The sequence below is a fragment of the Rattus norvegicus genome, chromosome 8, assembly GCF_021556685.1.
Source record: "Rattus norvegicus strain SHRSP/BbbUtx chromosome 8, alternate assembly SHRSP_T2T, whole genome shotgun sequence".
NCBI classification, from domain to species: Eukaryota; Metazoa; Chordata; class Mammalia; order Rodentia; family Muridae; genus Rattus; species Rattus norvegicus.
The window spans coordinates 95,848,245-96,136,602 of NC_141541.1; the positions used below are offsets into that span (position 1 = coordinate 95,848,245).

The window sequence follows — 288,358 nt, forward strand, 5'->3', positions numbered from 1 at the left end:
CAAAGGTAGGTGTTGAAAGCTTTTGGAGCCATCCTGTCCATCTATTTATGAAGAAGCATATTTGTCTACAGTAATATCTGTGTAGCTATCACTACAGACTGTCACATGCATGCATGAGTTCTAATGCTTATACAGACTGACTGCCATCGTCTGTGGCCTGCCCTCACATGCCTATAAAAGCATGTCCCAGAACAACTTGGCACCCAGACTATTGATGGCTACCGACCACTCTGAGCAGATGAACCAGACCCTGTGTGGTTCATCACACAGACATTATTGATAGTTTATAAAAAGTTAGAAAGTGACGTCTCAACCAGTCCAGTCTCGTGTTGTCTTTTAGATCTCCAAACAAAATGTGAGATTGATTATTTAAAATGCAAAAATGTCTTGGTTAAAATTCCTTTACACTTTTGAACTTGGCATGGGCCATGTGTTGTACATGTGTGTGTCAGCACTGCTTATAGATAGGGACATTTACAAGTGCGTGTGGTGGCCAGAAGTCGACTTTGCCTGACTTTCTCCATCACTCACCACCTCAGTTTTGTTTTTGTTGAGCCAAAGTCCTTGGATGAACCTGGAGCTCAGTGTTTTGGCTTCACTGACTGGCTAGCGACCCTGCAGATACACCTGCCTCTGCTTTTCCACCCAGCACTGAGGTTCCAAACATGCCCCCACGTCCAGATTATATGTGTGCTGGCAATCCGAACTTAGACCCCCTTGCTTGCACTACAAGTACTTCATTGGCTGAGGCATCTCTCCGAACCCCTTGAAATTCCTTTCTTTTCTTTTTTTTTTTTTTTTTTTTTTTTTTTGGTTCTTTTTTTCGGAGCTGGGGACCGAACCCAGGGCCTTGCGCTTCCTAGGTAAGCGCTCTACCACTGAGCTAAGTCCCCAGCCCCTTGAAATTCCTTTCTGATGTTCATTCCCCATCATGGAGTGGAGCCTCTAGCTTGAGTCCAGCATTGTTCATAAAGACAAATGGTGGAGACAACCCAAATATTCATCTGCGGTTATATTGATAAGCAAAAAGATAATGTACGTATAATGAAACATATTCAGCCATGAAAAGGAATAAAGTATTGGATGAGCCTTAAAACATGCTGAGTGCAGGGTAAGAAAACAGTTTTTACAACTTGCCACATTTATGATTCTTTTATATGAAACTCGAGGAAGGCATATCTATAGAAATGGAAGGGTATTATGACTTATGGGGTACAAGAGCAGAAGATGAAAGATATAAAGTTTTCTAAAGTTGACATATTAGTAAATATGTGCTCAAATTTAAGTAGACAAATTGGTATAAGAACTATATCTCAAAAAGGAATGCTTCTAGTAGACTAAACTAGAAAAGAGTGGGCAAAGCTTATGCTTTCTTAAGGAGAAAATGAAGAAAGTCTTTAAGATCTAAAAGGTCAAAGACACTGAAGGCAGTGAAAAATGTCTCCCAGAGAGAAACAGTTATCATTTAAAGACAATAAGTACTAAAAACTGTATACTGCAAGAAAAAAACTTCCTTAAATTACCCACCAAAATAATGAAGTGAAGGTTGAAGGAGCAACACCACGGTAACCTCAGCAGAATGACGAAAACTGGAAAAGCTTTATTCATCTAGGAAATAAAATGAGCCTAAAGCTCATTACTTGAGGCAAAAGAAATGGGATCACAGCCGGGCTTTTCAGTAGCTGGAGCTCTGCAGAGAGTATTCACGTAGCATGGACAAGGCATTGCTTGGGTTGACCCCCCGCACCACATAGCCACACAGGAAGACAGGAACAGAAAACAGTTTTTGAAAAAAGGAAATGTACCCATCAGAACCACAGGAAAACACTTTTTGCTGGAAAAGCTGACGTGAGGGAAACATGAATTAACCCCATGTCTTAGGATTTTACTGCTGTGAACAGACACCGTGACCAAGGCAACTCATAAAAACATTTAATCCGGGCTGACTTACAGGTTCAGAGATTCAGTCCATTATCATCAAGGCAGAAGCATGGCAGCATCCAGACAGCCATGGTGCAGGAGGAGCTGAGAGTTCTGCATCTTCATCTGAAGACTGCTGGTGGAAGACTGACTTCCAGGCAGCTAGGGTGAGGGTCTTAAAACCCACTCCCATGGTGACACATATACTCCAACAGGGCAACACCTCCACATAGTGCCACTCCCTGGGCCAAGCATTTATAAACCATCACACCCTTTTTCCAGAAGCCTCCCCTAAGGCATTTACAAAAGGACAGGATTAGATAAAGACTAAGGCATTCATACACAGGTTGTGGTGCATTAACTCTGTGGAACTGAGACTAGACAGTGGTTCTAGATGTGGAGTTAGGGATGTAGCTCAGTTGGTAAAATGGCAGCCTAGCATATACAGGGCCTGGGTTCTCTCCTCAGCAGCACAGAAACTGCATGCATGGAGACACATGCCCATTGTCTCAGCACACAGGAGCTGAGAACATAAGCTCATTATTAACTCCACAGAGAGCTCAAGGCCAATCTGGACTAGACATTCAGTCAAACAAGGAAGGAATAACACCTTCAAAAAAACTCTCTCAGCAATCCCTGTGGAAGTTGTTTTGATACTCTGATTTTGAACATGTGGAATGAAGCAAATTAGGTTTTGAAAATATCATTTAGTCTTAGCCTCTATTTCCCATAATACCTTTGTATTGCAGTAGATTAAAACTAATTCTGCTCATTAAATTATTGTTCAACTGAGAGTTTTTATTAAAATCTGAGAAGACTATAATCAAGGGCCCACATTATTGCTTCATTCAAACTGTGTGTGTGTGTGTGTGTGTGTGTGTGTGTGTGTGTGTGCGCGCACTCATACAGGTAGATGCATGATGCATGGAGCTAAGAGGATAACTCACAGGAGTCTGTATCACCTTTCAACATGTGGGGCTGGGGTTTGAACTCAGGCTTGGTGGCAAGTGCTTTACTCACTGGGATATTTCCCTAGCCTGACACTGGCTCTTGGGGGCAATCACTTCTTCACCTAAGAATTGTTAACTCTCAGAACAGTATATATGGACCAAGAGGAGATAATCAGGGCAAAGGGCATCTGTATACAGGGGTCCCTGAGAGAGGCCCTGGAGGGCAGGAGCAGAGTGTCATGGCTTCCAGTGTATATGCCTTCATCTTTAACCAGTGTCAGAGGCCTGAGAGGAAATGTTCAAAAATAAGCATTTTTGAACTAAGTGGGACAGGACTATAATTCTAGCTCTGGGAGGCCTCTGAGTACAAGGCCATCTTGGAATGCATAGTGAGTTTCAGGCCAGCCTGGGCTACACAGACCTTGCCTAAGGTGCTGCCACTGCTGCTTCTGCTGATGGCGACTGAGGATAATGGTGGTGATCTGCGCTAAACAAGACTGAACCCCCAGTGAACTAGATTGTTGGGGGGAGGGCGGCAATTGGGGAAGGATGGGGAAGGGAACACCCGTAAAGAAGGGGAGGGGGAGGGATTAGGGGGATGTTCGCCCGAAAACCGGGAAAGGGAATAACACTCGAAATGTAAATAAGAAATACTCAAGTTAATAAAAAAAAGAAAGAAAGAAAGAAAGAAAGAAAGAAAGAAAGAAAGAAAGAAAGAAAGCCAAAGCATTACAGTTGGTTTTAATGCCACCTTGCTACAAATTAGAATCTCCTGAGTTGGCCCCTCACCAGAAGACCTATCCTGATTACATCAGCTCTTGCCCAAGGCCCTCGGAGTGGGTGGCACCTTTCCACAGTCCCTCATGTTGAATTGATTTGCCCTGATGCTGCAATGAGCATCAGAATAATGTCAGAACCAGCCTGCCGAAACTCAAGTTTAGTGGCTCTCCAGGAAACTCCCAGGTTTTTAGTGCGAGACTGAGACTGCTGAGACACCCAGCCTTGTGAGTCTTGGCCTTCTCTGCTGTGACAGACGGCTGCTGTGGGACAACTCCAGTGCTGGGGACCAGCTCCAAGGACCAAGCAGCTACTGGCCTCTCAGGTATAACTCAGCTGTTACTTTTACTTAAACTGACTTAGTAAGCTCTTTATTATCCTGTGTGTGTGTGTGTGTGTGTGTGTGTGTGTGTGTGTGTGTATGTGTTCATGTGTGTTCATGTACGTATTTGTGTGCTGGTGCATGCGTGTGTGTCCCATTGGTTCTCTTCCTTTAAAGAACCTCGATTAATATATCAAGTAAGTTCTGGAAGTGGGGTCAGGAGGCATGAGTATGAATCTCCAGGTGTTACTCTGAGAAAGCATTTGACCAATTTTCAAATAAAGAACAGGCACAGTAGCAGTTCAGGTACTGCATCTGTTCCTAAGGACCAGTCTGGGCTAGCTGTTCCTCTTTCAAAACTAAGTAAACTTAAAAATATAGGACTTACCCAAAATCTTCTTCAAGACAGAGTCCTCTATTCCCCAGTTGAAGCCTGCTCTGCTAAATTAGTTCATAAATCACCTGTGTAAGTGCCGACAGGAAAAGTATCAGCTCGGGACTCCCAAGACCCAAGATCTCAGCACAAAAAAGATTTATTTGCCCCAGAGGGACAAGGAGGAAGTGGCCAAATAAGGGAGTAGATTTTAGGGGCTAGCTTTAGAAATGTAATTTAAAGGTTTTTAGAAAGGCAAGGGGAATGGGAGAGAAGGCAATGTGGGTTGATGCCTGCCAGAGCCTTGCTCACCACATTTGAGCAGGCCAGAGTCTCTTCATTAGTCAGTCTTCCCCCTCGTCCTCCTCCCCCCTCCTCCTCTTCCTCTTCCTCCTCTTCCTCTTTTTCCTCTTCCTCCTTTTCTTCCTCTTCCTCCTCTTTTTCCTCTTCCTCCTCTTCCCCTTCCTCTTCCTCCTCTTCTTCTTCCTCCTCCTCTTCTTCCTCCTCCCCCCTCTTCCTAATCCTCCTCCTTCCCTTTTTTTATTGTATATTTTTTATTTATATTTCAAATGTTATACCCTGTCCTGGTTTCTCATCTATAAACCTCCTATCCCATTCCCCCTCCCCCTGCTTCTCTGAGGGTGTTTCCCCACCCACCCCCCTTCCCACCTCCCTGCCCCGACATTCTCCTACACTGGGGGGGTTTCAGCCTTGGCAGGACCAAGAGCTTCTCCTCCCATTGGTGCCCAACAAGGCCATCCTCTGCTACATATGCAGCTGGAGCCATGTGTCTGTCCGTGTGTAGTCTTTGGATGGTAGTTTAGTCCTTGTGAGCTCTGGTTGGTTGGTATTATTGTTCTTATGGGATTGCAAACTCCTTCAGCTCCTTCAATCCTTTCTCTAACTCCTCCATTGGGGACCCCATTCTCAGTTCAGTGGTTGGCTTCAAGCATCCACCTTTGTATTTGTCATACTCTGGAAGAGCCTCTCAGGAGACAGATACATCAGGCAGCCTTATGTATAATAGACAGAAGCTGGAAAGAACCCAGATGTCCCTCAACAGAGGAATGGATACAGAAAACTTGGTGCATTTACACAATGGAGTACTACTCAGCTATTAAAAACGATGATTTCATGAAATTTGTAGGCAAATGGATGGAACTAGAAAATGTCATCCCGAGTGAGGTAACCCAATCACAGAAAAACACACAGGCTCGTTGTCTTCTAAAGGTGTGTCTTGAGGACTACATGTAGTGTCCTCAGAGGTGTTTCTCCTGCCCTTCCTCAACATCACTGGGACAGATGAGAACTGGGTACTTGCCAAGCACGGGTGAGTCACACACCCTCACCCCTGCTTCCTGATAAGATGATTGACTTCCACCCGTGTGTACCCTGTGTCCATGACACTTACCACTAGCCAATGCTCACACAATGGCAATAAGCTCTGGAGAGGACCGGACTTGTTTCTTACTCCAGTGTCCCAACTCTGACTTGGGTCACCAGTAGAAACGAAGTGTTCTTTCTCTGTTAGTTTAACCATACGACAGAGAAGCCAGCTGGAGTGTGTGGCAGGGAGAAGGTCCACTGGTTAGCAGAGGTGTGCCTTAAACAGCTACACTTCTAGAAGGCTGCCCTGAAAGTGAGTTGTCTCTTGGATGGCAGGCAGACTGCATGCTCTACCCTTTTAATCACAATCTTGTCTGAAAAACTGCAGTCACTTGTGGATTTGGTTTAACGCTTGCATTATGTTAGGTGGGTCCCCCAAATCGCTCGAGAATCTGTATGTAAGGTTACCCAGTTGGTTCTGATTGGTAAATACAGTTGCTGACGGCCAATATCTAGACAGGGAGACAGAGGAGGGACTTCAGGATCCTCCGGTAAGGGGGCTGAGGAAGAAGGAGAATCACCATGTAAGGAAAGTAATAAGATCCAGGCTTGAGAGCTGCAGAAGAGAGAGATGCCAATCATGTAAGAGCTGGGGAACAGTGGCCCCAAAGGGGGAGGGCGCCCCTGATTGGGTCTAGGGCAGCAAAGATGGAATGTAGATTTTGGTAATAACTCAGGAGTATCAGAGGGTAGGTGTTAGCAACATGGAAGTTTGGGAGTGGCCCAGCAATTGAGCTGTTTAAGGCATGTTAAATATAGGTGTGTGTGTGTGTGTGTGTGTGTGTGTGAGAGAGAGAGAGAGAGAGAGAGAGGGAGAGAGGGAGAGAGAGAGGGAGAGAGAGAGACTTTCACTGGGGAATCCAGAACATTGGGATGGTTAACAAGAAACTCTTGCTGTCACTGACAGGGAAATTAGAGTAGATTGATCAACTCACTCGTTGTTAAAGGTTTATCTTAAAGATGGCATTATAAACCCATACTTGAACTGTCCAGCAGAATACATGAGAACCTTTGCAGAAACAGTTAGTTAGAGAAAAATAGAAGCCAAAATCACAGATGTCCCCAGCCCAGAGGAGACTCAAAAACAAGGACTTCTACAAATTAAACAACAAAATAATACACAGGTATAAAAAGAGCATGCATGCATGCACAGAGGGACGACAGCATGTTTCACTCCCTTCCTTCATAGCCCAGGCTGCATTCAAACACTGCATCGTCACACCCTGTGTCCAGAGGGCTGAGATTGCAGGCGTGTACCACACTAGGAAAGTGTATCTTCTCACAAAGCAGAGCTTCCTAACAACTCCATTTTGATTATCTATGCCCTAAAGTAAATTTTCTAACATGGCTCCTGGTAGATTTGTGGCTTTAATACAATTTTCTAGCATTCAAGTAGAACAAAATATGACTTGTGAACATTCAAATCCATAGTTTTGATCATTAAGCTAGCTGCCTGTGCCTGTCCCTACTTCTGTTACAGTAGACAGTATACCTACCATAGCTCATGCTCATACCCATGAAGACATAAACAAACTCAGAAAATAGCAGGCCATAAAGTCTAGCCACCTGAACTCTTATATGAACCAAAATAGCAAACTGTGAATTTATACACCATGTATTCCTCATCCTTTTCATCACGTTGCTTTAGAGTGGTTAAGCAGGTGCTAATGACACAAACAGGGTTATGAAAGCGTAGACACTTTCATGTGGTTTAGTGAAATACAGGCAAAGTAGTAGAAGTTATCGTTCTCAGCATGAAAGCAAATTAAAACCCCGCGGTTTTGTGAGCGCTTGGCTCTGAAGGAGGAACAGACCACATCAACACTGTACTTTCTGTCCGTTATTTTGGAATAGCTGGGGACTTGGAGGCGAGCCTGAGAAAGAGCTAGCACTTTTGTCTCCATCTCGGAGTTGTGCTCTGATTCTAGATGCTGTCACTGGCCGTGCTAGTCCATGGGGACTAGACAGTGAGGGAGTGTGTTCGCTCTCCTGTCTCTATTGTGTCTTCAGAGGTGGCCTACGTGGACCCCTTGCAAGTCTGTTTCCTCCCATTTAGAACATGCTGTGAAGAGCAGCTCTTTGTGTTTCACAATGGCTGTTTAAATGAGTCTGCAGGAAAGGCCTTCTGAATTTTTCAGTGAAGCACATTCAGGTGCTTGTTATGATAAAGGCTCCCCCACGTTCTGAGCAAGTTAATATTTTATTGTACAAAGCCTTCAACAGGCAATTTGAAGACTAGCCTTGAGAAACAAATCAGAAAATCCCAGCAGAGCACCTAGGCTTGTTTGCGCTGTTACATTTCATGTTTTATTAATACGGACACTTACGTTTTAAAACCTAGAATTTATTATTCCAAGCTTCATGTGAGATGGGGGCCTCTGTACACAATTCGTCAGAAGAAGCTGCAATGGCTCACGGCCAGACCAGAGGGAACAAAGAATCCCACAGCCGGGGCTCCTAGCACTCATGGGGGTCTGGAGAAGCACACTGAAGGGACACTAGCCCACATGAACTAGCCCTCTGGCAGGCCTTCCCTTTTCCCCTTCCCTCTGCCTTGATAAAAATCCTTAGATTCCATTCCTGAAGCTAGCCACCAAGGTCTAGTCCCTCATTTGGCCACAGAGTTTCTGGGGGGCTGTAGCTCAGTGGGTAGAGTGGCCCTCTGCCCCAAGCAAACAATAATGACAGGAAAGGCATAAGGTCTTCCAGAGATGCAGTGTACCATTCCTGTGGGACCAGGGTTCAGACTAAACATTCCAGTCGTGTTCCTCTTGTCTGTAGAATATTTAATAATAACGGCTATTGTTTATGTAAGGCTTTTTGATTAGGAAAACAGTTTTCAACAGCCCTTCAGCAGGTGGGGAGATGGACAGGCCTTGGCAAGCAACTATTTAACAGCATAGACAGGCACACAAGTGCTCTACTAACCATACACCATCTCCAACCTAGTAAGGAGGGTTTTAGTGTGTGTGTGTGTGTGTGTGTGTGTGTGTGTGTGTGTGTGTGTGTGTGTGTAATATATATTGGATTGTTTTTAGCATTTGAGCCTTAATGTACATAAAATTTGCCTGCATACTATTTTCTTTCTTTTATCACCCTAATCTGATTTTGATTCCAAAGTCATATCAGCTACACGACATGTATTTTGAGGTAACTGTGTATTTCTATTTATGATATAGTTCCTCCACCAGAGATCTACTTGTTCCTCAGGAGCTAGTGGATATCATCTAAATAACTACTTTATCAAAGTTTTCCTGATGTTAAGGGCAGATTCTTTAAACCTTGATTTGTTTTCTTTAACATTTTGAAGTCCATCTGGCTTAGTGTTTTCCACCTTTGAGTTAATTTTGCTAATGTATTATTTATTTTAAAATGGTTTGCTTCTTTTAAACTTTCTAGTGAACTGAGAGTATTTTCTTATTTTTAAGGGCCAAGAATGTAACTCAGTAGTAGAGTTCTTGACTACAAGGCAAAAGACCCAGGATTCAGCCCCCAGAGTGACAGAAACACATGTGTGTACACAAACACAGACACAGACACACACACACACAAACACAAACACACAGACACACACACACACAGACACACACACAGACACAAACACACAGAGACACACACAGACACAAACACACACACACAGAGATACACACACAGACACAGACATACACAGACATAGACACACACATACATGCATGGGCAAACACACACTGACACACACGCACACACACAGACACACACAGATACACACACAGACACAGAGACACAGACACAGAGATACACACACACACACACACACACACACACCACACACACACACACGCAGAGACGGACAAATAGTGAACAGCTGTGTTGTTGCTACTGTTGTGCCTGGCTGCTGATGTTTTAGCTGTAGTATGGCCTCCACACAGCTGAGGCCATTTTGACCCACCCTCTTTCTCGTCTGTACTGTTCTCTTTCAAGTTTTAGCTATTTTAGTGGCTTTTGAGGACCGAATCTCTGGCTTTGTCAGTATGTCTCAGTTTTACTCTCTTTCCGTTGCTTTTATTCTCTATTAACTGTGGCTGCTCAATGGACTGCTGTTCTCCCGGAGAAGGGTGGGAGGGGGAGGAAGAGTGTGTAATATTTTCAAATGAAGATTAAGCCAAGGAAAACAGAGGCTGTCGTTTCCTCTGAGAAGGGCTAGACTCAAACTGTTTTGTTACTGTTTTGTTCTTTTCTATTTTTTTCTCATTTTAGTTTATTTTCTGTATGTGGGCCTTTTGCCTGTGTGTATTTCAGTGTACTGTGTCCTTATGGTATCCACAGAGGCCAGAAGAGGGTGTCAGATCCCCTGGGACTGGAGTTAGGTGGCCATGAGCTGCCAGGTGGGTGCTGGGGATCAAACCCTGTCCTCTGGAAGAGCATCCAGTGCTCTTAACCTCTGAGCTGTCTCTCCTACCCCTCAAGAAAAGGTTTTTTAATTGTCTTTTGTGCTGTGTGGAAAATCTTACAACCTATGCTCTAGGGAATGTCTTAAGGGAGATTCCTTTTTTATTGCACAGCGATTTCTATGCAACATCATGGACAAGAGGAAAAAGATTTTCTGTTTGCTTTAAATGCCCTGACTTACCGAAAAGCTTATAGATGCTATGTCATGGCATAGCAGGTGAGGGAGAAGGAAGGGACTGAGTCGCTTCTGTATACCTCACTTTCTGAAGGTCGTTTTTCATCTACCGTGCTCCCGTTTCCTAACTAACAAGCTGCTACGTGCTGTTGCCACACCTCACACAAGTGAGAGCAGGGTTTCCCTGTCTCCAGCGTCTGCGAGCACAAACAGACCAGAAGGATTTAGGAGACTGCTTTGTCTTTACCATCACCCACCAATTTGGTCCCTTTAGTGACCAAACTGAGCTGATGTTGCTATCCCTGGGGAATGGAGCTTCTCTGTTTTAATCAAGACTGTGGTTAACATACATGATATGCCAGTATGAAGATGTCCTTGTGAAAGCCATCCCCATGTCAATGTCAGTTCTGTTTTAAAGAAGCTCCTGGGCCAACCAGGCACATAAGTAGAGTGGCAGCTTGAATGCACGATAACAAATATTAAATTAGATCCACAGCGAGAGGGCCGCGGAGGTGGAGCAGAGCCTGCACGCAGCATGTCTGCCGAGCCCCCGAAGGAGCAACTGAAGCTTGGATGATGAGGCAAATGGAAAACTTTCAGAATGTGCCAGAATGGGTAAGTGAAGCTTAGCCGGAGGGGAAGGGTGCTGGTTCCGGTTCTGTGAAGGCAGTGAGGCCGGGCCCACGCACGAGCTTGAGTTCTCATTTGTAGAACACTCTGGTGCAGGAAAGGATGGGAAGGAATGCCATGGTGAGTATTTAATTGGATGTCAGTGGTGCTCTCCAGCTTAGAGATACACAGCCAGCTCTTAGCTCTTACCTCCAGGCAAAATCCCATAGCCTCCCTCAGTCAGACCTGAAGCAAGCGTTAGCACCTGCTCTCTCCCCTGCCTGGCCTCCTGCCCACCTGTGCTCACAAAGCAGTGATTTTGATTTCTCTCCACATCCAAACCGTTTCCTTGGCTGACCTCTTCTCTTCATCATTTTTTAATGGGAACCCAACTGGGATAGAGCAGGAGGTTGCAGATGGACCCGGGCTGAGTGAGTCAGAGAAGGACCGTCTTTAGGGCAGTGGTTCTCAACCTTCTTAACACTGCAACTCTTTAGTGCAGTTCCTTATGTTGTGGTAACCTCCAAACACAAAATGATTTTCATTGCTACATTATAACTGTACTTGTGTTAGTTATGAATCTTAGTGGTTGAGAACCATAACTCTAAGGCATGAAAGCCATGGTAGCTGATTAGCTAGATGCTGGGGAACTTCAAAGAAGGAAACCTACACGTTCTACTGAAAGAATGTTCTATTTCAAAAGTAGCCCCTACTCTAGGAAAAAGAAAAACCCTATGTATATGGTGAGACCAGCTCCCTCATCCTGTGTGACTCTGAGGCATTTTGGCTGCAGTGGCAGACAGGTGACATAGTCTCAAAAACCCCTGAGAGCTAAACGAAGCCTCAGCTGCAAAACAATTGTGACCTATCACCCACTAACACCTACTGTGTTAGCAGTGTGTTAGCAATTCACACTCTGAGCAGGTGAACAGATGCTTCAAGAGGCCGCAGGGAAGTTTTGGGGCTCACATGGTGTTGGCAGTCAGAACTCACAGCAGATCTTTGGATGTGAGAGTCCACACTGCTTTCTTCCCCTACCCCTTACTGACAGCCCTTTATTTTGCAGTATAGGAGTGAGAGGGAAAGTTGGCCCTCTAAGGTCTGCCCCACCTACTAAGGGGCTCTGTCAGGGACAAATGCTTTTTAAATAAGATTTATTCTCCAAGCTGTTTGATGGCTCTGAGAACGCCTGCTTTTCAGTTCCTGGGCTGTGACATTAGGAAGTCTTTGGCCTGCACTGAGGATGTCCTAACGGTGTTCTCATCTGGAAGGCAGAGAGTGCCAGTGAGAGCTGTCTGTCAGGAGCTTTTAAAGGTAGTGAGGAAAATAGACTTGGGGGTGGGGTAGAAGGAGTTCATTTTAGGTTATGAGCATTGAAAAATATTTCTAGTGGGTTTAATATTTGAGACGATCTTTGTCAGAATGGTTTGATGGTCAGAGCTACAGGGAAGCCACAGAGCCCAGAGGAGTCAGGTGAACAGTTTGGTGTGTGAATGAAGAATGTCTCTCTGTCTGTCTTTGTCTCTGCCCTTTCTCTCTCTCTCTCTCTCTCTCTCTCTCTCTCTCTCTCTCTCTCTCTCTCTCTCTCTCTCCCTTCCTCCCTCCCTCCCTCCGTCCCTCCCTCCACGCCTTTCATCCTCCCTGTCATACATGCAGTCCTCCACTGACTACATTTTGGATAAACCTAATTCAGACCCGAGCTGTTTCCAAGAGCTGTGGCTACATTTTGTAGACTTAAGCAATTATTTAATTTTGGGGCAGGAGGGGCAACAAATAGAACTAAGAGTATCTATGTTCATTTCTTTCCAATGGTGAACTTTACAGCAAGGACATCAAGAGACTAGAAGTACAGTTGGGATGTAGCTCAGTGGACACAGTGCCTCCTGGCATGCACAATGTCCTGAGCTCAAACTTGGTACACGTGCATGATCCTAGCACTTGTGATGTGGAAGCAGGAAGAGAGGAAATTAAAGGTCATCTTCAGTGACACAGCTGGCTGCATGCAGAGAATCTGTTTCAGAAAAGAAAGGATTCAACAACAGATCAGCAGTGACTGTACACAAGAATCTGGAAATGAGATTTTTCCCCCCTGAAATGGACACTAATAAGCACAGGCACAGATGAACCTCTGCCCTGAGACTTAGATGTCACGTGTCATGGAAGAATGAGATGGCATTGCAGAAGGAAGCAGGGATCTTACCTCGCCTGGGTAAGAGCAGGCTGGATCCTGTGGTGAGATGCTCACAGCAGGGTATGATGAGATGGCCATTGTCATCTGCCAAGGTCAGGTCTCTTAAAAGTTCAACCTTATTCTGTCTCCCAGAGGGCTCTCTGCATGCACACATACACACACACACACACACACACACACACACACACACACACACACACACACACAGAGGGGGACAGGTATGAACACATAACACATACATACTATCTGTCTGTCTCTCTGTCTCTGTTTCTCTCTCTCTCTCTCTCTCTCACACACACACACACAGGGAGGCAGGTATGAATATATAACACATACCCACACATACTCTCTCTCTGTCTCTCTCTCTCTGTCTCTCTCTCTCTCTCTCTGTCTCTCTCTCTCTCTCTGTCTCTCTCTCTCTCTCTCTCTCTCTCTCACACACACACACACACACACACACACACACACACACACACACACACAGTTTTTAGTTTCCACATGACCTATGAGACAAACCTCCTCACAGGCCTGGAGTCGATTTTTCCGTCTACATGACAGGGCTGAGCCAGTATAATCTTTATACTTGCTTCAGCTCTGGCCTTCTATTCATCTGTAATTGCTTTACTCAAATTGTCTCTGTGATTTGCAAGAGAATTCGATGATATTCCAGTGGACTATTATGGTTCTTTCAGAAAATTAAATTGAAATAGTCGTGCTTGGGCATTCATATCTGTCTTTGCAAGTTCTGATTAGTATGGGTAAGTTCTCCCTCCCCAAAGACTTGCAGACAAGTTTATCCCATCTGCCTGGTCCTACTCACCCTCACTATATCACACCAAGGTGCGACTTGCCTTGGTGTGGAAATGACATTCCCTGTTTGGGGAGGGGGGTTGCACACATGCTGACCCTTGGGAATATCTTCTGCTCCTGCCATAAACAAAAAAAAAAGGTTTTAAATTCTATCAACAATATATGATAAAAGTCACACAAAACACAAAAGTATAAAAACAAAAGTAGAAATGGACACAAATTTTTTCACACAGAGATGACCATGTTTAAGATGTCAGTGATAATTTCTAACATATTTCCTGTATAGATACTCATATACATTTAATTTTGTGAGGTAATATTACAAGATTTACTCCATGTAGCATTAAAACATATAAGATAATTCTTCTATAATTTATAAAATGTCTATTTTAAGTTTTTATTTAAATTCATTTTAGAGAATTTTAATGTGAAATAATTTTTTAACATTTATTGATTCTTTGTGAATTTCACATCATGTACCCCACCGAATCCCACTCATCTCCCCCTCCCTTCATATCTTCCCTCTCCTCTTGCAACCTCCATCCCCCCAAAAAGAAAAAGGAAATCTCAGTGTGGAAGCTGTAGTGTGTCACAGTATATCTTATAGTATGTCCTTGCATATACTCCTCTTTAGTTGCAAATGTTCATTGCAATGAGTCATTGGTCTCTTCTTACATTTAAGACTTATTGTCATAAAAAGGTAGATTGGAAGATTAACTTTCTATTTTTAAAGTTGTATTTGGGGGAAGGAGGTGTCTCAGTTGGCATTTACAAGGGCCCGAGTTCAATCCCAAGAATCCATTTTTAAGAAGCCATTCATGATGATATGCTCTTGTAAGCCCAGCACTGGGAAATGGAAACACAGATACCTGAGGCCTGCTAGCAGCTAGACGAGCCTGGGTAGTGTTCCAAGCTCTAAGACCTGCCTCTCTCTTAAAAACATAAGTGGACAATACCCAAGGAACAAATACCCAATGTTCTCCTCTGGTCTCTATATGCAGAGACAAATATGTGATATTCACCACAGATATACACAGAATATGAAATTGTTTGAAGGGGAGATTTTTGGTATATACAAAAAATGAGATGATGATGTCATATTTATTAATAAGAAATAAATAAATCAAATGAGCTAATATATATATATATATATTACTTTTACCACTTTCGTTTTGAAAACAGTTGAAACTTACTCTCAACAATTTCCATATTTGAGGGTGTGTAGGGGTGTGTGTGTATGTGTACACGCAGGCATGTGCATATGTTCACATAGATTCTTAGAAAGGCCAAAGGTTGTCAGTGGGTGTGGTTCTCTATTGCTCTTCACCTCAATCATTCAGCATCCCCCACTCAACCTCTTAACTTCTGATTTGGATTCAATTGGTTCCTTTCCTCAGCAGAGAAACCTATCAACAAACAAACAATAGAAGGAAAAAAATTGTAATAATTGCCCAGACCAATGTCACATAATTTCTCTTTATGTTTTCTTATAGTAATGATGGTTTCCAGTCTGGGAACCCTTTAGTCCATTTTGAGTTAATGTTTTTGATAATGTTTTGATAATGTTTGTGATGATAGTAAGGTAGCAGTTTCATTCCCAAAGTATGTTTCCCAACTCTACTTATTGAAGGAACTGTGCTTTTGTAGTAGAGTGTTTTGGGCACCCTTGTCAAAAGTCAATAGACCACACATCTGTATGTGTTGGTTCATTTCTGATTTCTGGTTTTAGTTTTGACATCATGAACTTGTGTGTGTGTGTGTGTGTGTGTGTGTGTGTGTAAGTAAAGTTTATGTGTAGTAGAGTTTGAAGCTAGAGAATACCTCCATTTGTTTTCCTTGTGATTTTTGCTTGTTTTGTTTTGTTGGGGTTTTTTTGCCATGTGGATAGGGGCAAGGTAGGGAGTTGTGAATGTCTCCATATGAATTTTAGAATTTTGTGTGTGTGTGTGTGTGTGTGTGTGTGTGTGTGTGTGTGTGTGTGTGCGCGCGCGCACTGTGTTTTGAATCCAGAGCTTCCCATTCCAGTCACTGCCTTCTCTATTTTCTATGAAATGTGACACCGGGATTTTGAAAGGGATTGTATGGACTCTGTAGATCACAATGGATCCTATGAACATTTTAACAACATTAATTCTTCCAGACCATGATCACAGAACATCTTTTATTTGTTCTTCAGTGCATTTTATAGTTTTTAATATTTAAGTCTTTCAACTCTGTGGTTAATGTATTCCTAATTATATTCTTATATTTAGAGTTCTTGTAAATAAAATTCTTCTTCAGAGAGATATCCATTCACTTCTGTGGATCACACGATGTGATGGGTAATCTTGGCTGTCAACTTGACTAGATCTGGAATCAACTAAAACCTAAGAAGTTAGGTACACCCTTGATGACTTTTTTCTTTATTGGATCGTTTGAGGTGGGAAGACCTCCTTAAATCTAAACCACGCCTTCTGAGGGCAGGCTATATAAAAAGATGGAGAAGAAGGACATCTTGGCTTTTTGCCTGTTGCCCTCATTCTCACTGGCCAGATTATCAATCCTTCTGCTGATATATCCTTTCACTGGCATTAGAGCCTACTTCTTTGGGATTCAACATATACGGAAGACAAGCTAAGACATCTAGATTTGTGAACTGAACCGCTAGTGGATTCTTGGATGTTCCACTGGGAGACAGGAATTTTGGGGCTAGCCATGCCATAGCCTGCAAGCTACACTAACAAATCCCCAGTATATAGAGTCATTCTGTATGTTTTGTTCCACTGGAGAACCATGACAAATATACATTGGTGTCTCAGCCTTGTTCCTAAGTATGGGGGCTTCAAAAAATAATCCAACATGTGGCTAGTAGCTAGGTAAACTTTGAGTTGGGAATAGAGCCTGAGATTTCCCATTCTGGTATCTTACTTACATTCATTTTCCTTGGTGTAACAAAGTAACTTCAGAAAAGAAGTTTAACAGCTGAAAAAATAACTCAACTGTTAAGACCAGAGCCGGGTTCCTAACACCCACTACAGGTGACATAACTGCCTATTACTCCAGCTTCAGGGAAGTCAACATACTCTTCTAGCTTCTGTGGGCCCCTGCAGTCCTGTGCACATATCTACACACATAATTAAAATAAGTCTTTTCAAACCCAATTTAAAGGAAAAAAGTGTTTGTTTGACTTACAGTTTAAGGAGAAGACCATAGTGGTATGGCAGGAGCATTAGGCTGCTGGTCACATTGTACTTGCAGTCAGGATGTAGAACAGTGAACTCTAATGCTTTCCATCTCCCTTTTGTACAGTCCCTGTTGAATGGTACTTGCCATGGACCACTTAGATAACAACAGGACAGCCAGCTGTAAGGAATCTTTAGTCTTTTACTCTCTCTTAGCCAAAATTCATGTAATTGTCTTTTTAAAGATAGGATAGTTCCTTTTGATAATAGGCAAGCACAGGGACGTGATCTGGCCAAGCTTTCTATAAAATTTAAAGACTAATATAATACTCTCCTTCCATCAATATTAACCCATCTGTCACCTTCTTCATCACTTGTCCCTGTATAGGGCAATGGCTCTGCAGTAGTCCTGTATCTACTCATGCTGTTTCTTCCTAAAGGAGCGGCCTGCCACCTTCCTCTAATTTAATAATGTTTTCTTCCATGTAACTACTTGATAGGAAGTGTTTGGATTTTTTATAACTATCGGGACTTTCCCCTCTAATAGCTAGCGCCTTAATTCTTTCACTATCTACGAGGTCTGGATTTTCCACAGTTAATTCTTCTGTTGTTATGTTATTGATCACAACTATTAGAGTTTCATTCTGTTTCTACTTAATTTTTGCTAGTGCTTTCAAAAGAGGCATGGTCCATAAAGACCAAATCAGGTCTCCGTGTTCCTGTTAGTGGAGAAAGAAACAAAAGAGCCAGTACGTAGCTCCCGATGGTACCTATTTGAATCAACTAGGCAGAAAGTCTATTCGAGTCAGTTAGGCAGAAAGTTGAGGAGGAAGTGGTCAAGTGTCTCCAGGAGACCAAGTTCCGAGGAACACATATCTCTGGCCTGCTGACCACGATGGTCTCCTGTCAGACAGGCTCCACTGGAGCTGGCGCAGCAGGTATTCCCCACACTTAAGTGGGTCTTCCTACCTCAACTAATGTAATCTAGGACATTCCTCACAGGGACGCTTGGAGGCTTATGTCCTAGAAGACTCTAGATCTTGTTGACAGTATTGACTGTTGGGGGGCACGCAAGAGGAACAACAAAACAGCTTTAGAACTCATGGGATGTGGCCAGGCCCACCAGTTAGCAAAATCATCACAGCCCCAAGGACCATGCATTTTGAGGACTACATGCAGTTATGGAGTTTTGCTCTGTTTCTTGTCCTCACAGTCATTGCATCCCTCCTAATCTATGGGCTGTCTGAAAGCTCTAAGGGGGTTTTCACCCCTCCCTGGGCAGTGTCATTGGCGCTGACAATAGGGATTGGTCTTTTTCAAGCATCGCTTCTGGAGCAAAGGAATGATTCAACCACAATGCTCAGAAAGAACTTAGAGATGTAGATTGTTAAAAACTTAGACTAGGATTCTTTTTTAATGGCTTTGATGTAGAAAAGCTTGGGGAGCAATTTAAAATTCAGAAAGGCACGCTTTTGATAACTGAGTAAGGGGGTTTTTGAGGTCAGGGAACAAGAGCAAGGGCAGCCCGACTAGTATAAGCTGTGTGCCTTTCTTGCTTAAGCTGGGCTGGGGGTCAAATGACAATTTATTGTGCCTATTTTTGCCCTTGGCTTCTTGATATGATTTAATAAAAAGTTGTTAAAGAGTAAATGTGCACTCTGAGACTTTAAAGCAAAAATAACTTTTTTGCATGGAAGTTTAGATTTGTGATTTCCTTAAGATTGGATTGTTTATAATATTACATTTAAGATAAATAATAAAATAAATGATCCTTCTTTACAACTGCAAATAGCAGCCTGCTAGTAAGAGAAGTGGCTGAGAAAGAAGAATACCTTGCTTTCTTACACTTTTAAATCAACAGCAAGTTATGTAAACATGAATGTTCACAGATTCTTGGGAATAATTTGTTTTTCAGTTGTGATATGTAAAATGTTTAATCATGTAAGGGTATTGAGAACATGCAAATACACACACACACACACATATATATATATGTGTGTGTGTGTGTGTGTGTGTGTGTGTGTGTGTGATTATTCACTTAAAGAAAAATGGAATGTAACCACATTGTAGTTTTTAAATTGCTTAAAAGATTTTGGTGGGATAGGATAGCTACAGGAGAAAAAATAAAGTTGTTAGGGCTTGTTGGAGCCTTGCTTCATCCACCAAATGTGTGTGTATGTATGTGTGTATATGTGTTTTTTGTGCGTATGTATGTGTGTGTATATATGAGTGTGTATGTATGTGTGATGTGTGCTATGCATATGTATATGTGTATGTATGTATGTGTGTATGTGTGTATATATATGTGTATATGTGTGTACGTACATATATATGTGTGTATGTATGTGTGTATGTATGTGTGTATATGTGTTTGTTTGTGTATGTGTGCATATGTATGTGCATGTGTGTATGTATGTGTGTATGTATATATGTATGTATGTATGCATGTATGTATATGTGCTTTCTCCTTTTTCAATGGCCCCAGAGAATTAAGTTTTACTCCTTCAGGGAAAGTCTGCTGAGTTGATGAATGGCTGTCTCCATGCCCCTCCTCAGTTTACTAGTGGAAGGTGGCTTCAACAACTGACCATCATAATTCCACACAGTTTCATTTCTCATGAATGCTGAAGTGCATGATAACTGGTGAAATAGCATTTTCTAACTTACAAGAACAGAAAAGTCCCCACCAAAATGCAAACAAGATGAAGAAGTGGTAGAAGCCATGTTCCCACTTTTAAAGTTATAAACAATGCTAAGGGCTGATGCAGTCTGCTATGTTGGGTCTTATGTACGTGAACATTTTCAAATAATCTTTAATATGTTATGGCCAATTATTATTATTATTATAATTATGGAAAACATGGTCAAACTGAATTATATAAAATTAATTTAAAAATATATAAATGTTGAACAACTAACTGACAGTACACATGAACAATAAGCAAGAATTGAATTCTTTACTTAAAAGAACAAATTTTGCTATATACTTATTAAATGATAAGTAAAAAATAAAGACACTTCTAGCATGTACCGTGTCAGGAGCCACGTCTGGTTCAGTACATCGTTCCTGATGTGACACCTGGTTGCCTGCAGCCTACTCTTGGTTCCCTCCCATGTACTCTTTCTTCTGCCCATCTTGACCTTCTGTGTCTAATCTTCCCAGACTCTGCTATATAGCCCATGGTATGGTCCATCACACCTTGAGGACTTGTCCTGGGAGCAGCATGAGAAAGAGAGGAGGCTCATGGCTACGGCCTCCTACGTGGGTGAACTTAAGGAAGGTTCTGAAGCTGTCTGTACAAACAGGTTATTAGAGAACTATGCCAGGGAGTCGTAGGAAAGTGATTAGAATGATACCTGCACATAGCAATGTCCTTATTAACGTCCATTAAATCCATAGATAAATTAGCACAGTGTGGCTGGCTGACCTTTAGAGGCCTTTCAGACCCACAGTAGGTGGGAGTCCAAGGCTGTAGCCTCTCTGTCAGGAATTGACTGTGCCAGTGAGTAGCCCTGGAACTGGATGCCCACCTGTCGGCCTCATCCCTCCCTACGGAGTCTCATCTGCCTGCATCTTGACACAGACAGCCTACCTAGAAAACAATGTCTTCCACATCTGTATAAACAAAACAGCTACCTTACAAACAACCATTTGGCAATTGGTAGGCTAAAAAAGCATTCTCCCAAGGACAGTATTTACAAAAACAAAACTGAGAAAGGAAAAAAAAAAGTTAATACTGGGAATAAACATCTCTGAATTACACTGTAAAGCATGTACTCCTGGGTAATTTTTACCCTGTCTAAAATGACCAACTAATCCTTTTTGCAGCCTCACACATACTCTCTCAGCACTGTGAAGGCTGTACGACTGGGCTGTCTGTTACCGGTCTATAATCTTTGGCTAACATCTGTGCATGAGATACAGGTGATCATTACACATTTGAGCTAGTTGAATTATCTCGGCAGACATGTCAAATCATTCCTAATTTGGTTATTTGAAAACCCTTTCCCCCTTGAAGCTACAGAACCTGGAGTACAGATGTGCTTAATTTCTTGGGGGATGCTAATGAGGACAATGTTCTTCTTCAGAGCAGGGAATAAAGGAACAATCATCTTATGTAAGCATCGGAGGCCTAGGAAATCTCCAGAATTATTATGCCCTACAGATAGGGCCCAGGCACTGTGGGGAAAAAAAATCAGTAAGTTTCCTATGTGTTTTTCATCATATTTAATGCACCACTGCCTCAAAGTCACTAGGAATGGGCAATCCTTAGCAAGACGGGGAAAGGATTTCTACTTTTGCCAATAAATGGTGCACTGAGCAGCCTGCTCATCCAAGCAACTGGCCCTGTCGCTCTTCCTGGTGTAGTAGCTACACAGAAGTACTTGGCAATGTGTATACAGAGGGGCACACCGCTGAGAGGAGTCTCTGTGGGCAGAGCAAAGAGCCAACGAATTTACCAACAGGAGCCTGGGTGGTCGGCTTCTGGCAAGCTCTGTTAGACGCTCATCTGGTGTCCGACATCTTTTACTTATTAGCAAGCATGCTTGGAGTGTTAGGACACGTCATTGGAGGGAACAATCACGGCACGGTTGGGATCCCACAAACACGAGTCATAGAAAGGTTGGCAGCACTGACAACTCTACTTTGTATGACATCATCTTGGCAGAGTATTCTTCCGAGGAGCGTGCTGTGTAATACAGAAAGGACACACATGCACTGAACACATGAAGAGGCCAGTAGCTATTAGCAGCACTCCACAGCAAAACCGCACTGAAGGCCTTTACTTAGCTTTTACTTTTGATGCAAAAAAAAAGTGAGTCTTTGACTCAGTCTAACAATGAGAAACAAGTGGCTTCAAAGCTATGGCGCTAGTTACCATGAAGAGACTCGTTTCCGAACACAAGTACATCTCGTGTGCACAATAACAAGGTACGTCTTCAATCACAGTGACTAGACAGAGCAGGGTTTCACCCAGTGGGGCTGCCCACACACCAGGCTTCTCATCTAAATGATGAATGACGCTGATTACAGACAGTGGAAAAATGTCAAGAGAATTTCCTTGGGCATTTTATATGTCAAGAGTCCTGGGTTTTATATGTCAAGCGTATTGGGTCGAAGAGACCTCTTTGGGTTACTTTGCATGTGTTGAAATCACATGCCTTTAGCTCTACAACTTTTGCATAATATGTAAAGTTTAGACACACACACACACACACACACACACACACACACACACACACACACTTGAAACCACAATAGGAGTTTAAGTGTTCTAAAAATGTATCTTACAATAATTGTTTACAAAGACTCTGACATAGGCAGAGGTATGTAAAGAACCTTGAGTTAAAACAATTTTCTAAATAAACAAAGGTGTGACAAAAATTAGAAGAAAACATAATCAACTGCCCCCCTGCTTCTACCACATGCTTTGCATTGATACCAGCTTACTCTAACTAGACCCAGCATTCCAAGAAGTACCTAATCCAGAGAGGCATCAGGTCTCAGAAGACATGGCTGACCACCTGAGCAGAGGCTGAAGCTGGGCTCCAGATCAAACTGTCTTTAACCTCTCCCTGAAGAGCCTGATGGTTGGGGAGATGAGAGGGAAGGCTGTACTTTTGTCGCTGTCTTGTATTTTAGACGCCTTCTGTAATTGGCTGCTCTCGCTTTAAGGTACACCTTGATGATCCAACCCTGTGTCCCTTGCTGAGTTTGTGGTACAAGCAGCGTGAGCCCGAGCTTTCCAGATCTGCGTCTGCCCTTTCTTAGAAGCCATGTCAGGCATCGGCTTCCATAGAGTTCCAGTGCGAAGCCCTGTAGCTCTCCAAATGCTCCTCCAATGAGAATCTGGCAAACGCTCATCTCTGCAACTGCTCCTTTTAACTCGTGAGACAGACAACAGGTAGCCCGGCCTCACCTCCCGAGCATGCTCCCTGGGAGCTAAGATAAAGGACGTGGATTCAGATGCACTGCAGGGTTGCCTCTTTCCAGTTCTCACTGGGAGCATCCCAGATGTTCACACCAGTCACTACCCGTGTGTCCCTGTGATCCAGAGCCAGACAGTGGGTGGGTCGTGTTCACACAGCCCTTGTTGGAAATAGAGATTGATTTGCCTTTCCATGGCTCCGTGGGGATCCTACTTACTAAATAACAAAAGAGGGAAGGTCATTTACGTGTTCAGTTGTAGGCAATACTGGAGATATTCAGAGTGCGCGAGTCTTCCTGCAGAAGTGGTAGGAGTCATAGTTCACTAAATTAAGGTGCTATTCGGCTGCTGTTTATTTTCTTCAGTCACCTTGGTAGACAGCAGTAAACAAGAAATCTCATTAGAATCCTCTCCTCTCCCCTCAGTCCTTCTCCCAATAGCTTGGAAGCCAAGGAGAGGTTCATCTCCTCTGTTTCACAGGAAGGGAGCTAGCCGAAGTTGAAACTGTGAATCGGTTTGACAAAAGACACCATCAGACTGACGACATCATTAGTTATCATCAGATACTATGTTCTTTTTTTAAATTTTGTAATTATATTTATGTACAGAAAAAAGTGTATATTTAGCCCAGCTTAGTGGCGAGTTCTTTAGCCTTTGCCTTTTCCAGCTTGGCAATGCGAGCCAGACTTAGGACCCAGGATGTTGCCTCCCCGGTGGCAGCGGATCTCGTCATATCTGTGGTTATAATTGGTCCTAATAGCTTCCACCAGCTTAGCCAGAGCACCCTTGTCTTCCGAGTTAACCTGTGTGAAGGCAACAGTGGTGCACGTCTTCCTGTGGACCAGGCGCTCCAGCCTGGCTTTTCCCTTGATGATGCAGTAGGGCACCCCCATCTTTCAATACAGGGCAGGCAGGAAAACCACCAGCTCAATGGGGTCTGCATCATGGGCAGTCACCACCAGAAGAGCCTTCTTGTTCTCCACCAAGGTGGTGGCTGTATTGACCCCTGCTCGGAGGACAGGTGGTCTCTTAGTTGGGACGTCCCCTTTGCCAGCAGCTTTCTTCTCAGCAAGGGCCAGGAGCCTTTTCTTCTTCCCCTGCTTTATCTCTGGCCTGTACTTCTGGGCAAGCTTAAGCAGCTGAGTAGCTTTTTGCCTGTCCAGGACCTGGGAGAACTGCTTAATGGCAGGAGATACTATGAGCTGCTTGGCCACATGACGAAGTGTGTGAGATCTTTTTTGGGCCAGATGTCCTGCCCAATGCCGAAGTTCTTAGGCCTCTTCTCAAACAAAGAATTGACCACCCTTTTGGCCTCCTGTTTCTAGATAACAGTGGAGGCCGGAGCCACCTTCTTCCCCTTGGCCTTCTTTCCTTTGGGCATCTTGCTTGGCTGGAGGAGAGAGAGATTCTATGTTCTTATTTTACACAGCCGCTGTATCTGATAGATCTCCAGCTAATTCATCTGCTTCGTAGAATGTGTCCTTCCCAGTCTTCCACCTCTCTGGACCTCCCATTATGCCCATCAGCAGCATTGGTGGCCTCCAGTAGCAAGGCTCACGTATGAAGCTTAACTCAGGAAGGTACTTAGTGCTGACTTATCAAGGAGTCTCAGGATCCGTTATCATATCCTCTTCCTTACAGGCTTGGTCTGTCATCTTCTAGGTTGTCATGATAAGTTCGTGACACTTAGATCCCTGCATCCCATCCTTAGGTGACATCCAATGCCAGCACGCAGGAGTACAAGGGCTGGTGCTGGGGTTGGAGAAGGTTGGACACAGGAAGTGAAGAGACAGTCTAGCTCTTCAGAGAGGATCATGGTAGGAAATGAGGTGAAAACAAAGACCAGCAATACCACTGAATGCTTTGTGACACACAAGCTCTGTTACTGAGTACTTTGTGACAATAGCTAGTGCTTTCTACTGTCCCATTTAATCTTCACAACAGCGCTGTGAAGTTAGAAAGCCCATTTTATAGAAATAAAAAGATGTAGCAAGATTAGAAGTGTTTTTAAACAGGTTTTGGATGACACTGTATCCTGTTATTCTGTAAGTATCATTTGCATATTTATCTGCGATATGGACACACATGACTTAGCTATCTTCAAGAAAGGACCTGTGGCCTCAGCGACAGGAGCCTTGTCAGGTTTACCACTAGAGGGCAGCCCCTGCCAGAGGGCAGCTGACTCCTCTCCCTCTGTGGCTGCAGCCAGGGCCTGACTGACCTGCTTAACATTACTGTCCACGTGTTCCAGCCCCATAGGGAATGACCTGTGTGGCCCTTATTTCTCTTCCTCCCAACCAGGGATGTTACCTGGCCGTCTGACACCACTCTCTTGGAGTATGCTTCCTAGTTGAATCAGACTATGATCATTTTGGCTCACCTGGTGGGCCTAAAACTGTGGACCAGGCTGGCCTGGAACTCACAGAGATACTCTTGACTCTGCCTCTAAAGGGCTGGAATCAAAGATGTGTACCATGATATCTGGTGACATTTCTATTTTATATTATTGCAGACCCATAAAAGTATTACTTTTACTCTAGCTTTTTGAGTGTTACATGAACAGCTCTTCTCGTTAATAAATAACCTTTAAAAATCACCTTTTTAAAATTTTTTAACTAGGCTGGTAGAATAAAGCTTTGCACGTGCAAAGTCCTGTGTTCAAATCACATTATTATAAATAAATAAAATTGAAAGTAAAACTAATGTGACCACATTATACGATGTTTTCAAAAATAATAGAAAGTTACACGTAATTCTCTACAAAAGAGTTGATTTGTGTGTGTGTGTGTATGTGTGTTGTGTGTGTATTGTGTATGTGTGTGTGTGTTGTGTGTGTTGTGTGTGTGTGTTGTGTGTGTATTGTGTATGTGTGTTGTATGTGTGTGTTGTGTGTGTGTGTTGTGGGTGTGTGTGTGTTGTGTGTGTGTGTTGTGGGTGTGTGTGTGTGTATTGTGTATGTGTGTGCTGTGTGTGTGTGTGTTGTGGGTATGTGTGTGTGTTGTGTGTGTATTGTGTATGTGTGTGTTGTGTGTGTGTGTTGTGGGTGTGTGTGTGTTGTGGGTGTATTGTGTATGTGTGTGTTGTGTGTGTGTGTGTTGTGGGTGTGTGTGTGTGTTGTGGGTGTATTGTGTATGTGTGTGTTGTGTGTGTGTTGTGTGTGTGTTGTGTGTGTGTGTTGTGTGTGTATTGTGTATGTGTGTTGTGTGTGTGTGTTGTGTGTGTGTATTGTGTATGTGTGTTGTGTGTGTGTTGTGGGTATGTGTGTGTTGTGTGTGTGTGTGTTGTGGTTGTGTGTGTATGTGTGTTGTGTTGTATTGTGTATGTGTGTTGTGTGTGTGTGTTGTGGGTGTGTGTGTGTGTTGTGTGTGTGTTGTGTATGTGTGTGTTGTGTGTGTGTGTGTTGTGGGTATGTGTGTTGTGTGTGTGTGTTGTGGGTGTGTGTGTGTTGTGTGTGTATTGTGTATGTGTGTGTTGTGTGTGTGTGTGTTGTGGGTATGTGTGTGTTGTGTGTGTGTTGTGGGTGTGTGTGTATGTGTGTTGTGTTGTATTGTGTATGTGTGTTGTGTGTGTGTGTTGTGGGTGTGTGTGTGTTGTGTGTGTGTGTTGTGTGTGTGTTGTGGGTATGTGTGTGTGTGTGTATTGTGTATGTGTGTGTGTTGTGTGTGTGTGTTGTGGGGGTGTGTGTGTGTTGTCTCCTGTTGAATATTTTTATCACAATGTTTGGGGGGTGTCCTTTTCCACATTCCTTAACAATTATTTATTTTTTATGTTCTCACTTGGGGCAGAGAGGATTAAAGATGTCCTGATAAATGATATAAATCCAATAAAACATAAGCTGGACAACAGCTGGGGCCTCCTGCTCCTCCCTGATTTATGTAGACCTGTGTCAAACATTTGAACATGTGGGAAATGAGGCTCCAGAGGTGTCTAAGATTGGGAGCAATTCTACCAGATGTAACTTACTCAGTCTTCCCATCCCAGCTCCTTTGTGTCAGGCTGGAAACAAGCGCATCACTTCCTGAGCTTGCCAAAGATGAGTACACGTAAAACCCACAAAATCCATAAAAGAAAAAAATGACCCTCTTAATTGCAATCTTTTGTGACCACCCCTCCCTCCAGTAGTGTTCTGGAGACCTGGTCCTTCAGCCTCCCAACTTCCCCTCTTCCGATGAGGACAGACAAATTCTTCCCCTCCCATCGTGCAATAGCAGTTCCACACATGCTCAGGCCTCTGGGTGAGTCCATTCTACTATGTCTATATATCTGTCTGTCTCCGTATACAATATTACACATATATATTATACATATACATGTATATAAGATATAAGTTATATATATGTATATATGTGTATTTTATACAGCTATATATGGTTTATGTATAACACATAAGTGTTATATGCATGCATATGTATAATATATATGAATATTTTCTGAACAAGAACAGGTTACATTCTATAAGGGACACTGTTTTCAGTATTTGGGAAAAGAAGAAAATATTTTTATTCAAACATTAAAATAAAAGGGTATAGAAACTAGCTGGAGGGTGGGTGCTAGGAGGGAGGCCAGCACAGAATGTGCATCATGGTGCTCTCTACTTTAAGCACTGCTATGGAGTGAGAGGAGATGAGACCTACAAGATTACAGAAGATGAGAACTGCAGTTCCCATGGTGTACTTCCCGCACTCATGCTGAAGATTTAGGAGTGACTGATTAGACGTTAGTTGGTGTGGATGTTATATATTTATAACCAAAGTCTCTTGGGCTCTCTTTAGCTCCCTTAATACCCAGGCACTGTCCACTTCTGTGTCAGACCTAACATCCTTATGATCATCATGAGGAACCTTTTGGAGTGTTTAGTGCATCACTAACTTTCACTGCCCAAAGAGCTAAGGATGTCGTAAGATGGCATCCGAATCCTATAGCAGTGACATCAGGTCTTCGCTACAGCTCCGCCAATGTACTTCCAGTTCCTAATACGTATGATGCTCCTTTTGTTCTGTAACTATAAAAACTTGATGAATCAGTTGCTGTATTAGAACATAGAATTTGGGACAAATATTTAAGTCCATATTTCTCACCATAGCCACTCATATTTGGCTCCAGAGTGCACGATTTCTTATTCCCTTTGAGGTGAGAACAACAACCAGGGTACCTTAATAATTTAGGAGCTGCTGGAACAGCAGAACAGACAAGGAAGAGAAACGGGTCCTTTGGAGAGTGCATCAAATTGAAAAGTTTCTCTGACAGAGGTCATAACAGACCCAGTGAACTGACACCTATTGGGCAGGATCTTTGCCAGCTACACATCTAACAAAAGACAACTATTCAAAATATATAAGGAACCTAAAAGAACAACTACCGAGAAACCAATCAACCAACCAACCAACCAACCAACCAACCAACCAACCAACCAATCAACCAACCAACCAACCAGTCAACCAGTCAACCAACAAACCAATCAACCAACAAACCAATCAACCAACCAACCAACCAGCCAGCCAACCAACCAACCAACCAACCAACCAACCAGTCAATCAACCAACCAATCAACCAACCCAACCAACCAACCAATCAACCAACCAGTGAACCCATGGGCTAGTGAGATAAACGGTTCTCAAAAGATGAGCTACAAATGGCCAATAAGCATAGGAAGAAACTGTCAGCATCCTTAGCTCTTAGGGAAATGGAACATAGAACAACACTGATAATCCATCTCACCCCGGGCATAGTGGCTACACATCTTGGTGAAGCTGTGTGGTAAGGGGAGCCCTCATATACTGCTGGTGGGATGTAAGTTAGCCCAGCCACTATAAAACCAGTGCACCTCAAAAACTAAACATAAGATTACCGTATGACCCAGCTCTAACATCCTGAATACTCACCCGAAGACTCTCCATTGAGATCTATCAGAAATACTTGCACATCTGTGTTCACTGTGGAACTGTTTAAAACAGCCAGGTTGTAGAATTGGCCAGTCTGCCATCCGATGCCTAGTGACAATGCGGTACAGTCAGAGTGGAGCTACACTCAGTCGTAGAGCAGGACAAAAGTCTCTTGTTTGTAGGAAAGCAGATACAAGGGGAGATCGTTCTAGAAGTAAACTGACTCAGTCGCAGAAAGGTAAATATTGCATTTTTCTCATTTGCAGGTTTTAGATTCATACAGATGAATAAAATTGTATATTCCCATACAACACATAGGCATATAAGCCAGATTGTGTCAATGAGAGAAAATAAGGGAGCTGGGGAGAAGGGAAAGATGAGAGTTTGTGGATATGGCCAAAGTACAAGATGTACTTGTATGAAAATGTTTCATGAACCCATGACTATTGATGAGAAGTGGAACTTTCTCCGGGGCTTCATGGGGAGATGATTCATACCTCGGCGCTCCGAGCCCTCCACCTCCATCCCAATGGGCTCTCTTACATCATATCTGACAGTGCAACCATGGTCCAGTCCCCCTACCCCACGTCTCCATTTAAATCACTGTGTACAAGTAAACACCAATACAAATATTTTTAAGAGTCCCCAGATTTATGAATCCAGAACTTTTAGGAAATGAGGACTTGTTGTGAAACGAAATCAGCAGCGTGGGAAGGAGAGCAAGTTCGAACAGGAAGTCAGCGTGGTCAGTTTCTAGCGGGAGGAATCCCACCGAGGTTGTTTACAACTGGAGTTGGAGAGTGTATGAACAAATCGTAAGGATGATTATCCAAGCTGACCTGACCACTGGTTACCCGTGAACATCCGTGAAGAACCGGAGAAGACAACATCACGGTCAAAATCAGTTTAAAGGGGGTTGGGGATTTAGCTCAGTGGTAGAGCGCTTGCCTAGGAAGCGCAAGGCCCTGGGTTCGGTCCCCAGCTCCGGAAAAAAAGAACCAAAAAAAAAAAAATCAGTTTAAAGAGAAGGGGCGGTGGATGCAGTCGGGTGCAGAGGAGGAGTGGGGAGATCGATTTGTAAAGAAAGAATCTGTGGATTCAAGGGTGTCCATGGTTAGGGTTTTTGTGTTATTTTGTCTGATTGAATGTAGGGGGAAGGCATCTTGCTGAGGATGAAAAATGATTTTCTGCCGCTTGCTGCTGCGAAATCTGTTACCATAACAACCGACTTCTTCAGCCAGGAGGGAGGATTTGACTGAGCGATCTACATGGGACTGTTGTGATTTCCAAGGGCAATCTTGACAGCCTTGTCAGCAGAGCTCCTGTGGTTGTGATTGTGCTTGCGTGACAGGTTACATTCTAGTTTAAGATTTCTAACGGCCTTCTCCATTACTGACTCCAAGTAACCATACCGTTTCTGACCCATTATGGACAGCAAAGATCTTCAGGGTGTTTATGGTGGCTGTGGTTGGTTTATCTTTTCCTTTGAGTTCTGTTTATGGTAAAAGTTAATGGCTCTCTTTAGGATTTAAATCAAACCTAAGAGTCTAACTGTCCTATGGACAGCTTTTATTGCACTCTGTATGGTGCTCCAAGGGTCTCCATATTCTTCCAGTGGAAAATCTCTCTGGCAATCACTGATGAGAAGCAGACATAGAGGCTAAGGTTGTAGGTAAGGTGGTTCAGAGCTCAGAGCTAAGCACCTTTCACCTCCACCCCACGCAGACATAGTTACCCCAAATGACTCATTGGATCAACAACTGAGTCATCTTTCACCTCCACTCCGACTTCCTTCCTTCTGCCCTTACTCCCTCCAAATCTCCATCTTAGAAGACAGAATTACAGGCCATGATGCAGATCCCCCTATCTGGCTCCCTACAGCACCCATCTTTTTAAAGTCCCTGTAAAGACAAGGCAGAGGTCATTATGTTGCAGGTGTTGTGCTGAATATTCCCTTCTGAGATGATAGAGGATATGTGTGTATGTGTATACATGTGTGTATTTAATGAGTTACTTCAGGCCTCTGTGTGTCTTTGGTTTAAAGCCAGGTTCTCTTGGTCTTTAATGTGGAGCACCTCTCCAGATTCCTGGCATGAAAAACCAGAGTTCAGTTTCCACACCAGTATCTAAGTGTCACGAAGGTGAGAGTCTTCCAGGGCTTTATTCTCATCTTGTGTAAGGTTGGCCTTTGCTGGGAGCAGCTCTCACTACTCTACCATCTGCCATTAAGATGATCGTTTGACTTAGTCCTTCCTCCATCCCACAGCGGCATTCAGACTTGAAATATGATCTTCCTAACTAAATTAACCATTACTGGAGAAATAGTTGCATGGAGAGAGATTTTAAAGGAGGAAATAATCCCAGTAGGATACATCTTCAGTCTTGTATATCTTCCACTGGACCAGTGGCTCTCAACACGCAGGCTGTGATCCCTGGCAAACGTCTGTCTCCAAAGAGTATTTACATTACGATTCGTAGCAGCAGTGAAGTTACAGTTATGAAGTAGCAATGAAATAATTTATACGGCTGGGGGTCATCACATCAGAAAGCGTATTAAAGGGTCACAGCATTGGGAAGGTTGAGAAAAGCTGCACCAGATCTTATGTCCTGAAAGCTATACCACCATCCAATAGGATCACAGATCAAGAACCAATCCTGCCACCTGTGGCCTCTGTAGGTGTTGAGCATCTGAGTGACAGACCCCAGTATTTATGTTTGGACGTGCCTCTGGCAGGGTCATACTTTGGTGCATTTCTGTGAAAACTAAAACAATCATTAGAGTCAGTGTGAGAGTGTTTAGGCTAAAGGAACCCTTCCACTCCTCTTACTGTTTTTAAAAGGACTTGCATTTTAAAATATTTTGATATAATAAGAATTTTCCTCCCGAATTTTTTATCTTGAGCTGTGATTAGCTTTCAAAAAGGCCTACATGTGTGATATTTACAACTCGATGAGTTTAGAGATAATTATATGTCTCCCATAAATCTGCTCGCTACTTCCAAGGGTTTCCACATATGATTTAAAATGTCCTTGTATTTTTGTGCATGTGACATGAATAATTAATTCCTGGTCATTTAGCAGAATTTTAAATATAGAAAGGAGTGCTACTAGCTGTAGGCACTTCAGTGCACAGAAAAACCTCCGGGACTAATTCATCTTGTAGGACTGAAGCTTTGTCCCCTGAAGCTGTCGTCTCCCCATTTCTCCATCCCTTCCCACGCCTGTTAACAGCCATCACTTTACTTCCATGAGTCAATTTTAAACTTGTTCTATACATCCCATCATAAAGTTCTTGTTTTCTGCATCTTATTTTATTCTGCATAAGGTTCTCCAGTTTCATTTGTACTATATTTAACAAGTACATTTTTTTTTTTTGTATTTAGCAAATGGTGGGACGGGTTTCCTTCTTTTTTAAAGACTGAAATCACATTTCATGAAATGTGTATATGTTTTCCTTACCTGTCACCTGTCACTGGACGTTCAGGTTGCTTCTGTGCTATCTTAGTCTGTTTGAGCTGCTATATCAAAATACCACACACTGGGTAATTTATAAACGATAGGAGTTCTGAAATGGGGGGCAGTAAGGTAGCTTAGCAGATCTGACATCTGGTGAGGACTGCTCTTTGCTTCCAAGATTGTGCCCAAAGGTTGTATCCTCTAGGGGAGAAGCGAGACAGACAGCTGGATGCTTTGGTGTCCAGAGCAGAAGATAAAAGGAGAGGAAGACCTCTCCCGTGTTGCTTTTATAAAATCACTGAGGGAGTCTCATTCTCACGGCTTAATGAACTCTTAAAGACTCCTTCTCTTAATACCGTCTCCTCGACTGACTTCCCACATCTGCATTTTAGAGCAGACCTGCACATTGGATAACGACACTCTTAGCTTTTGTGCACAGTGCTATATAAGCAAAGCCCCCTTTCTGAAGAAGGGCAATGAACAAATCAGGACTCTACATCTTTAAAATATTTGGCACAATCGTAAAAGAAGGAACCTATTTCATTTCCTTTGGATGTGTGCCCAGAACAGGATTCTCTCCATGTTCTCAATCAGATGCCATTAACAGGTAGAGTTTTAGTTCATTCGAGCTGACATGGGAGCTTACACACTGGTGAACCAGGGAGAAAGCAGCATGACGTCATCTAATAAGGGTGAGGGTGATCGGACCTCAGAACGTTAAGGGGAAAGCTCTGTGTGTGTGTGTGTGTGTGTGTGTGTGTGTGTGTGTGAGGGAGGGAGGGAGAGAGAGAGAGAGAGAGAGAGAGAGAGAGAGAGAGAGAGAGCTGGTCTTGGGAAGATAGAAGGAAAAAGGAAGGACCAAGTACCTAGTTAGGGTAGGGAATGTAGCAGTAGGTCAGTGCAATCCAAAGCAAGAAAGCAGACAGTAATGAAAGGAAGAGAATATTGAGTAGCAGATGGACCATCGACTAAAGTAGCCTTTTGAGACTCTATATCCTCTAGACACAGTGTGTTAGCAAATTTCTTATTCAGATCTTAAAACTCGCCTCTTCTGTGAGTGAGGAACGAGGCTTGAGTTCTTTGCTCTGTTGCCACAGTTATGAACGAATGGCAGGTGTAGCCCAGATGACGTCGCCTCCCTCACGCAGGTGCAGAATCCACTGCACTAAAAGAGGCACAGGTGTTTCTAGGTGATTCACTGTCCCAATAAATCACAATTAAAGCAAATGAAATGATAGCACAAGGGATTCAGGTGTTCGAACAAGGCTTTGGAGATAAAATAAGAACCCAAAATTGAATTTTATGGGTGCAAATGGCAAATAAAGCATGAATCAAAATACCTTTTTTTCTGACATGTGAGAACTCAGTTTCCTAAATGAAGGCTTCATACAGAGACGCCACTTACATTTAGTTTATGATTGGAGACGCATAGGTTGGTTTTGGTGAGGAGGAGGGAGGGACATTTCTAATATTCTCTTGTTCCTTTTACTTCTTAATGACATAAACCAAAGTGCGAACATAAACGAGCCATGAAGCCAGTTTGGAAGTTATGAATATGAATGTAATCAGAAAACAGCCCCCTCCCCATCACCTTCAAGGGAGCATGTCAGACAGCGGAGGGAGCCACACTGTCAAAGCTGCTTTTGCTCTCTAGGCCCACAGAAGGGCTGTGTTGACAGCAAGGCCACTGTCTTCTGAAATAGAAGGGTTCTATGCGTTCAGGACCTAGTCAGCCCGCTCCAAGGCTCCAAGTGGATTCTGTTCCTGAAGAAGTACACACAGTGGAGCAGTGGGAAAACTGCTAATCAAGGCGGAAGTCCATCATGACCAGATAACTCCTAGATTCCACAATATGGGAGACTCCCTTTGTTAGAGGGGCTCCTCCTTCTCTGACCCTGTCTGGGGAATTCTAAGCCCCCATACACTCCTTTATCTGAGAAATGTCACGTAGCCTCAATTAGTTTATAGGACCAATGCCCTTTCTCCTGAGAAAACCTGTTTAGCCAGCACTTGAGATTCCTGAAATGCTTCCCCATGCTAATGAGGCGTTCCAGGTACTGCAAGCCCCCAGCCAATGGCCTTTGCCCAGCCTGGATGTCCCTACCCTCAGTCTCCAAACTTTCTAAGCCTTCAATCACTCTAAGTTGATCTGCCTACTGATTGCTGGTCCCGGTGTGGTTCATTCATTGTGGTACTCACAGAGCTTTGGAACGCCCCTCTCCCCTCCACTCCCGCCCCCTTGCTGTCTCTGCTCCCACTGTCCTTATGGGTTACATAAGCCTATGATCCAGGAGAGCAGGGAGACTCATAGAGCAGACTTTTTTTTTTTTTTAAGGTTTATGTATTTTACGTGTATGACTATTTTGCCTGCATGCATGTGCGTATTCCCTAGAAATGGTGTTACAGATCATTGAAAACCACCATGTGGATGCTAGGCATCGAACCTGGGTCTTCTGCAAGCGTCATGAGTGCTCTTAATGGCTGAGCCATCTCTGCAGCTCCCGGGTTGAGCAGACTCTTACTTGTTCTGCTTCCTCACTGTGTTTGGAATATAGACAGAAGGAGCACCTGGAGTTTCTCACTCCCCACTGTGTGTGTATACTCCCCGTGAAGCAGATGTAGCTGGAGACCAGGCACTGCTCTAGTTAAGGGTCACCTCACACATAAAAAGACAACATCGGCATCTGCCAGAATGGAAGGAGGTACCAAACCTGAGTCGCAGTAGTACAGAGACACAGCCAGATGACAGGAGAAGGCTCAGACAGGCACAGAAATTTAGCTATATTCCAGGAGGCTCTTAAGGTGTCTTGAAGAGGTTATGGCCTGCTGGGTTTCAGGAGTGAAGGGAAGCTTTCTAGAGAAACAAGCCAAGGGATGCTCCAGGAAGTGAGCCCAGTATCTGCTCAGAGGCATGAAACAAGTTTACAGTGGGTTTGAAAATGAAGAAGTCATAGCAGGCCGAGCTCTGGGTCCACTGTGTGGAAGAAGGCAGAAACTGTGTTTGCTTAATCCACAGCAATGTAATACAGATGAGTAAGCAGAAAACAACTTGTATTTCTGTCACCTGTCACCCCGTCTTCTTCTGAGTTATATAAAGGAACTGCTCCTCTCTCCTCTCAGGGCTTATCCTCAGGCCTTTTGGTGCTGGCTTTGTTGCATTCTACTGAGGTTCTGATAACTTTGTTTACCCACAATCCCGTATTCTTTTTTTAAATAAAATCTCTTCTTCTTCACTAAGCAACACATGTATAATTCAAGCATAAAACCCAATGTATCAACTCTACCCTGCCTGCCACTGGGCCTTGTCATAATGTGCCTTTTGTGAGTTTCCTACTTGCTACTACAGAAGTTTTTGCATATGAAAGCCAATTCAGAGGGGGAGGAGATGACTCCTTGGATAAGACCTGAGTTGGGATCCCCAGCTCCACCCCATGCTAGAACCTCAACACTAGGAAAGCAGAGACAGGCAGTTCCCAGGGGCTCCCTGGTCAAACAGCCTAGCCAAAATGGCAACTTCTAGGTTGAGTCAGGGGCACTGAGGCACAAAATGGAGATGAATAGCAATAGAGAAATATATCCATTGTTGACCTTTGGCCTTTACAAGAGTATGTATGGACAAACTCATATGCCTGTGTGTACACATACACCCTACACACACACAAGGCACTTTTAAACTTGTGTTCTTTTTATTTTTTCCTCCTCCTTCTCCTCCTCTTCTACACCTCTCTCTCTCTCTCTCTCTCTCTCTCTCTCTCTCTCTCTCTCTCTCTCTCTCTCTCTCTCTGACCTGGAACATGCTATGTAGATCAGGTTGGCCTCAATCCTGCCTCTATATCCTGAGTGCTGGGATTACAGGCATGTGCCAGGACACTTGGCTTTTGTTTTGGGTATAATGTCCTTAACCAGCAAGCTCTCTCTGTAGGCCACAGTGTTCCGCTGTGTAGGACCATACAATCATTTGTTTGCTCGCCCTCCCAGCCTCCCACCTCTGCTGCTGAGCGCTTGAGAGTGTGCACAGGTGTTCGCAGTTACAATTCACACACAGGCATGTATCTTGAAGCTAAATCGTTGGAAGAGGCATTTCTGCTTCAAGTGGTAGATGCAATTGTAGCTTTGGTAGATGATGCCAGATGCAGTCTCCACTCCAATGCTTTGAGAACTCCTCTGTTTTCTCACACGCTCACCAACAGAGTGGGATAAGAGTGTATGATGTTTCCAGTCACACGATGCACGCAGTTGCACGCAGGCAAACTTTCAGTCTGCACTTCTACCTCCGTGTGTGAAGGTGAACACTTGTTCATATATTCAAGAGACCATAAATGCACAAAGGCATCCTGCTTAGTGCCTTCTTACTTGTATGTGCACCTACTTTTCTATGAAATATTTATAACCTCTGTCCAATCTCATGTGTCTTTCTGACATCTAATGAGCTTCATATAGGTTTTATATTTATGCTGCATATGTCTTTTGGCAATTAGCGTTCATTCTTACCTTGCTTTTTGCCTTTTCCTCTACTGTGGGAGTTGGAAGTTGGAAACAATTTACAAGTTTCTCTTTCCTCCAGATCCATCTTACGTTGTGTGAGTTAAACAAGTGCCTGTGAGGCGAAAACAAACAATGAACTCTCCCACTCTCCTCCAACATACGGAAGGAGATGAATGGGTTCAACTGTGAGTCTGCAATCTCTGCGGGATTCCCCAGGTTCTCCTGTCAACCACATCCCTGAGGATCAGTACCACATCCCTCAGGTACTATAACAGTCATAGCAATTTCCTGGTAGGCAACAATGATAAACTCCCCTGAAATGGGTCTGCAGTTCCTGTAAGGCAATGCTGCATTCCTGGGAGTTTTCTCCTTTTTCCTACAGGAGCTGCTGCTCAAGAAGTTATCAAAATAATCACCAAACAATTTGTAATTTTTAACAATACTTATATTTATAGTGGTATGTCACAAACTTCTGCAACTTTCCAATTGTAGAATAAGCACCCCGTGTATATGTTAATGGTTGAAACTGTAATTGTCTTCCTGTTGTGCTTTAGTTTGTAAACATCTGTTTAGGGACAGAAGTTAAGTTGTTTCCTTAATAAAATTTTTTTCTCATTTGTAAAAAAAAAAAAAAAAAAAAAAAAAAAAAAGATAAATGGTACACACCTGCAAATCCAGAACCTAGAGGCAGGGCGTTAGCCTGGGGCTGAGTAAGGCCAGTGGTCTTAAACCTCAGCCTGCCTAAGACTGACTCCCTTCATCTTTCTTTCTGGTTGTTTTTACCCTAGGAATTGGGAAGAACGGAGTAGAGCGGTTTTGTTTCCCCCTTGTGTTACATGTTTGCAAACAATTTAGAGTATTGGAATAAAAATTGCATGCCTAAAAAAAAAAAAAAAAAAAAAAAAAAAAAAGAGCCATGGCCCCTCTCGGAAGAAAGCGTAAGGCCAGGGCCGCACCTATCGAGTCGGCGGACAAGCGCGAGAAACTGGCCGTGGTCATTGAGCATTGTACGAGCTGACGTGTCTACGGCCGCCATGCTGCTGCCCTGAGCCAGGCTCTGCAACTGGAGGCCCCAGAGATATCTGTGCAAGTGAACCGGTCCAAAGCCGCGGAGGGGCAGCTTCGAAGTGACGCTGCTGCGCCCGGACAACAGTCGTGTTGAACTCTGGACTGGTATTAAGAAGGGCCCTCCACGAAAGCTCAAATTTCCTGAGCCTCAAGAGGTGGTTGAAGAATTGAAGAAGTACCTTTCATAAGAGCTTTCAGTCCCTGGAGATGTTGAAGCATTTATGATGGTGCATGGCCAAACTTAAGCTATGTACCTGAAGCCATAGTTTCTTCCTCACCAGAAGTGATGGTTCAGTTCTGAGGCAGATCTCCAGCAAGGCACTGTAAAAGTGTGTTGATTTGTTTAATAAAAGTTCAAGTATTTGCAAAAAAGAAAAAAAAAAGGGTTTCTACAGTATCACCAGATGCATGCATATACAAGCAAAGTTCCTCTCTGTAGCATCGGCATAACAAAATGGTAGAAAAGGAGCCTGTTTATAAGATAAAGTACCAAGAGATGAACACAATTATGCAAAACCTGAATGATGCTAAACCCCTGCCGAAGGGAAGGCAAGCCTCAGACAGGTAGGAAGCCATCTTCTGTACTTTTGGTTTTTATTTTATGTTTGTTTATTTATCACATGCATGTGCTCATGAATGTGCCATGGGTGCTTCTCTGGAGATCAGAGGGCAACTTCTGGGAATCAATACATGCTTTCTACCTGTGGGCTCCTGAAGACTGTATTCAGGTCATCGGACTTGGCAGCAAGTACCACCGCCCCCTGAGCCATCTATTTTCTTTAGTTTGTTTTACATTATAGACAACTCATCTGATATTTATAGGTTTACTGGGTTTCATGGTTATTTTTATAAATAGATGGACGATGCCCTCTGCATGTCACGTCTTTAGAGTCAGACCTATTGCTTCCTTCCATGAGTAATAATAAACAGGCTATTTATGTATCCTTTTCTAATTCCTTCTCCCACAACTCTCAGGGTTGTCTGGCAATGTGTTTTGTACTTTTCTTTGTACCATTTCCCCTTTCCAGTCTTTAACTGTATCCTTGCTGTGGAAACAGTGGAGTTATTGTCCTTGCACCTTTCATCCTTCCCAGCCTCCTTCTTTAAATCTCAGATAGTTAAACCAATAGCTTATTTCCGGGCACATAACATTCTCAATTTCTTCACTGCCTGGGCTTGCAATCACCACTGTTTCCTTTCTGACGTGTGTAGTGAGTCGTTTTCTTTGTTGCCTACTGAGTAATGACAGCTTTGTGCTGGATTCACTCCATGCATCTCTTTATTGTTATTGTTTATTTTAGCATGTTTTGTTTTGTTTTTGGTAGAGGGTCCATGTACAGAGTTTCGTGTACACCAAATGGGACTCAAGCTCTCTCTGCTGTGCAGGACTGCTGTGAGCCATTGGTCTTTGTGTTTTAGCCTCCTAGGTGCCTGGACTCCAAGCACGTAGCACCACAATGTCAGCTTTACCTTTTCTTCCTTCAGATTCGTGGCTGGTTCCTACTAGCCACTGCTTCATTTCCTTCAGTCACCTTGCCATCTTTTTCTTAGATTACCCTAGCTTTATGAATTTCCTTTTAAAAGTGTTACAGCCTGAGTATGAAATGTCCCGCACAGACTCACACATTGAGTAGTTGGTCCCTTCAAGTGATTGAGTGAAACCACTGAACTAGACCATGGGTCTAGGAAGGAAAGGTTTATTTTGGAAAATTCACAACTGCTGTTGCTATCTCTCAGAAGGCAGAGAGGAGAGAGAGAGAGAGAGAGAGAGAGAGAGAGAGAGAGAGAGAGAGAGAGAGAGACCTACTTCACAAGTCTCTGAGCAATGCTGATTTTAGTCTCTTGTTTATCTGCCAGCCATCCTCAGTTCACCCTGTCTAGAGTCCAACCTGAGAAGAGTCCAGACTGCCATTTTGGGGTTTGGGCACCCACTTTTGGGAGGTGGTAGAAAGTTTATAAAATGGGAGCTGACCAATTAGACAATAGGTCACTGGGAGGAGGGGGGGCACTTTAAGATTATATGTATTCTCTGGTCCCTGGCCCCTTTCTAGTCATCAGTCTGCCATGAGATAAATGACATCTGCCTCCTGCCTCTCCGCTGTGCTCTTTCTCAGCACAGAATCGGGATTAGTGGAGCCAGGGATGCTGGCCTGAGCCCTCTGAAAACATGAGCCCGAACCAGCCCTTTCCCCTTTTTAAGTTGTTTTTGCCAGGGAATTTTGTATTTTGTCAAAGGGAAGCAAAATCTGGCTAATAGAGTTGGGGAATTCTTTGGCTACTTTTTACATTTTGTGAATGGTTCATATCTTCTCTAATTCTCTATATTTAATAAGTTAAGTTCCACGTTACCTAAACCTTTACCTAGAACACTAATATAAAAACACAGACGCAGAATAACTGGCAGGCATGGGAACTAATGTAGACCTGGCAAGGCATTCTGGGTAGGAGTTTGGTTTTTGTTGAGAAGATGCTTAGAGTTCCCATGGTAAGTCTGTCTGTCCTCTCTGTGCTACTTCTTACAAGTGCAAAAGCTGGTAGGGGACCTCACAGCAATAAAGCAGACCGAATTTACACCTGTTTCTAGCTTTTTTTTTTCTTTTTTTCGGAGCTGGGGACCGAACCCAAGGCCTTGCGCTTGCTAGGCAAGCACTCTACCACTGAGCTAAATCCCCAACCCCGCTTCTGGCTTATTTTTAATGAGTTTTTCTTTTTTTCTACTTTTGTTCTCCACCCAGCTCACATTATCCCAGTCTTGAGCTTAGAGTAGGAGTATCGAACACATACAAATTCATGTTATTTCAGAAGTAAAGCATGGGATTTTTTTGTAATCATTGGGAACCGGGAACAGAGTTTTGTTCAATTCGTGGTGATTTCTGTGGTAGGATCTTTAGAATCTACCCTGGCAAAAGAGAAAATCGAAAGAATAAAGCTCCCCAGAAGTGATTCTTGCATTGCATGTCCTTCCTTCTGAGACGTGCAGAGCAGGAAACTGGTATTTCGGGGTATCTGGAATGAGATAGTGGTCTTTGATCTTTCTGAGACTTTTGGGGGTCACTTGCTATTCATCAGGTTAAGTCAAATCACCAACCAGCTAGAAGGAAATAATTGGTATGACCTGACATTATAAAACTCTGCGGCTCAGGACAATCAGGGTCATTCTGATCAATAACAGAGGCAGACATTGCCACCGCCAAGAACATTGTGATAGTCACAGTTTCCAAGTTTCTATAATTGCTGTAAAATGTTTTCCTCTGTTGCCCAGTAGAAACATCTCTGAGAGTCTCTACTTCTTCGTATATTTGTGGCTCTCTGAAAAGATATACAAGTCCTTTGAATCACAGCATCAAAACTCCTGATGGCATTTTTGGCCTCCTCTTCTGTTCTGAGAGCCCTTGTATTCCATTCTGATGGGTCATGTGGAGCCCTAGCACTTAGAAGCAGTAGTTTAAAGATCCCTGCATATGCCCATAAACTAAAATTTCTGGTAGGATGGGAAAATGCCACTGTTATCTGCCCAAGGGAACTCTGATGACCACAGAACTACAGTCTCCATGAGCTATTAATATAAGGCCTTTTAGATCATAAATGCATAGTTAAAGGCTACATAATCCATTGCAGTGTGATGATTAACCTCAAGAGTCAACTGATGAGTTCTAGAACCACCTGGGAGCCAAGCCTCTGGGTATGCTTGTGAGGGGTTATCTTGGTTACATTGTTTGATGCAGGAAGACTAGCCCACTGTGGTCAGCTAGGCTGAGACTCTGGCTTGTACACAGCTATTCATTGCTCTTCTTCCTGTCTGCAGATGCCATGAGGCTAACTGCCTTAATCTCCTGCTGCCACGATGGACTGCACTCTTGAACTGTGAACCAAAACACACTGTTTCCCTCTAAAGTAGCCTTTGTCACAGCAACAGAAAAGGTAACAAAGGCACATAGTTTTATGTTTTTCTTTTCGAAACCTTTATCCTGGATGATTATTGGAGTTGAAAAAAGTATTGGTTCAAATATTTACCCAAACTTCTGATTTCTTGCACTTTTGAATGGAAGCCGTCCTTTGTCCATTAGAATAGACGTCGAAACTAAATTTTCCTCAGCTTATGCTTATCAGCAAAACAGAACAAAACAAAAAGACAATTTCTGGTCCTATAGTGATAACATTTTTTTTTCTTTCAGGGTCTTTCTTTTTCCTGAACAACATTCTTTACTAACCCATTAAACCAGATACTGTTATGAGCAGCTGATTTTTTTTTTGTGGGTGTGTGGTAGTGGAGACAAGTTGGTCCATTTAGAAAGCAAACTGGCTAATTTCATCAACAAGAAGACTAATGCTTTAAAAACCAAACCAAAACAAAGTGTGTAAGGCTCTTGTGCCCCGGGTTGTATCTGAACAGTTTTGCTCATTTCTCCTCACAAGAGCATCTCAGAATGTTGCCCTTGGCACAATTGGCAATTCCCCAGTGATTACTTCAGAACTCTGTTCAGATCGTCCCTCCGTCCATTGCTCTGGCACATGAGCAGCAAACCTAACATCTCACCCTGCTCTGTTTAATTGAAAACCTCCCCGGGGAAGGCTTCTCCTCAAGCCTTTTCTTTTCTTTTTTTTTTTTTCAGTTACTATTTATTTTATGTATATGAGTACACTGTAGCTATCATCAGACACACCAGAAGAGGGCATCAGATCCCATTACAGATGGTTGTGAGCCACTATGTGGTGACTGGGAATTGAACTCAGAACCTCTGGAAAACCAGTCAGTGCTCTTAACCACTGAGCCATCACTCCATCCCTTAAGCATTTACTTAATCAGACCCTGTGTTCCTTAGCTTGTAGCTGTGTCAGATGGTCTTTCTATTCTATGTAGGATACCAGGATCCTCCACAGCATAGATCTTTAAGGCACCCAGCATGCCAGTTGGCACACATATCATACACAGGTGAACACATCCAGTATGAGTTGTCTTATAAAGGGCATTATGGTTTTATCTAGAGAATATGAAAACGAAGTGCAGACTTTAAGAAATACTTGGAGCTATTATAACAACCATTTTTCATGGAGCCAAGGTGTTCTTCTGAAAGAATCACAGAGCTGAACATAAAAGGAAAGATGTTCTTGCTGAGATCGGTTCTCTCCAAAGCACTACCTTGCTGCTGAGTGAAGCTAAGCACACAGAACTCAGGTCTAATTAAACAGGTATAAATGTCTCCTAGCAGCTCTACCTGTCTAGTTTGACTAATCCTGGTGAGGAAGAGACCACCTTCCTCAGCCATGTATATAGAGGTTCATGAAGTGACAGAAATAAATGATAGCCCCTTCTCCCCAAGAAGAACACTCTGCTCCAGTAAGCTTAAGTAATGCAATCTTCAAAGACTATTGGGTTGGGCACGAGTACAAGCTACTGCCTTCTTCTCACTGAAAGATAATGCTAACTTACATAGACCAGCCAGGAGTGGCATGTGCGTTCCAATGGCTCTTTTCTTCACCCTTTGCGCTCAATTAACTTCTGCCTCTGGCTCTCTGGTAAGTCCCTCTGCGACAAATTGTCTGTAGAACTACCAAATCCCTCCTGGAAATTGTCTGGAAATCACAATTCAGTTTCCTAGTGTCCAGTGTTGTGTGTCTTTATAAACTCCTAAAATGGGGAATAGTCAGAATGGATAAGGAACTCCTGTGAAAGGTACGGCTGAACCAGGGCATGTCATCCAGCCTAGAAGTACAATATGTAATAGTAGGTCATTTGTAATTGTACCTGTAATTACCTTTTTGTTGGCAGCTTTCCTGTAATAGCTTAGTGAGGTGGATGTTGAACTTATCTAGTTTACATATACATAAAGCAAGCCAGGGACATAAGGACAGTGATATTCATTATGACGAATGCTGCCACCACGTAGTATAGATGCTCAATACATATGGGATGCATCCCTCTTCTCGGATCTGCCCAAGGTACTCGGGATTGACATTAGCTTCAGGGTTTCCACTCCCCGCTTTATCATATTCTAGTTCTATTTTTCACTTACAGGAAGAGGCTCCAGTGGTCTTCATGCCAGTGTAAGCCTGGCACACAGTAGGAGTTCATGAGATGGATTAATGAACAAACCATCTCAGGAAGATTATTCAGTACTCAGTGGGTAACATGAATTCATGAACTTAAGCATAGGGAAAAGAACAAGGAAACAGATGGGAGCCTCCAGTCAGACCAAGCCGAGGAAGGGAGGACAGAGATGGGGGAACTTTGTAAGCCTGTGCAGGATAGTGGACTCCAAGCAGCGGTTGCCCACATACTCCCCACTGTCTTGTCTTGTGCACATATCTCTGCCCATTTTCTCCTGCAGAGTCCCCCTCAAAATACATGGAGGATGTAATATGTGAATATTTTGTTGTTACAGAAATAGCATTTTTAACACTGAAGGAATTGAATGCATTTATATCTTATGAGTAAGGAAGATGGCTCAGTGGTTAAAGCACATATAAATGTGAGGACCAGAATTTGGATCCCCAGAACAAATGTAATTGCCAGGTGTGTCGGATGACAGGCCTGCAGTTCCAGCACTGGGAAGGTGGAGAAAGGGGTGCCAAGGACAAGCTCAGGGCTATATCAACAAGCTCTAGATTCAACTGAAAACCCTTTCATCCATGAATAAGGTGGGTAGCTGAAGAAGACTGCCAACGTTAGTGCTGGGTCCTCACGTGCACACTTGTACGCACACGTGACTGCACACATCCAAGCACCCATTCACACACAGGTACACCGCACATACATAAACAGGAGGGAAAGGTGGTAGGGTGGCAGGGTGAATCGGTGCTCAGGGACTGCTGGAGTTGAATCAGGTTGGATGACTTTAGGCAAGTCCCAACTCTCTGTGCTCAGTTTCCTGTAAAGTGCAGATGAAGTCAACCACAGTACCTGACTAATTTCAAATGGTGATCTTTGTGAGGCCCTTGTAGCAAATACCACATAAAGGTGCATCAGCTCTAGGCAACTGTCTTCAGGGGAAGGAGAATAAAGATGCCATGATGTGTGTCAGCCACCAAGGCCTCTTGTTTTGTTGCAAACAAGCATGCTATATTTTATAACTTTGGGGGAGGCGGTATGCAGAAGTCTACTGCTTCCACCTGGGATTTACAGAAGTCTGATTTATTTGTCTGATCGAGAACCTTCTCTCAACCAGTGAGACATCCGAAAAGAAGCCTGCAGTTGATTACATGGATGGCTAATTTTATCATAGCATTGGTGGAATATTCATTGGGAATTGAAGAATCTATTCTCTAAACAGCGTGGCCCACCATTTGTTGGCCTCTGAAGCTGGGGGTTGGAGGGATGGGACTGGTTTTCCATCTATCTAATTGCTACCCATAGGCACAAATGGCTCCGTTTGGTTTATGAGTGTAACGTTTTCACCTGCTCCAGGGAGGGAAATGGCGGCTCATTCCTTCCCTCTTCTCCGTTCTACAAACGACTGTTCCTGGTGGGCCCAGCATCCGTGTGTACATTTGGATTCTGGAATTAACAGACTCCATGCTTCTTATGGGCTCATTTGAGTTGTGCAGGAGAATACACAAGAGGTCAGTAGGGGCCGACCTTCCTTTTGTCACAAGGATATATTTTGAGAACTTTGTTTTGTTTTGTTTTGTTTTTTTCTTCTTCTAAAGTAGAGGATACCTTGCTGATGTCGAACTAGGAAGGAATTAAAGTAACATGAGAGGAAATGAGCAGAAAAACAAAGTGATTGGCGTCTGAGGATAAAAATAGACTCTATTAGCCAAGTGGTCAGGTTGGTGAAAGTCAGAGCTGGAGTGAGCTCCTGACCCACACACCACCCAGAAGGCAGATTTCTGGCTGGAAGTCCTGCTTGGTTAGGGCTTCCTGGAGTCTTGCATCCTGTTATTATCAGAGACACTCCTGCTCAGATGTTCTCCAATGAAACAAGCTTTGCGTCCTTTGAAGAGTCAGGGAGAAGCATTTGCAGTGAAGTGCTTTGTGTTGAATTTGAGGGAATTCAAGTAGAATGTCACTAGACAGGTTTCATTCCTTTGTCCTCCTAATAATTATCTAGACTACCTCATCTTTGAGAACCAAGCTCTAAGTCCTCCCACACTTACGGCAGATATGGGACTTATGGGACATCAGTGGGAAACCTGTCTTTAGTTTACGGACCTCCCTGCCTGGTGTTTACACTTGAGTGCTCACCCCTGTGCTCACCAGACTCCTGCAGTCTGGTGAGCACAGCTCAAGCTTTCTGGCAATCTCCCAACAGTAATGCCATTTGTCCTTCAGCTGGAGATCGGTTACTAGCATCGTGACACAGAGATTAATGCAGGTTTTCCTGGTCTTAGTTATATCTCTGTTTCTGTGATGAAACGTCATGACCAAGGCGACTTATGAAATGAAGTGTTTAATTTGGGACTTACTGTTCCAAGGGTTAAAGTCCATAACCATCATGGTGGGGCACATGGCAGTAGGCAGGCAAACATGATGGTGGAGTAATAGCTAAAAGCTCACATCTTGAGACACAACTGCTCATGAGTCCGAGAAAGAGACACTAAAATGGTGTCTTTTGAAACCTCAAATAGAAACCCCAGTGATATACTTCCCTCCCACAAGGCCACACCTCCTAATCCTTTCCAAACCGTTCCACCAACTAAGGACCAAGTATTCAGATATCGGAGCCCATAAGGTCAATCTCATCCAAACCGCCACATCATGTTTTGCTTGATTTCTCTTCAGACAAGGCTCTGAGGTCTCCAAACAGCCAGCATGTCTTACGAGAAGACATACTCCTTCTGCTTCAAGTAGTATGTGGCTTTCTCAACCGATGAGCACTTGAAGACAGTATGCTGTCATCTTTTCATTATCTGCTCTCTTTGAACAGAAACGTGCCAGAAAGCCATCACAAAACCATGTATCACATCTCCCGTCCTTAACTTCCAAGTGCTGACAATGTCCTTAATGTTGTAAGATGACTCATTGGCATAACACAAGCTGGTGATTGTTATGAAGGCCTTGTGAGGTACGGCAAAACTAAGGAACAGAATTTAATTAAGCAGAAAAAACAAATGTATTGAAAAAAAACAACAAAAACAAATTTCTCAAATGTTTTGGAAAGAAGATGAAACGAGACCCTTGCTTTCCTAAGGTATCAGGTCTGCACAATTTACCTAACATTTCTGTAACCAATACACACGTCCTCGTCTAACTTGTCTTGAGCCTTTGGTAGCACAATAATGACCATGGCTTCCCATTTCTGTTGTGCAGAACTTTTGAGAATAGCATCCTTTAAAAACACAATATGAGAGTAGTATCTTACCAATTAACAAACCCATAAAACATCCATTATCAGACATGCATTATGCACCAGACACGATGTTTTTAAGAATGAATAGGATAAAAGAACCTCATGACTTAGTAATTAAAATGCATTAGGCATGTAGCCAGCATGGTGTGTGAGGTTTAAGTTATTTGCAACATTTTTAAAAAGTAGTGATCTTTAGGAAAAACAGGACTTGTTTCCCACTCTGTAAGTCTGAGTTTGGGCTACCGGGATAATGACCTCCCACATGCAGGGGCTGTTGGTCAAGCCCGGAGTCAGGCTGGAGCTAGAAGTTTTTCTCTTCCCTACCACACTCCTTGTGCGATCTCATGAAGTTTCCACTTCTTCATCCAGAGCATGGACAACCTGCTCATCTCACACAGTCATCATGGAATCAAATGAGGCAAACCCTGGAATGTCTGAAGAACATGCCAGATGCTAGTTGGCTCCACAAAGAAGGGGATCTGGTTTGTTTTGCTTAGTTCCCCGTCATCTAAAGGGATGCCTGGATCTTGATACACATATGATATATAGTTACTGAATGACGGCTACACAGGGTAACAGAAGGAATTGCGCTTTCACTTTAAACAACCCAAAATGATTGCAAATCGATTCTTTGCTGTTTTACAAAAGAACATCTCTTTCTCCATGTACATTATCTCCATCTCTCTGTTTCTTCTAGCATCACCGGGCTGAAAGTAATCTGCAAAAGCACGATGTCTGTCCTTGCATGGTGACTTTAATGCCCTTGACTTTGTCCTTACCTTGTGCTTGTGTATCCAGCTTGTTCCAGATCATAGCCACTGAGGAGGTGCTGTTTGGGCCACCCAGTAGAATGTTTCTCTCACTCATGTGAACCCTCCTACCTAAAGCCACCAAACAATTCTCCTGCAGATTTCTTGTGTCTAGACTGAATGGAGTGATTTCTCATTCATAAACTTAGGACACTAACTATATTTCCGGTTAATAAGATAGGAAAGCATTGTTAAATGAACAAAAACTTTTACTAGTATTGGCTTCTGCCATGCTGGCTGCAGGCTGAAAATGCTGACAGGTGTAAGATAAACAAGAGGGGACAGAAGGATAACTACTTTGTCAGTTTCTTTGCTGAGATGACTCAACTGAAACCAAATCAAAAGTCTAAAGGCAGGTTTACTGGGAGGCAGCTCCCGGGCGAGTCCACGATCTCACAGGTGGAGGGCAGTGAAGTCACGTGTCTAAAGTAAGGGGGAGGGGAATTTAGAGATTTGGGGCTCGGGTGTTGACAGGTGAGCTAGGCAACCATTAAATTTTGCCCATATAAGGTAAAAATGTTAATCCCCCCGGGCTGTCATTTGTGAGTGAATAGCCAGAAATGCCTAGACTGAGAGAGATAATGCGTTAGGTTAGCCTAAATTTTCTCCCTGTAGGCAGGGTTGGGGCAGAAGAGCAAACAGGTTTCTTAGCTTGTGCAGGGGACGTGCAGGAGTTCCAGCCAAACGCTTTGCATTTTGTCATGTCTGGCATTACACAAGACAGCTGCCATTTCAGCAGTGCTTATGGTAGAAGAATCTGGCATCTACCGAAAGCTCCTCCAAGAATGAGTTAAGTAAATCATGGAACACACTCGGTGAAATATTAGCACTACTAAAAGGGTCTGTTTGCCTGGCATTGGCCTTGCACGCCTATAATCCCTGAGGCAGGAGAGCTGACAGTTTGAGTCCAGCTTTAGCTGCATAGCATGACTCTGTCAAAAAAAAAAAATAAAGTTGTTTATAGACATTATATAATAATAAAATACAATAAAGTAATATTACATGAAAAAAAATCAATAGTCTGATTTATGGCTACCACAGCTGCACTGTCTAGGCACTGTGGACATGGCCTTGCCTCACACTTGCCTAAGCTTTGTAGAATGCTGCCCGTCATTGGTGGTGATGTAGCGTGAAGGACAGACGCCATTTTCTTCCACTGCATGTTGCTGCTATCTTTAAAGTAGTTAGCAATCTCGATGTCTCTATTTAATATTTCTGAGATTTTATACACTATTTACACACATATGTATCTATCTATATCTATCTATCTCTATATCTATAATGTATATCTATAGGGGGACAATGTGTCTTCTCACCGTGATCCATCTTCACATTTGGCTCCGCAGAACAAAGACATGGATTCTAGTGGAGCCGGAAGTGTGAAGAACCATCTTTGAGATCATCTGGGAAGAGCTGACTGCTTTTCCCACATTCTCCATGTTTCTGTGCTTGTAAACATTAGTCTCTCCTTTGCTTATAGGGGGAGACAATGATCCCAGTTCTTGGAAATAAGTATTTGTTTGCCATTATCCAGCATAGCATGAAGCAGTTCAGGATGTTATCGTCTTCTTTTCAAAGACAATTGTAAAACTGCACTGTATTAAAATATATGTGTGGGGGCTGGGGATTTGGCTCAGTGGTAGAGCGCTTGCCTAGGAAGCGCAAGGCCCTGGGTTCGGTCCCCAGCTTCGAAAAAAGAACCAAAAAAAAAAAAAATATATATATATATATATATGTGTGTGTGTGTGTGTGTGTGTGTGTGTGTGTATTTATGTGGATACTTATATGTGTGTATACACATGTGTGTGTATATACATTAAATGTGTTGTACTTGCCATTTCAAAGCTCCCAAAGCTCATGACTGAACGCCACACATGAATCGAAAAGTGTTAGCTGTTTTGTCTGCCTGGTGTCACAGTCTGTGGGTGGATGTCTGTGAGGATGTCTAGTGGAGGAACTAGAGACAAAGCAGATAGTTTGAGTCAATGCTCAAGCATCGGACAGGAAACACTGGGATTCACAGGGACTGTGAGTGAGATTCTGCTAGGTTATATCTTGTCCTGCTGTGTGAACCATAGAATAAAAAGGAACAGCTTACAAGTAAAAGCTAAGAATACAGACTTGGCAATGATTGTGCTAATTTGAAAAGACCCACAGAAAACCGAGGCTAAGCAAATTAAACCCAATTTTGGACAAAAAATATAAGAAAAATATTATACTAAGCAGTAACCCGCAAACTCGATTGGGAAAACTGGGGACTACTGCAGGAAGTGGGGGAGGGGCTGATTGACAGGAGGGCACCGAGCATGTGTGTCTCACAGTCTAGCTTGGGCTTTTCGAATGTTCACCCTCTTGCTTGGCTTCTGAAACTCCATAGACAGCAGGAGGAAACTGTCCTTGAGGATTTTACTTTATTCCCTTGGGTAACTTTTGCTAGCACCTTATGCAGAAGTGTGTTTCTGCCTTTGGTTTACCTAGATGACAGATTATCCTAGACGAAAAAGAAAACAGCCAAGTAGGAGTAGTATATGTATCATTTTATGCATTCTGAGATCTGAGAGGCATAGTCGTTTTTCCGTCTCACTACTTCCTTTCGTTGGCTCTAGCCTTGCTGTTGAACACAGTGGAATGTAGCCAGGTTTCCAGGGCCAGACACATTAAGTGTTCGTGGTGTATCCTCAGAGACTGGTCTTGGTTTACTGCTTCCTCCTGTGCTGGCTGACATAGGTCCTAATCAACAGGGAAACAAAACGTGCCACCTCGAGTCTCCAGCCAGCAATGAATGTCTGCTTCTGGCATCCTAAGAGCTGAGAGCTGTTCCCCTCAGCAGCAGGGACCGGAGCCCATTCATCCCATTTTCTCTCTACTTGCCTTCCTTATCTTCTCTACCTCTGCAGTGAGGCCTCTGGGTCTTCTCCAGGCTCATTCTGTCTCCAAACAGTTCTTGTTTACTTGGATGCCTGGGTACATCCCTGATGGGCTTCATTGCTGGTTTTCATTCTTATTTCTTCATGAAAAACTTTTTAATAGGTGGTATCATCCTAAGCAAATGGAAGGGAACAAGCTGGATGCTTTCTTTCATATCTGCCTCATCTCTGAGAAAAAGTTCCTTATCTCCAGAAGGGCACTACATAAGGATGCTTTGGATGAGTAAGTGGATGTTCAGTTCTTCCCACAGTATTTTCTTGATTTGTTTTCTTACTCTTTTATCCAGTATCTTATTTCAGCAAATATTTTCTCCCTCAACTCTGTCTTCAAGTGTCTTCTTTCTTGGAAAGAGATGCTCTCTATCTTTAAAAACGTTCTCTAACCTGAAGAGAAAAACAAAACAAAACAAAACAAGACAAAACAAAACAAAACAACAACAACAAAGAGTAAAGGCTAAGCAAGAACATCACGGCCCGATACTTCGCATCTCATTAATTTACTCTTTGTGTTGGCTCGACCCATTGCTCCTGGTACCTGATTGAGTTAATGAGCCAACAGACACAAAGAGCTCCAACTGTGGCCGTACCCGAACACTAAGACTTTAGTGTCTTTGTTGGGAGACCTGCCATTGGTCTTTCCAGTAAGACGACTTAGCTTTGATGACCAGCCCTCCTTCCACCATGACTTTCCTTAGGCCTGTGGTCCTGACCTCCTCTTTCTTTCCAGCTTCTTTGTCAGGGCTCCCTGTGATCATATGGCCAGTTTCTTACCAGCAACAGTCTGGCCCCAGTTTCCATCATGTGCCCACTCTGACAAGATTCATGGCCATGATCACTGTTGTAGATTCTTGTCCTTAGACATTGTTATTCAACTCCCCATACGTTCTACTCCTTCTTGTTCACCTCCTATTTCCTAGCTGCTCTCTCTGACATCAGCACTTCTTCCCACTTCTGTTCAGGGACCAGCTTCACTAATACCTTGCTTCAACTACTCCATCGTCCCACTGCTGTGTAGGCTTAGATTTTTCAAAGCCTGCTTTAATTAGGGTTCTTAAACACTTCAACCTCCCTTCTAGCCCACTGACCAGAGGTAGAAGAAAAAAGAAGATTAATTGGGAAAGGGGGTTGGGAACCTGTTCAGAAGTAGTTCTTTGGAGCAGTTCCAATCTTTATTGTTGGGACATCAGCACTCCAGTCCAATAGCAAACACCAAACACGAATCAGTAGCAGTGGCTAGATCTAGCAGAAACCACAAGGGTCCATCAAATTTAAACGAGTCAAGAGAAGTGGCGAGAATCAACCAGAATACCATGAGAAATTCTTTGGTGCATTTCTCTCTATGAAGCGAAGACCAGCAAAGACCAGTGAAGACCACAAAGTGTTGCAAGGCGTAGCAATGCCAGAATGTCCTCTCACTGTCTGGGGAGTTATATTTATATTCTTTCAAAACATCACACACCCTCTCAAGTGACCACTCCAGGAAAGCATCACATGCCTTCTCATGTGTCTGCTTCAGCAAAACATCCTCTTACAAGATTACTTCTAGAAAAATGTCACATGATACAAATGAGCTTCCAAAGAAACCAGGAATTTCCACTTCACTCCTGCATCTCAAGTTGTATTCAGATTTCCATTCCTACATTCCCACAATGGGTTTTAGGGGCATATGAGCAACATGATGGTAGATGTGGTATGATGACATGCCCACACAGGGCAACCCCTTGAGATTTAAAGCTATTTGACTGTCATCTTAAGTTTCTCAAATACATTATCTTTGAGTTTTAAGTTGATGTCATTTGTCTACTGGGCCTGACCATAACAAAATACCACAGTCTAGGTAACTTGAATAATAGAAATTTATCTCCTCACAGAGACTAGAAGTTCCCTCAGAGGGCCACAGACAGAGCTCTGTGGCAGATATCTCTTCTTCACTTTGGATGGTCAATCTATTCTTGTCACCTATGCTCATATCCACCCACTGTTTCTCTGTGAATTAAGTTGTTCTTCTCGTGAGAACACAGGTTATATGGATTAAGACTTAACCACGTGGCCTTACTCACCTCTTTAAAGGTCCTATTTCAGAATAGTCTCAAGTATTGGGGATCAGGATGCATGAACCTGGGATTACACGATTTAGCAGTTAGTGAAGTCAAGTGGAGCAGTGGAAGACTCACACACCGAAGGCTCATTGTCTCAGCACACTGTGGTCTTATTCCCTGCTCCCTCCTCATGAGATATTTTTGTCTATCAGCTTCCTGACTCTTGGCCTGTAGCTGCACATTCTATTCCCACTTAGGAAGTATTGGTGAGGGGCTGGAGGGCCCCACCATTCTTGTTTAGGGATGATAACACCACTTAATGGAGGCACTGGCAGGGCTGAGCCTGTGTCCTTCCAAAATCCAGGTGTCCTGCATATTCTGATATGAGCATTTGGTGCACAGATCAAGATTCAAGAAAGGAACCTGATGTCCCTAGCTTCTGTCCCTGGGCCACTAAGCCTTTTTGAAAATTTGACTAAAGCCTTGGTGCTTCTCCTCCGAGATGGCATGTGGAGATGACAACTTTTCACACATATTCAAGGATGATGTATTCTATGAAAGTATTTCCTAGACCTCTGTGATCTGGGCCCACTGGCCTTACCAGGTCATCTGCTGTTGCTGTCAACAACCACACATTCCCTGTCCTCGCCCCCATCTCCCACCCACCGCTAAGTCATCCCCAGTGATCAAAGCCAGTCTCCAAGTTCTTCCCACTCATCCAGCCTCTGTGGTTTTCATAGGCTCCTCTGCAGGCTTCTGCAGTTTCCTTCAGTGTATCAGGCTTTTGTAAGTCCTTCTTCCTGGTGAATCCTTACTGCCAGTTCCCCTTTCCAAACACTGTGGGTGAAACAGAGTTCCTGTAGGTTCTCTCTCTCCACGAGCCTCTTTTGTGACGGTCAGAATATTGGGTTTTGATTACTTCCTCGCTCCTCTTTCCCTTTTATTAGATTTTGAGGGTAAGATCTGTGAGCTAATCATTGCAATTTTCCTGGCAGCTGTTACAGAGCGGAGGCAAATAATTGCAAATATCTGTAGAAGGAACAAATGAATGAATGATTGGAGGAGAGGAAGTATGAGTTCCCGATGAAGATAATTTCTGCATTGTGAGTGTGAATCCCAGCAGCTGTGCTGCTGAGTAGAGTTTGTGACCTTGGGGGAAATGAGGCACAAGCCTCAGTTTTCTGATCTCAGAATGGGGCAAACAGAACTCAGGTCAAAGAGAAACTGTTATCAACCTTTATGAATGGGCAACATCCATTTAGGAAAGGACAACTTTATGAATGGACAAATATACATGTAACTTAGCCTTGTCACTAGCTTTCCTTGAATTGGAAAAGACAGTAGATCTGCAACTTTGCAGATCAGTCTGCTGCCTGTAATAGAAGCACACCCATTAAATACCCCCTGGATGCAGAACATGATCTCCTACAGAAGGCCTGGAGCAGGTCTCTGGGAGGGCTCAGGGTATGCACGCTGAACTCTAGAGTTGAACGGAGAGGTGCTATTTGAGAGGTTTCAGCTTTCAGGTTGGGAGTTCATTGCTAGTGCTAGGGAAATGGCCCTGGATGAAGTGCTCGTGTGAGCTTGTGGATCTGAGTTTGGATCAAGGAGCATGTGTCTGTAACTCCACTCCTTCAGTAAGAGAGGGCACAGCACAGGCCTGTAGACCGGTCTCAAAGAAGGGAGGAGGTGAGAACAGATGCCAGAGGCTGTCCTCTCCCTTCTGTACACTCACTGTGGCACACATGAGACTGCAAGCACACAGGGACATGCACACTCACATGCACACTCCTATGTGTGTACTTACCGATCCGGAGAAGAGTTCCAAGCAGAGCAGCGAGGAAGGTTGTCTAGACCTGGTGCTTGAGATGGACTTAGAGGGAAAGGAAGAAAGCTAGTGACTCTGGGAGAAAGAAGCAGATATAGACCAGTAGTGACAGACAGCTAGAGATACCTAGGAGGAGCATCCGTGCTTCCTTATCCTCTTGATGTTGCTTTCTGGAAGGCTGCAGTTTTGGCTTCTGAAACTAGTGGTTAGCACAATGTTCTTGGACTATCCATCTTGTGCACTCTGGAAAGACCCACTGCTCTCCACAGTTAAGGTGGGTACTGGCCTGTTCAGTAGCTGGCACTCAGCAGTGGCAGTTGTGTCATGACACTCCTCTGTGCAGTGTCACCAGGCTCTGACAGTAGTGGAGGTGTCACTGCTTGGGTGACGGGTCACATCCCAGAAACAGAATTCTGCAAAGGGAATGAGTCAATGTTCAGTCTTGGGAACCATGGACCACTCTCACTACGGATGTTAAAATGTATCATTTAGAATCAAGCTGCCTCCCAAGGGGGCCGGAGAACACACAGAGATGCTGCATAAACAGTGAGGCTAGTTTTTAAAAAGATCTCTGAGTCAGCTTTCCCAGATATCATTTCCAGGAATCCTTTTCTGGCAGGGCCTTCCCATGCAGTGCTCCCTGCCTCCCTCCCCCTTTCCCTGTTGGGTTTCTTTGTGTAGCTATCCTGGAACGCTTTCTGTGGACCAGATTGTCCTCGAACTCAGAGTGCTGGGATTAAAGGTATTCTGCCATTGCTGCCAGGTCTAAGTTATTTTTTCTTTTTATTCTACTTTATGACAGTGTATTTTCTTCTTTTTTCCATTTTTCTTTTTTCTTTTATTAGATTTTTTTAAATTCACATTTCAGATGTTATCCCCTTTCCCAGTTTCCCCTCCAGGAACCTGCTAACTCATCTCCCCTCCCCTGCTTCTATGAGGGTGTTCCCTCACCCAACCACCCACCCCTTCCTGCCTCCCTGCACTGACATTCCCCTACATTGGGGTGCTGAGTCTTGGCAGGACCAAGGGCCTCTCCTCCCATTGATGCCTGACAAGGCCAGTCTCTGCTACGTATGTGGATGGAGCCATAGGTCCATCCCTATGTTCTCTTGGGATGGTGGTTTAGTCCCTGGGAGCTCTGGTTGGTTGGTACTGTTGTTCTTATGGGGTTGCAAACCCTTTCAGCTCCTTCAGTTCTTTCTTTAACTTCTCCATTGGGGAGCCCATTCTCAGTTCAATGGTTGGCTGTGAGCATCCACCTCTGTATTTGTCATGCTCTGGCAAAGCCTCTCAGGAGACAGCTATATCAGGCTCCTGCCACCATGAACTTTGTCTCCATATCTCCTCCTATGAATATTTTTGTTCCCCCTTTTAAGAAGGACTGAAGCATCTGCACTTTGGTCTTCCTTCTTCTTGAGTTTCATGTGGTCTGTGGATTGTATTTGGGGATTTTGAGCTTTTGGGCTAATATCCACTTAACAGTGAGTACATACTGTGTGTGTGTGTGTGTGTGTGTGTGTGTGTGTGTGTGTGTGTGTTTTATAATTGGGTTACCTCACTCAGGATGATATTTTTTAAAGATTTATTTATTTATTTTTATGTATGAGTACACTGTTACTATCTTCAGACACATCAGAAGAGAGCATTGGATCCTATTAAGATGGTTGTGAGCCACCATGTGGTTGCTGGGAATTGAACTCAGAACCTCTGGAAGAACAGTCAGTGCTCTTAACCTCTGAGCCATCTCTCCAGCCCAGGATGATATTTTTTTAGTTCCATTCATTTGCCTATGAATTTCATGAAGTCATTGTTTTTAATAGCTGAGTAGTACTCCATTGCATAAATGTAAATTTTCTGTATCCATTCCTCTGTTGAAGGACATCCTGATTCTTTCCAGTTTCTGGCTATTATAAATAAGGCTGCTATGAGCATAGGGGAGCGTGTGTCCTTTTTATATGTTGGAGCATCTTTTGGGTATATGCTCAGGAATGGTATAGCTGGGTCCTTTGGTAGGACTGTGTTTAATTTTCTGAGGGACGGCCAGACTGATTTCCAGAGTGGTTGTACCAGCTTGCAATCCCACCAACAATGGAGGAGTGTTCCTATTTCTCCACATCCTCACCAGCATTTGCTGTCACCTGAGTTTTTTTTTTTTTTTGTTCTTTTTTTCGGAGCTGGGGATCGAACCCAGGGCCTTGCGCTTCCTAGGCAAGCGCTCTACCACTGAGCTAAATCCCCAACCCCGAGTTTTTTATCTTAGCCATTCTCACTGGTGTGTGGTGGAATCTCAGGGTTGTTTTGATTTGCATTTCCCTAATGACTAAGGATGTTGAACATTTTTTAGGTGCTTATTGGCCATTCGGCATTCCTCAGCTGTGAATTCTTTGTTTAACACTGTATCCTATTTTTTTAATAGGGTTATTTGATTCTCTGGAGTCTAACTTCTTGAGTTCTTTGTATATTTTGGATATAAGCCCTCTATCTGTTGTAGGATTGGTAAAGATCTTTTCCCAATCTGTTGGTTGGCATTTTGTCCTAATGACAGTGTCCTTTGCCTTACAGAACCTTTGCAGTTTTATGAGATCCCATTTGTTGATTCTGGATCTTAGAGCATAAGCCATTGGTGTTCTGTTCAGGAAATTTGCCCCAGAGCCCATGTGTTCGAGGTTCTTCCCCATTTTCTCTTCTATTAATTTCAGTGTATCTGGTTTTATGGCCATGGACCCTTCTCATGTCGCATGCATGTACACACACACGCACGCACACACACACACGCGCACACACACACACACACACACACACACACACACACACACACAAGAAAAGTATATGCTAAGGGACATCTTAGAGCCTGGCTCTAAGGCAGTGTTCTTTTCCCAACACAAGCCTGGTTGTTCTCTCACCTCCTTGTTACACAGTTAGGCTGGCTCTTAACACCCCCCCACCCCCACCCTATTTTCCTTTTGTATCATTGCCCACACCTTACTCATATAGCCCTAGTTGTATTTATTGGTAATGTTTAGTGTCTATCTCTTTCTTTCTTTTTATTTTTCGGGGCTGGGGACCGAACCCAGGGCCTTGCGCTTGCTGAGCTAAATCCCCAACCCCAGATATAAGCTTTCGAAAGCTGGTGTTTGGCATACAAATTGGAGGAACAAGCTGACACAGAAGAGGGTCATGACTGTTAACTTAAGCCTGCTCCCGGCCCATTGCTAACTCTTCCGGATCAATCTGGAGGGTGTTTGATGCCCCTTGGCATCTGCACCTGCACGTTCAGTGCACCTCTCTGTTCATGTGGCCCCAATTCATCTTGATCATCTCATGAGAGCTTGAACCCAAAGCTGGCCCTAAGACACCCTACAGAGTCGGAGAGGGTAAAGTATCCTCGGACATCTTTTCTTTCCACGACCCAGGGAGGTGTGGGTTGTGTGTGGAGGGTGGCTCCTCCTGTGGATCCCAGAGGTTGGGGAGGCATCTCAGGAGCTCAGCCACAGCCTCTGTGCCCAGCACCGCCTCCTCCGCCGCTAGGTCGCAAGCGCGCATCTCCACCGCACCGCGGCGCAGGGAGCTACTTGCACAGTTCAGTCCACTGGCGGTGGCGGCACAGCAGCGGTGAGGCTCGCGCACCGGAGGAGCTGGACCGTGTAAAGCCTGCGGTAACCCGGGGCAGGACGGGGTCTGGGGGTAGCCTGGGGTTCGGGTGTTTTTCAGTCTGCACCTGTGTTGGGATTGGAGTGGGTGAAGATAAGAAGGGTGGGAAAGAGTTACTGGGGTTCAGACGGTACCCAGAGCAGCTTACTGGCCTTTTGAAGGGCCCCCAAGTTCGAAGCCTGCCTTGCTGCTGAAGTCAGCCCTTCCTGCCTGAGGAGTCAGCAAATCCTGGATATAGCTTCGCGGGCTGAGCTGAGCATCCAGGGGGCATAGGGCGCCACGACCCAGCCACACCCTCTGCTGCAGGTGAGAAACTTTCCCGCCGCCACCAGGGTCTGCTGGTCTCTGCAGCGCCTCCACAGAGCCTCAGGGGCTGGGGAACCTGCACCTCCAGACCAAGGGCGTGGTCCCCCAGCCCCAGGATGCGTGCCCCCTGCAGTGAGTCTGTTTCTCAGGACTAACCTGCGTTGACAGGTTTGTTTAGATTGGGGAGCCAGCGGATGGTGGGTCACCTTACGGGTGAGACTGCAGTTACAAGTCCCTCCTGCGTTCTTCTCTGCCCCGTTCTGTATACTGAACCGGGGAAGGCCTTCCGAGAGCAAGTGCGACAGAAAACTGTTCTGATGCTTCGGTTTCCACAGGCTTTAGATGACATGGAGCCCCGGATATTGTAACTCGATTTAATCTGGCAACGATGAAGCAATCGGGAATGTTTTGAGAGCAAAAGAAGCTTGGAAGAAGGTGTCCCTGGCGATCCAGGGAAGAGGGAGAGAGAGAGAGAGAGAGAGAGAGAGAGAGAGAGAGAGAGAGAGAGAGAGAGAGAGAGAGAGAGAGAGAAACTGCCACACATAAATTAATCCTTACGAACTGTCCCCTCCCCCAAGTAAGTAGCAGTATTTCCAGCACACAGGTGAAAAAAAAAATAAGACAGCTAAATACATTTTTTTAAACCCGACTCCGTAAGCTAACAGTGGGGGCGGAGAGAGCTCTGGAAACTAATGCTGTGATTCCAGGCGTGGAGCACAGCAGCAAAAACAGGTACAAGAGAATGGCCTGGGATGCGAGGATCCATCCCATCAGACCGGCTCGGATGTTTACAGCAGGGCGGTGATACTGACCTGACGGAGTGGGGGTGGGAGGATAACTAGCTCCTTCAGGAAGGCAGAGGCCAGTCCAAACTGCTTGGAGAGGTCTTGAAGTCCGAAAGGGGCAGTGTGAAGACTGAGTAACCAGCCTCTGGAAGAGTGAAAGCGTTTTAAAGGCACCTCTGCACAGGTGTGAGGGAGGAGACTTTTCTAAGGATGGAAACATCGCCTCCCAGAACAAATGCTTTTAAAAGACAGCTCAGGACTACCCGGGAAAGCATTCCCACAGGGAATTTATGGCTAACTGGGCTGTGGATGAGGGCTTGCTATCTCTGCGTTTGTACAAATGTGAGTGATGAGTCATTAGGGTAATGGTGCTAGCCTAGTAGATAGCAACCAGCATTTTGAAAACATGGATCTCAATAGAAGAGAAAACATCACTACTGAGGAGAGCCAGGGTCACTATCAGCTTGTGCGCGCACTCTGTGTGCATGTGCATTCCTGTGCGTGTATTTCCATGTTGTTCATCCTGCTGTTTCTACATTCCTAGATTGTAGAAATGCCTAATGCCTCATGCCTAATGCTTGCTCTCTAGGCTGAGCCACCTCTGCTCACACAGGGTCTTCTTTAACTTTGCAAATGACATCATTTTCACATCCTCCTAGTTTCTATTAGCAGGCAGAAGCTGGGACATTTGAGCACTCAGAATCCACCTCTGAACGCTTTTGGATTTGAAAGATCTGCAGAGTGACGGAAACTTACTGAGATGCCTCCTCATCTATGGTCCGTCTCCTTTAGTCTCAGGCCAAACTGCCTGTCATTCCCATGCACCAGAGAACCTACAGATATATTGGGTAGTCACCAACCTTACCATGGTCGACAATATAAAGTGCACCTAGCTTCATAGAATCTTGGGGGGCAACCTCCTGCTAAATTAAACAACAGGCCAGGTTGGGGGTGGGGTGGAGGCCGGGTTAAAGTGAGTAAGTAGGGCTCTGTCTCTGTGCCTTTTCCTTCTTGGTGCCACTTACTCTGACGAAGATATATGGTTGTGGGAGTCACTGATTAAAGTCGCAATAACTATAGATCTGAGGGAAATGTGTCTGCAAAAGATATGAATCCTAGAATTTTGGGTGCGCAGGTTGAAGCTCTACATCAAGGTTCAGAGCAGTTTTAAAATAGAGGACTCAGGCTGGAGAGATGGCTAGGTGGTTAAGCACACTGGCCGCTCTTCCAGAGGACCTGGGTTCAATTCCCAGCACCCAAACTGCCTATAATGCCAGTCCTAGAGGATTTGATGCTTCTTCTGGCTTCCCTGGGCCCTGCACACACATGGTTGGTAGAGTACTTGCCAGGTGAGTGTGGTCCCTGAACTTGGATCCCTAGCACACACATTAAAAATGCCAGACATGGTGGCTGTAACGCTACAGAGGGAGAGACAGGAGGCTTTGCTGACCCACGAGTCTATGAATCACTGAGCTTCAGATTTGAGAAAGATTCTGTGTCAAAAAGATGGAGAGCAATAGAAGACAGTGCCTTACACCAGTCTCTTGCTTTCCTGCACAAACATGCACACACATGCATATGCACCCCACACATACACATTTATGTGAACACACATACACATACATACACACACACACACACACATACATGCACACACGCACACACGCAGTCAGATGAATTGCATAGCTTATAAATTCCATTGCTTTGGAAACTCAAGTACAGGGATATGTGTGAGGCCATCATGGGCCACACAGTGGATCCTTGTTTCAAAGAGTTGGGGGTGGAGGGAGAGATAGAAAGAGAAGGAATGAGATGAGATTACAGGTTAGTTCCTGCCTGGTGAGCCACATTCTGGTGACAGACATCCTGGGGTTTCAGTCGTCTGCCAGCCAAGTGAGGTCTTAGAGACCAGCTTTGCATTTCATTGATAAAGACTTGCCATTCCTTAAGTACATTTGTGTGGAGCTTCTCAGATGTCAGGAAGATAGCAGTGTTGGAAATGTACCCCAGGACGTGGGACCGTAATCATCACTGTGCCCATTTAACAAAGGAAGAGACAGAGACCCAGAGGAGTAAGGTATGGATGCTTAGTTACAGAGTCCATAGGCAGGAGACCTGAGGTTAGAGCCAGGCTCGCCACCAGCATTACCTGTTCCCTCCGTGTGGTTTAGGTTCAGAGGAGCCCAGGGTCTACTCCACTCCATGTTCAATTCTGAGCAGCACCTATTCAGGGGTGAGGGGCCACATCAAAGAATCTGCAGGAAGGTGGCTTGAGACAAAGATCTGGAGGGACAGACAATAACCTGGCAAAGAAGGGCCATAAACAGCCTTTGAGCCAGTCCTGAGATAGGTGGCTGCATTCCCAAGATTGGTGGACAGGACTGGAGAAGAGGGGTTCCCCATAGGATTAGAGGCAAGCTGAATTTTGTCTTCCAATGCTCCCATTCACTTGTTAGAAAGCAAGAAGAAAAACAATCAGAAACTAGCAGGCAGTGTGATTCGTAGATAAAGTGAGGGCACCAAGGTAAGCTTTTTGACTAAGGTACACACTACCCACTCCAAGAATGGGAAGATGGCCGAGTTGGCAAAGTGCCTGCTTGGCAAACATGAGGACCTGAGTCTGGATCCCCAGAATCCATGGAAAAGGCTGGGTGTGACAGTGTGTGCTGTAGCCCTGATTCTCAGGGTAAAGGTGGAAGCAGAGACAGGTGGGCCTCTGACGCTCATTGAGTCCAGCTCAGTCTGTGAGCTTCAGGTTCAATGAAAGACTCAGTCTCGAAAAATAAAGGTGGAGAGGAAGGCACCTGACATGGACCTCTGACCTCCACACACATAAGCATACATACACAGATCATAGCACCTACAGAATGTGTGCATGCATGCTTGCATACCCATGTGCACACATACAGGCAGAGAGAGAGAGAGAGAGAAAGAGAGAGAGAGAGAGAGAGAGAGAGAGAGAGAGAGAGAGAGAGAGAGAGAGGTGGATTGACGGTATAGCTCAGTGACAGAACATTTGCCTACCTTAAGTGAGACTCTGTATTACATCCCCACCACCACAAAGACACAAAAGATGACTAATAATATAAGCATTGAGAGAATAGGCTGTTGAAGAGATATCTTCAGAGAGAGCTGCTGAACCTGCATATGTGCCTCCTGAACGTGAAATTCATGAGATGTCATGGGCAGCTCGATCTACCTCCCTTGTTCAAATTTGGTAAGGAAAGGATGCTTGGACATTTTCTGGGACCATGAGGGACCAGCTGGAGAACGACAGCACAGGAGCAGGGAGTTTTGAGTGGAGGAGATGATGAGGAAGAGTGAGCCACCGGAAAGAAGACAGGTGTCACTGAGCAGCTCAGAGACTAAGGCCAGGGTAGTCCTGCCTTCCTGCTTTGAACTTGCGTGGGTGAGAAACTGTCCAGCAGCTCAGCCGATGATGGAGAAAGAGAAAAGTTCTGATCCCAGGAGGGAGCACAGCGAGGTCAGCCTTCATGTGTGGACACTGCAGTTCTTTTGGGTCTCAGAAGTGGCTGTGTGAGCAGAAGGGCAATGCATTCTGTGGTGAAAGACAGAGAAGGAGAGTCCATTTCAAAGGGTCTTGGAAAACAAAAACAGGCAAATACTGGGGCAGGTGCCACCAAATGTGGCTGCTCAGAATATGAGGGTCTTTAATGGCTGGATTAGAATGGGAAAGAGTAGCAATCTGTCTGCCTGATGCTCCACTAACTTCTGATGGCTGAAGAGTTAGATGTGGGAACAGTTAGGAAAAAATACTTCCTTAGCCAGTATTTCAGAGACTCCCATTGGAAAGAGAGGCTCATCAGAATTTAGGGGGGAGGGAGAGAAGAGGGGAGGGGGAGAGAGAGAGAGAGAGAGAGAGAGAGAGAGAGAGAGAGAGAGAGAAAGAGAGAATAAACAATAAACACAAGGAGAGAAGTATCCTGCAAAATTGCGGACAGTACCAAGTGTGCATTTGTCCATTGTTTGTGGTTGAAAATGACTTTTGCCTTCATTTCATTTTCCTAAAACTGTGACCTTTCTTCAGACAGCAGATAGCAAAGAAGTGGGTCCGTCAGGTGGGGAGATGTGTTTTCCTTAGAACACAGTTAAGGTTTCATTTTGGGGGAGACTTAGATTAGTGTCCATCTAAGATGATGCTGATACAGTCTAAGGGGCCTGGGGTCTGGATCAAGTGCATTTTCTCTACCAGGCAAAATCGGAAGCATTAGCAGGTGGTGGCAGAGAAATCTGAGATTTGCCCCCACCCCCATCCAGGGTTGGAAGACCAGATAGGGGACTGGTAAGTGTTGAGTGACTGTCTTGATGTAGCCTTCAACTTGTTGAGCCAGTCCACCAGCAGGGGGCCTTCCTGCGGGACACAAAAGCTGCCAGGCCTTTGTCTTAAGTCAGGGGACTGAGGAAACTTAATGCCTTCCTTAGCTAACCATGGTCCTGCTCTCTTTCTGTCTGCTAACAGGGAGTCCATCTAACACCTAGGCTCTTGATGCTGCTATTTTATTTATTTATTATTATTATTATTATTATTATTATTATTATTATTATTATTTGGTATATGCCAAGGTACAAAGTGTTCCTTTTCTTTTCTTTCTCTACTGGAGTATGAAATGTATTTACTCCTACTAGAAAGAAGGAGAAAGCATGCGAGACATTAACTTTTGCTCCCCCTTCCTTGTGAACATGCTGTAATAATGTTCAGTCTGTGTTAATGTTGCTTAGGTGTGAGGTAAAAAAAAAAAAGCAGAGGTTGAAAATCTCTTTGTGAGATGCTAAAACTGTACAAGTTAAATGTGGGTTTAATTGTGGCTTCTGCTTCTGCCGCCAAGACCTATATAATTACTTCCCTGACTAGAGGACATTACTAAAATGCCATAGCCCTTCAGGTGAAAATGATTTGCTTCAGATACTCATCTCCTCAAAGGCGCATTTGCTTTCCTCACACATGTCCTTGTGACGGCAAAACAAGTGTCATGAGAAGCAGGGGTGGCTGAGAGCGCTGCTTCCCACAGGTGGACTCACAGTGCCTGGTGAATCAAGAAAGAGGCATGAGGTGATGGGTAAGAGAGTGTGACCTTTCCTAGCTCCCCCTGAAACCCACACACGCTAACACGGTCGATGGAAAACGCAGACATTTGAGATGAAACTCTGGACAACATTATACAAGCCTGTCACACTTACACCAGTGTTTTCAAATTTCTACACAGCCTAATGGTGCAGAGAGAGTTAACCTGTGTCCCTGAGGCTGAGCTTGAGGTGCCAGAAGCAAGATAACTGCCTCCAAGGACAGTCACATAGATACTTACTTTTATCATCTGCAGTTACCTATCTACCATAGAAAGCAACCCGCCATGTCTGAGTCAAAGTGACACCCGAAGGAGATGAACATGTATGTATGTATGTATGTATGTATGTATGTATGTATGTATGTTTGGAGACTCGGGGACCCTCAGACAAGAGGTTGCAGGCACACTGTCCATCCCTTGTTTTGCAGGGCCTCACCTTCCTCCCTTCAGGTCTTACCTGTGAGGTGAAGCAGTAGGGTGCTGGGAGCTCCAGCCTTGCTCCCTCCCTCAGGCTCTGGCTTGCTCATCAGCAGTTCCACTAGGGTGGCTGAGGGCTAGGCTAATGGAGAACGTTAACAATGCCCACTTCTGTCTAGGCCAGACCAAGAACATGGTCCTGTGTCTGAACTCTTCTGCTACATTGTCTCAACCTCCTACATTTACAAGTTCTGATCCTTCTCCCCCTGCATTCACCTCTCATCAGAATGATTTGCCTCCCGGCTGTAGGAGTGGTGTGTGCTGCTTGGAGATGGATACCCGTGGAGAGAAATAAAGTAAGCTATTTCTGACAGACCACCTTCCAAGAGGTGATTTAAGATACAGCCTACTCTACTTATTATAGTCTGTGACAAATGTTTCACAAACTCCAATAATTAAAACTTAAAGAGTGCTTCCCCAGGGCTACACAAATGGCCTGTGTTTAAAGTTTTATTTCACCTGGCCACAGTGTTTTAGAACTACAGCCACATAAATCAGCCCGAGTACTTGGTAAGCAACAGGCTGATCTTTTGGGAGCTGGATTCATGCTGTCCCGGTTAGCTACTTTTTTGTTGCCGCAATAAAATACTATGACCAAAAGCAACTTGAAGAAGAGAGTTTGCTTGGCCTTGCAGTTCCAAAAGATAAGAATCCATCGGGAGCCATGGCAACAAATGGTAGGCATGGTGACCGGAGTTCCATCTTTTTTTAAATTTATTTTTTCTTATCTTAGGTGTTTCATCTTTAACAGAAGACATGAAGTAGAGAGGACAGGCTCAAAGCTGAGTGAGGTAGTATAACCAAGTGCATACATCTTCTGGTTTGACCATACCTGCCAGATCTCCCCAGTGAAAATATAAACTGGACACCAAGGATTCAAATACCTGCTCTATGTGGACATTCCTCACTCAAACTACCACACTCTCTCATAAGTAAGAAATTCAAGTCATTCATCATGAAATTTGAGAAAAAGAAAGAGATCCGATGTGCTAAGGTAGTTAGTTGGACAAAGTACCATGGTAGGGGTGGTTCTAAGCCCCTGTTGTATCACAACTCTTTCTGGGGAGATGTGTTAGGAAGCCCATAACAAACCAAAGTATGGATACCAACAAAGTCCAACTTTGTGAACCAATGAGTTTTACTGGGGTTACTTACAGGAGTATGGGTAAGGAGCAGAAATAACTCAAAGACAGATGCATCACCAAGGCCTACACCAGCATGGGTGATGGCCTGGAGCCTGGAGCACATTGCATAGCCTTCAGGCAGCTCAACAGGTTGGAGAGTGTCCTTTCCACAAAACCCCAGTCTAACTTCTTCAAGGCAGCTCAGGCGTTTTCTGTGTCTTCCAGTCTTTGCAGCTTAGCTCTCTAGGTTCTGAAGGTGACTTCTAGCTTTTTCTGCTTACTCTAGAAAGCAGAGAGGGGAGCTGGTGAATCTGGTCAGTTTCAGGGACTTCCTGAAGCTATTTTGAGTTGTTTACTTTTCTGTTTAGGGAACTTCCCTGAAGTATTAATGAAGTACTTCAATTGCAGAGGAGGCAACTTTTCATGTCAACCTCATTCTCTAGAGAAGGGAAGTTCAGAATCTGGAGAGCTTGAAGAGTAGAAGAAAATGGGCAGAAGCTTTGAGGACCATCTTTGTGCTCAGCTAGGGCTCCTATACCATACTGGGACTATTTCCTTTCTTTTAAAAATTATTTTTTTGTTTTATGTGCAGTGCTGTTTTGCCTGCATGTATGTCTGTGTGAGGATGTTGGAGCCTCTGGGACTAGAGTTACTAGAACTGTAGTTACATAGTTGTGAGCTGCCATATGGATGCTAGGAATTGACCCTGGGTCCTTTGATAGAGCAGTCAGTGCTCTTAACCGCTGAGCCATTTCTCCAGCCCTGAGACTCTTTTCTTTTTCTTTTTTTTTTTTTTTTGGTTCTTTTTTTTTTTTTTTTTCCGGAGCTGGGGACCGAACCCAGGGCCTTGTGCTTCCTAGGTAAGCGCTCTACCACTGAGCTAAATCCCCAGCCCCCTGAGACTCTTTTCTTAAAGATACTTTTGTATCTGCTTTCTATGTCATCATGCTGTCATTGTGCCCTTTACTGTGTGTGTGTTTGTGTGTGCGTTTGTGTGTGTATGTCTGTGTCCGTCTGTCTCTGCCTGTCTGTCTGTGTCTGCATATGCCTCTGTGCATGTGTCTGTCTGTCTTCCTCTGTATGTGCCTGTGTGTGTGTGTATGTGTGTGTGTGTGTGCCTGTGCGCATGTGCATGTGCATGCGTGTGTGTGTGCACCTGTCTGTCTGTCTGTGCATATACCTGTGTCTTCCTCTGTGTGTGCCTGTGTGTGTGTGTGTGTGTGTGTGTGTGTGTGTGTGTGTGTGTGTGTGTGTGTTTGAGAGCTGAAGGTCAGTAAGGGTGTGAACAATTCCATATATGAGCCTGAATTCTAGACTGGACTAGGCCTGGACTTTTTGATCTCCACTAAGCCTCTCATGTTAAGCTCACAGTGCTTTAATTTGAACTTTCTCCTCCTAATTTTAACTTGTTTAGAGCAGGCACTCCTTAGAACATTGGTGTGGGAACTTCATGTACCTGTTGAAGGTGGCATGGAGGAGGGTGGATTAACGAGAGTTTGGAAATAGCTTTCCTTTCAGAAGTCTATTTATTGTTTCATTACTATGAGAATGATTGGGATAAAGTCAGGAATGATGGACTTTCAAATTCTGTTTAATTCAGTTAAATGGCAATTTTGTTTCTAATGACAGTTTAATTCATCAAAGAGAACAGTGTTTTCCTCAAATTAATTCAGCACTTACATAAGTTTACTTGCACTATAAATTTCATGGGCGAGGAAGCTTAAATAACGGACATGCATGTTCCACTGAGGGCCATAAGGGAAGGCTGTGTCACAAGCTCTGTCTGTGGCTTTCTGATGGCTGTCTTACTGCTATCTGCTCACATGGGGTTCCTCTGTGTGTGCTCCCTTGTGTGTCTCTTTCTGGATATCCATCAGACAGCCTCTTCAACCCACACTGTTTCCAATGTAGTCTCATTCAAGTGTCAGCAGTTAGGGCTTTGACGTGCAGATTACAGGGCGGTCAAGAGTCAGTCTATAAGTGTCAGATCTGTTTGTTACTCATCTGTGTTCCCGTGTCTCTCCATGTCTATCTCTTTCATCTATCTGTTGATCATCTATCCATTATCCGCTTGCTAGCATCATCTATCAATTTATTGATCCCTACCGTCTATCTAGTCTGTATCTACAGTACACAAATATATATGTGCAGATGCTCACACACATACCCATAAGTTTTGAAAATAGATACACAAGTTGAGTTAATGACATAAGTAAGAAGTAAGTTAGTACTTTGTCATATACTCTGACATATGAATATCTAGAAGGAATTTCACCAAGTTCCTCTAAGTCCCTTATGTCTGTCCTGCTCTCAGCACAGGTGAGTGTTTAAGCCTTAGGAGGTTGTCACACAGGTGCAGTAGTGGTGTAAAAATAAAGGATTTAAGAATCCATATGTGTTTCCAGAACTGGTCTAGTCTGAACACTAGTCCTTAGCTGCTCATGATTTTCCCAGATGGAAAAAGAGGACCCCCAAAACTCTCCAACCCCAAGCTATGGAAAGAAGCAAGAATGTCTGCTTGTGGCCAGGAGGATATACAAGGTGCCTGGTTGGCTCAGTATTGAACTCCATTCCCTAAACTCCTCCTGCTTTGGAAGGCTCTCAACCCCTCCCACAGAGCACTGATTGAGAAGCACTTCTTACCAATACTACTATTCTTTATTTTAAAAAATGTTTTCACTTTTTCTCTTTAAGGGGGAGGGACTTATTCTAGCTTACAGTCCAGGGACGTGCTTCCACCCTTGCCTTGCATCCTGGAGGAGAAGGCTCGGCTACAGGAGCCAAAGGTCAAATTGTTTTATTAGCAGTCAAGAGGCAGAGAGAACAGGAAGATGAGTTGGCTGTGCTACAGAACACACAGACACACAGACACACACACACACGCACGCACACACGAGAGAGAGAGAGAGAGAGAGAGAGAGAGAGAGAGAGAGAGAGAGAGAGAGAGAGACTGTCTATCTGTCTTTGGTCCACACATCCCCAAATAGTGCCCTGAGCTGGGCAACAGATATTCAAACACATGAGCCTATGAGAGGGGCCGGAGCGTTGTGCCTCTAACTCCTCAGTGCACCTCAGAGCCATGCCTCAGCACCTCCCAAGGAGTCTTCTCTGAATAAAGCTTCTGTGCTTTATTTTTGGTATAAACCCTGTGTGTGCATGGCATCCCTTTTGATGTGCACCTGAAGTCTCTATTAGGATGAAGGTTATTATTTCCTCTCATGTTCAGGGCTGAAGGAAGTATAGCTTTGTAAAGCATTAACATCATGAGATTCCATAATACATACAGCATACAGCATGTCGATGACCCAGGCTTGTGATCTCAGTCCATTCATTTTTAAACAAAACTTTATTATTTTTTTGTGTGAACACATAGTGCGTGCGCACTCTCAAGTGTGTGTGTGTGTGTGTGTGTGTGTGTGTGTGTGTGTGTGTGTGTGTGTGTATGTGTGTGTGTAGGTCAGAGGACAACTTAGTGGAGTTCTCGTCTACCTTTATGTGGGTTGTAGGAATTGAACTCAGGTTTGTGCAGCCAGAGCTCTACCCACTTAGCCATCTCATCCTAGCTCTTAGTCTGTTCTCAGTGCTAGCACAAAATGCCATAGGCTTAGAAACAATAGACATGCATCACTCACACTTCTGGAGGATGAGGAATCCGATGTGAAGACACCAACACTCTCAGTGTCTGGCAGGGACTCTCAGCCTCATAGACAATGCTTCATTGTTGTGTCTTCATGCGATGGGGACAGGCAGTGCACTTGGCTGCTTCTCTTAGGTTACCAATCCACTCACAAGGATTGAGACCTTGTGACCTAGTTACTCCCTAAAAGATCCACAAACTCTTAGTATGATCCAAGGACCAACACATGAGGATGGGGAAAACCATTGATAACACGACTTGTAGATGAGTGGAACTCAGCAGTCAGCAATGTAGAAAAGGCCATTGTCTGATGGCTTATAGAAGGTGCTAGGCAAGGGATGGGGGGCGGGGGTAGAAGGCCAGGGGAGGACTTATTATCTCAATGGTATCATAACCTTTCTTGTGGTATCTCTCTCTGTGTGTGTGTGTCTGTGTGTGTGTGTGTGTCTGTGTGTGCGTCTGTGTGTGGAAAGGACTGTCACCATCTCCAAAGGTCAAGGACAGTTGATATGTCCCAGTATGTAGAATTTAGTTGAGAAGATTTTCTGGACTGAAGTAGTGAGAACTACAGAGCCAGGAGACACCAACTCAGAGCCTTCTATGTGGCCTGTTTACTACTAGGTACTACAAGGTATCTTGAGCTTAATTGGTGGAGGGAATTCAAGTCCTTTTTGAGGCACTTGTTGTTAGAGAAAGGATGCCCATGTGTTAATCAATTAACTTTAATGTGCTTGCTTAGTATCTACCTGGGTATAATTTTAAGCTCCATTTGTTATTTACACGTTATTATATTGATCTGAATGTTGATTTTAAGGGGAACGTCGTCTGTCTTAGGAACACACTTTTTATTCTGTGGTGCACTCTGAAACCAGTCCCAGGTTGTACCCTGGCAACCAGGGGCAGAGCACTGGTACATTCTGAAAACCTGTTTGCTGTCAGTCACAGCATAGAGTGTCTTCTATGAAACAGTGGGGCGTGGCCTAAAACTCGACAGTGTAGATCAGTGGTTCTTAACCTGGGAGTCCTGACCACTTTGGGGTCAAACAACCATTTCACAGGGGTCACCCAAGACCATTGGAAAACACAGATATTTGCACTAACATGGAAATGAAGGTTATCTAACTGGCCTCTTGGTGCGAGCATCTTGGAATGCCCAGGAGGAGCGGGAGAGCTGACGTGGGGTTGAGAGAGTCAGAGGAGCTAATGAAAAAGTGTTACGGTGTGGGAGGGAGGAGGGGAGATGGGTGGTTTCTCACTGCATGAGCTGAAAGGTGTCTGGAGCCTGATAATCACTATTTTCCACCACAGGTTGTTCTGAACTACCTAGGTGCGCCTGAAAAAGCTAAGCCCTTTCCAGTGTAGTTAACGACGTAGTCATAATTGTCACTGCCTTCGTTGGCAACAGTGCTTTCAGCTATTGGAAAGAACAGTTTGTCTCTCTGCTCTCCAGGAAGCTTGTTTGCGATGCGTTTCCCATCTGTGAGGTTATTTTTAATAACTCTAATGATCTGGGGGCAATCTGACCTACATTAAATACCTAGAGCAGCAGGGCACCAAGGTAGGACACCCCCTGACTCCTGTTTGTATGGACAGAGGGCACTGCCAGTTTTTAGCTCCCTGGTGTGAGTCCTGGTGTGACAGTGTCACTACCCCTGAACCAGCCAGCCTTGCACAGACTGGGCGTCCCAGACAGGGTAGCAACAACCAAACAGCCAACAGGTCTGGCTTCCTTTCAGCCAAGCTCAGAGACAGCCCTGGGTGTCTATTTACCCTGGGACATGAATAAAAAACCACTGCCTGCTGGACTTTCCTAGGTTGACCAGATGGCCTTTTAAAGAGGAGATTGATTGCAGGTTCTGGAAGCAAAAAGGAGGCATACAGTGAAAACAAGACCACCACCCCACCCCCCATGCCGCCACCTTTTTTTTCCTGACAACTTCTAAAACCGTAGCTGGCTGGATGGGAAGAGGCATCTGGCTTTTCCTTCTGCCTTACTGCAGGACCTCAGGGCTGCTTCTGGTATCGGTCACTCCCTGGTTTGAGATGCTAGGTCTCTGCTTTTCTCCTATCATAAATTCTTTCTTTTAGGACCACAGCACACGGAAGCAATAGGGTTGAGTGATCTATCCCTGATTAGCTTATTTAGGCGACAGGAGAGAAGAAACATTCGTATAAATATGTTGTCTACAGTGGGCTTTCTGTCACCAGAGAGCTTGTAGTCTGGGACTCTGTGAGAGTACCAGGTGGCTGCTTCTAATCCTGTTGGTCTCTGCTGTGTGGTGCTGGGCTGCAGGCTGTGGGGAGGGCAGCAGTGTGTTTGTGGTGTGCCACTTAGAGGGGAGGAACACAATCTCCACTTTTATTTTCTTTGTTTCATGTACCTGTCATTATCTTCTTGTCTCCCCCTGCTTTGTTTATTTCATTGGCTGCAGTGTCAATCTGCAATGATCAAAGGATACGGCATCGTAGTGGCCTTAAAAAGAGACAGTCATTACTGTGTTGCTAAGTTGGTAAGTTAGTTGAGTAGCAGGGATCCTGAGATGTAAATGCTGATAATTACAGCTTTTAAACAAACATCCAAATGGCCATCATTTGAGTTATTTTTGTTATAAATAATTTCTCTCCAAATGGTCTTCCTTTTCTTTTTTTTTTTTTTTTTTGCCGCTCTGGAGATTGGAGTCCAGGGCTTCCACAAACGGCAGGTAGTTACTAAGCAACATCCCGTATCTGTTACCTTTTCTTTACTTCCTCTGCCTAGAACACATAGGTTGGTTAACCACAAAATAGGTTTGGTAGGAGCTAGCTGGCCAAGGAGTTGGTGATAGGCAAAGAATAAACACAGTGGCTTTTCTGTCCCAGAAGGGTTCTTATAGCTAATAGTAACAGTTTATGTTATTTCTTAATCTTACTCTGAATCTTCACTACACAGAGAGGGGAGGGGGGAGGGGTGGGGGAGGGGAAGGGACAGAAGGAGGAGAGGGAGAGGTTGAGAGAGCAGGCAAGAGGGAGAGGGAGGGGGAGGGGGAAGGGGAGAGGCTGAGGGAGAGGTTGAGGGAGAGGTTGAGGGAGAGGGAGAGGGAGAGTTTCCACTGTGACTTGAACATCTACTTTCCTGATTCATACAGTACTCTCTCAGGAGCCTCTTCACAAGGAATCTGATTCTGCTCTATCCTGCTGGCCTTGGTGGCTCCCAGGAGCCTTAATGCAAGCCTCTACAACCCTGTTGCTTTTTTATTTTGCATGCCTGTCAAACCATCATGTGGAGGATGCTGTCGTGTCCTGATACCTCCAGACGTTGTCTGACTTCTCTTTAATTGCAATAACCTGTTTAATAACGCAGCTGTGCTGGCCACCCTGCCTACAGTTTTGTCCACATTCACCTGCCTTACCTTGCCAAACTCCTTGTGAAATAGAGAAGAGGACACAATGACAGAAGTAGTGAGTGCATGAGAGAGACAGTTGCCTCAGTAGTCAGGTTCCATATTGAGTTTCTGAGGAAACACAGGCTCTTCACTTGCTTGTGTCTCTAGGAGGGACCTCAGGTCCTAGAACAAGCCATCAGGAAGGTTCGCATCCCTGGGAACAAAGAGAATGACTGACCATTATAATCTTTCCTAGGGGAACCCGTGGCTTAAAGGCATCCTGAACCTGACATAAGGCAAGGTCAAGGACCGCAGAGATGAAGGGAAATGCATCTTGTCACAGCTCTGTCCCTGCTGCCATCTGTTAGGGACCAGGGTCAGGTCTCCTTGGATTTGCTTTTTCCTGCTGAGACCTATATGTTTCAATGCTCCCAGGAGACTGAAGGGCCTGGTTTCTTTAGGCTGTGAGATCTGGCCTCTTAGAATAACAAGTGTTTTGGAGAAACAAGCTGTAATCCAATATTGCCAGATCATTTTGTTGTTGTTTACAAATATATACAATGACTTGATAGGACAGGAGGGGTTGCGGGATATGGGGGTTATGGAAGTAAGGTGCTGACTCAAACCTGAGTGTTTTGAGATAAACAAGGACATAAATATGGGAGATTAGGTAGGGCTCTCCCACCCTTTATCCCATGTTTAACTGGTTGTCCATTTCTGGGTTATAATCCAGTATCTGTGTTCATGAATTGACAGCATTCTGGGTGGATCACTTTTTGTTTTTTTTGTTTTTTGTTTTTGTTTTTGTTTTTGTTTTTGTTTTTTTTTTGTGGATCACTTTTTGAAACAGAGGTAGAGGCTATGGTATGAGAACAAAAACATATTTAAGAAGTAACCTGGTATAGATGAAGAGCTGTGAAACTTTTGGATTCAATTTGTTAAGAGGGAGGGAAGAGAGAGGAGCAGTGCTCCGAAGGGTGTGGTTTTGACTTTTGAAGGTGGGTTAAGGGAGGCTGTAGAAAATTCCTCAAAAGGTGAAGGTAAGTCTTAAAAGAATTGATTTTTATATGTCTCTGGAGCTAATTTTGGTGTGCAGTTCTAGACATAACAATGCCAAGAGAAGGTAATGGATTAACTATTAAACAGCTAAATAGCCCAAGATAATTTTAGCATGGGACTTGTACCTTCTTTCCTCTCTGTATTTCATGTCTGTGGTTGCAAGGCTACTGGGGGCAGGAGCGGCTGGCTGAGTCCCACCCAGATGTAGTTTTGGGAGGCCTGTGGTTAAGAGCTTAACTTCTATTTGATAATGATGAGGTTCAATCGTCCGGAAGACGGGCTTCTGGGAGGGAGAAGTAACTACCAGAGGTCAAGGAAGAAATCTCTGATTGTATGGATCTATTAACCACTGCTCCGGTCTGGACATTTTGATTTTGTCCTTTGTACTTGCAGTAACATATGTGACATTTTGAAATTAAAATAATTAAAACACTGTATTTTAAAGACATGAAGGTGGTGGCTGCAAGAAAGGCATTTGAAGTTCAATTTAAAGAGTGTGAGGGTTGGGGTTGGGGATTTAGCTCAGTGGTAGAGCCCTTGCCTAGGAAGTGCAAGGCCCTGGGTTCGGTCCCCAGCTCCAAAAAAAAAAAAAAAAAAAAAAAAAGAATAAAGAGTGTGAGGCAGTGGCTATCCAGCAAGCAGATTTATCCAAAAGTAAAACATATAAAATACGTTATACATATTAGAATGAGCATGTCAATATCTATAAAAATCAATAATTATAATTTTTTGACATTTAGATATAGCATAGGCACAAAGCACAAACAGTTTTAAACACATCCCAATCTGCCAGCTGCCTGTGTCCCCATTGTGTTTGAACACAATCTCTTCAGTCAGTGTTTGTAAATGTTACCAGAAGCAAATCAAAGTAGCTGTCAATCACTGAACACACATCCACACTGTCTCATCTCCCACATACCTCATGCAACTTACTCAGACCCAGGAGCTCACTTAGGCTTTCCAGCATGGTCTCCAGCTGCCTTAGCTTAGGGCAAAGTCCTAGCTCACAGAGAGTCCTTTAAGAAACGTTTTGTTACATTCATGGAATGTTTTTTTCTTCTTATTATTTTTTAGTTTATTTTGTTAACACCATGAGACTTAGTAACATTAGCACCTCAAATTGCCAATCTATTAAAAAAAGATTTTCCCTTCGAAATTAGGTTTGTAGCAAGAGCTGTAAGAGCAATGCTAATCAGCCTTGAATCATAAATTACTTTGTTATTAAGTAGAAAAGCTGGTTGTTGGTCACGTTTGAAATCCTGAGAACTCCTTTTTTTGAACAAAAAAAAATTACGTTAAAGTGAAACTCGGGATTTTTTTGATAAGGCACAAAATATGTGAATTATGTGATAAAAAATAAGTTATTGGAGATCATTTGGGAAGTTTGAAATGGCTGTTTGTAAGCATACATGGTTGGCCTTGGCCTGGGGACTGGGAACTGTGGAACTGGCTGGCTGGAGCCTGGGACAGTCAGAGCAGCTCGCAGCTCCTGAGGCAGAAAACAGTGAAGAGAGAGAGAGTTTTCCATCAGCAAGAATCAGGCCCCTGAAAGTCGGCCTTGCCTCCCATTTGGAGTCAGTCAGCCCAGAGGCAACTGGTATCAAAAGCTGCAATGGCAGAGAAGGTAGAAGTAATCCGAGAATACAGTAACAGTTGGGGAGGGAGATTATGTTTGGAACTACCATTCGGAGTGAAAAGAGATAACCAAGTGGAGAGAGAGAGAGGGAGAGGGAGAGAGAGAGAGAGGAGAGGAGAGAGAGGAGAGAGACAGACAGATACAGACAAAGCCAGACACACTCCCGCATGCACACACACATTCACTCACACACACACACACTCACACACACACTCACACACACTCACACACTCACACACATGCACACACACGCGTGCACACACACACTCACACACACACACACACACTATATCTAGGACTTTTCTAGCTGGTGTTGCATGCCTTCCATGCTTCTCAACAGTCAGAGGCTAAACAACTACGAGGCCAGGCTTATGACAGCAGACCCTGATCTGTGGCACCAACTTTCTACATCTGTTATTGTTCTTGGTTCTGACAGAATACCTGAGGAAACAAAGGACAGACGGGTTTATTCCGACTGTTGAGTTTGAGGGTAGGAAAGGCATGGTGGCAGGAGCAGGAGGCGTTTTTCACACTGCATCCACGACAGGGAGCACAGACAGATCCATGCTGGTGCCTGGTTCGTGTTCTCTCTCTCTCTCTCTCTCTCTCTCTCTCTCTCTCTCTCTCTCTCTCTCTCTCTTTCTCTCTCTCTCTCTCTCTCTCTCTCTTTATTCAGTCTGGGACCCCACCCATGCATGGCCCAACATCACCTAATTGTCATGGGTCATCCCTCCTCCCTTAAGCCTGTCTGAAAACATCTTCATAGATATATCCAGAATTGTGTTTCCATGGTGACTCTAAATCCAGTCAAATTGATCAGATTAACCACCGCATGTGGTAATGGTTTTACATTATCTTAAACTGACACGGGACGGGTAATTGAACATTTAACTTATGTGAAGTTCAGCAGTCCTTTTGGTTTATGGAGCCTTTCTTTCCATGTAAGCGCTGACATCTCTGTTTCTGCCTTTCTACCTTTAGGGGAACGACTTAATTCCTGACACTGGCAGGTATCTGGGCCCTGGCAGTTAACTCTTTGGACATTGTGAATTGGATACGCTGTGAAGGGCTCTCTGACCAGCATTGCAAACTAGGTACAGGCAGGTCTTGCCCTTCCCTTGTTAGGTCACCTTCCTAAAGCTAGTCACCAGGTCTACTTCCTTATTTGGCCACTTCCTAATGCCTGACTAAAACACCAAGGTCTAGTAATTCATTATTTGGCCAACTGACTATCATGTTCAATCAGGACCTACCAATTTGTCCTAGCACAGACCTCCCCTTTATCTTGTTAAAACCACTGCTACAGAGGCACTGGCTGCTGGCTTTGCCTGATCCAGAGGCAGCCCCCAGCTTGTCCCCTCCAGAGTCATAAATCTCCTTTCTTTGGAAGATTTAGTGTTTGGGTGTGTTCCGTGCTGACTCTGAGTCCTCAGCACTGTGGTCCCAGGTCTAGGGACAGGGAGAGAGGAGTCGCTGAAAGGAGAGGTAGGAGCTGTGGGCCCGAATGGTAGTAATGATTTTGCTTAGCTGTCCCAGTGGCTGTGCCTTAAAGTTGGCTGTGGGTGACTCTTCCCCGCCGGGCAGTCAAGAGTAAGTTCCAGAGAGTTATTTTAAAGACAGAAGTGCAGTGGTGGACATTGCTCAGGGAATCCTGATTTTCATTGCGGTTTTATCCAAAATTTCTCCTAAGTGATTTCTGTTTATCCATTTGTTTGTAGGGTTCTGATTTATATGACTCTGCCCTAGCAGGCAGTCTCACTTCTGTTAGATGTAATTACACATGGTAACTACACATAGGCTGCACGGACCGTAATTATCCCAGGCACACATTCTAACAGCTCCCAAAGAAGATGCTTAAAATAACCCAAGTATCCAAAAAGGTATTTGGGAAATCCTGTAAGTATGGCTTCCTCTGGGAGTAAGCAAATGTGAGGGCTGGCCTCTCCTGAGGATCTTCCCCCACAGTGCAGTTGCTGTTACTCATGTCCTTGTTTTACCCTGTTTCCTGACATCTGGGTTGCACATCTGCATTGCTACCCAGTATGCCCAAGACGGACATGCTGTCAGTTCAGTTCTGACACTGATGTTACTTAGTCCACACAGGACGAGGTGATGAGGTGGATGTACAAACTCAGAGGTTCTGACATAGTCTCTTCTTTCCCTTTCCCCGTTCATCTCCCAGGAGTTCACACTGATTGCATGCCAAGCATTCAGTACAGTTCACAGCACACACACAGTGTCCGATGTAACAGACTGTAGACTAGTGGGGGGATGGAAGAAAATGAAGGCTACGCTGTAGGAGGTGAGGGTAGCTGGTGACCTAGTGGTTAAGAGCTAGGAGATTTTTGACCCTGAGCGCTTGAATGCATCCAAGATCAGTCAGGGTAGTTGTGCATCTGTGAATGAACTGATGAGCTCTGCGCTTGCCTTTCTCCATGTGTGCAGGATGGAGATGTCTGCCCAGAGGCTGACTTCTAACAGAACATCCCCACAGTCACCATCTAACTCTGACTATACCTGGGAATACGAGTACTATGAGATCGGACCGGTTTCCTTCGAAGGACTGAAGGCTCACAAATGTAAGGCTTGTGCTGCTCCTCGGGGTGTTGCCATCTGTTTGTTTTAACCTGTGAAGTCCCCTGTGCCTGCCTTTTCCTAACACCCTATCTTCTCACAGAATACTCTTCTATCTCTAAATACAAAGCACCCCTTTCAGGTTGGCTGGTTTCTGTGGGGGTGGTGTGATATCGGGGCATTGGAAATTCTGATTTACAAAGGGCTTAAAACAACACCCGCTTGGTGGAAGAGTAAGAATATGTGTTTTAGCTTCAGAAAGAGGTTTTGTTGTTGCTGTTGTTGTTGTTGTTTGTTTGTTTGTTTTAAAGAAGGCATTAACTATTCCAGGTCCTGCCAGGCAGTGGCTCTGCCTGTCTAATCGCAGCACTTGGGAGGCAGAGGCAGACAAATCACTGTGAGTCTGAGGCCAGCCTGGACTACAGAGCAAGTTCCAGGGCAGGCAGAACACACAGAGAAACCCTGTCTCTAAAAAACAAAAACCAAATCAAACCAAATCAAATCAAACCAAACCAAACAAAAAGAAAACAACAACAACAACAACAACAACAACAAAAACCAAAAAAACCCAAAAAGAACAAATGAACAAAAGAAACGAAAAACTCCCACAAAACAACAATAAAGATGTGTATAGAAACAGGGTCTGGAGAGAGTCCATGAAGACTTTGTAATAGCCAGTAAAACATTTACAAACCCACAGGAAGGATGAAGAGAGAGCTCAGCCCTCAGAGCCCTAGCTGTTCTTCCAGAGGACCCAGGTTTTATTTCCGTCACCCACATGGCTGCTCACAACCACCTGTAACTCAGTTCCAAAGGATACAATACCCTCTTCTTACCTTCATGGTTACTCTACACAGGGCACACATATATACACGAAGGCTAAACACCGAGACACGTAAGATAAAAATAAATATTAAAAAGCACTTCAAAAATCCTGTCGAAATTCTAGATTTGTGAAGAGCGGTGTTCGCAGAGACAGATGAGGACAGCCTCCCATCAGAGGCCATAGAGGCCATTGTAAGGCATCAATTACGCTGCAGGGAATCAGGGTGATTATTGCTCTGCCGCAAAGCAATGCCATTCTGTGAAGGGTTACTGTTACACTCTCCTCCAGCCCGGTGCTTTCTGAATCACTCGAAGCATCTTTCTTTGGGAGGAAGAATTGATATTATAAGCAATGCCCTGTGGCTCACTCTGGGTCATGCTCTAACTGGCTCTGCAGTGTCCAGTTGTTTCCAGTTGAACACGTAAACACTGCAAACATTCTAGACTTGTTGTGATTTATTGATGTGTGTGTGTATGTGTGTGTGTGTGTGTGTGTGTGTAGGTAGGTAGGTAGGTAGTTCCTTCAGAGGTCAGAAGAGGAAGTCAGTTCCAGGAGTTGTGAACTACCTGATCTTGGTGCTGGGACATTAACCTGGGTCCTCTACAAGGGCAGTGAGTGCTCTTAATGACTGAGCCATCTCTCCAGCCCTTCATTTTAGGCTCTTAACTGGTCCAGATCAAGTAGAACATTGGATAGTGCAGTCATGCTCCCCTCCCTCCCTCCCTCCCTCCCTCCCTCCCTCCCTCCCTCCCTCCCTCTGTCCCTCCCCTGTTGGCAGCAGTGGTACCTTACAGTACTATGTAGCAGCACCCATCTGCTGCACAGAGGGATCTCTACATTTGTTCCTTAAGCAAAGCCACTCTCTAAGTCCCATATCCTTCACACTTGCAGCAATAACGGAGTGCTTCTCTCCTTCCTTGGATGACATCTGCTCAGTATTTATGGGGATGAAGAGAGAGGGCACGGACCTCTTAGGATATGCTATCATGAATTATCTGATAAAGGGTCTTGTGGTCTGAGTATGAAGTCACCTTCCTAAACTCACTGAGTTCTTTAATCTGTTGTTTTTAATAGGACAACCTCTGTTCTGAGTCTTGGTGGAAATCAGAAAGACTGGCAGAGCGCCTCTGCTGTTCTCTGTAATGTGAGCCTTTCCATCAGGGCTATGTCAGCCTGCTCCTGTCTCTCTCCCTTGGTCTGAGGGGCTCCACAGACAGCCCTCTGCTATAATTTCCATTAGCATGTTTCCAGAGACACCAAGGCAGCTCTCTTTTGAGCATTGTTTGTTGTTGTTATGGATATGATTATTGATTGAAAAAGAACCTCCTTTATTTTTATTTATTTATTTATTTATTTATTTATTTATTTATTTATTTTTATGTACAGTATTCTGCCTGCATATGTGATTGCAGGCCAGAAGAGGGCACCAGATCTCATTACAGATGGTTGTGAGCCACCATGTGGTTGCTGGGAATTGAACTCATGACCTCTGGAAGAGCAGTCAGTGCTCTTAACCGCTGAGCCATCTCTCCAGCTCAAGAACCTCCTTTAAAAACCAAGGCCGAGCTGTGGCACAATGCATACTTAACTGAACGACTGTCCTGTTAATGACAATGCTTTTGTTTCAACACTAATATCAGGAAAATATTAAAAAGTCCAGGTGAGTACTCACTGTTCCAGAGTAAGAAATATGACCAAGGGGAAGAAGATTCTAGAGAACCTGACAGCGTATGAGGCTGAGAGGAGAATGGGATGTAAATAGACACTCTCTCTCCATATACAGTAAAAAGCCCCAGGATCGTCAACCATGGGAATGTGGACATCTGTGCGTTCTTCCATTTAATTATTTTTAGTTGTATTTTATGTGTATTAGTTTTGTGTGCTCACATGTCCATAAACCGTGTGACCTAGTGACCAGAGTCCAGAGGAGGTATCAAGTCACGTATGACTGGAGTTACAGACAAATGAGTGCCGGGAATCGAAACCTGGTTCTCTGCAAGAACAGCATGATCTCTTAACTGCTGAGCCATCTCTCCAGCTCCTGGACTTCCATTTAAAGAAGGCAGTGCCCCTTCCCTTCACTATGACATGCTGTTTTACTGGGTGGCCTGTAAAGCTAGTTTGGTAAATGGAATAGCAACAGAACATTTTCAGAAGAAATGTATATTGAAGGTGAGACCGACCATTATGGGTAACTCCCCTTACTTGGACCACATTTGGCAAGGGCAGCTGCCTCCTCAGAAGCTCTTCAACCTACAGAAACCATGGTGGCTACTTAGAGTGGGAATGATTCATTTATGGCTTCAGCGTATTTCCTAGGCACCTATGATACATAGTATCATACTAAGTGCTGGAGAGCCAGCTGTGAGCCGAAAATTCACAGGCACCTCCTTTAACAGCTTGAATTTGTGGCTATCCATGGAAGGCCTTGCTGGAAAGGAGAGATCTGAGGGAATGATCTGCAGGAACTGTGACACTGAGCCCACATCTGAGGGAAGAACATGGCAGAGAGTGGAAATTACAAGGAAAACAGAGATCATCCTAGTGCCAGAGGAATGAATTCCATATAGAGTGGCCAAAACCAAGTGTAGAAGTCAAGGAGAGCAGGGCATGAGGGGCGGGGCATAGAGATCAGGGGCGGGGCATAGAGATCAGGCTTCGACTATTGGCTTTTCTCTGAGAAGTCTGTACAGAGTTTGAAACAGGAATAGCATCTGTTTGGTGTCAGTGGGGACCATAGCCATTGAGGTACCAAGGTGCAGGCTAAGGCAATCTGGCAAGAAGCACGTGCATTTCAGATATTTCTAGATGGGGTCTCTAGATTGTCTATGGATTGTCCTCTTAAAGGACAGGCAAGGTTTCTTTGAGGCTTTGGGACCAGGTGACTGGTAGAATGGAATGGTCATTAACTGGGCTGAAGAAGTGTAAGAAAGACGGGTGTCAGAAGTGAGGAACATCAGAGCTCAGTTTTGTACCTGCAGAATCAACATACTAGCCATACATCCAAGAAGGCAGTGGGGAGAAGGATGGGGGTTTTAATGTCATTCAAAGCTAAGAGGCTGGTGAGAGAGAGAGAGAGAGAGAGAGAGAGAGAGAGAGAGAGAGAGAGAGAGAGAGAGAGAGAGAGAGAGAGAGAGAAAAGGGGGTGGGAGAGAGTATGTGAGTGTGTGTGTGTGTCCTTGGATTGAGCCCCAGGACAGAGTTAACATCTGTGCATTAGGGTCTGTCAACATGACACACACTAGAGTCACCTGAGGAGAGGGAATCTCAATCCAGGAATTGCCTCCATCAGATTGGCCTGTGGGCAAGTCTGCAGGGCATTTTCTTGATTAATGATTGATGTGGGAGGAGCCAGCTCACTGTGGGTGGTGCCGCCCCTGATAAGTGCCTTGAGCGAGGCCATAAGCAGTGTTCCTCCTCTGAGGCTTCTGCTTCAGTTTCTGCCTCCAGTTCTGAGTTCTTAGATTCCTGCCTTGATGTCCCCTGATGATGGACTGCAAGATGTAAGGTAAAACAACCCTGTCCTTCCCCAAGTTGGCTGTGGTCAGTGTTTATCATGGGGGTGGGGAGGTCACTAGTACAGACATTGGTACCAGGAAAATGGAGGATTGCTGCTTTGGACCTGGCTGTGTTTTGGAGGACTGCAGAGGAGAATTTTGGAACTTTGGGTTGAAAAAGCCATTGAGTGCCCAGAGCTCAGAGCGCTATCTTGGGAACTCAGAAGTTAATGCAGGGCACATAATGGAGGTCTGGACTCAGCAGTTTCAGAGGGAAGAGAAGACTCTACTGAGCTGTTTGTGTGATATATCTGAATTAAGGTCAGGGAAGAGAAAAGTATGTTGTATGGGGAAAGTGGACGAAGGTTACCTGGAGCTAAGAAAAATCAGCTGTGATCGAGACTGGCATCGTTGAGGTAAAATCTGGGAAGATTTCCTCATGGTCAGCCCACAGATGTTGTGGTTCACAGGGCCCAAGGCTGAGCTCCAAGTTGGCAGCTGAGCTTGATAATGTGTCTCTCACAAGGTAGTGGTTTCGCAGGCATGGGGAGGGTGAATCAAGGAAAAAGGCAGAAGCTTGGTACTGTGGGGTGGGGCTGGAGTCTCCCCCAAAGAAAGCCCAGGAGAGGCATTGGTGAGGGTGCACCGTCAGCTTCGGTGAAAACCTCAGGATAGAAGGGGTCATGGAGAGAAACAGGCTTAGAAGCGTGAGGTAAAGTTCAAGTCCTAAAGAGAGCCCAGGAGAGGCTACTGGTGAAGCTGTGACCTCAGAAGCAGCAGCAACACCAAGGTTTTAGAGATGCCAGGGCTGTAGGATGTCTACAAAGGGTAGTGGCAGATTCTGCTCCTGTGTTATATATACTCCCAGCATCCCCTTCCTTCCCCTCTGCCCCACTCCCTGCTTGGGAAGGGGGAAGTGTGCTGGGGTCCAGTCCACAATTGATATGAGAGCTAAAAGCTGCTGTTAATAGATTCTGAACAGAGAGACTGCGTACTGAGGCCTCTCTTGGAAATCAGCTTTTAACTACAGTAGCAATCCCAGTCAAATTCTTACAGCAAACAAACACCCAGAGAAACCAATACTGTAAAATGGGGCCTTTTATAAGAATTTTGTTGTCTGCCTCTTACATATGCCAACATGTAATTTTATTGGTCATTTTAAATCCTAAAGACGGTGGGATTCTAAAGACGGCCTGAATGTGGAAGAAGAGAGGGCTGCTCTAAGATGTATCAGGGTCTCACAGAAGCATTTTAGTAGAGATGAAATCACAGGGCAGCTTCTCAGCTCTTCCTTTTAAGCCTTTGGAAAGGCTGGTTAATCAAGGAGAGGTTTGCATAAGAGCTTTGGACAAGTTTGTGTGTACTTAAGGACATCGCTCGGCCTGCATAGTTATTTTTTTCTTTCCCCTGGCTCTCAGGGAGCCCTACCCCGCTGTCCTTAGGAGAGACCTTCTCAATAAACAGAACTGGAAATGCTATTCATCACAGCAGGGCTATATTCTAACCCTGGGACTGAAACACGACACTAGAATATAGTTTTAGAGTTGGCTTTTTCTATAAAGCAGTTGCTACAGTATAGTGTGTAGACTTGGAGATAACCGGATACTATTTCATCCATGGCACATGCCCAGTTCATTGAGATTTATAATTTCAAGTCTGCTGTACTTGAACACATGTGTTTTTGCTTTATGTCTTTTAATTTACTTTGTTATTATTGTATGTTTTTGTGTGTATGATGTGTGGGTGGGCGCACACAGGTGTCTTGGTATTCATGTAGCGACAACCTCGTGGAGTTAGATCTCTCATGCCAGCTTTCATGGGTTCTGGGACTCAGAATGTCGGGCTTTCTCCACAAGTGCTTTTCCCTGCTGAACCATCCTGAAGATCCCCCTCCCCCTCCACACACCCCTTACTGTCATGCTTATTTTCATTATATTCAAAGGCAAGGTCTAAAGAAATCCCTATTCTTTTAGCACTTGGAATTAAGATATTAGGAATGAGACATTACTAATTTTTATCCAGTGTGCTAAATATACCATCTCAAATGTCTGTCTGTCTAGACAAGTATGCATTATGCAGTGTGGAGTGTCAATTTTACTTTAGAAAATGTGCCGTGTATATACATATTGATTAGTCATTTCTCCACCAGTGAAACGAGCCAATTTCAGCCAGATTAGAGTCTATATAAAGATAATTCTATTGGGAAGCCGCTCTTGGGTGAGCTCATTCATCCTAAGCAACAAGGCCAGGGAAGTTGCCATGGGGAGGAAGTCAGAGGGAAGGGGGAAGAGAAAGAAAGAAAGAAAGAAAGAAAGAAAGAAAGAAAGAAAGAAAGAAAAAAAGAAAGAAAGAAAGAAAGAAAAAAGAAAGAAAGAAAGAAGAAAGGAAGGAAGGAAGGAAGAGAAAGAAAGGGGGAGGGAGTGGGTGGAAGGAGAAAGGGAGAGAGGGAGAGGGGGAGGGAGGGAGGCAGGGAGTGGGGAGAGAGGGAGTAAGGGAGAGAGGGAGGGAGAGAGCACCCGCACAAATGTGTGGAGTCTGGATTGTATAGAAAAGAGCCTCTGGGGCAAGGGAGTCCCAGCCCCTGGGCTGGAATGTTCAGTGCAGAGGGAGGAGGGTGGGGTATGCCAGGGAGGGACTGAGGGAGAACCTGGAGCCAGGTCTACTTCCTTCCGGTGTGCTAAATATTCACCTGAGCTGTTTGTCTGGGGTTCCTAAGAAGATTGGGATGCTGGTCCAGTCCTGGGAGAGCTCCTTTAACTGCCATCCAGGACTTGACTAGCATCCCAGTTACCATTATTTTTTGCGTTTAAGCACATTTACTGTACAAACTTTGACCGCTTTTAAAAGTCCTATTAATATTCTTGAGTGGGTAAACCTTTTAATGTTTAGGTAATAAAATAAAGTTTGAAAATGCAGACTGACTCAGCCCTGTTGACCCTCAACAGTGTGGGATCCTAGAGTTTGTGTTCCAGACTCTGCAGCTGACTCTGGTCTCTGTGCCCCAGACACAGACAGAGGCTGTTCAGCTTTGACTGGCGATGGTCTATATTCCAACAAACCTACTGTAAACTGGAAATACGGACGTTGGAAATGGTTTAACTTACCTAACCCAGTATATATCTGAGCCTAGGGTGTAGTTTGGCTGTTCCTTCTGTAACACAGAAGGGGCGGCTTGCTGCAGCTCTTCCTTATCTAGGGACAGCACTGTGCCAAAGGTATCTTGCCTGCCAAGGTGATGGTGTGAAGCATGGACAGCGGGGGGGGGGGGGGGGGGGGGTGGGGGGGTGAGGGTGGGGGGGCGGGGTGGGGGTGGGGCAGACTTTCACCAGCTCCAAAGTGGTGAGAAAGTCTGTTCCAATGCTGGTGTGAAGAAGCTGTAGCCAGCAGCTAAAGCGACACACAGGGACATGTTGTCCCCTAGTCCAAATGGGATTTAAAGTAGGAGTAAATTAGAGACTAGGATGGCCATTGTAAGGATAAAAGCCAGCTCTGCAGGATCCCTTCTCAGCCTCCGTGCTGAGCGAAATGCTCTGGGTGGCAGCCTCAGGGCCAGAGCTGGCAAAAGGCAGTCGTTCTGGGAGAGCAGCTGGTGTTCACTCCTTAGTGGTCGGTCCGGAGGCCATTTATATGTGTTTTCCAAAAAGTGACCTAGACCTGAATTGTACCAGCATGAACATGAATGGGGTGAAGTCAATTCATTCAAATATCTCTGACAAAAAAAAATTAAGGTAGCAAAGTAGAAGACTTAACCCGTGACCTGTCGTCATACCCTCATTGATGTTTCTGACTTCTCGTCATAGTCTGTGCACTCTAGCATCTCTAGAAAGCTCAGAATCCTGAAATGTGTGAGTTAAGTCAAACGGTGTGAAATACTAAAGTCATCTTAACTTGTCTTGCAGATTCCATCGTGATTGGATTCTGGGTTGGTCTTGCGGTCTTTGTGATTTTCATGTTTTTTGTGCTGACTTTGCTGACAAAGACAGGCGCCCCACACCAAGAGTAAGTCTGGGTTTCTCTGTGCTTTACCGAGGAGCATTAGAACCTGAACACATTTCCTGCTTTTTTGCCTCTTGTTGCCCTCATGAAATCAGTCTTCTTGGTCCTGTCCTGCCATCTTTATGCTAATCCTAGATCTGATTTTTATGTTGCAATTAAGATCTATTTTCTCCTTTTTCTGAAAAGTGTTTCTACGGAAGAAATTGCATGCAAATGCTGATGTATTTACAGAGTTGAGCTGGCAACAATACTCTGCCTGTGTCTCACTCTTGGTCTCTCCTGACTCTTGTTGCCTCTTATTTTCATACTTCAGCTATAACAAAGAGCCCAGCAAAAGGGAACTGTTCGCCCCAACATGCAGTTTGCTTGAGACGCTGGGAACTAGAGAGATCCTTTAAATACGAACCAAACGAAAAAAAAATGAGGGTCACTTTTCATAGTATTGTTCTGGGAAATCCAAACATATGGTGTAGTTTTTAATAGTAAGAAAGATAAGGTAAAACAAACAAAAACAAACAAACATACGTATTGGTGAGATGGCTCAGTGCTCTTCCAGAAGACCCTGGTTTGATTCCCAGCACCTGCATGGCTGCTCTCAACCATCTGTAACTCCAGTTCCAGAGGATCTGATGCTTTCGTCTGGCTTCACTGGGCAGCAGCCATGTTGGTTCATACAAGTAGGCACAACACTGTATGTATACCTAGCTAGGCCACCATATCCAGCTATTAGGCTAAATGGTACACGTTTCTGTACATGTTATTTTTTTTTAGATGAAGTTAATACTCACCTCTATATACTTTAAGGTAAGTGGGCTTTGTTCACTGAGCTGAGTGCCTTTCTAGAATAACACTGATAGCCCAAACAAGAACTCCTCCCTGCAGCTGCAACCTTTGAGTTTACAGAGTATGAATGAGCCAACTTTGGGATGAAATTTCTCTCTCTTCACACACACACACACACACACACACTGGGGGGGGGCACTGGGAAGAAAGGGGAGGAGCATAGCTGGGGGAGAGTGGGCGTGTTTGCATTTTGTTGGTTTTTCGGAGAGCCCTGTCTTGTCTACTTCCTTAAGGAGTCATTCTGAACAGCGCTCAGATACAGAGCAGGGCTCCTGGGACTCTGCCTGCTTCTAACAGAGCGAGTGTCCTTTACTCTTAGGAAGATGGGGGGTCAACTCTCAGAGCCATAGTCTCAATACTGCTTCACAGAGTCTGGACCATGATAAGATTTGGCCAGAAAGGACCAATGGAGTTAAGCTGGGTTATGGGACATAGCAATTACTGGGCTTCTTAATAGAGCACAACAGAGGCCGAGTCAGCCTCAAGCGATATGACTTTCAGAGTTGATAAGGGACAGAAGCAGCTTCCATTAGAGCAGGCGTTCTCAGCCTGTGGGTCTCAACCCTTTGGGGGGAGTCAAACTACCCCTTCACAGGGGTTGCATATCAGATATCCTGCATATCAGATATTTACAAGTCATAACAGTGCCACCATTACAGTTATGAAGTAGCAATGACATAATTTTATGGTTGGGGTCATCAAAACATGAGGAGCTGTATTAAAGGGTCAATCAGTAGGAAGTTTGAGAACCACTGCTGTAGAACGCTGCAGCCCCACTCCTTGGCCTCCTCTGTTGTGGTGACAGCATGCATGGGGCTTCCTGCCTTTCTGTTCTTTAGATGGGGAGTAGAACCCACCCTTTTTTTTTCTGTCGTTCGTTCGTCAGAACTAGCTCTGCCCACCTGCTCTCAGGGCTCAGAATCCAGTCAGCTTCCTGTCTAGAAGAGAACTGGGTGTCTATGGGCCCAAGAAAGGAAGGGTTGGGAGGCAGAGATCCAGGTATAAAAGCTGATATCTTCTTAAAAGCTTTTAGGCTGGAGAAGCAGCTTCCATGGTGATTATTTTCCTGTGGAGAAGCGTGTGTGTGTGTGTGTGTGTGTGTGTGTGTAGCGGGAAAGCTCTTAGCTGGGTGCTGTACAGGTGGGGAAGAGCCATTTTTGTCCTTCCTGTCTGCAGGGGAGAGTGAGAAGAGTCATGGGGGAACATTACAGACCATTAGCACACATCTGTCAGAGAGAGATGCGGGGTTAGGGTGAGAGAGTTCTTAGATTCATTTTTATGTTGGGTATTTTGGACTTCTTAAAAACAATTTTCAAGTCTCAGACATTGAACATTCTTTTCTTTTTTTTCCCCCCTGTAGCCTTTGCTAAATGCCCTATATCCTGCTAAGGGTAGCTTTTATTTAAGGGTGAATACCAGCTTGCTCATGACCTTATAAAACTGGAAGTGACATTTTGCCTCGAATTGTAATTTAGCGGACTATGGCACTCACCACCGGATGGGGGTGTGCAACTGGAGAAGGCAGCAGGAAATGTCAGCATTTGAAATCATCGGTGCTGACTGCCACCCCTGGTCTTGAGGGCAGGGTGCAGATACAGTGAGTGGTTGCTAAGGAGCCCTGAGATCCCAAGACAGCGATGACCACTGTCAACCACTACTGTGAACCGGTGGAAAAGCTGTGTCGGGTCCAACCCATAAACCTTTGCTGAATTGCCTGTTTTTACCATCAAGGAGGAGGTTTTACTGAGTGTGTAGTTAGTTACTGTGTGCCCGGGGCCATGCTGAAAGGAATTCTAAAGAGATGGAGTTTTCCTTGTCCACACAGCCCAACGTCTCCTGGCTAATCACCAAAACCTGTTACATGGAAGGGCTTTCATAGAAGTGCGTGTTTGGTGCCTCTGTCAGGCTGATCTACAGCGCGTATGGACTCTCCGCTCAGGCTGTGTCTCTGTGAGTGGTAGCAGTTATTTTCTCAGAGAATTTCACTCTGGGGATGACATTTCTCAGCTTGTAAGAGTCCCATGGAAGTGACTGCTGGGAATGGCAGTGCCCTCGTTCTTTTCAGCCCCCACACGAGTAGATTAGAGGGTAGTCAGTGTGCAATGACCTGGCACTGAGGGAAATGCTTAGGGACTGATTCTGTGTTGTGTTCTGCAGGTAGAGGTGTGTGTGTGTGTGTGTGTGTGTGTGTGTGTGTGTGTGTGTGTGTTCGTGTTCTGTCTGCCTGACTGGATTTGGTTTTCTGGCTGTGTGTCTCCTAGCAGTTAGGGTTTTAGACAAGCCTGTAGATAACACCTTGCTGTGTTCCATGTTTCCTATGGCATCCACTGAGGCCCATGTCTTCCCAAGACCCTCTGAAGGGCACACATATTTAACAGTGTGGGCATCTGTGTGTAGGAACGAATGGCTAGAGGAAAACAGCTCCTGAAGAAGGCAGAGGAACATGACCTAAGAAAGAAACCAGAAACCAGGAGAGGGGGTGGACACCCTCCTGTTGCCTTGGAGCCATTAACCATACCAGGGCAGGGGCCGGGGGTGGACGGACACCTCAAGCAGAGGTGCAAAGGGGGCAATCAGGTCTGCTGTAGTTAGACTGTAGAGTGAGTGAGAGGACTGGTGAGGGAGGACATGGGGAAGGAGGAATACAGGAGGCAGGAATATCAGGCTGGGAGCAGTGAGTGGAATGAGGTGGGCATGGTGAGCATGTACAGTCACCGCATGGCTTTAGAAGACTGGATAGGCTCTTCTGGGCGATGCTATCTATTGTGGTGCTGATAACCCAACAGGCAGCGAGAATAGAGATGCTGCAGCCTATGGTGAGAAAAAGCCAAGGGTCAGAGCAGCCAGGTCTAGCCTGGGCAACAGGATGTTGGAAATGATTTGTGAAATACAAATTAAAAAAAACAACTATACATTCTCTGAACAAAACGAGAAAATAGGTTCAGGTTTCTCGCAGGAGGAACAGGCTCATTTCTTTGACTTAGGAGGACTTCTGAACACTCAAGCCAGATCTCGGCTGCAGAGCACACAGTGGGTAAGAACTGCCACAAACAGGGAAAGGTGCTAGGATTCTTGGGGATAACATTTTCTGGCAAATAGTCTTGAGTGCTCTCTTTTCATGACGGTACCATTAGCCCACCCTTTCACGTTTCCAGTTCTTGAATCTTGGGGCCTCTGGCTTTAGATATAATTTTAGCTAAAGGTGGAATTTAAGATGTTAGGGCCTTGTAATTATCCGTTTCAGAGGTTTAGTCAGCCCGTTTTAAGGTGTTTTTAACTGCTATTACAGATATTGGGAGCTTTAGTTTTCCCTAGCACCTCCAAGCGAGGGTTTAAAGCTACAGCTGACCCTCCTCTGTCAGGAGAGCACAGAACCCGTATAATGGCACTCAGGCCATTACAGGCACTCATTTTATCCTAGCGATAATGCATGCGTTTCTTTCCTGAAAACTGAAGGTAGGGTTCAGCCGCAGGGTCCCCACTGCTTGTTAGAGCATCTTTCGATGGGTACTGTGTTAACTACCTAAGAATATTCACAGGTATGACTCAGGTAGGGCCAAACTGCTTTAAGGCTCTCTTGCATGCCTCTGTGAACTGAGGCCTACAGTCTGAAGATTGTTATGTGGCCCACAATATTGTAAACTTACTTAAAACATATTTTTGGGGGGTAATTTGACGGTTTTAAAACTCTCTCTCTCTCTCTCTCTCTCTCTCTCTCGCTCTCTGTGCGTGCGTGTGTGTGTGTGTGTGTGTGTGTGTGTGTGTGTGTGTGTGTGTGTGTGTGTGCGCGCGCGCGCACATGTATGCAGGTACCCACAGAGGTCAGAAGAAGGTGTCAGACCCTTAGATCTGAAGTTACAGGTAGTCCCGAGTGCTCAGGTTCTCTGGAAAAACAGTCAGTGCTTGCTTTTGGCTGCTGTCTCTCTCCAACCTGTAACCCAAGGTTCTTGAACATGAACTTGGTAGACTGCAGTATGGTAGTGCTGTATGGTAATATTGGACACAACAGCAAGGCCTTCCCTGAGGGCCATTCTTACTAGTGATTAGCAGGAAGATAGGCCACTACTATCATGGTATCTGAGCCTATGCAACCACCGGGGCTGGCCACTTGTGAAAGGTGCAAAATACCAAGTGTCTGTACTTACTAAGCACCCCGAGGAAGTCCTGTGGCAGATGACTGAGCAGCTCTTGAAGTGTGGAGCAGACAAGGTTGTTTCCTGTAGCTGAATAACAGGCAGAGGAGAGACTGCATGGGACTGATCTGTTGGACTTCCCATGTCAATGGCTCTGGAGGCTAGTGTCAATCATCCCTCCATTCAGGTGCATCTACTTCTAGTTCTAGACCTTAGCTGAGCATGTCTGACTTCATTTCCAGCCTGTAGGATCTGTACAAGAGGCATCTTGCCAGGACAAGATTTGCTTTAATTTCCGATCTCCTCCTGATTGATGTGTCCATTCATTCACTCGTCCAACAGAAACACACTGAGCGATTAGTATATACCTACTGCTGTCCTTGGCACTGGGAATGTAGGCGAGAACCGTACAGCTCCGGTCCTGGAGAGCTTACCACTGGAAGCAAGTGCTAGAGAAGTGGAGAAACGGGCATAAGATAAAGAGGAAGATAAATGGGGAGAAGCTCCCAGGGTCCCTGAAGAGCAGGTACCCCAAATCAAAAGTATTGCAGAAGGTTTCTTGCAGAGATGGGGCCCAGAGGAAAGAAGCAACTTGGCAGGCACTGACAGGGCTGTCGCTCTGTGCTGTATGCTGCAGGCTCGTGATGTTGAACACTACTATAGCAATGGTCACTGGGGATTCTATGAAAATGCTGATTACTGAGCCTATCTCCAGAGATTTTAAAGGTTTACAAGACAGGACTTTTCTCTCAGAGGCACCTAATTGGACTCTAATACAAGGCTGGGAGATGATCTGGTTGCTAAAGTGATAGCCATGCAACTTTGAGGACATGAAGTTTGGATCCAGGAAACTCATGGATGTGACTGTGATCCCGATATGGGGAAGGTGGAAGCAGGACTCCCTGGTTCTCGCTGGACAGCAAGTCTAAGCTGAGTCACTGAGCTCCAGACTCAGGGAAAGATCCTGCTTCATAAAAGGAGTAAAGCAAAGAAGAAAAACAAAACTATTGAAGACACTGAGTGTGGGTTTCTGGTCTCCACATATATGGGTACACACATCCACACACACAAACACATGAACCATGTATGCATACGCATGACATAAAGACTAAAAATTGATTTCAGTTCAGGACTAAGAATCGCTGGAGTGCTTACAGGATGCTAGGGGTTCTGCACCCTATCTGCCCTCAGGAAAATTCACGGGCTTTCATCTGGAGGTTTTGTGCCTTGGAGATCAATGTTCAGAAGTGAAGTTCCGCACTGCTGGTCTGTCTGGTGTGCATAACCTAAGACACACCCAGTAGGTGCTTCCTGGGACTCGCCTGGCCTGGCCTCCATGCAGGAGGGCATGAGACTGTAGGTGTGTGAGTTGCAGATCTGTGACCTCTCCTTCTTTTCTTTACAGCAATGCGGAGTCCTCAGAGAAGAGGTTCCGAATGAACAGCTTTGTGTCAGACTTTGGGAAGCCCCTGGAGTCAGACAAGGTGTTTTCTCGTCAGGGCAATGAGGAGTCCAGGTCTCTGTTCCACTGTTACATCAATGAAGTGGAACACTTGGACAGGGTTAAAGTTTGCCACCGAACAACAGCCATTGACAGCGATGTCCATCTCCAGGAAGCCATCAGAAGCAGTGGGAGGCCTGAGGAGGAGCTAACCAGGTTTATGCAGTTTGACATCCCCAACTTCGTGAACACAGACCAGAACTCCTTTGGGGAGGATGATCTTCTTATTTCGGAACCACCTGTTCTTCTAGAAAATAAGCCAGTTTCCCAGACATCACGTACAGACCTGGACTGAGACACACTTGTGGGTGCCTTCCTGAGGATGTGTTCTGTTTCTGTGCAGCAAGAAACCACATGCTACCTACACTTGTGTGTGTGTGTGTGGAGAGAGAGAGAGAGAGAGAGAGAGAGAGGGAGAGAGAGAGAGAGAGAGAGAGAGAGAGAGAGGGGGAGGGAGGAGGCGGCAGCGGGTGGGGAAGAGGATGATGTTTAAAGTTTAAGACCTAGGCTAGGACTGGGATTTAGTGATAGAGGGGCAGAATTTGAAGATGGGAGGCACCATTTTGATTTGGGGAGGGTGATTTTTTTCTCTTTGGATTAAAAATGCCTTGACAGTATTAAAGCTTCTTTATTGAAACGATTAGCCAACACATGCAATTGAGCTCCCTCCTGGGTGAGGGCTAGTTCGCTGCAGTCGGGTCTAGCCCTTTCCCACCATCCTCTGCCTGTAACAAGCTGCTTTGCCTCTCTGGACTGCCATGGCTTTACAGGTAAGGTGGCCTGTCCGGAGTAGATGACCTATCCCAGCTCTAGAATTTTGTGACTTTCAAACTTAGCTATAAGATAAGCTAAGAAACGCATAAGCAGTAGAAAATACCACACGGCATCGAGGCTTTCATGGCAGGTTCTTCAGGTCTCGGTGCTCTCCCTTCACTCAGTCCTTCACTGGGTCACACTTTCGGTAGGGAAATCTTTACTAGGAGACCAGGAGACATGAGACTTGCACGCACTGTGGACAGTGTCTCTGCTGGGTGTTGCTACAGCAATTTATGTGCTGAACGCCCCCCCCCCCCCCCCGCTTTAAACTGGGATAGCTTCGACTCCAGCGACTACCAGCCCAAACTGTTTTCACAAGCATCTGTGCTCTTGAAGAATGGTAGAGCAGATTGTTATTTGGCTGATGTGAGTCCCTTCTGGATGTCCCTGTGTTTGCATCCCTGGGCTCACCCTTCTGAACTATTTGGCTTCAGAACAGGAAGATACCGCTCGCCATGTCTGCGTGGCAGATGTGTAGGTGACGGCTGCCTGGCTTGGAGCTGAGAGGGTCCGTGGGTTTTTTGCCACAGTAACAGATGTTCAGGATTGGAGGATGTTAATATGAGCCACATGATGTCCGTCTCACAAAGCAAGCAGCCCCCTTTGCTGGAGTCAGAAACAACCCAGTCCTGCACACACAGAGTTGTACGCATGAGCAGCTGCTAATCTCTGGGTGGCATCTTCTTTATGAATTTGTTCACCATTTGTCTTGCTTAAGTTGCAAAATAAATGCATTTGATCGCATAGGGATTTTCTCTGGTTTGATTTTCACGCAGGCCAGTTTTCACTTCTCTACAAAGCTGTCTGACTCTGCGTCTCCAATGTCTCCTATCTCAGAGTGTGGGTACGCTGACAGTGTCTCAGGGATCCTAGACTCAGAGCCACACGGCCACTTCACTGGGAACAAGTACACCCAAGGGAATCCCTTCCCCATAATGTCTTCGAAAGGGAAGTATGATTCTTTAAGAGAGTAACACAGAGTAGTAGAATAAAACATGGACTAGTTAGTATAGTATCATTAAAGCCACTTTAACAAATCCTTACAGAGACATGCTACCTTCATGTATATTTTTACACAACACATGATTGATCTTACTAACTTGCACCAGTATCAATGTAATTCTTTCAACTATATATAAATATATATTTATATAAATATAAATCACAGACTGCTTCTTAATTATGCATGAAAGCTATTCAAGAAATATTGTAAAGTTGATTAGGCAGAAGAGGACTTCCAGTATTACACAGAAGGAAGGATGTCCCTGAGTGTATCGTAACTTTAAGCACTAAATGTTAAGAGCCGTGAGAAACCTACTACTCCACACCCTCTTACAAGTGAAGAGGGCAGGCTCTCTCAGTCCCCTAAAGGCTTCCAGCAGATACAAGACTCTGAGCAAGACAACTTCTGTTCAGCCCAGCAGGCTGCAGGTGCATCACAGGGATGTTGGTTCTGAGTTAATTTTCCACTGCTGTTGATAATAAATTAGGGCAGGCCATGTCTTTAAACAACATGAACTTATTTTCTTATCATCCTATTACTCAAGTCTAAAACCAGTCCTAAATAGCTAAACACAAATATTAGTGTGGCTGTGTTCCATCTAGAAAGTTCTGGTTTGGATTTGCAATGTCCTACAAGGGCTCAAGGGTTGGGGACTTGGTCTCTAGCACGGCAGTGACCAGAGGTGGGAGGAATCCCAGAAGAATCCATCCATAATTGGATCACAAGGTCTATGAACTCACTATGGATTAGTTAATGGGTTCCTAGTTTAACAGACTATCAGACATGATAGGAACATAGGAGGTAGAGCACCCAGTTGTTGGCATGCTTTGGAGAGCTGGGTCTTGTTGCTGGCCCTTCTGTTCCCTGACCACCATGAGGTGACCAGCCTCCTTCACCATACACTCTTGCTGCCATGATGTACTGCCACAGGCCCAGAAGGGACGAACCGAATGGCCATATTTGAAGTCTCCAATACCATGAGCCCAAATATATTTTTCCTTAATTTCTTTCAGAGAAAGCTAACACAGGAGGCTCTGAAAAATCCATTTTCTTGCTTTTATCAGTTTGCACAGGCGGCTCAGTCTTTGGATCATAACCTCATGTCACTGTGACCATGTTTTGCTTTCTGACTCTGACTCCCTGTGTTGTCCTTACCAGAACTCTGGTGTTATATTGCATTACCGAGGATAATTCTTTTCAAGTCTCTTCCTGAGCTCATCTGCCATAGTCCCTTTAGTCATGAAAGGTAGCACAGAACTAGTTTCCAGAGATGAGATATGGACATATTGAGAGCCAGTGGCCTTCTTTCCCTGCCTTCTTTGGCCCAGACCATCCTCCATGTAAAATATAGTATCTCAAAATGTTTGCGTTTCAATCCACTACAGTATCAATTACAAGCTATATATTGTCATTATTTTAACCATCTAAGCCAGATGTTATTGAGTCTTGGGGAAAATCATCTCCATCTATAGATCTGTAAAACTAGAAGACATTTTTGGTTGCCTGGTATTACAAGTCTAAGATACAGGGTATAAAATTCCTGTTCATTGGTCACAGGGACCAATATATTGATATTTCAAAACTCAAGGGTGGCATTTCCACCTGGTTTCAAGGCTGGCTTATGGTGACATGCCCTCCACCTAAGAATTAACCTAGCCTGATGCCAAGCTTCCAATACCAGACAAGACCGGGCGCACTTGCGGCAGCACAGCGTAGACTATTCTAAGCCTGAATTCTACTTTTGTATTGGTCCTTTGCCCTTCAGTGGGTGAATGTGGCTGAGTATTTACCAATCTGTTTCCTCCATGAAGAATTATCTTGTTTCTTTTCCACTTTGGCTGATTTCCTGTAGAGAGAACGTTGTGTATTGTATGGATGCATCAATTTAAAAGCTTATGGCCTATGGTTTAGACAGGAAATGGAAGGTGGGACATCCGGGAGGGAAAAGAATTCAGGCACAGATCCAGGCATGGGAAGACCTGCTGGAGAGGATGTCAGGTGATGTCTGCACGGCATCTGAGCACAGGTAACCAGCCATGCGGCAGACTGTAGGTTAGAATAAATGGGTTTTCTAAGCTATGATCTACTCAGTAAACCTAGCTGTCAGAACAAGGTACTTGTAAATATATTTGGAGTCTGAGTCTTGTTTCTGGGAGCATGGGGCTGGGAGGAAGAACTGGACCTAACTTCAATTTCCTACGTTAGGGACACAACATATTTAGCACTGTAATGCTCACATTTAGCATTATTCAACCTCCCTGTCTTTATTGCTGCTACTTCAGGAATAATTTCAGGAATAATGACAATTATTTGCTAAATACCCAAACTCTAACCTCTTGGAGGAATCTGATCCTTAACAACACCAATAGCATCAAGGGTATTGGTCCTGCCTCTGAGTTGCTGCATTTCTCTCAAGCCCTGCTTTGGACCCGCTCTGGGAGCAGCTCCTGGCGTGCCCTGCCCTGGGAAGCCGGCTGCTGTTTGGAGTTCTGGTCATCGTCCCATTGAGTGTGGCATGAGCATGTGGTGAGGCTGCTTTCTGTGGAGCTTAAACTATACCGACTACAACTACACGAGGTTCCATCACTGCATGTGAGAGAAGCCTTCCCACCTTGGCCTGTGACCCTCACCTGGTGATCATTTCTCTGTGAGCATAACGCTGAGCTCACTAATGAACGCTTCTCTTTGTCGTCTTTTCTACTCTCACTGCTTCCGGGGAGATTATGAGAATCCTATTTATTTGTCACACGCCCACCACTGATCCTTAGAAAAGCATGATTACTACAGGTTGCTTTATCACATGTAAAAGAGAAAAGACCTGCAGGACTTTGTTCTAAATACAATCTCAGTTAATGGTTTGAAAAACCCACAGCACTTAGATTTTAAATCCAGAACGGCATGGGGGCATGGGTGTAATGGCAGTACCTGGGAGGCTGAGATGGGAGGAATGCCAGGAGTTCAAGGTCATCTTGGATCACACAGCAAGATGCTGTTTCAAAAACCCAAATCTCATATAGAGAAAGTTAGTTAATTTAATTGTATAAAATGCTATGGCAGAGTAGTCACTGCCTCAAAGCCATTTACTTCTGGGGTATTTTGCAATGAGTTGAGAAACTATTAGAGTTGAGAAACTATTAGGAGGCTTGAAGGTCATCCAGGATGACCTAATCAAGTGTCTATCTCCCATGTTCCTGGTAACACGCCAGTTTTAGGACTATCTATAATTGCTTATTATAATTTTTGCAATACTAAAGGGCAGAGAATAATTACAATGCCACCTCTTAACACTTAAAATACCATATAGAAGGGCAGCAAGGCGCATTAAAAGGCTCTTCCAGGCAGAACATCTCTGTTCTTACACATTCATGTACATTTTCCTTTCATTCTTTCTAACACGTCCTGTCAGAATTACGTTTGGTCAGAAGAAGGGGATCTGCATTGTTTCTCAGGCCATGAATGGAGACATGGTGCTGCTAGGGCGATTATGAGAACACTATCAAACAGGTTTTCTGGCAAAGCAAAGGTGTACGGTGTCCCTCCCTTTGGAATGAATCCAAATGGGCCTGTCCGTTACCAAGACGGAAAATGTCCCACAGGAAGCTATCTGTTTAAAAAGCCTCATAAAGCCTACCTAACTGTGTAGGCTGGCACAGTAGTTGTGGGTTTGCCCATCGCCTTTGGGAGCTGCTGAGCTAACATCCCAGTTAGAGGCGCAGAAGCTGCCAGGTGGTGGCTCTGTCTCAAGTTAAAGGAGCACCGTATGGCTCAGCACCTGCCTTACCTGGGAGACCTCACAGGGAGAGGCCATTAATATTTCAGTCAATGCAAGGCTAATCCTGTTAGCTAATCCCCTGAAAGGCTGTCCCACTTTTGAATAAAGAGCTCAAAAAGTTAGGGATGCAGCTCGGTCAACAGAGTGCTTGCCTAGCATGCACAAAGCCCTGGGTTCACACAGCACCACTGGATTAGATGAGATCCTGTCTCAATACCCACTACATCCCCACACCACGCACTCTTCAGAAGGTCACTTGGGTGATACACAGCCCTAGCACTAAGGATAGTGAGGCAGGAGGATTTCAAGTTTGAGTTAAACCTGGGTCATATAGCAAGACTGTATCAAAAAGGGGCAGTTGCCTGGCATATAGACGTTCTGGGCCAGATTCCCTGTACTGTCAAAAAGGAAGAAGGAGCCCACTGGTATTTAGCAGCTCTAAATTCTCAGCTCCTTCACAGCCTTCACTCCATGTCATCCCTAACTACAGGGTCACATTCCTCCACAAGCAGCACCCCCATCCTATTACTGTACTAGAAAACCGTGTTCCATGCTTGTCACTAGACCCTTGCCCTCTTCGGCCATCTTTGTCTCCAAACACATCTGCATCAATAGAGCAGAGATGCTTCCAGCCAACCAGAGAATTAGACCTGGAAGGACCACACAGTAAGCACACAGGGCCCTCTGAACTCCATCCCTTCATTAAGAGCCATGGTGCGGTAAGCCACACCGCCCTCTCTGAGGCAGCCTCTAAGCAGCCGCAGCTGACAAGGCTAGGATGTTTAAAGCAGAGGAGGCCAGCATGATCGCAACAGCTCCTGCACATGCTAATCCCCATTCCTCAAAGCAAAAATGTTTGTGCCGGGCACCCATGTACAGACACAGAAATGATGTATTTGGACTTGGCCTAACCTAGTCAACACTGACCCGTTCTGCAGTTTCTCTTGTGTTTTAGAACCAGCTTTGTTCTTTTAATGACTCATATTTAGATGTTCAGTGAAAAGCACAGAGGGATGGAAACTATGGATTCAGAGCAAGTATATTGATAAACACAAAACACCTAAATGATAAAATAAATTATCTGTATTATAACTTTGAAATGCCGTACATGAAAAAATTGAAAGTGATAATGCTTTTTCACTCCCCTCTCAGAAAGAAAACAAATGATAAAATGTTGGCATTAGGACAATTACACTGCTTCTACTAAACAGGAGGTTTACATCACAACCTTTGGTCATGAGTTCACTAAGATTTGTTCACCCATCCCTTATGAAACATTCTACTTTGCAAGCATTTACTGCATTTCATTTCAGGCCTGCATTTACTGGTATGGGCAGTTGGAATGAAGTCTAAATCGAGATGTGCTATAATGTAAAATATACTCTAAAGACTTAGTTCACAGTTTCACTTTCCATTTTAAACTGACTAAAAATTAAAATTCACTGTGCATACTTCTTGTCATTCTGTCTGGAGCTCAGGTGTCTTCAGATTACCTGCCTCTTTCTCCCACACAGATCACCAGAAGCACCCAGTGCAGACGCCACACATGTCTCCATGGACAGCTCGATCTCCAGAGGGACACCTGAAAAACTGCTAGCAGCTTTCATTTACAGAAATCATATACATTTCTGATCTACTTGTACAAATGGGATTATAAAATAAACTAGCTATTTTAGGCACATTTTAATTTTTTCCATTGGACATAATATTTCTTTTTTAACAGAAAAGGAAAAACTTCATATATTGTTTATAACTTTAGAGCTGCCAAAAATTTGGATTGTCATTTACTAGACCTGACCTCCAGTAAGAGACACATAAACTGTACCATTTCTTGTCACTTTGTATCAGGTGCAGAAGGCCCTCAACTGTCACCTAAGTTCCTGAGGACACTCTATAGCCAGCGATAAGACTGTCCCCAGCACGAGGCTCTCATTCACCTACCTGTTTCATGAGAAAGCTGACTTTCTGTCAGACAGAAAATGGAAAGGCATTTAATCTATGAAACATGGCTGAGGAGGTGCGCTCCCTTCTTCCACTGTAGCCTGGGAGGGCGCCCTTTCACATAAACCTTGCTAGTCACAGCCTTCTGACATTACGGAGCCTGCTCGAAGGTCATCTCAAATGTTTAATGGTTTTCAGTAAGATAATCAAGATGTATGTTCTTCCTTGTTGGTTCATGGCAGTTTATTCTGACATGGTACTGTGGGGTGGTCACGCATGGCTGTGTGGTGGCTGTCCTGACAGCGGCACGTTTCCACCTGTCTTCCAACTCGGTCACGCAGATCCAAGTTCCACTAAAACTCTTTTGCTGTGCTCTCTTCATCTGCAAGAGCAACCGGGACAACGACCCCCTGTCTGTGCAGCTCCCGAAGAACGTCGAGTATGGAGTCTAACTCTGTTCGGAACTTGTCCAGCTCCCGATTCTTTAACTGTGCAAGTCTTTTCCATTTCTCAACTTCTTTGTTTTGCTCAGTTTCTACTACTTGGCGTGTTTGCTGTATTATCTGAAAATATGAAAATTCACATTAATGTTCCAAATCATAGTGGAAATGAGGAACGTTTAAGTGTTAAAGAGTAGGACGATACTACCTAGGTACACTCAGGGCCTCTGGGGAAAATGCAGATCAACCATGAAGCTTAATGTGTTTTTTGTCTCCAAAGGTTTCTGTAAATCTCCTACTATCTGTTATGGGTTGAATGTCCCATCATCTCTCAGAACCACGCTGTAGCTCTAACCCTTGGTGTGGCTATATTTGGAGTGAGTGAGTGAGTGAGTTAGGCTGTGTGGATGGGCCTGAGCTGACAGGATTAGCGCCTTACTAGGAAGATAGTGAGGGCGCGGGTGCTGGAGAGGTGACTCGGTGGTTAAGAGCACCGACCGTCCTCAGAGGTGCTGCGTTCCATTCCCAGCACACGGCAGCTCACAACCATCATTACATTAATACATTAATAACTGTGACCCCACGGGATCTGATGCTTCTTCTAGAGTGCAGACATACATGAAGACAAAACATCCATTACATAAAATACATACATTAAAAAAGACAATGGGAACGCCTGAGGACGCTTTTGGTAGAGACGGAAGAGCCACAGCAGCACAAGGCACTGCAGTGAGACGCACCCCTGCTTACCCCAAGGCGCTGCAGTGAGACGCACCCCTGCTTACCCCAAGGTGCTGCAGTGAGATGCACCCCAGCTTACCCCAAGGCGCTGCAGTGAGATGCACCCCAGCTTACCCCAAGGCGCTGCAGTGAGACGCACCCCTGCTAACCCCAAGGCGCTGCAGTGAGACGCACCCCTGCTAACCCCAAGGCGCTGCAGTGAGATGCACCCCTGCTAACCCCAAGGCGCTGCAGTGAGGAGCACCCCTGCTTACCCCAAGGCGCTGCAGTGAGGAGCACCCCTGCTTACCCCAAGGTGCTGCAGTGAGGAACACCCCTGCTTACCCCAAGGCGCTGCAGTGAGTCGCACCCCTGCTTACCCCAAGGTGCTGCAGTGAGATGCACCCCTGCTTACCCCAAGGCGCTGCAGTGAGGAGCACCCCTGCTTACCCCAAGGTGCTGCAGTGAGACGCACCCCTGCTAACCCCAAGGCGCTGCAGTGAGGAGCACCCCTGCTTACCCCAAGGTGCTGCAGTGAGTCGCACCCCTGCTTACCCCAAGGCGCTGCAGTGAGGAGCACCCCTGCTTACCCCAAGGCGCTGCAGTGAGGAGCACCCCTGCTTACCCCAAGGTGCTGCAGTGAGGAACACCCCTGCTTACCCCAAGGCGCTGCAGTGAGTCGCACCCCTGCTTACCCCAAGGTGCTGCAGTGAGATGCACCCCTGCTTACCCCAAGGCGCTGCAGTGAGGAGCACCCCTGCTTACCCCAAGGTGCTGCAGTGAGTCGCACCCCTGCTTACCCCAAGGCGCTGCAGTGAGGAGCACCCCTGCTTACCCCAAGGCGCTGCAGTGAGATGCACCCCTGCTTACCCCAAGGCGCTGCAGTGAGGAGCACCCCTGCTTACCCCAAGGCGCTTTACCTGCTGGAGCTCCTGCTCTCTCTGCTTATGCCTCATCTCCATCTGCTTGATCTTCCTTTCTAAGCCCATGAAATGTTTCATCTCTGGTGTGTGGTTTTCTTTGGCTTCTTTCAATTCTTCCAAGAGTTTTGTAATCTAAAATTGAAGTAGGAATTGAAAAACCTCAATCACAAGGAAACAATTATTTTCACATAGATAATCTTGAAAATCAAGGATATTTGTAGAAGAGTTTTCAAGTGGCGCCTTGGATTCATCTAGAGATTAATGCTTCCCTTCTAATATCCAAGCAGTAAAGGGTAGGTCTAGCTGAGCTGACCTTCCGTTCCAGTTAGCTCCAGATGAGGTCTGCTCTCCTCATTAGTTATGGGGTGCAAGTGAGCTGGGAGCGTCTTCACCTTACTGTGCTAGTAACTGCTTTACGGTTAAAAGCACAGTGCAGTCAGCACCACAGTGTTCAATGCACGGAAAGAACTCAGTCATTTTATTTCTAGTGTTCTGATGACCCCTGTATCACTTTATAATGTTGGTAATTTGCTCCACAGGTAACGATCTGCTTGCCAGAAGAGAATGAAGCAGGGTGGAGGTGTGGTGCGCGCACGCGTGTTAGGTGGCTGCTCCCTCAGGACCCCAGGATGCAGCAGACGAAGGCACGGTCCTTGCCTTCATGGGGTTAGTCACTGCAGCACCCGTGGTTTCTCACCGCAGAGAAAAATGAAGCTTTTTTAGTACTAGGAACAAAGGGAGGGGATTTGAGAGATTTCATAGTGAAGCAATTAACTGCATTTTCCTATTATAGTAAGAAGTTCCATCAGAGGTCTGGTTTCGCTAACTGCTATAGCAAAGGGAATAATAAGAAAATGAAGATGGCTAGATTGACACATTCCATCATGTTTTACATAAAATACCGTTATCTAATAATAATAACAACACTTCCTCCATCTTCCCTAAATTAGTAGAGAAAAGAGTGAGCACAAATGCATAATAAATCAGAGGCAAGCTAAATGCCTTAAATGAGAGACATCCTGACGGTGTCACAGTCACCAGAGAAATAGGTGGTCCTGCACCACAGTGGTCTGCAGAAAGCTTAGGGAGGGGCTCACGCTGGGCATATACATGGTGTATGCTATACAGTGACTACTCGAAATTACTTAGGAAAAAACTGCAGGCATGGTGACTGAGCAAAAAGCTGATGGGGCCATGATTTTACACAGAATGGAGGGTCAAATAGTTTAATTTTGTAAACTTGTTTTTGGCGTGTGTTTGGGGCTCACATATCCCAGTGTGGTCACTTTATCTCTGAGTTACATCACTAGTTCCTCATCAACTGTTTATGGCTGGAAAATGATTTTTCATCCTAAGTCACTGCCTCTTCTGCAATACCTGTAACCCATGCCTGGTCTTTGGAAGCCAACAGGAGATGGGAATTCCAGGAGGACAATGATCTGCAGGGTGGGAAGAAGACCTCAGAGGTGGCTGGTAGGATGCCTATGGAGGATGCTACTGACTTGAATCTTAAAGAAGTGGACGGACGGACAGTCCACAGAGCGTTAGTGCTAAGCAGCCTCAGCTTATTATGTTTGTAGTCTGAGCCACAGAATTTAAGATCCATAAGAGTCCTCAGGATTTCTGAACCCTTGATTTTTCTACTACTGATGGGTTCAGTGCTAGCATTTCTTTTCTGTATGCTGGCTAGTAACAATGATAAAGTTATTTCATTTTCTTGGCATAAATTTCACCTTCATAGTGGGAAAAAACCGTGCTTATTATTGGTTATGATTAGCATCAAGTAAATTAACCTGTGTTCTTAGCGCAGTTCATTCAGACCAAACAATATATGTTTCTATTATTGCCAGTCTTGCTTAATGGTGTAAGAAACAGCTAATGGAGTTGTACCAACAGAAAAATCTATCTAAATATACTCTTAGGTATGGACAGACTTTTAAATTTAAAAATCACATGCATTCACACATAAATGACTAACTCCACACTGTTTGTTCTCCTGTGGAAATAGGAAAGGGGGTAACAAATGCATTTGGGGCATTGGGAATATAGGAGATTTTATAGCTTCTAATTTCTAACATCTAATATCATATATGAATATTTAACCCATGCTCAGTAGCTATAAAATGTCAACTAAAGTCTCAGTTATGTCAATAAGGAATGGTCACTGTAGTTTAGAAAGAGGAGCTTCACCCAGACTGTGTCACTGGAGGTGGAGTCGCAGACTGTTGTGAGCCAGTGCTCTTAACTGCTGAGTCATCTCTCTAGACCCTATATGCTGATTTTTACATCCTGAAACTTTACTGAATACTTCTAAATCACTTTTAACAGACTTTTTTAAAGAGTTCACCAGAAATACTGACCACCAGAAATATTTCTATCCACCGGGATTTCAAAACCCTAGTAATTTGATGCTTTTGTCCTGGAAAACACAGAAGTTTAGAATTTCCCATCTTTAATGTTAATGCATTGATCAGAACCTGCCTCCGTGAGGATCTAGTTGGGCTTGGGGGATCCTTTGATCTCGTAGAAGATTTGGGAGACAGCTGAATACTTTATCAGACAGACTTTTATGCTTGTGTCTCTTCCTCCTGCAACTCCTACTATGCAAACCTTGGTCCACTCAACGGTGTTCCACTGGCTTCATGGGCCGCTCCTCTTTCATTTACAGTCTCTTACTTCTTTAGTGAAATTTTCATTCATATTTGGAATTGCTCTCATTTCTTTGTTCTAGTTTCCTATATTCTCTTGCATGAATTTCCTTATGATCATTTGTTTGAATTATTTTTCAGGCATTTTATAAGTTTCTTTCAAAATGAGGATTCTGGAAAATTATGTTTTTTAGAGGATACTATTTCATGTCTCTTATGCTGTGGTATTGGTGCCACTGAACCCAATGTAGCTGTCTCCCCCAACTTTTGGGAGTAGCTTTTATAGGCAAGCTACAGGGTGTCAGTTGGGTAGATGACTGAGTTTCTGTGGTGGATGATCTTACAGTGCAGTCTCTGCAATCTCCTTGGCAGTGACTGTGTAGGCCCTGTCCATGGGCACCTCCATAGTCTAGACTGCAGATTCATGAGAGTGGTTGTGAGTTCTGGGTGAGGGGTCGTGTCCGTGCTATTTATAGTCTTTAGTTGCACAGCATGGAAGAGGACGCTCTCAGGCCACAGGGAGAAAGTGCTGGTGGGGCTGGCACTTGTGTTGGTAGTCACATTCCTAAAAAATGGGACACAGATGGATGTTGTCTGGTCCAGAGGCTTGGTACCAACATGCCATCTATAGAAAGCCCTTTCTGACCCCTGGCATTAGCTCCCTAAGTGACAGAGGTAAATTCCCAAGGACACTGAGGGTCTTTGCTTCAACTATATTTCGAAGTCTTCTAAGTCACAGCTTTCTGATGGTCCTTAAAAAGTATTTTTACAAATACAAACTAGCAAAAGGCCTAACAGGATTGACCACTGTTTAAGGATGTATAGTGTACCTTCATTTGTGGCTATGCAAAATGACAGGATTCATCCTTTCCCTGAGCGAATGCATGAATTAGCTGGGTAATGAAAAGCTCACAGGACTGTGACTCCTGAGAAAGCAGAGAAGCTGGGCTTTGTCACTGCCTAGTTTATCATGGCGAAAGTTCAGCTTAGATAATTCCTGAGTTCAGAGGTGGGAACAGTTCATTTTCCCTTTAAACTGAGATGGAATGCCTCAGTATACACAAGGCTATGGCATTAGCAATGCTACAGCAGCTCCGGTAAATGGATAGGAAGAAGCAGAGCACATCTCTATCGGCAGACAGTGGCTTATGGAGTCTTAGAGGGACAAGGCCCAACACACACTGCAGCCGGTTTGCTTTCTGTGTGTCCTCCCCAGTTCACGAGTGGACCAAGTTGTTAGAGAAGGAGTGAGCGGGAAGTTATTCTGGAAATAGGCTATTAGAAAAGGATGCTTGGCCCTCTCTTGCCCTCTGTCTTCTACTGCGGGATGCGTAGTATAAGGCTCCAGCAGCTACTGGCATGATGCTCTCGGGTGTCTGCATTAACAGTGCTTTCTGATAAGTCATCAGTCTTCACGTGCTTCCACAGCAGCAGAAAACAGTATAATAATGCTGTCATTTTTACATATCTTGGCTACTCTTAATAAGAACTGCCTTAATCATCACTGTGTCAACAAATTAACAAGACAGTAACAGGAAGATAAGTTGGTTAGATGTGACCTTGCTCTTTGGCCCAGCAAACATAAACATAGATTTCCTGCCATTGCTTGTTCTAAAAGCTTTCCTTCAATTCTGTGAGATCCTGAAAGCTTAATGATTGATTATGGCTAGCAAGATTCTGTGTGTTTCTTGAGCAGTGAAACGCAAGTGAATACACACACACACACACACACACACACACACACACACACACACACACACACCTTCCTAGAATCAAAGGGAGCCTCAACCAATGAGTGGCGGTGGTTTTCCAGAGAAGTCTGCACCTGGTGACACAGTCTAATGACTGTCAGTGTCGCAGGAAGACAAATTCTAATGTGTCTCTTTGACAGGGTTTTCAGTGGATAATAACCACGATAACCACGACCTATCGAACAGAAAAGGCTCTCCCTGTAGCCTTTTCTGGCTAAGGTAGGATACAGAATCTTTTACTGGCAACAGCTTGGCTCCCGTCAGCCCAGCCAAGAAGACTTTCGACAAGTCTGAAATCAAACCTCACTCTGAAAGTTTTCTTCCATTTACCCCTTCCTACTGCCCCCGCCTTTGAAATCCAGTTCCTTTTCTGTGTCCTTCTGTGTCCTGCTGTGTCCACATACGTTTGCTTGCTGTAGGCAGAGCTCTAAGCCACTGAGCCGGCATTCTGTACTGTTTTCTCCTGCTTGCTCCGTACAGTGAGCGCCAATCAACCTGTTTGCTTTTCTTGAAACTAATTAATGTGTTGCTGGTTACACAAGCCTGTCCCACTAAGCACTCATAGAACTGATGGATGTTATTTTTCCTGACAGTTTCTAGAGACTCAGACAAGGCTTTCTGGAAACCCAACTCTTCCTGGAACTTGTGGATGGGATCCTAGGGAAGCTAGCAGTAGCTAAGGTAATGTGAGAGTTCTCACTAAAGCCAATGTTCTCCATCCGTCCGTCCGTCCGTCCATCATCCCATCCCATCGTATCCATCCCTCCCTTTTTCTCTCTGGCTTTTTGAAACAAGGCCTTCCTCTGCCTGTAGCCTGGAATGGCCTCAGTCTACAGAGTGCTAAGCTTACAGGCCTTAGCCACATGCTGTACTCTCAGTGAGAGGGCACGGTAAAGTCTTTCATTGTTCTTTCCTCACTTCTTTGCTAACTGTTACATGTGGCATGCGGCTGTGGATCTTGAAGCTCTTGAGAGGCCATGGATTAGTTGTCTTTTTTGCCATCTGCTGGAGGAGACTCACAGGCAGAGGCCATGCCAGGTCTTACAAGCCTTGTTACTCAAGTCGGAGTAAAGGATTGGGGATCTAACAATTTTTATAAACAGATACACTGCTCCTTTTTATTCTCATGTTCTGATAGCTTGGCTTTTGGGAGTAGTGAGAACTCTGGTTTCTGCCAGCCAGAGGGACATAAGTGTTGGCTTGTGTCAGGCAGTTTACCAGAGGGACAAGCAGCATTCTGTGTGCTGGCTTTGGGCCTATGGCTTCTCAGTCTTTGTTGCTAGGTTGGTGCTGCTAAAGTCCCACCCAGGGATAGCTGTGACTGCATCTGTAGGTTTTTGTCTGGAGTCTTCCTACTTTCCACAGTAACTTGAAACAAGCCACCATAAACAGTACCATCCTCACCAGCCATGTAGTAATAGGTTTTTGATGTTCCAGGCCTTTTGGCACGGAACTCTGGATCTTGAGGGGTGGCTTTGTTCGCAGTTTTGCTTAGGAACCCTGTACATAATAAAGCTACAAGACCTACTGGTTACAGTCATATGAGGCTTGTACTATGTAAGTCAAATGAGGCTTGTACTGTGTAAGTCATATCAGAACAGATTTCGGTTTTCATTTCTAAATTGATTACTTTTTAGAAAGCAGACTTTATCGTAAGTTACTTATGAATTTTCTATATGTGACAAAGACTTCTAGGTTATGTTAGTGTGTACATTTGTTTGAAAAAATCTATAACAAATATGAACATAACATATTTCTAGGAGGGTTTATTTAACCCAGTATTTTGGCTATTTCTTACCTGTTTCTGTAGGATTTCTTCTCGAACTTGAGAAAGTGAAAGGGATTCCTGTTTGCCCTGCAGCTCATTAACTTGACCTTGGAAATGTTTTAGAAGAACCTAGGGAATTAGGACAAGTGGAGTTAGTCTCCAGCCATACAACTCTGAATTCGCCTGACCTCATCTGGCCTTGGGGACTGAGAAGGTCGGAGAATTATCTGGCTAACAAGGCTCCCCCCCTTGAATACTATATAGATCATGTAAGAAAGCCAACTCAGGACTGAAAAAACCTTTAGAAGAAAACCTCTGCAAAGTGTAAGCTTTGGAAATGTACCGGATTAGCGTTATAGTTTGTGAATATATAGGATGTTAGTTTTTTTCTTAATTAAAAGGTTATAGTATCTGTGAACTAAAAACATCAAGTTCATAATTTTAGATAAAGGACCTGGACTCCCTGAACAGACTTCCATCAGACATTCTGAGAGTGTGGGGAGGCTCAGCTCTCTCCTCTGTGGAACTAGACCTTTATAATGAGGAGGAGACAGCGCCCACTTCCATGGAGCTCATGTTTTGCAATGTTATATTCACCATCACAGGAGAGCACACTGTATGTTAGTTACTGTAGTTACACTGCTCTCTCACTCTCCCAGACTCTCTGCAAATCACCTCGGTGCAGTGCCAGCTGCCTTCTGTCACCTGGAGAGGCTCCACAGGGCTGCCTGGAGTGCCACTTCGAAAAATACTTCAGAATAGCATTTAAAATCTGTCTCACTACACTATAGGAACTGTCCTGACTCCCTTGCATTTCATCCCCTAGGTGCTCCAATATGTAGCCCTTTGTAACAGGGCATCTCTCAAAAGGCTAACAGCAGTTGGCAGCTGATGGTTTAGTGGTTTAAAAATTCTTAGTAACCTGTCCTTATTTAAATTTCTTCAATCAATCAATGAAGGTTTTTTTCTTGGTAATTATAAGGATAGGAAGCGGTGACCGGTGGGAGAGGTGGCAGGAAGGCATGGCCTTCTTGCAGCCTCCCTTTAGCTTGTCTTCTGAACGATGTCTTTGAAAAGGCCGAGAAGCAGAAGGAACACTTAGTTCCACTCACCACAGCTTATGTTTCCTTCCTGCACGATGTTTTAAACTGTCTTGTGTAAAGTACAGAAAACAGCCACCTGGCAGCTCTTTTCAGATATTCAAAGTACTTGTCACCCAAGGAGGAGGACAGCCATTGCAGGAAATGCTGATGACTGACAGCATTGTGACCTATCACAATGGTTGAAAGCTGTGCTCCTATGGGCTGGAGCTGCTGTGTCTCTGACCATTACTTTACCCTAGGGCCTCACTGGCTGGAGTCATTATTTGTTCTATGATGAACGGCAACAAGCAGGAAGAGAGCATGAGGTAACCACTTGTCATTTGGGACTTGGGGTGGGGGAGGGAGTGAGCCCTAGTGAAAAGGTCCTAGTCAGCTAGACATACCTCAGCCCCTGTGACCGCCACCTGTGACCACCTATGTAGAAGAAGATCTGAGAACTGTAGGGACAGTCTGTAGAGACACTTACTTGTAGGGCATAATTTTAAGGTAAAATGTTAAATATATAGTAATGGTATCCCTTCTATATGTATAAAAATCAAGTCAATAATTATTTCCCATTTGTATCATCAGCCTGAAAAAGAACATTTCCACTTTAAATCATATTCTGTCAACAGTCTTAAAAATACATCACTAAAGTCTTAGAAAGACCAGTTACCTCTTGAGTTGCGATTTTGCGATTCAGTTCAGCTACTCTGGAAGAGGAATTTTCTACTGCATTTTGGCAAAGGAGTTTCTCTATTTCCCTCTCATGAGCTGCTTTGAGGGATGCAATGTGTGCTGCTGCATCGTCCTTGACCCTAGGACAAACACAAGACAGCATGGAAAGTGGCTCGCACTCACGTAACTCAGGTGGCCCACACATTACTCAAAGCCTAGAAACAGCAGCAGCAGCAGGAGTTCTATTTGCTGCACACCAGCTGTGTCAACAGGATGCTTCGAGCTTCTCCAATGACTCACACACTAGCATTTTCTAGGTTGTGTAAGAGTAGTGGGTTTAGGAAAAGTGACACTCAGAGGCCACACCAAGGGTGCAGATCTGTGAACTGTTCAGATCAAGTCAAGCCCAAATGGAGTTTACTATTTGGACCTTCCACTCTCCCCTCCATCTGGAGCTATATTCTCCAAGGACTCCTATGTTCCGCTCACCTGTCTGAATGTCAAGCAGATGCTTAGTCATTCTGTCTTTTAAGGTACACTCAGATTTCTCACTTGGGTTCTTATCTGGATAAGCACAGCAGTTTCCTTTAAAATCCTCAGGGGTTTTATTGGCAGCTCACAAATATTTGGGCATGCAATTGACTACACAGTGTCATGCTGTGAGAATACAAAAATTTTATGCTAATTCTCAGATAAGGAATTATTTACTTAATTTGTATCGTATATGTGATAATTTGTTTGTCTCTTTGACAAAGTACATGCATCCCAGTGCTGAGGTGACAAATCACTGCTACTAAGAACTAAAATGGCAACTTACAATGACAGACAAGCGTCAGTTGCTTGTTTGCTACTTCTCTAAGGAAGCAGCACAGTTAGTGTTCTAGGAAAAGCATAAAAACCAAAAACGCTCATAACAGCTCAGTTATAGTAAGAGCACTCTCAGTCCAGGCCTAGGAAGACTTCTCATATCCGAGAAATAGACCACCAACATAGCAGAAACTTAAAGACAATTTCCTCTAAGAAACTTCAAATGGCAAAATAATTTCAAATTGTTTCTAGCAAAGAATGCCATTCTCCCCGATTCTCCCCTCACTTTAAACACCTAGACTCAGTACTGGAGAAATGGAGTTCAGAATGTGGCTACCGTGGAGATCAGTCGCCAAAGCTGCTGTCAATCAATCCACATGCACCGCGGCTGCTGTTTCCATGCTCATCCTGCATGAATGAGTCCAGGCAGCTGTATGCATGCAAAAGCAACGTGATCTCCTATCTGTTCTGTGGGAGCTACCGGGCTGGAAAAATCAATGCTTATGTGGAGTTGTGGGTGGGAGTTAGCAATCTTCTGAGAGTTGCCAAGAAAGGATTTGTGGAGGAAGTAGAATTTCAAACACAACTGAGCAACAGAAACAAAGAAACATGCAAGTTAGGCCCAGAGACTGAACCAGAGTGGCCATGGGATTTGAGACTCTAGGCAGAGAAAGTTGGCATTGAAATTTAAGAGAGTTGGGAGTTTCTGAAGGACACAGCGACCAGATGACTATGAGGACATTTAAAGATTATTATTATTATTATTATTATTATTATTATTATTATTATTATTATTATTATATTAAAATTTAAAGCAAGATGATTGAGAGAGAAATAAGGGAGAAATGAGGAAGGTGGTACAGGTGGGAACATTTATAAGCATATAGCATCTTCTAGACAGTAAACTCGAGCAATAAAGGAGGTAAAAACGTCTGTAGTTGGAACTGAGTTAGCAGTGGGCAGGGAAAGGAGCCTGCAGGGAGATGAGTGTGAGTACAAGGCCTGGCATGGAGGTGTCAGGTCACCAGAATCTGGTGTTTCATCCAGTAGGAAAGTCACTGCACTGAGAATCCTGTCGTCACATACTTCTGCACACGCCATAGAATAAACAGACCAGCCTCACGTATCCCAAGTTGGTCTCTTGCTTGCTACACAGCCAAGAATGACTTGGGACTGCTGATCCCCTGCCTCTATCAAGTGCTTGACTGAGCATGGCATGGATCCACCACACACCCTGTTCTGTGGAGCTGGGACCAAACTCAGGCTTTCACATACAGAAGGCAAGCATTCCAACAATCAAGCAACTGCAGTTTCTTGGCAATGTAGTTCTGAATGTGTTTCAAGGTGAAGCTATTACAGACAAAATATGCCTCATAATTAAAACACCAGCCCCTTTGTGTTCTTGTGTGTGCACGGACAATCTACCCTTTACCTTTTCATGGAGCTTTCCAGTTGGCACACGGCAGCTTCAGATTCCATCTTCAGCTTCTCTCTCTCTAAAGTCAACCCCTCCAGCTCACTTCTCAATCTGTAGTTTTCTTCTAAGACCTCCGAAATGTGAGAGTCAGTGAAGGTGTGTGGGTGATACAGTTTGGCACCCAATGTTTCAGAGAAGGCATTTGCATTTCCACTATTTGGATGCAAAATTTCTTTCTTCAGCCTTTTGGCAGCCATCTCTTCTCTGCCTCTGGGACTCTGCCTAGACAGCATCATCCTTCTCTCCTTCTGGAGCCTCTCCACAGTTTTTGTAAGGTCTTGTATCTCTCTCCCTTTCGCCGCCAGTTCTTCATTGAGTCTGGCCAGCTTTGCCCTAGCCTGCGCCTGCTCTACCTGGAACTCTATGGACTGGAGGTCCTGATCTTCCTTGTCATTCTTCTTGTGCTCTAAGTGAGCATTCTGATGTTTAAGAACATCTATCTCAGCCTCCAGCTTTCTTACAGTGATCTGGTGGGCTTCCTTTATGCCCCCAAGTTCTGTCTCGAGTGCCTTGAGCCTGGATGAGCTGTTATGCTGGTTCTGTGGAGCTTCCCTCTGCCTGTGGGCAAGCATCTGCTCCTGCTCTTCCAGCCGCTGTTCATACTGAATCTGAGGAAAGAATTCAGACCCTATTACAACCCTGCCAAACACATCATTACTTACTGAAGCCCTGTGTTCCTATGAGACCTCTGTCCAAACACTCACATATTCCTGTCTTTAACTTTCTCTGAAAATCAGATGTACTGAGCTCTTATTCTTTGAAGGGTGTAACTATATCATTTAAAAAATTGATTCATATATATTAAGTAATGTGTGCTTATAAAGACCTCAAATGTTTTAAATCTTAAACTTAAGAGACAGGTGCAGTGGCCCATGGATGCAACCCCAGAACTTAAAAGGTGGAAGCAGGAGGATTGGGAGTTTATCTGTTGACTGCATAGTGAATTCAAGGCCAGCTTGAGATCCATGAGATCCTGTGTCAAAAAGAAAAAAACTAGTTGAGGCTTACTAAAATAATAGAATTGACACTTTATCAGTGTTAAACCAACCATTACTGTTAACTTATGCTGCTGCTTCTTCATGCACGCTGTGGTACTCTGAGGATAAACACAGAAAGCAGCTGGAGGTATTGAGGTGTTTGAGATACGGTACGTTTTCCATTTGCTTTGTTCTGTTTTTGAGAGAGGCTTATGATGGCCTTGAACTTGTGACCTTCTTGCTTCTACCTCCTGAGAACAATACATCTTCAAACAGGGAGTACAACAGCTTAGCACTTTTATGCTGCACTTGTAAAGCAATGGAATGTAAACAATAAAGGTCATTCTACTTGAGTCGGGCACCGACGTTTGCTCATTTATGAGCATTCACTGAGCTACAACTTCATATGAGGCACTGGGCCTGGCTCCATTGATCTTCAGCTGTGTTTTCAACCAGATAAAGGTCTGGGGGAGGAGAACAGCACAACAGCTGCCACGTCCTGTGACACCTGCAGGAAAGAAACACAGAACAGGGCCGAGGCAGCTGATGTCTGCAGACCGGAGGAGGCAGGAAGACTGCGTGGAGACAGCAGGTTGACATTTGGTCTTCAAGGGTGAGTCAAAAACGGGGCAAGCAGATACAGGGCTGTCTAGAAACAGGAAGGCACACAAAGGTTATTGAATGTTAGTCTCCACCAAAAATCAGAAATGAGAGCAGGAGGTGGCAGGCCGTGTGAGGAAGGGCAGGAGTGGAACAGGATAGGGAACTGTAAGAGAAGAAAAGTTAGTGTACACAGATTTACAGGCACAGAAACGGTGTAGGTTAGACTTTACACTACAATCCCTATGTGTTCAGTGAACTTTAAATAGTAATTATAATCAGGTTAATTGATTAAAGTATGTATTAAATACTAGATATTTAATATAATCACACAGAAGTTGCTCAAGGGGCATCAGCAAACATGGAAGTGTATGGGGTGACTGTGGCTCAGTGGTAAGGAACTGTCTAGCACACACAAAACCCTTAATGTAACCCCAGAACAACCACCTTAAGGGTGTGTGTGGGAAAGGGTATGTGCACATGCATACAGACAGAGATATGTGTGAGGGAGAGGGTATGTGCACATAGACAGAGATATGTGTGAGGGAGAGGGTATGTGCACATGCATACAGACAGATATGTGTGTGAGGGAGAGGGTATGTGCACATAGACAGAGATATGTGTGTGAGGGAGAGGGTATGTGCACATAGACAGAGATATGTGTGTGAGGGAGAGGGTATGTGCACATAGAGATATGTGTGAGGGAGAGGGTATGTGCACATGCATATAGACAGAGATATGTGTGTGAGGGAGAGGGTATGTGCACATAGAGATATGTGTGAGGGAGAGGGTATGTGCACATGCATACAGACAGATATGTGTGAGGGAGAGGGTATGTGCACATAGACAGAGATATGTGTGAGGGAGAGGGTATGTGCACATGCATACAGACAGATATGTGTGAGGGAGAGGGTATGTGCACATATAGACAAAGATATGAGGTGGGGTAAGAGGAACCTGATAGAGCTGGGGTAAGTGTTTACAAATATGAGAAGGAACTAATCAGAGCTGGATGCCACAGGCTTGCAAAGCAGCACTAAAGGAATGTAAAGACTGAAGCCCACACATCAGGGGATGCCACTCTCACAAAGCAGCACCTGCCTTGGTCAGGCTGGGCAGCAGAGGAAAGAGCAATTGGTATGCCACGTCCTGTTGCATCCGTGGTTTGTTTTGGCACTTAGAAGAATGGAAAAGCTGGAAAGTAAGGAACTCCTGGGCAAGGATGCTCTTCAGTAGCCCATCCCACCTCCAAGGTGGGTGCCTCTGCCTTATCTCCTCCTCACACCCATGACGAGAGGAACTTCAGTGAGATGTATCAGTAATGACAGGGTCTTCTCTCCTTTGATTCTGAACACACAGCAGAGGTGTTTCAATCTATTTGTCCTGACTTTTCCCTTCTGACTCTAATACCAGCAGGAGTACATAAAGGTATCTTATACTTGACTGTTCTGTCTGGAATAGAAAGGAGTGGCTGGTGGAGCTCAAGAAAACACGATGGACTCAGACTTCTTTTATACGCAGTCACTGGTGGGCAAGGATGCCCAGAGTGCTTTGCTAAAGCAAGGGCTGGGGCCTCCATCTCTGCGACCCTATACATTACCTTCATTTTCTGAAACTGCTGTTCCATGGTGCGAAGGCTTTTCTTGGCTTCTTCATCTTTGCCCTCTAGATCAGCTTCTAGCTTTTTTATCCTTCTCTCCATAAACTCCACCGTATTTCTATCTACTGAATCACCAGCTGCCGAGGCAGCCAGTATCAAAGCGGGTAAAGAGTTGGGATACCTTCTCTTCAGAATCCCTTCCATTTCTTTAACCTATGAGAGTGTTAAACACATGTAAGTTGACAAATATACATAGGGTAAAGCAGTTCAACATTTAAGCTTAGATAGTGCCACAGCAGTCATGTCAAGGATGCTTACAGCTTGTCTCCAGGCTGAATTAAAGGCACAGGATGCAGTCCTTTCAAAAGATTGCCTTCTAATATCCAGCTACCCTGCTCAACTGACGGTGATCATCTTAGCCACCTGACGTACAGCTGCAGACTGGTATTGCAGGTGCAGTGCCTGTGCCTGCTTTACAATGAAGTATGGCCATGGTATCCTGTGAACTACATACTAAACCCAACAGTCAAATGCTTCTCCAGCTGCCCGTAGTGAGCAGTAAACCTTATCTAAGACACAGAGTAGACGGTGTTAGGGCACGCCTGATAAGACTTGCTCAACCCAAATCCTTGCTTTATGAGTGAAGCGAGGGTGCCAGCAATATTAACTCACAGGTCCACACACGGAGGACCAACTTGCTTCCATCTAGATAAGCGTTTGCACAGAGTGAACACTGGTAAGTGTTGGCCTTTCTTATGAATTTGTCTTAAAAAAGGACTACCTTTCCTAAGTGCTAGGGCTCAAAATCATGTTTATAGACAATTCACAGTAGAAATTTCAGAACATACCATCTGCAAAGCCAGCAGCGAGCATTTCTATTTCTAAAAGCTGCCTGCACTCACGGTTCACTAGCATTTGTGATCTATTGGGTACATACTACAAGTTTATTTCCCTTGGACAACTTTCAGAGGCGTTTCCTCTGGTAGTAACAATATAGTTATATTTGAGTAAATTATTAAGCATTAGAGCAGATATATATGCCACATACATTAAAGAGAATTAGATTAAAATATTTTAACATATGTTAATGTTAAAATAAATAGATTTATATAAATATTAAAATGTCATATGAAATATATAATACATTTTTGGAGAAAAGTTAAATTCTATCTGTACTTTCTTGAATTTTGGGTTAAAATTTTATTCTTTGGTCAATGATACAAATGACTGGTACACAAAGCAAATTTTAAAAAGGTCTCAGTGACAAACTATGAATAGTCCATTAAATAAAAGTATGAATAGAAACAATGTAAACCTTTTCTTACAAAGTAACCCAGTTAGCCTCATTCTTATGTTCTATTTACAGCTAATCTATCTCAGCCATGGCCCAGAGTGATTCTCATTGTACTGTGATACACTCCAAGTATACACCACACCCAGGTATAACACCATTACAACAGAAATGCTCAAGCAGACAGACAAGCAGGCACATCAGAGTGCATGGAGCAAGCAACCTCACTAACATAGTCCTCAGGAGTATTTTCAAGGATATAATCTAAGATGTATATGTTTATAAAGAGTATGTTTCTGGCCAACATGGAGCACCATTTGGGAGAGAGGGAGAGGGAGAGGGAGAGGGAGAGGGAGAGGGAGAGAAAGGGGGGGAAGACAAGACAGAGAGAGAGACAGAGACAGAGAGAGAGAGAGAGAGAGAGAGAGAGAGAGAGACAGACAGACAGACAGACACGGAGGGAAGGAAGGACAATATGAGTATGTGTACACCTGCACTTGCAATCAGAAGCCAATGGAGGTCAATCCTGCGTGCCATTTCACAGGAGTGGGTTTAGGAGATGATTTTATAGGGATTTTCCCAGAGTTAGGCTTGGTGGACAAGGGTGGGCTGGGCCTGTTGTGTAGCTGCCCCGTAAGCCCAGGTTTACTTCTGTTCTCCTCCCTCTAGTGTTGGGGTGGCACACACTACCATGCCTGACTGTGGCTGGAGGCTAAGGACTGAACTCGGCTTCAGGCTTTCATAGCAAGCATTTCCCCAGCCCCTTACACACATGGTAGCATCCCATTTCTTTACTGGCACACATCCAGTCTGACATGATCTCTCTTAAAGAGATCATCTAATGGCCTTGCTCCTTTGTCTCTGTCCCCTCGGTTCCCGACAGCTGCTTCTATGCTTGTCAAGGTAACCCTTAAGCCCGAAGCCCCCCTGAGTACAGTTTTGCACTACACTTACTAGTGAATCTCTAGCTCTCCAAGCTATGTTTGACCTAATCTTTTCTTGGCCCTGCAACCAAATTACTAAGGCATACCTCTTAATACCAGAAAGGTCCTGTGAAAGAACAGGGTTGAATTTTTACTTAGTTTTCCTCCTCATAAAAGCGCCTGTCTCTGTGATGACCTCACAGTCTTAGGACTGTGATGGAATAATAGTTGTCTGTTTAGAAACAGAACAGAAGAGAATAGAAGACTATGCAAGTCCTGCTCCCTCATCAAAGGCTGGAAGATGTTTAATATTCAGCTGTAATATAAATGCTATACAGAATGTTTTAAAAATGAAGGAAATCAACTGTATTCCTCCAAAACTACTGCAATAAAAATTCCTTCATTTTAAGAAGCGTCACAGTAACATTTTAATGGTCCATGAAATGAATACCTGAGACGCCCAGCCTGTGAGAGTCTCAGGCTGACAGCCAGGGGACTGGGACACTGGATGTTCTTGGCCCAGGGTGTTTTCTCTGTAATGTTGCCCAAGTTAGCAACATTCCTAATTCTAAAATCTTTTTGTACTCCCTTCCCACCTATTTTGGGGTTGGGGGTGGGGTGGGGAAGTTCAGGCTATGGACTAGTTCTGTTCTTAAAAAGAGAGAGAGAGAAAGGATTTTGCCATGTTGCCCGAGCTTGTCCTGAGTTCCTGGGTTTGAGTGATCTTACTGCTTCAGCCCCCCAAATGGCAGGAAATAAACGCTATACCCAAATGCTTCCAGTGTCTGCTTCCTCCTTCTAGAAGTTGACTAGAGCTGGAAGGCAGAAGGATCTCTCATCAATAGGTTTCCATCTTCCAACTGGGTTATGCAACCTGCTACACATTTTAAGGATTTCATAAATCCTTTCATATTATGTCTTGTGAGAAACACTGAAACAAAGCACTGTATATATTAAAAGTGCTTCAATAATTTTTTAAATGTCTTTAACACCTACCTGCCGCTCCAGGTCCTGAATTCTTTTGGCATCAAGAGCTCTCTCCTTTGAGCGTAGCCTCTGCTGATTTGCTGGGCTCCCAGACTCAGTTTTCAGTTTCTCAATCTGTTCACAAAGGAAGAGGTGGGAAAGTAAGAAGTATATTTATAGCAACAGGAAAGCCCAAAAGTGTGTGTGCGGGGAGAGGTATAGTGTTAATTCACTAATTAACTCCATACCAGACACTAATTGAGCTATTCCTTTTTCCAAGTGTCTCTGAGGTGCAGCACTGGCTGCTTGAAATGGGGGCAAACAAGAAGCTGGGTCGGTGCACTTGTAGAAACAGATGGCTGAGAAGCTTAACCAAGTAAACCGACAAGAAAATCACCTGACAGAGACCTAAGTGCTAGCAACAGAACACTGCTTACTGAAGGCAGAGCAGGTTCAGGGTGCAGGGAATGAGCTGAGGGTGGAAACCTGAGCTGGTGTGATGGAGGAAGAGACTGAGGCATGTGAAAACGCAGGGACAAGGCAGCAGGCGGCCTGAGTGTGGAGATGCTGTGTGGCTAGGGAGTCAACTCAGCGAGGGCACAGAGGAGGCTCTGAGGCCCCTCTGGGTCAGGTTGTGATAAATGGCTGGCACTTATCTAGAGTCTACCTAAAAAGACATCATCTAAAGTCAAACCAAACCCAAACTAGCTATGAATCCAGACCTGAAGAGGCAGGGTGGGAGCTGAGGATACAGCGCAGTGGCAGAGCAGTGCACAGCGCAGTGAGGGAGCCGGGACAGCAAGTTCCCTGAGTGACAGCACAGCACACTGTCTGGGTGCAAACGTACCTCTAGTTTCAGCCTCTCAGTTTCTTCATTGGCCTCTCTGAGTCGGGCTGCGTCTTTATCCAGAAGCTCCTGATTTTCAGCGTACCACTGTAACCGCTTTTGTAGACGACTGACTTCCTGCTTATGTGTTTCTTCTAAAATCTTTATTTCATATAATTTTTCACCTACATGATAAAATGGCTTAATAACCTGACAGTAATTTTTCAAAATACAGTAATAACAAAATTGCTCTTATTATGAATAAAAATGCATATCTAGTGAAAGCATTATGAAGAAACAAAAGGCAAAAACAATTGATGTATTGATCAGAATCTAGCTGAGTCTTTTAATAACAGAGCCAAGAGACTCTGTTAATAAAATAATCCAAATCTACTTCATAGCAAGGACGAATGGCTTGAAATGTGTGATTATTTCCCACTGACTTATTATGAAAACCAAGCTGTTTTCAGGGGAAAATGAATAGATTTAAGGAATAATAAAAATAAGGAATGTCTATAGTTACAAATAAAAATGTATTATTATAGCTAACAGAAATTTACATGAAAAAGGTTATTGACCTTTCAAGATTAATTCTTGAAAACAGCTTTTACTCTGCGCTTTAGAGATTAGAAAGGAACATCATATTCTCCTGCGCTCAAGGACGGCTCTTTGTATAGCTTTTACACTGGAGCTGAAGGTACTGTGGACAGAAGACTGACTCTGGTGTAAAGCTCCCCTGACCTTCCCAGCCTCGTGCTGGAGGCACACAGAGCCCCCCTCCACTCCTCTACTTCCAAATCACACTGTCAGGGGGGGCTCCAAAGCCATCCTTCTCCCAAACGCTTGGTGTGTGTTCCATGCCCCTTCCCTGATCCCATTAAATGCTGTTCATCCCGATCTTTCTCCTGGAATTTCTCTTAGTGGATGCTACGCCAGGTTTCCTTTAATTTCCTAGAAAATATTGTAGTGTTGTACGTTTATGGGGCAAATACTTCAGAGCATGTTTTAGCCCTGCCTTCAGGAAGCTCTCAGTCAGGCTAACACCACAGGCCTCTGAACAATTCAACACAAAGCTATACATCCAATTAACGTATGATTCTCCCTTGACGTTGCAACTGTTCTTGTTAAAAATAAGAAGTGTATATCATCTTACATTTGAAAATGTTTCAAAGACTACAAGTTACTTATAGGGTAAGTATTTTAATGATACCACTTGCTTTCTATTACTTGAACTCAGGCTTAGATCAACCAGAGAACAGAGACAGTGCCCACCTGTGGTATAGGCGATTTGATCTTTGGCTTGGTCCCTCTCCCTCTTCACTCTTTCCAAGTCCACTTCAAGAGCTTGTTTGTCTTGCTTCAGTCTTTTGATGTCTTCCATCAGATGGTTTTTTTCTTTCTTGATAGTTGAAGGAACATAAAAATAGGTTACTTCCAAACCAATAAATAAATCATGGGATATTTTCTCCTTCACTCAACCCATCAAAAATACTGACATGAATGTTTCCTAAATTTCAGGTCACATTTTAATCTAAAAGGGACAGAGGGTGCTCTATTCCTGGACCATTGTAACTTCCCAGTCTGTAGGGTTGAGTCCAGTCTTCTCAGCACTCCAGTGGAGACTCCCCTCTATTATCCTCAGGTGTTCTTTTTTACTGACGGTCAGTAACCCTTCCCCTGCATTGCTGCAAGAACTTCACAATAAGTAAGCCCTTCTCCCTTTCAGCCCCTCAGCCTGCTCTCACAGAAGCTAGCAGGACCAGTCGTACTCCTCCAGTTGGACCCTCTGGTGGTTCTTCTCTCAGGGTGAGCCACAAATCTTTATCCATGACTTTCTAAATCACACAACTCAGTCTTGACTATGGCTAAACACAGCACTAGAAATCTGTTCCCTCCAGTTATCGATGCCTCCTTACCCTTCTGCCAGGTTGCCTGTCCCTTCAGGTCATGACTGCTCAAAAGAAGACCCAGGAAGACCTTGCCTGGCCACTTTCTCTGAAAATGCAAGCTTTCCTTTCACCTCCAAGCACAGCTGCATTTTCTCCTTAGCACTCCCTACTTGACCTATTACTATTCACCTAAAAGCAGGATTTTACTTTTATTTTCTGATAACGATGACTATTATTTTAAAGACAGGTTCTCACTATGTAAGCCTGGCTGACCTAGAACTCACTAGGCAGATCAGGTTGGACTCCAACTCACAGAGATGCATTTACCTATGCCTCCCAGCACCTGGGATTAAACGTGTGTGCCACCATGCCTGGCTTACTTTGATAACTCTTGTATCATAATTACATAAAGGGTTAAACATGGCAAGAGAGGCTAAGGGGCTGAGGAAATGGCTCAGTGGTTGAGAGTACTTGCTGCTCTTCTGGAGGATCCAGACTTGATTCCCAGCATCCACATGGTGGCTTACACCATCTCTAACTCTACTTCAGGGATCTGATGCTTTCTTCTGGCTTCCGCATGCACCAGGCATGTGTATGGTACATAGACACAAGCAGACAAAGCACCCATGCACATATGAATAATTTAAAAAACAAAATGAATCCCCAAATACCTTGTACTCTACACTTCGGTCAATACTTGGGCTATGCTCACTCTTCTGGTTTGCAAAATTCATAACCTTCTGAGAGCAGAAAGTGGTCTCAACCACTGAGCCATCTCTTCAGCCCCTTAACCTTTATTTTAATGTTCAACCCTTTTATGCAATTATGATACAAGACTTATTGAAATCAGCCAGGTATGGTGGCACACAACTTTAATCCCAGAGTTCAGTTTGTAGCAAGGAAGGATTCCTAGTAATCCCTTCAATGCCCACACAAGCTTGCACCTGTTTTATACAGCACGGATCTGTGTACTGACTCCTCTCACTACTTACAGTATAAGCACATGGCAATCGTTCTTTGTAGGTATAACATTTTTGTACACTGTGTAAAGTTTACCCTTGAGTCACTCAAATGCTGATTTCTCTGCCCTCACATCTGTTCCACTCTAGACATGGCGCTGTAATGCTTATGTCAAGAATCTCCTGTCTCAAGTTTGTGTAAACAATTCTCGTCACCTATTCTCTGCTTTGTCGATCAAAAGCTGATACTCAGTGGCTAGGCAGAAGACAGAATAGGGCAGGACTCTGCCAGTCAGGGGAAGGAGAGAAAGAGGAAGAGAGATACAGATTAAAAGAACAAAAGGAGTTCATAAGAGCTCAGCAGAAGCATGGAAGGCTCTAAATACAAGTATTATGGAGATCTTGGCTGGAAGCTAGTCACATTAGCTTAAGTGATTAAGACAGATCAATTGACTGCCCAAGTATTGAGGTGAAGCTTGAAAGTGAACCTTGGTTTCTGTGTCATTATTGGGAACTAGCTAGGATAAAGAAAAACAGCTGCCATATTAATTTAATAATTAATTATATTAAAATTAGCATTTACAACTCTACACTTGCACACACATGCACACACAGACGCGTGCGCACACAGACTCGTGCACACACACGCACGCGCGCGCGCGCGCACACACACACACACACACACACACACACACACACAAATACAACAGAACCTAAAATTGCTGAAGAAAGTCTTGGACTCAGTAATAAAACTACAAGTTCTCACAAATGTAGTATACTATTTTATGATTTAAAGTTAAGTCTCACAAAAGAAAACAAATTATTCATAAAACAGCATATAATTTTGGATTTTATAGATACCTTAGACTCATTTCATTAAACACTGTGTAACATCTGTGATCCATGGATATCTTTTCAGAGGGGCTATGAGCTTCAACATCTCAGTACCTTTCTGCACTAACCACTGTTTAACCTCTCTGACTTAGACATGCTGTTCAGTAGTGTCTACTATGATTATGTCAGAATTTGAAGTGTCACTGAGGTCAGCCACACTCAGTGGTTAGATGGATGTCCACTCTAGGTGTGCCAAATGCAGGGACAGAGACCACCACATGTCAGCATGGTATGTGAGGGGGTTCTGCCCAGAAAATATGACTTTCTCTCCCCTGTGAGTCACTGGGCACACAATAAAAGCTTTAAATCTCTGAAGAAAGTAATAGACACTAGAAAATGGCAAGATGTCCCACACTCATGGGTTGGTGGAATTAATAAAGTGGGTCTGACTATTTGAAATACAGTACATGTGCGCCCCAGATGCAGTGCCTCTCATATGGCTCTGTATGATAAATACCTGAGGAGAGGCTGTACTGTAGAGTGTGGGCCATTTAAACCACTTTCCAAGGTTTTCTGTGCATTAAAGTCACATGAATACTAAATGCTAATCTTAGATACTTTTTAATTTTCAAGTGTTTAAAATATATTGTTTATATATTTATTATAAACATATTTTTTAACAATACTGAAATTTATATGATGACCTCAATAGTTAAAGTACTAATTCAACTTACCTGTGCTGCCCGTAATTCTGCTAGAAGATCTGTAAAACTCTGGTTTTTGGTAGGTTCTATATTTTCAACTGCTTGAGGCAGAAAATGATTTTTGTGCATCTGTTCTCTGATTTAAAAGAGAAAGATTTTCTTTTTTAAAAAACAAGGTACTCCTTTTAATACAAAATACGTTACTGAACTCAAACTATATGGATCACTAGAAATGTCAGAGGAGGAGGCTTGAGGAAATGCTTTCACTTTTCACTTTAGAAGAATAGAAACACTAAGATTTTAGTTTAATTGAAATTTACAAACATTGTTTCTAAGTCTCAGAGAAATGAAATGTCTCAGAAAATGTGATGTTTTTCTAGAGCTTCCTGTGCACTCCTGGTCTCACTGTTGCTACCTCCTATCTTCTGACAAACACAAACCCCAATGTAACACATGGAAACAAACAAAACCAATACACAGCTGACCTCAGATTAAATGTTTAGATAATTTTTCAATAAATCTATATAATATAGCCTTATGTTCTAAATACATCATTTAAGTAGATTATTTTATCATGGGAGTTCATTTAGTTTGGGATTCTGGAGTACTTTCTAGAAGCCAGTGGTGGCGATGTTTTATCTATCCAGTATCTAACACAGTCGCATGTAGTTCAAGGAGGTCTCTAAGCTGCTATGTGGCTGAGGACGACCTCCTGAGAGCTGTGATTACAGATGTGTGTCATTGAGCCTACAGCATGTGGCACTGGGGACAGAACCAGGACTCTGCCAACTGAGTTGTAGCTCCAGTTCAGACTGGATCTGTGCCAGAGATCTTTACACACAGCACCTGGAAAGAAGACCTAATCGTTTTCAAAAGTCGAATCAGCACACCTGCCTTGGGGCCACAGTGACCAGGAGAAAGGGACAATAAAACACAGACCCACACACTCTCTGCAGTCAGGTGAGATCATAACCTTCTCATCCTCTCCTTTTCCTATTTTTCTACAATTATTCTTTCTTTTTCTTTCCAGAATTATCCCACAGTGCTTCTGTTTCTACAGAACCAAAGGCCAAGGTGACACCGTGCTGCTTACTTTTGTGTGATTGATCAAATCACTGCGTGGGGAATACTTAATCATTTTAGGTTTATCTATGGACAAAGACAAATGCTCTATTTTCAGTTTCTTAAAAGCAATGACAAAAATCACATGTGGGTATACTAGATACCAATTACTAAAAGAAAAAATCCCCCCCCTCTACACACACACACACACACACACACACACACACACACACACACACACACACACAATCAGTGTACAAATGAAAACAGAAAGATGCAAAAGTACCATTTTAAAGAAAAACCCACATTATTAATATAACATGCTTAGAGACAGTTAAGTGTAAAAATGTCAAAAGAACTTACTTTAAAGAGGCCAACTCACTAAATAAATTCTGATTTTCTTTAAACATCCGCTCTTCATTTTTCTTATTTTGTTCCTGAAGATCTTTTACTTGACTATATAACCTTTCATTTTCCTTTTTAAAAACAGAAACATGGATTTTAGTTAAAAATTGCAGTATAACATAAAATGAAATGTTAATAGAAAATCACTTAAGTGGTCTTTAAAATTTCCGGTGGGCTGCTCTGGTGCTGTTTGTATTTTGATGCCTGGGATGAAGAGCGGATCTGTACTCAGGTGACTTCACCAGGACCTTCTGCCTGTTTTCACTTGTAAATAAAGGTTAGCGACACCTACGACTGGGCGGGGAAGGTGGAGCGGAGAAGTTCTAGAGAGGGGGGGACCACGGAGGAGGAAGAGGAGCACAGAGGAGGAAGAGCGTGAGGAGGAGGAGGGGGGAGGAGGAAGAGGAATAAGAAGAGGAAGAGGGGAGGGGGGAGGAAGAAGAGGAGGGGAAGAAAGATGGAGCTGAAGCACGTGGCCCCGAGAGACCACAAGTTACAAGGGATCTCCTGGCTGGGGAATGGAGCAGAGCAGGGGTGAAAAGATACAAAATTACCGTAAACTGAAGGGTCTAATGGCTAAGGAGTATAGTAAACTGAACTGCACGAGTATAAATGTACAAAAGAGAGTGGAGATGGAGTCAACATATCCTATCACCTATGTACTGAGCTAAGGGTGAGAGAGCCCTGTGGGACTATAGACTCAATTCCGGTTAGGCCAGAAGGGGATTCTAACAGCGAGGTAATTAGATATGGAACAGATGAATCTGTGATTAGATGTTATTAGACTTACTGAACTCACTTTACATTTGCTAAAAACTAAGAGCTTTATAGGTGATAGCAAAACCTCTGGATTTCCTCAGCATGTGTGGACGAGTGCCTGGCAGATGGCGGGTCAACACACACAGAACTTAAGAATGCCTTCTGAGGTGACAGCAGACATACTTAAGCGTCTGTGAAATCTTCAACAGCCCTCTCTGTACGGCAGGATGAGACAGGGACGAAGAGTCTGAATGAGCTCACTAAACCGTGGCAGCGTGTGCCGCCAGCACACTCAGAGCAGCAGTGTGACAATGCTTTCTCCCAACCCACTCTGGGTGACATAGAATGGCTCGGAACTCAGACTATAGTTGTAATGAAGAAAGTGATGAGGTGGGGGACAAGCGGGGAGAAACAGGACAGAAAGGGAGGCAGAGGAGGAGGGTACGTCTTAAACCTGTCCAGGTTTTCCCTCCTTGTGAAGACAGAAGGGTGAGAGGGACTGCACATGGCTTCACAGCAAACATTAATGTTAAGACTTAAAACTAGGCTTTTATTTAACCCAGAACTGATGCTCTTAGGTGCTTTAATCTGGCTAATAAGAAACGTGCATGACAACTGGCAAGACAGTGCATGTCTGCACCTAAGACTTGGGAGGTGGATCACAACCTTGAGGCCCATCTGGATGATAAGTGAGTCCCAGGGCACAGGAGGGAGTGTGGGAGGAGGAGAGGGGACAAAAGGTGTGTTGGGGGGAAGCCATTAGTCAAATTATTACTTTACTTATATCTGAATGTTACATGACCACAGCAGTATTTTAATATGCCTTATTTTTATAATGTTGCCAAACCTGTTGGTAGCCTTGAAGAAGTGTCTCTTGTTCTTGTATCTCTTTTTGAATTTGTTTCAGTTTCTCTTCAGTGAGAGGATCAGATGTTTCTCCAAATTGTAGCCACCTCTGTTTTCTGCTTGTTTCTTCAAAGCTACTTAACTTTAAGAAAATGGAGGGATTGTTTTATTCGCAGAGAAAACGAAGAAGTGAGGAAGATAAAGGGGTTCTCAGACCCAAAGCGTCCCCCTTAGTGCCCAAACTGGGAAGTGCTATGGCCACACTAGCAGTCACGCTAGACACATTTTCTGGGGAGAGAAGAGACTCAGAGACATACAGTGGCACACTGATTCTACACCTTCTCGTGCTGTTCTTGCTAAAAGCCTCACTTCTCTGCAGGTCATAATGAACTCTTGGATGTGGTTTTAAAAGAACACTGACATAGGAAAATCACCCAAATGAGCCAGTTTTCCTTTTCCTCTTTCCAGTTCACTCTTTTGTAAGGAGAGAACCAAGAATGAAGTCTGCATTTTATGTGGCAAATACATCAAGTCAACAGCTCCAGACACCAAGGATGACAAGGAATTTAGTAAGAAGCACTTTTTTTTTTTAAATAAATAAAAAGGAAAACCAGAACAGAACGGTGCGTTTGTTACCTTGGCTTGAAGAATGTAATTTTCTTGGTTCAGTTTGAAGAGCTCTCTCTCCTGCTGCCTCTTTAGGCTTTCCACTGTGTTCTCCAACTCCTTCTCCTTCTCAGAGAACGTCATTTTAATTTGCTCGATTAGCGCTTGGGCGCCCCTCCATTTTTCCTCAGCGTCCTGAGCTCTTTTCAACATTAGTAATTCTTTTTCTCTGTTCCCACCATAGGATCCCAAAGTCTCCTTTCAAAAAACAAAACCAAAAAAAAACCCAAAAAACCATTGCTTCATTACACTAGTTGTACCTTTAAGATTAGAACACAAACTGAAAAAAAGACTGGAAATTACATGGTTAATGTTCCACTACAAAGAAACAGTAAGAGCGATGTGCAATGTGAATACAGAAGAGAAATGTCATATTTTATTTGTGTATATTAATCAACTTCAATTATGATATTTTCTTATATATAGTGTATAATTAACACATACTTTATAATCCTTTTAAAATAATTGTAAGATATAAAAATTATAAATGTTAAGATGAACTTCAATACCTACAGTCTGTAGCTGAACAAAGGAATCATCTGAGGGGTCTTCAGGCCTCTTAGGTGTAGCTGGGCTGCCTTCACGGTGAGGGGATGGTTTGTTCAAAGCTGCAGGCTTGATGAGCTTTGTTCCAGATAGTATTTCTAAATATTGCAGACGACAGAAGAAAACGTCACAAATACAGGGTTAGAAGTGCATCTGGCAGTGATGGACAGTAAGTAAGAGGACAGGCAATGGGAAGGTAAAATGACCGCCACAAGCTGAGAGCACCACAGTCCTCTCACTGCACCCCCAGAAGCCACCCACAGCCAACATCTACTTTTGACCCAAGACACTTGGAATGACAGCTGGAGCTAAATGAATGTGAGGAGACTGTGAAGCAGGGTGACTTTATCACTGTTTCAGGATGGTTACAGTAAGGATATCCTTATGATGAATCATAAGGAGGGTTGCTGGTAATTACCAATAGTTTACGGATTACGAGTACTAGTTAACTTTACTTATAACAGTGTTGTTGCCTTCTTCTATCAACCGATCATTCACCTCCATCCTTTCTCATCACCATGACGCATCTGCCTTCATTTGCAATGACTCCACCATATTCAGGCCTTGGCAAGCCCTGGGCTTTGGTTCCTTGATGCCCGTCCTCCTCAGCTGCTCACTCACCACCAATCATGCAATGACTTTCTACCCGCACTGAGCATCTGCTGGACCTGCTGCACACGGTCCCTTCCTCCCCTCTTCACTGCTAGCTAACAGCCCACGGTAGATTTCTGGGACTGAAGCAAACACAAGGGAGATCCGTATTTCCTCCCTGCAGCATCTATCCACCTGGCAGCTTGTTCTCGTTTTCTGTGCCTCCACAGTTCTTAGAACTCAGGACTGTCCACATTCCCAGGTAATGAACTCCTACTGTGCACACTAGGACACACTAGGATACAAGGCTAGGACACCGCCCTGGCAATTACGTTATCCTTCGACCTACTACACTGTCCATCCTTCTCCCTTTACTCAGTCTCTCCTAACAGCGCACATATACAGTCACCACAGCCACCAAGAGCGAAACCAAAGTTTCTTTTTTTTAAATAAATAAAAAGAGTTACTTATTTATGTACTTTATGTATTTGAGAGTGTTGTCTACATGTGTCTGTACATCAGGAGGGCATCAGATTCTATCACAGACAGTTGTGCACTGCCTTGTGAGTGCTGGCACTTAGGACCTCTGGACGAGCAGTCAGTGCTCCTAATGCTGAGTCATCTCTCCAGTTCCTTTTTTTTTTTTTAATTTAAAAATATATCTTGATACTATGTGTGTACGTGTGGTGTGTAGAGCTGTAGAGCCAGAGACCAACTTCAGGAGGCGGCTCTAGGACGAATGCCCGTTGCTAGGGTGGAGTGGCACACATCTGCGTCCACAGTGCTACTGCTCTGACCCCCGTCTCTTGGCTTCCCTCCCAGGTGAGCTTGCACCTTCGTCTTTCACAGGAACTCTCCTCCAGCACGTTCTAGTAGTTCTAGTACTTGAAGCACTAACTCTATCCCATGCGTCCCTCCTCCCATTCGATGTGCCTTTCCTGGTCAGTGACTCAGGAAAATGACCTACACTGTGGATGACCACCTGTTTGCTAAACCTGAAGGGCAGCTCTGAGTCCTGCCTCTTCCCCTGTGGGCAGCAAATGGCTCCTTGAGATACAACTTCCCTAGACTAAAGATTCTGTCAAGGTTTCTCCTGCTGACTCTGCCTGGTCTGTAGACCCTCTTGTTCTGTTTGATCTCCCACAGAGAGCTCTGCCTTTAAACATGTTTTCAATATTCTCATCACCCACTCTTCACTGCCACTGTCCTGGGTCAAATCCGTAAACTATAAACTGAAGTCATCCCAAAAGGAATATACAGTTCTTTATTATTCTCCACAAAACAAAATTAAACAATGCACTATAATATGTATCCAATTCTGTCTTGTAAAGAATATATTCTTACCTCTTTTTCTAAATTGATTTGAGGTGGGAATGGGTCTCACATTTTTAGTTTTTGTATTATCCTTGGACGTTTTCTTTTCAAGAGCTGAAAAGAACTGGAGTGGTGAACTGGGTTTGCTGTAGCCTGAGCTCCGAGCTGATGCATACAGCCCACTCTGTGGCTTTCTCCTAGGCAAAGGAGGTGCACTTCTGGCCTTCTTACATGGAACCTGTTTACTAGTGACAGGCGCCTCTTCCCCAGCACTGAGCCGGGACCTGGAAGTCTGCATATAACAAGGCAAACACTTCAGTATCAGAATGGAATCCAACTACTATTATTAATAAAAAATTAACAGATGGCAAGACTGTGATTGGCACATAATAAGGTTTGTGAAGGGCTAACTACTACAGTGAGGTCCTCTATGTAGAATTTCAGTGTTTTGAAACCTATCCTCAAGCATTAGGATAAAGCACTTCAAAGTAATAAGCTTGTAATTATGTGTCTACCGGAGTAATGAAGACATTCAGGATAATGATATTTTGAAATGACAATCAAAATAGTCTCTTTCTTTTCTCTGGTGTGAAGGTACATTAGGAATAGCTATACTTGTGATGGCTAGTGAACTGTCAACCCCACAGTCTAGCTGGGTTTGGGAGATTATCCTGCCCGTGGTGAGAAGGCTCACCAGTCCCTGACTGGAATCCTGGACTACACAGAAGGGGAGAGGACCTTTGCTGCACCTGCTCTGGTCTTTATTTCTGCTGCCTTGACTTTCCCATCACGAAGGGCTGTACCTTGAACTGTGAGCCAACAAACCCTTTTCTTCCCCCAACTCCCCCCACGCAGAGTATTTTATCACAGTAACAGTAAAGACACCAATGCAACACCTTGCCTCACTTCACAGAATTAAGATGCTTTACAGACTAGAAAGTAAAATAAAATACTGGAACCATGGGACCTATACAGCGAAAAGATAGAAACAGAGAACAATGAGATATGATTTTTGTCACGGTTGCTAATCACAATCCTGTAAAATGCCAGCTCTCCTGTGGTGCAGACTACGGGGAAGAAGAGCCATGAGCAACGCAGTGATGCAGAGGCTACAGAAACTATCCGAGTCTTACACTCGTTATTAAAAGGAAAGGAGGGAAGAAAAGGCACGAGAGAACTGTAAGGAATCACTTCTGATAGAAAGTGAAGGCTGCTTTGGTGGTTGGTACTTTGAGCTTGGAGACTGGAAGTTCTGGTGATAAGCCCCACCCACAGGAATGACAGCACCCCAGATGATGTCATCAGCCTCACTAACCTAAGCACATACATCTTACCTGGTTAGCTTTGTTGTCCTGAGGTAACAGTGAAGGATTAACAGATGTTTTCTTCCTCAGAATCTCCAGGTACATTTTGTCCAAATGCTCTTCTGTGGCTGGGCAGCTGCTGCCCACACCCTCCCCCGCTGTCCTGTGTAGAACCACACTCTCATCCTGCTCGTGGGGAAATGGGCTCACGTGCCTAGTGTCTTGAGACATGGTGTTTGTGTTCACTGTCAGGGGTAAAGAGCTCACAGACTCTGCTTCTTTACTGTCCACTGCTTTCTGAAGGCTACAGAATAAAGCAGAGCACAGTATAAACTGAAGTTACCCACCCACATTTATACACACACCTGAGTTGCGACTCCTCAAATGAAGTTACGATGTTAAATATGTCATTTACAACCCAACACACTGAAACCCAATACCAACTGCCTAGGGCACTCACAGGGTGCGACATAACTTTTTATATTTTTTTCTGTTCTTCAGAGGCAGGGTCTAATATAGCCCAGGCTGGCCTCTAACTCCCATTTTAGTAGAGGGGTGATCCTGAACTCCTGATCTTTCTTACTCTATCTTTGAGCACTGAGAATACAAGCATGTGTAATTCTGGCCAATTTCAGATAATTTTAATGTAGCACAATAATTTTTATCCACAATTTCTTATTAAATCAGCACGTGCTTGAAGTAGGGAATTTTTTTATCTCTGTAAGACTAAAGTAACTATAATTTATAACAAGAAATCATAGAGTATAAATATTAAAAAGCACAAAATAATCATAGCACAGGAAAATTTTAAAAAAAGAATCACCAGAATTTTAAAATAAATTGTTTACCACTTAATGAAGTCAAACAAATTAGATAGATATTTAAAATGTCAGAAATATGGGCTGGGGACAGCACTGCTGCTCTCATGAGGACCTGGCTGAAGTTCCCAGACCCCACAGAGTGACTCACAACTGCCTGGATCTCTAGTTCCAGGGGATTCAAATCTCTCTTCTGGCTTCCATGGGTACTAGGCAAGCATGTGGTGCACTGAGATATAAATAGGCAAAAATTCATATACATCTTTTTTTTTAAATCTAAGAAATATTATTCAAGGGATGTCCTATTTGGTTAAATACCAGTAAACCACAAGAGTTCTAAAAATAGGAATGTCTTATGATTTGTAACTGAAGAACAGTTTGAGAGGCTAGAATTTCTGTATCATGTAGACCAGCTACTCAGGAAATGTTGGAAATGCCTAAAGCACTTAAAACCAGTGGGAGAACTAACAGCTTCTTCCTGTTCACAGCAGCGGAAGCTGGACAGATGCTAAACTGAAGTCTTTCCTGTCCTTGCTGGGTACCAGTGAGGCTGCATTCCTTGCTCCCTTGCATTGACATGGGGCCATTTATTAGTCCTGGCCATTAGAATTTGAGTGCTGGGACGAGTGGGCATTAGGTATCAGAAAACTGATGGCAGAGGCTAGAGAGAGGTAATTATGTTCTGTGCAAAACACTTGCTCATCTGTCAGCCTCGGCGTCACGTGAGGCAGACTACATGACACACATGAAGTAGGAAGAGAAATAGGAATAAGCAGAAGGCTAGAGCAGACATAATGATTCGAAATGCTGGTTATTACTGTCTATGTCTGGATATTACAAGAAACCAGATGAACTCAGGACAGAATGGCTCTTCTAGGGGACTGACAAGAAAAGACCTACTGGGGTTTCTCTTCATGTGTAGACATCAGCAATAGGGCTCACCCTGGGAAGATGGTATGAGAAAGAGAATTCCATTAGATTTTTCAGTTCAAAGACTGCTGGAGAGTCTCTCACAAGAGCCATATATCCTGTGTGCTCTTCACACGGGGCTACTGTTCCAGAGGGTCAGGAACCAAACACCTTAAGTAGATTTAAAATTTTATCTAGCGCAGAACTTTGAATCTAACATGGAGCCAGACGGACCGGAAGCCTCACTGACCCAGGAGTGACTGAGAGATAAGCGATGAACAATCACTAATGATCTGAAATGTGCCAACGGCTGTATTGACATTCCTGAAATATTGTTCCTTGGATCATGTAGCTAGCTATATTTGTTTTCATTTTTTTTGCTATGTTTATTCTACTTTTTTTCTTGTGGTATATATACTTAACATAAAATTTTCCATCTTTACTATCTAAGTGTACATTTCAGTGGTAAAACATTATGTTCATTATGTTGAACGGACTCTGCGGCCTCCATACCCATACTCTGATTTTGTGAAGCTGAAATTATAAGCACCAAAGCTCCCCTCCTCCCCTCACCAAGCTACTGCCGCAGCTCTTGCCTTTCTTCTTTTTGTCATATGACTTTCGAATATTTCATGTACTTCAAACACACAGGGGCATATGGTGGTTGTTTTCTTCATGGCTGACTTACTCCCCTTAGTACAACGTCTTTGTGATGTGTAGTTTTATGTCAACTAGACAGAAGCTAAAATCATCCAAAAGGAAGGAACAACAATTAAGGAAATGTTTCTGTAAGATGGGGCTGTAGGCAAGCCTGTAGGGAATTTTCTTAATTAATAATTGATAGAAGATATGACGCTGCCATCCCTGGGCTGGTGGTCCTGGGTTCTATAGGAAAAGAGGCTGAGAAAGCCATGTAAACAGCAGTCCTCCATGACCTCTGTATCTGCTCCTACCTCAAGTTTCCTGACCTGTTTGAGCTCCTGTCCTGACTTCCTTTGGTGATGAACAGCAATGTGGAAGTTTAAGCTAAAAAAAACCCTTTCCTCCCCAAGTTGCTTTTGGCCATGGTGTTTCATTACAGTAACAGTAAGCCTAATCAAGACAATCCTCAAAGTTCCATTACCGTAGATACCAGAAAACGATTGATAGTGGTGAGGAAGGAGGGACTAGGACCTTTGTGCACTCCTGGTGGAAATGTCAACCAGTACAGCTGCTGTGTTTCACAAAGAGTAAAAGCAGATCCAGCATGGTCCACAAATTCCCTTTGTGGGTATATACCTGGGATAACCCAAAGCAAGTCTGCTCTAGAAAACGTATTTGTTTGCAGGTTTTAAACCAATGTAGAAATGTATGTTTTAGAATTTACATCATTAAAATAATTTTACAAGATGTCTAAGAAAAGCTTCTGCAACCTTACAGCAATGAGTGGCGGGCTCTGCTCTGCAGATGCTGACTGGCACATAGCTCCGTGTGAGAGCAGATATGACATTGGAGGGGGCAGATTTTAGCCTAAGCTTCCCTGTGTCATTTTCCTCTCAATTACGTAAGTATGGAACAAGGCCAAGAAATCCCAAGCAGATTTACCCAATGAGAACATGGCAAAAAAAGCAGGGGCTCAAAATGTATCTGGAAGCACAAACAAGATGGGGACTGGATGGTTTCATGGAAATGTTTCAGGGAACGAGAGACTGGACAATACAGGTGGCTAGCACATGGACTGCCTGGGTGCTCTGATTATGGACAGATGACCTTGGACAGTTAGTTTATACTCAGACCCCAGTTTCCTTGTCTGTGAACCATGGAAAACAATGGACTATATCCAGAGCTGCTGATGGGCTGAAGCAATGCACATAAAGACTGTGCAGTTCTTGTCTACCGCTGGCATGTGAGGTCTGGTAAGTGTCAGTGCCATCACCGCTGCGCTCTAGTTAGGGCCCATTAGATCAGTTTTCTTTGAGGGAAGAGGCTGAAGACGCCTGCTGGTCTGTTGTAAGGCTGTGAGGGGGAGGATATGTACTGTAAATGCTACGTGAATGCAAACCTGTCTGCAGCAGGTTCCTGTGACTGTCACTCTGCCCTGGTGTATGACAGATCTCTGCGCACTCTGCACTACACACTGGAGCTGCAGGATTTCCAGAGTCTATTTCTCCCGTGACCTCAGAGCTCTCCCTGGTATGATGGACAGCTGGAGACTAAGTCAGAACTGATTAATAAAATAGAAAACCAATGAGTCACATAAATATACAATTAATTTCCCCCTCATGGTGAATCGACTATCCACTCAAAGTTGAGGAATCATATTTTCGGTGCAAACATTAGGACTAATTAATGGCACTAACTTTCCTAGTACTTCCTTTTCTCTTAGCACTAGGAGAATTTTGATGAAGACAGCAGTGGCTCCTGGGTAGATGCAAGCAAACCTGTATTTTTCACTAATCATTCACTAGGAATGATTCCACAGAATAGATGCCTGTAAGTTCCCTGTGAAAAAGTCAGAAGCAAAACAGTAAACACCACTCAGCTAGGCAACCACCCTGCACAGCACAGGGTACTGCTCAACCTCTTACCTGACAGGCTGCAAGTCAAAACCCCTGATCCCATAGGAATCTATCCTGATAGGCTTCATCAGCTCCTCTACTGTGGGAAGATCTAAGAGGGAAGAAAAGTTAAATTAGAAACAAAAATTGGTGCCTAAATTGCTTAATTTATACACTGAGACCCACCCAAATCACATTTCCTACTTCATATAGTTAACAAAATGGCATATGTAATAAACTAAGTTTGTATAACAAAACTGTACCAGGTACCATTTCTTTAAACTTATACATCTCTATTATCTATACCCAGACTATACACACATATTTGCTATGTATTTTCTTTTTAATCTCAAATGTTATTTTCTATTAAAAGTATTAATATACATATTATATGGGTGTCAAGTTTGCTGCTTAGTTTGGTCAAGGCACATTAGAACATGAGCTGTGTTCTGCATTCAGCAATAATTGTGGAGTTGATTCAGGCGGGGTTTCATTTGATCATGTCATCACAACAGAAACTGCATGCAAAATATTCTTCGGTGGTCAGTATTTAAAGATGGTAAATAGAGAAATTCTGCCTGTTCATTATTCATCCATCATCCATCCGCTAAGTCTGTCAGGCTTTACCAGACTCGGTGGTAGAGATGTTCTTTGAAGACTCCTCATTTTCTTGAAGACCATCTTTTGTGGAGCTCCTGACACTGTGCCCAGGGCTAGCCTCAATTCTTGGTTCGCCTGTATCTCCCAGAGAATGAGCTACGTGATGGTAAGCCTGGTGCAGGGCTTCTGTGTCACCACTGCTTTGTCCATAAGGAACACCTGTTGAAATAAATACACTTCCTGTGTATCACCTCGTACAGACAAAACAGTCACTCCTTAGTCTCTCAGGAATGCTGAACAAGGCTGTAGGACAATGGCACTACTATAAAAGCAGAGTCAAGCAGAAACTTGGGTAAGCTCTCAGTAGGAAATCATAGCAAGGCGAGACAGGTCCTGATGTAATTGTAAAGTCTAACATTACCAGTCGCTGCCTTCTCATGGTCCTTAAATCAACATCCTTGTGCTGGGTGAAACCACTCTTACACTTTCTACGTGGATGCATCCCTCTGAAGGGCCCTGTCCTTGCCTTACACTACCATTTGCACTCTGCTTGTGTAGTACCATCTCAGTCTGTAACAGTTCTACTCCAAGCATGCTCTTCTAATTCCGCAAGCCACCAAGTATTTCAACATCTTGTTAAAGCAGCTGAGAATCAAAGCTGTTTCTGAATGGCCAAGTCCAGTCACGGGTCCTTTCTGGGCTTGTGAAACACTTGACATTATCCTTTACCTGGTTACTGTTTCTTTTGCACCTTTTCTCCTTCTTGTAATTCCTACTACTCCAGCCAGCACTTTACACGTTTTTATTTGTCAGTGGCCCATTGTCTTAGTTAGGGTTTTCATTGCTGTGAAGAGACGCCATGGCCAAGGCAACTCTTACAGATCAAACACTTCACTGGGGCTGGCTTACAGTTCAGAGGTTAGCTGATTATGGTCATGGTCAGAAGCATGGCAGACATGCAGACATCCAGGCAGACATGGTGCCGGAGAAGGAGCTGAGAGTTATGCATCTTGATCTGACTGCAGCCAGGACAAACTGACTCTTCCGCACTGAGTGTAGCTTCAAAGCCCAGCTCCACAGTAATGCACTTCCTCCAACAAGGCCACACCTCCTAATACTGCCACTCCCCAAGGGCCAAGTATATTTGAACCCCCACACCCATCAAATAGTCTTCCTCTAGTCTTCTTTTAAATACCTCTGAATACTTTAAAAAGCCCAGTTAATTCTTCCCTTTCTCCCCGCCCTGTCCTTTCCTTTGTTTTAAATTATTTATTATTATTAGCCATATATGATATGCATAAAAATACAAAGCATACATGTGGGGGTGAAGGACAACACTGGAGTTGGTCATGCCTACCTACGTTGGTTCTAGAGATTGGGTCACCAGGCTTGCAAGGCAAGAGCCCTTGCCCACTGAGCCATCTCTCTAGACCCTTTCTCTTCTTTTTCAAGGAAGGATCTTATGCAGGCCATGCTGGCCTCAGGCTTGTTATACAGCTTGTGATGACTTTGAACTTCTGATCAAGCGATGGGGTTATAGGCATGCACCATCACGCTTGTTCTACAAAGCACTGGACTCTGAATCCAGAGCCTGGTAAGCACTGAGCAAATGCTCCAACAAGCACAGCAGTGTCTGAGGCCCAGGCTATCAAGACCCAAACCTTACCTATATGCCTGCTTCAGTATTCCCCAATCTACACTTCTGTCCTCTTTAGGATCATCAAACTCTCTAAAAGACATTTGCAATGTCTTGTAAAGTCAACCATACGACATACTCCCAACTAAATTCATTATAGTCCTCACCCAAACCTGTTTTGCTACGAGTGTTTCTTTCTAATTGTAGCTCATTGCACCATTATTTACTCAGTCACCCAGAACACAAAACCTTGGTATCCACCCTTTACTCCTCCTGCACTAGCGGCCTCCCTCTCAACACTGACAAATTTTGAGAAATACTAATAAGAATAACAATTTAACTCTTAGGAATATTTTCTTGATAGTTTATAATTTTAAGAGTGGATTTTTCAGAATTAAGGATTAAGCCATAAAATGGGAAAAATGTAAATAGGGTGACCAGTCTCCTCTTTTGAAATCTATGGCTAATTAATACTCAAAAATAAATCTGTTTATATAATCTCATGTCTATACATAACAGAAACTGTATAGAACACAGCTCTAAGGGGATCTTCCACCCCCGCGCCACTAAATGTAGGAGGAGCCGAGTGTCATGGCGGTGTATGTAGAAATGCTTTATAGTGAGGTTTTCTTTCTAGCTAACCCAAGACTGTTTGGAGCACACACACTAAATAGCAAACATTAAAGTTTATTTAAGTATTAATATTAGAGTAGTTTCCAATAGTTAAAAGGCAGAGTTCTTTGAAGACAACCTGAAGGAAGGATTTGTCCTGCCATCTTTTATACCTAAGTGAACCTTCCTGCCCCCACTACAGTCACATGCTCAGCACACACATCATCATGGTAAAATGATGGGACAAATAAAAACTAAAAACTGATGAAAAAGTCTATCCTTTGTTCGTTTGTTTTGAGACAGGGTCTCACTATGGACCCTTGGCTGACCTAGGCTCTGTAGGCCAGGCTGGCTGTGAATGCAGAGATCTGCCTGTCTCTGAAGTCCTATGATTAAAGGCATGCACCACCACTGCCTGGCAGGAAAATGTCTTTTAGGTGCTTTTATGTTTTTTTTCCCTCTGTTTGTTTGACATCTCAGCCTTTTTAAATTTAAAAAAATTACTTGTGTGTGTGTGTGTGTGTGTGTGTGTGTGTGTGTATGTCAGCGGACAACCTGCAGAAATCATTTCTTCTGTTATATGAGTCCTGGATTGAACTCAGATAGGCAGGCTTTGTAGCGAACACCTTTACTGGCTGAGCCATCTCCAAGGCTGGCTCTTTTTATATAGTCCAAATTGACCTTAAAACTGCCATCCTCCTGTCTTAGCCTACTGCATGCAGGGACTACAGGAATGTACCACCACACCCAGATTTTTTTTTTTTTTTGGTTTACTTTTATTTTATATTTGAAGATGAAAGCATGTCAAAAATATATGTAGCAATGATCCTTGGAAGATGTTGATCAAAAATAAGAGCTATGACAAGATAATGTAGTTTGAGTCTTCTTGAATTTTGATCTAGATGATGACTGCACAGGAGTGTTCAGCATTTAAAAATTCATTAAAATTTTAAGTATGATATAAAAATGTGAGGAGTGTAGAAAACTTTGTGATTCTTTTTTTTTTTTCTTTTTTCTTTTTTCTTGTTTTTCGGAGCTGGGGACTGAACCCAGGGCCTTGTGCTTGCTAGGCAAGCGCTCTACCACTGAGCTAAATCCCCAACCCCAACTTTGTGATTCTTTAAATCAGATGGCTTAGCAGGAGAAAGTGACGCCAGAGAAGCCGTAGGATCTGAGCTTGATCCTCGGCGCCGATGGCAGAAGAGAGCTGACCCGAGAGCTGAGCTATGACATGTGTGCCACGTCATACATGCCTCCAAAGACACAAATCATATACATATGTACACGACTCAAATATTAAAAGTAATATATACTGGGGCACATGAGCTTTTCTGTAGGTGTAGTGTACCGCAACTAGAAACAAATCAGTTCAAACAAAATCTAAGGTGTGTAGAGCTGTTTCGTGATTTCTGTTGTTTTTTATCCAAGTATCTCAGTTTACTGACAAATATTAGCAAATTCTGAGGACCCCTCCCCCACATGGCAAGATGGTTAAAAAGGTCCCAATGTGGGAAATCAAGAGTATATTAAACTTTACATCAAAACAAAATATGCTGATGGGCACAATCTTAATTTCATGACGATTCAATTGGTAATGATAGTTCTACTGCTTACAGTTTGAAAAGGCATCATCCCAAAATTGTTACAATCTGTAAGGAAAATAGTTCAGAATTTAAAGGTGTGACCTAGCCTTTTCCTAAGGAGGGAACTACACAGTGAATAGGGAGACCCAGGCCCCATTTCCCCGACTCATGGTGAACATCGTAGGTGGGCACAACAGCCAGTTAACTCTCACCCTCAGCGCTGCCCTATAGTCAAAGACATTGCTATGAGACTGGATATCTCTAATGTCAATTTCATCTATTTTCCTAGAAATGAATGAAGCCAGTTACTCTCAGGGAATGCTGTAGCAGTTAGAGAAGAGTCAGTTTCCCATACTTTACCTGTTTCTGCTAGTTCACCGCCTGCCATTTCTGGGAGGGCCTTTGCCTTAGGGGTTGGTCTCTCATGATTGTTAAGGTCAACATCCTCGACAGAGTCAAAAGAATCAAGCAGCACCACTGCAGGAACATAAAAGAAAAACGTGAGGAGTGTTGACAACACTGTGTGACTTTTGGTCCAATGAAATTAATCACGTGTAATACTTAAAAACAAATATTTGCAGATAAAAAGTGTAAGTGTATAGCCATGTGTCTCTTTCTACAAACATGATTTTCTGTACAAGAAAATAGACTAACAGCAACATGTACATAAGTGATTCCATATATCTACATTGATGCAGCAGGTAAAAAGCTCAAGAAAAACAAAAAAGAAAACATTTCAAACAGCAGATGGGGTCAAGATAGGCATAGAGGACACCGGACTGAGAAAGGCTTTGAAATTTAATTCCTTAGATACTTAAAATAAAGACATTTTATTCTAAATTATTTAGATGAATATTTGAATAGTCTAATTATTTGCTAATTAATACTTACCATTAGCCAGCATGCCAGTTTTCTCTTCCTCCTAAATTAAAAGAAGAAAATTACATGTTTTGAAGGCAAAGTTACATAAAATGATCACAAAAATGAACAGAGTTCTGAGAAGCAGGAGCTATGAGAGACCAGGAAGCATGTTTTCCTTCACCAGCATTTATCTGAGCCACAGTTTTGTAGGAATGTCTGCGTGTCTCTTCTAAACCTGGACAATTACCAAAATTATATTAGGCCTAAAAAAGATTTGCTTAACGTACCTAGAGGCCACTGCTCATCTACTTTGCTCAAAAAACCAAACCAAACCAAACCAAACCAAACCAACCAACAAAACAAAACAACAATAAAAAACGGCTTTTCTTTCTTTAAAAAAAGAAAAACATCAAAGAAATAAGGCTATTTCACATAGGAGCCTAAAATTATAACATTATCAATCAATCAATCAATCAATCGTTCAAAAATTAATTACCAAGTGTGAATCCAATTCCCCATTTCCTCTGTGGTTTGAAAGACATAACTCCAGACAGGCAAGCTACTAAATAACAAAGCCCACCCAATCTTTAAGGAGCCCTGCCCTTGATTCCCTTCTTGGCTATGTAGAGTGTAGCATTTCGTACAGTTAGAACTTCAGTTTCTTATTATTTTGATTCTTACTCAGCTCCCTGGGAGGATTCCATATTAGTATGCAGAGTATGCTTTCTGGATAAATGGTACTGTCATGCATTTTATTGACTAATTTTCATCCAACACCCAGACTGCCAAATTTCAAAGATAAGTATCACTAAGTTTCTAAAGCTATCATGATGTCACATCAATTTTTTGGTTAATTTAAAAATCATCTTGGTTCTTGCAAACTGAGTGATATATATTCACTCAAGGAAATGTAATCGATACATTAAAATGAAAGCATTTATGTAAAACATCAAAGTGCTATAGAGAATTTATAGTTTTATACATGTTTAAAATATCTTTGTTCTAACTGTGCCCCCAAACAGTAAACAGTGACAACCCCATTAACGGCTACGGCACAGCTTAAGTGATGAGTTACAGGGCACAGGGAGTATTTAATGGTAGCCCTGACACACACTGGTGAGCACTGAGGGCTGGCAAAACTAGAGAGCACAGCTGGATGCCAGCAGAGCAGCTTGATGCCTTATCTTAGCCATGTGAGTTCCAGACTCTAACGCTGCCCTCCTATTGGTCGTGAGGGGTATTTACAGCCTTCCATAAGGACGAGACTCACATTATAACATAGGCCTATGGAAAAGCAGCATTCACACTGTGCTCAACTTCTAAGCTTACCTTAAGGAGTCCACGTAGCAAAGGCCATCTTACATAAAGAGAGCTCCAACTATCATGATTGTTTAATTTATACTGACACCTGAGACTTGCTAAATTAACAATGAGCAAGCCATGAAGAACTCTACCCCGAGTCTTCATATGTGAGTCAGCTGAGGTGACTCGAGCAGACATTAATGGCTGCAAGACAACTGGTATGTACCTGGTTGGGAAAGCTGCCTTTTCCTGACTCAGGGTTTTCTTTGGGACGGGTCTCTTCATCTTTAGTAATCAAAGGTTCATCAGTATCCTCAGCATCTTCAAAATCATCACTGTATGTTTCTGAAGATTGTTGTTAGGACAGAAGGATCACACTGTCAAAGGCAAACTTGAAGAAGGACTGCTGGCTCGCACGGAGGCTCGCTCCAAGTACAAGCCACTGAGGTGATAGCACGAAGGAACTTCCCAATAGCGTTTTTCTTTCCTTTTTCTTAAGGAATGAGTCAATGTAAATTGAAGACTATCTCAGGGTTATTTTATTTTCTATACTTTGTCATGTTCCTTACATAAATATAAGCCCTACTGGACGTCTGCTGTTCTCCAGTCCTGGACAATGCGTGCTGTAAAGCCCCTAGGTAATATTTCAGGGCCTTTGCAGTGGAAGGAAAAGGTGTCTCCAAGTTAACTGACCTCATCTGTCTACCTTTGGGGAAGATGGGGCAGGAGCTATTTGGCATCAGTTTTTATATTCTTTACTGTTTTTGATCAGAGACTGAGATCAGTGGGCTGGGGGAGGGACCCTCTGAGCATGGAAGAACTATGGTGTGGGTGTGCACAGCAGAATGGACCAGCAGGACAACTGCGCTTGCTTCAGCGTGTGACCCGGGAGTAGGAGCTGGGACGCTTCACCCCACTACCCCTGCCTCAGTACGGTGGTCTACTGTAAATGCTCTGGCCTTAAATTTCTCATCTGTGGAGATGACAACCGTACTTACCTCAGGGAACACAGATCTGAGAGCTAAGCAGTATATAAGGAGCATTTCCTCTGCAGCATGCACAAGCTGAGGGCCAAGTAGGAGGTGTAATGAACAGTACTGACGGTAGGGTTAGAGCTGGCTTTGCTTAATCTGTGTGAGAAGTTACTGAAGCCAGACCTCCCTTTTTCTTCTTCTTTCTCTAGGGTCTTGCACACTCTAAGTAAGTACTCAGCCCTTCCTTCTAAATGGGAAAATTGCTAATGTACATTATTCTAAACTACATTTTAATATTTCATTTAGTTACTGAAAATTATAGGAAAATATTACCATATTAACATATTAATGACCAGAGTCCTTCCTAGAATCTGTCATGAATAGAGCTAGAGTGAAGTAATGAGGAAATGTCACAGGTCAGTACCCAATCTCACCAACCACGGCCACACTGAGCTAGTCTGTAGTATTCTAACCACTTTGGCAGAAGGATATTACACATTTAAAATACTCTCTTCTATTAACTTCAAAACAAGAATATGCTCTTAAAATTCAGATGAAGTAAATCACAGACAATGAGAAGTCTAACTGCTCCTGTCTGGAGACATTTACCATCCTTTATTGGCAACTTTATCTGTAAACTGATCTGAAAATGTGATCTGAAAATCCTTCTCCTCTGTCATGCTAGAGTTAAAGGGACTGGATTTAAACTTTATTGTGAACAATTTGACAAAATGTATGAAGTAATTGTTTTTAGACATCAAGTATCTGTCAGGGAAATGTGATTCTGCAGAGATATAAACAAATGAGACGAGAGTCCACAGTCACTGAGGGTGAGCACGTTTTGGAGTATGGGGGATGGTGGGCAGTTTCAATGAGCTGGGAAGACACAGAGTTCAGATGAGCACAAGCTGTGGAGCAGGAATGAGACACGAACAGGATATGTAAAGAGTTCTGGAGGAAATCCGTGTGGGTCACTGGGGATGGGTCCTTTTGGGTTGTTACTAAACACTAAACCCTCCGTGTCCAGGTTGTGTTGAACAGTTCCCTCAGGTCTCACGAGGCAGGTAAGTGGAAGGACCCCGTTTATCACTGTGGACTTTTAGAAGAAACCTCAGAAGGAAATGCGGTAAGTGTAGCAGACTAATGATTCTCAGTGGCTGTCCTAGACGCCGCTGAGTAAAACAAGAAGTGCCTCAAACGGATCACGGTGCACGTCTGAGTGTCTACCAGTGTTAAAGGAAGAATGAAATCCAAGTAATGTCATAAAACCCACAACATCCAACAAGAGCAAGAGGAGAATAGGACCCCAGACCCGCAGCGAGCAGCCAGAGACCCGGAACAGAGCAGATCATATCTATAGGAAGATCAACTTTACAGAGACTGAGAAAAATAAACATTATAAGGGGAGTGAAACACTTAAACCTCAAAGAACGTCTAGGGAAAAGGAAAGAAATGGATGCAAACAAGCAGACTGAAGAAGGGAGCAGTGGCCATAAAGGCTTAGGAGCCTAGACTGGAGCCCTGACAGGAAGTGGTCTGAGGTGGAACTCACTGCTCAGAACCTGAAGCATAGGCCTGGGCACTAAGTAGTAATGGGATCTGGACAGGGATGACAGCACAAAACGACACAGCACAAAATGGTGACAAAAGATGAAGCAACACAGGAGAGATGTTAAACATCGTCAAGCAGGATGAAGACAAGCTAAGCAGCCTGCACGGTCAGAATCTGAAAGCTACAACACAGAAGTAAAGAGAAAATCCTGTCAACACCAACAGGCAGGCAGGCAGGCAGCTCAGTGCGCCTGCATATCCACAGATTGTACATCTGTGGATTCAACCAACTGCGGACCAAAAGTATGTGAAAACAAACCAGGTCTGCACCTGACACGTGCCTTTCCTCTTTGTCATCCTCTGTAAATGAAGCAGAGTAATGCCATTTATCCTGTACTTACAGGTTTAACGTGAGCAAACTAGAAATGGCAAAGTACATGTGAGGATGTGCATGGGTCAGACGCAAATACTAATCATTTAGTAAAATCAACCTGAGCACACAGCTCCTGCAGGGGACTAAAGTCAAAAGCTCCAGATACCTAGGGAAGTGTACACACAAAGTAACTATAAAAAGAGTTGAGTGACTTCACGAAAAATGTAGGTAGTCAGAAGGAAAACATTGGAAAAAAAAAACCCAAACTATCTAAAAAGCCTACATTGAGAAAGTGTCCCTTCACTTCCTCTTATTTGTTTCATCAGGGTCTCACTGCAGAGTCTAATCTAGTCTTTAACTCAATTTCCCTGCCTCGGCTTCCCAAGCCTTGATGTGAGCCATCACACACATACTCTTTAATAATGGGTATTCCAAACAGTAAAGCTAAGACTTTGTTCTTAACAGCAGCATGAACTCGATGGCTTAGAGAGGGTTCCTCGTGCTGAAAAAAACATGTAGAAACTACAATCCAGGTACCAGAGTAAAGTCCAGTTACCGGAATACAGAGTACAGGACTGACAGTAAGCAGTGAACCAAGGCAAATCTTTACATGGATACACTTCACACTCCTTAAAAGAGCTTCAACAACAGTAATAACATATGCTGGTATTTTAAGACAAGTGGAACAAACATTACCTAAAAATAGCCATCTTGAGGCAGTATTTCAATGTTACTACAATTCATATAAAGTAGAATATTATTGAAAATACTCTAATATGGAAAAATATGTGTGGTTTCTAGCCACTAAGCAAAAATACAACAAAAAGGTTTAACTAAAAAGCCAAAAGACAGAATAGAATAGAATTCTACAAGTAAAGCAGGAGAACACAGAACAAAACAATAAAAGACGGAAAACAAGCTGGGTGTGAAATCCAGGACTCAAGAAGCCAAGGCACAAGGATTGATGGGAGTTCATGGTAGGCACAGGCTACATAGCAATGTTCTTATCAAAACACTAAAAATGAAAACAATGTTCATAACCGTATCAGTAAACTGCGTTTGTAAAGGTAGATGCTTATCAATTACACACTAGAGGCGACCGGCTTAGTCAGAAAAGCAAAACCCAGCTAGGACAAACCATTTTAAATAACACACACCCCTTTAATACCAGCACTTGGCAAAGACAGGAGGATCTCTGATTTTAGACCAGCCTGGTCTACTTAGTGAGTGTAGGGCTAGCCTCCTTTACAGATAAGTCAAAGCCAGCCAAAACTGTAAAGACAGACTCTATCTTTAACACAGAGCCAGAAGAGAGAACAGGCTGTTTCCTGCCACCACATATTGGAGGCTGTTGTTCTGTCGTTGGACCCCACAGTCTCTGCACAAAACATCACCACCCAGCTTCAACATAGAGGGCAGTGGTTCTTACTTAAAAATTCTTCACTGTTGAGATTATAACCGGCACTGTACACTCTGCCTCTCAGAGAACTTACATGATTTACCTTTTCAGTACTGTCCTTACACACGTTTTGTACTATAAGTCGTATCATTTTTTTCAGTGCAGTTACCTGGCAGTTCCTCGTGTTCTGATTCATTCTCACGTCCACCTTCAGCTGGTTCTACATTACCTTGATATCTGGAATAACATTTAACATGTACTATTACAGATATATATATATATATATGTATATATATATTCATACAATACATGCTGTATTGTTTTAAATTTTCTAGAAATTCAAAATTTTAAATTATGTGTTTTCAAGTTCTACCAATTTTTTTTACCAAAGCTAAAAATTGGAGTGATAGAAGGAAAACATTTTGAAAACAAAAGATTCTTAGAGCTTAAAATTAAATTATAGCAGCATAAATGATCAAACAAAAGTATTATTTTTCTTAAATACAAACCACATAGTTTTATATGTGTGCATATGAATATGGATATGCACTGTTCCATGAATTAGGCAACTCTTCTTCACAGAGATTAGGAATTATGAGATATGAGAATTAAGTAAAGTTTACAGGAAGGCCAAAACAACAACTCCATAAAATGAGATTAGTATTTGTATGCCAAGAAGAAGTTTAACTCTTAATGGAAGCTGAGCTGGGGCTCGCAGCGGTTTGGATGATAATGGCCCCATAGGGTGATACTCTTTAATACTTGTTCCTCAGTTGGTCGAACTGTTTGGGAAGGATTAGGCGTGGCCCTGTTGGAGAAGGTGTGTTACGGGGGCTCAGTCTGTATGGTTTCAAAAGCCCAGTGTTCCCAGTTAGCTCTCTGTGCCTGGTGCTGCGGATCAAGATGTGAGCTCTCGGCTGTTCCTGCTGCGTTTTCCTGGTGCTACTGTATCTGCTGGACCAGAAACCAAGCATCTTTAAAGTTGGTCACAGTTTCCACTCACTATTCTACCAGCTCTTTCAGTTCTACCTTTGTGTTCTTAAAACCCTAAACAAACTGATTTCATTTATAAGAAGAAACACGACTCTATGGATAGTTAAGCTAAGGAAGGTAAAGATCTTAGAAAGGTTCAAGGATGCCATGATTAACTGTACAACAGTGACCAGCTCAATCAACTAGGATTTCTATATAAATAAGGTTCCTGATAACCAACAGAGTTACCACACGCAGAGGTAAGACACAAGCCAAACCTGTTTTTGCTTCTTTGCATTTATAATACAAATTTATAATAAAGCCCTGGATTTTTATTTTCCTCTGCCAATAGAGAGCCAATTTCTTTCCTAGCAAAGACTTGGCAGTATACTACTATTAAGGTATGAAATTTCAGGTATCTAAAGGCAGAATGGAGATTCAATTACACCTTAACATACTCTGTCTACACATAAGAAAAACCATGACTATAACGAACACAGAATATAGTTAAAAAGATAAACTTTGAGGTGGGAAAATGGCTGTTGGTAAAGTGCTTGCCAGATAAGCAAGATGACTTGAGTTCCTATCCCTGGAAACCACATAAAAAGCAAGGCACAGTGCTGTGTGCCTGTAATCCCAGCGATGACAAGCTGGACACAGGTGGATCCCTGAAGCTTGCTGGTCAGCCGTGACTGGCAATCTCCAGGGTCACTGAAGGCTGCATTTCCGGAAAAGGTGGAGAGAAATTAGGGAAGATGCCTACCACCAAACCCTGGCCTCCATATATTAAAAAAAAGAAGCTGAGATTTGTCGGTTTATCTACTAGAATACTAGAATTCATGCACATATAGAAAAATCACAAAGTTAGTTAATATTTTTATTGTATTTACCTATGTAAAACTCTGAATTGTGCAGAGTCGTCAGAATCCAGTTCTTGATTTAATTTTGAATAATCAATAGAAGATGTCAAGCCTTTCTCAAGCCTGGCAAAGAACTGCTCTTTCTCCTCTTGTTCTTCTAATGTGTCCAGGCCCAAACCTAGAGTGCTATGATGGAGCTCAGAAGCAACCAATTCTACAGAGAAATGAATGAGAAATAATTTTGTTAATGTGCACAACTTTGAAAAAACTCAGTAATGCTTTTTTTATGGACACTATACAGGAAGCTCCCACCCACCAAGCAGAGCTACACAAGGCTGTAAGTTTGAAACTGTCTCTAAGTTATGATTCTGATTCTCTGGGGAGATATATGACCTGTCTGTATGGTCTGGCGATGTAAGCTGAGGGACAGTCTCTGACGGTCAGGAACAGTGACTTCCCCATTCAGACCCCAGGCTCACCATTAGCTTCTAAGCTGTCAACACTTAAGACGGAGGTTCCACTGCTCTTAAGAAACTGGACTTTTTCATTTTCCTCTTCCATGTCCGTAATAGGTTGATAGGTCTTCTTTGTCTTCAAATAGCTCACATTTGTCCCAAGCAGTCCTGAGGACAAGACTACGAGTTGGTATTCATGTTTATAGTCAGGGACCTGTCTATATCCAGGGAGCTGTCTGGTTCATAATGCCAACACAAGAATACTGTCTTATTAACTTTGTGCTTAAAGACTACAAAACAAATCTGTCATACTATACAAAAAAATAACTAGACCTAGAATTCACAAAAATCTATAATTCTGTTTGATTACAGTACTCTTAATTTTAAAATGAACATTTCTAAAATTTGCATAAGATTCCTTTACACAGTTTTGCTGCTTGAAGTAGACGGTGGAGAGTATGAGCCAGCACACAGAACTCAAGGTAGAACAAATACGAGGTCTACACAAGATCCTTGTTGGTTTAAGTATCATTCCAAGAAAATACCAGAACACATTTTTCAAACACTGGGAAAGGCTCACACCTGGGTATGTGTAATATTGTTGGGGAGGGGGATGATATCATAGTCTCTAACAATATTTTTTGAATGTTTTCCTTTCTCTGAAACTGAACTATAGTGGACATATTAAAAATGTAAAAACAAACGAACCAACACATGTTTCATGATTGATTCCTGTAACAGTCAGCTTCAGCTACCTACTTGATGCAGATCCTTGGCTGGATTCCTGGATCAAGTTCTTTATGGCTTTATGTGAGCAATGGTCTTACAAGGTCAGGCAGTAATTTCTACACTGCTGTACAAAGTCAAGGCCTACCCACAGATGTTACGGATGACTAAGTGTGAACCATGTTTGGGGCACTGCTGTGGCAACTTCTCACTCTGGCTCTAGAGCTGGGCAAAAGAGGTGACCCAGACAAAAAAGGCTCATCAGAGACAACACAACAGAAACTCTCAGATAATGTGGTTACAGTTTCACTTACTAAGCAAAACCCATTAGCTTTATGACAACTAAAAAACAAAACAAAACTCCAATATCCCAACAGAATTTGGTCAGTTTTACTGTTTAATGGTAGCTACTCAAGACTGGTAATGGATGTATCCCCCCTCAGGATGGATATGGAGGTCTATCAAAGCTTCTTCAATCTGATGGCAGGACTCTTGTGATTACAATAATGCCTGGTAATAGAACACACTCTGAATTCACTAAACGCTTGTGATGGGGTCAGGGCAAGATACACTCTGGGCATAGTATAGTGGAGCTCTTTTGTGGGCTTGCGAAGGCTAATGGGTTTGTGCCTTGTCTAGCTTTCTCTGCTATTTTACTGACTATACCTACTTTGGATTGAGAACTTCTTAAAAAAAAAAAAACCTGATAATTTTAGTTGCTACAGGCAAGTGCTTTTATTCCAAGATCTATTCTTTCCTTTTTTCTAGTATCTTCTAGAAAAAAAAAAGGTTTTAATGCCAATCAAGTCCCAAATCCTTAACAATAAATTTCAAATTACTTTACCCTTTGATATTTTTCTTATTTATTTTATTCATTCATTCACTCACTCGCTCATTCACTCACTTTATATCCTGATGGCACCCCTCCCCTCCCAGTTTCTCCTCTTCCCCCATCTCACCCCCAGCACATCAAGTCACTGCAGGACTGGGCACATCCTCCCCCTCCCCCCCCCCCCCATAGAGGACAGTTAAGAGAACTAGTTAAGAGCCTAGTTAAGAGAACAGGATCCTCAGGCAGGCATATCTTTTTTGAACACTAACGGAAAAAATGATTATAGAAAAGAATTCTTTACAGGCATACTTAGCATTGTTGCATGGTGTGGGGGAGTCATGAAAAATCACCCTGATGCTTTAACTGAGGAAATCCTTTTATGAATTGTAGCGTTAAAAACAAAAAAGCAAATAACACCAACACCAGTAAAATGCTAATGAGAACTGTGAGATCTATGCTGACATGGGAAGAGAAGCCTTCCCATCCATTCAAGGCTCCCAAGTCCAGGAGTGCCACACAATGTGGAAGGGCCCCTGTGGTGTTCTAAGCTCAAACGAGAGAACACTTTATGTTAGCAGGGAGCCAGAAGGGTTACTACAGGACGATGTGAAGCAGTGATACTGAGTCTTACTGGACAAGGCAGAGGAGTCAGTAGGGAAGCATGGGCTAAGAAGTTAGGCCCAGAGGGATCCAAAGGTGTTTCTAGAAGACAGAATAACTGAGTGTGGCTGGATCACATGAGGTAGAGAGAGCTACCATCAGATTATGTAGAACCTTAACTGGCAGTTTAAAGAATTCAGGTTCAATCCTGTCTGAGGGATGAAAAGAAAAACAAACAAACAAAAAACTTGCAACAATTATAAAAGCCATAGGTAAAAAATCTTCCTGTCAACAGGAGAAACAGAAAAATGTTATTACTCAACATGGTTGTGCTTAACCCTGGCCCACAAGTACTGCAAACACAGCAGTAGTTGTTTTTCTTTACAACTGTGGCAGCATCATGAAGAGAAGTCTGTCATACACAGTGTGACTTGCTTCAGGTCAGAAACAGCACTACATATGATACACACCTATTGTATATGTGAGCAACACTTAAGGTCACATTGCATGTGACTGGGGACATCCTGGGGAAAGTATGAAGACGTGTGAGAGAAGATGTTACAGGTGAGAAAGCTTCCCATGACTTAGTAGCAAACGGAGATCCCACATTAAACCTGTTTGTTAATTGGTTACATGGACACAGCGGCAGATTATTTATTAAATTACCCTAAGTCTATTTATATCATTAGATATATGTAAATATACTCACTCAATTTATCTCCTTAATTTGAATGGATATGAATGGTCTTAATGCAAACTAATGCAGAAAGGCATTCTCGGTTACATGACGTATAATACGAAGGTCGACTGGAGCCTCAGAAATCCACCCCATTAGTATTACTTCCTTTACAGTGTACTGGTGCAGTAGTACAGTCTAGAGTTAAGTCTTGACTGACCTCTTGTGGTCAAATGATTTAAAACAACAACAACAAACTTTACCATCATCTTCAAAACCATCTTCAGCTATCCACCAAGGGGCCGTGTCTTTCTTCTTTCTGTCTTTGTTAGGCTGGCTAGGTGTTTCATTTGAATTTTCAAAAGAATCATCTGAAAGCTGAATTAAATACAAGTTACTAAATTTTAAAATCCATTTCAAATTACAAAATCCCAGACATTACTACAATATTTGCTTTTATTTTTTACTTCTCACAGTCAATTATCACATGAGCAACGGCCTAAGAAATAATGTATAAATCCTATCTTCAGACACTGGTGGTCAAACTTAAAACTCAAGAATATGTCTTTGAATACCAATATATATGCAGAATTAAACAAGCAAGATACTGTGGTGGTTTGAATGGAAATGGCCCCCATAGGCTCATCGGGAGTGGTACTATTAGGAGGTGAGGCCTTGTTGGAAGAAGTTTGTCACTGAGGGTGGCTTCGAAGGTTTCAAATGTTCAAGCCAGGTCCCAGGCCATCTTCTTCCTGCTGACCCAGATCCAGATGTAGAACTCACAGCTCCCTCTCCAGCACCATGTCTGTCTCCCTGCCATCGTGCTTCCCACCATGATGAGAATGTACTAGCCCTCCGAACCTGTGGGCCAGCCCCAATTAAATCTTTTCCTTTACTAAGAGTTGCTGTGGTCATGGTGTCTCTTCACAGCATCAGAAACACTAGATAAGACAAGTACAACAACAAAGTAAGAAAATCTGATCAATATACTTGCTTAGAAAAGAAATAGATGATGACATCCTATATTCTGGACATTTTCTAGGGCCTAAGAACAAGAGGCAACTGAGCAAACCTCTTATGGTGACAGAGTTCTGGGGTCTTAGTGGGTGAGATGTAGTAACCACGGAAACAAACATTTTGTCCCAGATATTAATAAACATGTATGCATTTGCCCTTTTCTGCTCCTTGGCTATTATTTTACTACAATTCTGAATCACTTCTAACCTCAACAGCTCTCTCCCTTCTAGCCAATAAGGAAGCCTTCCTCTTTCGAGATAACAGAGAACTAAAGGACACTCTCCTCCTCATCCCATCGCCAAGCTTGAATTCTGTGAGACTGCCTCCCCACTCAAAAGTCACCACTGTTACTCCTCTGCTCTCAAGAGAACCTGCAGAGGACTCACTTTCCCTCTCCATCTCCTGGCTCCTTGGCTATGAAGTCTTGCTATCTTCACTTCCTTAGCCTCCTCTCTTCCCACTCACCTCCCAGTTTCCCGTTCAGCACTATGTATCTCTAGTGCCCACTTTCCAAATGCCTGTCACAAAGAAAAAATGGTCAGTCACCCATCAACCACATCATGGTGACTGACACCTCACAGAATGCCCTACCTAGGAATTGAGCAGCGTCCTTCCTGGTTCTCTTTAGCTCTGTGGCCTTGTACATAGCTAGTTAACAGTTAGTTAACTTCATCCAAGATTTCTTGTTGACTGTTGTTACAGTATATTTGAACCTGTTTCTAGTTAGGGTGTGTCTCAGCCCTTAGTGCACATCTTCAATCCCGCTGGCTAGAATACAGACACACCCTTGGTACTCATCTTTGATCTTTAATGAAGGTAAAGTTAGTTTGTAGAAGGAAGTACCCATGTTTGAAAGTGATGTCTAATTGAGTGGCAGACAAAGTGACAAATCAGAGAAAGATTTGAGAGAAGAGGATATGCCCAACACTCATGAAAAGAGAGGGGAAAGGGAAGGTGCTTATGGGAAAGAGACAGTGCAGAGGAAGAGAGTACAGTACAGGAATACAGTAGAGTTCATGGAGAGCAGTGCAGAAGAGCATACAGTACAGGAATACAGTAGAGTTCATGGAGAGCAGTGCAGAAGAGAGTACAGTACAGGAATACAGCAGAGTTCATGGAGAGCACAGTGCAGAAGAGCATACAGTACAGGAATACAGTAGAGTTCATGGAGAGGACAGTGCAGAAGAGTATACAGTACAGGAATACAGTAGAGTTCATGGAGAGCACAGTGCAGAAGAGAGTACAGTACAGGAATACAGCAGAGTTCATGGAGAGCAGTACAGAAGAGCATACAGTACAGGAATACAGTAGAGTTCATGGAGAGCAGTGCAGAAGAGAGTACAGTACAGGAATACAGTAGAGTTCATGGAGAGGACAGTACAGAAGAGAGTACAGTACAGGAATACAGCAGAGTTCATGGAGAGCAGTGCAGAAGAGCATACAGTACAGGAATACAGTAGAGTTCATGGAGAGCAGTGCAGAAGAGAGTACAGTACAGGAATACAGTAGAGTTCATGGAGAGCAGTGCAGAAGAGAGTACAGTACAGGAATACAGTAGAGTTCATGGAGAGCAGTGCAGAAGAGCATACAGTACAGGAATACAGTAGAGTTCATGGAGAGCAGTGCAGAAGAGAGTACAGTACAGGAATACAGTAGAGTTCATGGAGAGCACAGTGCAGAAGAGAGTACAGTACAGGAATACAGTAGAGTTCATGGAGAGCAATGTAGTAGAGGGAGAGGGCAGAGCTGCACAGAGAGGGAGAAGGAGGCAGTTTTACTGATGGAGTTTTACAGAGATAAGCTAGAGAGAGAATAGACTATACAAAGATGAAGACAGAATGAGCCAGAGAATGGGAAGGAGCCAGAAGATTAGAAGGGATTGCTAGAGGTAGTTTGAGGTCAAGCAGAACAATTCAGAGGCCAAGAGAAAAGCCAGATTGAATAAGTCAGCTGGGAGAGGAGTCTGATCCAGGACAGTCGAGTTGAACAAGCCAGCCAGAGCTCAGAAAGTACAAGAAAGGGTGAGTCCATTCAGCAGTAAGTCACAGAGGCGGAAAACATTCTAAGCCTAGATTAGATTGTATGGAGGCTAGAGGCTTCCAGGACTAGGCCTACGTTAGCAGACAGAGGCAACCTCAGAGATGACAGTTACATCAGGCAAATAAAAGTTACTCTTACTGCCTTCCTCGTCCTTTTCCATTCTCCTTCTATAGCCCCCCTACCCCCACTCCCTGGGGAGAAATCATGTTTATTACCTGCCTTCTCGGTGTTAGGATCTGGACCTGGTTTATCTCACTCTTTAAACAACCTCGAAGAGATCACTTATGAGAACCTGAAACCCAGTTACACGTGCTAAAGGGTGAAGCAAGTGGGATCCAGATCTACTGAGGAACCACTGAGGACTGTCTGCTTCCCACTGCTGGCCATGCACCTAGGAAGGTGACCGTCTAAGGTCTGAATGTCTGGTATCCCTATCACTTTCCAGGTGGCCTTTAAACACAGTACCACACGGAAACATTCCACTTCTTGCCTCCCGAACCAAAGTTTCTTTGTTTCCATACAGGGATAGACCCACTGGCCACTCAGAGCTATGGCAAAGATCAGAAAGACAGAGCACGAGTCTCCTCCCTTCCAATACACAGTAGGTGTTCTGGCTTTCGAAACCTTCTCCACTGCCTTGCAGGTTACTATCATCACACAGAACCAGAAAAATGGCCCTCAGATAGTAAAGATACTGCAAATCAGGGCCCTGGTGAACGAATACATGGGGGGTGGGAATAACAGAGCATACGACTCGCCAATTTCATGCCTAGGCCAACATTAGAGATTAACATATATCCACACTCGCACTTGCATGATTGGTCAGAGCAGCGTTATTCATGACTGTCCGAAATGGAAGGGCCCCAAATGCTGTCAATTGAATACTTAATAAGCAAGGTGCATTCTATCTACAAAATGGCAAACTACTCACTAAAGGCATGCTGTCGCACACATAAACCCTGAAAACACCATGTTAAGTAAAAGAAGCCAGACTTCAAAGACCACACAGCCTATATGGTTCCATTTCTATGAATATCTGTAACAGCGAAACTTGGAGACAAAGCAGTAAGTGACAGCCTAAGGCTGGGGAAGGACAAGGAGCCCAGAGAAACTGCTAAAGGATAAGGGGTTTCTTCTTAGGAATGATACATGTATTCTGCAACTGACTGGTGAAGCCTATGTAATTCTAAAACAGTTGTCATACATACTATACGTGGGTGAATTGAATGATGTATAAATTATAACTGAAGAAAGTTAACTTTGAAAAAAAATGGGTTGAACCACTCTCCTATAACCAGAAATTGAGCAAAATGTTTGTTCAACATGGTTCTCTCCCTCTCCGTGTATGTGTATATGTGTGCCTGCGTGCGTGCTTGCGTGAGCACGTGCACACATGCACCATGAAGGGAACCGCTGGAGAGACTGGGTGAGAAGATGGCATTGAGCTAACAGGTGCCAGCATTTGAAATGAGAACGAACTGAGGACTGCTGGGTAGTTCTGTAGGTGGGAGAGAAGGCATGTGCTGATGGGGTGGGTAATGTTTTCAGATGAAAGCGCTTACAAGACAACTTTACAATAAATACTACAAGAAATACGGCTTTAGCTTACCTCCTTCATAAACCGTTCAAATTCTTCATCAAGGTCTACTTTGGAATAGTGGGCCATAACTAATAATTTTCACGTCACAAAGAAAGTATCCTAAAATTATTTACAGCATTGGAAACCCTGAATGGCAGAAACAGAAGAAAAAATAAACACCTCTTGAGGAAAACAACATCATTAAAGCAACACTACTTTAAACTTCAACTTATCAAGACAGTCTTGCATATGGACACACTGATATAACTTGACAATTATACTGCAATTGCAATACATCATTGGAAGTCTAATTCATTGAAACTAATTGTCTTGTGAATGTTATCTTCTCAAGGTCAGTTAAGAGGTGGGCTCTGAGATACTTTCCTGTATATGTATTTGTCTCTGCTAATACCTCTCATAATCAAGGTCCACACAGAGAATATTTTTTTTTATAAAACGCAGGAAGTGGAGGGACCATTTTTTTTTCTTGTAAAGCACAGTACAGGTTGTCCTGCTTCATTTATGTATTTTCAAATTAAGGGTTTTGCAAAATGGACTTTCTACAACCAGGGATTTTTTTCCAGATATAAACAAAGTGAATTTACAAGACTCAGAATATAACAAAGAATTTAATGATGCATATCTGAAATCCCTACACTTTAATTGGGAGGCCAGCCTGAGTTTCAGGTTAGTCTGAGCTATACAATAGAACTGTCTTAAAATATCCCCAAGGAGCACAAAATACCCTTGAAAGTTAATGACATGCACTAATTACTATTTATGTTTCTCTTGAAACAAAGGCAGGCTAAACAAAACCGAATACCTTGAATGGGATCTAGTCAAGATGCAGCTTAAAGCTCAACTTCAGATAGGTGAGGTCATCTTCAGATCCTAACTTCTGGATTTAACTCTTTGGGGCAACACAAACAAACCCTACTTTTCTTTTCTAAGGGTAGCAGCGAGAGGACTCGAGCGTATAGTTTGCCCACCATCTTCCAGGAGAACACCTAATGCTTTTATTTGCATTTTCGACCAATAGGTCCAAGGGACAGGATGAGGAGTTGGACAAGCAACTTAGTCAGAGGCAAACCCCATGAAAGGGCCCTCAGCCAGGTGTGTCCAGGCTGCAGGAAGCGCAGATTTGGCGGCTGGCTCGAAGCAAATACACACCAACTTGAAGTCCTGGCAGAAGAGCGGAATAACGCGAAAAACAAAGTTCGGAGACCGGGCCTGAGGTACAACCTGGAAACAACAGGGTCGCGGACCACCACAACGCCTCACCTACCTGCTCCTGGGATCCCGCGCTCTCCCGGAAAGTCTGGGGCAGCCAGCTGTTGTCAAGGCAACATACCTCCACGGGCGGGCTCCGGGGTATCACGTGATCCCCTTGCCATGTGACCCACGGAGCATCCAGACAAGCTGCCGGTCTTCCGGTGTCTTTCAAATAAAGATTGGAACCATCACGGCTCTGCAGGGTGTGGTGGCCTTAAGGGATGTGGGCGCCTCAGCAGTGTGCACATCCTGCCTTCTCTTCACTCCCTGAAATTCTGAACTCAGCCTGCCAGCCGCGAAGACCCGGGCGCAAGCGCACAATCTGGAGCTAGCGCTTGGCTTCCTGGGAGTTGTAGTTTAGAAATTTTGTGCTCGTCCTTCTGCAGCGGGTTTCTCTTCTTTCCAACCTTTTCATTTGAAAACTGTTGTCCAGGTTGAAAGTTTTAAAAAACGAATTACGAGGGTTTATTCCCTTCACGTAATAAGCCATGTATGAGTGCTGTGAGAAAAATACAAACGTATTAGAAGTAATTCTGGTGTTAGAAGAGACGTCCGCCACCCAGTGGACAAGCAGTTGAAAATACACAACACCAAGATTCTCAGAGCCTTGCACTCGCTCAGCAGCTCTGTTTTTTTCTGGTATCTCACTTTTCAAAACCATCTTCTACAATGGCTTGCTTGAGTCTTTTGTGCTCCCTTCCTCCCTTTCCCTACCCGCTCTCTCTATCCCCCTTTTTTCTTTCGCTCTCTGGATACGTGTACTCACCCAGACACACCAAATCAGAGGACACCATTTTGGAATGAAAGTAAAATCTTCAAACAGTAAAGGCCCGAACTTTTCACTCAACAATACATATCGACATCTGAGTGTGTACAAGCCAGAAACAATAATAGAGACCGGTTTTAAGCTACCATTTATTGAGCACTTGATGAGAGCTTTATGTATATTATTAAATTCTTATAGTTTTCAAGTCAATTTAATTCAGCTTATGGCTTTGTTTTTAGTACATATTGAACTGAGCACATTCCTTGCCCTATAGACGTTGGTACTGTGACACAGACAAGTAGCCCAGACAACTGTTAAAGGAGTGCAGTGAGAAGAATTATGGTGACTGGTCGCATACATGAGCTGAGAAAGTTTGGGGATTTTTCCACTTGAGGTCTCATTTCAGTCTCACTCATTATAGTTTTTTTTTTTTTTTTTTTTTTTTTTTTTTTTTTACCATCAACTTGCTAGGGTCCAAGACTGCCAGAGAATGATACTGCAAACTCAAAAGGCAAAGAGCATTTATTCAGAAGAATTTCCTGCATGGAGGGGTCTCCCCGTTCTGGAATGACACCTAGTGGGTTTGCAGACCTAGCTTTTATAGTCAGTTAGGGGAATGCCAGGGAGGGGTATGAGACCTTTTACCTTGATTGGTTAACTCTATCTCTAGAGATCTGACTCTGACTTAGGGCTCTGGAGACTTATCAGGTTGTGTGTGTGTGTGTGTGTGTGTGTGTGTGTGTGTGTGTGTGTGTGTGGTGTCTCTTGTTCATTCTAGCTACCTATTCTTACCTCAGACTAGATGACAAGGTGTCCTGAGATTGTCTGCCTGCAGCTTAGTTGGCTGTTCACAGGACCTTGAATCCATGTTCTCATTTCTGGGAAACAGAAACTTAGGCCTAGTCTCCCAAACTGACAACATGCAGTCTGTCATGGAGTCAGCCTGGCTGTGAGCTTAGTCTCTTCAAACTGAGTATTTGACCAATAACTGTTTAACTATCAGTTCTAGTAGATTCTGTTCCTACTGTATACGAGGATCATCTTCTACCCTCACCCTTCACCCTCACTAATATTGTGGAATTAATAACCTTCACCATTCTGCTGAAAATTTCTCGCTTAATTTATCCCCTAAAACTCCCAAGTCACAAGAACAACTTTAGTGCATGCAAACCCAGAGTTGCTTTTCTTACTCCATACCTTTCTTCCTTTATTGGTCCTTCCTCTTATAGCACACAACCATCATGAGAAGACACCCTTGTCTGTCTCTCAGAAGAGAGATAGTCTGTAATTTCTTCACCCCTTCTCTCTTGATCTGTAAGCCATGTCTGAGTCTTATCTGTTGCAGTGGCTTCTCCCAGCACACAACTTGGAGCTTCAACCGCTCTTACTGATCTTAAGCCTTACTAGATATTTCCTCGTCTCACTCGAGCTGTCTGTGGAAGTTACTACTGAGGGATCCTCTGTTTAAATGTTTTCTTTCCTCCTACCAGTCTATTCTAGGGAATTATATCCACCTTATTCCTTTTTTGTTAGATTTTCTAATTCAGCTTCTACCTACAACAGGCTGCTAAAACAATTCTTGGTGGTGCCACTAATTTTCTCATAGGGTGTTGCTGGATTGAAGAAAACAAGTTTCTATGACAAAACCTTAGTTAAAATCAAAATCCCATTTGTTCTTGTTCTAAATTTCCTTTTGAACTCTAGTGTCCTATATATGATCACCCAATTCATACATATTCACATAATACCCTAGAAACATCTCTCTATAGACCAAACTGTCCTCCAACTCCGAGATCCTCCTGCCTTTACCTCTCTACCCCATTCACTACCCCAACCGCCCACTAGAGCCATCTCTAATGTAATAGAAGCCTTGCTCTTTTGCACGTGTGTATGTGTGTATGTGAGAACACCTGTGTGTGTGTTTGTGGAGGCTACAAGTTGATGATTGGATGTCTTCCTCAACTGCTTTCTACCTTATACATTAAGGCAAGGTCTCTTACTAGAACCCAGAGCTTACTGATTCGACTAGTCTAGTTATCCAGCTTGCTCTGAGGATCCCCTGTCTCTGCCTTGAATGCTGTGATTACAGCCATCTGCTTTTCCCACCTGGCTTCTGAGGGTCCCTTTCACCCCAGAAGCCTTGATTTTATTTTCTTCCTATACCTGTTTCTCTATCTATACTTTTCATTGTACCATGAGACACAGTGTGTAATTACTTGACAGAAATCTTAGTTTTCTCTTCCCTATATTAAAACAGTCATGTCAAACTATCTTTGAAATGTGTCTTCCTTCTATTACCTTCTCTAAATCTTAAGTGCTAATGCTTTGACCCACAACATTATTTCCTGATCTACTTTCCTAGCCTGCTACTTAGCACACTGTCTATATAATGACATTGTCTATTTGACAACGTAAACTAGGTTAGTTCATTATTAAGGATCCTTTGAAGAATTCATCTGGGTATGGCATGGAAGAGACCATGTGACACAGTTCCTGTCTCTGGACCATAGCCAGCAGGATATGGGGGCCCCTAGAGTGCTGAGGCTGGATATAGGTGTAAGGTTGGTTTGCATAATAATGCCTCTCTCTATATATTATCTCTACAGGACACACACACACACACACACACACACACACACACACACATATTCATTTTCTTCCTTTGGGGAATGTTGGCCTTGCTAAGGTTATCAGGGAATGTTCTCTCTGACAAGGTTAATGACATTATGATAGTCAGAAACAGCACAATTCTAGGAGGTGAGTGTGTGTCTGGTGTTCCTTCAGGATAGCCCTTACGGCTGTGGGGAAAAACTTTGAAAACACGAGTTCAAGAATATATAAATCAGTGTGGGAACTGTTTTTAAAAATAGGATTTCTCAACTACACAAAATATAAGGATGCAATTATTAGTTGTATGAGGGGCTTCATAGACTTGAAAGGCAGCTGCACTAAATGAGCCAGCTTATTCAGAAAGATATTAAGAAGACATGATTTGGTCAATAGAGGGAAAAAACCTGGATCATGAAAGAGAAAAGAATAGTTTAAAAAACAAGAGCATGCTAAACTAAATACAAAATGTATGATTCAAGTAATAAAGGGACACCAGGAAGTGAAATGGAGTTGAATCCTGTGTTCGAGGAGATAAACAGATTTAGGTAGTGGTGATCTCATGCAAGCTCCCACCCAGGTAAGCTTATTGTTTGTGTTTGCAGTTGAAGAGGGCGTAGTTTAGACTTTTAAATCTGGAATGAACTACTATCCAGAAATGATCCAAATCTTGAGGCTGGAAGACATAGGCTTTTGATCTGGATCTTGAGGAATAGTGGCCATTAAGCTTAGGTGTAGGCACGGTGGTACACTCCTTTAAATGAGAGACAAAGGTAATCGTATTTCTCAGTGCAAGGCCAGCCTGGGACTGAGCAAGTTTTAGATGAAGAAAAGATTAGGTCCAGCCATGGTGCTACACATCTTTAATTCCAGTATTCAGGAGACAGAACCATGCAGATCTCTGAGTACAAGGTTTGTCTAATAGAACAATGGGGCCGTGTTCCAGCTCTAGAAAGCAGCAAATGCAGCTTCAGCCATTTGGCTCTGTCTTTAGAGTTAAGGGGCTAAGACTCAAAATTTTTCCACACTGAATCATATGGTATACCACTCACTAAGTTTCTGATACCCTGTTTAACTGTTAGACTTTGTTATTTTTTAGTTATGTTTTGAGAACTTTGTGCTGGGCATGTCTGCATACATTTTTATGTTAATCAATTTTGCTAACTACATTTTAAAGTAGATAGTGGTAGCTACACTGTAGAGAAGCGAATATTTAAGGAATAAATTTCTGAAGTTCACAAAACAAAAAAGAGGCGTATCTAAGATCCCTGCTCTGACATACCGACTGAAAGATGCCCAATGTTAAATACTGCATAATACTAATTCTCATGGTAAGCACACATCTACCTAAAATGTGTATGAAATAGAAAAGTAAGTAAGAAATACCATTAAGTACCATTGAGATAGAGCAAAGATTCCCACATTAAAAGTTATTCATAGTTGTTATAGCTTTCAGATGAGTTATTCCTGGACTGCCGCAGACATTGATCTACATCTTGTTTTGTTCAGCTCCAAGTTGAGGCTCTCAGGGATAAGAACTATACCTGACAAATAGCCCCCATTTTGCTTTCCAGCAGCAACAGTGCAGCGTGAGAATGTGGTCAACATCCACAGCATAGCAGTTGTGAGACCTGAAACAGCAGAGAGATCCAGACGCAAGGCATCCTGAGATTGAATTAAGGAGCAGCAAATTTAGTTAAATTTAGTTTAAAAAAATAGTTAAATTTAACAAAGTACTGTTTCTTTACCTCTTCTTCAGATGTGGGTTCCCTTTACTTAGGTAGGTAATAGGAAAGACACTGAAAGCTTTGTGCTATCCTGGTCATAAGAAAATTAAGTTTAAAGGCCATATAGAGCTGCTTTTATGTGTTATTGTGAGTATTTACTTTTCTCCATTTGTTCATATCCTGATTCCCTTTGTTTTAAATAAATTTGTCTTAATTCTTTTACACATGAAATCTAGTGTTCAAAGTTTTAGCTGATGTTATAATTTTTCCCTAAGAAAAATAAAAATAATTATACATAATAGAATTTTCAGAAATTGTGCAGTCATCTTTGTGATGATTTAATGTTTCTGAAACACAGGCAGATGCTCTTTCCCTAGGGTATGCAGAGCTGCCAGTTGACAATTATATTGTGACGGCATGAATGGTGATTCAGTTATGAAACTTTTAAAAATGATTTTACAATAATCCTGTAAATGGCCACTGGGGGGTACCAGCAACCATAACAATTTGACTATACTTCTAAATAAGGTAATTAACAATGTGGTTTCATATTTGTTATATAAATGGAAAATTACAAGGATGCTAAATTGGGCTTCATCAAGTTAAAAAAGGTGTTATTTTATGAAAGCCCTTATAAGAGGATGAAAAGATAAGCTAAAGAGAAAACACTTGGACATTAGACTATATAGAGAATCATCAAGGCTCAATAGTTAAAAAAATTAGAAAGTGGAGCAAAAGCGGGAGCAAGTGTTTCATGAAAGAGAAAATGAGAATGACTAGATGTATCCTCTCCCCTTAGTTTGATTTCTTCTACTATGATAAACACCACGACCAAAAGGAACTATTTAAATGGCGTACACTTTCATTGTCACAGTTCATCATTGGGAAAAGTTAGGGCAGGAGCACAAGCAGGAACCTAGAAGTGGGAACTAAAGCAGAGTCTGTTGAAGAACATTGCTTACTGCTTGCTTCCTCTGGTTTGCTCAGATACCTTTCTTACGTAGTTCAGGCCAACCTGCCTAGGGAATGGCTCCTCCTACAGTGGGCTGATTCAATTAACGAAATGTCTCAAAGATAGGGGCATAGGCCAATTCAAATGGAGGTAAGAGATTACCTCTTCCCAAGTATGTCTAGGTTTATGTCAAATTGACAAAAACTAACCAGCATACAAAAGATATGTTTCTTCAACAAAAAGCAAAATTAGCCTTTGATCATTATGCATAATGATTTATCATTTTTTCCTGTGAAATAGCAATAGAAGACTAAAGATAAAGTGATTTTCAAGTGTTTAACTTATAGTTCCTCCTTTGATATAAATTTATTAAGTGATTAAAAGTGAACCAGAAACTTATTTTGGCAATAGCATATTTCCTTTAACTTGATACATTTAAAATTTTTATATCTTAGAGAGAGAGAGACAGAGAAAGAAAGAAACAGAGAACACAAAGTTGGGAGTATGGGGTAGAACAGGGAGGAGGGATGGGCAGGAGTAGGTATGAATATGATCAAAATACATAGTATGCATGTGTGAAATTTCAAAGAATTAATAAAATAGTATATTAAGAACTAAATATTCTAAAATAAAATTAATAGCCCCCTTGAGTCTTGTAACTCTTACGAAGGCATTTTATTAACTTAGCTGTAGTCTCAGCTTGTATTAAAATACCATTAAAGTAATGATAACTTCTTGCCAAGAATTACCATGTTTCTGAAAGGCATTTTTTTTTTATTAACTTGAGTATTTCTTATATACATTTCGAGTGTTATTCCCTTTCCCGGTATCCGGGCAAACATCCCCCTCCCCCCTCCCCTTCCTTATGGGTGTTCCCCTCCCAACCCTCCCCCCATTGCCGCCCTCCCCCCACCAGTCTAGTTCACTGGGGGTTCAGTCTTAGCAGGACCCAGGGCTTCTCCTTCCACTGGTGCTCTTACTAGGATATTCATTGCTACCTATGAGGTCAGAGTCCAGGGTCAGTCCATGTATAGTCTTTAGGTAGTGGCTTAGTCCCTGGAAGCTCTGGTTGCTTAGCATTGTTGTACATATGGGGTCTGGAGCCCCTTCAAGCTCTTCCAGTTCTTTCTCTGATTCCTTCAACGGGGGTCCTATTCTCAGTTCAGTGGTTTGCTGCTGGCATTCGCCTCTGTATTTGCTGTATTCTGGCTGTGTCTCTCAGGAGGGATCTACATCCGGCTCCTGTCGGTCTGCACTTCTTTGCTTCATCCATCTTGTCTAATTGGGTGGCTGTATATGTATGGGCCACATGTGGGGCAGGCTCTGAATGGGTGTTCCTTCAGTCTCTGTTTTAATCTTTGCCTCTCTCTTCCCTGCCAAGGGTATTCTTGTTCCCCTTTTAAAGAAGGAGTGAAGCATTCACATTTTGATCATCTGTCTTGAGTTTCATTTGTTCTAGGCATCTAGGGTAATTCAAGCATTTGGGCTAATAGCCACTTATCAATGAGTGCATACCATGTATGTCTTTCTGTGATTGGGTTAGCTCACTCAGGATGATGTTTTCCAGTTCCAACCATTTGCCTACGAATTTCATAAAGTCGTTGTTTTTGATAGCTGAGTAATATTCCATTGTGTAGATGTACCACATTTTCTGTATCCATTCCTCTGTTGAAGGGCATCTGGGTTCTTTCCAGCTTCTGGCTATTATAAATAAGGCTGCAATGAACATAGTGGAGCACGTGTCTTTTTTATATGTTGGGGCATCTTTTGGGTATATGCCCAAGAGAGGTATAGCTGGATCCTCAGGCAGTTCAATGTCCAATTTTCTGAGGATCCTCCAGACTGAATTCCAGAATGGTTGTACCAGTTTGCAATCCCACCAACAATGGAGGAGTGTTCCTCTTTCTCCACATCCTCGCCAGCATCTGTTGTCCCCTGAGTTTTTGATCATAGCCATTCTCACTGGTGTGAGGTGAAATCTCAGGGTTGTTTTGATTTGCATTTCCCTTATGACTAAAGATGTTGAACATTTCTTTAGGTGTTTCTCAGCCATTTGGCATTCCTCAGGTGTGAATTCTTTGTTTAGCTCTGAACCCCATTTTTTAATAGGGTTATTTGTTTCCCTGCGGTCTAACTTCTTGAGTTCTTTGTATATTTTGGATATAAGGCCTCTATCTGTTGTAGGATTGGTAAAGATCTGAAAGGCATTTTCTTAACTGGGGTTCTGTCCTTTCACATGACTCTAGTTTGTGTCAGGTTGTCATAAGACTAGTCAGCATGACACATTGTCCTTATACAGAATCACTTTTTAACCCTGGATATTTTATTCATTCAAATTCTGATACATGGACTCCAAGCATATTGTGTGCACAATATTGCTGGCCTCATATTTTTCTCTCACCACTGCTTCTGGGATTAGCCTTTGACCAACTTCACACAGTTGTAACTCAACAGCATGGATGCATTGAGCTCTCACATGTACCTTCCCTTCTGTTCCCTGAGATTTCACTTATCCTGGAAAGAATCCATACAGCTCTTAGAAATGCACCGGTCTAATCCTCTGTGGGTCCTCTTTCGATCATTATGGTTGAGCTAATGAATGAATACTTACTCATTTCAGTCTGGAAATCAGCAATATTGATGAATATTTACAGGACTTCTCGGGATATCCAGTGTGGTTCAGAACCAGTTGTTCATGGCAGTGCTTTAGAGCATATTTTGTCTTGTCTCCCTCCAATGCCCTGTACAACCCCCCAACTCATTCCCAAGTAATTACTTTTATTTTTATGTGAGTCTTATATTCTGCTTGAGGAACACTGGGAAAAATAAATAGCATTATTAATAGAGTGAGCCAAGAGGGTTTTATAATGGGATTTGGGGACTGGATAGCTCATCATTCATAGGGCAATGAAGATCTGACTGTGATGGATAGGGGCTGGTTATGACCAGCAGCATGCAATTATGAAGATTCTCACTTGAGATTGGTAGAGCAGAGCTATATGGGTGGAAAAAGAAGGGCTGACTCATACACTCACTGATTTACTTTTATAGTATGGTGGGGGTAGCAACTTTAGGGATTATAGCATGGTTAGATTAAGTGCCTTGAAAAAAAGAAAAGGACCAGCCTATGTCAGTTAAAGCCAACTTAAGGAACCCTATAGAAACCAAGGCCTTTCCTGACCTTTCTGCAGCTGCAAGAGAATGTGGCAGAAGTCCAGCCCAGTTCAATTGTAAGAGGAGCACAGCTTCAAAAGATACTGAAGACTTGGTCTCATTCAGAGTGCTAAGCCACAAGTCTGGTGGACAATGGTAGTCCCTTGATTATACAACATTTGGTAATACTAATTTTGCAGATTTCCCTGAATTACCTGCTTGCCTGGAGTCCTTGAACAGACCTATAAAGTCATGTAGGAAAATTCACAAGGTGATGTTTGTCCTTCTCCAGGTCTGTCGTGTCACCACATTCATTGCCTCTGACCAGGAACTCCAGTGAGGTCTTGAAACACCTGCTAAAGGAAATGTCATCCTTCCTATAGGAGGAAATTGTTTCTTGGGATTTCTGGTCCTAGATTACAAACCAGAGGAACACATGTAGGAGTGAACCAAGAATGGAAATACAAGAGGGTGGATTGAGAAGGATTTACTGACATTTGTAGATTCATCACTTAGATTTCAATATCAAGGACATCTGGAGATAAACCTAATGTTCTGCCAGGAAGTTTCTTTGAAACCTATAATGTGACTATGACCAACAGAAAAATGAGAAGGAAAGACATGCTGAAATTAATTTAACCTAGGATTAAGGATGGCCTGAGAAGGCTCAGGAAGACAACAGAGGCATGACAGATTTTGAGTAGGACAGAATCAAGTGCCTTTGTTATGGGATGTCTAGAACCTCTCACCCGTGTTCCCTGGGTAGACCCAAGAAGGTGAATTCTTTGTCATGAGGGATAGGTCAACATTTAACTCTTTTGGTGATGTCTGCCTTTCACAGGTCAGAGTTTTGAATGAAAAAACAATACTATGAAAGTAGTCTTCTTAGTACTAGTTGAGTTTTAGGGTTCCTGAATGGCAGAGTCCATTTAGGGATATTGAACTGGTTCTAATTATAACAACAGGTGAAACTTATTGAGAGAAATCAGGCTCCCTTGAACTTCACAAACCTGTTCTGAATGAATTCTGGCAATGAATGCAGGTCATGTTATTCCAAAGGATGAGAGATACTGATTATTGGGGTGTTTGTGTGTGTGTGTGTGTGTGTGTGTGTGTGTGTGTGTGTGTGAGAGAGAGAGAGAGAGAGAGAGAGAGAGAGAGGGGGGGGGATGTATACAAAGACACACATGAACACAGAGATAGAGAGAGACACACACAGAAAGACAGACTAACATTTTCCCAGACTATCTTAAGGGAAAATCAGGCTAGTACCTAGTTTATAGAGCTGTTCAATTTTACAGACCCAGACCACATCAGCTAAAGGGAGATCAGTGGTTATGAATGAGGATTAATATCAGAAGATCTTTCTATCTTTTCGCTGGAGTCCACAACACGACCATTTACCAAGATGGTATCACACTGAGGAAAGGATGTTAAATCTTTGAGGAGAAGGAGCTTGAACTGACATTGAAGGTGACAAGAAGAATCACCACAGCTCTCTAGTTTGAGACCATATGGAGGTTGTGTAAAATTAAAGTTCAAGCCCGAGCATGAATATGTCTCAGAGAAGCCACAAGGATTCTTTGGTTCACCCCGTGACTATAAATGAATAATTGGGATGTATAGGATTTCCCAAGTATAGCTTTTAATTGGAAAAGCTCTTTGGATCCTACATCCCTACAGCCATTATTTTAGGAAGGAAGGAATACAGGTTCCCACGAATGCCCCATCACCATGCAAGCAAAGTGATTTGGTGTCAAGTGATGATTGTGAAAAGGAAGTAACCATAAACTGAGTGTCTGGGTCACTCTATCAGGTGATATGTGAGCAGAGTGCTTACCACTGATGAGAAAACTTAGAATAGGCAGTGTAAGAAACAATGGTGTCAGTAAAGCCTTATAACCATCAGAGCAGCAGGGTCTGCCTATAGCTAATGCCATAAAATCTCCTGCAGAGATAGATTGTGGCTGGCCACCTCTTACAGGGGCCTCTGTGACAGATTGGATTTAATGAGCAGGAAAGGTGGACTTGAAAAGTGCAAAGGGTCTATTGTCTCAGATGTTGTTTTGTACAACACAAGTCCCCCTTGCTCCATACAACAACCACTTTAACAGTTTAACAAACTTTGGCCAGTTATCCTCAAGTGTAATTGGAAAATGCTTCACCTATGACCAGGGTGGAGATTTTTCCTCTAGAGTTTTTACATTGACAGTAGAATGTGTCAGGAGCCATAACAGGACAAGCTAATAACTAGCGGGTGATCATCCCGAGATGGCCAGCCTCGGATTATTATATAATCTGCAACTGGTTCACCCTTATTAAACAAGGCTCTAAGGGATTCATTTTAGGAAAGATTCCTGCTATTAAAAGGCTTTTCCTGTTATTATTAAACACAGATAACAATCATTAAGTAATAGCACACCCCTTTGGGGCAGATCTCTGCAGATCTATGAAGGTGTACTGTCTCGTAGTGATGCTATACAGACAAATAGATGACTTCTTAAGTCTTAATGATGATCCTATAAGAATTCCTAAAATTATATCAATGATTATTAAGCTCTTTTATAGTGGGACTGCTATTAAGTCTCTTTCTAATAGTCAAAATTGCAGTGAGAACTCTGCCAGTCTCCCAGGTGTCACCAGTTAATTGCTCTTAGATAGTAGCCAGACTTTCTTCTACTCAGAACACATTCCAAGAGGTTGTAAAACAATTATCAAGGGTCATAAAAAGAGAACAAATGATTTATTACAGGTGCAAGGACAACGGATAAAATATTGACTGAGTTTATCTATACAAAACTTCACTAAAAACTATGGTTTTAGACCTTCAGTGAACCTGTAGAACTGACACTGGTGATGAATGGTTAGCCAGATAATTACTCAGTTGTAAACTTCTATTTCAATTTATGCTTTGATCTTTCATATGAACTTGTGATGAATTTTGTAACACGTGATCATGTATTCTGAAAAAGATGTTTAAGTGCTGAGGACAAAGAGAAAACACACAGAAGGACTGAGAGAGAATGACTGAACTGGAAGGACAGAGACAGACGGACTGAGCTGGAGAGGGACTGAGCTGAAAAGTCAGGTTTGAGCTAAGGAGAACTGAGCTAAGTAGAACTGAGCTAAAAAGATCTGGGCTGAGAAGAAATGCAGAGAGGAATAACTTAAAGACTATAGGTAACATAAGAAAGTAATGTGCAGAATGCAGAGGAAAAGAGGAAAAAAGAAGACGCTGGAGAGAGCAGAAGGAGCAGGCAGGTTTTTCCTAATCATGGGACAGAACAGGTCATTTCTTAATAGCAAGGCAGGCTTAGTCTTATTAAACGGAGCAAGCCTTTTCTCTTACAAACTTAATTCACTTAGCATTAAAAGGGTAGAAGCTATTTCTTTCTCTATGTAATAAAGATTGGAGCTCATCTTTCATCCAGAATGAGTGAATTCTTTCTGCAATGGTGCTTGGTCTTTTGCTCCATATGCATATGTAAGTATGGATGTCTGTGTAAGTATGTAATTGTGAGAATGTATGCATGTGTGTGTGTGTGTGTGTGTGTGTGTGTGTAAGAATGTAATTGTGAGAATGCATGTAAGCTGGGCTCAACTGATTTTGAGTGGAAATGTATAAATGCACATTTATTGAATCTCTGTGTGAAATTATATATATTTATGCATATTTGGCTATGTAGAAGCTTTTCCTTCTGCAAGTGCTATTCACTTCTCTTGGTTCAATAGAAGTTTATTGCTCCAAATTTCCTCCTAGCCTGACAAGCAAGAGGCTTAGAGACAAAAGGGAAAAGGCTCTAGCAATTAATCCTCTACTTTATCTCCTGCTGTTTTAGAATGAGGTGCTAAATGCCAGAGACTGCAGTTTCTGGCCTGAGAGGAACACAGAAGATGGGTCAGTTACAGTAGCAAAGCATAGTGACTTAGACATAGATAAGTAAATCAGCTACAGTAACATAGTAACTTAGACTTAGCAGACTTATTATTATACAGCAACCCTAAATATCTCCTAAGACAAAGTCTTACCCTCTGCCAATGCTCTTCCCCATCCGCTGCCTCAAGAAGAACCAACATGAGAAGGAAGACCCCGGCAAGCATGCCCACTGAACTACTACATACATGCAACTGGCATTTATACATTAGTCAAAGTTGTAGGGGTTCTTTCACCCATGGGGTGTGGTGAGTCATGAAGAAATGAAACTCTCTCCACCCCTAGGCATTTCATTAGTAAGACGTGTAATTCCAGCATAGTTTGACCACAGAAATTATCATTTGACAAAGTGTTCTTATCTCAGCACTTTTGTCCTTCCTGTTTTATTTCCTTTTTTTTTATTACTCCTGTTCTCTGGAATTGGAGTCTCAGATAAATTGAATAAGAGGGAGCTTTTTTTTGGGGGGGGGGGGAGAAAAACCCAGGCTATAATAGTAATCTTACTAAGTTAAGATAACATACAAGCTCCGATAATTCAATTCTTGATTTATAATTATACTTCATTATTGTTACTTATGTACACGTATATATAGGCAGTGATTATCTATATTTTAATTTATACCCTATAGCTTGTGGTCATAGTGTGTTATAAGATGCTGTATTATTAAAATCTCCATTCTGTTACCAACAGGCTTTGAGTAGTTTCTTCCTACTTCAAAGTAGTTTGAAATAGCCCAGTGTTACTTCCTCACTGATGAATAATTAGGGTAATCCCATTGTCAAGGTATGGTCTCATGAGAAAGGTTACAGTTCTATCCTACCAAGATGAATGGGGTTGGAGGTATTTTTGTGGGTGGTGTTTATAAGGTCACTTTCTATCTTTGCCATCAGAGGTCATGAAAGGACAATGCAGAGCAGGAAGTTGGAGTTTTGTGAGAAATAAACTGAAGCTAAAACTGGAGTTGTTTTAGAACACTTGTAAAGAAAACACCACCACACAATGTAAACAAAGACAATTTATTTTAAAGGAATAAGGTCATCTGGTGAGTTATAAGAATATCATCTGGGTTTTTGACAATATGTACTCAGTTTTATTTTTAAGAATAACATTTAAAATGAAAACTATCAATAATCACTTGGATTGGAAGCATAAATTTATAACTTAATTTCAATTGGTATTGTAATTCTACAATGGGAAACATATTTATTCTTGAAGACAGGAATCAAGAAAGCGAAGAAAGTTAATGCTTAGAAGTATCTTGGAATACATTTCTTAATGTACTTCATAAGGCATGGTTAAATGTACCTCAAACTTTTCATTGGACAAACTGATGTTGCAATAAATTATAAAGACCCTTTGTTGATAAGTATTTTGGTTAAATCATGGGCAAGGCAATATGTGCTGGTTTAAAGCTTTTTTATTTTGCTTTAGATAAATTATTAGACCCATGAAAACCCAAGCAAATTAAAATAATTTGCAGTTATGTTGTTTTAAATCATAAGTCCATCCACAATGCTGCTCTTTTTATGCAATATTCAAAACCTTATGAAATTATTATTATTATAGTAGTTGTGGCTCAAAAGATACTGTCTTGAAAGGTACCATGGGGGGCTGGGGATTTAGCTCAGTGGTAGAGCGCTTACCTAGGAAGCACAAGGCCCTGGGTTCGGTCCCCAGCTCCGAAAAAAAGAACCAAAAAAAAAAAAAAGTACCATGGTACACAGCATGTCACAAACAGCCTACTGTGTGATTCCACTTTTATGAAATACATGGAGTAGACATAGAACTGAAAGCTGGAGTGGGGAGCATGTAGAATTGTTATCTAAGGAGTGTGTACTTTCAGCTTTGACGAATGAAAAGATTCTGAAGACCAATTGCATAGTCATGTGAATGTAGTCACTATCTAACTGCAAACTTCAAAATAGTTAATATGGCAAACACTAAATGATATGTATTTCATTCTATTAAAAATACTACCGAACAGGATCTGGAGAGATGGCTCAGCTATTAGGAGCACTTGCTGTTCTTCCAGAGGATCCTGTTCAGTTTCCAGCAATGGTATGGGGGTTTACAAATACCTGTAGCTTTAGTTCTAGGGTACTAGATATTCTCTTCTGGTCTCATTGGGTACTATGCACACACATAGTATACATATATGCATTTAAGTAACACACACACACATAAAACAAAATAAATCTAACAACAAGAACAAGAACAACAATAAAAACAACAACAATAACATTCAAACTCTAATGAGTAGTTTGGCACATGAGTGGATATTGGGCAACCAAAACACTTTGTCTTTAAGTTTTAAGATTGTCGCTACTACCTGTGATCTGCTTGTATCTCTCAGCAACACTGATCCTGCTTACTTGGGCTCTACCCACCCTACAGAGCCACCGATGGACACAGGTGCCCTTGAAGGGCTGAGGTCTGGTTGAAAGAAATTATGTTTGATCTATGTAAGATATTTAGACTGAAATTTGAGGCCATTGCAAACTCCTCGAGGTTTCAATAGGCAGAAGATCATCTATGCCACACTATTGTGAGCACCAAAGGCCCTGAAATGCATAGGACACCTCAGTAGAACCATGTGTTTAATAATATGTTGTACACAAGTTGCTCTTTGTGGAGCACACGCATGGTGTATGTGGCATCAATGACTTGATAACTACTTCCATTACTATTGTTTTGTTCTAATAAGAGCATGTAGAAGACATTTTTACTGTTTGTGTCTTGGAGCTCCAGGATGGCTCATTGATATCAAAAGACCGTAATAACAGCTCAGGGACTTGTGGTCTGTACTGCCTCCAGAGACTAAGTGGAGGTCCTTGGCACATGATGATGCTGGAGACATTGTGGATGTTTGAGGTCCATGCTGTCTTCAGAAACTTTGTAGAAGTCCATAATCCATGCTTCTGCTGGCTGTAAAGGGCAAGAAAGCTACTTCTGCAGTGGTATTGATGACTGCAGACGCAGTTGAGAAGGAGGGACATAGAAGAAGACTTCTGTGACAGCCCCTACCTCCTTCAGCCTCCTCCACTCAAAGTAACAGCTTAAAAAGGAAGCCATCAGAGAGAACTCTTTAAAATTGTGATAGGGACACTGAGGTATAGCTACCCACAGTTGATGGCTTCTGGTGGGGTTACAGGTGGGGAAAGACTCAGCTTTCCTCAGGTGGGTGACCCCTGGGAATTTGACCATGCTCCAGTAAGTATATGGGCAACGTGAATTGGACTTGATTTTTCCTTCCTTCCTTCCTTCCTTCCTTCCTTCCTTCCTTCCTTCCTTCCTTCCTTCCTTCCTTATTTTCTCCCTCTCTCCTTCTCTCCTTCCCTTCCTTCCTTCCTTCCTTCCTTCCTTCCTTCCTTCCTTCCTTCCTCCCTCCCTCCCTCCCTCCCTCCCTCCTTTACTTTCCCCTCCCTCCCTCTCTTTCTTCCTTCCTCCCTCCCTCTCTTCCTTCTTTCCTTCCTTCCCTTCTTTCTTTTTAAGTTGGGGGCAATCTGGGGAATGAGTATGATTGGAGTCATGTGTGAAATTTCTAAGTAATACAAAAATTACGTTGAGAAAAAAATGCCAACTCAGAGACAAGCATGTTGCTGTAATAGACAAAATTTGTTTTTATGGACAACATGCTCAGTCAACACAGCCATGGCAAACATCCACACCATTATCTCCCACCCTGAGTTCTTCCCTCTTTTCCCTGCCAGCTCTTTCTTGCTGGTCTTGCTATGTAAGCTCACAGTTCTCATGTTTGGGAAGCCTTCATCTTGCTTCTAGAGACAGCCCCCTCATATCTAGAGTCACTGTCTTTGCCTCAAATGGGTACAATGTGTGTGTGTGGGCTGCAATAACCTGTTTGCAGGATCTAGAGTTGAAAAATCCTGGCTGGAGGCTTCATCAGTTCAATCCATGACCTTTTCTTGAAAATAACAATTGTTCTTAATTCTTTGGGTATTTACAAAATAGCTTTGGGCCCATTTGCTCATACCTGCTTGATTTTCCCCCCCTGGTGTGTATAGAATCCTTCAGTTTTGACATTAAAAGTGTGGTATTTAGACATGAAAACAGATTCTACCTACACAAACACTGATGCATTCAGTTGGTTGAAAACATTTTGCTCAGTTTTTTTTTTTTTTTGGTTTCTAGTTGTGCATTCAATTTTAACAGAAAAAGTATAAATAAATATTTCATATGGATTGGGAGAAAATTTAAGTTTTTTCCATGAAGTCTTTGAAGAACTACTTCATGCAGAAAGCCAAAGCAGACATATGTTCTCTAGTCACCATATAAATCTCACTGATGAAAAACAAGGTTTCTTTAAATGAATAAGGAAATATAAAGAGGCTCGTTTCCACAATTCCAGCGAACCTTTCATCACTGCTTCTAACAAGTTCCAAAATGAATTTCATCTCTATCCTCCCCTTGCCCTTGGCAGGAGGTTTTAATGAGCACTGGTTCTCAGGGTGAGAGTCAAAGGAAGGAAAGTCCTGAATAATCCATCACTCACATTATTCCATAACCAAGAGCTAAATTCTGAGAGCAGCAATGGCTGCCCAACACCACTGGCTGTCAGAGGAGGCCGGACACTGGAGAGTGTCAGATGGGGCTGGAGAAGAGCTCAAAGGACCACAGAGATATCTCAGTCCATACTTGCCATGCAAGCACAAGGACCTGAGTTCAACTCCCTAGCATTTGCATAAAAAGCCAAGCGTGGGGGTTGGGGATTTAGCTCAGTGGTAGAGCGCTTGCCTAGGAAGTGCAAGGCCCTGGGTTTGGTCCCCAGCTCCGGAAAAAAAGAACCAAAAAAAAAAAAAAAAAAAAACAAAAACAAAAAACAAACAAACAAAAAAAACAAAGCCAAGCGTGTGGTATGTACTTATAATCTCAGTGCTGGGGAGGTGAGGAACAGAAGGTCCCTTAGGGTTCAATGGCCAGTTGACCTATCTAAATTGGTGGGCCTCAGCTCCCACTAAGAGACTCTATCTCAAAAATTAAGGCCATGAAGACTGACACCCAAAGTTTACTCATTCACTAGTGAATATAAACATGGATAATTACGTGAACAATGCAATTGGCTGTCATCCTATGCTTCAGTAACTTAAAATTTGAAGTTGGAGATAACACTTTCTTGCTTATACCTCACGTAGGAAAATTTTTTTCTTTTCGTAATTTTATTTACAAAACTAATTTCTATTTCTCTTCACTTCTTTTTAAAAATCAGACCATAAAATCTTTGAGGGTGGCATCATTATATCATTAATTTTTGTATCTTACCAGTGTGCTGCAGACGAACACTGAAGAATTTTATTGGAACTATGGACAACTGTCTATTGACAATTCTATTTTATGCTTTAATGAGTTAAATTATAAGTTAATACTTTAAAATATTCTTATATCTTGACAAAATGTCTTGTTTAGAGAATAATTCTTCCATAGACATCAACCTACATCTGTCCTTCACTAATTTTCATCTGCCATTGTGTGTAGGTGAAGGTCTTTCAAAGTCTGAGCTGCATTATTGCTAGGTAGCTCTGATGACGTTTTGATCTAGTCTCACGCTCACTAATTTCAATGATAGCAGTGATGACTGTCTATGGTAGGACAATGAGAGATGCAGGGATGAGAAAATTTCTGTTACCTGCTTAGTAGTTGTTTCCTAGTATCTAATAAAAATATGAACAAAGCTAATTCTTTTGTTCTGAGCCATACCATAGCAATAGAAATATTCTCTCATTCGGGGCCTCAATTCTGAAGAATGTGTAATAAGTAAAAATGAAAAAGCTTACTGGTTCTCTATTACTCTTGAAAAGAGTCCTTTGGGGTCAAATAAGGAAGCTGTTGGTGACGGCCTTCACGCTAAGGTCCTTGTGTCTTTGAAGAAGGTTCTTTGTGTCTTATAAGCGAATGCAACTTGAATGAAAGTAAATTTATTCATCACATTCATTTCTTTCCTCTCATTACTTAGAGTGTGATTTAGCTAAATGCCTGTTCCTGCCTTCTGTAGAGCTGTGGATCACACAAGTCAGCTGCAGGTTGGTGGGGGGAGGGGCAGGAAGGCAGGGGAGAGACAGGTTGGCAGAATAGGGGGCAGGTTGGCAAGAGCTCACAGGAAATGGGATAGAAACAAACTAGGGCCCGCCTACTGGGAACACTATTACCTGATTGTTAGAGAAAACCATTGTCTAATTCTGCCTGAGGTCACCATCCCTTTAAGTCCTGAATAATACAACCAGAATATTGCGAGTCTGAATTTCCCTTACATTTTTCAGTTCTAGAAGCTTTAGGTAAAGATGCAGGATTTATGATCCACTCTCTTTATTTTTCTTTAAAAAAAAATAGAATAAAAACACTGAGATTTTGATCTCCCTATGTAGAAGTGGTTTCAGAATCTTGAAATGTTTATTATATTTATCATTAAGTAGAGTTTCTATTTGAAAATACATAACAAAACTACTGCAAAAGGAGAGAAAAGAGATGCAACTATGAATTAACATTACGAACTCGAACCCTGGCTTTGAAACTCACTTCTTTGTGCAGATCTATGAAGAAACCAATGGTGAATTCAGAGGGAAAGCCTCTTGGGGGAGGGTGTCGGCTGTGGTTTGACTGTAGACACAGACCTCCTTTATAGAGCTTGGACGTGTCACCATCATGAATCTGCTTTGTTTGAACCTAAACATCTAGTGGGTTTGCTTTGGTACCAGTAGTGACAGACAACACAGCAGTGATGTGGGCTGTCATAGAGGATTAAGTAGCAAGGTCTGAGATCTCCCAGCCCTGCCTGTCGCAGAACCACAGCCTGGTGGATGATGCTGGTAGGGAGCAAGTTGGCAGGAACTCTCAATAAATGGAATGCAAGTCGATTAGGAGCAGGCTGCCAGCAACAGTAGCCTCTTGAACTTTAGAGGACTGAAGAGTGTTGGCTTAGATCAATAGCCTTGTAGAGCCTGGATAATACCACCAACATCCAACACATAGTAATCTGTGCTCATCTTACATTTCTTAGTGATGGCAACTTTTCAGAAGAAAAAGAAAAGCATTTTTCCTTTTCAAAAAGTTCCCCAGGCTTTATGAAATGAAATTTTAGAGTGAAGCTAATATTCGACATTAAAATATTAAATTTAGAATTATAATTCAAATTTTGTTAAGTATATACATAGATGTCGTGGAAAAATGCATGGGGTGCATATCAAGACTGTTTGAGCTAGGAGACCATATTTAGTTTATTTATATCTTATCATGTTTTTTAAAGTTATCTCTATTGAACAAGGAGCCTTTTAAGGAGCTTGAACAATGAAAATACTTAGACTAGTCTACAAGTCACAAGTGTATAGATAGCTCTTACTTAACACTGAATTATTCTTAGTTGAGATCTATTGTTCTGGAGGTATAAATTATTAGAGACATAAATAATAAAAAAGATAAAAATTAAACATTCTAATTTTATTTCCGCTTAAATAAACTTATTTAAACGTATTTGTTTTAGTTTTAAATTGTTTGTGCCTGTGTGTGACTCTGGGTGACTGTGCATGAATGTGTGCGGAGGCCAGCACAGTGCAGAAGAGGATATTGGATTCCCTTGAACTACTTGACATGGATTCTAGAAGCGGAACTCAGTTCTTCTGCAGGAGCAGTGCATGGTTTTAACTGCTGAACCATTTAACTAGCCACTTAACTAGTCTCATTATCAGATAGCAGTTTTTGAGATGTGACCAGTAGCACTCGTGTTTATGCCTACTCCTTAGAAATACCATAAGCGTGAGAGTTCTATATTTTAGACCTCAGGGTAAGGACTTATTAAATAAATTTATAAAGTATTTTTAGGATGAATGAAGATAGAGTAAATTATTTATGTTAGCAGTAAGAATTTCATGTTGTGGAAAGGATCTAAAGTAATAATGTTCTATAATAAAATAAATACAAAGACGAGAATGGTAAAGATATCGGTTGAGGACTGTAACGAAATTCTTCCAGTGTTTCTTTATCTAGGTCATAGGGAATCAAAATATTGCTTCTCAGAGTGGAAACTTGAGTATTTTAATTTTGGAGTGTTGGGTCTAATTCAGGGAGTCCCATGCACTAAAGTAAACAATATATTTTAGTGGTTTCATAGAAATACTATTTGTCCCTCCATCAGCAGGACACAGTTGGACAGAACTGAGTTAGAATATACATGATATGAAGATGCTCAGAAAACAGCCTTCAAAAATACTGCAATACATTCCTAGGCCTCGGTGCCAATGCTTCCTAGGCACAGTGATGAGAGCTATAGATAGTCCACACAGGAAAGCGGTAAGTTCATGTGCGTAAAAGTGACATAACATGGGATGCACAGCAGAACAATAGCACCCCCCCCATTTAGGCATAATTATTGTTCACACAGTGCTCAAATCTCAACTGTTGTGTAATTTCTGTCCCAATGTCAGCTACTTCATTCCAATTTTATTTTGGCAAGTTTGGAACCTGTAGGGAAAGTAAGTACCCAGTTCACTATTTATCACATGCCTGGGATTTTCTAAGCGATATTGACTATTCACAATCCTGTCAGTTGAAGAATCACACATACCATTTAGACATCTCACTCCTAAGAACCATGAACGGCCAAGCACAGTGGCGCGTATGTACTTGGCAGCACTTGGGATCATGGGGTTGAGACCAAACTGGGCTGCCCAGCAAGTTCTAGGCCAGCCTGTGATACCCAGAAATGCTCTGTCTCCAAAACACAAAACTCAACACTAAAAAGACAAAGCCTGTCCCCAGAGACCCATGAACATAATTCACAAATGCTGTCTTGTATTTCTTGGTTAATCTCAATAACATAAAAGAGATATAACATTTCATCTATTATTGATAATGTTTATTTTTTCCTTTTTTTAAAAAAGGTTTATTTATTTATTATATACATTGTAGCTGTCTTCAGATACACCAGAAGAGGGCATCAGATCTTATTACAGTTGGTTGTGAGCCACCACGTGGTTTTGCTGGGATTTGAACTCAGGACCTTTGGAAGAGCAGTCAGTGCTCTTAACCACTGAGCCATCTCTCCGGCCCTATTGTTTCCTTTTTTAAGAATTGAATTAGATTCTTTGCTCATACAATATATCCTGATTACAGTTTCCCTCTGCACTTTACAGTCCCTCACTACCTCCCCTCCTCTCCTTAAAAAAGAACAGGCTTCTGAGAGATAACAACCAAACATGACGAAACAAAATGTAACAGGAGGAAGCAAAAGCCATCCTATCAAAGTTAGACACAGTAGAAGGAAGAGAGTCCTAAGAGCAGATTGAAGAGTCAGAGACCCACTTGCTCTCACTCTCAGAAGTCCCAGAAAAAAATAACATCGCTAATAGCGATATTATATGCAGAGGACCTGTGTAGGCCCTGTGCTTGCTGCATCAGTCTCTGTGAGTGCATTTGTGCCTTGCTTAGTTTGTTAAGAGGGCCTTGTTATCTTTTGTTATCCATCCCCTCTGGCTCTTAGGATCTTTCTGTCTCCTCTTCCACAGGATTCTGTGCTGTGAGGGAGGTGATTTGATGGACACCTCCAATTTAGACTCCCTCTATAATGTCTGGCTGTGGGTCTCTGCATCTGTTTTCATTTGCTGCTGGATAAAGCCTCTGATGATGACCAGATAAGACACTGGTCCCTGAGTATAACAGTATCATTAGGAATCATTTTTAATTAATTAATTGTAGACCAGTAGTGTTTGGTTTTACCCTAGATCTGTGGGTTTTCCTGTCTCCGGTTCTTGGTTACCCAGTGTCAGGTGTGGGTTCCTTCTTGTACAGTGGGCCTTGGATCAAACCAGTTGATCATTCCCACATATTCTGTGCCACCATTTCCCTGACATATTTTGTAGGCAGGACAGATTGTAGGTCAAAGATTTGTAGCTGGGTTGGTTTTCATATTTGTCTTTTGATAGCATCAGAGTACCTACCAAAGAGACTAGTTCATGGGGTGAGGGTTCCAAGATCAACTTTTCTATGCTCAATGCATTGTGTGGATGTTGCTCTTGTCAATGGAGCTGTCAGTTTGCAGAGAGCAACCCATTGTCTTAGCAACAATATGATTTGTTTGAGAATTTCCATGGGCCCTGCCTTGGCCACCAACTCAATTGGTACCAATACTGGAAGTCTCCTCTGGCTCTAAGAGATGCCCGTATGAGACTACATATCCCCCATTACTAGAGTCTTCATTCAGATCACCTTCATAGGTTCCAGGAAGTTTCCACTGCACTGTTTTCACACTATCCTCCCAATACCCCCTGCCTCCATTCCAGCTGTCTTTCCCTCCACCTCATCTCTCCACTCCACGAACCCGATTCCCTACTTCCTGACTCACCACAGTCTGCCCATAAATCTACTTTATTTCCCTTTCCCAGAGACATCACTGAATCACCCTGGACATCTCCTATTTACCCAACCTCTCTGAGTCTATGGATTGTAGCTTGATAATCATTTATTTAGCGGTAATATCCCCTTATAAGTAAATACACATCATATTTATCTTTCCAAGTCTGTCTTTTCTCACTCAGGATGATTTTTTTCTAGTTCTATCCATTTGCCTCCAATTTTATATAATTTTTAAAGACACCACATAATACTCCATTGTGGAAATGTACCACACTCCACTCTTCAGTTGAGGGACATCTAGGTTGTTTCCAGTTTTTGGCTATTATGAATAAAGCCACAGTAAACCAGGTTGAGCAAGTGTCGTTGTGGTAGGATGCACTGTGCTTTGTATATTTGCCCACAAGTGGTATAGCTGGGTCTTGGGGTAGGTTCTAAGAGAGCACCATTGATTCACAAAGTGGTTGTACAAGTTTGTACTCCCATTAGCAATGGAGGAGTTCCCCTTGCTGAACGTTCTCGCTAGCATGAGCTAATACTTGGGTTATTGATCTTAGTCATGCTGACAAGAGTAATATGGAGTCTCAGAGTAGTTTTGTTTTGCATTTCCCTGATGGCTAAGGATATTGAATTATTGAGATTCCCCTATTGGGAATTCTTTGTTTATAACTCTTCCCCATTTTTTATGTTGTATTAATTGATTTTTGTTGTTGTTATCTAGTTTCTTGAGTTCTTTATATATTTTAGATGTTAGACCTCTATTAGATGTGAAGTTGGTAAAATTTTTCCCCATTCTTTAGGCTGTTGCTTTGTCCAGTGACAGTGCTTCTGCCTTACAGAAGCTTTTCACTTTCATGAGGTTCTACTTATTAATTGTTGATCTTAGTGCCTGTGCTATTGGTGTTCAGAAAGTTGTCTCCAGTGCCAATGTGTGGCAAGGCTATTCCCCACTTTCTTTTCTATCAGGTTCAATGTACATGATTTATTGCTGAGGTCTTTTATTCACTTGGACTTTAGTCTTCTGCCGGGTGATAAATGTGGATCTATTCTTCTATATGCCAACACTTTGACCAGCACTATTGTTTTTTTTACCCCTACTCTAAGTGGCTTACAACTCCCTATAATTCCAGCCTCACAGAATCCAACACCTTCCTCCATCTTCTGCAAGAGTGCTTTTTTTTTAATCTTTATTAACTTGAGTATCTCTTATTTACATTTTGATTGTTATTCCCCTTCCCGGTTTCCGGGCCAACATCCCCCTAACCCCTCCCCCTCCCCTTCTATATGGGCTTCCCCTCCCCTTCCTCCTCCCATTACCACCCTCCCCCCGACAATCAAGTTCACTGGGGGTTCAGTCTTGGCTGGACCAAGGGCTTCCCTTCCACTGGTGCTCTTACTAGGCTATTCATTGCTACCTATGAGGTTGGAGCCCAGGGTCAGTCCATGTATAGTCTTTGGGTAGTGACCAGCACTATTTATTGAAGATGCTTTCTTTTTCCAGTGTGTATTTTTGGCTTCTTTATAAAAACAATCAGGTATTCATATGTGTGTGTGTGTATTTATATTTTGGTCTTCAATTCAGTCTCACTGATCATCAACTTATCTACTTTTATGCCAATATTATGTGGTTTTTATTACTATAGCTATGTAGTACACCTTGAAACCGAGAATGGTGGAACCTCCAGTAATTCTTTTTATTGTACAGGATTGTTTTAACTATCCTGGATTTTTTCTGTATAGAGAATTGTCTTTTCAAGATGAGTAAAGAATTGTGTTGGAATTTTGATTGGGATTTCATTGAATATACAAATGACTTTTGGTAGGGCAGCCATTTTTGCTATGTTAATCCATGAGCATCTTTCCATCATCCTATATCTTCTTTAATTTCTTCTTTCAGAATATCAAGTTTTTATCATACATTTTCCCACTTGCTTGATTAAGGTTACCACAAGATATTTTATATTATTTGAGGCTATTGCGAAAGGCATTGTTTCCCTGATTTCTTAGTCAGTCTGTTTGTCATTTGTATATAGTAGGGCTACTGTTTTTTTTAGTTAATTTTGTATCCAGGCACTTTGCTGAAAGTGTTTATCAGCTATAGGATTTTCCTGGTCAAATTTTTAGGGACACATACATATTATCATATCATTGAAACTAACAATACTTTGACTTCTTCCTTTCCAATTTGTATCCCTTTGATCTCATTCAGTTGATATGTTGCTCTAGCTAAAAATTCAAGCACTATATTGAATAGATATGGAGAGAGTGGACAATCTTGTCTTATTCCTGATTATAGTGGAATTGATTTGAATTTCTCTCCATTTAATTTGATGTTGGCTATAGGCTTTTTGTAAACTACCTATATCATGTTTAGGTATGTACCTTGTATTCTTAATTTCTCCAGGACTTTTATAATGAAGGGGGTGTTGGACTTTGTCAGAGGTCTCTTCTGCATCTAAGGAGATGCAGTTTGTTCATATGGTGGCTTACATTATTGATTTTTCATATAATGAACCATCCTTGCATTTCTGGGATGAAGTCCACTCGATCATGGTGGATAATCTTTCTGATGTGTTCTTGGACTCCACTTTCAAGTATTTAATTGAGTACTTTTTACTTTTTTTTTACTTGTCTGTAATTCTCTTTCTGTAATTCAGAGTCTCATAAAGATTCTGAATATTTATGTGGGTTGGGTATCAGAGTAACTATTGCCTCATACAATGAAATGGACGATATTTCTTTTGTTTCTATATTTTGTGGAATTATTTGAGGAGTATTGGTGTTAACTATTCTTTGAAAATCTGGTAGAATTCTGTGTTAAAACCATCCGTCCTGGGGCTTCCTTTGGTTGGGAGACTTTTATTTCAATAGAGATTATAGGTTTGCTTAAATTGTTTATCTTGTCTTGACTTAATATAGGTAAGTGGTACTTATAGAGAAAATTATCCATTTCTTTTAGATTTTCCAATTTGGTGGAATACAGGTTTTTAAAAGTATGTTCTTAGTGTCTGTTGTTATGTCTCCCCTTTCATTTCTGATTTCATTAATTTGGATATTCTCTCTTGGCTTTTTGGTTAGTTTAGATAAAGATATGTCTTGTTGATTTTTCTCAAAGAACCAAGTATTTGTTTAATTGATTCTTTGTGTTGTATTGTTCTCTTCATTTCTATTTATTGATTGCAACCCTCATTTTGATTATTTCTTGTCATCTATTCTTTTTGGGTAGATTACTCTTTTGTTCTAGAGCTTTCAGCCTTGCTGTTAAATTCCTAGTATGAAATTGAACACCAGAGTCCTCTTCCTATGACGAGCTTGTCAATGAACATGAAATTCCTACCTCTTGATTCTGCACCTTTAAATCTGCTCCCTTGGCAAGGGGTGGATGTATAAATAACTCTGATAGTTCATAGTGGGGGAAAAAGGAGAAAAATACACTGAAGAGAAATAATCTTCTGCTGTTCCAACAGCATCAAGGGGTATGTGCTTTCTCGTGCCAGTGAGGGTAGCGTGAGCAAGTGGCACTAGACCACAGACTAAGTCTAGAGAGCACAGTAGTGCTGTCTCTGAGCTTTCAGAATCATTGGTCTATGGTGGTAGGGATGATGCTTTTAGTCAGCTTGTTTGCATACTGTTTTTTTCTTGATGCTCTTTCTTGATGCCTGCTCGCTCTTTCTTTCTTCCTTCCTTCCTTCCTTCCTTCCTTCCTTCCTTCCTTCCTTCCTTCCTTCCCCCCCCCTCTCTCTCTTTCTTTCTTTCTTTCTTTCTTTCTTTCTTTCTTTCTTTCTTTCTTTCTTTCTCTCTTTCTCTCCTTGGATCATTTCCTCCCCTATCCCTGTCATTTTCAATTTGGTTTCTCAACCATGACAAGATTTTTGTGAGCTACTTAGGATATATCTTGTCACAAATTATTTTCTACTATTTTAGCAATGCTTCCTGCAATTAAAATTCCTAAACAGATCCAGAGATATTGACATCTGAGTTGAAAAGGCCAAGAGCAGAATGTGGAAGGCCTCACATGCCCTGGCAATATTTTCCACACAGAAGTCTTAAACATAAGTGAATTATAGGATTATATTTACGTTTAAGATTTTTTGTGCTTTAATTGAGCTTGATTAGGACAAAAACTACATTGGAATTAACCATGATGGTCTGGGAAGAAATATGAAGGTTAAAAGAATGGAGTACTGAGGAAGAGAGATCAGTTCATAATCTTGACTAGAAGAAGCTATCTTGGTTATAGTGACCTGTGAGCTAGGGTATAGAGAGAAGTTGATGAAAACTTGAAGATTTACAGTTTGAATGAATGTGTGGATAGATGAGTGAAGGGGAGATGGGTGGGTGGGTGATATAGCCACTGGCTATGTAATCCAACAAGTTTTGCATCTACTGAATTGCCGAATGTAAGGTGCAGTTTGAGATGTTTAGTGTGTAGGTATGTTTGTGTAACTGAATTTGAGCATCTTTGAGAGTGGCAGAGAGACAGTTTAAGACACTTCTCAGAACTATGTTAGCAACTACTCTTGAAGTTACTCTGAAATTCCTATCATACATTATAATTTTGTGTAGCTTGCAGAACTCAATTTTACCTGGAGAAAGAGATGTTATAGCTTAGTTTCATTAAGCAGCAGACTAATTTTTCAAATGGTGTGTAATGGTGCCTTGAGTTATCAAACATTTTAAAATAGGTGTGCTTTTGTAGAAACAGACACAGGTACCTTTTTACATGCACAGAAAATCCACATTTCATCTTGTCAACACCTAGAGCTAATGTATACAAATAAAAAAACTTTAAAAAGAAACAGGCAAAGTGACCTAAAATACATTTGCTGATCTCATCCCTGGCTCCCATTTAGCCCTCAGGCACCTCCTGAAGCATCTAAGGTTCCAGGTATAAAATAGTCCCTACCTACCCAGCAGATCCACACAGTTTCTCTTCAGTATGGCCTGTCAATCCTCATCTGTGTTCGAAGTGGAATCCCTTGTTTTCCCTCTGATGCCCTAGAACACACCTGTCTTTCATAGACTTCTGCATATGTTACTAGAAGTTTTATATAAGACATGTGGACAAACACACAAGAGAAACAGACTTTGAATATGTGAAGCTGTTTTATGTATTTGGGGAACTATTGTGTTTATTATGGAGATTAAGTATACAGAAAATTCTATGCTTGCAAGATTCTACTTCAAAAATGACTTGAGCTGTATAAAATATTAGCTATATAATATGTTAGAAATAAATATATCACTAGCAATAACATATAATTTATATTATATATAAATAAAATACTATATAAAATCAAGTACATATCAATATATTATTACTATGTAATGATATTAGCAATGATATATATGTGCATATATATTATATATATGTGCATATATATTATATATATACATATATATATAATTCTGTGAACAAGTACAGACCTATGACAATACTTTTACAAAAGTATTCATATTTTTAATGCCTCAAACATCTAGCATGCTTTGGATAAATTTGTATACTTTAAAATATTTTTCCTTTCAGCAAAAGAAGCTTTTAGAATAAAAAGAACCACTAAAGCTACTGAAGCAGGAAAGAGAATGGAGATATTGATCGTTTTTGTTTTTGTTTTTAAAATGTCAGTGCTTGCAGCTTGTGGCCTCTTTGTACCACAGGCTCTTCTTCAAAGAGACTTCCTGCACCTCTCTAAGCTATTGCGCTTGCCTTCGTTTCAAGGGGCTTCAGATTTCTGTTTCATGCCTTTCAGAGTTCTACATTGGAAAGACATACTAACTATAAGGAAAGCAAAATGTGGCCAGTGTTCACAAAAAATATTGGTGCATCTCATATTTCTGACCAAAAATATCATGGAGATGAGGCCACATCTGCTCTGTCTATTTTCCTATTAGTTCTTCATTGTTGGTGAGGATTTTTCAGATACCTACTGTGTACTGTGTACCGTGTACTGTGTACCGTGTACTGTGTACTGTGTACTGTGTACTGGTGGGACAGTTAGGACAGTTTCAGAGGGCATCTTTGCCCTAGTGCAGCTTAGAGATGGGCAGAACTGGAAAAAACATTTACGAAACCAGGTAAAGAGCTTGGAATCTCAACCAAAGCATTTGTGACTCAGAGTGAGAACTTTTTTTCCTGCTCCCGTGCTGTGATAGTCAGTCTTACTCATTGTTCTTCTACTGAAGTCAGTTTATTAATCCAACACACTGATTGGGACTTATTGCAGGTACGGGGAAATGGCTGTCTGTCCTCCCTCCCTCCCTTCCTCCCTCCCTCCCTCCCTCTCCTTCCCTCTCTCTGTCTCTGTCTCTCTGCCTCTCTGCCTCTCTGTCTCTCTGCCTCTCTGTCTCTCTGTCTCTCTGTCTCTCTGTCGTCTCTCTGTCGTCTCTCTGTCTCTCTGTCTCTGTCTCTGTCTCTCTCTGTCTCTCTCTGTCTCTCTCTCTGTCTCTGTCTCTCTCTCTGTGTGTGTGTGTGTGTTGGAGAGGGGGCTTTGGAAGTTCCATGGTCTACACAGCCGCAGGGATTGACCCAACTGGGGCATCAAGGGAATGAAGAAACGAAGACACACAGACATACCTACAGAAAAAGCTGAGATTGGGTGGTCTGGGCTCTCAGATGGAGAAGCTGCAGCACCCAGATGCTCATTGTGCTTATTTTACAGTTGAACAGGGTGGAGTTATTACATACAGATAAACAAGGAGGCATGGTTATATACAGCTGAACAAAGAGACAGGTTTAGCTGGTCTCAGTAGTAGCCATCTCCATAGGGAAGCAATCTTCAGGCCACAGACATCTGGGTGTGATGGATATTTTCTGCACACACTCTCAACATTCTTCCTAGGACCAGAGGAACACTTTGTAACCTCTCTGAGTCTCCCCCAGCTTCAGGCTCTGCCACCACACCCATGAGTCTGAGGCATCGGAGTCCTTTACATGACTGTGTTCATGTCAAGCAATATATATTCACCAAGGGCTTCATTCAGTCACTACAGGAGGTTATGAATGCAGTATTTACAATGACTTATTAAAATTTCCATGTAGAATTTCGATGCTTCCCATTATTATTAACAATGATGCTATTTAGTATTTTGGAGTATCTTTAATCTTTTTTACTGCTTAGTTTTGGAAAACGGGATTGCAGTAGTCAACGTGACAAGAAAGGCAGGTCCAATAATGTTTGTTCCTTTTAATCCAGTCTGAAACTTCTAACCTTTACGAAAATTTAACCAGGAATCTGGATAAATGTTTATTTTCATAATCTCTAGTTTCACGTATTTTTTCAGAACTGAAATTCTGTATCTTCTGTGATGCCCCAGCAGAGTTAATGTTACAAACCCCACGCCCTTTAACTTTAACCCTGACTTCGTCTCTTTCATTTTCATTGCTCTAAAAGAATGAAATGCAGAAAAGCAAAGTCAGACATGTTTTATGTGTGTCATGTATGACAGCTGTTTCTTCACATGTTCCATGGGCACAATCCATCTTTAGAAAACACAGAGATGGAAGGCCCAGCCAGCAGAGGCTTGGGCAATGAATCTCACTTGTGCTGATTAGCAAATCCTTCGTAATGAGTCTTAGGGGCACACTCAAGTTCCTCTGTGAGGTTCTACATTAAATAGGAAAAAAATTAATGTGTGACTAGAATGTAGACAGTGGTTCTAGATGGCAATTAAGATCCTTCAGACAGGGAACATTCATTCCATGGGTGCCATTTAAGACTAGCTTTTCTTTTTCGATGGTGGTTGGGGGGAAGGAGGTGTGTGCTTAGTTCTTCTATGGAGACTGACTTGTCTATCAAGTCTGATGACTCAGCTAAGGAAAAGCATGGCACATGGGTAATTTTACTTTTAAGGTTGCCATGGAGGAATAGATGCCAATATGGATACTTTCATTTTTATTTGTGTGCACATGTGTTGGTATAAAGGTATACCAGATGGGTGCTGGTTCTCAAAGAGGCCAGAAGAGAGTGACAGATCTCCCAGAGATCTCCCAGCTGCAGTTACAGATGGTTGTGACGAATGGGCATGGATGGTAGGAACCGAACTCTGGTCCTGTAGAAAGGCAAGAAGCACTCTTAACCATCCCCCTAGCCCTTGATATGGGTAATTTTAATGGCCGAATATAAAATATATTGCATAAGAGCATGAAACACACAGAGGCTCTAGCCACATAGACTGATATGAGATATAGATTTACACAGGACAGAGAGGGCCTCTCTGTTGGTTAAAGCCAACTCCATCTCTTGATGATACTGGCAGATAGAACAGCTTTGCCTTTCAGATTTCCACTCAGTTATTTTTAGTTCTTCTGAAGCCTGGGAAATCAGAAATACAAGCTCTTTGCAAAGTCCAAGTGGGCCAACCCTAGCAGGACCTCTGAATCTGATTAGATAAAACAACAAAGAGATTCTGTTGGAGCAGAGGCAGGAAGAGCCAAGGTGGGTGGCAATCTGCTGAACTCAGGGGAAATGGAGCCTCAAAGAATTCAAAAGTGGGTGAAAAAAAATAACATAAGCAACAGACAACTTTCCCACATCTCAGATCACTCTCTAAATACAGCTAGAAAAAAATCCCCCCATGCTAAGCTTTTTTTAATTCCCGAAGTATAATAAACGACATGGGAGTGTGTGCTGACTCTCGGCGCCGCCCTGGGAGAGATTTTCTCTCTAGTAGCAGTCATCCTTTATCCTAAGCAGTTCTCATTTCTCTTACGGGCTCAGGAGGTGAAGCGGAACACACTTTATGTTATAAAGATGGTTATTTGTCTAAAATTTCCCAGTATGATACTGGAGTCAAGAGCTGTAAGCCTTCCCCTTAGTTATTAACATAGAAAGGGGACCATGGAATAAAGCCATGGGCTGACTCCCTTTGCCCCACCACAGTTAAGAAAGAGAGCCCGTTCCAGGTTGGCCACTTGATCTTTGAGACCAGAGAACCAGACTTTTGCTTGGCCAATAGCAGGCACAGCCCAACTAAGAAGGTGAGAGCGGGCAATGTGCTGACACTTGTCATCCATGGCTTTTGACAGAATTTACGTAACAGGATGTATCGCCGGCATCATCACATTGTAAAAGAAAACAAATAAAAAGGGTCCCAGGTACTGAAATAGAAGACAGTGGACATCTGGCATCGTCGCTGCTTCGGAAGTTGCTAGAATATACTGCGTTTCAGCCACACTGTTTAAGACACAGGGATTGGCTTACATGTCACGTGCGTTTACTAACGTGGAAAAAAAATATCACTCCAAATTCCTACCCATTTCCTCTGATATTGACAACATTCATGTTTAGATTTTGTCGCGAAACTACAAAGTAGTAAAAACCTAAACAGGGTTTTTAATTTGTTTCTCGGGGCTGAGTAAAGTCAACCCCTGCTAAACGTCTTTCCTGTTTTCTTTCAGAGTCTTTTGGTTTCTCTCCTTCTCCAGGAACATCTGCTACGAGAAGCTGAGAGCCATGGTAGATGTAAGCCAAGGTCCCAGGACAGGGACTGTACTATTCTTGGGCCAGGGCAGCCCTGCAGTCTGCAGAGAGGGTTGCAGGCATCCTGGACATACGGGAGTGATGGAGAGGTGGGTTCAGACAACATCTCAGCACATCTGTGATGTTATCAGATTACACTTGTGGGTACTTAGGCCTCTTTGGTCTGTTCCCTGGGGCACAGCTGGTTTTGGTGCACAGCCCCAGTTGTGTAGCAGTGGAGAGTGCTGTGAACACCAGAATTAATGAGCACCAGTTTCCCTCAAATTCAACCTGTGAGCACCATTGCCAGGGCCTGCAGGCGGCAGCCACACTTCCTGACTACCCCTGCCGGAGAAGCTTCCCACACCTCAACTGAAATAAGCCTGGAGTGAGCCCAGGTGAATGCACATGCGAGGGAAATCTGGTATTTGCTTCTCAGTACCACTGTCCATCTGTTGTCTGTCAGTCCTGGGACCCTTGAAGTCAGCAAGGAAAAGGGACAGGCCTGAGGGACAGCCACTTCTGTCTTTCTGCTTCTCGGAATGCAATAGCTCTCAATGACATCGGGAAGCTTCTGATATGGAAACATTACCCAGGATTTTTACATCAAACTGTCAGCATTTTCCCCAAGGGAAAACAACTTGCCTAAATGTATGTATCTGTCCTGGGAGATTTACGATGTTGGTTGCATGAACACCTGCCCATAACAGAGTGGTGTCTGAATGAGAATCTTTTTGTTCGTGTATTGCTGGCCAGGTCAGCTATTTGCACCAAGTCTCTGAGCTCCTAATCCAAAACAGAAGGCACAGAACTCATGAACTCATTCAAACAATGTAAGAACTTTGTAATTAAAACTTCCCAACAAAGCATTAAGTTTGGCTATGCGGCTGTCCATCAACTCAAGGTATAATAGAAAAGTCACAGCTTCCTAGTGGTAGGTTTCCCTATCTCTGAGATGAGAAACAGAACAAAACTAAACAATTACTTTTGGGAGAAAAGTTGTAAGATTATGAATTGTTTACACACATGCTATCTTTTTTGTTTCCCCTGAGAATTCTGGGATAGATGCTTTTCAAGCCATAATCTCCCCTCCTCTGCCAAGCTTTAATCTCTCATTAGTCAAGGCCTAATGTTGAAGGATACAGACTGGGAGGTGGCTTCTCGCAGGAACAGCAGACAATACTGGCTACATGCAGCCAAGTGATGTCCGAATATGCTCCATAAAGTCCTTGTATCATTAGATAGCACTCTCAAGCACCATATGGCGCTCAGGCTTTTCTGTTTAAAGGGGTCAGAGACTCATCACCGGAGGGTTCTGAAGTGGAGGAGACAGTCTGTCAGTGCCCCGGGAGTGAGAGCAGCTGAGTGTTTGAAGTGAGGCGGCCAGCCACCCACATAGTGCCAAATGTGCCACTGTGGGACTGGCTGTGCAAGCACTAAACACTAGTGTGGAGGATGTGACACCTGTCGGTGTATTTACCCCCTTCCTTTCAGCATCCTTTCCACTAATCATCTTTTAACCGCAATCAGTTCAAGAAATAAACACTGGCCGGGGCAAGCCTACAAGTCTGATGGAGGGCTCAAAGTGCTCAAAACCTCTCTCCAAAGGGTTGCCTTGAAAGTAATACCCAGATTAAACCTCCCAAACCAGGCTGATTTCTTTGTCGTGAGCTTTTCCAAAGTGGACTTTAAAAAATATATTAGATAAATTTTCTTTTTAATTATTTTAATTATTAAATTTTCAATTAATTATTTTCTTTATATCCCAAATGTTGCCCTACTCCTGATTCCCCCTCCCAGAGTTCTTCATCTCCTCCCCTTCACCTCTGAGAGGGTGCTCCCCTTTCCCACTGCCCCTTCACTGGGCATCCCTTTTCCAGGGGCATCAAGTCTGTACAGGATTGGGTGCCTCCTCTCCCACTGAGGCCAGATGAGGCAGTCCTCTGCTACATATGTGTGTGGTGTGGGTGTGAGTGTGAGTATGGGTGTGGGTGTGGGTGTGAGTATAGGTGTGGGTGTGAGTATAAGTGTGTGGTGTAGGTGTGGGTGTGGGTATAGGTGTGGGTGTGGGTGTGGGTGTGGGTATAGGTGTGGGTGTGGGTGTAAGTTGTGGGTGTGGGTGTGAGTATAGGTGTGGGTATGGGTGTGGGTGTGGGTGTGAGTATAAGTGTGGGTGTGAGTATAGGTGTGGGTGTGGGTGTGGGTGTGAGTATAGGTGTGGGTGTGGGTGTGTGTAGGTGTGGGTGTGGGTGTGGGTGTGAGTATAGGTGTGGGTGTGAGTATAGGTGTGAGTGTGAGTGTGGGTGTGGGTGTGGGTGTGGGTGTGAGTATAGGTGTGAGTGTGGGTGTGGGTGTGGGTGTGAGTATAGGTGTGGGTGTGGGTGTGGGTGGAGTATAGGTGTGGGTGTGGGTGTGGGTGTGAGTATAGGTGTGAGTGTGGGTGTGGGTGTGAGTATAAGTGTGGGTGTGAGTGTAGGTGTGGGTGTGGGTGTGAGTATAGGTGTGGGTGTGGGTGTGGGTGTGAGTGTGGGTGTGGGTGTGAGTATAGGTGTGGGTGTGAGTATAAGTGTGGGTGTGGGTGTAGGTGTGGGTGTGGGTGTAGGTGTGGGTGTGGGTGTAGGTGTGGGTGTGGGTGTGGGTGTGGGTGTAGGTGGGGAGGCCTTGGAGAAGCCTGTGTGTGCTCTTTGGTTGGTGGCTTAGTCTCTGGGAGCTCCCAGGCGTCTGGGTTAGTTGACATTGTTGGTCTTCCCATGGGTTTGCCACCCTCTTCCTCTTCTTCAACCCTTCTCCTTTTAAACACAATTAATTAATGAAATTTGTTGTGTGTTTATCTGGGTTGGCAGAATCTTGACCAGGATTTAGGGACTATTTTCATGGTAAGAAATTCTTTCAAAGAAATTTCTTTCTTGGTTCTGACTTAGAAGACCATGTAAGTGGTGTTTTGGAATGTTCCTATCAAGGGGTGTTAAAGGACATCTGCAAAAGGGCTTATTTGTTTAAAGAAAATGCTTTTGCAACCTGACAACATTTAAACTCCAGTCGAGTCGGTGCACACAGGGAGATTCTCCCTTTAAACATTTGTATAAGTCTTTAAAATTTGAGGCTTGTCCTCTTACTGGTATCCATGTTTCCAGGATTGTAAAGCTGGTATGGGGTTCTCGTGAGCACCACAGCAGACACAATGGTTGACTCATCTTTAGGCTTGGATTACACGTGCGAGGCTGTGTTTTGGATGGAGCAGTCTTGAATAGCAACACTCCGTCAAAAACACAGTGGCACACCTGTGGCCCAAATGGCTGAATAAGGCAAAACATATGACATCAAAATGCTGGCAGTCATACTAAAAAGAAAGGGAAAGAAAGGAAAAAAAAAAAAAAACCAACCCAAAACCTCAAGCTGTGGCAGTGGCGAGACAGCACGAAGCCAATAATGCAAGCGAAAAATGGAGCGTTTTATGTCCTCGGTGCAGGACGTGATTTATCTGTTATTTAACCCCTGCTCATAAGCCGCGTTTGCTCTGCCTGATGCTGACATGAACGTCACATTCGCACTGTGGGGAAAGTTGCTAAGTTAGATGTTCTATCCTAACAAGGACATTATCTTCACTGACTGCACAATGAGAAGTGACTGCTGCTTATATTTCCAAAGGGCCTAAAATGTCACCGAGAAGTAATAGAGGGGCTTTGAATGGGCTCCTCAGTGGTACGGGGCGGGATAAATAGATGTTGCTGTTTCAAGGGAGGAAGGCGGACTTTATTATTTAACGTGAAAAGGGAAAATCCGTGTAATCGCTTTCCGTGTGAAGCATCCAGGCATTACCTTCCCAGGCTGACGAATCTCTGAAAGCAACATGATAGCCGTCAGTCTGGCTGTGTGCCTTTATGTATTTCAGTTTCTGGAAATATAATTTTAAACATTGTAATGGAGACTATTATGTTTGCACAGTTGACTTTGTTTATTTAGTTGTTTGCAAGAAATAATTTTTTTCCATGTAAAGAAATACTATCAGGCATGTGTGGACACATGAATTCTGGTAGAGAACAGCCTTTACTCCCTTCAACAACACTGATTTCTAATGATTGAGTAGGAAGGTTTGTTCACCAAAACTTACCTGTTTGTTCACTGGGATAAATTCATCTTGGTTTGCTCCTGACATAGAGGCCACGACAGCACTGACCTTCTTGGTAATATTCCCATGCCATTGTTTCTACAGAGAACAGTGAAGTTGCAATTGGGTCAGCAGTTGTCACCCTATGTCCCCCGTGGAACACCTGACACAGCAGCTTTAATGGTCAGTTCTGCCTCTGTGCCTAAACCGAGGAGTGGAAGTAACAAGTGATGTTGGCAACTCTGCTTTCTAGAAATGGTGTGCACATGCTGAGCAGTCTCACATAGGTGAAAGTGACTTGGCATTAAAAACCTATCCTTTTCTTTGTGGAAATATGAGGATGGTTATTAAAACCTCCTTAAAACTACTTAAAATATGTGGGGCCGGAGAGATGGCTCAGGCATTAAGAACATTTATTAGATTGTTAAGAGCACTGCTCTTGCAGCAGATCCAGCTTAGTTCCCAGCACCCACATGATAGCTCGCAACAATCTGTAACTAGAGTTCCAGGGAGCTCAGTGTCCTCTTCTGGCCTCTGAGGGCACTAGGCACACACATGGGGCACATACATACTTGAAGGCAGAACACTCATACATGTCAAGTAAAAACCAATCTTTTAGAGATGCCAGCCACTTACTTTTCTGTTGGGTACCTGCCCATGGCACTGTTGGAAGTTTGTTGGCACCATGCTCTTGATTGAGACACATGTGATGACAATCAAGAGCTGGGGAAATCAAGTGGATTTGAGGAAATAAATCGAAAGCTGAGTTCTCTAGAGCCCGAGGGTTGGTTGCTCCTGGAATCGTTGTCATGGTGCTGTGTGAGATTGTTTTTTCTCCTCCTTAAGATAACCTGGTGACAGGATAAAAAGGTTACATAAATCTTGCATCTGATGACCAAACTTAAAAACAACAAATCAAAACCACTAGTTGAGATGATATTTTAAAGCAGTAACTAGATATGCTTTGGCTAAGATCGTCAGATTTTTCTATTACACATTGTCTTAGGGTTTTACTGCTGTGGCAACTCTTAATAGGGACAACATTTAATTGGGGCAGGGTTACAGGTTCAGAGGTTCAGTCTATTATCATTAAGGCAGGAACATGGCAGCATCCGGGCAGGCGTGGTACAGGAGAAGCTGAGAGTTCTACATCTTCATCTGAAGGCTGCTGGCAGAATACTGACTTCCAGGCAGCTAGGAGGAGGGTCTTAAAGCCCACACCCACAGTGACACACCTACTCCAACAGGGCCACACCTAATACCTTACTCCCTGGGACAAGCATATACAAGCCATCATACACATTGATCCCAAACTGACATTTTCCTTCCGCATTTTCTTTATGTTTCAAAGCAGAAGCTGCATAATTCAGCTTCTCTGTAGTCCTAGAAAATGTGTGGATTCAAAATATGCTAGCACTTTTGAGAATATGAGGCATTATGCAAAAAAGGGTTAGGGTATGTAAAAGACAGCCTTGAGAGCGTTGATTGTTCTAAGTTTCTCCCTTCCTTCCTTCCTTCCTTCCTTCCTTCCTTCCTTCCTTCCTTCCTTCCTTCCTTCCTTCCTTCCTTTGCTTGCTTTGTGCATGTATGTTTGCTCCCTCATGCCACAGCATGTTGCACATCATGTTGGAAGAGATCAGGCAACAGCTTGACAACTTTCAAGGAGTCAGTTCTCTCCTTAATCATTCTGGAAATTAAGCTCAAAGTAGTCAGGCTTTGGTGGCATGTGACCTTATCCACTCAGTCAACTGGCCTCCAAAACACTAAACATTCTTAATTTGATCATAGGACAGTAGAAAAATAGTTGTTTCTGTGTGTTGTGTGTGGGAAAGCAATAGAAGGGAAATTGCACTGCTATATTTGAGCTTCTCCTTTACTATAATGTTCTGCTCAATATTTTTTGCTGCTGTTTTCTGGATGTCTATGAGGGTCTCACTAGGAAAATATTCTGTTGTTGATATTTTCCAGGTGGGGAAACTGAGGCTGGCAGATCTTGATCTTGACACAAGATTGCTTCCATGTATGTTTTGTTATTTTACTTGGTATTTGTAGTATCCTTTTTCTTAGGTGTAAGCATCCCCTTTTATACATGTGAAGGTCTTTAAGGCTCATGCAGTCTTAAATTCTATGCAGTAGAGATGTTCTGGTAGAGTTCTGGTAGGGCCAAAACTCAATCCAGGGACAAGTAATGGCCAAACTCCTTATGCTTCTCCATTGTGAGAAGTATGCTCTTGCCACAGTGCTAAGTCAGTGTGTTTAGAGAGTTTGTCCTGCAAGCATGGAGCTGTGAAGTGTCTGAAGTTGGGACCACGACCAGGCAGTGGGGTAGGACTGAGTCTAACCTGACCTTATTCTGTACACATGGTTTGAATTGGCCCCAGACTGTCAGGTCAGTACTCAGAGTGAACTGAGAAGTTCAAAGTGCTGTGCTTCCCAGAGTGGACATGTATCTTCAGAGAGGCTCTCTGTGGAAATCCTGCTGGGACTTCCACATAGCATACATATTTGTAATACCTCTTCATGCCTCAGGCTACAAGGGTGCTTTGTAGTGAGAGCCTAGTTCATTTTAGAATCCCATCTGGTCTTTGGTGGAACACATTGGAGAAAGTGAACTATAGATTAACCCCCAAGCTAGAAAATATTTTCATGGTTCCCATTTTGATAAGGTCACAGGGTGTATGAGAGTAGAATGCTCCACAGGAAGTTACGCCCCACACACTCAGAACTTTCTTTTCTCTGGTCCTAACTATGTCCCTTCGGATCTGGGGTGAATATAATCAAACTATAAGCAAGGACCAGTATGAAAAACATCACATGGTTCTTGTGTAACAAAAGCTCATCAGTTATCTTTAGATCGCAATCTTTCTATATTATTGAATTTCTACCAAAGTGGGGACTGTAATGATAAGATATGCATTAAATATAACATTATTAGGACTCTTCATATTTTTTTGTAAATACAGATGAATTTGTTACCAAATGGTTCTTATTAGCTTTTATTATTTATCAAATTCATGAGTACTACATGGTTTCTTCTTGCAGTTGTCTTTTTCAGGAAAGAGAAAGCATTTTACCAACTTACTGTCTCTCTTACAGTATTATGTGCCTTTAACTACCTGTTGAGTCCAGAAAAAGTATAAGAGTTTTAAGTCTTTGGACTCTGATGTCATTGCCATAGAGGACCATGAACTTGCCTTGGTCAGACCTCAAGTCCTTTAGGGCAAAACTGCTTAACTTTGGTTTTAACCCACATCTATAGTTTCTAAGGTCAATAGCATCCAGAAACTGACCACAAACTTTTGTGTCTGCTAATTGTGAGTGAGAAGAACAATTCATCAGAGTCTGTGACTCCAAAATAAAGGTGACCAAGAGATGCAAGATATTCATTTTGTGTCACCATTTTCCTCTCATCAAGAGTTACTGTCATCTGCCAAATGACAGGAAGCAACACAATGATAATGAAATTTATGCAAAAAGATCCCTTTAAAAATGTTTCTCTTATGAATAATTGTGTTCTTTTTGCTCACAGAGGACACTATATACAAGGAAACGGCTACTTCTGTCTGATGTGCAAAGATTAGCAAACTAAAATTCATAGTAAATTTTAAATAAGTACCTAGCTTCAGCCGTTTACTAACCAGTAAGGCAACACACTCAATGCTGTTTCTAGAGAAAAAATTGAAATAATTCATGTATCATTCTCAAACAAATTCTGCCACGATTTGGGTGTGGTTCATCTCTCATGGGTTCACCCAAGGGCAGTTTCTTCTTATGGTGATATTATGATGGGGTAGAATCTTTAAGAGGAGGAGCCTAATAAGGGTGAATCTACTCTCTCACTGTGCTAAGTGGACATAATAACAAACTCCAAATTCACGTCTCTACACTCACAGATCAGTGTGCAGCTCTCCTCAGAGAAGTTTCTTTTGCAGTTGATGGTGGTTGACACAGAAACTCACAACCAACCAAAGTATAGAAAATGTGTCAGTAGAGTGCTCAGCTTTCTACAGGACATCTATAACATGCACCCCCCTGCACACACACATACACAGGTCACAGTGCAAGAAGAGGTGAAAAGATCTTAAAGGCTGGGGAATTGGTAGAGGAGGACAAGAGTGAAAAGTGTCTTTGGACAAGATGGGGCTGCTGCAATTATAAATTCATGGCAGTTTTGTTTACACAAGTTCCATAGAAACTCAAGCCAGTCAATATTCTAACATGGATAGGAGAGGGCCTCATGAGGAGCCATTGACAATTGATGGCTTCTGGGGAAAGGAGACTCAGAAGGGTGTGGCCCTTGGTAGGTACACCATGCTCCACTGGATGGTCACATAGTCAGGGGTAAATTGGAGCACAAAAAGGACTTGATGGGTTATCAAAAAAAGAAAGAAAAGGAAGAGATAAAATTTTGAAAGGTAGGGAGATGGTTGGACTTGGGAAAATTTAGGGAAATGGATAAAGAGTGACTCATTAAAATACATTGCATGGCATTCTCAAGGGATAAAAATATTTTAAAAAGAAAGATATACCTTAGTACAACTCTGAAGATACTATACAATCTCATGCAAATAATATCCATGATGACTGTACATGGTCTTCACATTCCCGCTTTGTACATAGTATTACTACTCCAGAACAAAGGGACTCACACATGGCACTAGTTAGGTCTTTGGAAAGAGAAGAAATTATTTTCCATATATATATACATATATATGTATATGTGTGTGTGTAAATATACACATACATATATACATTTTATACACACACACACACGATGAGAGGGCATTAGGTCATTGAAGGGATTAAGCCTGTTCTTGGGGAGTCTGACTAGTTTTTGGGAAAGAGTTGTTTTAGGCGAGTAGGACTAGCCCTCACCTGCCTTTGGCATCCCTTATTTCCATGTGATGTCTTCTATGCAGTCATGCAGTCAGTCATACCATAGTCATTTGTTACAAGGCCCTCACCACACCAGGCTGTTTGGACTTCTTATTATCCTTTCTATAACTCATCCAGACTCAAATCGTGAGTTATAGAAAATGAAAATGGATAATTGCTTTTTGAAGTCCTCAAAATTAAGTCAAAATGTGTCCACCACTCGAGAGACGGGCACACAGAGACCCGCAGAGGCAAGACAGTATTCAAGACCGATCTGCAACACCAACAATTGCACCCCCTTGGTAAGAATACAACAAACCCCAACCCCATCCCGTACCATGATTTATAATTTTCCAGCTTGTGCACATACAGATGGCCATACACTTAGGAGCAGCCACAGTGCTGCACATCAATCAACAAGTGACATTCCTTTCTCTCTGTGGCAACCAGTCATGTCCTTCCTCTGTGCCTTTCCTTCCCCTGTTTTGGATGCTTATGACCACTTGCATGGCTCACTGCATGGCTCCCCAAGGTAAGCATCCATAAGGATATTGCTGGTTGGCTCTCACTCCCTATCAATCCCAGGTCTTTGGTGGTGGTGTTTCCTTTTGTTCTTGCACATGATATGCTAGGTTCTTCCATTCTCTTACTTTAGGGGTCTGCTCAAAAGATTGGATCACATCAATTGGTCTTACCATGATACCATCATTAAGTATGTTTCAACTAACTTCATTGTTCTTCACAGTACTTAGACCACATTACAATAATAATGAATCATTGCCTTGCACAGGCCAAACAGCATTGCAGGAGGCTTCTCAAAGGGATGATCATTCTCTCTCCTCTTCCTCTCCTTCCCCCCATTCCCGATTCTTGTTTTGTTTTGAGACATCATCTCATATAACCCAGGCTGGTCTGGAACTCACTCTATAGTGGAGAATGACCTTGAACTCCTGATCTCTCTTACATCTACCTCCTGATTGCTCTGGTAACCCTGGAAGGTTTCCAGAAAGAGCCCAACAGTAAAGAAGCATTTGAAGTTAAATAAAAACAGTTGTTTTCTTTCAGGGAATTGACTAACACCATTAACAGAAGTTTATATGAATAGTGACACGGACACTCTGGTGTATAATGGGGGTCAGGGCTTTGGAGTAGAACTTCTGGTCACAAAGCCTTATGTTCTTTCTCAATTGACACATTTTCATGAGATGTGATTTCTAAGTAATTGGTAAATGCAAACAGGAAGGAGTTATGAATCGAATATTTTAATGAGTGTCTTGAATAGTCAAGTATCTAATGACAATAATAGTCACCAATATCGAGCTTTCAGTCCAGAGCAGACATGGTACTTAATTAAATGGATTTATACCAATATACATTAAATTATTTTACAGATGAAGCTATGCTGATCAGAGAGGTTCAGTAACTTTTGTAGACCACACAGCTGACACATGATCCAGGGTACAGCCAGGGGCCATTTTGAATCTAATGCTTTACCTTACCTTGCCTGATGGTTATGCTCTTTCCAGGAGATGTCTGTTTATAGGACAGAGTAGTTTCCCTCTGAACAACAGTACAGTCATTATGTCATTGTCATCTCATTGGAAATCACTATTTCTTCTGAACATGTCACAATATTTGGAAATAATCTTGTATGTGGTAAATGTGTGTGTGTATGCCTGCATGCATGTGCATATGGATGCCAGAGGTCAATGTTGGGTGTTTTCTTTAGTCACTTTCTACTTTATATTTGAGATGGGGTTACTTCCAAAGGGAGAATGGTCACTAGCTAATTTTCATTTTGAAGCAAGACGTTTGTGTTCTGATACCAAAGTTAGTTTGGATTTTGGATTTTGTTTTTGGATTAATTTCTAGAAGATGCTGTTCTCATTTCTAAGATTTCCTTCCATGTCTTAATTGAAAATACTTCAGAAACTCTCAGCTTTGACAGAACAGTATAAGCATCTTAGAAGCTCAGAAATTACTATTATGATGCTCAACTATGGATTTGTTGGCCCCTGCATAAAACAAACATTCCCCTAGCAATGTAAAAATAAAATCCAGATTGCTCCAATAAATACCAAGTCCAGGCACAATGGGAATGGCTTCTGGACTCAGTAATTTGCTGGTAATGGAAGGTTCACAAGATGTAGTTAAAACTTGAGGTCAGATTCCTCCTTAATTTTAATATATTAAAATAAAACTCAATATAAGTTATTGCTGTATCTTGGAGCATGTTATTATAATTATCAGGTCCTTGATTATGCAGAATGAATTCTGGGGCACTTATTTAATTAACCATTTAGGAGAATATTGTTTTGATTAAGTTAAATTCAATCATATTGTAGATTTCTATCAAAATGTACGTGTTATTTGAAGCTCAAATCCAAAGAATGAAAAGAAAGTTTCTGCTCTTGGTAACTTTTTTATTTATATATTTATGCTTATGCCTTGTCTAAGGTGGAGATAGAAAATAAAAGTAAAGGAAATTCTGGAATATAGGTCAAAAGTTAACATTATGTTATGTAGATAGAATCATAATGAGGCAAAGGCAATGAGCCAGGGATTTCATGGAAGAAAGGGAATGGGACATGAATTTCAAAAAACTCGGGACCAATGACATTCTCACTGAACAAGTACAGGCCTGATGCCCAGGACTGTCCTCTGGATGTAGAGTAATCAATTGAGTTTTAGATGATTTCGTAGCTATAATGCACAGGATAGTCTGGGGCGATCGGATGGAGTGTGTAAATAGTACACAGCGTAACAATTCTACATGGAAAGTCTCCAACAAGTCTCCCCCCTCCCCTCAGAGCTCAGGGAACCCTAGGGAGGAGCAGGCAGAGGGTCTTAGAACCAGAGGGGATGGAGGCGCCAGAACAAGTCCTTCTATTCAACTGAGCAAGGCACACATGAGCTCACAGAGACTGAAGCAGCAGGGTTAGGCCTGCATCCATCTACACCAGGTCTTCTGTGTATATTTTATGTTTTCAGTTTAGTGTTTTTATGGGACTCTCAAGAACACGGATGAGTGGGTCTCTGATTTTTGTGCCTTCTCTAAAGTTCTTTTCCTTCTATTTGGTTTGCCTTATCCAAATTTGATGTGATGATCTTTTTGCTATCTTATTATATTTTATTGTGTTGTGTTTTGTTATCTCTTAGAAGGCTGTTTTTTTTTCCCTAATGAGAGAAAGAAAGAGAATAGCTAAGAGGGGAGGTAGGAAGGAACTGGGAAGAGAAGAGGGAGGGGGAAACCATAATCAGGATATAATGTATGAGAAAAGAATCTATTTTCAATAAAAAGGGGAAATTAGTGGGCATAGAAACTGGCCAGACAATACTACATGTTTGCATTGTTCTTCATAGTTTCCAAGCACTTTCACTCGAACCACTTGGTGGATCCCCAAGTTTGGATGGAACAGATTATCTTCAAGGCCAAGATTTTCTCAGGATCATTCCACCCACATCCATGGCCTGTCCTCTCTCTGCAAATTCACTCTGATTCCTATGACATCGCCTCTTTTTCATGCAACTTAACTATACTACAGGTGCTAATCAGAACAGGAGAAAATCTTAAAGTTTTTATTTTCCTTAAAAATTTTAAATATTCAAGTATGTTGGGTAGGAACAAATATTTCACTTCTTGATGCCTCTGCAACCCCTGCACGGTGTCATGTTGACCAGCATGTTTCCCAGCACTAGAAGTTAATGAGTAAAACCTCTGGCAATCAATGCTTACTCTGCCTGATAAACACAATCTGTCTAGAAATATTATTTTTTTAAAAAACCCTTTTCAGGTTAAAGCCTGTCTCACTGGCTACCCTTAAACTTACGTTTTCCAACATGGGCACTCTGTGTTATTATAACAAATAAAAACATTATTAAGAGCCCTGGGTAAAGCTTTTTCCTTTAGATAAGTGTCATGTGTGCTAGCAGAACATATGACACCATATTTGGCTCCAGTCATTGGAAACGGAGTGGTGTAAAAGATGACAAGCTCTAGTAGCCATGTCACAACAGAGATGGCGGTCGAAATAAGACTGACAATTTTTGAGGAAATGACTGTTTTTTTTTTAATTGTACATTTATCATGACACTTCAGAGTTAGTCTCCAGAACCAGGGCAAGCATGCATGAGGTAATATTTGTCTGTGTTATGGATAAGATAACACAGGGCAGGGTATGCATTTCCAAGTTAATGTGCATCTAAGATTATAAGCCGGATGGCTGGAAACTGCTGTGTAATAGAAAAACAACCTTACAAATATGTTTTGGGTGGATTGAAAGCAGTCATTGTGGATGTGGATGTTTCTGAAATGGGGCATGAAGAGAGATGCTGGGGAAAGAGGCAGGCTGGAGCTGCCCAAGCCAAAGATTAAAATACAGAAAGAAGTAAATCTCACCCTGACCCCAACGGACCATCAAAATGATACCTAGAACTTCCCTGAGTAGGAAATTGGATGATAAAGTCTAGCTCACTGTTGGTCGCATGAGCATTGGAGTTTGAGAAGAGGTTGTAACACTGACGTCATTCCTCACTACCCACATGTTCTTACCATCAGAGACATGTCTAGAGGTCTTCTGTGGATCCACTTTGTTTAATCCTGTGGCTTTGAGGAAGGGGAAAGAAAGCATCACGCAGGCTGTGTTGACTGAAACACACTATTAATTTCATGTCTCCTTTGTAGAATGCACTTTTAAAGTGTGCCAAGACATTTTAAGTGTTTCAACAACATGCTTCTGTTAGAACGGAGAATTGCAGGTCGATTCACAGGGCATCAGTAAAAGTATCATACAGGGCTCCATTGATCCTTAAATTGTATCCCAACAAGGCTTGTTTGGCACTTACAGCAATTCTGTTGTGGGCCTGCACCACAGATCAGGGTCAACATGGTCTCTGTGATCTGAAGTTTTGGCTGACAGAGGATTGGAGTTTTCTAGAGGGCCTCTAGTTTTGGATCTCTTTCATTCCCACCCAACAGATCCCAGATTTACAAGCCTTGAGCTCTTAGTTGTTTCTTAGATGTAGGTTTCCAGATGGAATTAGAAGCTATTACTGGCTGAGAGTAAAAACTCGTGTGTGTCTAAGTCTTGAAATTGGCAAATAGATCATTGAATATGTAAACAGATAAAGTGTTTCAGGGCTTGCTGACACACCATCATATCCTTCTCAGTCTTTTCCAGATGCAAACACCCAAAGCCAATCACTCCATTTTCTATCCAGTTCAGAATCTCTTAGGGAATGTCTTAGTCACTGTTTTCTGGCTCTGAAGAGACACCTCAACAAAGACAACTCTTAAAAAGAAAGAATTTAATTGTGGGGTTGCTTACAGTTTCAGAGGAGTAGTCCACTGTTATAGTGGCGGGGGCATGGTGGGACCCAGGCAAGTCAAGCTGCAAAGAAAATTCTGAAACCAGCCCAGCTGCCTGGAAGAAGCTGAAACCCAAGCTGCCTGGAAAGAGATTTAGAACAACAGACCCCAGGAAAGGACACTCTGGGACCTGTTGAGCTGCCCGCAGGTTGTACAATGTGTTCTATGTTCTCAGCTTTTCTCTAGGCTTTGATGATGCAGTAGTCTTTTCTGATCCTGGAAATACCCCCTTAGCCATACACCTGTAAGTAAGTTCGATAAAACTCATTGGTTTACCAAGTTGGGCTTTGGTAATATCTGTACTTTGGCCTGATGTAGGATTCTGATTTGGGGTGAGTAGATATGTGTGTTGTATCTTCTTTTGTCACATAGCAGTATGGCGATATTCATGGCACTGGACCATTAACCGAGAGCTGCATCCTGATTAGCAGACAGAGAGAGCAACGCTGGGCATTATGTGGGCATTTGAAACCTCAAAACCCACCCACCATTGACATATATCCTCCAACTAGGCCACACATCTCCATCCTAATCTTTCTCAGTTAGTACCACTCACTGATAACTAAGCACTCAAATATACGGGGTGATGGGGGCCATTCTTACTCCAATCACTACAGAGAGTTAGACTGGTGAGATTCCCATGTCTCGTTCTTTCTGTGTATCTGTGGACATATTCATAGGTGTTTATGGATGAGGTATTTGCATATGGCAATAATATAGAGACTTTCTGACTTAATCTCCTCATTAAGGAGCATGCCTGATGGCCCACTCACACCAGCACTACACTAAGTATCTACTAGGCACAGCAGTAAAGCCATGGAACAAAGATGGTTGAGATTCATCTCCTGACTTGACAGTATCCGTAGACAGAATCATTGACAAGTACAGGCACAACATTCCAAGTCTTGCTCTAAGAGAAATAGTGCAGGAGAGAGACTTGGCCTTTGTTGAACAGTGTACGGCAGCAGGTCAAATGCAGGCCTTCCATTTTCCTGATCTAAAGAACACCCTTCATGTCTTGGTTTCCATATATGAGCAGCTAGGAGTTTGACAGTCACTTTGTAGGGATGTTGTCAATGTTAAACAGAATTCTATATAAATGTGCCTGCCACTGTGCCTAATGCACGAAGGTTTTTTTGAAAACATTGCTTCTTTCTAGCCCCACAAAGCCAACAAAAGAGCCACGGCTGAAGTAATATGGGTAGGGTTTGCAAGGACATGATCTTTGAAGAAAAACAACACACAAACTTGATTCATCCTGGTGTCATTGAGGAAGACAGGGTAGCAAAGGCAGAAGGGAGAAGGCATACACAAAGAATCATGCAGTTCAGTTTGGCCTGGTTGGGCATAGTCATAGGGGAGCGTTGTATAGGGATGGGTTTAGACACAGACCTTGTGGGGTTCTAATGTAATGAGAAATTTTTCTGTGAGCAAAAGGTGCCAATGAGAACAATATGTGGCTTCTGAGTGAATGCTGGCCAGCTGCAGTCGATTCTCTGTGGGCGCGGGGACCAAATGTCATGAGATTGTTTAGGGCCGTTTTAGAGTCGTCAAGGTTATACTGGTATGGCATACAGCAGAGAGAAGAGTCCCTTAGACGCAGGTCCTGATGGTTCATTCAGCCCAGGCAGAGAGTGTCTAATGACCACTGACTGAGTGAATGTGGAGGACAGACAGGAGGAGGAAGGAGAAAAGGCAAATACAGTAGAGCAAAGGATAAATGAACGTTGGAGAAGGGAGTAAGGAGGAAGGACAGATGTGAGGGAGGAGAGGGGTGTCTCGGAACAGTGTGGGCTCATTCACAAGTGGGCAAGGGAACTGAAGTCACTGAACAGTTAGATTAACGCTTTCCTTGTTTTCCACTTTAATCTGAAGCCCTCACCCAATACACTGCCCTCAATGAATAATGGCTGATGGGGATGGTGATGCATGCTCTGTGTGATAACCCAGGCCACTCTCAGATTATTACTGGACAACATCCCAAGACTCTGAGATGAGTCATTTGTTTGGTCTACTGGAATGCCCCCCCCTTTTGGGACAGTATAAATAACACTCAGTGGGTAAATTCTCAAACAACTTTATAAAATGCTATTTAATCTACAATGTGTCAGAATTACAGTAATTCCTTATAGTCATATTATATACTCCATGATGGTTTGCAAAGTGCTTTTGCACACAGTTTGAAAAGTGGAACATCTCTGTATAATAATTTTTCCATGGAAAAAAATGTGTTCCAAGTTATAAATGCACAGGCCAGTTACACATCCTCCGCCCACTTCTCTCAGTGAAAACACTTGGCTTCCAGGGAAGAGAGGCCCCCACATTGCCCATCCCAGAAGCTGTCACTTCAGGGAAATGTCTACCAGGGGAACAGCAAGTGGGATAGTGTAGGTAGTGCAGGAGGGTTCTTGATGAGCTGGACCATGCCAGGTTGACACAGTCAGGTGGGTGATTTGAATGTGGATCTTGCTGTCTCGTAGCTGGTAATGTTATGCGTGTCTTTCTGTATGCTGAAAGAGGGCAATGATATCTTTGTCTCCTGAGGTTCTCTGAAGTGTTTGAGATAACATGTCATATGATGGAGCATGTGACAGTGTGTGTGTAGGGTGAATGCTCAAACCTCCCTTTCATCCTCTTACGTCCCCACACACCACGTAACTCTTAAGGCAAGTGGAGCCAAGACCAGGTTGGGTATTCTTACTGCTCTTGAGTGTCCCCCGTTGACTCAGTTCCTCAGCAGAGAAGTGTTATTCTTGCTCACAGTCACATAAAGGGCTACAGGTAATTTCCTTGGGTGGAGTTTCCAGGGTTCCCAACTTCCCCTCCTTACAGTTCTATCTGTGTTCACATTCGGCCCTCAATCTGGTGGGGAAAAGCGGGGGGCAGAATGTGTTATAAGGGGATTGATGGGGTGGGGGTTTTATGGGTCTGGACTAGAAGGGGCTCCTTTCACTGCTACTCTGAGAACATTCCTCAGCATCATGTGACAGCATCAGACTGCAAGTGATTGAAAAGTGTAGCCTTGTTGCCATCCAGGAAGAAAAGGAAATAGTTTGGGTGGCCAGCTCCCAGGGTCTGTCAACACTGCCAGGTAGCTGATGCTATTACAAATAATCTTTTAGTGCCTCTGAATGAAGAAAGTGCTTAAAATGATGCCAAATTTAATAAAAAAAAATACAACCTTGGCTATTTTAACATACTAGCATGGCCTATCGACACAATCTTCACTTTTAATGTTATTCTTTTCTTTCTGTGAGCTATTTAACAAAGGTTCAAGCTTGGTTCCAATGTTGTCCTTTAAGAATAAAAACCATTACCATCTTATTTGGAGTGGTTTGAGACTCCACCAAGAACTCAAAATCCCCACCTCTGGAATTCTCTCATATAAGACATGGGATGGGAGGGTTATTTGATGACCTCCTGAGATCTCTGCCACTCTTTCCTATACATATCATATAGATGCACATGGTCTTATGGTCTTGGTAGGTTCAAGAATATATAGAATGTGGAAGGATAATTGAGAGGTGGATTCTGTGCTGTTATGGGGAAGATGCATGCCAGCCAGGGTGAGGCTTTTCAGGGGTGCAGGTGATTTGGGGTTACTCATGCCCCTGCTAGCAACTCCACACACTTGCTGTGTAATCAAGACCAACAGACTCACAAGTCGGAATCATATTTTGGTTGTTATTGCTGCTGTATCCGGGGTAAGTAGACATTTGTTCATGTCTTTCTAGAAAAAGTCCACATGCAACTGGCCATGGTGGATAGTACCAGGAATCCACATCCCAATTTTCCCTGATTGACCCTGAAAAAGAATCTAGAAATTAACGTGTGGGAATCTAATCAATTTAATTAGTTAAAGGTCTCTTGTTCCAAGTAGCTGGGGAAAAGATATACATGTGGGCATGCAATCCCATCACTAAACTCTAGTCAAGTGATGATGGCTCAGGTAGGCAAATGGGCAGTACGGCCGACCAGGATATGATGGTGTCTCAGAGCAAGGAGAGCTGAGAGGAGCATGCAAGCCAGGAAGCAGAATAGGAGTAGAGAAAGGGGTGTGGGGAGGTGCAGAACACAAAGGATCTAGGGTATTGAGGGGCCTGGCCAGTCTCTGGTGCTGACCGGAACTGTCTTTATCCTGGTACACAAGCCCAGTAAACTCACAAAAATGTTATCTATTGACTCGACAACCACACCAGTTTGTCTGCCAAAGTGGCTTTCTAGATCACCTCTCTAAGACCTGTCTATTAAATTTCCTAGTCTGATTTGTTCAGAACTTTGCTGTGCATGGGGGTTGTATTTTCTAGGACACACAAACACTTTCCAGACTCCTGGCATGGAGGCTTTTCTGTATGAAAGGCGGCAAGTGCCATTTGCAGAAGACTTCCCTAGAATCCTCTAGGATTGCAAAGAGATTGGTTTGTACAGAAGGGTGACAGTCTAAAGAGTTCAGGTGCAATCTAAACAGTTCTGCTGAAAGTTTGAGAGGCATTCCGTGTTGCACCGATGTAAATGCCAGTTTGGCAGCCAGAATCTAAAGACCAGTCACTTTAACTACTGCTTCTCATAAAGATGCTCAGAAACAATAACTTATTTCCTGGTAAAAAATCATATAATGTTTAAAAATATATGGTCAAAAGAACATCAATTTGAAGAGACAAATCATTTTGTCAGAACTGTTTATCACCAAACCATTCCAGGTAGGCATCAGGGGAAGGTTTATAGCTCTCTTTGGGGTAATAACCTACAGCATTTAAGAAATATATTTTGGCTTTATTTTAAGTGATTCGTATGAGTGGTCTGCATATATATATATACATATATATGTATATATATATATGCATGCAAAGGACATTTATCTTATTGAATTGATTAGATTCCCACATATAGTGTGTGTGTGTGTGTGTGTGTGTGTGTGTGTGTGTGTGTGTGTGTGTTTGCCTGGGGAGTCAGGTTCCTGGCACTAGAGCTACAGGTAGTTGTGAGCCATCATATGGTGCTAGGAGATGAACTTGAGTACTCTATTAGAGCAACCAGTGCTCTTTAAATGCTAAACCACCTCTCTAGCCCCAGGGCTCTAATCTAATATTGTGAAGACAGTAAGAGGCTTATGATTTATATCTGAAAAACAGCTGATAAGCCACGTGGATTCTTACTTATTTCATGTTTCCTCCATGAGCTAGGCTCTCTTATGCCTTTCCCAAACTGGAATGTATTACTGTGTTTTCTTTTCTCTGTATTACCTGGTTGGACATCATAGAGAGAGCTCAGGTGTTAAAGGCCAGCTTGGCTCAGGCTCTCTGGGCCTTGGGCATCTGCGTCTGAGCAAGACCAATAGCAAATGTTTGGTTCTGAGACTGGATTAGTTCTAGCAAACAGGGAAGGATCGTAGGCTATTTTCATGTTTATTAAATAAATGGCTAATGAATGTATGAAGAAAGCAGGCAAATCGTCAGGCATAGCGTCTACTGCACATCTAGAATAATTACATGATATCATACGATGAGTTTTGCAGATGAATATTGCTCAGGTATCTTCTTCCACAACCTGAAATGAGCTGGGGCCATGGCCAGTAAAACTGAAGTGACAATTCATGCAGGTTCCCACAGTGCTGACAGTGGGGTACTGGGGGAGGGGGGATGCTAAACCAGAAATGAATGCCGCAGGAACGTACCATTGACATTTAAAACACGAGCTAATTTATATTATAGCTTACCAAACACAACTGGGTTCTCAAATACTGTCAGGATTAACCCAAGATTAAAGCTTCACTTTCTAGTTTTCCTAATAGAATCTACTTATTTTGATTGAATGTAGGTCAGCTAATAATAACTGTATGAGACAATGACTTTCAGGTATGAACCTAACAGGTAAACAATGTATGTGAATTTGCCATAATTTGGCACAGGTCATAACAGTCCTTTCAACTCGGCCCCAGTGTTTTAAATTAAAACATCAAATCAGTTTATACATCTGGCCTTACTTGGTGGTTTTCTAACTTGCCAATGTTATACCTTAAATGTACTTATATTAATCATAGTTCAAAATAGCCACGTCATTAAATAATCATTTTTTTAAAAAAAAAAAAGTTCTTAGAGACGGGGAACACGCCTACCTCGGCTTTTGTTGTTGGGTGGGTGGGTGGGGGCCCGAGACAGAGAAAGCAAAATCCAAATTTGGGCACCTCCCACAGGAGGTTTTCACATGCCTTCCTGTGCCAGTGGCAAAGAGAAGGTGGAGACACAGGCAGCCACACTGTCACACTCTCCTGCCAGCTGCAAACCTCATCACCGTCCCTGTGAAGTACATTTCCACGGATCGGGTTTCTGCCAGGGAAGACTTTAACAATCCCCTACTCCACTTTCAACCGACAACAATTAGCATTAGCAAATGGCCCAGGCCACTGCCTGGGTTACATATGATTTCTATTCAAAAGAGACAAACTTTTACTCAAACCAGATCCACATGCCGAACACTTGAGCTCCCTCCCCTCTTAGGTATAATGAACTTGAGACAGTTTCTATCTTTCATTTAAACAAATAAAGAAAAAAAAACCACTGTCACATTTGAAATCCAGTTGGCTGTTTTCCCTCAGCTGGGTTAACCATCTGGTAAGGGGACTTTTGGGGTATTTATGCTCAGGCCAGGAGTTAGGGAGGAAAGTCACTATCCTTTGTCCCTTTGAGCCTCACTCTTTTAATGTGGTCAACCATTTTTTTTTCTTTTTAAATGTTTTCACAGCAGTGTTTTTCCCCCCTTCATTTCGGATAACACGTGGTGAATACGTTAAAGACTTAATACATTTCACAGCCAGAATTTGCTTGGTCAGACTGTGCGTAACAAAAGCCCTTGACTGAGGATAAACAGCAAAGAGTCAATGTTCTTTTTGGGGGGGGGGCGGCTTTGGCATTCCATGGGTCTTCAATACTGCCACCCTGTGTTTTAGGATGAGATACTCTTTAGGATGACACAGGTCTGCTCCCTTCCACGTGTTTTCAGAACTTTACAATTGTCCATCAGGGTGGTTACCTCAGCCCCTCTGTGACTGTGTGTTTGTTAACCTTATGAATTCTTCTTCGGTAGGTTAAAAAGTAGGTCTTCACAGGAAGGCCAACAAGAGTCAACTACCTCACCCTGGGTGCTTGGGGTGCTCTCAGAGACTGAACCAGGCTGGACTGAGGTCCCCGGCACATACGTAGCAGAAGTGCAGCTTGTTCTTCAAGAGGTCCCCCAACAACTGGACCCACCACCCCAGGGGGTGTCTCTAAAGCTCTTGCCTTCCTGTGGAATTCATTCCCCAGTTAGGACTGGGATGCCTTGTCTGGCCTCAGTGGGAGAGGATGCACCTAACCCTGCAGAGACTTGATGTGCCAAGGTGAGGGGGTATAACCCGGGCGGGGGTGGGGGAGGGCGGCATCCTCTCAGAGAAGAGGTAGGGACTCTGAGGATGGGACAGGGCAGGGGGTGAGCAGTAATCGGGATATAAAATTAATTAGTTAATTAATTAATGAAGAAAAAAAGTAGGTCTTAATGGCAACTCTGGACACTTCTCCCCTCCCCCAACACATGGTTTGTTTTCCTCGTGGCTCCAGCCAGTTTTGACAGTTAAGAGGCCTGTTGATAACAACAATGTCATTCTAACAATTGCTTCCACACACTCCTTTTAGCTCCAAGGACTATAGATAATTCAGGTGATTGCCTGAATTGAAGGTAGCAGAAAAGAACAGTTCATTTCCCTGGTAGGGGCAGGGGCAGAGGAATAAGATGCTCTTTTCAAGCCCAGCCATGGAGGGGTCTAAGGGAAGCACACTTCCTGCTTTTGCGCTTGTTAATCGCTTTCCCATGCTACAACAGGCACACTGACCCTTTGAGTAATTCTTTTTCATGTTATAGGGGTCATTTTCAGGAAACCATACATGTTCATAAACTGCTCATTGTGAAACTACATGGACCTCAGTAGGAACTTATTGTTAGTTTAATAAAGATTCCCCCTTCTAAGCCACAAGTAAACGTGCATGTAAAAGTAATATATATTCTTAATACTCTGTTATGAGGATTATTTTTTGGCTAATATATATATATAATATATAATATATATAGGATATATATATATATCCTAAGGAAAATATTTTAAATACACTCAAACATTTTTAATGTTAAGTGAAATTTCAACATCAGTCAGTTTGGCATTAATTTCCTTGAGGAACAGGAAGAGAATGAGCTCAGATGTGAATTCTGCAGACCTGGGAGCCTCTGCCGTGGCTGTGTAACGTGTTAGCTTGGTGTAGCTGGACTGCAGTTATACACGTCTCTTTCTCATAGCGTATGGGCCACGGGGAGGTTCTTAGAATACGGGCCTGACAGGGACGCAGGGGTGCTTTCGTGGCTCACTGTGTCACCACCTACTCCCTAGCCGCTCTGTTCTTGCTGCAAAAGTTTGGTTTGAAAGTGATTCACCTCAGCTTGGACCCACCTTCAGTTTCTCTGATACCTTGCCCTGCTGTGCATGGGCGGCTGTAATGGAAGCCCCATCAGCAGGTACTTATTTAACACTGAGGCACATGGAGACAAATCATGTGACTTCAAGCACCTTGCCATCCTACGGTCCCTGTATGACAAGTATCTCACTGAGAGAAAAGTCTAGCTGTCTGCAAGTCTACCTTCATACTTAGAAGGGGATCCACTTTTTTTTTTTTTTTTTGCTGTAGGCTTCCCTATTCTTTGGCTCGAGTTTTTTGTCTTCTGCCTCTAGTGTTAGCCATGGCTGGTGGATCTTCCTTGCAGTTCTTGGCTCTGACACTCACTATTCTCCTTCTGTGTTTAAGGAACCTGACTACATGGAATCCATGGACACTAAGACAGACTCCTGTCTTACGGTCAGTTGATTTCAGCAAAACCCAATTTATGCTAGCAAGTGGTTCAGGCCACAGCCCAGGACTACATGTGATTTCTATCCAAAGAGGACAAATTCACTCAGATCAGGTCCACATGCTGAACACATGAGCTCTCTCTTATGTATAATGAGGTTGAGACAGTTTCTATCTTTCATGGAAATAAAAAATCACTCTCATGTTTGAAACCAACCTGGCTGTTTCCAATTCCATCTGATGTCCTAACTCCCACTCGTGACATGTGGAGCACATTTGCAGGTCTCAGGGACTGGGCATCTTTTGGGGGTTGTGATTCTATCTACCACAGAACCTTTGTAATCAAGGACAGAGGCAATGGGAGCTGACCTGGGCACCAGTCCTGTTTGGGGAGGTCAGTTTGTTCTTGTGATTCAGTGAGACTTGCTCCTTTTCACTGTTATCTGTCTTCTTTAGTTTCTGATTGTCCATCCTTTGCTCTGCAAGATCTAACATCACATTGTGAGCAAGAGCTCTTAAAAGACAGTTTCATTAGCTCCCATTGTTGCTTAATGCAGAGTCACTGTAACAAATGCCTTCTTACTATATACATCTATGAATAAGTGAATGAATCTATCTATCTATCTATCTATCTATCTATCTATCTATCTATCTATCTATCTATCTATCTATCTCGCTTCCTCCCTAACATTTCTATAACACTTAATGTCTCTGTCTTTCTGTTTGATCTCTAACTGAGATTGTATACAGTCCTTTTACACTCTGAATGGACTTCTTGAAGGAAGTCCATTGTACATGTTCTGACAGTTGGAAGGCAGAGTGGGGTCAGCATAAGGTCTATGCTCGGAATAATTTTAGCTGCAGGGCTGTTCCTTCCTTGACCTTGAATTCCTTCTGTTCATATTGCCTTGGTCAGAACAAGTCATGTGGATACACCTAATTTCCAGGAGGCAGGATGTGTGAGAGATGTAGTCCTTGTGTTGAAGGAAACAAAGAAGAAGTTGATATTGATGAATGCTAGTAATGTATACCAAGAGAGGGTAGGAGAGAAATACGTTTAAAAGATGGGCATGATGTGGAGGGGGCAATGGCTAGAAGATAAAAGGCTTGGGTCCACAAATGGGCACTACTGTGTTCTCCTCTTTAAGTCCCAGGCAAAGACAAACAGTCAAATTAGCACTTTTAATTCACTTCTTTGTCCAGATGAGGAAAACTTTATACTACCAAGCCTGCGATGTCAGCATTATTGCTATAGAAAATTAAATCGTGGGGAGATTTTTATATAAATATTTTTTATAATTTTGCTTTGCAAAATCTAGTTTGCAGCATGAAAGTCATAATGGATACTATGCGATTGAATGCCTTAATATAAAAACACATTATTCATAGGTAAATGATACATTCCTTTATATCCACGTGTTAGGCAAATAGATAATCATGGGAAATGAGTTTGAATAGCTTTGGGTGTAGAAAAAATTGACAACTGTTCTTCATTGAACAATAAAGTTCTTTGTAAAAGAGGTGGGATTTAAGGCTCCTTTGTAATACATTAAGGGGAAACACTGCAAATCTAGGAGAAACATGTAGATTGTTTCCTTTTCCGTTTCCCTCCTCCCATCTGATTGTAAGTGGAATGTGGTGCAAGCACAATCGAATCACAAAGGCACTTCAGAGAGCACAGTCGTGCATGTGTAGTCAAAAATTCCAATGTATAATTGGTACGGACAGGTCTTTCCCATGTGAAGCTCATAGAGAAACACTGGTAGTTATTCAGGATTGCCGAGAAATTTGACAGTCTGGAAAAATGTAAAAATTTGGTCAATGCCCACCCTTTGCTTATTGGAAAGAACATGGCCAATTTATCTTGTCCAATTTTATTAAAAAATTCTACTTTTGCTCGTCAGCTGGTGTGATGATGCAGCTGCCAGAAGGTGGGTCCTTCTGAGAGCCTTAGTTTCACCAGCCACGTCTTGGCCCTGGCCCACTGGGTCCCCTCTGTGACTCAGGAGGAGTGTGTAAATAAGTTGGCTACCCACATAAGGCCACATTTTTGGACTGTGGGTGTCTAGACCATTTCCTTCACGCGGTGAAGACTCACGGGTCTTTTACAGAACAATTACTGGAGCGTTAAATTGCAAACAGTGGCTTCTTCAGCAGATTCCTTTCCAGTTTCCAGAGTGTGGAAGTTGCCTTCCTCACAGACCAGCCCCATCCCCATTAGTTTGAAATACATTCTCTGTTGGAGATGCCTTTTGCCTCTCACCTGATCGCTCTCCAGAGAGGAGCCAAGTAACTCCCAACAGTCAACTTCCCTACCTAAAAGAGAGAGGGAGGGAAGGAGGGAGAGAGGGACAGGGAGGGAGAGGGAGGGAGAGGGAGAGGGAGAGAAGGGAGAGGGAGAGGGAGAGGGAGAGAGAGGGAGAGGGAGAGAGAGGGAGAGGGAGAGAGAGAGAGAATTATAAAATGGTAAGGGTGCCTAATGAGTCACAATGGCAAAGTATGTGTTCAGAGTAGTTGAGAAATTAGAAATAGATGGGAGAAACACAGACATTTTAAATAAAGTTGCAAGATAATGTCTTCCTTTAGCTTCCTGAAGCCATGTCTCATCTTTTAAACATTTAAAAATATTTTCTATTGGTATACATTAATTATATGTATTAGTGGGTCTAGTCATGACATTTTTATTCATGTACCTAGTCTATTTTTGCCCTATGATTGATCTCCTTTACCCCACTTTCTTCCCTACCCCTCCCACCAATCCCCCTTCATCCTCCCAACTCTGTGGCTCATTTTATGTCTGGTTTGGGAACGTTTATTTTCCCTAGAATGACCCAAATCCCATCCCGCACTTTTCCCTGTTGCTTTTATGATTTCCTTTGCTTAGATCGTTCCCCCAGCTATAACTTTTTGTTGGATAGGTCTTAAGAAAAGGATTTAACTGATTTTCTCAACATTTCTCATTTACTTCTCCCTCCATTTACTTACAAGATGCCTTTACCAATTCTGTCTTATTCTAAATACATGGGTCTGTTTCTGGCAACTTCACTTTGCTGGTGTTGATATTTCAGTTGGAATAATTTTGCATCATGTTGATATTATCAAACAAGACAACCCTTGTCTACTTCTTTAGATATAAGCCTAGTATCAACTTGTACTCATTAGGAAATCAAATTTGTTTCTGATTATGCTGTGTTTATATTTATGGATGTGTCTGGGACGATCGCCAAGTTTGCACCTTTGAGTCCTTCCATGTACAAGTGGGCTCTGTGGAAATCTTTCTTTGTGTCACTTCACTTTGCCCAATTGTTGCACAGTCAGCATTGACTACATTTTAAGAAGAACTGAAACAAACAAACAAACAAACAAAAAATCAAAGTGAAACCTCTCTAAGACCTTAGAATTTGGTCAAACCTCAGATCCTGTGGTAATAATTATTCTAGAAGATGATAACTTATTAGAATATTAATTTGCAGAAGTGACAAAATGAAGATAATCAGCACAAGCTCATTGCTCTTTTATCTCAGAGCATCAGCCAGTAACCGCTTGTTCTTAGCCAGTAAGTGTTGACTGGAATTTCCAAGCTTCTCAATGTTTGTCTCCAGTTCGAGTACTTCCCCTGATAGACAGTAGGGGGTGCTCCTGCAGCAACAGGCCCTCTAAGCAACACCGAATCCTAACAAAGTTTGAGCCCTATTGGTTTATAAATTATCAGCTATAGTTCTCACACATTCTAACAGTCTCACATCTGTGGGCATTTTATGTAGAAGACAAAGTAATGGGAGAAGGTGAGATCTTCAAAGCGTCTTGTAATGGAAGAAGGCCTGTATTACAAACACACAGAAGGCAGGGGATTACAGCAAGTTGTATTTGGGCTAAGAGTGGAGTCTGTGCTCTTACGGGCTGCTCCTTTGAGCCTGTGTGCCAGCAGGCTGTTTTGTGAGCTGTCAGTTTCCTGATCTCAGTTCTTTAGGAGCAACATTTTTAAAGAGGTGCCTTAAACAAGCAGGACGAGCTTGGGAGAACGGTGAGCTAGGGGCCGTGGAAAGAGACTGGTCTAGTTGTAGACAGCGATATGGAAAATGATTCATCCCACTTACTGCCTTGGAGCCGTGTCTCCAACTGGCAATGTGCTGCTGATGGTCAGGACATTGCTCCTCTGATCTCCCCTTTCTGGGTTTCCTTCCAGAGCCATCTGCATATGTGTCTCCTTAGCTAATACCCCACCGTGTGCTCTATACTGGGGACTTCCTTATGACTCCTTCATGGTTCAGCATCACGAGGAAAGAGCTGCCTTGGTCGCATTGTAAAAAAATCGTTATGTTCAATAGATGAAGGAAAGAGAATGAGGGAGGGAGAGGGGGAGATAGAGGTGGAAAAAAGGAAGGAAGGCGGGAGAGAGAGGAAGGGAAGGAGGAAGGAGGGAGGGGGGGAAGAAAGGAGGAAGGAGGGAAAGAGTAAGGGAGCCAAAGGGGAAGAAAGTAAGGAAAAGTAATCACAGTGTGCTACACTGATGTTTTGAGTCAAGTTAATTTTTAGAGGGACCCGGAGTGTGGAAATCACAGTAACCAAACTCACACAGAACTTTACTGGACAGATTCCAGGAACAACAATTATAACAGAAAGCAATTGGTTTGTAATACAGTTAGTGGCAACATATGTAGTAGCAAGTATATGATGTAACCATTACTACCTCTTTGTGGAACTGGCTATTAGCGATTTCTGTGCTTAACTATGTAAGGTTAAAAGGTCCTTACGATTAGTGAGTTTCTCGATGGAAATGGGATAACGAACATCTTCGTACCATTACCGTGTGATAACAGAAGTTCTGAATAGAGCGCTTGTGTCCAATTTTTCTTAAATTGTGTGTTCTGCTGAAACCCAGGTACTGCAATGGCAGCTCCATAATTAGCTCCTGGCTTCTACCAGAAGGGACTTTGCCTACTACTTCTCCTCCCCTGCGACTTACCAAGGCAAAGCACCCACTATGGAATTGTGTTACCTACAACACTGCTTGCTTCATCTTCGAGCAGCTACAAATCGTTACTTTGGGAGCTTTCATTCCTGTTGGTGGTTGGCTGTTCACAAATCTTACCTGTATGAATTGTTCTTGGAACATCTATGGGTATAACAGTGTTGCATTGAATGGAAAATGTTTTTCCCTTTGAAATACTTTAGTTTTTAGTTAAAATATAATTACATCATTCCCCCTTCCCTTTCCTCCTTCCAACTCCTTCCATGTTGTCCTCTCCTTCTCAAATTTATGACCTTATTTTCTTTATTGTTGTTGTTGTTATTGTTATTATTATTATTATTATTGTTGTTGTTGTTGTTATATACAAATCCATAGGTACTGCTGGCTCCATGGCCGACCACTTGGGAGTGGATACTCAAAGAAGAGTCTCACCCTGAAGAAGACTAGTTCTCCCACTCTCAGCATTCCTTAACTGACACTAATTCTTTGTTTCCGGTGAGATGCCCACTGAGATGTTTCCCTCTTCTATGTCTTTGCTCTGGCTTTATTTAGGCAGCTATGTTACTGAGGTGTTATGGGTTTAGCTTTCCTGTCACTTCTAGGAGACATCACAATAGATTTCCCAATTCTCTACTCTTCAAATACTTCCATGCCCTCTTTTGTGATACAGAACAACTTTTTAAGTTCTTTCTGCTAACAGTTTGGGGGACCAGGGAGATGGCTCAGTGGGTAAGAGTACTTGGTGTACAAATCCAGATTTGATCCCCAGAACCCATGTAAAAATCCAGAGGTGGTAACTTGCATCTGTAATTGAAGTACTCCAAAGGTGAGAGGGGAGCAGAGAGAGGAGAATCTTCTGGAAGCTAGCCTGGGGTATATAGTGCGAAGAGACCCTACCTCAGCAAGGGACTGGAAGATGAGAACAGACTCCTGAAAGTAATTGTCCTCTCACCTTTGTAAGTGAGCCATGGAAGACGTGTGCACTCTTGATCTCTCTTGGACACACACACACACACACACACACACACACACACACACACTTTAAAGTGTTATAGTTATTAATTTGAATAGCAATTAAAAACTAATCAACATGGCCACAGATTCCTTTGAGAACCCTTGATTTGATATTTCCTATTTAGTTTTAGTGTGAGAATTTCCAGGCATTTGAATGGCATTCAAGAGGAAGCAGAGACTTTTGAAGATATTTCTGATGTTTCGAAGTTTAGGGAAGGGCTTTTTTCTCTTTTGCCTCTAAGTACAAATACTGTCCACAAGACCACAATACTTAGATTTGATATTGAGGCATTGTTTGGTTAATGTGATACATGATACACTGTTTTCATTAAGGTGGTAAAATGTATTTAAATTAAACACAGTTATAACTGTCTACTTTCTTTATCTAGATAAGTGCTATGAATATAATATGAGAAATCAAAAGTATTTAATTAAAAAAACAGTTCACATTTGTTGAAGATTAGCTTTAGGGGTTAAACTTACTCCAAAATCACGCTTTCAGGGTTGAAATTCCAGCAATGTTGTTTGGAGTTGGGGGGCATTGACATTGGTGAAGTCTCAGTAAGTGGTGTTTATTGTAGTCCCACTGTTATGGAAAACAAAAAAAACGGTTTAAGATGTTATTGTTTTTACTTGTACAATATTTTTACCTATTATATTTAAAACCTGGACTCTATGTAACAGATCAGGACACGGTTCATTTAAAAATATTCCCACCTATAAAGTGTACCTTTCATGTACACATATAAATTATATCTGAAATAGGATATTCTAACATTTTATCTATCACCTTTTATTGCAAAATAAAACACCGCTACAGAAAACTACACTAAAGAAACATAGAGGTTAGCAAATTCTTAAAAGGCCAAGAGCACGATAGTCAGCAGCCATTGGAAACAAAGCAGGGGAAGTCTCTCTGGGAGGAATTCACCATCTGCTCCTGCCCCAGCACTCCCCACCAGAGCTGGCAGGATCCGGAGGGCAGTGAGAACTCGGGATCACCAGATGAGTACCCCAGGTCCTTGGAAGTTCAGCCTATTGAAAGCACTTGGTGCATCTGGGTCGCTTTTAATCAACACATTCTTTTGTTTGTCTTAGAGTTATCTACGAAGATCCAAACTGCATTATTAGTATATAGATTATGCGGTTCATAAGGCCAAGTGCTCTAAATGCTTGGTTCTTTTGTTTGCATCATTTCCAAGATTCTGAAGTCGTTCTTGGAATCTTGGTTGAACAGTTAATTTTATCCTCCTCAACACTTGTACTGCCAGGCCTTTGGCCAGCAGGATCGTCTTTCTGGTTGGCTTTAAAGTCTTTTGACTTCACAGAGGATGATTCCCTCCCCCTCCCCTTAATTTGCACCAAAATATTTCAAATCATCGTGAGCATTTTTTATTAAAGGTCTGGGATCGACCGTTTCTCTGCGAAGCTCTGCTGTCTTTATAATACATGATAAGGACCGCAATTTGGGATCCAGGGCTTGTCAGTGAACTTGCACTGCAAATGGTCTACCAGTGTTTTTCAGCAAACTCTAGCATTTTTAAGGCAAGTGTAGGGCTTTTACCCTCCTCTTTCAGAAGTTTGTCTTCTCCCTTCTATGCTGCAAAGCCTGCTTCTCAGAATTTGAGGAATGAAACGATGGATTCTCTCATTTTCTTTCCCATGCACTACTGAGACTATTACAGAAGTTCAGTTTGATTCCATGTCTTTTCTCCAGTCCCCTGCTCCCATTTTAAGGAAAAAAAGTGGATAGCATGATGCTTACATTATCATGTTAGTAGTCATACAGACTATGATGCCTTTTTATTCAATTTGCATCCCATGAGGACCAGTATAATCATGCTGATCCACAGTTGAATTTCAGTGTCCCCATTGTCACCTTGGCTGTTGAAAGCTGATGAATCCACAAGGACAGTGAGAACAGCATTCACCAAGCTCTTGTATGTCGATAACCGTTAGTCTGTGGTGTGTCCACATTCTGTCTCTTCTTACACTGAGTGTCTTAAATGTGTTAGCTCCATTTGGGGACTTAGTGTACTACTCTCAAACAAAGAGAAATCCTGTTATTCATGATAATGTGCATGAACTTGGAGGGCACTTACGCTAAATGAAAGAAGCCAGCACAGAGGCCATCGTTTGTAGAGAAAGAGAAGCGTGGAGGCTGGTGAGTGAGTGGGGAGGTGACTAAGGGTTAGAAGCTCAGCTCTGCCTTGCAACACGGTGTTCACAGTTAGCAGTGCAACACTGTACTGTGTTCTTACACACGGCTAATGCTGTAGACTTCAAAGTGCATACAAAGTGCATAGTGGGTTTGGCTAGAGGCGAGTTAATGTTTGTGATTTGGTCTTTCCACAGTTTTAACCTATTCCACAGGACATATCTATTGCTGCTGTTATTACCTATGGTTTTGGGGTTTGACTTAGAGCTTTTCTGTTGCTTATTGTATATGAATGTACTTTCCAGTGACTTTAGAGGGTGGCTTGGCTGAGAAGCATCCTATCATTTTACAGAGAAAGGTCTTCCATTGTTTTGTGTAGTATTAAAAACATGCTGACATGCCAGTTCCATATCTTCTGCTCTTCTCTCTGGTCTCTTCTCTTGAGCTGGCCCTTCTCAGAGATACCTCATCCTTTCCTCACACTTGCTGGGTGTCTGGTTGCAGCCCTCAGACCCCAGCAATTGCCAACATGCCCGCTTTCTGCCTATTGGTGCTGTATCTCCAATGCCATGTGCTTTGGTTTTTGTGATGGTACCTTGCCTAATTTGTTTGCGGCTCTTTTTCAGGTGGGTTCTGGTTTTGCTATGTAATCTTTCTCCTTCCCATCCATCTTCCATTCTCCCTCTCGATTTTTCTGGGCACTTGGGAAGATCTAAAGCTGTTGCTGGCACCAATTTCACAGCATCCTTATATATCCTTTTGATCACATTTAGGAATTTAACTTTATTAAAAATTAAACTGAAAATTTAAGTGACTTACACTATATCCAACAATCTGTTTTCTTTTTTTATTTTGGTCCTTTTTGTAAATTTTTATTTATTTTTGTCACTTCCACACCATGCACCCCTTTCCCACTCATCTTCCTGTCCCTTGTCCCTTTATATCTGCCCTCCACCCCTGCAACCTCCCTCTTCACAGAAAACAAAAGATTAAAATAAAAAGGAGGAAATGAGAAAAAGAAGACCGTGCTGTGGGAGCTATGGTGTTTCAGGCGTGTCCCACAGCATGCCCTTTTCTCCACACATATTTACTTATGAACAATCATCACAATAAGTCATTGGTCTGGTCTAGGGCTATGACTTCTGTTACTCTGTCAATACTGGATCCTCACCCAGACTCCTTTTGGATATCCCATTGTTACCCTGTATCATGGAGACCCTGCAGATTTGTTTCAACAGGACTGGACCCTTCATGCACTCTAGCAGTTCATAGATGGAGTAGATGTTGGGTTGACCAACTCAAAGCCCTGGATCTGGCTCAGGGTTGTGCCAGCTCTGCTGTCCGTGCGTCATCAGGGTCAGCTCTCCTGCTTTGCCCAGGCAAGCGGCAGGGACAGGCCTCCTGCCTGCAACAACTAGCAATCGACTCAACTGCAACAACTCAAGCCCTTGGGGGCTGCTTTCCTGCACCCACACCACCAGGGCCAGCTCTCCAGCACTGCCCTGACTACCTCACATCCAGGGCCTGTTCTCTGAGGCACATGACTAAGTGCTTCAGCCAATGGGAAGTGGGGCCAGCTCTGCGAAGTCCTTGGACATCAACATGGTCCCAGGTGGCATCCCAGACCAGAGATCCTGGCACGGCCTTTGGTGGTTTCATGGCCCCCAGACATCGACACAGACTCCTGTTGCTGCAGAGCCCTGGGACCCTCAGCAGCGACATGGGCTAGCATTTCACCATGGCCTCAGGTGGCAGTACAGGCTACTCGCCTGTCCTCTCCAGTTCCATCTCTCTTCACAGTGCTCAAACTGTTCTGCCTCTCTTTCTCTCCAATCTGTCCTTCGCGTACTTGCACACTGTAGCGGCGCCCATGATGGGCGGAGCTCTGGGTATCTTCAGCCGTTTTAGTTCTTAAATGGGGGCTAGGATGAACGGTCAAAGACTTGCCATGTAGGTAGTTGATTCAAATCTGGAGGCAGGGCTGAGGGACAGCAGCAACAGTGAAATAGAAAGGGGGAGAACAAAGACAGGATGTTATGGTGGTGGCTGCATTACAGACAGATGAGGGGGCATTTACAGAGCCGGCTGGAAAGCAGAATCTTAGCAGAGCCTGCCGGGATGAAGTGACTACTTCACTACCTGCCTCAACCCTGCTCAACCAGAGCAGCTCCACGGTGGACTTCTCCAGCACTTGGGGCTGAGCACGTGCAAACCCATCTTGGATTCCTTTGGAAATCACAACCAGAATGACTGTAAAAGGTGCTAGTGTCTCGGGGCATGCTTGCAAAAGTCAGAATAAAGTTTGGAGAAAACTTTAGGAATGATATAAAGAGATTTCACAAGAATTTCTAACATGCAGGATTAGATTCCAAGCAATGAGATTGTCAGGTGACCATAATGCAGTCAGTCCAACAAATCTAATATTTTTAAGTAACAATTGCAAATTATTTTTGGGTGCGTATGAGCTTAAGTTCCCAGAATCCACTTTAGAATAATCACATGAAAGTTCAGTTTATCTTGCCTGAGGAGCCATCCTAGAATGTACAAGATACTTTTTCTTTCTTTCTTTCTTTCTTTCTTTCTTTCTTTCTTTCTTTCTTTCTTCCTTCCTTCCTTCCTTTCTTTCTTTCTTTTAGCAAAAGGTAAGAGATTTTCTTTTCTGGTTGAATGACTTCTTACCTAATTTACCTCCAGCATATTTGTGAAATGTCCAACCAGGCTAAGACTACATCTCATAACTGGATTAAATGATTCAAACAAGAAATGGCTCAGGATGTTGACTTAATTGACATTGGTTCAAACTGCATCTTCAGAGGGGAGTTGCTCAAAGGGAACAACAAACAAACTTCTAGAGCCGACGTTCTGCATTGGCAATTATGTGGCAATAAAATTAGAAAATATGGCAACACAAATTAATTATGGAGCCAATTTTTTGTTTGTTTTTACTTTTATGTCAAAGGGCATGCTTTGGTTCTAAGCTGGGCACTCACCAAACAATTCAAAAAGTTTTTTGAGCATTATGGCATCTTGATTCTTCATGTAGACCATGTGTACATAATCTCTATTTTTCTTGTGTGTGTGTGTGTGTGTGTACACGCGCGTGCATGCATATGTGCACATGTGTGTGCATGCATATATGCCAGAACCCTTGTGTTTTGAAGACAGTCTCTTAGTAGCCTGATACCAGCTAAATAGGTCAGGCTGGCTGTCTAGCTAGACACCGGGATACTCCTACCTCCACCTCCCTAGTGCTCGAATTGGAAGCATGCTATAATGCCCATATTTTTATGTAGATTTTGAAGATAGAATTTACTGAGACTTGCACAACAAGGACTTTACAGACTGAACTATGGCCCCAGCCCAGTTTTTCAGGTTTTTAAGGCACAATTACACATTATGATCTATGTCTAAGTTATGGTATCTCTTCTCTGTTCTTTGGTAGCTAGCAAGTACTAGCTTTACAGTATGTGTTTAATGGGTGAGTGCCCAACCCTGAGGTCCTCCTTACCAGGTTGCTCTAGAGAAATGAAATGAATTAATTTTTTTCCATGATATTAACTAACTGTGGGATGAAATATCTGTGGTACTTGTATATTTAACTGAAAATAGTTGGTCAGAGACCATAGATATCCTCATGAACACTGATCCTGAGAGTTACTTGGAGAGACCTGAAATAGGCTAAGCGGTGAGTCCAGGAGCCATGTCCTTCACATAGAGTATATTAACTATATTAATTCTTCATTTGTTTGATTTTCATTGATTTCATGCTTAGATGGTTGCTGGGCTGAATTAGCTCCTGGCTAAGCAACGCTTTCTCAAGTGATTAATGTCATAAGCAGGATTTCTCTGAAGTGTTTATACTATTTAAATTGTTTTCAAACACTAAAATTATTCCAGAAGGTCTCACTTATATGTGGGTAATAATAAATACACCAAGATAATATCACTGACATACTCTTCCCAAATATATATTTGCTAGTAATTTTATTAGATTGAAAATCAGATTTCACTTCAAAAATTTAAATTAATTAAAATATATTTTCTTGGAACTAATCTATATTGTAGTCATTTTGTTAATTTAAATTTATCCTCCTGTCTGAAACTTTTGAAACATTTGACCAATTTTCCCGGGGAAAAGATTGCAGACCTTATGGACAAACTCCATTTGGTCTTCAGAATCAAAGTTTACATACAGCGGAATGGGTCGTGGAAAATCTTCCATTTGAAGAGTAATGTTTTATTTAATAACCAAAATGCTGTCAATGGCTGATAAGGGCCATCTCGCTTCCCCAAGGGAAAGAGCTGCAGAATGATCCCTAAGGCCTCTTCAAGAGGAGTGTCGAAATGGGAGAGCCGAATGCAGGCTCTGTGAGGCTCTTACAACCTGCCCGTACCCAGTTCCTCCAGAGTGCTACTATTCAACTAGACAGGAAGCCAGTGCCTGAGTCCATCAACACTCTCAACTCAACAGAGTAAAAAGGAGACAAGATATGTCAATACAAGATCGAAACTTTCTTAAGATTGTTCTTAGAACAAACTTTTGGCTGAAAAAAAAACAGTTCCTAAAGACCAGGCCATCCACATTGTCTTGCGCTGCTCTGACTCCGTAACGTCACGTGCACGCATGCTCGCACGCATGCCATGTCAGTGCCTTGGGTAAGTCATTATGAGTTCTTCTTCTTCCTTTTTTTTTTTTTTTCTCGGAGCTGGGGACCGAACCCAGGGCCTTGTGTTTGCTAGGCAAGCGCTCTACCACTGAGCTAAATTCCCAACCCCTCATTATGAGTTCTTACAAAGGGTAATGTGTTTCAAAATAGGTAATATGTCTTGGATTTGTTATATACTTTCTAATCTCAATTTAAGATACCCTCTGAGATGTTTAGCTTTATTTTATCCTCATGTCTTATTTACAGAAATAATAACTGATGTGTGAGGTCTAATGATATTGGAGTATTTAGTGTAGAAAACAAATTCAGGAGCACTTAGCAGAAATAAAAGGCTATGCTACCAGTGACAGTGGTATTAAAAGATTGATTTTTTAGATGTGGCCTTCTCCTTAATGTTAACATGGACTATTGATCCTTACTTTCTCCACGAAAGCCTATAAAGTGATTCAATTTGCATAACTATTTGTTTCAAAAGAAATCTAAAATTTAGAACTTTTTGTTTCCTTAGATTAGAGCTGCAGAATATTTCATAGACATTCGGGGTGAGGAAAGAGTTTCTGGGGTAAGCAATGGCGTAGTATTCAGTCTTCATAACATATGCATGCAGAATGGTTTAATAGCCTCAAAAAGAAAAATCATATAAAATTATTTAATACATGGCATAATTTACTGTATTGTTCAGTCCTAAATAATCCCTCTGAACAGATAAGCTGTCTAAGACTAAGGGTTATGCTGCAAACCAAAAATCGTATCTGCTTATTGTGAGACATTGTCTATAGCTTGAAGCATACACAGCATGTAACCATTGCATTGAAACGCATGGTTACAGATCTCCAATAAAATATTACAATGGAAATTATATGCAGATGGTAATCTCTTCTTCTAAATTATAAGCTGTTTCTGTGTTACTTCTGAAGGGCAGCATGCATGCTCATAAATTGGAGGAATGCTATCCTTTGAGAAGATGGATCAAAAGATGACCAATTTTGGAACAGTTGGGGATATAAGGTCTGGGTGTGAGGAGGTTTTAACTGTAGATGAGGGGACCTGGTTCTGTCCTGGGTCTGCAGAATGTCTTAAAACTGTTTTGCAGTGTTCTGGGTTTGGCAAACCCAAAGTGTGTCTTGCTAAGCATTTTTTTTTTCATTCTAAGCCCATGTGTATTATAAAGGAAATTTAATCCGTATGTTTTTGATTCCTTTACACTTAACTCATCAAAATGTTGTTTTGTAAGAGCTATTTGATGTCCAAGAAGTCTTTGAGTCTTTTTATAACTTTTAAAAGCTTTTAACCCCCTTAGAAACAGGAAGTGGTGTTTTACTAAGAGCAAAGTAACTACAAAAATTAGAAGCTAGAGTTTGTTAGAAGACTTCAGACTCAGGATAAATATTAAAATTAATAATGCTAATAAAGCAAACACTATGCGCTTGGTTACAAGCCTTTCCCACAGTTTAGCTTACTATTTCAATTACCAATTTCAATAGGTCTGCTTCGAGGACTAGTTAAAGAGAAACTGCTTGTGCACTGGCCGCACACCTCATGAGGTGAAGCTGGGCTTTGAAACTAGTTAGTGTGCAAACCTCTCACTAGTATCCTATCCTGCCTGCAACCTGAGAACTTTAGGTTTTGCTTAAAAGAGGTTATGTAACCAGTTGAAGACTAGCTTCCAAGATCATTGCAAACAAAAGTTACTTTGTTACAGTTATAAAAGACCCAAACAGACTGGGACCAAGAACAATGTATCAGTATCATTCAAGACATTTACGGAGAATCTAGTAATGCTAGGAGTCCTGGAGCTTGTACCCTGAAGGATACTATGTTCCTCTTATAAGTGGAGACTACTCAGAGAAATTGGATGACGAATGCCTAGGTTGCAGCTGGGGTGAACCTTACCTGCTCTTGGAAGAATGGATTTCCTCTTGAAGTCATAAACACTGGGGGTATCTAGTCTCCCATCTGGCAAGTCAGTCAATATTTTCCTCTAAGCACAGCTCTTCCCTTCATGGGTGACTCAAGAAGGTGGAGTTCCTGTTTATGTAAAGTAAGTTCCTTTTATCCTTGAAAGACTTGGCTAAGTTGAAGAATGAAATAACTCCAAGTCCCTCCTCAGGGACAGCCACATTCACTAACAGAAACCCACATTTTATTTTGTCTGAATTAAGAACAAGAGATTGCAGCAGAAAATGAAAGCAGGACAGGTCACCCAGCAGGTTAACATTTATTTGAAACTGCTAGGGATGTTTTACATTTTCATAGTAGTTCAACATGCTGAAGACAATTCAGAAAACAGAATACCATTAAAGACGAAGTTGTGTCCCCAGCACGAGTTTAGGCGATATTCTGTACTTTGGGTTTACATATTTTAAAAAGAAGTGATGGCTGTGTTGACTTTTTATTTATGGTTCACTTTAAAAATGACATTTTCTTTAATCCGGAGAAGTGAATACCATGTTTATCTTTTTCAAAATGAAAAAAACACTGCAATGGAATTTTGAATCGAATTGGACTTTGCTGTAGATCTGAAGCTGTTTGTCTTGTGTTTAAGACAAGGGCATTTACAAGTCAGGATGCCATGGCTTTCAACAGTGAGCACTCAGGAAGGTGGGAGAGGTTGGTGGAAAAGTCAGCAGAGGTCGTCGGAATCATACATTTCACTGGGAAATAAGTTGTAGACTTCAAACCATCATTTCTTTAAACGTGGGGCTGGAATAATTCAGAAAACATGGATTCCACCAGTCTTCTCAGCTAGATAGAACCCTGACTGTAGCTGGAACTAATTAAAATTTGTCAGGCCTGTTACAAATATAAGCTTTTCTTCCAAGCTTCCAAAACAAGCCCAAGACTAATTATGTTTTGTGAAAATTAATTTTTCTTCAACATTGCAAGAACACCCAATAAACATGGAAAAGTCATCAGAGAAATACAAATCAAGATGACACTGAGATTCCGTCTCACCCCGGTCAGGATGGCAATCATTAAGGGAATAAATATGAAGAAATGCTGGCGAGGATGCAGATGAAAAAGAAGCTTCGTGAGGAGGGAAATGCAAGCTAGCCTACCCCACTGTAGAAGTCCATATGAAGATGTAGAAAAACAACTGTAACTCTACCATATGCCTCGGCTATAGCTCGGTGAATACTCACCCAAAGGGCTCCAGGTCTGCCCAGGGTTATTGCATCACTGCTTAAATCAGCAAGTCTATGAGGCCAACTCCAAAGTTCAGCCATAAAGGAGTGGGCAAGGAGAATGTGTTAAACACTGCAGATTACAATCCCTCCCCCAAACCAAGTGTACAACTACTTTTCTTTGCATTCAAAATATTGGCATGCTACAATATATGTATTTTTTAAGTCAATACATTGAACAAAGACATACGTTCCTAATCATTTCATTAAATACTTCTGACTATCCAGAATGTTCTCATTTCGCATGATTTTTCTGGTCCTGCCAGTAAGCCTTTCTTAGCTTTGATACAATTTTACTCAAACATTAAGGAATTAAGAAAAATAAACTATCTTTGAAGATATAAAAGGATATAGCTGAACCCGGTATATTTCAACCTTCAAATGTTCTTATTTGAAGAAGAATTTCTCAAATTTTTATTTGACTTTATTTTTTTTTAATTGTTTCTGTTGTGGTGGTCCTGGGACTTGAACTCAGGGCCTCAAACCTGCGAGGTAAGGACTCATGCTGAGCGGTACGCATAGGCCTTCATTCGTTTTATTGACCTGCTTCCTTGAGTGATTTTCTGGTTCCCTTCTCATCTCTATTAGAGATGTAGTCATTTCTATCAACTTCTCAGCCATCTTAGAAGTGGACAGACAGGGCTGGAGAGATGGCTCAGCAGTTAAAAGCACTGACTGCTCTTCTAGAGGTCCTGAGTTCAATTCCCAGCAACCACATGGGACAACCATCTCTAATGAGATCAGATACTCTCTTCTGGTGTGTTTGAAGGCAGCAACAGTGTACTCATATAGATACATAAATAAATCATAAAGTTGACAGACAGCTGCTATGACTGTACAAATTGGAAGTCAAGTCTCTATAGAGACAAGCAAAGAAGTTGTCTTATTTTGGCTTAAAAATTGTGAGCTGTCATCTCATTCTTGGTCATAGTTTCTGGTTTAATGATGAAGTGATGATGGACTCTTATAATTCTCAGATGAATCTCACAAGAACACACCCTACCCTGTGCTGTCTATGTTCATAGGAAACAAAATTCAGCAAAAAGCAGATAGCTCCTACCAAGGCTCTCAAACAGATCCAAACTAAGTAACTAAATAATTAAGTAAGTAAGTAACCAATATCACATTTTATTTCTTTTTGTATCCTTTCCTTAAAAGAATACCAAATGAGGTTTTATTTAAGATTTATTTAAGATTTGTGTGTGTGTGTGTGTGTGTATGTATGTGTGTGTGTATGTGTGTGTGTATGTATGTGTGTATGTATGTGTGTGTATGTGTGTGTGTGTGTGTGTGTGTGTGTGTCAGGGGCAGGGCAGTGACGAGGGTATCTGCTGAAGACGTAGTTGTACGTGATTATGAGCCATTGTGAGTAATGGTAAAGGAACTATGATCCTTTGCAAGAGCAAGAAGTGTTCCTAACTGTTGAGCCCTGTCTCTGAACCACTGGATTACTAATTTAAAAAAATTATTAGTAATGACAAATTATTTAAAAGAAATTTTATTTATATAACTTTAAGATTGATTTCTATTACTGTACACTATGAGTATGTGTGTATGTTTGTGTGGTATTATCTCCATGCGGGTTCAGGAAGTTGGAGTCTAGAGCTGTTGAATTCCCCTGAGCTAGAGCAACAGATGGTTGTGAGCTGCCTGATCTTCTGGGTTCAGACTCCATCTCAGAGACCCTGGCCTAAGGTTGAACTCTAGTTAACGAACAGTCTAGTACCTAGCATCAGTTTCCAGGCTTCCCACCAACAAGACCAGTGTTTAGCATCAGTTTCCAGGTTATTCCCCAACAAATCTGCACCTCCAGGTTATAAACCTGCCCCTGGCACTTCATTTCCTAACAACCACCAATCAGGAGAAAAACAGAAGTTAAGTTTATGGTTTGGCTCCTAGTACCAGCCAATTCTGTGTAAGGCCACAGTGGCCCCATAATCAGATATATACCAGGCTAGACACTCCCTTTTTGCCTCTATAAATGCTTGCCTAAAACTGGACTCGGGTTCCCTTCCAGTTCTCCTGCTTCAGAGATGTTGGTGTGGCCCAAGTTCAAGCTTGAATAAAGAGACCCTAACGTGATTACATTGGTCTCAGCTCCTGGGTGGTCTTTTGGGGTTACCAAATGCTTCCTGGCACAGCACTGCCCAGGTGGGTGCTCTGGAAAGACAATACACAATCTTAAATGCTGAGCCATCTTTCCAGCCCCCTGGTAATAGTTTTTAATAGCTTACACTATTTTAGCTTCTACTACTTAAATGAATACGTGTCAAAACCTGTTTTTATAGGTTGAAATCAAGACTGATGTCATGATATACTTTGAAATTTGTGGTGAGGGTCCTAGCAATTTTGTTCACTTAAACAGTTCGACTCTATTGTGAATGCCTGTTTGATATTGAACTCTTGGGTCCCACATCTCCTTGAAAGTGTGTGAAGTCCGGTATGTGAGGTGCTATGCTTGGTCTCACCTTTGAATCTGTTCCCTGCCATGTCTCCTGAGCTCTAGCTAGGAAGGAAGGAAGAACTTGGTAGATGTGTAGGTGCTAGAGGGATGGTGCCTTCCTTTCTAATTAGGTCTAAGAGTTCTGTTTGCCAAGGCATGTTAGCATTACCTGAGCTGAAAAGCTACTACAGATCTCCTAGGAGATTCTTAGTTGCTCTCACTCCAACCTGAAGGTAGTGTAGCCCATGTCTGTGGCTCAGAATGTAGCTATATTTGAAGAAGAAGAAGAGGAGAAGGAGGATGAGGATGAGGATGAGGAGAAGAAGAAGAAGAAGAAGAAGAAGAAGAAGGAGGAGGAGGAGGAGGAGGAGGAGGAGGAGGAGAGGGAGAGGGAGAGGGAGAGGGAGAGGGAGAGGGAGAGGGAGAAGGAGAAGGAGAGGGAGAAGGAGAAGAAGAAGGAGAAGGAGAAGGAGAAATAGAAGAGGAAACAGAGCACAGATGAGCCTGGTATGCAAGAGGTCTAGCACAAGAACTGTGATATTGCACAGTATCTTAGTTATGAATATGTGATAGAACACTATTAGTTTTTACATCAACTTGAGGAGAAAAGAGTTTTTCTGAGCCTACATGTCCCAGTCACACACAGTCCATCATTAGGAAAGTCAAGGCAGGAACTGAAACAAGAGTCGTGGAGGGATGTTGCTTACTGCCTTGCTCCTCATGGCTTGCTCAGCCTGTTTTCTTATAGAACCCAGAACTGTCTGCTCAGGGTAGCAACCCACCCCCTACCCAAACACAGTGACCTGGACCCTCCTGCATCAAGCATTAATCAAGAAAATGCCTCCAGACATGTCTGTAGGCAAATTTTATGGCAGCAGCTTCGTAATTCAGAGTCCTTTCTCCCAAATGACACGAGCTGTATCAAGTTGACAAAAGTGAGCCAGGACACACAGCCAATGTGGGATAATGGGTTGAGCTGAGAGGCACGTGACACCATGCCTAGCTTCTGCTTAATCCTAATTTAAATCCAAGCCAGGAATAATAAAATGTCATCATTCTAACTTGTGAAAATTGAATTAGTTTCTATTCATTAATTTAAACTCAACCTCTTAGGGTTACAGACAGAGGCAACTCTGTGGAGAACAAGAATGGGACTAGGAAGTAGTAATTCGAAATGGGACTAGTAACCAGGAAAGGAAACGGAGACATTGGAAGTTCGATTTTGGTTTCCAAATTCCAAAGTTAGCTTTCTTGTCTTTCCTGATTGTACTTATGTTCCTGTGACATATAGAATATGTTTACAATTGGTTTTAGCAGTTTTGCCTACTAATTCTTCTATTTATGTAACTTATGAGCCTGTTCCTTTTTTTGAAGTTTATGCATGTATGTATGTGCATTTGTGTGTGCATGTGTGTGTGTGTGCACACATGCGCATGTGTATATATGTGTGTTTGTGCTTGTGCTTGTGTGTGCAGACATGTGTGTCATCCTCAGGCATGCCATCTACCTCCTTTTAAGACAGGTTCTCTTCTTAGACTACCATTCACCAAATCAGGCTAGACTAGCAGGCCAATTAGCCATAGGAATCCTCCTGGCTCTGCGTCTTAGCATCAAGACTATAAGTGGGCCACTGCACCCAGCTGTCTATGTGAGCTGGGGATCAGGTCTTTGTGCTCAGGAGGCAAGAACTTCCCCCAAGTCAGCTGTCTCCCCGCCCTCTAACTTTTGAGTGTATTTTTATTTACTGAATTTTTTCTCTATTTTCTGCTTTGAATCTAGTTGTTTGCTTCTTTGTATATCTCATAAATTTTTATGGTGTGCTGGACATTATAAATATTATCTTTTTGGATACTAGATATTTCTCTTTTTGAAAAAAAATTTTTTTTGTTGTCGTTGTTGTTGTGTGAGGTCTGTTAAGTTGCTTGGAAGTAGGTTGATGGTTTCAAGTTTGTTTTAGGGTGATTTCCGTTCATCATGAAGCCCATGCCTCTTTGAGTACTCTGCCTAATTCCCTTCAGATAATGAAGATGCTTTTCATGGCTAATGAACGCAAGCTCCTCCCAGTGCTGTGTGAACTCTGAGTTGTCAGCCCTCTCTTTCCTGTGGTGTTTTCCTCAGCATCTGGCTGTCTCCTCACATAGAATGCTCCTTCTAAAGGCTCTGTGTATAAGCATGGCTTCCTCTCTGCAGCTACACTCTTCATAACATGCAAGGAATCAAAATCAGACTGTTACTGATAAACTCTGTATAATGAGACTCTGTCAATAATAGGACAAGGCAGAATAATCAGAAAGTATTTTATTCCTAGGCTATTATATTTGTGTTGAAAATTTCAGCTGTACAGATATGAATAGCAGGAGAAAGTTACTTCGCAGGGAAGTCCTTACATCTGGGGCTAGAGAGATGATTTGGTCAATAAAGGGCCTGCTGTGTAAACATGAAGACCTGTGTTGATCCTTAGAACCCCACATAGAATAGCTGGTCATGGTGCTGCAGGCTTAGAATCTTAGTGCTGGGGAAGTGGAGACAGGAGATTCCCAGAGCTCCAACCTGCCTAACTTATTTGGTAAAATCCAGGCTGGATGAAAGACACTGTGTCAAAAACAAGGTGGACAGCCCCTGAGTCATGTCACTTGAGGTTGATCTCTAGCCTCTGTATGGACAAAACACATATGTGCTGTGCACATACATATAAACACACAGGCACATGCACATCCACATGCATGTGCATTCATGCATATTCTCTCTCTCTCTCTCTCTCTCTCTCACACACACACACACACACACACACACACACACACACACACACCTCACACACCTGAGCCCTTACATCGCATTTTGAGAAAGGTGGCAGTCAGAGTTAGAGGATTTTTATTTCAGAGGCATTATGGTATTTCTTGCTGGGCTTTTCTGGCTCTTATAGATAACGTCTTCCAGACTTGCCACAGTCAAGTAAGGAAGGCACCAGAAGACCAAACTCTTCCTTAGAAAAACTGGAAAACTCAAGATCTTTTCAAGAGTTTTCCTAAACCAACGAACAGGAAGCAAAGAGAGAATAATAAAACTACAGGAAAGAAGGCTGAGAGGGTCCATGGAGGATCATGGAAGGAAAATCCCCATACCCAGGAATCCTTAATGCTTTCCTTAATGCGTTCCTAGCCTCCATAGCACATATTAAATCATAAAGTTACTTCTAATGTGCTCCAGTCTATGAAACTTAACTAACATCCTGCTTCTGAGGTGTTTACAGGTTATCTACACATGAGCTGCTCTTCTGGTTACTTGTGACAGCTCCAGGATGTCCCTCCTTTAGAGCATGCATTTGAATGAACATCGGAAAATGTATAAAGTAATAAATAAGTACATTTCGCATGTTTTAAAAAGCAACAAAGGCCACTGAGGACAAACAGGAGTAGAGTAGAAGTACCATGAATGACAAAGTGGGCAGCTTATAATTTTACCTGGGATGGTAGGCTACGCAAAGACTTGACAATGAGGGTTTAGGTGAAAGCTGTCAGAGGAGGTGCAGTGGGGGATTGTCTCTGTGTAGGCTCTTAGTCAGAGGATGCCTTTAATGCTGTTTAATGGTTGTTAGAATGAGCAAGGAGTCTAGATTAATATTTCATTATTATTATTCTATTATTCTATTCTATTATATATATTATTATATATTCTATATATCATTATACTATATTAATATATTATTATTTAATTTGCATAAGAAGGAGCAGAAAGCAGACATATATAGTCAATCTAGGGTAATTTGATAAATTTACACATTTTAATGGGAAAATGTATTTGGATTTTGGGATGACATCAAACAATCCAAGCAGATGCTGTTTGAAGGCCTGAAATAGGGTGGCCAGGGCAAACAGTGCAGATGGAAATAGAAATGTATCATATGTGGATTTTATGTGTGGTTAGCGAGTGGTTAACCATGGAGCAGTTCACGTCCAACCCATACTATGTTTGTACAGCTTCCACTTCTAACATGTTTGCCTTCCTTTTTAGTTCCTTGCGTTTGCGTCCTTTTTGGAAGTGAGTAGCACTCCCCATCCCAAGCCTTGCCAGCCAACAGACATTGAACATATCTCATCCCGAGCATGTATCATAAATAAGGTCAGGAAACTGGAGTGCTTTCAATCCCTGGCCTAACAATTGGGATATGCAAATTGCATGGTTAGGCATGTGATGCCTGAGAACTGTGTCAGGAGGTTGTATTCTTGTCCCTAGGACATCAGCTAAAAATGACACGAGCCCATGAACCCATGGGATGGCTTACTTACATGGGCTTCTTAGTCTTGATAAGAAGGGAGAGAGAGGAAGGGATGGAGGGAGGGAGGGAGGGAGGGGGAGACGAGGGAAAGAGAGAGAGAGAGAGAGAGAGAGAGAGAGAGAACATTGATTGCATCTCTATATCATCCATACATGAGGTTAGCACCACCCCCTTTGGTTTTGCCTAAGCTCATCAACTTATTTTATTATACCAATATTAGTTATTTTTCATTGCTTGCAACACTAGAAGATCATATTATATGAGAACTTCACTTTACCCAGGGCATTTCTGTTTCCTAAGAGTTCTAAGATCATCCAGAATTGGTCTGTATCTTCCCTCTAGGCTGTCACTTTCCTGCCCAGGGCCCAGAGGAGCTTTTGGTGCTGCCAGTGTGAGCTGGCAGGGGGTGCCTTGTGTCAGAAGAGTGGAGTCCCTACTCCTGGATGAATGGCATTGCTTGCTGCTCTGGGAGGTTGCTATGCACAAAGAAAGGAAACCCCTGTGTCTTCATCCACATGTCCGCAAGCAAGTCTTGAGCCACAAAATCTTACTAAGTACACATGAGACCACCCCAGTTGTAGACACATTTGCTCATCTTCAGGGAGTCTAAGCCAGTCTTTTAAAACAGGGACTCCTTGATCCTTTTTTCTCCAGCAAACAAATTTCTCCAGGAGACATTTCTTTCCATTATGTAAGGAATCACCACCCATTCTCAGAGACTCAGCCACTCCTCCCTGCAATAGATTTTTGTTCTAATGTGGTCTTTCCTAGTTCCCTAGACACATCTGCACATGTACAGTATTCCACACTGTCTCTATGTCTTAGCCCAAGAACTGTCCCATTTCTGTTGCAATCCTGATGTGGTTGCTTAGGGAAGAGGAAACAGTGGGTGGGGCTGGAACAGTCACTTGCTTTTCAGGCACATTCAAACCTGAACTCTGGTTCAGTGATGTTCATCAGCTTAACATGCACAGCGTGGTGTGAAATTACAGTGCTGAGCTTGAACAGCCTTGGGTGGATCCGCCTGCCATGTGAGCTTTATCACCGTTTTCAGCCAGTTCTACCAAGTAGATCCCTAAGAAAACAGAGAGGTCCGTACACTGATGGCTTTTCAAGCTACCCTGGCACCCTCCTAAAATGAATATAATGGTTAGCTAGTGGTGTAACAAGTGTTTCCTGGATACTGTAATAGGCACTTTTTACAGAGACCTGATCTGATGAGGGATGGAAATATGTACTCATTTGCAAGTGAAATCTAAGACTAATGACCAAACAAAATTCTTGGCAAATCTTTGGAGCTGCCACAAGTTTTACAGTCTACTAGGTTAAGTTGAGGGTTGCGGACCATTTGTGGGTCAGCAAAACTGATCTCTGGAGAGTGGCTGGTAAGTCAGACCTGCTCAGCAGTCGGGGTGGCTTGACTGTGGGAAGTGTTCTGGATGTCGGGAGGCCTCCCCCATCTCTGGATTTGAAGCAATGGTGTGCATGCTTAGACACTAGGGCACATGTTTAAGAAGCCTAGATAGAGGTCAAGATGTACGTCTTACACTTACCATGCCCACACACTTGGAAGATTGTACTGTTGAGCTGCCAGAGAAAGGCAACACCTCCAAAGCAGTTTATAAACCCAAACATCTGAATGTCTTCACACTCATGGATTACCCCTGGGATGCAACTGTAACCCAGGATTTTTTGTCTTTTTAATTTGCCCTTTGACCTACTGGTGGTTCCTATTCCTTCTTTGTGAAGCCTTCTTTGTGGATTTCAGAAGGGCCTTTTCTTCATAATAAAACTTCTTCTATGACTTGCCAATGTCATCATTCTCAGTGCTGGCTCTGCCACAACCTAATAAGACACGTTCCACATGTCCCCCCGACTCCCACCCCACCCCCATCCTGTAGCTGACTTAGCATCTATGGGAAGTCTCTGCCTCTTCTTACTAATTCTATCTCCTGCTGACACCCCAAAACATATTGAAATTCTCAAAGAATATGATCCAGCAAAGGAAAACACCACAAGAAAATAGAGACACAGACAGTGGAGAGAAACGTGGATGCTTCATTCCTTCTTAGAAGGGAGAACAAAATACTCATGGGAGGAAATACAGGAACAAAGAGTGAAGCAGGGGCTGAAGAAAAGGTCATCCAGAGACCGCCCCACCTGGGGATGCATCCCATAGGCAGCCACCAAACTCATGTCACTATTGTTGTTGCCAAGAAGTGCTTGCTGACAGGAGCCCGATATGGGTGTCTCCTGAGAGGCTCTGCCAGAGCCTTACTGATACAGATGAGGATGGTTGCAGCCAACCATTGGACTAAACAAGGGAAGGAGGAGTTAGAGAGAAGACTGAAGGAGCTGAAGGGGTTTGCAACACCATAGGAAGAACAATAATATCAACCAACCAAACCCCCCAGAGCTCCCAGTGACTAAACCATCAACCAATGAGTACACATGGTGGGACCCACGGCTCCAGCCACATATGTAGCAGAGGATGGCATTGTCTGGCATCAATGGGAGGAGAGGCTCTTGGTCCTGTGAAGGCTCATTTCCTCAGAGTAGGGGAATGCCAGGGTGTTGAGGTGGGAGTGGGTAGATGGGAGGGAGAGCATCCTCATAGAAGCAGGGGGAGGGGTATGGGGTAGGGGGGAACCAGGAAAGGGGAAAACATATGAAATGTAAATACATAAAATATCCAAGAAAATAAAATAAAAAACAAACAAAAACAAAAAAAGAAAGTAGAGACATGTTTTTTCTTTTCAACACCATTGAAGTGGACAGGACTCCACGTCACTGAGTACACTGGCACAATGAATGGGGGAAAAGCCAATGTGCCAATGTTTTGTCAGCTCTTTTACTAACAAAGGGGATGCCTCTTGCCTCTGATGTCCAAGAGTCTGGAACATTGGTCTTATTGTTGGAGTTTAGCCCATACCAGTTCGATGCTTGGAGCCACTTTGTATTGAATTAATGATGCAGACCTTCAATAGTACATTCATCAGTGTAGATCAATTCCTCACTTAAAAATGTATCTCATCGGCAGCAACTCACTGCTCCCAAACCCCGTGGGAGAGAGACCTCACCGCCTGGTCAGGTGGGTACTCCTGAGACTGCAGAGCTGAAGAGACCACCAACACTGCCCACCCCTGCCCACATCCCTGGCCCAAGAGGAAACTGTATATGGCCTCTGGGTTCCTGGAGATAAGGGCACAGGAGAAGCAGGTCCCCTGCGTCTGAGACACCCCCGAAACCTGAAGGGACCGACCAGATAAACAGTTCTCTGCACCCAAATCCCGTGGGAGGGAGAGCTAAACCTTCAGAGAGGCAGACATGCCTGGGAAACCAGAAGAGACTACACTCTGCCCACATGACTGATTCCAGAGGAAAACACCAAACACCATCTGGAACCCTGGTGCACGGAAGCTCCCGGAAAGGGCGGCGCAGATCTTCCTGGTTGCTGCCCCCACGGAGAGCTCAAAAGCAACACCCCATGAGCAAACTTGAGCCTCGGGACCACAGGTAAGACAAATCTTCCTGCTCCAAGTGACCTGCCTAGTGAACTCAAGACACAGGCCCACAGGAACAGTTGAAGACCTGTAGATAGGAAAAACTACACGCCCGAGAGCAGAACTCTCTGCTCCCATAACTCGCTGAAAGAAAACAGGAAAACAGGTCTACAGCACTCCTGAAACACAGGCTTATAGGACAGTCTAGCCACTGTCAGAAATAGCAGAACAAAGTAACACTAGAGATAATCTGATGGTGAGAGGCAAGCGCAGGAACCCAAGCAACAGAAACCAAGAATACATGGCATCATCAGAGCTCAATTCTCCCACCAAAGCAAACACAGAATATCCAAACACACCAGAAAAGCAAGATCTAGTTTCAAAATCATATTTGATCATGATGCTGGAGGACTTCAAGAAGGACATGAAGAACTCCCTTAGAGAAACACAGGAAAACATAAATAAACAAGTAGAAGCCTACAGAGAGGAATCACAGAAATCCCTGAAAGAATTCCAGGAAAACACAATCAAACAGTTGAAGGAATTAAAAATGGAAATAGAAGCAATCAAGAAAGAACACATGGAAACAACCCTGGATATAGAAAACCAAAAGAAGAGACAAGGAGCTGTAGATACAAGCTTCACCAACAGAATACAAGAGATGGAAGAGAGAATCTCAGGAGCAGAAGATTCCATAGAAATCATCGACTCAACTGTCAAAGATAATGTAAAGCGGAAAAAGCTACTGGTCCAAAACATTCAGGAAATCCAGGACTCAATGAGAAGATCAAACTTAAGGATAATAGGTATAGAAGAGAGTGAAGACTCCCAGCTCAAAGGACCAGTAAATATCTTCAACAAAATCATAGAAGAAAACTTCCCTAACCTAAAGAAAGAGATACCCATAAGCATACAAGAAGCCTACAGAACTCCAAATAGATTGGACCAGAAAAGAAACACCTCCCGTCACATAATAGTCAAAACAGCAAATGCACAAAATAAAGAAAGAATATTAAAAGCAGTAAGGGAAAAAGGTCAAGTAACATATAAAGGCAGACCTATCAGAATCACACCAGACTTTTCGCCAGAGACTATGAAAGCCAGAAGATCCTGGACAGATGTCATACAGACCCTAAGAGAACACAAATGCCAGCCAAGGTTACTGTATCCTGCAAAACTCTCAATTAATGTATATGGAGAAACCAAGATATTCCATGACAAAACCAAATTTACACAATATATTCCTACAAATCCAGTACTACAAAGGATAATAAATGGTAAAGCCCAACATAAGGAGGCAAGCTACACCCTAGAAGAAGCAAGAAACTAATCGTCTTGGCAACAAAACAAAGAGAAGAAAAGCACACAAACATAACCTCACATCCAAATATGAATATAACAGGAAGCAATAATCACTATTCCTTAATATCTCTCAACATCAATGGCCTCAACTCCCCAATAAAAAGACATAGATTAACAAACTGGATACGCAATGAGGACCCTGCATTCTGCTGCCTACAGGAAACACACCTCAGAGACAAAGACAGACACTACCTCAGAGTGAAAGGCTGGAAAACAACTTTCCAAGCAAATGGTTGGAAGAAGCAAGCTGGCGTAGCCATTCTAATATCAAATAAAATCAATTTTCAACTAAAAGTCATCAAAAAAGATAAGGAAGGACACTTCATATTCATCAAAGGAAAAATCCACCAAGATGAACTCTCAATCCTAAATATCTATGCCCCAAATACAAGGGCACCTACATACGTAAAAGAAACCTTACTAAAGCTCAAAGCACACATTGCACCTCACACAATAATAGTAGGAGATTTCAACACCCCACTCTCAACAATGGACAGAACATGGAAACAGAAATTAAACAGAGACGTAGACAGACTAAGAGAAATCATGAACCAAATGGACTTAACAGATATTTATAGAACATTCTATCCTAAAGTAAAAGGATATACATTCTTCTCAGCTCCTCATGGTACTTTCTCCAAAATTGACCATATAATTGGTCAAAAAACAGGCCTCAACAGGTACAGAAAGATAGAAATAGTCACATGTGTGCTATCAGACCACCACGGCCTAAAGCTGGTCTTCAATAACAGTAAGGGAAGAATGCCCACATATACGTGGAAGTTGAACAATGCTCTACTCAATGATAACCTGGTCAAGGAAGAAATAAAGAAGGAAATTAAAGATTTCTTAGAATTTAATGAAAATGAAGGTACAACATACCCAAACTTATGGGACACAATGAAAGCTGTGCTAAGAGGAAAACTCATAGCTCTGAGTGCCTGCAGAAAGAAACAGGAAAGAGCATATGTCACCAGCTTGACAGCACACCTAAAAGCTCTAGAACAAAAAGAAGCAAATACACTCAGGAGGAGTAGAAGGCAGGAAATAATCAAACTCAGAGCCAAAATCAACCAAGTAGAAACAAAAAGGACCATAGAAAGAATCAACAGAACCAAAAGTTGGTTCTCTGAGAAAATCAACAAGATAGATAAACCCTTAGCCAGACTAAGGAGAGGACACAGGGAGTGTGTCCAAATTAACAAAATCAGAAATGAAAAGGGAGACATAACTACAGAATCAGAGGAAATTAAAAAAATCATCAGATCTTACTATAAAATCCTATATTCAACAAAACTTGAAAATCTTCAGGAAATGGACAATTTCCTAGACAGATACCAGGTACCGAAGTTAAATCAGGAACAGATAAACCAGTTAAACAACCCCATTAACTCCTAAGGAAATAGAAGCAGTCATTAAAGGTCTCCCAACCAAAAAGAGTCCAGGTCCAGACGGGTTTAGTGCAGAATTCTATCAGACCTTCATAGAAGACCTCATACCAATATTATCCAAACTATTCCACAAAATGGAAACAGATGGAGCACTACCGAATTCCTTCTACGAAGCCACAATTACTCTTATACCTAAACCACACAAAGACACAACAAAGAAAGAGAACTTCAGACCAATTTCCCTTATGAATATCGACGCAAAAATACTCAATAAAATTCTGGCAAGCCGAATCCAAGAGCACATCAAAACAATCATCCACCATGATCAAGTAGGCTTCATCCCAGGCATGCAGGGATGGTTTAATATACGGAAAACCATCAACGTGATCCATTATATAAACAAACTGAAAGAACAAAACCACATGATCATTTCATTAGACGCTGAGAAAGCATTTGACAAAATTCAACACCCCTTCGTGATAAAAGTCCTGGAAAGAATAGGAATTCAAGTCTCATACCTATACATAGTAAAAGCCATATACAGCAAACCAGTTGCTAACATTAAACTAAATGGAGAGAAACTTGAAGCAATCCCACTAAAATCAGGTACTAGACAAGGCTGCCCACTCTCTCCCTACTTATTCAATATAGTTCTTGAAGTTCTAGCCAGAGCAATCAGAGAACAAAAGGAGGTCAAGGGGATACAGATCGGAAAAGAAGAAGTCAAAATATCAGTATTTGCAGATGACATGATAGTATATTTCAGTGATCCCAAAAGTTCCACCGAGAACTACTAAAGCTGATAAACAACTTCAGCAGTGTGGCTGGGTATAAAATTAACTCAAATAAATCAGTATCCTTCCTCTACACAAAAGAGAAACAAGCCAAGAAAGAAATTAGGGAAACGACACCCTTCATAATAGACCCAAATAATATAAAGTACCTCGGTGTGACTTTAACCAAGCAAGTAAAAGATTCGTACAATAAGAACTTCAAGACTCTGAAGCAAGAAATTGAAGAAGACCTCAGAAGATGGAAAGATCTCCGATTCTCATGGCTTGGCAGGATTAATATAGTAAAAATGGCCATTTTACCAAAAGCGATCTTCGGATTCAATGCAATCCCCATCAACATACCAATCTATTTCTTCAAAGAGTTAGACAGAACAATTTGCAAATTCATCTGGAATAACAAAAAACCCAGGATAGCTAAAACTATCGTCAACAATAAAAGGACTTCTGGGGGAATCACTATCCCTGAACTCAAGCAGTATTACAGAGCAATAGTGATAAAAACTGCATGGTATTGGTACAGAGACAGACAGATAGACCAATGGAACAGAATTGAAGACCCAGAAATGAACCCACACACCCATGGGCACTTGATTTTTGACAAAGGAGCCAAAACCATCAAATGGAAAAAAGATAGCATTTTCAGCAAATGGTGCTGGTTCAACTGGTGGTCAACAAGTAGAAGAATGCAGATCAATCCATGCTTATCACCCTGTACAAAGTTTAAGTCCAAGTGGATCAAGGACCTCCACATCAAACCAGATACACTCAAACTAATAGAAGAAAAACTAGGGCAGCATCTGGAACACACGGTCACTGGAAAAAATTTCCTGAACAAAACACCAATGGCTTATGCTCTAAGATCAAGAATCAACAAATGGGATCTTATAAAACTGCAAAGCTTCTGTAAGGCAAAGGACACTGTGGTTAGGACAAAACGGCAACCAACAGATTGGGAAAAGATCTTTACCAATCCTACAACAGATAGAGGCCTTATATCCAAAATATACAAAGAACTCAAGAAGGTAGACTGCAGGGAGACAAGTAACCCTATTAAAAATTGGGGTTCAGAGCTAAACAAAGAATTCACAGCTGAGGAATGCCGAATGGCTGAGAAACACCTAAAGAAATGTTCAACATCTTTAGTCATAAGGGAAATGCAAATCAAAACAACCCTGAGATTTCACCTCACACCAGTGAGAATGGCTAAGATCAAAAACTCAGGTGACAGCAAATGCTGGCGAGGATGTGGAGAAAGAGGAACATTCCTCCATTGTTGGTGGGATTGCAGACTGGTACAACCATTCTGGAAATCAGCCTGGAGGTTCCTCAGAAAATTGGACATTGAACTGCCTGAGGATCCAGCTATACCTCTCTTGGGCATATACCCAAAAGATGCCCCAACATATAAAAAAGACACGTGCTCCACTATGTTCATAGCAGCCTTATTTATAATAGCCAGAAGCTGGAAAGAACCCAGATGCTCTTCAACAGAGGAATGGATATAGAAAATGTGGTATATCTACACAATGGAATTTTACTAGCTATCAAAAATAATGCCTTAATGAAATTCATAGGCAAATTGTTGGAACTGGAAAATATCATCCTGAGTGAGCTAACCCAATCACAGAAAAACACACATGGTATGCACTCATTGATAAGTGGCTATTAGCCCAAATGCTTGAATTACCCTAGATGCCTAGAACACATGAAACTCAAGACAGAAGATGAAAATGTGAATGCTTCACTCCTTCTTTAAAAGGGGAACAAGAATACCCCTGGCAGGGAATAGAGAGGCAAAGATTAAAACAGAGACAGAAGGAACACCCATTCAGAGCCTGCCCCACATGTGGCCCATACATATACAGGCACCCAATTAGACAAGATGGATGAAGCAAAGGAGTGCAGGCAAACAGGAGCCGGATATAGATCTCTCCCGAGAGACACAGTCAGAATACAGCAAATACAGAGGCGAATGCCAGCAGCAAACCACTGAACTGAGAATAGAACCCCCGTTGAAGGAATCAGAGAAAGAACTGGAAGAGCTTGAAGGGGCTCGAGACCCCATATGTACAACAATGCCAAGCAACCAGAGCTTCCAGGGACTAAGCCACTACCTAAAGACTATACATGGACTGACCCTGGACTCTGACCTCATAGGTAGCATTGAATATCCTAGTAAGATCACCAGTGTAAGGGGAAGCCCTGGGTCCTGCTAAGACTGAACCCCCAGTGAATGTGATTGTTGGGGGGAGGGCGGCAATGTGGGGAGGATGGGGAAGGGAACACCCATAAAGAAGGGAAGGGGGAGGGGTGGGGGATGTTGGCCTGGAAACTGGGAAAGGGAATAACACTCGAAATGTAAATAAGAAATACTCAAGTTAATAAAAAAAAAGAGTTAAAAATGTATCTCATAAACTATGACCACTTTAGTAAAAATTACCAATTTAAAAACTTCCAATATTGTATCTATCTAATTAAAAAATTAATTAATGGTTCAAGTAGCCCCAGCTGTCCTGAACTTAGTACGTAGCTGAGGCTGTCCTTGAACTTATGATCTGCCTGCCACCACCTCCCTAGGGCAGAAATTACACATGTACATCACCATGCCAGGTCTATATGGTTCTGAGAAGCAAACCCAGGGCTTTGTGAATACCAAGCAGACATTCTGCCAGTTGAGCTACTTCTGGCCATGTGTCATTGTTTTTGGTTTTTGAGATGGGGATCTCACTCTGATACCCAGGCTGGCCTCAAACTCCAGGACTCAAGACATCCTCATGCCTAATCTGTAACACCTGAGATGGTAGTCTTATACCATCACCACTGGGTATCCTTTTTAAAAATTAAATAACACACATTATATTTTAAAAGCACAGCACCAACAGGAAATGGAAACACTGCAGCCATGAGAAGCCAGTGAAGAAACATTACAGTTCTTCAAGTGGTGGCATGGAGAGAGGGAAATGCCTTGTGACACCAGAGAATTCCTGGATTTCTCCTTTGTAGAATTTTCCACATATCATAAGCTGCTCCAGGCTTCTTTAGTTTCGGCAACTAGAACATTCCTCTTAGATCCCTTCCCCTTCATATCTAGGAATAAGGATTTCTTTTTCATTTTCAGTCGAACATTCCTCTCCAGACATGCACCAAGTCAAAAGGTTTCTCCCCTCACCACGGAGCTTTTTCTAGCATCGAGGACACCCTCCAGCAGAATGTAGATACTTAGTATTTTTAAAATGTGGTGTAAATATTAAAATCTGATTTCCCCCCTAACTAGTAGAATGTAGGGCGTTTGTTCAGAAGGTGATTTGTAGGCAACTGAGGCTTGCTGTGCACAGCATGAGCTCTTCTGAGCAATGCTGTGGGAGAAATTCCACATCGACCAGGGTGCAACTGCTCCTGCAGTTTGGATGCTTAGATGCTTTCTGAGTGGTGTGCTGCATGGAACCCTATGTACTGCACAGAGAACTTCACTGACTGACATTACCAGCAGCACAAATAAACCCAAACACTTAGAAGGCAGCTTGACTGTGTGGTCAATTCACGTAAGTTCACTCTGGCTATGATCTCCCACCTTATGTCTGCCCCGATCTTTACTTTTTTCTGTTCTGATTTGGGGTTCGTCTTATTCTTGTTCTTCTAAGGCTTTACGACCTTATCATTATATATTTGATTTGGGATTTCTCTGACTTTTAATGTTGGCATCTGTAGCTATGAGATTCTCTATTATAATGGATATATTCTGGTATACTGTGCCTTGATTTCATCTTTCCTTTACTTTTGTCATAAGTCTTTTACATTTTGTTCCCAATCTTACTCAATTTTGAAATGTTTTACATTTCTTCCTGACTTCCTTATTGGCCCGTTTATTAGTCAATGGCCTATTTATTATTCCATGTCTATGAGTTCGTGTCTGCTCTACGGCGCCTCTTGCTATTGGTTTCCAGTTTAGTTCCAGGTAGAATACAGGAGACTATTTCAACATTCCTTCAGCTATTGAGACGTGCATTGTACTCTACTATAGGATCCATTTTTAGAGAAAGCTCCATGGGCTTCCAGAGCAATGGATGTTCTGCGAGGTTCAGATGGGATGCTCCATAGACACCTTAGGTCCATTGGATCCATGACGGGATTTGCCTCCATTGTTTCTCTGTTTTCTCACGGTTGGGATGCTCTTTTCATTGCTGAGAGTAGTGTGTGGAAGTTACCTTGTATTCTCGTCTTGGATTTAATTTGTGTCTTTATACCTGCTTGCGCGTGTAAAATCAGGTCTGTTGCGTTCTCTCGGTATATAAACTGGAATGTCTTCTTGATGGATTGTTCCCCACTACCCTTTTTAAAAGATGTATGAGTACACTATAGCTGACTTCAGACACACCAGAGGGGGGGCATTGGATTCCATTACAGATGGTTGTGGTTGCTGGGAATTGAACTCTGGACCTCAGAAAGAGCAGTCAGTGCTCTTAACCACTGAGCCATATCTCCAGCCCGGATTGTTTCCTTAATCAGCATGAACTGATTTACATCTCTTCTAATTTTGGTCTGAAGACTGTTTTATCAGATATTCAAACAGTGAGGCATGCCTCGTAGTTCAGTTTTCTTGGAACAACTTTTCCTATTCTTTGACAGTGAGATAGTGTCTTTGACAGTGAGATGTGCTTCTGTTGTCAGCAAATACACGGACCTGATTTTAAATCTGATCTGTTAGTCTGTGCCTTTTGATTGGGGAATTGAGACCGGTAGAGTTCTTGCTTTAAGGTCTGTACTGATTCTGTCACTTCGCTGAGCTTGTAGTTTTCCTTATTTGATAAACTCCTGTCCTGATGTGGCTTACTTCCTGCAACCCCATGGATCTTTTTCTTTTGCCTGAAGCACTCCTTCTATAGTGGCCATGACTCCCTTTAGTTTACAGTTACTATGGGAAGTTTTTCTTTCTCTAGTTATATCGAAGCTGTCCTGGATACGGTAATTCAGATTGACAGTTATTTTTTTCCCCAGGGCTTGGAATCCATATTTCCATGCCCTTTTGGCCTTTAGGGTTTCCACTGAGAAATCTGTTGTTACTTCAGTTTGCTTGCGTATTGAAGGGGTGCATCTCACAGTCCTCTATATACTCCATGTGCTTTGGATATTTAGCACGTTCACTCTGGCATGGTGTGGGGAAGGGGTTCTTTTCTGGCCTTGTTTGGCTTTCAGAACGCTTTAGCCCAGGTGGTGTGAATTTGCTCCTTCTAGCCAGGGAGACAACACTGTGGACTTGCTGTAGGTAGCCCCAGCTGCAGACGCTCATGCCGACTATCCTGTTCTCGCGTGTTACTAAAGAGTCAGCTGGGTCTAGTTCCCTGACCTCATCTGTTCTCTGCTTGTGGGCTCCTTCACAGATATAGCATTGCTGCTCTTTAAGCATCTCAGCTCTTGTTTTCATTTCCCCACATCAGGACACCCACTTAATACATCAGAGGACCACCAGGTCCTGCACGTGCATCCCAAAGGCATCTTGTTTTTCTTTGAGTACTGGTCAGAACACGTGTAGCTCAATATGGTGTGTTTTCTCTCTCTCTCTCTCTCTCTCTCTCTCTCTCTCTCTCCACACCACACACACACACACACACACACACACACACACACACACAGAGAGAGAGAGAGAGAGAGAGAGAGAGAGAGAGAGAGAGAGAGAGAGAGAGAGAGAGACTTATATTGCCGGCTATTATAGAAATTTTCCTCAGAAGTGTTTTGTAGCAGTAGTACAGGACAATGATTGACAGAGTGTTTCCAGAGTCTTTTACTATAGTTAATTTTTTATGTTAAAGTTTTTTCAGTTTCACTGTTTTCTATAATATATCTTTGCTTTTTATTCTGCAAAAAAATTATTCTTGTTTTTCTTTACATAAAGATACAGAACTATAAACCACAGGACACAGACTTCAACTGTATATAAATAAAACATTTCTAATGTAGGTGGGGACTCTTTCTGGCACCCCTGGAAGAGCTGAAGCGGTTCGCTCTGATATAAATATGTCTCAATCCTGGCGTGGTGAGGAGTACTAACAATGCAACAAGGAATTTTCTTCTCTGAGTGTCTTGATGTTTCGAGGATGTGGCTCAAATGTGTAAAGGGACACAGTAAACGATGGCAATGCTGAGTGCAAGTGCATTCCAAATACTCCCAAACTTTACTCATTATACTAAGTGCTCCGTGACTTCTGGCTTAGCTAGGGTTTTACTGCTGTGAAGAGAACAAGGTAGGTCTTATATAGGACAGCATTTAATTGGGGCTGGCTTACAGGTTCAGAGGTTCATCCATTATCATCAAGGCAGGAAGCATGGCAGCATCCAGGCAGGCATGGTGCTGGAGGAGCTGTGAGTTCTACATCTTGATCTGAAGGCGATCGGAAGAAGACCGTCTTCTGAAAACAGCCAGGGGAGGCTCTCTTCCACAGTGGGTGGAGCTTGCACACTAGGAATCACCAAGCTTGCCTACATAGGGACACACTTCCTCTAACAAAACCACCCCTATTCCAACAAGGCCACATCTCCTAGTAGTGCCACTTCCCCAGGGCCAAGCATACTCAAACCTCCACCTGTATTCCAGTAACCCACACCTGACTTTCCAGTCAAGTGGGTTTCTGTTATATCCAATACTTTGTATCATGGTTTCATTGTTATGGCAACTATCTGGCTAGTGTATTGGCTGTTTATTTAATTTATTATTTCAATCTTCCACCGCCATAGACTTGACAAAGGAAGGGATCTTAAGCATTCTGTTTTTTGCTCATCACTGTATCTAACAGATAGTAAATGAGCAATACATTTACATGCCAAACATGTAAGAGTGGTGCTTCATTTAAACTAGGTGTGGTTGTACCCTTAAACGTATGTTGGCTCCTGGATAGTCTTTAAAACGCTGCTTGTGGGAAACTTACTGTTCACTTTGTATGTATATGTGTGTACATGAGTGTGTGTGTATAGCAGAAATAATGATTGAAAGCATTCTAGCTTTTAATCCAGAGAGGAATCTTAAATTTACATATGATGAAAATAAAGGTTCTCATTAGAAACCAAGCTGCCGGGGGAAACGCCAATTATGCTCCTCCCGCTGAGCAATGTTAGCGGTGGCCTCCAGTCTTGCGTCATGGCTGTAGTATCACGTCCAGAAACTCTGCTCATATTAATTGCAAAGTTTATTGCTGCAGTTGTGAAAGGTCACTTTAAAAATGTATTTAATGAGTCAGGTAACCCAATCACAGAAAAACACACATGGTATGCACTCACTGATAAGTGGATATTAGCCCAAATGCTTGAATTACCCTAGATGCACAGAACACATGAAACTCAAGACGGATGATCAAAATGTGAATGCTTCACTCCTTCTTTAAAAGGGGAACAAGAATACCCGTGGCAGGGAATAGAGAGGCAAAGATTAAAACAGAGACAGAAGGAACAGCCATTCAGAGCCTGCCCCACATGTGGCCCATACTTATAAAGCCACCCAATTAGACAAGATGGATGAAGCAAAGAAGTGCAGGCTGATAGGAACCGGATGTAGATCTCTCCTGAGAGACACAGCCAGAATATGGCAAATACATTGGCGAATGCCAGCAGCAAAGCACTGAACTGAGAACAGGACCCCCGTTGAAGGAATCAGAAAAAGGACTGAAAGAGCTGAAGGGGCTCGAGACCCCATATGAACAACAATGCCAACCAACCAGAGCTTCCAGGGACTAAGCCACTACCTAAAGAGTATATACATGGACTGACCCTGGGCTCCAACCTCATAGGTAGCAATGAATAGCCTAGTAAAAGCACCAGTGGAAGGGGAAGCCCTTGGTCCTGCCAAGGCTGGACCCCCAGTGAACGGGATTCTTGGGAGAAGGGTGGTAATGGGGGGAGAATAGGGAGGGGAACACTCATATAGAAGGGGAGGGGAAGGGGTTAGGGGGATGTTGACCTGGGAATGGGGAAAGGGAATAACATTTGAAATGTAAATAAGAAATACCCAATCTAATAAAGATGGAAAAATTGTATTTAATATGTATGGGTTAGTGTGTGAGTATGTGTATGCTGCAGGGGGGCCAGAAGAGGACGTCATATCACCTGAAGCTAAAGCAATTACAAGCAATTGTAAGCTGCCCATACTGGGTACTGGGAACTAAACACTGGGACTTCTGAAAGAGCAGCCCATGCTCATAACCACAGCATCTCTCCGGCCCTCCTGATGTCACTTTGAACCATGGAAACGCTGCAGAGCATGGCACAAGTCTCCCTTCTTACACCCTGGGATGGGTCACACTCTACAAGATTATCTCTTGTATTTGGTTTAAACCCAAACAGTTATTTCTTTGGTAGTCTGTGTATAATCAAAGTCCTGATGAAATCCACATGGCTTACGGTCAACTGAAGTCATGTTGATTGACAGGGTAAAGACAGTAATTGGCAAGAAATAAGAGTTCACTGTGGAGTGTGGAGGTTTCCCCAAATGAGGGGACTACGGGACATGTTAAGCTCCTCATTTTCTCACTCAGTCCTTCCCATTGCCTGCCTTCCTTTGACATCAGTGGCTGGACTGTTTTCTACCCTCACAGGCCAGGAAAGTATACCAGAATCCTCTGCGTCCTCCCCATCTCTTGGATGGACCTCACAATGGGGGTGTGGTGGTGGGGGCCACAAACCAACAGAGCAGGCTGCTGTGGTTTCATTGTGACACTTTGGGGACTAGAGTCCCTTAAGGCCATCTTGCATCTTTTTTCTTTTTACCTTTAATATTGCTGCTAACAATTTCCAGGGGATGATTGAAATGAATCTTGTTATTTTCAGCTATGTGGTCTGTTCGATACAATAAAGCCCCTGTTCTCAGTAGCTTGGTTCCTTTAAATGCCTCAGCGTCGCTTGCTGTGAGCAAGGCTGTCTCTCTTCACTCCCTGCATTCAGATGGCCATGTCTGGCTCTGCCTCAGAACTGATGCACATAGATTTTTATGTATTTCCTGAGATAATTAAATACATGTGTGTATATTTTTGTTTATGTTTTCATATATATATATATTATTGTCAATCTCCCTTTATCAGAATAAATATCACACGAAAACAGGAAAATTATGAAATTATGTTTGTCTTCCTCACCTCTATATACTCTCATTCCTGGTAAAGCCTTGGTGCATAGTAGGTCTTTAGTAAATACTGACAAAAGATGACTTTGTGCTCACACCTCAGTCTGTCAATTAGAACATTCTGATCTCATAGGAGTTATTTAACCCAGGCTTCAAAACCTTCCCCATGGAGAGGCTGCTGCACCTGCACAGAACTTAACAAGGGGCTTGGCATCAAGGAAGCACATATTTTAGACGTTAGCTGCTGGAGGCTGTTAGCACTGTGCCACATGACTTCTCCTAGAAATTTGTGACAGGAGAGCCTTTTCAAACCTGACATGTTGCGTGTCTAGCTTAGCTGGGGAAATGGTTTGATCTTTTGCTTTTGAATGGGGCCTGATCTTTGATGCATGGTGGCTCAGTTTATATTTTTTCCCAGGCTGCTGCTAGGCAACGTGATCCTCTTGATGCTGAGCTGTGGGTGAGCCTGAGCCATGGTTCTAGTCTGCCATGTGATCAGAAGGGGAAAAGTGCACACTCAACAGTGCAAGTTCTCGCTAAGCCAACACGGTCAGGAGAGAAGCTGGATTCAATATGGTTGTGTCTTAAGATATTTTCCAATCTAAGCATAACCCCAACATAAGTACGAGTATTTATACATCTATACATTCTCATGACTGTGTTAACACCCTTGTCTCCAGCTCAAATTGTTTTTCTCTTCACTATTCTAAAGTGCTGTCCTAGATATAAGATCCGGTGACTTTCTTGGTTCTTGAGTTATAAACCATTCGTCCACAGCAGTGGGTGACTGGTATAGTTCTAGAGATCAGAACCAGTCATAGTCTAATTTGTTAATACCTTTTTGTAACTTCTGTTAAGTTACTGTCCTTGGGGCTGGAGACATGACACAGTGGTTGGGAACACTTACTGCCACTGAAGAGGACACAAGTTTAGTTCCCAGTACCCATGTACCAGCTCCAAACTGTGTATTTCTATGGGATCCAATGCCTCTTTTGACTTCTGCAGGCTTCTGTATGCACATGACACATACTCATACACACACATATAAAGTAAAATAAAATAAATAAATTTAAACTTATGTCTCTAAATATTTGGACACTTTAAAGTGTTACATGGGTAGGAGAATTTAGAGAGACTTACTTTACCACATTGGTTAATGGCTGAAAAGCCCAGGAACTGATTTCTGAAAATAAAGATAAATAGATCAGAAATAATAGAAAATACATGGGGAATATAAACAAGGGACAAACATGCACCTCACCTACTTCTTGCTGTAGTTCGAAATATTCGAATCTTAACAAAATAGATGACTTTGTGACTACTGAGAGATGATAATGGGTCTGATAAACGAATGGGTACAGAAGACGTGGTATGCAAATGCAGTGCAATAATCTTCAGCAATGTACAGGAGAGAAATCTCACCATTTGCAACCCTGTGGGCGAACCTAGACCATGTTATACCTAATGAAATAAGCCAGTAGCAGAAGGGCGGACAGAGATGGGTCTCATTTACTTGTGCAATTCGAATTAGAAGCAAACAAACAAACAAACAAACAAACAAGGTAGTACAATGTGGTTACCAGGGCTGGAGCAGTGAAGACAAGGGGAACATGGCCAGTGAAAGAGCTTCTACAGAGGGAAAGAGCATCATTAAACTCTAAGCATCATGAAGGCCTTAATAAATGAGGCAGCAAGGGGTTGGGGATTTGGCTCAGAGGTAGAGTGCTTGCCTAGCAACCGCAAGGCCCTGGGTTCGGTCCCAAGCTCCGAAAAAAAAATAAATGAGGCAGCAAACAAGATTTGATTCTGAAAAAAAAAACTTGCTAAACAAACAAAGACTCAAGTGGATAAATTCAGGACTGGAGAGATGGCCCAGTGTCTAAAAACACTGGCTGCTGCTCTTCTGGAGGACATGGGTATGATTCCCAGCACCCACATGGTAGCTCACAACCATCTGTAACTCCAATTCTGAGGATCCGATGCCCTCTTTTGGTCTCTGTGGACCCTAGGGATATGTGTGGTACACAAGTATGCATACAGACAAAATACCTATATACATAGTAATTGAATAACTTAAAAAAATGAAAAGAGAACATATTCAGTGATTACTGAACTGGCCCAGAGATGAAGGAAGGTGGGAAAGAGTTTTAGAAGAGGAAAAGCTGACAAATGTCACCAAGTTTCACAAAGAAATGATGGTAGACAGGACTTAATGGTAACAGGTGAAAGAACTGTGGAAGGTGTCCAAGATGACTCTCTGGTTCTGAGCTAAGTAATTGAATGGGTGGGCACTCATGTAATTCACTTGGAAGGGGAATAATGTGAGTAAGGAGGAAGCTTGGAGCTTCCAGATGATAAATTCTGTTTGGCTTTCCCAATGTCTGAGAAGACATGCCAAGCACTCTAATATATGAGACAGGGGCTCTGATCAGATGCACCCATCTGAGAAATAAATTTGCAGCTTACATCTGTATTCCTAAGTCAGAAATCAAGCTACAGCATGGACAATACTGCTTAAGGAGAAATCATGTACTGGGAGGAAAAGGCATGAAACTGAGGTTCCAGAAGTCTAGAACCCAATCTCCATACAGGAAGAGACAAACCTTCCTTCAAAGTGACAGAGACAGAATGATGAGGGAGGGAAGAAGAAAACAAAATCTTCGTAAAGATTGGTTCCATGGCGTGTGGGTGCTGCAAGGAGAAAGCAGACTCAAGTCTCACAGGTCTCTGTTACACTGTGTGTGACAAGAGTGGAAAGGTGCCCTTTCATCTTGGTGGTGAAGAGGTCAATGGGGCCAGACGGGCAGTCTTAATGTGAGAAATAAGTTAGATAGGAGTCAGTTGAAAGAGACTGTGGAGTGACAGCACATTGTATTTTTCTTTCTTGTTATTTTTGATACACTTTTTTTCTTTGCAGCTCAAGGTAGCCCCAAACTCATGATCCTCCTGTCCTTGCCTTTCAAGTATAGCATTACAGGAAACTGTCATCACTGTGCGTACCTTCTATGTCACTTTTCCAAGAGTTTTTACTACAGAGGAAGGGTTAGAAAAAAATTTTGGGATTGGAGGGGAGAGAGAGAGAGAGAGAGAGAGAGAGAGAGAGAGAGAGAGAGAGAGAGAGAGAGATAGAGAGAGAGAGAGAGAGAGAGAGAATCAGTGGGAGGATTTCCCACCATCCCCATCTATTTCCCACCATTTGACCTATCTAAAGTTCTTGACTACATAAGAAAGGGTAGCCATTTAACATGGAATGGATTGATCCTAAAGCATATTGGCAGAATTATGAATAGGTAGATATACAAGATGTAAGAGACAGTAGGGCAGGTGTTGTTAGTGGCGTGGTGCATGAGGTTAAGATCATCTCTTCCCTTTCTTGCAGGCAAGGGAGACACAATCATGTACTGAGTGGGCACACACTTGAAGAGCTGAAGATCTTTTTTTTTTTTTATCTGTGAAAGTTTAATGTGAGGGCCCTGGTGCTGCCACAGTGCTTGGTCGCTAAAAAGGAAGTTCTGGGGTTATACCAGTTCTCTACAGAAAAATACCAGAATATTTTGGACCTTGGTCTTCAACTTCTCCAGGATCACAGAGGCCAGAATATCAATTTACTTGTCTGGTATTATAAACTTATATAAGATGACAGTGCAATATCTGCTTCGAACTGCTTTTGCCTTCAGCGTCCCACCTTTCAAAGATAGTTTCTCGAATTCTTGTCTCAGGACTCTTTGCCCAAACTTATCTAATTGTGGATTGCCACTAGCAAGCTATATGATCTTTTTTTTTTTGTTGTTGTTGTTGTTTTTTTTTTATTCACTTGAGTATTTCTTATATACATTTCGAGTGTTATTCCCTTTCCCGGTTTCCGGGCAAACATCCCCCTCCCCCCTCCCCTTCCTTATGGGTGTTCCCCTCCCAACCCTCCCCCCATTGCCGCCCTCCCCCTATAGACTAGTTCACTGGGGGTTCAGTCTTAGCAGGACCCAGGGCTTCCCCTTCCACTGGTGCTCTTACTAGGATATTCATTGCTACCTATGGGGTCAGAGTCCAGGGTCAGTCCATGTATAGTCTTTAGGTAGTGGCTTAGTCCCTGGAAGCTCTGGTTGCTTGGCATTGTTGTACTTTTGGGGTCTCGAGCCCCTTCAAGCTCTTCCAGTTCTTTCTCTGATTCCTTCAATAGGGGACCTATTCTCAGTTCAGTGGTTTGCTGCTGGCATTCGCCTCTATATTTGCTGTATTCTGGCTGTGTCTCTCAGGAGCGATCTACATCCGGCTCCTGTCAGTCTGCACTTCTTTGTTTCATCCATCTTGTCTAATTGGGTGGCTGTATATGTATGGGCCACATGTGGGGCAGGCTCTGAATGGGAGTTCCTTCAGTCTCTGTTTTAATCTTTGCCTCTCCCTTCCCTGCCAAGGGTATTCTTTTTCCTCATTTAAAGAAGGAGTGAAGCATTCACATTTTGATCATCCGTCTTGAGTTTCGTTTGTTCTAGGGATCTAGGGTAATTCAAGCATTTGGGCTAATAGCCACTTATCAATGAGTGCATACCATGTATGTCTTTCTGTGATTGGGTTAGCTCACTCAGGATGATATTTTCCAGTTCCAACCATTTGCCTACGAATTTCATAAACTCATTGTTTTTGATAGCTGAGTAATATTCCATTGTGTAGATGTACCACATTTTCTGTATCCATTCCTCTGTTGAAGGGCATCTGGGTTCTTTCCATTTTCTGGCTATTATAAATAAGGCTGCGATGAACATAGTGGAGCACGTGTCTCTTTTATATGTTGAGGCATCTTTTGGGTATATGCCCAAGAGAGGTATAGCTGGATCCTCAGGCAGTTCAATGTCCAATTTTCTGAGGAACCTCCAGACTGATTTCCAGAATGGTTGTACCAGTCTGCAATCCCACCAACAATGGAGGAGGGTTCCTCTTTCTCCACATCCTCGCCAGCATCTGCTGTGACCTGAGTTTTTGATCTTAGCCAATCGCACTGGTGTGAGGTGAAATCTCAGGGTTGTTTTGATTTGCATTTCCCTTATGACTAAAGATGTTGAACATTTCTTTAGGTGTTTCTCAGCCATTCGGCATTCCTCAGCTGTGAATTCTTTGTTTAGCTCTGAACCCCATTTTTTAATAGGGTTATTTGTTTCCCTGCGGTCTAACTTCTTGAGTTCTTTGTATATTTTGGATATAAGGCCTCTATCTGTTGTAGGATTGGTAAAGATCTTTTCCCAATCTGTTGGTTGCCGTTTTGTCCTAACCACAGTGTCCTTTGCCTTACAGAAGCTTTGCAGTTTTATGAGATCCCATTTGTCGATTCTTGATCTTAGAGCATAAGCCATTGGTGTTTTGTTCAGGAAATTTTTTCCAGTGCCCATGTGTTCCAGATGCTTCCCTAGTTTTTCTTCTATTAGTTTGAGAGTGTCTGGTTTGATGTGGAGGTCCTTGATCCACTTGGACTTAAGCTTTGTACAGGGTGATAAGCATGGATCGATCTGCATTCTTCTACATTTTGCCCTCCAGTTGAACCAGCACCATTTGCTGAAAATGCTATCTTTTTTCCATTGGATGGTTTTGGCTCCTTTGTCAAAAATCAAGTGACCATAGGTGTGTGGGTTCATTTCTGGGTCTTCAATTCTATTCCATTGGTCTATCTGTCTGTCTCTGTACCAATACCATGCAGTTTTTATCACTATTGCTCTGTAATACTGCTTGAGTTCAGGGATAGTGATTCCCCCTGAAGTCCTTTTATTGTTGAGGATAGCTTTAGCTATCCTGGGTTTTTTGTTATTCCAGATGAATTTGCAAATTGTTCTGTCTAACTCTTTGAAGAATTGGATTGGTATTTTGATGGGGATTGCATTGAATCTGTAGATTGCTTTTGGTAAAATGGCCATTTTTACTATATTAATCCTGCCAATCCATGAGCATGGGAGATCTTTCCATCTTCTGAGGTCTTCTTCAATTTCGTTCCTCAGTGTCTTGAAGTTCTTATTGTACAGATCTTTTACTTGCTTGGTTAAAGTCACACCGAGGTACTTTATATTATTTGGGTCTATTATGAAGGGTGTCGTTTCCCTAATTTCTTTCTCGGCTTGTTTCTCTTTTGTATAGAGGAAGGCAACTGATTTATTTGAGTTAATTTTATACCCAGCCACTTTGCTGAAGTTGTTTATCAGCTTTAGTAGTTCTCTGGTGGAACTTTTGGGATCACTTAAATATACTATCATGTCATCTGCAAATAGTGATATTTTGACCTCTTCTTTTCCGATCTGTATCCCTTTGATCTCCTTTTGTTCTCTGATTGCTCTGGCTAGAACTTCAAGAACTATATTGAATAAGTAGGGAGAGAGTGGGCAGCCTTGTCTAGTACCTGATTTTAGTGGGATTGCTTCAAGTTTCTCTCCATTTAGTTTAATGTTAGCAACTGGTTTGCTGTATATGGCTTTTACTATGTTTAGATATGGGCCTTGAATTCCTATTCTTTCCAGGACTTTTATCATGAAGGGGTGTTGAATTTTGTCAAATGCTTTCTCAGCATCTAATGAAATGATCATGTGGTTCTGTTCTTTCAGTTTGTTTACATGATGGATCACGTTGATGGTTTTCCGTATATTAAACCATCCCTGCATGCCTGGGATGAAGCCTACTTGATCATGGTGGATGATTGTTTTGATGTGCTCTTGAATTCGGTTTGCCAGAATTTTATTGAGTATTTTTGCGTCGATATTCATAAGGGAAATTGGTCTGAAGTTCTCTTTCTTTGTTGTGTCTTTGTGTGGTTTAGGTATAAGAGTAATTGTGGCTTCGTAGAAGGAATTCGGTAGGGCTCCATCTGTTTCAATTTTGTGGAATAGTTTGGATAATATTGGTATGAGGTCTTCTATGAAGGTTTGATAGAATTCTGCACTAAACCCGTCTGGACCTGGGCTCTTTTTGGTTGGGAGACCTTTAATGACTGCTTCTATTTCCTTAGGAGTTATGGGGTTGTTTAACTGGTTTATCTGTTCCTGATTTAACCTCGATACCTGGTATCTGTCTAGGAAATTGTCCATTTCCTGAAGATTTTCAAATTTTGTTGAATATAGGTTTTTATAGTAAGATCTGATGATTTTTTGAATTTCCTCCGAATCTGTAGTTATGTCTCCCTTTTCATTTCTGATTTTGTTAATTTGGACACACTCTCTGTGTCCTCTCCTTAGTCTGGCTAAGGGTTTATCTATCTTGTTGATTTTCTCAAAGAACCAACTTTTGGTTCTGTTGATTCTTTCTATGGTCCTTTTTGTCTCTACTTGGTTGATTTCAGCTCTGAGTTTGATTATTTCCTGCCTTCTCCTCCTCCTGGGTGTATTTGCTTCTTTTTGTTCTAGAGCTTTTAGGTGTGCTGTCAAGCTGCTGACATATGCTCTTTCCTGTTTCTTTCTGCAGGCACTCAGCGCTATGAGTTTTCCTCTTAGCACAGCTTTCATTGTGTCCCATAAGTTTGAGTATGTTGTATCTTCATTTTCATTAAATTCTAAAAAGTTTTTAATTTCTTTCTTTATTTCTTCCTTGACCAGGTTATCATTGAGTAGAGCATTGTTCAATTTCCACGTATATGTGGGCATTCTTCCCTTATTGTTATTGAAGACCAGTTTTAGGCCGTGGTGGTCCGATAGCACGCATGGGATTATTTCTATCTTTCTGTACCTGTTGAGGCCCGTTTTTTGACCAATTATATGGTCAATTTTGGAGAAAGTACCATGAGGAGCTGAGAAGAAGGTATATCCTTTTGCTTTAGGATAGAATGTTCTATAAATATCCGTTAAGTCCATTTGGCTCATGACTTCTCTTAGTCTGTCTACATCACTGTTTAATTTCTGTTTCCATGATCTGTCCATTGATGAGAGTGGGGTGTTGAAATCTCCCACTATTATTGTGTGAGGTGCAATGTGTGTTTTGAGCTTTAGTAAGGTTTCTTTTACGTATGTAGGTGCCCTTGTATTTGGGGCATAGATATTTAGGATTGAGAGTTCATCTTGGTTGATTTTTCCTTTGATGAATATGAAGTGTCCTTCCTTATCTTTTTTGATGACTTTTAGTTGGAAATTGATTTTATTTGATATTAGAATGGCTACTCCAGCTTGCTTCTTCTGACCATTTGCTTGGAAAGTTGTTTTCCAGCCTTTCACTCTGAGGTAGTATCTGTCTTTGTCTCTGAGGTGTGTTTCCTGTAGGCAGCAGAATGCAGGGTCCTCGTTGCGTATCCAGTTTGTTAATCTATGTCTTTTTATTGGGGAGTTGAGGCCATTGATATTGAGAGATATTAAGGAATAGTGATTATTGCTTCCCGTTATATTCATATTTGGATGTGAGGTTATGTTTGTGTGCTTTCATTCCCTTTGTTTTGTTGCCAAGACGATTAGTTTCTTGCTTCTTCTAGGGTATACCTTGCCTCCTTATGTTGGGCTTTACCATTTATTATCCTTTGTAGTGCTGGATTTGTAGAAAGATATTGTGTAAATTTGGTTTTGTCATGGAATATCTTGGTTTCTCCATCAATGTTAATTGAGAGTTTTGCTGGATACAGTAACCTGGGCTGGCATTTGTGTTCTCTTAGGGTCTGTATAACATCAATCCAGGATCTTCTGGCCTTCATAGTTTCTGGCGAGAAGTCTGGTGTGATTCTGATAGGTCTCCCTTTATATGTTACTTGACCTTTTTCCCTTACTGCTTTTAATATTCTTTCTTTATTTTGTGCGTTTGGTGTTTTGACAATTATGTGACGGGAGGTGTTTCTTTTCTGGTCCAATCTGTTTGGAGTTCTGTAGGCTTCTTGTATGTCTATGGGTATCTCTTTTTTTAGGTTAGGGAAGTTTTCTTCTATGATTTTGTTGAAGATATTTACTGGTCCTTTGAGCTGGGAGTCTTCACTCTCTTCTATACCTATTATCCTTAGGTTTGATCTTCTCATTGAGTCCTGGATTTCCTGTATGTTTTGGACCAGTAGCTTTTTCCGCTTTACATTATCTTTGACAGTTGAGTCAATGATTTCTATGGAATCTTCTGCTCCTGAGATTCTCTCTTCCATCTCTTGTATTCTGTTGGTGAAGCTTGTATCTACAGCTCCTTGTCTCTTCTTTTGGTTTTCTATATCCAGGGTTGTTTCCATGTGTTCTTTCTTGATTGCTTCTATTTCCATTTTTAATTCCTTCAACTGTTTGATTGTGTTTTCCTGGAATTCTTTCAGGGATTTTTGCGATTCCTCTCTGTAGGCTTGTACTTGTTTATTAATGTTTTCCTGTGCTTCCCTAAGTGTGTTCATGTCTTTCTTGAAGTCCTCCAGCATCATGATCAAATATGATTTTGAAACTAGATCTTGCTTTTCTGGTGTGTTTGGATATTCCATGTTTGTTTTGGTGGGAGAATTGGGCTCCGATGATGGCATGTAGTCTTGGTTTCTGTTGCTTGGGTTCCTGCGCTTGCCTCTCACCATCAGATTATCTCTAGTGTTACTTTGTTCTGCTATTTCTGACAGTGGCTAGACTGTCCTATAAGCCTGTGTGTCAGGAGTGCTGTAGACCTGTTTTCCTCTCTTTCAGTCAGTTATGGGGACAGAGTGTTCCGCTTTCGGGCGTGTAGTTTTTCCTCTCTACAGGTCTTCAGCTGTTCCTGTGGGCCTGTGTCTTGAGTTCACCAGGCAGCTTTCTTGCAGCAGAAAATTTGGTCTTACCTGTGGTCCCGAGGCTCAGGTTCGCTCGTGGGGTGCTGCCCAGGGGCTCTCTGCAGAGGCAGCAACCAGGAAGACCTGTGCCGCCCCTTCCGGGAGCTTCAGTGCACCAGGGTTCCAGATGGTCTTTGGCTTTTTCCTCTGGCGTCGGAGATGTGTGTGCAGGGAGCAGTCTCTTCTGGTTTCCCAGGCTTGTCTGCCTCTCTGAAGGTGTAGCTCTCCCTCCCACGGGATTTGGGTGCAGAGAACTGTTTATCCGGTCTGTTTCCTTCAGGGTCCGGTGGTGTCTCTGGCAGGTGTCCTGCTGCTCCTGGGCCCTCCCCCACGGGAGCCCAGAGGCCTTATACAGTTTCCTCTTGGGCCAGGGATGTGGGCAGGGGTGAGCAGTGTTGGTGGTCTCTTCTGCTCTGCAGCCTCAGGAGTGCCCACCTGACCAGGCGGTTGGGTCTCTCTCTCACCGGGTCTGGGAGCAGAGAGCTGCTGCGGGCCGGGATCCTCGGGTGTGGGGAAGAGCTGAAGATCTTAACACGAGGTGATTTTATTTTAGTGGGCTCATACGGTGGGATCCTACAAGGCTTATTTCATTGTGGATGTGAAGCTTGTTTAACTCTCTGAAGATCTTTGTCGGGTATGGAGCCGGCATGGCAAGAAAGAGAAATATTATCAAGAATGAAATAGGAGCCTGGGCCACACACAAGATGTTGACTCTGATCTGCTTGAAGCCTTCGGGGCAACAGATAAAGTGTTGATTTCCTTGTCTCACAGTTGAGAAGCAGACATACTATCAGGGAAGAGGATTGCATATATGGACCGCGATTTACCTCAAAAGTTTTTAAACAAGAACTTGGTGTATCCTGAGTTTGACCAGACACTTAAAATGTGTTTAGGTAGTATCAAGACACTGGGGACGTATATGCCTTCGTCACTAGAGAAATTGGAGCTGTGTATGCCTTAGGCAATAGTGAGTTCTACTTGTTCTCTCAAGGTGGAGGAGAGTTTAGGGTGGAACACGCATTCTTTTCTCCACATCCAATCAGCATCTCAGCGGATCAGGAAGAGGCTTTAACTTGTTAAGGCCACACACCCAGCAGGAATGGTTACCAAGCTTCAAAGCCAGAAACATCCTTTTCTCCTTTGCTTCTATGTCCATTTCCCTGACTACAGGCGGGGAGTAAGTCAGAAGGGCCTTTTCCTAAACATCTTGATTTCAGGACAATGGGGCAAAAATATAGAAACCTTATTTTAGTCCTCTGGGTGCCACTGAAAGTTTTGTTTGGGAGTATTGTGCACTGGCTTATGTTTATATAGTTATGTTTTTTCCTCCTCATGTGGCTGTTTCTGGGAGCTTCACCAATCTGTGCCTCCAAATGTTTGTTAGCTCTTCAATTCAATACAAGAAATTCAATGATAGTTCCTCAGATAAAAACATAAGAAAATCAGAACTGGAAGGGCAACTAAAAGCAATCCACTCAAATCGCCCCTGAGCCCTTTGGCACTCTTCACTTTTCCAAAGTCCAGAGTTGGTAATTTGCAGAAGCTTTAAGTAGTAGCCACCGTATGCAGGGATTTCACTACCTATGTCTCAAGCATGACTTCACCACTTAGCTGTAGGATCTTGGGAAATTTTCCTTTTTTTAAAAAAAACTTGGCATTAAAAGTCTACCTCCTAGTGACTTGAATGTTCTTGGATGTTTGTGTGCCCCCTAGGCTTCATATGTTGAAGTCCTAACTCGCTAGAATGAGGATATTATGAGTAGAAGAGTTAACTGCATTGAAACCTCACATAAGAGATTGTGTAAAAAATAAAACAGACACTTTGCACATATTCAACTGTAGAAGCACATCTTGAAGTTGAGGTGTCTTCTGTGACCTAGTTAGCAAGGCCCTTACCTTTGTAGTAAATATTAATTGGGGATTTCTATCCTACCTTAGATCATTTAGTTCTCTTTTTTCTTTCTTTTTTTTTTTTTTTTTTTCCGGAGCTGGGGGTTGAACCCAGGGAAGCGCTAGGCAAGCGCTCTACCGCTGAGCTAAATCCCCAACCTCTGATCATTTAGTTCTCAAATAAAAGACACAAAGTCTTTACATTTATAACAAACCTTAAAAGTGCTAGGGCTGGGCAGATATCAACCCCCTATGCTATCTTGTCTGCTTCCTTAACCTTGAGATGTGATTTGCCATGTTCTTCCTGGGCTGCTCTACTCCAATTGGCCATCCCTCATGGTCATGCTTGTAGCGCCCACCTAGTCTGGCAAGGAAGACGCAACACCTTCGGATCCTTGTCAACAGCCTTTATTGCAGGACACCTTCATTGCTGCAGCAAAAGTGCTCGCCTTATATACACAATAGTATGCTAATATTCTTTCAGGGATTGGCAGGGCATGGGTCATCCCACTGTCACCCCACTACTTGTCCTCCAGGGATTGGCGGAGAACGGATAACCTCACCAGCATGGTACCGCCCCCTCATTAGCATATTACCGGCCAACTGACACCAGGTGCAAAACCCAAGCACTCGCAGCACTATTGTTCACCACAGGAGGGCGCCGGATCATATAGCTGCCCTGACGAGGGGACAAGCCTGCGCATGCACGGTTAAGTTGTTTACATTCAGACAGGGCTGGCTGTCGGCGCCATCTTTGTTTTGCCGTGCCGCTCCCTACACATGCTCTCACGATCCGCCTACCCTATGGCATCTTCTTTTCTCTCTCACCTCTCTGCTCTCCTTCCTCCTTGTCTTGGCCTCAGACCCCAAGCCCAGCAACTGTAACCCTGACTACCTCTTTCCTGCCCAGGTACAGGCTGTGGGCTTCTTCATTCAACCCATAGTTTTAAATTAAGGAGCAAGATTATATAACATCACTTGATGTACACAAGGATCTCCTCACCCTTGAGGATCTCCTCACTGGGGGGGCAACCAGATCTTGGGGCCATTATTTAGCATCGTAATACCTAGCAAAAGACCAAACCTCATTACCTCACCAGGCACCACATCTAAGGGTTCTGTGATCCTGGGCTCCTCAGTCCTCAGAGCAGTAATCAGCAAATTCACACTGTTGATATGTTACCCAATTTATTGTATTTCTGTTGTAGATCCCACATCGTCGGATCATTCTGAAGAATAAATAAGGTGACATTTAAAATTGTAGACAATGCATAGCTTGTAGTCAGGCGTCACTTCCATCAGATATTGATGTCCAAAAATGTCATCAGCATCCTCACTCCCCTCTCCGGACAACGCAAATCTCTTTCTGCTATACCATTCTGATTAACAGGAGATTCACATTGCTGCCATTGAAAGAGCGTACCCCAAAACGGGGAGCCGCGTCTCTCGCTCCGATCGCGGGGTGGGGTGCCCCCAGGAATCACGAGTAGCCATTCTTTTTTTTTTTTTTTTGGTTTTTTTTTTTCGGAGCTGGGGACGAGTAGCCATTCTTGATGTAACAGCAAGAGGTAGCTTTTATTAACGAGATCCCGGGTCTTAGCGGGATTCCGGGTCGACATGTATCTCAAACAGGAGACAGAGGAATCGACCCCGAGCCTCCAAACTCGGGGGTTTATATAGGGGAGGTTAGGGGCATTCGCGCGGGTACACATGATTGGTCAATTCAAATGGTGCAGTTACTTTCGGCGCGAAATTACATCAGCAAGGTGTACGTGCTCTCTAGCAGCTCGGCAGGCAGGTAGGGTGGCTCATCTCACTCAGGGGGGTGAAGGAAGGGGAGGGGTGGCTACGGATGGTCAGTATCCTTGGGGCTGATAGCTGGTTTGGCAAGTCCTGTCTCTGGCTTTCCCGCAGGCACATCCGGCCCTGCACATCCGGACTCTGACAATGAGCAACCTTTATGAAACTCTAGTTCTGCACATCCGGGCTCTGACAATGAGTAACCTTTATGAAACTCTAGTTCTACACCATGGTTTGTAGAAAGAGAGGTCAGAGGAGGACATTGGGGTATGTAAAAGAAAACAAATTCTAAATTAATTCCTTTTAATTTTAATTGTTTTGCTTTTACATGTAGAAAATTAAAGTAGGATCTAATAGTGCATGTATATGTCCATTGATGAAATAAAAAATTATTAATTTGAATGACTAGCTCAAATCTATTAAGTTCAGTTAATTCCAAATCTAAATTCTACAACTATAAATCTGTAACCAAATTGGCAAATGATTTTCTCTTTTTTATCATTAATATTCTATTTCAGAAAAGTTATAGATTTACAGGAGTCTTTTTTTTTTTTTTTGGTTCTTTTTTTTTTTGGAGCTGGGGACCGAACCCAGGGCCTTGCGCTTCCTAGGTAAGCGCTCTACCACTGAGCTAAATCCCCAACCCCGATTTACAGGAGTCTTATAAGGTATAGTTAACATATGTGACACACCCACATGTTGTGTTCTTCTAACAATAACATCTTTCATAAGTATAATAGTGAGTCAGTATTGACATATTATTAGTTATTATTAATTAAAATCAATACTTTATCCCAGATCCCCTTCCTGTTCCAGGACTGTCTGAGCACTACATTAGTCAGCACATCTCTGTTGGCTCTTCTTGTCTGTGAGTTTCTCAGTCTTTCCTTGCCTCTGATAATCTTGACATTTCTGATGCAGGGGAGCCCTTGTCTGGGATTTATATCATATTTTCCTTGCAAGGTTATTAGGATTATGGGTTTAGGGGAGCAAGTTCACTGAATTAAAATCTGTCTTTTATCATTGTATCCAGGGTGCATACACAGTCAACCTGAGCTTTGATTTCCTGTGCAGTGTGGTCAGGTATCATCACTGTAAAGTAATCCCTGCCCAGTCTCTGACACTGTGCTATTCAGAAAGACGATGGTATTTGTAGGTCAGACTAGGGAGTGAAGGAGAAGGATCTAGGTAAATTACTTAGCATCAGCTGGAATTACTTTGCTTCATTAATTTACTCAAGCATCTCTTTATGACACGTTGAATGCAGAGACGTTTATTGTACACATCGATTATAATCCAATGCTGCTTTTTAACTTTCTTTTTTTTCTCCATCTTTATTAAATCGGATATTTCTTATTTACATTTCAATTGTTATTACATTTCCCAGTTTCCAGGCCAACATCCCCCTAACCCCTTCCCCTCCCCTTCTATCCTCCTCCCCTTCCCCATCCTCCCTCCAAGAATCCCATTCACTGGGGGTTCAGTTTTGGCAGGACCAAGGGTTTCCTCTTCCACTGGTGCCCTTACTAGGCTATTCATTGCTACCTATGAGGTTGGAGCCCAGGGTCAGTCCATGTGTAGTCTTTGGGTAGTGGCTTAGTCCCTGGAAGCTCTGGTTGCTTGGCATTGTTGTTCTTATGGGGTCTCAAGCCCCTTGCTTTTTAACTTTCTTGCTCAAGTCATTTCAGATTGGGCTGTGAGCATGGTTTCACACATTACCAACATGGTTCATTTTTCTTTTCTGAGCAATTCCTTTCTTTTGGTCCTAAATAATATTCTAGACTCTTCTGGGGGTATTTATAAGATTTATGGTCCTTCCACATTCCTACAGTCCTAACACTTCATTTAAAAGTAATATTCTACCCCATTGAACTATTTATCAAAATAAGGCCTTTATTCAAATTCCTAATAAATTCATGTTTGGTAACTAATAGAATATACAATAAAACAATGGTGGGACTTTTGACAACCAGGGATACCAGGGACCATCCAGGACATCATGGGTAACTGACAATGCAGGGTACCAAGAGCATCTGTTCTCAAAACGATTTCAAAGAGATCTTGGTGCTTCTGTTGTCAACAAGGAGACATCTTGATAGACCCTTCTGCTAGCAATTTAAAATGCAGGCTAAAACTCATAGTATCACATATCTATCACCTGCAAAGGAGGCAAAAAGGAAAGGAAGGAGCTCAGAGTGATTTAGCCAAGAGCCCAGAATAGTTTGTATGTGAAGACTGGTCCCAAGTTGGGTTAGTTGGTTAGTTTTGTCAACTTGACACAAACTAAATTCATGTAGGGAGAGGGACACTGAGTGGAGAAATTGTCTCTATGACCAGCCTGTGGGCACATATATGGAACATTTTCCTGTTTAAGGATCAATGTGGGAATATCCAGAACACTGGGGGTGATGTCACCCCAACCGGTTGCCCTGTGTTTTATTAAAAAAAGTAAAGTTGAGGGAGCCATGGGGGAACAAGTCAGTAAGCAACATTCTTCCACACTCTCTGATTTAGATCCTGTCTCCAGGATCCTGCCTGGAGTTTCTGCCCTGTCTTCTCTCAGTGATGGACTGTATTGCTTTTGGTCAGTGTTTTATTATAATACCAGAGAAACAAACTAGGGCTGTGACAAAAACTATCATTCACCTACTACTAGGAGCTATACAATCTGTGCTATGCAGATCTGGAAATGAACACACGAGTGTTCAGGTTTTCAAGAGGCTGCATGGGAAATTGGTCCCATGGTTGGGAGCAGGGAGAAATCTGTCTGTTTATAACAAGTTTGTTATAAGGAAGGTATATCCAGAATTTGATGTGAAGTGACTCTAAGTTGATAATATATGCATTTGATGAAGAGAACACATGAAGTTTGTCCTTAGTGAGAGATCCATTTTCAAGCAAATCCAGAAAAACAAGACAAAGCAAAGAAGACAACAGCTTGAGATGATGACCCAAGAAATTGGAAACCATAACTCAATAATATTTCTAAAATATACAAGAAACTAAACTGCCATACGTATTCCTATGAGCTATCAGCTATTGGTACCATCAGAGAAATTGGCCTGTGAGGACACTAGACATAGATACAGGCAGAGACTTACACATATAAAATAATAAATCATTCAATCTTAAAAATCTAAATGATGCATCAGAAGGTCATGGGTGTGGTACCAGCCTGTAGTAGCAGCATTCTGGGAGTCGGAGCAGGAGGATTCAGAGATTGAAGTCTGTGTTGCGTAGTGAGACACTATCTTCAAAAGAAACATGTTTGAAAAACTGCCCCAGTCTGCCAGTCTCTCTGTTCTTATGGCCATGGGTCGCTTCCTGTGCACACTCCTAGCTCAAGATGAGTTTTCTGCTGCCAGGAGCTTTGCGATGTTGGTATTCGGCTCCCTTGCTCTCCACAACCGCCTCTCTGGGCCTTCCTTCATCCTGGGGACTGTTTCTGGCTGAGATTCTTTGACCTGGGGTTGTTTCCTGTGAGCGCAGGGTATGAGGTTCTTAGAGTCCTCTGACTCTCCTCTGTGAAGGATTGCAACCGGAAGTGTAAGGTAAAATGAGCTCTTTCCTTCCCGAGCTGGTTGTGGTCAAGATATCTTACCACAGCAAGCAGAACCCCTAACGGAGCCAGAGATTTTCCTTGATTTTTACCATTAGTGCCACAAAAGTCTGTAAAAATTTTCCCTGTAGCCAAGTCACCAATTGGGTTCTCAGATTCTCTGCTGTTTTGGGGAACAGTCGAATGAGAACAAGAAGTCGTTTCTTCAGAGTTGGCTGTGCTGCAGGAGCGCAACGTCACGGGTGCTTTTATAGATTTAAAAGCAGGAATAGAAGGCAGATCTTGCAATGGGGGAAAGGAAACGTCCAAGTAAGCCCTTGTTGGTGGATTTTTAGTGTGGGAAGTTGTAGGGATAGGCTGGCTTGAACCTGGGCATTCTAGGTGATTGATCGTAGTGTGTGCTTGCCTTCTGCCATGCAAGTGGAGCCCAAGTTAGAAAAGCCAATACTAGTCATTTGGAGCTAGTGTTTATGGTCTTTGCTGTTTGACCTACTGAATTGTTCCTAATACTAAGGTTTGTCTTCCTACAAGTGTGACCTATGGTAGGCAGTTTGGCTGCTGTCAACTTTTAAGATGAGAGGGTAGGTTTGCTAGATAGACTGGGTCACAGCATTCTGGTGGTCCTTCTCCTCCTCCTCCTCCTCCTTCTCCTCCTCCTTCTCCTCCTCCTCCTCTTCCTTTTCTTCTTCCTCTTCTCCTTCTTTCTTCTCCTTCTCCTTCTCCTTCTTCCTCCTCCTCCTCCTCCTCCTCTTCCTCCTCCTCCTCCCTCTCTTCTTCTAGGTGTTGAGCATCACCAGTTTGTACATTTAGTCTACCAGAAGCAGCAAAAGGCTCGGTGAGTAGATGGCGTCCCCTTTCTTTTATGCTATCTTAGTCATCCAGAAAAGGCTCAGATTTTAAGGACAGAAGATCAAAGAGAAGCAGAGCATTGTAGACTCCTTCCTTCTGCCCACAAACCTTGAAATTTCCCACCGAGGATTCCCCCACTAAGTCAAGAAACGTAATGTGGAAGTACAAGGAACCACAAACAGTTTAAATTAAACACACATGGAACAAACAGAAGATTTCCTCCCCGAGAGCTGGGGTTCTGCAGGGAAACTGACATTCATTTGCAGTACCTGGTGGTTGAAGACTGTGCCACGTGCCATAAATATATATGTGCGCCTATGGGAGAGAGGCAGAAAGAGCCGGAGAAATGACTTGACTCAACAGAGCTGTTATAGTTTAGCTGTGAAAGGTAGGCCCCTCCACCCCCCAAAAGGCTCATATATTGGCTCCATGGCCCTTAGGTGGTGCTATTGTAGGGGTGTATGGAAAGTTGAGGGGGTTGAACCTTGCTGGAGGAAGTATGTTGATGGCAGTGTGCTCTTTGGGGATAGACTTGCTCTGGGCCTCTTTCTGGCTCCCTGTTTCTGTTTTCTGGCTACTTTGGGTTGTCTAGCCTCTGCCACATGCTACTGTTGCTATGGCATTCTGAAACCAAGTGGCCACAGGGTGAGACTTCTAAACCCGTGGACTGAGATGGGCCTTTTCTCCCTTTAGGTTATTTATGTCTGATGTTTAGTTATAACAAGGGTCACTGACGGTGTATCTTCCAGTGACAGTTGAGTCATGCCTCTGCTAATTTTGCCTCTGAAGCAGATTGCGTTGGTTCGGATGCAACCTCACACCTATTCCAATGATGGCCTAGCAAACCCACCTAGCCTGCTAGTTGATTTGTGTGTCTGATCATTCTGTTGATGGGCTGGCTTTAGCAGAGTGCGCCCTGGCTGATATTCACTGTGACCGATTTTATAGTCTGATCTCAGTCTCACTGGGCTGATGGCAGGGAAAATGAGAGGTCTTTCAGGAGACGAGCCAAAATATGTATACAGTGCTCATGAAAAATGGAAGCCCTAATGCCCCGATCCCCACTCCAATTTGCCTGCTTTGCCTGGTGTTAATTGCTTCCTGGCCTTAGCCCTTAGAATGGACCTTTAAATTTCATATTCTGCTCACTTGGAATCCCAGTCTTTTAACCCTTTCCACTGTACGGAAATAGACATGATTTCATTTGCTTTTTGGGGCTTTATTACAGACAGTTCAATTAACCTCTGAGCAGTGGGTTTGAAAATTCCGATTTTGCATTTAGCCATTTCCTTGGATTTCTTCCTCTGCTCGCTGCTCTATCGGTGGCAAGATCAAGACATGATGGCAATGATTCGTTTGTTTCCTAAATCAAATCAAACAATGGGAACTCACACAAGAACCTTTTAACGGTTATATATTTCTAGAATTCCCTGTCAAAGGGAGCGATTTGGAGAGGGAAGATTGTTCTGTTGTCTCTTTGCAGACTGTCCTGACAACCTCCAATTCTCCTTATCTATAAAAAATGTCCCGATAGCTTGAAAAGAGAATGGTAAGTAAGTAAGTTAGTCTGAGGGCCTTTGGACCACCTTTCTACACGGCCGTTGGCTCCCCCAGAGCCGTTTGAAATGCCTCTGCAGCCTTTCGCTGTATTTAATGAGACCTGTGGGCAAACACATGATTCTGTGGAAACTGGAGGCAGAGTTTAAATGGGATGATGACAGCCTGCTCACTTGTGAGAGCCCTTGCAAATGAACTTTGCTAATGGCTCAAGCAGATGGACAGAGGGAAGAAAGTTGAATGTTAGAATGTGCAAGAGGCCAAAGGTCAAGGTGAATGAGCCTGGTGGTTTCCTGAGGTCTGTGGGTGTTTTGTGTGGCAGCGGAGATGGAAGGTTGCTTTTAATATGACACATTTTTCTAAACTTTAAGTAGGTTCATTCCATCCAGGGGGAGGGGCAGGCACAGGAAAACAGTCCTGCCTGTTCATTTACTTCTCAGTTAAAACTGAATTTTAACTCGGAAGGTCATCACATATGTACATCTAAGATACAGACATTTAAATACATTTTAAAAGATGGTTTATTTAACAAATATTTCTTTTTAGAAAACATGATCTCTCGAAGATTTCTAATATTAGCACAGTATATATCCTATGCTCTTTAAAAGTAAGCATATAAATATGTTTATTTTTGCTGCTGGGACAGGTAAATTCTAAAACAATTGAAATATATACTATACAAAAAACAACTACTATTAAGTTCTTTCTAGAAAATTCTATCTTCAAGGTACTTGCTGAGATTTGGGTTTAAAATCGATGCTAATTTTCTAATTTTTTAACAGTTCTATTTTTCAGCTTTGATCAAATTTTATCGAAACCAAGGGATTAGTGAGCTTTCAGCTGGACAACCAGGCCCTTTAAAGAAGGCCGTTTGAAGATTTAAAGAGAAGATTGTTTTTGTTTCAGGAAGGAGGTTGTTTATTGTTGTTGTTTTTTCGTTTTTGTTTTTGTTTTTAGCTGAAATATATGGAAAGAAACAAAACAAAGCATGGACCAGCGTTTAGTGAGAGGTGTAGAGGTGCATTCTAGTTACCTGGGTGCCATGGCTCTCTTCTCAGGTGACGGCATGAACTCGGGATCAATTGTTTATTTATTCAAAACTAAAATTCAAATTGTATCAAACTCTCAACCTTAGGACATGGGAAACAGTAATATAGCATTTGGGTGCACTGTTGATCATATTGATTCCAAAACTCTTTCACACTGAAATTCATTTGGGAGTCATAAAAAAATGGCTGTTATTGGCCATTAAAAACACTACCTCAAACCACAATTCGAAGCCCCTTTCCTTGCAGTGGCTACACACATGTGGAGGTATAGTTTGTGTTGCTCTCATGTGAATAATTCAGTCCCTTCACTGTATTTTAAAAGTGAATGTTCCCATAGGGCTTGAGGTCATGCACTTTTAACACATGACGTAGAGCCCTTCCATGAATGATTGATTTTTTTAAAAAAATTATTTGTCTCATAGTTTAGTTTCTTGTTATCTATAAATGTATGGGCTTCTGAAATAATAATTCATCATTAAAGCAGGTCTTTAAATGATATGGGGGGAGGCGCTGTCTCGCAAACAAATGAGAGAAATAAAGTTCCACACTTTAGAAGAAGGGAAGGGAAGGGAAGAATCACATTTGTTTATCGTTAGCCTCACAGTAATAGAACTTCTCTAGTATTTTTTTCTTGAAAACTGCATTTTATAAGTGTCAGTGGTAGAGGAAAATTTCAGTTGAATTAGTAAAGTTCCCTAAGCTGGTTTTCTGAAGGAAGAGCTAAAGTAGACTTGATGAGGGAGCCAGGAAACAGGAAGGGAAAGTTAGCTCATCACCCTTTTGTCTTTCTCTGCCCCCTGTAGAAGGAAGTTTCTGATGCACTGTGACCAGCTGCCTTATGGTCCTATCACTACAGCCTCTGCCCTGTACCTCCTCAGACTACAATAAAACCAAAAGAAGCCTTCCTCCATTAAATTGTTTCTTCCCAGGAATTTGGTTCAAGCAGCAAGAAAAGTAACCAGTACAATACTATTGGAGAGAATTGTAATTCTTTCGAGAAAACACTGCATTCAGAGAGGGCAACAAAGAAAAGCCCTAGTTACATTTTCCTTAAGAGTGAAAGTCAGAGGCGGCTGTAGACTGTGGCCCTGCTTCCAACCTGTTACTATGTCCCTTACCCACTTCACACTAGCCTCTCTACTGTGCATCAGTGGTTCCTCCCACCCAGGGTGTCATCCCCAGAGTGTGCTTCCTCAGGTCCTTCCTAACCTGAAGCAAATCTGTTCTCAGGGGAAACATCTCACCTTCACAATTTAAGCTGGTTCCTTTCTGCACAGGAAAGGAACCATTCCCCATGCACAGGACCATCTTCTGTTCCCCAGTTACTAAGTTCGTTGATTCTCTGTCTCTGATCCATAATGATTGTAAGATTTAAGAGAGCAGGAGATTTTTGTCTGGTTTGTGATTACTTCCTATTTTCCAAACAGCTACCACAGTGTCTGCAGACATTAGTTTTTTGTGAGTGACTTATCTGAGAAACCATCTTGAGCCAAGGCAAGTCAACCAACTTGGGCAGGGAAGTATCTTAATTAGGTTCAAGGTCTCCAACGTCAGCCCTGTGTCTGGTTGTGTTTTCAGACTCTCTTGGGTTTTGAACTTAGATGTTGCTTGAGGTGAAAAGAATTTCCACAGTGTCTCCCTGAACATCCCATCTCCCAAGGGATGCTTACAAAGGGAATCACTCAGAGCAATTCTAGATACCAGTTCCTTACACCACTCTCCATCTGCATTCATTCCTTAAGCACAAATGATATGTGGAAATTAGACAAAGTGGGAAAGTTCAAATTCAGAGATATCTAGAAACTTCTGTTGGATGACCTTTGAAGATAAATAATGATTGGTATCTTGACTCACATTTATCTCTAGTAAAATTTCTAGTGAACTTCTCTGTCTTCCTCAGGTCTAGCTAGGAGACAGAATCCTCAGATTTCTTTCCTCCTTCTCTGTGCTGTAGACAATGGCTCCCAACTTCCTTCCCTTATTATGCATGTGGGAAGGCTCTCAGTCTGTGGAGAAATATTTCCAGAGAACTACCTCAATATTCTCATTCTTCTACTGAGAAAAAGTGTTTCCTTTAAAAAAAAGTTAAAACAAAACTGGGAATTATTATTTCTGACAGAAACGCCAATTTTGTGAAAAAGGAATGTCGGTTTTACCAGATGCTTCTGGTCTTGGCTGACTAATCCAATTGCTCTCTCAACAGCTGCAAGCCCTTTGTGGGACCCCCACATGCACTCTCTATCAGTTGGAGCCCAATTGATGCCTGCTGCAGCCACTAAACTCTAGGCAAATAAAATAGCAGGGGTGGATCATGAACAAGACCAGTAAAAATAACCTTCTTTTCTGCCTGTGTGTTAGAATGTCACAACTGTGCTTTGAAATGCTCTGAGAAGCTGAGCCTGTGATTTGGAGAGAAATTTCTTTTCATCTGGGGGCATTCAGAGGATAATGTTGAGAGGGGATGGGGTCTCATTTATGGTAGGCTTACTGCTATAGCCTGGACCATGCGAAATTAGATTACATGTGCTTAACTCAATCCAAAATACCCTGTGGACATTGAAGACTACTTCACAGGTGAAGACAACCAGGGTCAGAGAAGTTGTTTTAAATCACACATACAGTTAGTAGACTAAATCATATCTAGGTCAGATGGATTTCAAGCCTGTGCTCTCACACTGAAGCTGGTCTACTCTTTTACTTGACATAAGACCTAAGGGACATACCCAGAATGTTCACACATACCATGAACCTTTCTTCTTCAGAGTATTTCCATATTCACCCAAATGACAATATCCAAATAAATTGTCGTGATTTATGAGGGCTCAAGAGTTACAGTTCTTCCAGAAGATCAGGGTTTGATCTCCAGTACCACCTGTTGTCTCATGACATGCCCACAAACTCCTATTCTAGAGGAGGACCCAATGTCCCTTTCCTGACTTGTATGGGCTCTTACATGTATATGGTATATATAAACCCAAACAGGCAAAGATGTGTGTGTGTGTGTGTGTGTGTGTGTGTGTGTATGTGTGTGTGTGTCAAGTCAAACAAACAGATATCAAAAAGTAAAGTATTCACGATAGAAGTTGTGGATCCTCAAACGGAGCTGGGTAAACTTTTCTCAGCTACTCTTATGAAGCTGTACCGATACTGACAGGCTGGGAAGTCAGTAGGTTCAGTCATTGGTTATATGCTGGGTTCTTTAACTAGACCAAAAGATGCCTTAAAATAAGCATACATTACTCTGTTATGGATGCTATACCTCATGAATGACTCAGTGTTAATAGCAACATCCTGTTTCCCTGGGTCAGAGCTTGCCTACGACTTCAATTTAGAACCAATCTAACAACAGAGCATGAAGATTTACAGTAAGGATCATGGAGCCTGATTTTTGGGATGGAACTCTTGGCTATGCCACCATTCGCTGTGTGATACTGGAGTATATTTGCCTCCCCATGCTCCAGTCTCTGAAACATTAATGAAACGATGTAAGCAGCATTGTGATATTATGTACGGGCTTGTTAAAAGATGGGTGCTTAGCAGTGTGTCACTTAGTAACAATTCAAGTAACAGCCATTATTATCTATCACAATACAACATGTATTAGTACAGGTTCCTTTATTTATGACCACAGTAATTTTACCCTTTTTTTTCTACTCAGCCTACTCAAATGGGATAACTAATCCTTACAAATGTCAAATATAATCTCAAGAAGTGATGTTTGCATTTCATCAGTAAAGACCGTATAAAGTGCCCGACACACAACTGGATGAGTATAGTGTCTTCAACATGATGTGATTGACTTTAAGGGAGTCATCACTTATCTGCATGCGTGAGCTACACAGTGCAGATTCCTAAAAGGCAAGCCTGTTACTTTACTTCCGTGGCCTGTAAGGAGTACTGGCTTTGATTTACCTCATTAGATAATTCTTTGTGATCCCATAAATGCATTGAGAGCTCTTCAAGATACAAAATATTTGAAGATTGCAGCTTCAAAAACAAGTAGGAGCTCCAAAATGGCATTCACTCCATCTGTAATTGCCTGCAGAACCCAGAGAACCAAGCCTAGTCCTTCTATGTGACACCAGTTGAAGGAACAGATGATCTTTGACAATCACCCTTCTCTTGGTGCCTTACACTCAACAGGATTTCCAGTTTTAAGGAACTGGCTTCAAAGCCCCTCCATACTTCATTTAGATTGCTGCACACATAAAAAGTCAGGTAGCAAAATGATGGCGATTTTTCATATTAGAGAAAGGTATTGCTTTCACAGTAGTTGAATGAATGATATTTCATTCAACTTTGGTTTGTTTAGTTTGGTTTTCTGTTTGGAGACGGAAGTATGTATTCTTGGCTGGCCTGATCATCACTTATGTAGGCCAAGAAGGGTTGAAACTCCCAGAAATCCTCTTGCCTCAGCTTCTTGAGAGCTAGGATTACATCACACTTCCTGGATTACAATTGTGCTAATAATACTAAGTAATATTCCATTAAATCTCATGCCCAAGCTTGCAACCCTATGCAATGATAAATGACAACGATTCATGGTTGGCTTGAATTGTTACATTATTTTCTGGCATGATCACTTTGCATATTCTGCAAAGCTCTCTCTCCTCTGTTAAAGAAAAGCTGGAGGAACAGTGATACGACAGAGTGTTGCTATGTGTTGGTTCCTCAGTTACATTATCAAACTGGGAAAGAAGAAACACTTCTTTGATAGTCTCTAATTTCTCACATCTGTCTTCATCTCTCGCCGCCTCCTTGTCTGCTCCTTTCACTATAATTTCCATTTTTCTCCTCAGCTTTGACAAGGTCCACCTGCCTCATTTCTGATTAAGGAGATCTAATCATCGTGGCATTCCTACTTTGTTACCAACAGAAAGTTATTTACCCCCCAGCCCTTGGCATGTACAATATACTTAAATGTAAGCTATTTTCAGTGTACTGGAGCTAGTCAAGTGGGTTAACTCTTCAGGGTAACTATGGGGTGGTTAATGAACTCCATAAAGCATCTCATGAGTGTTTTCTTGTCAAGTTAGAACAATTAAAAGTGAAATGCCCAGCTAAGAAGAACAAGTATTGCTAGCAATTCCTCAGACCAATCGATGGACCAATGAAAAGAAATCAGAGAGGTCTGGATGGAGGAGTCCCCCTTGTATGTGTAGTGTGTGTGCCTGCATGCAAAAGCCTGGGAGTGAGAGGGTTGGAAGCACAAGGGTTGTGCGCAAATGCCTCCTTGGGTGAGAAAAGCCCTTCCATGGATGGGGCCTTAAGAAAGGTTGTATGTTCTTAGGAAAGCTAGTTTGACTGCTAGAAAACAAAACAAACAAAAATCCCCAGCAAGTAAAGATTTACCCTCTCTTTTCCCCGTAGTTTATTTATTTTTATTCACTTTGCATCCCGATCATGGCCCCTCCCTTCTCTTCTCTCAGTCCTGCTGTTCAAGTCTCTCCCTTCATTATCCCCTCCCTTTCTCCTCAGAGGAGGGGAAGCCCTTCTTGGGCACTGCTCTACCCTGGGACATGTAGTCCCAGCAGAACTGGAAGTTGACAAGATGGGTCAGCGGTTAAGATCATTACTGCTAATAACTTCAGTTCCGGGGGCTCAACACCCTTTCCTGGCCTCTGCATTCCTGGAATAACCTTACTTTTACTGGGAAGCTATGGTTTTTTGAGACCGCATGAAGGAAGCTAGTGTTCTTTATTTCCCACTTGCTCCATTTTGTTTGCAGGCAGACTTAGGGCCATAGAAGAAGACTGATTTTGTAGACTCTTCATTTTACATGAGGATTGTGACAATGGGACTGTGACACAACCTGTCGGGTATTCTTAGAAAGACAATGCAAGCGTCTTCGAAGAGCAGGAAAATCAGTGGTAACTGGCCCCAAAAGAATATGGTATCTCTCTCAAAGTGGTATTTTATTTGTGTAGGTTTCTTATTCCCCCCAACCCCTGACCAAGTCATACTATTGAAAGAATGATTTCATTCTGCTCCTCTTTAAGGCTAGAAACTGTAAAAATGTGTCCCCATCACAGTATATCTAATGTCTTCCCATTAGAGTTTTTTTTCTTGTCAATATTTTTACCCAGAGTTTAAGTTTTGGATGTGACAGGGGCTTCAAACTCAATCACAGACAGTGGGTTTTACATTATTAATACAATGCCGGAGTGTCTAGAACATGATGCCTGAATGTCTAGGCTTAAGGTGGTTGCCAAGAAAGGGCTTCCCTCCCTCCATTGGCTGTTGGAAGTACACTGGTCACTCTGACACTCAGGGTTTACTTACCATTAATGTTTACCATGTACACATCTGAAGGAGTTATTTGTGTTTGAAAACTAAAACTATAAAACTCTTGGCATCCCAAGTTGTTGTTGTTGTTGTTGTTGTTGTTGTTGTTGTTGTTGTTCTTCTTCTTCTTCTTCTTCTTCTTCTTCTTCTTCTTCTTCTTCTTCTTCTTCTGATGCAAGGTTGGATATTTTCTTTTAATACTAGAAGAATTGAGAATGGTAAAGGGGAGTGAGTGCACACATCCATGACAATGCATCTTCTCCCATCCTGGAAATGAAGGGGACATTCACAATGTTCCACAAGAGGAGACCAAGCATGCACAACCTTGTGTACTCCTCCAGCTAAACCTTCTAAACCTCAGACCCGGCCAGCAGGTTTCTCCCAGACTATTTTCATTTCCATAGCATTCACATCCAATAAACTGCACAAAACAGAGTGTGAGAGAGAAAGGGGGCACAGGAAATGGCTCTGTTGCACGGTTATTACATCCTATTGCCTGTGGGTTGCTTGTTATGAGTTTTAACTATGTAAATATGACGTATGGGACATCAGAATGTAATCTTAAAGCTTCTATATAGGAGATAGAGTGTGACTTTATTGTCGGGGCTAAAATCAACTGGGTGTTGACAGGTTTCAAAAGTCACTGAGTCAAACCTTAAAAAGAAAAGGCTCAGACTGATAAGCTGTTCTTTGATTGACAACTTCAGGCCTGACTGCCACTATTGAAAACAGTTGAGTGAAAGTTTTGTGGAAGGGGAAAAAAAGTGTTATTTCATAAGAAGCTATACTGGGAAATCCAGCAAGATTTATAAGCTGATAGGGCACAGAACCTGAAGAAAAACAGGTGTGCGGTTTAGAAAAATCTGGAAACTGGGAGAAAGAATACTGTCTATGAATGACTTAATTAATATTGTTAAAGGACTTTATCCAGAAGAATGCTGACTTAGGTGGAAAAACAAAACATTTCTTTCTACCAACTGGGGGTTTCAACAAATCATTTGTCAATAGCTTGTGGTGAAAAGGGCCAGTAGAGGAGGAAAGAATAAAAAATTACAGTGGAAAATGGCTGTAGAGGAAAAGGAACATGGTTCTTTATCGTCTTCTCAGTACAGTAGAACCGGCTCTGGTGTTATAAAACACACTATGAAAACAATAAAATAAATGCATTCTAAAGTAGCCACCACTAACTGATTGAAATGCCAGGAGTTTTGTACGGGCTGTACCTTATCAGTTATTATTCATGAGGAAGAATTCAATTCCTATTGTGCCAATTATCCCACTACGTGCACCATAAACTTTTATGGTTTGTTATGGAATGTCACTTGGCCCTTTCTCTCTTCCAATATTGCATCATTAGATTCAGATGGGAAACATATTCTAATGTGGCAAAGTGTTAAGGAAATGCAATCCCCTGGGACTAACCGAAATTACTGATGTCCTCCTCCTACAGAAGAACAATTATAGAAGTTGCATTCATTTCCTGACATGAGCAAGCAAACCCTCCTCTGAAACTGGAAACCTACACATTGGGTCTCTGGTCATTTCCCCATTTAACTCATTGATGCCATATATTAAGGTTGCTCTCAATCCTGTCTGAGGAGAACACACTCCTTAAACTTCCTTAATGGTTTCTACAGGGGACTCCTGCTGTAATCACACCAGCCCAGGCAGCCCACAGGGTCTGCAGGATAGATAATATGTGACTCTTAATATGCTGCTTAAAATGTATTCAAACATGCTTGGTTTTCCTTAATCATAAAAATCAATCAACAGTTTTGCATTTTAATCCACAGAGCATTGATGGAGACTTAGGTGGTTATATCATATTTCTGGGAAATAATACATTCTGCATTTGTGTGTCCACAAGATCAGGGAACTCGAGGATGTTTTAACAGTCATTTTTGTAGGAAGAAACAATTGTCAGAGGACAATTGTCCTCTCCCAAAACCAGAGTGTCTGAAATACAGATTAGAATATTTGAATAAATTTTACTTATAGAGAAACTTGCTATAGCTATAGCTATGAGTTTTGAGGAAGTTGTGAGACCAAACCTAGAGAACAATATTCTGGACTTTAAATTTCTTTTTTTCATTCATTCATTCATTCATTCATTCATTCATCCATCCATCCATCCATCCATCCATCCATCCATTCATTCATTCGTTCGTTCACTTTACATTCTGATCACATCCATCTCCTCTCCTCCCACTTCCCCTTCACATAACCTCTGCCCCTCCCCTTCTGTGAGAAGGGGAAGGCACTCTTGGGTATCTCCCAACTCTGGCACATCAGGTCACTGCAGGACTAGGTGCATTCTCTCCCTCTGAGGCCAGAGAAGGCACTCCAGTTAGGGAAACAGTATCCACGGGCAACAGATTCAGGGAACTTCCCCGCTCCAGTTGTTGGTGGTCCTGCATGAAGACCAAGCTCCACATCTGCTACCTCCGTGCAGGGGCCTAGGTCCATCCTGTGTATGCTCTTCCAGACTCTGAGGGTCCCCAAGGGTCCATGTTAGTTGACTGTGTTGGTCTTCCTATGGAGTCCTACCCACTCTGAGTCCCTCAATCCTTCCCCCAACTCTTTTACAAGTCCCTCCATCCACTGTTTGACTGTGGGTCTCTGCATCTCTTTTGGTCAGCTGCTGGGTGGAGCCTCTCAGAGGACAGTTATGCTAGGCTCCTGCCTGCAAGCATAACAGAGTGTCATGATAGTGTCATGGATTGGTGCTTGCCCATGGGATGCGTCTCAAGCTGGGCTGTCATTGGCTGGCCCTTCCTCGGTCTCTGCTCCATCTTTGTCCCTGCACTTCTTGATGATTATTTCCCCTTCCAAGTGAGATTCAAGCGACCTCCCTTGGGTCCTCCTTAGTTTTTAGCTTCTTTAGATCTGTGAGTTGTAGCACAGTTATTCTGTACTTTACGGTGAATACCCACTTATAAATGACTGCATACCATGCATGTCTTTTTATGGTCTGGGTTACCTCACTCTGGATGATATTTTCTAGCTCCACCCATTTGCCTGCAAACTTCATGGTGTCCTTGGTTTTTTTTTTTTAATTAACTTGAATATTTCTTATTTACATTTTGATTGTTATTCCCTTTCCCGGTTTCCGGGCCAACATCCCCCTAGCCCCCCCCCTTCCTTATGGGTGTTCCTCTCCCCATCCTCCCCCCATTGCCGCCCTCCCCTCAACAATCACGTTCACTGGGAGTCCAGTCTTGGCAGGACCCAGGGCTTCCCCTTCCACTGGTGCTCTTACTAGGATATTCATTGCTACCTATGAGGTCAGAGTCCAGGGTCAGTCCATGTATAGTCTTTAGGTAGTGGCTTAGTCCTGGAAGCTCTGGTTGGTTGGCATTGTTGTTCATAAGGGGTCTCGAGCTCCTTCAAGCTCTTTCAGTCCTTTCTCTGATTCCTTCAACGGGGGTCCCGTTCTCAGTTCAGTGGTTTGCTGCTGATGTCCTTGTTTTTAATAGCTGAATCGTGTAAACGAAACACGTTTTCTTTATCCATTCTTGGGTTGAGGAACTTCTGGGTTATTTACTTTATTCATACGGGTGCTTTGTCTACAAGTATGGCTGTGCAGCACCTGTGTGCAGTGCTGGAAGTGACCAGAAGGACCCATTCAGTCCCCTGGGACTGGAGTACCCAATGACTGTGTGCCCCCAATGTGGATGTTGGAAATGGAACCTGGGTCCTCTGCAAGAGCAGCTGGGGCTCCTTAACCACTGAGCCATCTCTCAACTCCTCTCCTGAAATTTTAATAGAACCATCTTTTATACAGAATCTCTGCATAAACATTCTAGAATTCACAGAATGCTAGGAAAGTATGAAGTGTTCAGATATGGCAATTCAATTTGACTGTTGGTCCAGTTGAGACTTTTACAGAATGAGCCGCAAGCCTTATGCGGTGCTGGAATTTGCAGTCCTGTCATCAGTGTGGGTGCCTATAACAGGGAGAAACTTAGCCAGTCATGGAAAAAATTCACTGTGAACTTGTATGCCAAAAGCCTCTTTGCCTTTAATAAACAAACTCTGACTATTAAGATAAACTCTGTGCAGAGTTCAAAGTTGGACTCTGATAAGACACAGCATTTAGAGACTCAGGGTGAGATATTTACTAACTACAAAAAGAAGCATTTCGGAAAGCTTGGGGAAAATCAGGATAATAAAAGGGAGTGATTTTCAGTGATGGGTGAAGTGTGCACATATGCTCACGTCTACAGAAGGGGGGTGCTTGTGCACACGCATAACACACACACACACACAAACACACACACACACACACACACACGCGCGCGCGCACGCACAATGTGAAAGGCAGTCTTATGGAGCGCAACTGGATTCCAAACCTGCCCTGTACAGGTAAGAAGTGGAGCCATCACGGAAGGAACAGAACCAAGGTGGAAGGTACCCATTCATCCTCTTCCAGGGGAAGCCCAGGTGCCACTCTCCGGCAGGAAACGTGACTACGTTCCTCTTATGACCCTCAAGTGTTTTGTGTGAAATTCTTTGCAATTTTTCCTAAATCGTTCTCAACTCTTTTCTAGATGATTACTGAGGTTTGACTCATCCCTCTGCAAAGAGAAAAAAGCTCCTTTCTCTGCAGGACACTCATGGCATGTTGTTTCAGCCGCACTGGAATTTGCTTTCAGGAGATGAAATCCACTGTTATCTTTATTCAGAGTGCCGACAGCTTCCTCCTCCCTGCATACTCTAAGTAAACTTGCTCTCTGGGACAAGAATGCGTACTGGGGGAGATGCTGGGCTTTCATAACTGCCCCCTCACTTGCCATAGACTTGAGAAAAAATGATCGGGCAGGAGTGAGGTGTCGAAAACGAGCCTATCTTTAGTAATGCCTCATGCCTGACACCACAAACTCACCTCATAGACACCACAGTCAGACCTGAAATGTGCTCATCTTCCGTTGCAGGCAAGGACACAATCAAAGCAGCATGTGCATTCTAAGAGCGCGAACTGACTGTGGGTGCTTCTTCTGACACTGCCATGGGCTCCTGGGAGATCTTTTTTCAAATGTCCCAAAGACTCCCTGGATTGTGGAATGTTCTACCCCTGACAGAAATAGTTTATAGGTTGAAAGAATTCCCTTCTTAACAGGTAAGCAATGTTCACTTCTCTTGGAAGCAGCAGTCCACACATCATGATGTCTGAGCAAACGAAAAGATTCAGGTAAGGATGGCTGTGGTGGTACACAGCTTTAATTCTAGCACACAAGAGATAGGAAAAGGGATTTAAGTGAGTTTAATCCTAGTCTGGTCTACCTAGCAAGTCCCAGTCAAGCCAGGGCTACCTATAGTAAGAGCCTGTATAAAATGGAGAATTGTCAATTGAGAAATAAAACTATGTGTAGTGGGAATGAGGCAGTCAACAATGAAGACCTAAAGTGCAGTTGGGATGCTGGATTATCAGTGAGCTGGGACAGCTGGGCAGCATTTGCAGATCCAACTGCTTGTCAAGGACACAGCGCGTGTTGTAGTGAGGCAGTCAGCTTCCTATGTTAACTATCTATGGTCAAGGGTCAGTTAGACAGACTCCTTTGTGTGCCCTCTGCTTTGACTGAAGGATGGTTTTTAGAAAGGAACACTAGCAGGCGATAAAGCAAGGAGACGCGGGTGCAGACAACCAAAAGCAGCCACGTCAATCCTGGTGATGGGTGGCAGAACCAGGTGACCTTTGCACACATGATTACTTGCTGGAACGTCACCAGGTGACTTGTTAGTTCTTGAACTTGTGGAAAGGGGGACAGGGCCATAGGTGAGAGAGTGGAATGGACTCAGACAGTATAAAGAACAGATGATGTACTGTAAGGATACAATTTTTGATGCAGCTGAAATATAGGATTAATGGGAGAGTGTGGCAAGAGAGCCTTTATCGTCACAGGAAACCAAAGGTATGATGAAGTATCCTCGACTTGTTTCTTTTGACCTCATCTCTTGTGTTGGAGCCAGAGCCCCAATCTTCTGGGTGTCTAAAAGACAGATGAACTGGCAAGAAACAGGCTTATAACCGTGTTGTGGAAGCACATGTTGAACTGTGTAAAAAGCTTCACATGAGTGTCTCATTTAACTCTTATGCAACTTGATACATTGTGTATACTATTATTTTTTTCTATTGGATTTATATGGATATTGGGGCTGCAAGAAGCCATAACTTCCCAGAGGCCACTGTTCAGGTGCTTAGATCCTGGAATTAGAATCAGATCGCTTAGACTCTAGAGCTGATGGATGTCTGTAAATGACATAGCTTTTCATTACGCTGTTATATAGAAAGACCCATTTATCTACCTCCCTCTACTCTACTGTTGCTGGCAGACACTACAATATTCTAAACATTTAGAGTTTCGCATATAACAAAAAAAATCTTTAAATCATAATGAATTAGCAATCGACTAAATGTTTTGTACTGGGCCAGGTTGCTTCATTTTAAAGATGCAGACATCAATTAGATGATGTTTTAATGCAAAACCATTGATACTTAAACGTAAGTACACAATCAAAAACATATATTAATTTCGTTCTCACTTCAAGGCAGAGCAGTTATTTAGAATTAAAGTTTACCCAGAACATTAGTTTTCCAGATGAGTAGCTAAATCTGTAGGCAGAGTCCTGGGCTTTAGTCCTGGGATACTCACTGAAATAAAAAAAAAAGTGTGTGTGAAAGTGTGTGAGTGTGTGTGTGTGTGTGTGTGTGTGTGTGAGTGTGTGTGTGTGCGAGTGTGTGAGTGTGTGTGTGTGTGTGTGTATGCACTGGAAAGGGGTCTTGAACTCATGTGTTTCTGTGAGCACATGTGTGGTGATGATGGGGGTGTCACATAACTGAAGTGAATACTGGGAGGTCGACCCAGGTGAGAAGCAGAATGAAACACCAAATCAAAGGCAAGACATCAATTGTTCACTGTGCCGTGTAAATCAAAGAGGCACCAGATAATATGGCTATGGCTTTACCTGTAAAAACAAGAAGGAAAGTAACCACTTAAAAACTAATAAGGAAAATTGCTTGCTTGTAGAGAGAAGGAAAGGTAATTTTACATAGATAATGATGAACATTAATGTTTAATAAGAATACGAAAATAGGACCATTTTCCCAGTCTACCAGATAGACTTTTATAAGATTCTCCAAGCAATTTCTCTTTGACTATACCATAGCCTATCCTCTCACACATAACCATTCAAAGCTGTTTTAAAGTTATTTATAGATTTCTTCCCCCAAGGCTTGTAACAGATAAACCTTATACCACAGTGGAGACTATTACATTTCCACTTAGAACCCCTGTGAAGCCTTAGTGTTTATTCTTTCAGTATAGACTGTATTAGAGAAAATTCATTTTCCTTTTGTTTGATTGAAACATTGTAACACCCTACTCCCAAAGTTACAATCAGATCAAAATGGCATTTTATTTGCCCATCTGGAGATCACCAAATGTAAGAGCTTGTTGGTGTGGAGGCCATCTGTTGTGAATGGAGACACACATGGAAACTTAATCTTTGGGTTTTGTTTTCAACTTTCTCTTTCACTTGCCTGAGCAGAAGTTAAGTCACGAACTGAACCAGTTATTCAAGATGTGATTCACAAGGTCGGGAGAGGTTGCTACCTTTATGTCACAAGCACTGACACTTGCGGGACTGCCAGTGCCACAAGATCTTTCTTTCTGCTAAGATCTAAGGAGAGAAGCAGTTTGGGTACTACCTTTCCTCCACAGCATATCTCAAGGGGAAGGTGCCAGCCAGGGCTCCCTGCATCTAACCTGAGCTCAGGATGGGGGAAGAATACCAGAAGTGCACCAGCCCTTTGCTCTTTTTCTCTGAAGGTTGCTCTGGTCTCCCTAAGCAATTTTTAAGGTCTAGAACAGAACAAAGACTTTTCAACTCAATGGTCTATTGTAATTTTACATTTCTATCTTCTCATCTTTATATTTTGAGTTGGAGAAAATCCTTTGGGTAAAAAAAATTTCAAAACTTATTGCTCAAAGTAATGTAAAATCACAAGGAGCTAAAATTCTCTGATGCACGGGGGATGAAAACACAGATTTAGAGACGTGTGTTGCTGTTGTCTCACTTAGCTTTATACAAGTCCAACTTCGTGTCTGTGAGTAGCACATCCATCAAGTTATAGGGACTAGCTTGACACTGAGACCCAGTGCATGGCTGTGAGTGAAGAGAGGAAAAGTGAGGGCTGACAGCTTCTCACAGACATGATGCTCATGGCATGAACTCTATAAAAGACTC

At 42.7% G+C, this 288,358-nt stretch overlaps 2 protein-coding genes and 2 pseudogenes across 11 annotated transcripts; 2 read left to right on the forward strand and 2 right to left on the reverse strand.

The window, feature by feature from the left end:
* Positions 1 to 23,654: 23,654 nt before the first annotated feature.
* On the reverse strand, positions 23,655 to 24,439 carry LOC148004288 (large ribosomal subunit protein eL8 pseudogene; annotated as a pseudogene).
* Positions 24,440 to 37,771: 13,332 nt separating this feature from the next.
* Positions 37,772 to 38,281, forward strand: LOC148004289 (selenoprotein H pseudogene; annotated as a pseudogene). Its single transcript, XR_015627378.1, has one exon. The product of XR_015627378.1 is annotated as a selenoprotein H pseudogene (transcript).
* A 137-nt stretch (positions 38,282 to 38,418) lies between these two features.
* Positions 38,419 to 94,867, forward strand: Mrap2 (melanocortin 2 receptor accessory protein 2). 7 transcript variants are annotated; one of them, NM_001436530.1, is given in 6 exon segments: positions 58,400 to 58,472; positions 58,629 to 58,773; positions 76,919 to 77,031; positions 78,383 to 78,516; positions 86,734 to 86,833; positions 93,212 to 94,867. In NM_001436530.1, coding segments are annotated over 3 exon segments (624 nt in total). In that variant the 5' UTR covers positions 58,400 to 58,472; positions 58,629 to 58,773; positions 76,919 to 77,031; position 78,383; the 3' UTR covers positions 93,603 to 94,867.
* A 5,096-nt stretch (positions 94,868 to 99,963) lies between these two features.
* Positions 99,964 to 158,427, reverse strand: Cep162 (centrosomal protein 162). Of its 3 annotated transcripts, XM_087561225.1 has the most exons (27): positions 158,393 to 158,427; positions 157,138 to 157,254; positions 152,735 to 152,849; positions 149,662 to 149,805; positions 149,213 to 149,396; positions 147,520 to 147,587; positions 143,280 to 143,398; positions 141,782 to 141,812; positions 141,251 to 141,367; positions 137,087 to 137,278; positions 136,490 to 136,571; positions 132,226 to 132,499; positions 130,922 to 131,183; positions 128,954 to 129,084; positions 128,411 to 128,638; positions 127,776 to 127,916; positions 126,128 to 126,240; positions 124,733 to 124,838; positions 121,589 to 121,715; positions 120,338 to 120,501; positions 119,521 to 119,625; positions 116,311 to 116,523; positions 113,089 to 113,741; positions 110,848 to 110,989; positions 109,120 to 109,218; positions 102,920 to 103,054; positions 99,964 to 101,402 (listed from the first exon to the last, which is right to left on the reverse strand). In XM_087561225.1, exons 2-27 carry the CDS (start codon positions 157,192 to 157,194, stop codon positions 101,193 to 101,195), a joined length of 4,212 nt encoding a protein of 1,403 aa, XP_087417351.1. In that variant the 5' UTR covers positions 157,195 to 157,254; positions 158,393 to 158,427; the 3' UTR covers positions 99,964 to 101,192.
* Between the last annotated feature and the right edge of the window lie 129,931 nt (positions 158,428 to 288,358).

Bases quoted from the DNA above. Each gene is read 5' to 3' on its own strand.
- Cep162 (XM_087561225.1), bottom strand. From the start codon at position 157,194: ATGGCCCACTATTCCAAAGTAGACCTTGATGAAGAATTTGAACGGTTT. The intron at 127,917-128,410 runs GTAACAAACGCA...ATTTTCTTAAAG, and splicing joins ATTACATTCTTCAAGCCAAG to TTAAGTAGCTTTGAAGAAAC. The intron at 124,839-126,127 runs GTAAGTTCTTTT...CTTTTAAATCAG, and splicing joins AGTGAGTTGGCCTCTTTAAA to AGAACAGATGCACAAAAATC.
- Mrap2 (XM_087562849.1), top strand. From the start codon at position 86,784: ATGTTTTTTGTGCTGACTTTGCTGACAAAGACAGGCGCCCCACACCAA. The intron at 86,834-93,211 runs GTAAGTCTGGGT...TTTTCTTTACAG, and splicing joins ACAGGCGCCCCACACCAAGA to CAATGCGGAGTCCTCAGAGA.